Source organism: Leopardus geoffroyi, chromosome B3, assembly GCF_018350155.1.
Source record: "Leopardus geoffroyi isolate Oge1 chromosome B3, O.geoffroyi_Oge1_pat1.0, whole genome shotgun sequence".
Classification (NCBI taxonomy): Eukaryota; Metazoa; Chordata; class Mammalia; order Carnivora; family Felidae; genus Leopardus; species Leopardus geoffroyi.
In genome coordinates this window covers 92,452,768-92,741,125 of record NC_059337.1, presented here as the reverse complement: position 1 = coordinate 92,741,125, position 288,358 = coordinate 92,452,768, and the positions used below count along the sequence as shown (strand labels likewise).

The 288,358-nt window shown below is 35.1% G+C and overlaps 1 long non-coding RNA gene and 1 other non-coding gene across 2 annotated transcripts; both read left to right on the top strand.

Moving 5' to 3' along the window:
- Window positions 1-11,356: 11,356 nt before the first annotated feature.
- On the top strand, window positions 11,357-11,463 carry LOC123584534. The gene has a single exon (XR_006705502.1). It is a non-coding gene; the product is annotated as a U6 spliceosomal RNA (small nuclear RNA).
- A 35,066-nt stretch (window positions 11,464-46,529) lies between these two features.
- On the top strand, window positions 46,530-263,070 carry LOC123583634. Its single transcript, XR_006704981.1, has 3 exons — window positions 46,530-46,581; window positions 164,599-164,645; window positions 262,959-263,070. It is a non-coding gene; the product is annotated as an uncharacterized LOC123583634 (long non-coding RNA).
- Window positions 263,071-288,358: the final 25,288 nt, after the last annotated feature.

Below are 288,358 nucleotides of genomic sequence, written 5' to 3'. Positions count from 1 at the left end.
AAGCACCATGAGAAAATGGAATCATGTAATCCTTAAGTTTGTAATACTTAAAGGAGAGGCTGTTAGAAATAGGCAGACATAAGCTCCGTAATTTAGGACTAAGGAACTACACTCAAAATGGAATTTTGTTTTTGAGAATGAGGATTTCTAAAACTTGGAAATACTTCAGTTTTATTACAAATTACCAAATAAAGAAGTAAAATGTAAGAGATCAACTAAGTAAATCAAACCTGTGAGGATTTTAAAGGAGCACAGATTTTACGAGATTGCATCACTGTTGGAACAAATGGCCTAGATAGAATATAGATATACAAGTGACATTTATAGTGTCAGGAATACTAAATGATAGACTGTGCCAAAAGCCTGTGAAAATGATTTTTTAAGAAGGATGTGTGTGTTTTAACTATGTGAAGAGAAAGAAGACAGAGAACTCTATTGCTTGAAGATCTAATATTAAAATAATAAGTGGAAAAACACCATTAAACAGGAACTTAATCTCTAGTCTAAATGTGTTTAAGAAAAAAAACTTAAAGAATGACACACTGGATACAAGAAGAGACCACATAGCTGTTTGAAGTTCAGTTCTTTTTCCATTTATTGAGAACTTCAAGATACACTTGTATATAAGTCATTGTTAAAAACTATGGAGGAAGAAATATATAACTTCAGAAAGAAAATAATTTTCTACAAGCTGTTAATGGCAAAGCTAATAAAGCTCTGAGATTATTCAGTAGATGGTTTATAAACATTTGTAAAAGAAACTGATGTTTACTAAAGTCACTATAGGCCTACAAAAAATTTCAATAGAAATCAAATTTATTAAAATTTTCAACATGCTTCAACAGGTTATAAGTGTTGGTACTACATATATATTTTTTCCCTTTCTTGTAAAAGAACCCTTACTTTTTTTACGTGGAACCATTCCTACTCTACTCTTGGTTCATGGTGTTGTTAATGCCTGGGCTAGACATTTCCAGTCAGAGAATTCCATCTTGCGGGCAAGCTGATTGAATCAGCCAGACAACAAGCAGAAGACTGGGATACTTTTGGAACTATTTGCAAACAGGAAAGCCCCTTTCTCTGCCACTGCTGAACTAGAGGAATATGGGTTTGTGTTTTCTGGTGGCCATTTTGTATCATGAGGGAAACTTAGAATATCACCAACAAAAGAGAATTTCTAGACTGAGAGAGAGGCAGAACTCTAGCAACAATCTTAGATTATTTGCAATTTTAAGGTAATGAAACACTTTTTGCTTATGCCACTTTGAGTTAATTGGAACTAAAAGAGTTTTAATTCTGAAATTGGTCCCTGGAAGTGGAATATTACAATTAGAACACATTTAAACTGTGGGTTATTTGCTAAAGAATACAGAATGAGCCTTCTCCCAAACCTTACTTGAGAAATTAGTGACACCTGTTATAAAGTGGAAAAATTAAATTGCCATGTTCATGCAAATTCACTTGGTTCTCAGATTTTTAGTTCTCTGCTACTAAGGCTTTTGGAAATCCTGTAGAGAAATGCCAGTATTGTGGAATGTGTCAATTGTTTTCTGTGTGTGTGTGTGTGTGTGTGTGTGTGTGTATGTGTGTGGCTTTCAGTAAGTTACTCCAAAAAGGAGACTAGCTTCTTCTAAACAGCTTCTCTGAAAATGGAAGAAATAAATACAACCTATTGAAGAAAAGCTCTTTTTGCCTGTGGCTAATGACACTGGGTGGCTGAGAATCTGACATTTCTTAGTTTAACAGGACTGTAAATCTTACTACCCTGCCCCAAGCTAGAGTTCATGGTAGAAAACGCAGCAAAAGGGAGTAAAAAGCAAAAGAGTGATAACTCGAGAAAACACTGTCCTCCCCATGTAGCTAACTTTTTCAATTTCTGACTGGCAAGTGTAAAAATTATTCCCACTGTAGAGTACAATCCATTGGGAAACAACCTTTAAAGCAAAAACTGTATTAGTTCCATTGTTGCAGAATAGTGGCCAGATGGCAGCCATTATACTTACTGCTAGGGAGAGGGCAGAGCACCAAAACTTCTTGTAAAAAGGAAGGGATCCCAGTCAGTGCTCTAGATTCTAGAATTATGACTGGACTAAATCTCTAATTATGGTTATCAGTTCATGAAGCTTTATATTTATGGTCTATAGGTTTCTGAACCATAAAGAACTTGACATGCCTGTCACTCAGAAATCCTGTGCTCAGAGTTAAATGTAGCAATTTAACTGTGAGTGCATTTTGCCTCGGTGTCCTTAATAATTTAAGAGAAATGGTATTGGATAGTTCAAAGGCTCAAATTCTCTATCATGAGGGAAAGTAATTAAAGAAGTTTCTCTCTTTGTAACCATTCTCTACTAGGCCTACATAGATTCTTCTCTAAGAACAGGCTTGATCTCTGTTTACTGCTTCAAGTGGCCTATAAAATAATGGCAATTTAGGATTTAGAGTTATTCACATAGTTGAAAAAAATCCCTTAGGTAGAAGACTAAATGCAAGAAAAATATACATGTTTAGCATCATATTTAATAGGGGATAAAGGTACTGTGAAACAATATAATTGGTCCCTGACTCTTTGTGTCAAACGTTTTGGTCTGGACACATTTAGATAATCACATTTTAATTTTCTCCAGAGATGAGAGGCCACACTCTTGGGAAATCCTCAGATCCTACCACTAAGGATGACCAAAATCTGAGAGAAACTTGATACTTAGAATCTACAATGTCTGAGAAGGCAGAACTGGGATTCAAAAAGCACCAACATAGTTCATATTGTCCATGTATTATTTTCAAAAACTTAAACCATTCTTTTAGAGATACAGAACAAAATGTCAAAAATATTCAACTCATTTTTGAAGGACCTAGCAAAACAGTAAATCTGGCCCAAATGAAAATTAGTGAAATAAGGATGATATAGTCTTCCCCCCAAAAGCATTAAAAGATGGAGCTTGCTAGGTTAGATACACAAATGGTTAATATCTTACAAGGCAATATAACCATAACCTTTGGACATGATCCTTGATGCTGAACAGAAAGGTGCAAATTAACACATAAATTCACAGAACCTATGCCTTTGCTTCATAGAAAAGAACAAAGAGAAACACGAGTGTATTTCCCTTGATTGAAGGCCAACAAATTATGCCTGCTGCCCAATTTTTGTTTTCATGAAGTTTTAATGGAACACAGCCACATCAATTAATTGATTCCCTGTTTGTGGCTGAGTTGAGCAGTTGTGATATAGACTGTATGGTCTGCAAAACCTAAAATATTCTCAGAAAAAGTTAGCTTATCCTTGCCTTAGATGTTTGAATAACTTTTAATAACAGTACTATCATTTTGGTAATAAATTTCTAAGCAGTCTTGATGACAAAAAGGTTGTTCTTTTTTTGTGTATTTATGCTTATTAGCACAGATTTACCAAGAGTTGCTAATTGACTATATAAGCCTCTTTAACTATATAGTGTCAAAGTAACTATGGAGACCAGATAATTAAGTTCTTTCAAGAAATTTCATTTAGAAATCACTTAAAAGCCTCTACAATTTATTCTGTCCCGAGGCTTGAAAATCCAAGTGAAAGAAATTCTCTTCACCAGATTTCTCCAGCAATATCTGGAGAGCCCCAGATTTTTTATAGTTCCTAGCAAGGGAGTCACCTTGTTTACCACCTGAGAAGCTGGGGCCCTGGAAACTCAATGACAATCCTGTTTTCTTGAAGAGATTTTGAGGTGTTGGTTCCATGTGTAAAGTACAGTCCCTTTCAATTAATGGTAGACCTGTTATTAGCTTGTTACAAAACATGACACTCCAGGTGTGCTCTTGATTATTATAAAATCAATTTGATCAATTATATCTTAGTATAGAGGAGGCTTAAGTTTTATTGTACTTATGTGAATAACAATATTATGAAAAGTAAGGAGACAAAATGAAAGTAATTTTTATCAAAGCCGCTTTTCATTAGAACAAAACTACTCTTTTTCCTTGAAAAACAAAAAGATACCCCATTACTTTGTGTACACAGTTGTGTTTCTTTGCCATTATTTCCAGTATATATTCAATCACCCATGTTAACTATCACTGAACCTAATTAGCTACTATTTCATAGAGAACGTTGGGAGTTGAAACATTGAACAGTGTATTTGAAAATTCTGTTATGCAACAAGCATTTTAGCAAAGTAGTAAAGCTTATGTTCCTACCTAATGATCACCTTTATCTACCCACATCACATTTCGACCAGGTATAAGCATTAATGAACATATAAAACTAAGAAACACCCCTTTGTATTTTCTAAAACTGTGTTTCAGTTGTCTATCTTAGGCAATATTAGATATGCAAAGATTACTTACTAATGAACTCAGTATTATGCAAGACTTTAAAATTAAGGACATTGAATTCTGAAGTTAACATACTGCTAAGCACAATTATTACAAGTATTTTCAGAGACCTGGTTTCATGCATTTTTTTCAATCTTTGACATGGTGTAAGAATTAAATTAGCTCATTTGATCGTAACCAGTGTAAGAAGTTTAGAAATTTTGAAATAGCTATTTCTCCTATTAGAAAACAAACAAAAACCGTTGAATACTTGTATTATATTTCAAACTGATAAAATCAGAGAAAACCTATTAAGTTGGCTTGTTTCCAAATCAAAATTTCAAACCATCTGGTTGGTCTAAGGATTCATCTTGATTGAATTGATTTGCCTTTTTTATATAAAAATGTTGCTAGAGTAGCAGTTTCTGTTAGAATGATTTTTAAAAGGCTAGCACATTTACATTATTAGAAGTTAAATTAAAAATTTATTCTTGACAATTGGGATGGATATTATAATTATTTTGAATTTATAAACATGTGCTAATCTTTCCAAACCAATCAAAATAGACCTGTTTAAGAGGTTTTATAATCTTATTTGTTTCTATCCTTCGAAGATAGAAAAATATTTCACACTCAAACGGTAAATGCTTTTCTTTTAGTATTTATTTATTTTTGAGAGACAGAAAGCATGAGTCAGGGAGGGGCAGAGAGAGGGGGACAGAGGACCTGACACAGGCTGTGTGCTGACAGCAGAGAGCTGATGTGGGGCTCGAACTCACAAACTGTGAGATCATGACCTGAGCCAAAGTCAGATGCTTAACCGACTGAGCCGCCCAGATGCCCCAGTAAATGATTTTCTAATTCTTAAATTTCAACAGTGGGTCAAGACAAATGAAGCAGGAAAAACTCATAATTTAGGGTTCAAAGGGCTATCTTCCTGAGTCCAGAAATATTTTCTTTAATGAGGTCATATAGAAAATAAGCTAGCGGAACCTGGGTGGCTCAGTCCGTTGAACATCCCACTTCAGCTCAGGTCATGATCTCGCAGTTTGTGGGTTCGAGCCCCATGTCAGGCTCTGTGCTGACAGCTTAGAGCCTGGAGCCTGCTTCAGATTCTGTGTCCCCCTCTCTCTCTGCTCCTTCCTCGTTCTCTCTCTCTCTCTCTCTTACAAATAAATAAACATTAAAAAATTAAAAAAAAATAAAACAAGCTAAAAACACAAAAAAGAAAAATCTAACAAACATTTGTTTTATTATTGTTTTTTGACTGACAGAAAATAGGTTTGTATAAGCCATACGATGATCATTACATAAAACATAATTCACAATCACTGCTGCCACCAATGGGGAATAACTTATTTATCATACATAATTCTAAACCAATACCAAATTTAGCTAAGAACCAGAAGCAACAGAGAGAGAAAGATTGACAAGAGAGGAAAGAATCAGTGAAGATCAAGTTCTATTGTTTCTGTTGCCTTCAGGGACCAAAAAAAAAAAACCCCAAAAACAAAACAACAAAAAAGCACTTGTGGGCTTAAATAGTCTGTAAAATGCACTTTTCAGGAAACACAGTTTATTGGCCCCTACAATCAAATTCCCTAAGGCATTCTAAAGGAACTCCCATAGATTTCAAAATATAATTTTCAAAGAATTGGAAAAGGACTCTTATGTACTTATCAAGTTAGCATATGCTGAAGCTGTATTTATTTTATAAATGAGAAAATAGTGAATTGGTAAATCTGGTTCAAAGAAGAATGTGAAAAAGTGAGTAATAATAGACATTAAAATATTGAGGTAAGATTGATAAATATAGATCTGGTTAATGTTTACAAATCAATCATACTACAAACCTTGGCCTGATCATTCTTCTCTGACAAAAATTGAAATTCACGTGTAATTTCACAGGTTCTGGGCTCCAATTATACAACAAATAGCTAAGCCAAGCACAAGGTGAATGGTCTCCTAGGATTGAATAATTCTCAGTTCAGCTTGTTAAACATTGTCCTATCACGACTCTGAGAGTCATACCTTCATCCTACCTTATTTCCAAATTTTGGTTAATTTTCTCAATATCTAATAGATACATAAAGTCAATACAATTTAGTCGTATGGCAAAGCTGCCATGTAAACTAAGATAACCAAGCTTTATTTAAAAATATTTTTTATGAAGAAAGGAAATTGCTAAATTATGGGAATTGAGCTAATTGACAAACTATGGAAGGGTGAAAATACAAAATGGGAAGGGGACATTAGTAGAAACTATATCCTACTGGAAACATTAGAAGGAATTGTAAATAAATAGAAAGACAAGACATAGCAGAGGTATAATAGTTATCATTGGAAGAAGCGACTGCTATGTAGGAGTAGAATTAGATTGATTTTTGTTTAGCTTCAAAGTGTGAAATTACGCCTGGTGAGTGAAGGTTATAGGTAAGCTAATTGTAAGAATGAGTTCCATTAAAAAAATAAAAAATTCTATCTTGTGTTGTAGCAAGTTGCAAGTTACTCATTACCAGAAGTTTTCCAATTGAAGTTGAACAATAGTGTTTCTTTTCTTGGGGAGAAATTTAAGGATAATGCCTATTTCTGAATTGGTCAGGCCTTTATTTAGGTTTCTAAATTGCTTTAATTTAATTCCTCTGTTTTCTATTTCTGAACCTGTTGTCCCTCTCTCCCCCACTTCTCCTTGTGTCCTCCTCCCTTTGCCTGTCACTTGTTAACAAACTGCTGTGTGGTGCTGCTATTAATGCAGAATTGGTCATGTTTTCTTCAATCTAGAAAGTAAAGAACAATTGCATTCCTCCAATAGTTATCTAATATTAGAATAATAAAGGATATTAAAGTTCATTTTTAATAGACTATTTTTTTAGAACAGATTTAGGTTCGAAGCAAGATTGAGTGGAAGTTACAGAGATTTCTCATAAGCCCCCTGCCTCCCACTCATGCATAGTCTCCCCTCATTATCAACATTCCCCATCTGAGTGATACATTTGTTATAACTGATGGATTTACACATCATTATAATGGTCTATAATTCATATTAGGGGTTTCTCTTGGAGTTGTTATATTTGTCCAAACCCATGGAATGTACAAGTATCCACCATTATAGTATCATACAGAGTATTTTCATTGCTTTAAAAATCTTCTGCTCGACTAATTGATCCTTCCTCCATCTTAATCTCTGGCAATTACTGATCTTTTGTACTGTCTACATATTTTTTGCTTTTTCTGGAATGTCATATACTTGGAATCATACAGTAGGTAGCATTTTCTGGTTGACTTCTTTTGATGAATAATAGGTGTTTAAGCTTTCTCCATGTCTTTCAATGGATTGATAGCTCAGTTTTTAGGGTTGAATGATATTCCATTGTCCAGATTACCACAGTTTATTTATTTATTGATACAACTACTTTAGGGCATTTTGGTTGGTTCCACACTTTGGCATTTATGAATAAGACTGCTGTAAACATCCATGTGAAGTTTTTTGTGGGGACATAAGTCGCCAACCCTTTTAGTAAATACTAAGAAACACAACCGTTGGATTCTAGGATAAGGGTAAGTTTACAAGAAACAGCCAAATTGTCTTCCAAAGTGTTTTTACCATTTTTTCATTCCCAATGGCAATGTGAGAGAATTCCTGTTGCTCCACATACTCACCAGCATTTGGTGTTGGTGCTCTGGATTTTTGTCATTAATAGGTATGTGGTGGTATCTTTGTTTTAATTTGCATTATCCAGATGACATGAAATAGAGCATCTTTTAATGCACTTATTTGATGTCTATATGTCTTCTTTGATGAGGTGTCTACAAAGGTTTTAAGCTAATTTTTTAATTGTGTAATTGTCCTTTTTTTAAAAAAAACTATGTAAGATGTATAATGTTTTGATATACACAGTGAAATGAGTAGTGTAGTCAAGCTAATTAACACATCCATGTTATTGTGAATTGCAAGATCATTTTCATTTTTTATAAGTTTATTTATTTTGAGAGAGTGTTTGTGTGTGCATGGACGAGTTGGGAAGGGGCAGAAAGAGAAGGGGAGAGAGAATCCCAAGCAGGCTCCATGATGTCAGCACAGAGCCCAATGTGCGGCTCAAACTCCTCAACCATGAGATCATGACCTGAGCAAAAATCATGAGTTGGGCACTTAACCGACTGAGCCACCCAGACGCCTAATCATTTTCATTTTTAAGGCTAAATAATGTCTCAGTGCATGTATATGTGTGTGTATAATTATGATTTCTTTATCCATTCATCCATAAGCATGCACTTAGATTGTTTATATCTTGGCTATTGTGAATAATGATGTGGTGAACATGATTGGGTTATTTTCTCATGGATGAGTTTTAATAGTTCATTGTATATTTTGGCTAGCAGTGCTTTATCAGATGTCTTTTTCAAATGTTTTATTCTAATCTGTGACTTTTCATTTTCTATTGTCTTTTACAGAAGAGTCTTTAATTTTAATGAAGTTCAGTGTATCAATTATGTCTTTTCTTTGTTGCTGTATATAAAAAAGAATACAATACCTAAAGTCATCTAGTTTTTCTCCTATGTTATCTTCCAACAGTTTTATAGTTTCACATGTACAGATCACATTTAGGTATGTGATCTATTTTGAGTTTTTATGAAGAGTGTCAGATCTATGTCTAGTTTCATTTAAATCCCATTTGGTGGTGGTGTATAATTCTTTATACATGTTGGATTACATTTGCTAATATTTTGTTGAGAAATGTGTATGTATGTTCATGAGAGCTACTAGTCTGTAGTTTTCTTATAATACCTTTGCCTGTTTTTGTTGTTACGGTAATTCTGGCCTCATAAAATGAGTTAGGAAATAATCCTTTACTTTTATGTTCTGGAATAAATTGTACAGAATTGATATAATTTCTTCCTTTAACGTTTGGTAGAATTCACCAGTAAACTCATCTGGGCCTGCTACTGTTTATTCAATTTGTTTAATAGATTAGAAAGAACTTGTAAAAGAGATTTGTTCAGGCCTAGTCAAATTGTCTGTTTCTTCTTTTGTGGGCTTTGGCTAATTGTGTCTTTCAGGAATTGGTCCATTCCATCTAAGTTATTAAATTATGGGTATTAGAGTCTTTCACAGTGTTTCTTTACTATCCTCTTAATGGCTATGAGATCTGTAGTAATGTCTCTACTTTCATTACTGGTATTATTAATTTGTGCCTGTTTTTTTTTTTTTGTTGTTGTTGTTGTTGTTGTTTTTTGTTTTCCCTAAGTTACCCTGATTAGAGGCTTATAGATTTTACTGATCTTTTCTGAGAACACTCTTTTGGTTTTGTTGTTTGTCTATTGATTTCCTGTGTTCAATTTCATTGATTTCTGCTCCAAGTTCACCTAATGTTTATTCTTTCAGAAAACATTTACTGAGTTTTGGCATATGTTTGATACTCTCTCAGGCTCCTGGAAATGAAGAGTGAAACAACAGACAAAATCCCACACCAAAATGGCATGTGTGATGATACTGTGACAAACACAAGCATGATGTAGAATGTAGATCTTATAGTAGATGTAAAGAATAGTAGTTTTTGGTCTAAAAATGTTGACTTTTTAAATAGTTTTTCATTATTGATAGTGATGAAGAGGAAAAAGTAGATTTGTGGGAGTCATTTATTAAGTCATTCAGTGGTCCAGATGAAACTTGACTTAGGTCACTTGAATTAGATTTGTGGTGGTAGAATTGGAGAAGTGAACTGACTTAGGAGCGGGATTAACTGGTACAATTAAGAGGTTTGGATTGAGTTACATGGACATGGAAAACAAGTATGTTGTGCCAGGTATGATACTGAGTTATTTTCTAGCTTGTGGAACCAGATGTATAGTATTTAGAAACAAGAATTGTTTACTCATACTTAATAGTATTCAAAATAGGACAAATGCTCCAAATAGTACAAGTAAGCCTTCTTTTTTAGTGTCAGCTTCCCTCAACCCCTATACTTTTTTTTTTAAACCAAACATACCTGTCATTTGCCAGCTCAAAAATGAGTTGGAAGTCTAATTTTAGGAATTATTCAAGATTCCTGCAAAGTAATGCCTTGGTATCTCTGTATCCATTAGGAAATATTTATAGAGCAAAATACATCAAATATATATTTTATTTATTAGGACATTGAAGCCTTAGTTTTTATATTCTTCTAAATATTTAGCTCCATTATCAATTTGAATAATAACTCTTTTAATTCCTTACCTTTTGCTTACCTTGGGAAATATCTTAATTTCAAGGTGCTTAATAGTGATACATTTAGCAATATAACTTGAATATTTTTATATTTGCTCCGTTAAGTAGACATCCTGTACAATATATACATATTTTTGAAAACCAAAAAACTATTCTTCTTAACCTACTCATAAAGTAGCTTGAGTTATCTGCTCAAATTATCTAATAACTAATATGTATATTAGTTATTACTTAATTATATTAATCTATTTTTGCCAGCATACCTTAGCTTACTGTATATCAAATGTATATGTCCTATACTTCTATATAGCAGTCTTTGGTTTTTAAAAAATATATCAAACTGGGGCACCTGGTGGCTCAGTTGGTTAAACATCTGACTCCTGATTTTGGCTCAGGTCATCATCTCATGGTACATGAGTTTAATCCCTGCATTGGTTTCTGTGCTGACAGGGTGGAGCCTGCTTGAGATTCTCTCTCTATCCCCCCACCCCCCCTTCTCTCTCTCTCTTCCTTTTTGTCTGCTCCTTCCTTGCTCATGCTGTCTCTCTCTCTCTCTCTCTCTCTCTCTCTCTCTCTCTCAAAATAAATAAGCTTAAAAAAAGATGAAAGAAATTAAAAAAACTATCAAACCAAGTTACCATAAAGACTTTACTTTGAGAATCAATTTCTAGTCTGATATGTAAAGGTCAACTCATTTGGTGGTCAACTTTTTCTATCTGCTAACATGATCAAAATAAAAATTACTTAAGAACATTAAAGTATACATCAAAATTTTCTACAAGCGTTTTTGAATACTTCCATAATGGTGTATATAGAAAAAGCAAGATGTATATTAAAAAGAGAAATAATGTGTTCTCTTTGGCAGCACGTACACGAAATTTAGAATGATACCAAGAGGATTAGCATGGCCCCTGTGCAAGGATGACATGTAAATTTGTAAAGTACTTCATATTTAAAAAATATTTTCTATATCTCTAAAGGTTTTCAAAACCATTATGCCATGAGAAAAATGCATTCAGATGGAAACTGATTTTATGATCAACTCCTAAGGGGTGTTTTTTTATTTAAGTGTATCCATTGAATAACAATAAAGAAAACTGTTTTGTTTTTGTTTTTGTTTTGCTTTCCAATGCTATTGATTTGGAATAGTGAATTAGGTTACATTTGAGGTCTGATACACTGGGCTGAGCTTTGTCGACAGCCTAGTTCGTGGCATGGATTCTGTAAGACGTGGATTTTGAGTGGTACATTTTGACTGCTAAGGAGTGCTTGAGCTATTTTTACTCACTTGGTCAGCCCTACTTGTGAGCAGTAGAATACTGTTTTTTAGGTGACTGGCAAGATTTAAGAGCGCTGTTAGAAACATTTATTATAGACATTGGCCTAAAGGGTGGCCTCTCAGGCGTTTTTTGACCTACTTTAAGCAAGAAATCACACAAAAATCTGTTGATCATTGGGATAATCGAATTTAAAGTCTAGGGACACCTAATTATACCACAATGATAATTATGACTATTTGCTATCAAATACAGTACATAATCATGACTTCTTCGAATCAGAAGCATCAGAAAATACAAAATACTGTGTTTTAAAACTTTTCCAGTGACCATTTTCTACCCTTTGTCCTAAGGGTGTGAGGTAACAGATTTGACTTACTCAATATGTTAATTCAGTATAAATTTCCTCTGTGGATTATATTATTTTCATGGTCAGAACAAAAGTATGCTTCTCAGACAATTGGATTTCTTTTTAATTCTTTCATTTCACCTCATGTGTCAAAATTATAACGAAGATATGTGATATTGTATCTCCTGTGTCATCCCCAGGACATACCAGGTTATGATTATCTGATTAGGTTACTGATGTTGCTGGGAACATCCTGCTTGTTCTGCTAATTTCTTTAGACATACTTTCTCAAAGAGAAAGAACAGATAAGATCTTCAGCATCTTAAAATCTTTAAGGAATTTCTTTATATTTTCCCACAAAATTGTTTTGAGAGAAGATTTATGTTTCGTCCACTTCTGAATATTTGAAATATAAATGAACAATTATGAAAAGTTAGAGATATATAGTGCTTTTTGTTGCTTATGAAATAGGAAACAGTAGTGTGTGTCATATTGTCAAACAACAAAAATATGTTAAATAGGTAAAAAAAATTCATGTTATGAGCACCACCATGAATACACATAAAAGGAATATATACTGTCCAATGTTTCTTTTTTTTTTTTTTTTTTTAAATTTTTTTTTTTCAACATTTATTTATTTTTGGGACAGAGAGAGACAGAGCATGAACGGGGGAGGGGCAGAGAGAGAGGGAGACACAGAATCAGAAACAGGCTCCAGGCTCTGAGCCATCAGCCCAGAGCCCGACGCGGGGCTCGAACTCACGGACCGGGAGATTGTGACCTGGCTGAAGTCGGACGCTTAACCGACTGCACCACCCAGGCGCCCCTACTGTCCAATGTTTCAAAGTAATAAATGCTGGGGCGCCAGGGTGGCTCCGTCGGTTAAGCGTCCAACTTCGGCTCAGGTCATGATCTCACAGTGCGTGATTTCAAGCCCCACATGTGGCTCTGTGCTGACAGCTCAGAGCCTGGAGCCTGCCTTGCATTCTGTGTCTCCCTCTCTCTCTGCCCCCTGCCCCACCAGCTCACTCATGCTCTCTCTCTCTCAAAAATAAATAGACATTAAAAATTCAAAGTAATAAGAAATGCGTATCTCAATCCAGGGAAATTTTCATATAAGATAGGTAATCATTAATTGAATCACAGGGCATATATTTGGGATTATTTACAGATTCCAACTGAATAACAATATAGATAGTATTTCCTATAGACTGGTCCTTGCAAAAATTGTAATAAACTGTCTTTAACCCAGTTCCCTAGGCATATACTGTGGATATTTGCTTACAGAAAGTTTATTGGGAGATCCTCTCAGTATCAAAACCTGTACTATAGTACAGACTGAATGTTTACAACCGCCAAATTCACTTGTTGAAATCCTAACCTCAAAGGTGATGGTATTAGGAGATGGAAGTTATGGAGGTGATTATTTCATGAGGGTGTAGCCCTCTTGATTGGGATTGGTACCTTTATAAAAGAGGCCCATAGAGCTCCCTCACCCCTTCCTCCATGTGAAGTTACATAAAGAAGAGGACCCTCATCTGACACCAAATCTGCCGGTGTCTTGATCTTAAACTTCCCAGCCTTCAGAATTATGGGAACTAAACCTGTTGTTCATATAAGCCACTCAGTCTGTGGTATTTTGTTATAACAGCCCAAATGGAATAAAACCTGTGAGAGAGGGTTCAAAGTAAGCAGGATCTGGTACACATACTGCAATGCCATGAGGAGTGCTGTAGCTGGGTGGTCCTGGCAGTCGGGAATTGAAACAGGAGAGCAGGGGCTTTGTATCCATGCATAGATGAGGAAAACTTTCAAGGTAGGATGAAGCAGCTCCTTTGGGCTGCCGGCAATTCTAGGGGAGGGATTTAGCTATGAACTGGCAGCAGGTAAAATTTGTAGCATCTGAGGAAATAAGGGCTCTAATACACCCTAGAATTTACTACTGATCAATAAACTCACATTCTGATGATGTTCAGGATTTCTTTTTTTTTTTTTTTTAATGTTTATTCATTTTTGAGAGAGTGAGTGGTAGAGGGTCAGGGAGAGAGAGGGGTACAGAGGATTCAAAGCAGGCTCTAGCTGATAGCAGTCTGTGGTACTCAAACTCATGAATCATTAGATCATGACCTGAGCTGAAGATCATGACTGACTGAGACACCCAAGCTCCCCTAGTGATGTTCAGGATTTTAATACACTTTTGTAATTATCATGAAATGGTAATGACTTCTATATAGTCATATAAAACCAACTAATACTTAAAGGTAATGCTTATTTAATATTTTCAATAATATAACAACACAGTAAAATAAAATCATTTAAATGTCACAAAAGAAACACATATAAAAGAAAATTATACTTTAATAGAAGACTCAAGTTATAAATGCAGCAGGAATTTCTTTTAAAAAAGTAAAATTAAAAAGAAATTATGCCGAAGTATTCACAGTGATAATTGTGTTAGGTGTTTTGGGGAGCAATTTTTCAATACTTTCATCTTTCAATTTTTTATCAATGAGTATGGATTTATCCAGTGTACTTCAGGACAAACACACTGTATACTCTTCTTGATGATTTTGCAAGCTTTGGATTTCTTGGCTTTGGTTTACTTTGTTTCTGGGCATTCCATTGTTATTTTTAGCTACTTTTAGCATTGTTATTTGCCCTGTGGGCTGAATATTTCATATTCAGCATTATTTCTGCTGAATCAAGACCACACTTTCCTGAAAAGCAGTATACTACTCTCTGTATAACTTTCATTGATAACCATTATTTTTCAACTTTATGTTGTGTTTCACCACCTCCTTAAGCAGTTTATCCAGATCTCTTTGAGTGGTTTTGTTATTTTGCTCTTCCTATCATATGTCTTAAAATATTATGTAAGAGTCTATCCAACTCCTACTCTTGAGTTTTTCTTGCTTAAGTATGATAATCCCTAATAACTTCTAGAAAAAATGAGGTGTACAAAGCCTTGGAATATGTGAGCCACTTTTTGAGGAAAGATGTTGGGGAGATAAAGAGAAAAAAAAGAATATGAATTGAAAAAGGTAAAGTGAAGGAAACAAAATAGATATTGAATGAAAATATAAAAATTATATCCAGGTAGGTCTGTCTTCACTCCATTAGCTAGAGAAACAGCATGTAAAACACTTATAGCCTCTGCTGCAAGGCTAACTCTATGTCCAAGACATGTAGGTGAAGGCTGTGCTGCTTTAATTTTATTACAAGGACATCTGTGTTCTAAACCTATATATTAATAAGGTAAGTGGTCTTTTTTTATATCCTCTATTTAAATACAGTACTTTTGTATTAGCTGATTTTCTGTGATAAATTCTCTAGGCTGCAACCCAAATAATATGGGGATGTTGTATATGAAATCATTGTTCCTATAATTTTTAAATTCCAGTATAAATAAGAGACAGTGTTATATGCGTTTCTGTGTACAATATAGTGATTCAAGAATTCTCTACAGTATTCAGTGCTCATCATGATAAGTGTGCTCTTAATCCCTGTCACCTATTTCACCCATTCTCCCATCTACCTACTGTACTTTTGTATTACAAGGCATCTTGATCTATGGGTATGTAGGATCATACCACATAGGAAGAAGCTCTGTAATAGGATATGGTGGTGGCATCATGAGTCATTATTCAAAAAAGTGATATAGAAATAAAGATAAAACAATCAAATTTAGTATTTGTTTTATAGATGGATATAAGTAAAATAACACCCTGATCATCTTGGTCACTCTTGCCATGTTGGCTTCCAAGAACTTTGAGTGCATGGACTGGAACTTTCACTCCACGGTGAATAACTCGTATCCAATCAAAACATTAATCTGTAATTTGTGCTGTATGTTCAGTAAGGGAAGTGTCCTTTCGGCAGTTTTTTTTTTATATGAAATGTATTGTCAAATTGGTTTCCATACAACACCCAGTGCTCATCCGAACAGGTGCCCTCCTCAATACCCAACACCCACCCACCCCTCCCTCCCACCCCTCATAAACCCTCATTTTGTTCTCAGTTTTTAGAAGTCTCTTATGTTTTGGCTCCTTCTGTCTCTCACCATTTTTTTCCTTCCCCTCCCCCATGGTCTTCTGTTAAATTTCTCAGGATCCACATACGAGTGAAAAAATATGGAATCTGTCCTTCTCTGTATGACTTATTTCACTTAGCATAACACTCTCCAGTTCCATCCACGTTGCTACAAAAGGACATATTTCATTCTTATTGCCAGGTAGTATTCCATTGTGTATATAAACCACAATTTCTTTATCCATTCGTCAGTTGATGGACATTTAGGCTCTTTCCATAATTTAGCTATTGCTGAGAGTACTGCTATAAACATTGGGGTACAAGTGCCCCTATGCATCAGTACTCCTGTATCCCTTGGGTAAATTCCTAGTAGTGCTACTGCTGGGTCATAGGGTAGGTCTATTTTTAATTTTTTGAGGTACCTCCACACTGTTTTCCAGAGCAGCTGCACCAGTTTGCATTCCCACCAACAGTGCAAGAGGGTTCCCGTTTTTCCACAACCTCTCCAGCATCTGTAGTCTCCTGATTTGTTCATTTTGGCCACTCTGACTGGCATGAGGTGATACCTGAGTGTGGTTTTGATTTGTATTTCCCTGATGAGGAGCGACGTTGAGCATCTTTTCATGTGCCTGCTGGCCATCCGGATGTGTTCTTTAGAGAAGTGTCTATTTATGTTTTCTGCCCATTTCTTCACTGGGTTATTTGTTTTTCTGATGTGGAGTTTGGTGAGCTCTTTATAGATTTTGGATACTAGCCTTTGTCCGATATGTCATTTGCAAATACCTTTTCCCATTCCATTGGTTGCCTTTTAGTTTTGTTAATTGTTTCCTTTGCTGTGCAGAAGCTTTTTATCTTCATGAGGTCCCAGTAGTTCATTTTTGCTTTTAATTCCCTTGCCTTTGGGGATGTGTCAAGTAAGAAATTGCTGCGGCTGAGCTCAGAGAGGATTTTCCCTGCTTTCTCCTCTAGGGTTTGATGGTTTCCTGTTTCACATTCAGGTCCTTTATCCATTTTGAGTTTGTTTTTGTGAATGGTGTAAGAAAGTGGTCTAGTTTCATTCTTGTGCATGTTGCTGTCCAGTTCTCCCAGCACCATTTGTTAAAGAGACTGTCTTTTTTCCATTGGATATTCTTTTCTGCTTTGTCAAAGATTAGTTGGCCATATGTTTGTGGGTCTAGTTCTGGGGTTTCTATTCTATTCCATTGGTCTATGTGTCTGTTTTGTGCCAATACCATGCTGTCTTGATGATTACAGCTTTGCAGTAGAGGCTAAAGTCTGGGATTGTGATGCCTCCTGCTTTGGTCTTCTTCAAAATTACTTTGGCTATTCGGGACCTTTTGTGGTTCCATATGAATTTTAGGATTGCTTGTTCTAGTTTCGAGGAGAATGCTGGTGCAATTTTGATTGGTATTGCATTGAATGTATAGATAGCTTTGGGTAGTATTGACATTTTGACAATATTTATTCTTCCAATCCATGAGCATGGAATGTTTTTCCATTTCTTTATATCTTCTTCAATTTCTTTCATAAGCTTTCTATAGTTTTCAGCATACAGATCTTTTACATCTTTGGTTAGATTTATTCCTAGGTATTTTATGCTTCTTGGTGCAATTGTGAATGGGATCAGTTTCTTTATTTGTCTTTCTGTTGCTTCATTATTAGTGTATAAGAATGCAACTGATTTCTGTACATTGATATTGTATCCTGCGACTTTGCTGAATTCGTGTATCAGTTCTGGCAGACTTTTGGTGGAGTCTATAGGGTTTTCCATGTATAATATCATGTCATCTGCAAAAAGTGAAAGCTTGACTTCATCTTTGCCAATTTTGATGCCTTTGATTTCCTTTTGTTGTCTGATTGCTGACGCTAGCACTTCCAACACTATGTTAAATTACAGTGGTGAGAGTGGACATCCCTGTCGTGTTCCTGATCTCAGGGGGAAAGTTCTCAGTTTTTCCCATTGAGGATGATATTAGCTGTGGGCTTTTCACAAATGGCTTTTATGATGTTTAAGTATGTTCCTTCTATCCCGACTTTCTTGAGGGTTTTTATTAAGAAAGGATGCTGAATTTTGTCAAATGCTTTTTCTGCATCGATTGACAGGATCATATGTTTCTTATCTTTTCTTTTATTAATGTGATATATCACATTGATTGATTTGCAAATGTTGAACCAGCCCTGCATCCCAGGAATGAATCCCACTTGATCATGGTGAATAATTCTTTTTATGTGCTGTTGAATTCGATTTCCTAGTATCTTATTGAGAATTTTTGTATCTATATTCATCAGGGATATTGGCCTGTAGTTCTCTTTTTTTGCTGGGTCTCTGTCTGGTTTAGAAATCAAAGTAATGTTGGCTTGATAGAATGAGTCTGGAAGTTTTCCTTCACTTTCTATTTTTTGGAACAGCTTGAGAAGGATAGGTATTATCTCTGCTTTAAATGTCTGGTAGAATTCCCCAGGAAGCCATCTGGTCCTGGAGTCTTAATTGTTGGGGGATTTTTGATAACTGATTCAATTTCTTTGCTGGTTATGGGTCTGTTCAATTTTTCTATATCTTCCTGTTTGAGTTTTGGAAGTGTGTGGGTGTTTAGGAATTTGTCCATTTCTTCCAGGTTGGCCAGTTTGTTGGCATATAATTTTTCAAAGTATTCCCTGATAATTGCTTGTATTTCTGAGGGATTGGTTGTAATAATTCCATTTTCATTCCTGATTTTATCTATTTGGGTCATCTCCCTTTTCTTTTTGAGAGCCCTGGCTAGAGGTTCATCAATTTTGTTTATTTTTTCAAAACACCAACTCTTGGTTTCATTGATCTGCTCTAGTGTTTTCCTTTTTTGTTTTTGTTTTGTTTTGTTTTGTTTTTAGATTCTATATTGTTTATTTCTGCTCTGATCTTTATTATTTCTCTTCTTGTGCTGGGTTTGGGGTGTCGTTGCTGTTGTGCTTCTAGTTCCTTTAGGTGTGCTATTATATTTTGTATTTGGGATTTTTCTTGTTTCTTGAGATAGGCCTGGATGCAATGTATTTTCCTCTCAGGACTGCCTTCACTACATCCCAAAGCGTTTGGAATGTATTTTCATTTTCATTTGTTCCCATATATTTTTTAATTTCTTCTCTAATTGTCTGGTTGACCCATTCATTCTTTAGTAGGGTGTTCTTTAACCTCCATGCTTTTGGAGGTTTTCCAGACTTTTTTCTGTGGTTGATTTCAAGCTTCATCACATTGTGGTCTGAAAGTATGCATGGAATGATCTCAATTCTTCTATACTTATGAAGGGCTGTTTTGAGACCCAGTATGTGGTCTATCTTGGAGAATGTTCCATGTGCACTCGAGAAGACAGTATATTCTGTTGCTTTGGGATGCAGAGTTGTAAATATATCTGTCAAGTCCATCTGATCCAATGAATCATTCAGGGTCTTTGTTTCTTTATTGATCCTGTGTCTAGATGATCTATTCAATGTTGTAAGTGGGGTATTAAAGTCCCTGCAATTACCACTTTGTTATCAATAAGGCTGCATATGTTTGTGAGTAATTGTTTTATATATTTGGGGGCTCCCATATTCGGCGCATAGACATTTATAATTGTTAGCTCTTCCTGATGGATAGACCCTGTAATTATTATATAATGCCCTTCTTCATCTCTTGTTACAGCCTTTAATTTAAAGTCTAGTTTGTCTGATATAAGTATGACTATTCCAGCTTTCTTTTGACTTCTAGTGGCATGATAAATAGTTCTCTATCCCCTCACTCTCAATCTGAAGGTGTACTCAGGTCTAAAATGTGTGTCTTTTAGACAGCAAATAGATGGGTCTTGTTTTTTTATCCATTCTGATACCCTCTGTCTTTGGTTCGAACATTTAGTCCATTTACATTCATTGTTATTATGGAACAATAGGGGTTTAGAGTGACTGTGATGTCTGTAGGTTTCATACTTGTAGTGATGTCTCTGGTACTTTGTCTCACAGGATCCCCCTTAGGATCTCTTGTAGGACTGGTTTATTGGTGATGAATTCCTTCAGTTTTTGTTTGTTTGGGAAGACCTTTATCTCTCCTTCTATCCTGAATGACAGACTTGGCTGGATAAAGGATTCTCGGCTGCATTTTTTTTCTGTTCATCACATTGAACATTTCCTTCCATTCCTTTCTGGCCTGTGTTTGACAGCTTTTTAAATTCAAGTTCAATTTAGTTGTTTCTGTCCCTTCTTTTCTTCTCTTACACTTTATTCTTCTAAACTAAGAGCTCCTCATTAAGATAGAGTTGAAAATGGATATTGTAAGAACAGTGTTGAAAAAAAATTTCAAATGCATATTCTGAAGACATAAAAATGTATAGGTTATTCCATAAAATAGTATGGAATGGCCAAGGGAAATTTTACTAAGCAATAAATGGAGGTTTATCAGTGTGAATTTGCCAAAGAATAAGGGAAAAGTTTCACTGCCAAAAAAGACCAAATATGAGCATATGATCAAAATTTTAAAATGACAACAACCAACTATCATCACATTTCTTTTTTTTTTTTTTTCAACGTTTATTTATTTTTGGGACTGAGAGAGACAGAGCATGAACGGGGGAGGGGCAGAGAGAAAGGGAGACACAGAATCGGAAACAGGCTCCAGGCTCTGAGCCATCAGCCCAGAGCCCGACACGGGGCTCGAACTCACGGACCGCAAGATCGTGACCAGGCTGAAGTCGGACGCTTAACCGACTGCGGCACCCAGGCGCCCCTATCATCACATTTCTTAAAGATGTTAAGGCAGAGGTTTAAGATCCTTAAATAACTTAAGTAAATGTTCATTAAAAACAAGCTGCTACTATTATCTTCCATATAACTTTCTTGATATAAATCAAGCAGAAGTTTTCAGTGATCTTAGTTTTTATATAGCTTGGCATGCCCGTGTAAGAACGTTTTTCCTCAGACTCTTAAATAATGTTGATGAATCACCTCATTTTTTTCATTCTAATGTCAAAAACTGAATTTAACATACCCTAAAAGAACATTTTATATGAGTCTAGTCTCATCTTTAATGTAGGGACTTGATGACAAATTGACAGATTTCTTCCTTTTAATATTCTTAGATAATAAACATAATATATGTATTTTAAAAATAAACATTAAATAGCATCTCTTGTGATGTTTTTCAAATGAGAAAAAAAAGAAACAAAATCACTTCTCTGGACTGCCTTAGAAAAATCCAATAGAGTTACATCTATTAGAGAATTACTGCTAGAGAGTAATAGAGAATGTAAATATGTCAACATTTATATCTACAATTGGGAATGTAGGCTACTAAAGAGACAAAATGAAATTTAAGATCCACAGTAAGATGCTAGTAGATTTGGAAATATTTTGTGATTTTTTTTTAATATTTATTTTTGAGAGAGAGAGAGAGAAACAGAGAGAGAGAGAGAGAATGAGCAAATGCGGGAGGGCCAGAGAGAGAGGGAGACAGAGGATCCAAAGCAGGGTCTGCATTGACAGAGCCCGATGAAGGGCCTGAATCCACAAACCATGAGATCTTGACCCGAGCCTAGGTCAGATGCTTAACCCACTGAGCCACCCAGGTGCACCAATATTTTATGGTTTTTAAGATGAAACCTTGAGATACATATTCATAGTTATATCTTATTCTTCCTTTTATTAAATTTTGTATTAATTAAAACATTTTTAAAATGATGTTTAAAATCTAGTTAACAGTGACATACTGCCAAATCTGGATAATGGGGGCTTTGTTTTCCTCATAGAAAATGGTCTTGCTCTATCTTCTGTGTATGAAGGTGAGGGACAAGGAAACCAAAACAAATTATTTCATTAGGTCTGACCAAATACAATTTTTGATAGGCTTCCTTCTGCCCCAAACCCTTGCTTTCCAGTCTACCCCCTTTTTCCCTTCCTAACTTCATCAAATATTTACTGTGGTACTATGCTACCCCCATAGTCATTTTTCTTGACTTTGATTTTTTCTTCCTCTTCTGATAGGAGAAACTCTGCTGTATGATCTAAGAGAGTGTTCATGACTAACCACAAAATCCTTCATCTCCAAAACGCATTTTGAACAAATTCTTTGTTGGGTGTATCTGTTATCTACAAACATCATCAGTGCCACGTTTTTATTTATCTGGGTAGTTAGCTTTATTATTTTTTTTTCTGAATAAATTTTGCTCACAGATTCATCCTTTCTCCAGCAAAATTTCAACAAAATATCCTAAAATTAATGAAAACAAGAATACTCTTCACCTATGTCCCTAATTTCAATCTTATCCTAAAATATCAGTAGGAAAATTGGTTTCTCTTTTGAAAATTTTTTATTTTTTTTTATTTTTTACGTTTATTTATTTTTGAGACAGAGACAGAGCATGAATGGGGGAAGGTCAGAGAGAGGGAGACAGAGAATCTGAAACAGGCTCCAGGCTCTGAGCTGTCAGCACAGAGCCTAACGCAGGGCTGGAACTCAAAGACCACGAGACCATGACCTGAGCTGAAGTCGGCCGCTTAACCTACTGAGTCACCCAGGTGCCCCTCTTTTGAAAATTTTTAATTTAAGATAAGTGCTTGCCTAATTCCATTATAAAATATATAGCAAGCATTTGTTATTTGTTGAGTGTTAACTAGCACTTGTGACTCTGTAGGTGTTGTCGTGACTTTCAAATGGATATCCCAATCCTCCAGAAACTCACAGTCTGTAGGAGGCAGACATGTGCAGAAATAATCCTTATGGGAAATGCTATGACAGCTATTCAGCAAAGAAGAAAAGGAGATGATTTTCAGAAAGATGGATCTTACAATTATTGAACCCTCCCATGTTTGAAATTTAGTTAGTGAAATAAGAAACATAAGAAAGTTAAAAAGCCATACAAAGTCCCAGATAGTAAGTGGAAGCTTAGTATCATGTTCAATAGATTGTACAGACATTTAGATGGAGCAGTCTTTTCCATTTATGAAAGTTGATGATAGGCCTTATAGGAAGAAAATGGAAGTTGATAAGATAATTGAAGATAACAGGCTCTGTCTCTAAAGCAAGGTGAATTGAAACTCATTACTTTGATCCTCCAATGAAGATATTGTTCTGCTACAGTAAATGTTTGCGGCAAGGTTTTTTTCTTTTTTTTCAAGTTTTTATTTTAATTCTATTTAGCTAACATACAGTGTAATATTAGTTTCAAGTGTAGAATTTAGGGATTCATCACTTACATACAACACCCAGTGCTCATCACAAAAAATGCCATCCCTAATACCCATCACCCATCCCTCTACCCACCTACCCTCCATCAACCCTCAGCTTGTTCTCTAAGGTTGAGAGTCTGTCTTCTGGTTTGCCGCTCATTTTTCACCCCCTATGTTCATCAGTTTTGTTTCTTAACTTCCACATATGAGTGAAATCATAGGGCATTTTCTTTCTTTACTGATTTATTTTGCCGAGTATAATATTCTCTGGCTCCATCCACATCGTTGGAAATGGCAAGATTTCATTCTTTTTTATGGCTGAGTGATATTACATTGTATATGTATACCATTCTTCTCTATCCATTCATCAGTTAGTGGGCATTTGGGCTCTTTCCATAATTTGGCTATTGTTGGTAATGCAGCTAAAAACATTAGGGTGCACGTATCCCTTTAAATCAGTATTTTTGTATCCTTTGAATAAATAGCTAGTAGTTAGATTGTGGATGTGGCGCAAGAGGAACCCTCTTTCACTGTTGGTGGGTATGTAAACTGGTGTAGCTACTCTGGAGAACAGTGTGGATATTCCTCAAAAAGTTAAAAATTGAACTACCCTGTGGCAGGGTTTTCATTGGAACTCTGTGCTAGTCATTGCTGAGAAGAACAATTAGCAATAAGTTGGGAGTCAGGAAATTTCCATTCTGGTTAACTTATTGACATTATTGTGTATGTGACATTTGCATAAGAAATGAAATCTAGTTTCTTGATTTAGGAGATGAGGATAACAGTGAATATGCCTATGCTGCTTATAGGATGTTATAACCATGAAATTTGATAATAGGCTTGCAAAATTAATGTATAACGTCTTCTTTTGTAAAATAACTTTGGGCAGTATAAGCATAAGAGAAATGTAAACTGGTTTATTACTCCTTTTCTCCACTAGACACCATCTCTATAGTCTCTTCCTCTCTTCACTAGAATTACTAAGACATATCATTGTAATACTGAGAAAAAAAAAAAGGGGTTTTATTGTGTATGTTGAATTTCCAAGATAAATAGTCCTTAAGTTAATAGGTGTTGGGTACACATACTTTATTTCAAAAGTCATCTTTTTGGAAATTCTAAAATACCTTTTAAAATTCCTAAGGTAGGGGGGCACCTGGGTGGCTCAGTCGGTTGGGCGGCCAACTTCGGCTCAGGTCACGATCTCGCGGTCCGTGAGTTCGAGCCCCGTGTCGGGCTCTGGGCTGATGGCTCAGAGCCTGGAGCCTGCTTCCAATTCTGTGTCTCCCTCTCTCTCTGCCCCTCCCCCGTTCATGCTCTGTCTCTCTCTGTCTCAAAAATAAATAAAACGTTAAAAAAAAATAATAAAAAAATAAAAAAAAATAAAATTCCTAAGGTAGGTATCATAATGCATTTAACTAATAAGGAATCGGAGTTAAGTTATATAACACAAGGCTAATTAATGGCAAAGTTAAAGCACAACCTGAATTCTGGAATCCTATTTCATTGTTTCTCCTGAGTGTATAGAGCAATATGTTTGTTTTAAGTTTTTATTATGTTTGAAAAAGAAAACTGCTGTCAGTGAGAACCACTTTTAATTGCTTATCACTTGCTATTTACTTTAGCTAATCAGAAGCATTAGTTCCCCTGTAGGGAAAATTAACATTTATAAGATATATTAAAGATCTTGTCAGTTTATCATATCTTTGGAAAGTGTAAGCATACTTTCTGACTAGATTTATGCATAAATTAAGTAGTCAGAGTTGTAAGTGTATTTTCTATTAATTTGTATTATGTGTGTCTATATTTTGTTGTGTTACATACTTTTCTAAGTACTTGTCTGGTATAATTAAAAATAAACATCTAATTATTTCCCACTATAACCACCCAACTCTTTAGATAGATTTTTCATGATCAAGTGTTTATGATTTATTTCTTTTTTATTTTTTTTTTTCGTTTATTTATTTTTGGGACAGAGAGAGACAGAGCATGAACGGGGGAGGGGCAGAGAGAGAGGGAGACACAGAATCGGAAACAGGCTCCAGGCTCTGAGCCATCAGCCCAGAGCCCGACGCGGGGCTCGAACTCACGGACCGCGAGATCGTGACCTGGCTGAAGTCGGACGCTTAACCGACTGCGCCACCCAGGCGCCCCTCAAGTGTTTATGATTTAATTTTTAGTTAACTAGCAAAAAGGTTTAAAATATTAAACTGTATGGACTTGAAGTTGATTACTTTAGACCTTATATTCAGTGCTTTGTATAATACTAACCATGAGTAAGGGGTTATTAAATATTCCTGATAATACTACATACAATACTGATAATTATATCCAAAGTGGAAATTCAATACAAAACTTGGCATCTATGACAAAGTTAGTTGCAAAGAGGTTATCTACTTTGATGATTTCTAAGTGTTGCTAGGATTATTGATTTATAACTCTAAAAAGTCAGTTGACTCCATTTGTTACACTGTATACTGGAAATTATTAAAGTATTATATATATTTATATATGTATTTGGATGTTTGACTTTTAGGCTGACTTCCTAACCATAATCAACTAGGCAGGCTTATTGGAAAAGTAATAAAATACATATGATTTGAACTGAGGCAATGGTTTGTTGCAAACAATATTTTTAAAAAAGTAGGTTTTTTTAAATTAGTGCCATTTAACCTACAAAGAAAAAAAAGCACATTATTTACCTACCCTTTTGAACATGACCTAGAGACCTATTTTAAGGCATTTTAAAATGTGGTTAATAAACAATATGAATGGTGTTTGGAGTACATGACAAGGGAAAGTTGAGAGATAATCCATTAAAATAAGGTCTAAATAAAATCCTCTATAGGGCCCTAAGATTTAAACTGGCTATAGTGATGTGGGAAGAACATTTTATTCTCTGGTATGTATAAAATTTCTTGTTCTGGTTTGGTAGATGCAATTTATTTGCAAAATGGCAATTGCAGAGCTGGGTATAGTTTAATTATAATGGTCTATATAAGTGTGAGATGTAGTGGCATTCTTACATGACTGGTTTTATGGAGTAAAAATCAAAGCTGCTTCAAGATTAATGGATAAAAATGACTGTCCTGTATTCAGGAAAAATCTAAAGTGCCTTATAAATGTATAACATTAATTAACGTTCATGTATGTTATCTCCTTCAAATTATAATAATATTAAGTTTAGAATTAGAACATATTTTTTTTTAGCTTTTTATTAGTGTTAGAGATAGGCTACATAAGGGATAGAAGAAAAGGTATAGTAAATTCATAGAGTTGGTTTATTGGTGTTGTGTAGTTTACTGAAGTTTGTAATGGTTGTAAACTTGTTATCTAAGAATTATATTATAGCCTATCGGTAAGAGTTGTAAGATCAAGGATCACGATATATTTTCTAGTCTTCTCATTTGTGGCATATCTTTGTTATTATGAAAAGAATTACTATTTTTTTTAAAGTTTATTTTTGAGACAGAGAGAGACAGAGCATGAACGGGGGAGGGGCAGAGAGAGACAGAGCATGAACGGGGGAGGGGCAGAGAGAGAGGGAGACACAGAATCTGAAGTAGGCTCCAGGCTCTGAGCCATCAGCCCAGATACCGACGGGTGCCTCCAACTCACTGACCGTGAAATCCTGACCTGAGCTGAAGTCGGTCGTTTAACCGACTGAGCCACCCAGCCACCGCGAAAAGAATGATTTTTAAGGCTAATGCATCAAAGACAGATTCTCCTAAAGCATTTTGATTTATTTTCATACTTCTGTTTTTAGAAATATGAATAGCAATGAAAATCTGCTTTTCGACATTAATTTTTTTATAAACAAATACGAGAATTTTTAAGTGGATCTAATGTTTCCAATAGAAATAAAAAAAATGAGGGGCGCCTGGGTGGCTCAGTCATATAAGCGTCTGTCTCCAGCTCAGGTAATGATCTCGTGGTTTGTGGGTTCCAGTTCTGTGTCAGGTTCTGTGCTGACAGCTCAGATCCTGGAGCCTGCTTCAGTTTCTGTGTCTCCCTCTCTCTCTGCCCCTCCCCCACTTATGCTCTGTCTGTCTCTCTCTCAAAAATAACAATTAAAAAGGAATAACACAAACGATTACATTAATCACTCCATAAAATTATTATGCATATCTTTATATATACACAAGACCTAACTTTTTATAATCTCATCTTATTGCTTGTGGCTGTCTCTATCTCTAGCATGTGTTTCTTTATGCCCTAGAAGAAGAACACCATGTGAGGTAAAGGCTATCATGCTTCTTGGGTAAAGCAAGTACTTGGAATCCCAGGTACCTTTGTAGGAGCTTTTATAGAAGTGTGTGAATAACTGCAAATATAAAACAAAAATATTAATCTAAAAGGATACCAATTTGAGGCCTGTTCCCTGTGTGTTATAGGACAAACCAAGTAGAATTTAATAACTGTGAAAGATAGTCATTCAGTAGCTGTAAGAAAGCATTTTTGTAGAGCATAGGATGTTAATCAAATGAAAGACAACCCAGAAGAAGAGGGGAAGGAAATAACCTTTAGACTTATTACGGGGCTAATGTGATAAGTGATTCTCATCAAATATTATAATATTAGGTCTTTCTGTCTGACCTTAGGCATACAGTTGTATTACAACAGTCTCAGAAATGTAAAATTAAATTCTTTCTATAAAAGAGGCAACAGTGTTGTTTCTCCTACTCTAATATGTAGATAATAACCAGGCATTAAAAAGTTGTGGAGGAAGACAATCATGTGAGGTATGAGGTATTTCACTTTGAAATGATATATTCTAAGATATAATTGATGAGCACTTTTCATATTTAGCAAAATATAGTGCAGAACCTTAGCTTACATTTTGTTTCACATATTAGTGTGTACTAATCTGTGAGGGTAATAAGAATTAAGCTATTGGAAGCATCAAGAAGGCTGAGTGTATGTACCTCTACATAAAATAACAAACTAGAGTGCAGTAGTTTTGTTTAACACTTTACTTAAATTATTCACATTCTGCACTAACCATGTAAAATATAATATTCTAAATAGTTGAATATTAAAGCAAATATATTGATGTTCTAGCTTGGAAAAAATAAATTATTTAAAGGGCACACTTCATTTTCAATTTTCATAGTGCATGGCTTTCGACTGCTAGCTAAGATTATAAGAAATTTAAAATATTATGCAGGTCTGAATTAATTTTCAGGGAGGATAGCACACAGGTCACCCAAATAAGCTACCTTGGGAAAATGTACATAAAAGCAGTCATAATTTAAAATCCTTTCACTGTATTTCAAAATTTTATTTTCCTAAGGACTCAAAATATTACTAGTAAATGGAGGAACCAGTTAGAGTAAGCTTTTTGTACCAAATAAAAATAAAACAAAACAAAAAACATATGTTCTCCCAAACTAGTGAATCTTTTTAAAGACAGGAAGCAGTATACAATCCTGGAGTTTGGTCCCATGACAGCTGGTAATCAACAGAAGCTAGCAGCCCCATCGGGGCTCACTATAATCTTATTCCTTTGATTCTGAGCTGCATTTTAAGACTGCACACCAGCTGCTCTTTTAGAAACATACATTCATACAACATTCTTGCCTTGAGATTAGTTACTTGCACATGTTAAATGTTGTGAGAACAGATTGAAAGTTCCCTTTTGGAGTGTTGCCCTGGTGGCTCACCAGTAAATGGTGAGTTCCCATTGGTGTTTGGCACATTAAAAACTATTTTGTAACTAGAATAGATGCTTAATATAAGTTACAGATTTAAATAAAAAGTGACACTACTGAAATTTGGTGGCTTATTTTTTAGTGGTAAGATTGGTTCCGAATTGATGAATCTTCATAAGCCATTTAACTTTTTACTCTTGATTTAATTGAGGCAAGGTAGGCAAATGCTTAAGTCATTGTTCAGAAACTTTCCATTGCATCACTTACTGAGATCACATCTAGAAATTAAACCCTTTGGGACTTGCCTTAATAAACTAAATGTATCTTCACTGATAAATAAGAAGAATAAAAACCTTTCCTTTAGAAGTGACTTACCTCGATTGTAGTCAATACCATTCGTTTTACAAAATAATAGCAAGATTCTTTTATTATAGTTCCTAAATCTGGTTTTTTATTTCAAAAATAAATAACGTAACAAGCTGTGATTTATTTATTTATTATTAAAAACATTTTTTTACTGTTTATTTTGGAGAGAGAGAATGACAGCCAGAGTGCAAGCGAGGAAGGGGCAGAGTGAGAGGGAGACGAAGAATCTGAGGCAGGCTCCAGGCTCTGAGCTGCCAGCACAGAGCCCAATGTGGGGCTCAAATTCACAGACCCCGAGATCATGACCTGAGCTGGAGTTGGATGCTTCACTCACTGAGCCACCAGGTGCCCCACAAAAGGATTTATTTTTTAATAAATTTATTTAACTTATTTATTATTTAAAAAGTCTGCTTAATTTTTTTTTCAGGAAAACAGAAACAAATCACATTTTTTCATTCTCTTGGGTAAGCAGAATGATTGTTCTCAACAATGGCTTTTTAATATTATGGATAAGAGCAGCAAGAATAATTTTGAAATTTGAATTTTGAAGTTGAATTTTGGAATAATTTTAAATAGCTAACTTTATTGAACTTAATGAGTGACATAAAAAAGTGAGGATTATGTGATGTTTTTTGAGTTAACTTCAGTATAAACTTAATGTTAATATTAAAACAGGTAAGACTAAGAAATAAGACTGTTTGAATTAACGTAATTAAGGCACTGAGTCAACATAGTTTAGTCTCATCCTTTTATGAAATTATAGCAGAAAATTTAGGAAAAATATTTCCTTTAATTACTTTGTTTCTGGCTGCTCTCTAATATAATTTGAGGCTAATTATACTAGTTCAAAGCAACTTTTTATGTGCTCAGAAATTAGACTGAGATTAGAAATACTATGATCTTTCTCAAAGGTGAGCTGGTATGATAGATTAGACTTAGATAAGAAATAGCATCTGTATTCCTTCCAAGGATGAGTCCAAGGATTTCCTACTTAATAGGACAAGTAATGTGTAGTTTTAGCCTCAGTTTTAGCCTCAAGACTCAAGTTTGAATGAACTGAAACATGTAACATACTCCTCAAAACTAACTTTATGGCCTAGAAAGGAAAAATTACAAAACTGTAAAAAGTAATTTTGGGTATAACGTGTAGTAGGAAAAAAGGATTCATAGAAGAATCAAGAGGGAGTTCTTGGAAAACTAAAAACTTAGACTAACCAGGCTTTCAAAAGGAAATAATGCCTGAGCCAAAACTTTTTGAAGGATGGATATTATCTATTCAAGAAAGGTTAACAAAAGTTAATAGCGTGGGAAAGGTACTAAAGTATGCAAATTAATTACTATGCTACAGGGTATAAAGTATAGGACAAATAAAGAATGTGCTTTGGGCTATAAGAGAAGTGTAAATTATTTCAATTTAGAGCACCCAGTCAGAGAGTCCTTGCAAGCAGTCCTGTTTGGGATGTGTCTTAAAGAGTGAGCAATCTCAATATACTTATTCATGCTTCCTGGTCCCTTTATTCATTTTTTCTTTTTACCACTCATTTTGTCTATGAATCATCTTGCCTTACCCTTTAATTTCTTGCCACTTTAAGAAAGCTTGTATATTTTTAGAAAATCAATCGATTTATTTTTGAGTAAGTAGTGCATGCAATGGCTATAAAAACTAAAATGTTAGGAAAGAATATAACGTGAAAAATATATTTTTCTCAATTCCTATTTTTCAATGGTTACTGTGACTTTTCTATGTATTTTGCAAATATTTTATATATTACAAGTATATATGTACTCATTTAATTTTATTTTTATATAAATGACTATAATATATATGTGTGCATATATATATGTATATATATGCACACATATACTATTCTGTTCTTTCTTTTGCACTCAATAATATGCCTTGCATTGGTACAAATAGAAATGAATTTTTTATTGTATTAGCGAGTCAGTATTACATTGTATGAATGTGCCATAATTTAAATGCAATAGCTCCTTTGGGGAAGTATAATGCATTTCTTATAGAAATTTTGCATTCTGATAGACATTTGCTGCTCTATCATTTTTTAACCATTATAACTTTATAATGGATTTTTATTAAATATGTACGTTAAAATATATTATTTGCTTAGGAACATAGTGAAATGTGTGAAATATGTTAAAATATTTCAAACAGCCATCCTGAAATGTCTGCATTTATTATGTGGTTGTACTGGATACTACAGGCTAATATTTATAGAGTTTTTAAATATTTTTCTGTTTTTCCTTGTGATTATTTCTTGGGTAGTATATGTTAGCATTATTAATGAAAGTTTATCTTCCTCCATGCTTTGAAACCATTTATATAGCATTAAATGTGTCAGCTTCTTAAAGGCGTTTTGTTGTTGTTGTTTTTTGTTTTTTTTTTAGAATTTCCCCATAAATACTTTTGTGGAAGAAGTTATTATTTTTGGAAGAATAAGTTGGTTGTCTTTGAAAATTCTCTGCTTGTTTTGTTTTTTTTTTTAAAGCATTGACTGACATCATGTTGTTCACCAGCCAGGACATCCTGTTCACCAATCTGCGTGTATTGTACTTAGGGTGTAGCTGCATATTCTCCAGGCTTTGTCTGAGACAGGCCACTGAATGTGTCCACTCTTGATAGGACCCTAATCATCACTAATTCTAATCACTAATCACTAAATCATCACTAATCATCACATTTGGCAGTTTTCCCTTATTTTTCTGTGTAGGAGTTACAGGACTTTGTAGTTTCATTAGAGATAGGTTCTGTATTTCTATGTTGGCTTCTCTGCCTTGTTTTGGGGAGTAGTTGTAAGTATGAAGAAATCAAGTACTTTCTCTTTGAAATTAAGTGTAGATTGTAATGGACTGAATTGTGCCCCGAGAATTTGTATGTTGAAGCCCTAACCCCTAATGTGACTATAGTTTGAGATAGGACCCTTAGGTAACTAAAGTTAAATGTGCTCATAAGGGTAAGGCCCTAATCCAAAGAACTGGTGACCTTATAAGAAAAGAAACAAAACCCAGACCTCCTGCACCTCCTCCTAGAAAGGCTGTGTGAGGACACAGTGAGAAGGTGGCTGTCCTCAAGGCAGGGAGAAAGGTCTCACCAAAAACAGCAGTGTTTGAATTTATACTTCCCAGTCTCCAGAACTGTGGTGGAAAAAATTCTTTTGTTTAAGTCACCCCGTCTGTGATTGAGATATATATATATATATATATATATATATATATATATTATATATATATATATATTATATATATATATATATATTATATATATATATATATATAATATATATATATTTTGATGACAGTCCCAGCAGACTAATAGATTATTTAAAAAAGAGTATCATTGAAAAATTATCAAGAAATGTTAAGTTTCCAATACTTGTCTAAATGTCTTAATTCCAGTTAACATACAATGTTTTATAACTTTGTTGTGTTTTCAATCTTTTAGGAGTGAAAGAATATCCAAAACTTTGCTGTTTGCTCTTAAAAGGAAGCTAGGGTAAATACAGTTAAATTAGTTAGTTGCTAATTTTAATATCTGATAGTGTCTAAATGACCCCATTCCTCAAGATCCTCTTTTATGTAAGAATTAAGGTTCTTATGTGCAACTATATTGTATGTGAACTGTTGTAATATAGCAGCAAATTATGAGATGACATGTTTCTCTCATTTTCAGCTACATTTAACAACTACTAAATACTTAGTACCGTATTTATATCTGTAGTTCATCACATTCTTTAGCTAAATACTTTATGTAACTTATTTCAATATGGGACATAAATATACTCAAAAGATTATTATGTAAAACCTAAACTTTTTATGAATAGTAACATAATACAGCTTAAGAAAAAAAGTGTGTGTGAGAGGAAGAGGGAGAGAGAGAGAGAGATTCTGAAACATGTTTTGAATTTTTAGAGCTCTTTAATATGTGATCTTGTCTTTTTAGTAAGCGTTTTTTTCTGCTATTATCACTACTCCTCTACTTTAGATCTGGCTCTTTATCTGATTCCAGAAAGCATATGTTTGTTCATTAACTTATATGACCCTTTTTTGTGACTTTTAATCCTTAATAGTGATGTTTCTTTTCTTTCTCTTATTTAGATTTACCATTAATCAAGATTTAGATACTGTTATGGACTGAATTGTGTTTCTCCAAAATTCATTGAAGTCTTAACCCCCAATCTCACTGTATTTATAATTAGGACCTTTAAAAAAGTGATTAAGGGTTAAATTAAGTCATAAAGGTGAGGGCCTAACCTTACAGAGCTGTTGCTCTCGTAAGAAGAGGAAGGAACACCCAGGAGGGAGTCTGCTTTTCACATTTGCACAAAGAGATCATGTGAGCACACAGTACTATGGAGCTGCCTACAAGCCAAGAGAAAAGGACTCAGAATGAAATAAAATTGGTCAGTAGTTTGTCTTCTGTTGGGGAAGCCACCCAGTCTATGATATTTTGTTATGGCAGCCTAGGCTGACTAAGATTCTAGCCCAACAATCAATGAAATGTGACAATTCTATAGCCATGTAATAACACTTTTAAAACTAAATTTTGGCTCAAATTTATATAGTCTTTAATACGTATATTTTGTCATTTATTCAACTAAATTTTTCAACTCTGAGGGCAGTTTCATCACGTGTTAGTTTTGTACAGCACTATCACTGAACAGAAGGGCGAGTACAACAACAGAACACTTAGGATTTGATTGGTCAGGCATCTCGAATTCTCTAAAAAATGGAAAGTTTATCTGAAAAATTTGACAATTCTTTTTTCACTCCTGAGTATAAAATTTTAATGTGGGTGACTTGATAAACATCTCAAAACTTAAAGATAAGTATTCTTAATTAAACAAATTTTTAAAATTTGATTAAATACCTAAAGGATGAATGCCTAAATTAAGTTTTTTATCTTATTGTGATAATCACAATTAATACAGTATTCTGGCAATAAAATAAAATGAAATAAATGGATTTGAACCTTTGAAGTTAGAGATCTTTTCAAGGAACATAGCATAAATTTTAATTAATATATATATATATATACACACACATATATACATATATAAAAATATACATATATATGTATGTGTATATATATATGTATATATACTATTATTTTTGAAGGAAATTTGTACGTGAGTGTTCAGCATACTAGAAAAGTGATTCAGACTAAATAATCTTTAGTCTATAAGCATAGAATCTATATTTTTGTCAAAAGTGAATACAAATAGAATTTCAAATACATAATAAATATCAGATTTAGAAGAAATTACATTAATTTTCCATGGGTAAAATGATGACAGAATTTCCATAAGTTATTACAACTTGTCATCAAACCTGCTGTTTTTAATGCACAGGACTCATTTTTTAGCTGCTGAGCTGAAAATTGGTGTTGGCAGTCAAAAAGGACCTGGTTTTATTTTAAGAATACAACTAAATGCTAATTATAAAAATGGATTTAAAGTTGCCAGAGGGAACATTTTTCACAACCCTTATGAAAAGAACTGCTAGTCAGTGCTCAATTAATGAAGACACCAAGAGAGTTCTTTTATTCCTGCATTCTGTTAACTCCGTATTAGTCATGGAGGAGATAAAAGCAGGACATTAAACTTTTCATTTGCTGTGTTTTTATTTTTGCCTTTTTAAAATGAGCCATCCTGCATTTCCATACTGGTTGTTGGCATTTGGGGTTATATTTCTCCCATCTTTGATTATGAAGCATCCTAGGAGTAAGTAGAAAAACAATGTTCAGATTGATAGGTTAAAGGAGTTATTGATATTCAACAGGGAGCATAGATTTTGCTTTCATTGGCATAAATATCATAGACATAATGAAACAAACTCTAACACAAATAGATATTCATATTTTCTTCCTATTGTATTTCATTGAATGAAGAATCATGCTATTCTGAGGAATATAAAGAATTCATATGAATTGAGGAGTTTGTAAGGATTATAAAGAAATGACTGTCCAAGAAGGGTAATAGTATTAAAGGTCTTATGTTCATTCATTCATTCATTCATTCATTTAATTCATTATGCATTCCTTTATTTATTGTCATTTATGGCCAGTAATCTTGGATTTAAATCACTGAATACTAACTCTCTTAACTCCCCATGCTATTTTCCCCCAATACGTTATTAAAATTGTAAACATATGGAAAAAAAACTTTAATTCTTGCTCCAATTTTGCATAGCCATTTATTAATATTTGTTGGAGTTTCTGATATTTCAGTAAACGAAATAAACCCTTGATGAAAAACATTTTTGAAGATTAATTTTTAATGACTTTTCCCCAAGAAGGAGGATATGGTGAAAAACACAAAAGCTTCAAAAGAAATCAAACCAATACATCAACTCCTGGAATTTTTAAAAACACATGTATTTTTAATTTAATCACAGTCTTTGAATTTTAAACATGAATCTTTCTCCTATTGTTGCAATAAAAATGGAGAATGGAGTCCTGGTACTTTTGTTTTTCTCAGGAGGAGGTCAACTGGTAGTAAAAACCTGTGTAGTTTTCGGTGATTTACTTAGTACAAAATCTATTGAAGGAAAGTTAAAATAATATTATAGCCATTTGGAAAAATTTTTGAGAAGATAAATTCGATTGAATTGCATGGTGTTACTTTATCAAAGTATAGTCGAGAACAAAAGATCCTTGGGGGATTATGGATATGGGAACATCCTACCTTTAGTTTTCAGTATGAAATGGTAAAACACAAATGGAAACAAGTCTGAAATAAATTCTCACAGAATATACTTTTGCCTATTGTAAGTCAAACAGAAGAAATAAGAAAGGATACAGCATATTAACGTCTCAAGAACGCCAGATAAAAAGTTGAGGAATTGACATTATAGTAATCATTCACTAGGTGATTTAAGTGTTCATGGAATTTTATATATTAAAACAGAAAATATTCGCCATATTTTGAAGCTGGAGAAGAGTAGTAGAGATAGTCTGTAGTCTGGCTCAAGGAGGAATGAGATCTTCTTTTGCATAATTGCCTACTCTTCTCTATCAATGAGAGTGAGTTGGCTAGGTTGAAAAGAAAGATCTGCCTACCTGAGGATTCTCTGCAAGGATAATTGCATGTACTCTCAATTGTGCCTAGAGAAAGTGTCAGGGGTTAAAGTGAGATAAGTATGTCTAAATACACTTTCAAAGTAGTAGAGAATAGAGTATCCACTTGTGCATCCAAGTTTAGTAAAGCAGGCAACATGACTAGAAATTTATTCATTCAATAAATATGTAGTCAGTACCTGCAATGCTCCACACATGTTGATAGGTGCCAGAATATAGTGGTGAACAAGAAAAAACTGTTGCTGGTTCAGAGAAAATATCTGTATTGTGTGATAGCTAAACTACCTGGGCTCTAAAGTTGCTTTTAAAATTTAGTTTGTTAAACGTAATGTTAATTATTGTACAATGAGACAACATTATTAGATAGCTGTGGATTTTGTCTGTTACCACTGTGGTATTTAGAACAAAGAGCATAACCATTTGTTAAAAGGAGCCTTGCAACCCCAAGGTAACACTATGCAGAAACTTTTCTGGAAACTTTCCATTGGTCATACCAAAATTAAAATCTTGATTGAACTAATCCTCTGAGAAAATATTGTATCCTCTTTAAAGAGAACAAAAAGACCTTCAGATTCCCTTTGGTTTCTAACTTTCTTGACAGCATTTTTTTTTTTTTAAGGAAGACAACCTGGCCAGAGTAAAAGTCACTTGAGAGACTCAACAAACATTGACCAGGTCACCATTTAATTCTACTATGTGCTAATTACATTTGAATCTCAATACTCATTCATTTTCTTTTCTAAGACTAAAACCTCATGACCTCATTTCTCTGATATACTAAGGTATCATCCCATGTATGATGGATTCTTCCATCTCATAAAAAAATCACAACACTTATTTAGGGCTTAAAATATTTGACTTTACATCTACTACTAATTGCTGATACCTGTGACCTTTTAAACAATCACCTGTTTTCCTTGATGATTTTGGCCTTTGTTTTACAAACTTCTAGCCCACTCTAGTTTCTGTACTCATTCTAAGGGACCTTGATATCTTTGTGCAAATCCTTACAATAATCTGGTGTTTTGGTTCCTTGACTTCCTCTCCTCTTATGACCATCTTGCTTACCCTAATTTAACTATCCACTCCCACATCACACTCCAGGATTGTTTTCTCTTCATTTTCCCTCCAGATCATATGAGTTGCACTGTAATATTGTACATGGGAAAGAAGCAAGATTTTGTGCTCCTAATCCCTTTCTGGTGAGACATAAAGGCCCTCAATGGCACATTACAGGTTAAAGCTTTTCCTTGACAATCCCAGACATTTTCATCAGAGAAAATTTGTAAATATGGAATAATTAATACAGAATTCCTTCTGATGATGATGATCTCTTCTTTTTACATTTTTTTATTTGGTCAAAAATTGTCACCGTACTATCCTTTGACCTCAAGACTTTTAGCCCACAGACCAATTATTCTCTTCCTGTCCATGCATTGTATTTTTCCCCCCTTAGTGCCCTCCGTGTCTAGTCAGCATGCTATGACTTGTCTTGTAATTACAATTGTGTCATACCTCTTAATATTTGCCTAATTCTCCCTCTGTCATTCTGCTTGGGAAAATCAAACCAAACTAAACACAAATATTCAAGTAAACTCTTTGCCCTCTCTCTACCTATATCTAGGCAACTAAACCCTGCTGTAGAAAGCTACCCAGCTGGGCATGGTACGGCAGAGTTCATGAAATCCAAACTACCTACATCCTCTGGGTTCTAAATACAATACAATACTGAATACATTTCCTTAGTCAACTTGATCCACTAAGTCTGGAAAATTGGAAGAACAGACCCAGAAAAAATAAATGCAATGGGGAATTCCAGATGTCAGACAAATCTACAGGAAAGAATACAGAAAATAGATGGTTGCTAGGTTAAAGGTTATATGCATTTACAATTTTGGTAGCTTTTACAACATTATTTTCCCCATAAATAAAGTTATTTATATTCCCCTCAGCAACCTATGACTCATTTACTCAAACCTATGACTTATTTACTCAAACCTTGCGTCTATTAGATACTAATAACTCATTTCATATTTCCAATCTAATGGATACAAGTGGATAGTATCTCATTCTTAATTTACATTTTCCTGAGTAATAGTGAAATTAATTGCCTATTAATATAATTTGTTCATCCTTATAATAGGCAATTTTTTATTCCTTTGTAATTTTTTGTATCTTTGTATGTGTTAGAATTTATTTATTTAATTTTTTAACATTTATTTATTTTTGAGAGAAACAGAGACAGAGTGCGAGCTGGGGAGGGGCAGAGAGAGAGAGGGAGATACAGAATTTGAAGCAGGCTCCAGGCTCTGAGCTGTCAGCACAGGGCCAGATGCAGGACCCAAACTCACAAACTGAGAGATCATGACCTGAGCTGAAGTCAGACACTTAACCAACTGAGCCACCCAGGCACCCCTAGAATTTATTTATTTTTATATGTTGCAAATATTTTCTCAGTTTAACATTTATCTTTTATGCTGATCTTTTATTACACATAAATCAATGTGCTTTATGTGATTGTAATAACATATATTTTCCATATGACCTCTGCATATGCTATCTTGCTTAAGAAATTCTTTCCTGTCACAGATAGAAATGTATTTTCTGAGTCTTTGCTACCTCAAGAATGTACTGTCCTTACCTTAAAAATGTTTCTTCTATATCAAGAATTATTTTTATATATGATTTTATTTCTTTGTATTTTTATTCTGCATCATAACCTATCCCTTTATTTGATCTTCCAAAACAAATATCTAACTTGCATTAATGGCCATTCTTATTAAGATCATCTATAGAATAATTTTTAACTTCAAAGTTTTTATTGATTTTCAGGGACTTTTTGTCTGTTTTCATTTTATTACCTTGTGTTAGACATTTTTTAATATAAATTAAATCAAATTTTTAAAAATGTTTTAGTTCCATAGTAAATGAAGCACAAAGCAGAGTTCCCATGTATCTTCTACCTCTCCACCCCTACACACAGAGAGACTCTTCCGTTATTGGCCTCCCTCATCAGAATGGTATATTTATTGATGAACCTATATTAACGCATCATTAATATGCAACAGCCATAGTTTATATTATGGTTTACTCTTGGTGTTTTGTATACTATAGGTTTTGATTAATGTATAATGACATGGACCCACCATTACAGTATCATACAGAATAGTTTCAGTACTCTAAAAATCCTCTTTCACCTATTTAATCCCTCTCTCCCCCCCTTCCCATTGGCAACCACTGAGCTATTTACAGTCTCCGTAATTTTATCTTTGCCAGAATGTCATTATTTGTAATTATATTCTATTTAGCCTTTTTAGAATGGCTTTTCTTTCACTTAGTAGTGTGCACTTAAGAGTTCTCCATGTCTTTCCATGGTTTGATAGTTCATTTATTTCTAGTGCGGACTAATATTCCATTGTCTGCTTATGCCACAGTTTATCCTTTCAATGAATGGCATCCTGTTTGGTTGCAAATATACAGGAGTTGAAGGGACATAGTTTTCAAATAATTTGTAGGAGCATGCTTGCTGCATCATATGGCAAGAATATACTTAGTTTTGTAAGAAACTGCCCAAATATCTTTCCAAGTAGCTATACTGTTCATTCTTACCAGCAATGTATTGAGAACTCCTGTTAGCTCACATCCTCACCAGCATGTGGTAGTGTTAGTGTTCTGGACTTTAGTCATTCTAATAGGTGTGTTTTGGTATTTAATAGTTGTTGTAATTTAATTGTTATTGCATTTCCCTGATGACATATGATGATGTGGAACAGCTTTTTTTTCTGTTTTATTTCTAGTATGGTTAACATACAGTATTATATTAGTTTCAGGTGTACAATATAATGATTCAACAATTCCATATATCACTTGGTGCTCATCACAATGAGTGTACTCCTTAATCTCCATCAATTATTTCACTCATCCTCCCACCCACCTCCCCTGTGGTAACCATCAGTTTATTCTCTATAGTTAATACTCTGTTTCTTGGTTCCTCTTGCTCTCTCTCTCTCTCTCTCTCTCTCTCTTATCTTTGCTCATTTGTTTTGTGTCTTACATTCCACATATGAGTGAAATCATATGGTATTTGTCTTTCTCTGACTTACTTCACTTAGAGTTCTACTCTCTAGATCTATCCATGTCATTCTAAACAGCAAGATTTTATTTTTTTATGGCTGAGTAATATTCCTGTGTGTGTGTGTGTGTGTGTGTGTGTGTGTGTGTGTGTAATATAATGTAGAACATCTTTTAAAGTATTTATTTGTTATTGTATATCTTCCATAGTGAGGTTTCCAGGTCCTTGGTCCATTTTTTAATCAGGTTATTTATTTTCTCAGAGTTTAAGAGTTCTTTGTACATTTTGGGTAACAGTCCTTTATGACGTGCTTTGCAAATATTTTCTTCTCATTTGTGGTTTCTTATTATTTTGACAAGGTCTTTCTTAGATCAGAAGTTTTTAGAAAAATCTTAACTACAGCTTATCAATTATTTCATTCATGGATTATGCATTTGGTGTTCTTTCTGAAAGTCTGCATCATACTCAGGTTCATCTATGTTTTCTCCTGTGTTATCTTCTAGGAGTTTTATTGTTTTGTACTTGATACTTAGGCCTATAGTCCATTTTCAGTTATTTTTTATAAAGAGTATAAGATCTATGTCTAGATTCATTTTTTTTTTTTTTTGCATGTGGATGTCCAATTATTCCAGCAGCGTTTACTTAAAAGATTGTATTTTTTCCAGTTGTATAGCCTTTGTTTCCTTGTCAAAGATTGAATAAATTTTGGGGGGTATATTTCTGGATGTAATTTTTATTTTTGATATTAAAATTTTATTCTATTTGGCCTGCGTAAGTTGTTGGAAACCGTTACATCTTTTTAACTTTCTTTTACTCTAGTATTCAGCTAATTCATACTTATTCTTCATATTTCAGATTAAATGCCAGATTGGACTGTATGGTTCATGGTACCTATAGTTTTTTTTTATTCATTATAATAATAACTAATTTCTTTAGAAAATTTGTCTCTCATTTTACAGGTCCCTTAACTGGGGCATGTATATACTATGTTAAATACGTATAAAGGAATACTACTCAGCCATAAAAAAGATGAGCTACTAATATATCCAGTAATGTTGATGAATCTCAAATGCATTATGTTCAGTATAAGTCAGACTCAAAAGGCTACACGTTGCGTGTATCTATATGGAATTATGGAAAGGCAAAACTACAGGGACAGGATGAGATCAGTATTTCTAGGGCATTAGGGTGGTGAAATTGTTGGCTAGAAGGGACACGAGGGAAATAGTGGAGGGTGATAGAACTATTATACATGTTGATCTACATGCATTTGCCCAAACTACCAGAATTATATATGGATAAGTTACAAATAAATTACACCTTAAGGTATATGTATAAGAGTTTTGTTTTTATCATCATTTTGAATTCAATATTTTTTTTCCAATTCCTATTTTACATTTATTTTTCTCAAATGGGTAAAACTTACAACTTTCCACTTTAACAGTTCTTTTAATAATTAAAAAAATTTTTTACTAAAATATCTTTGAGTGTATGTAATAATTAACAATAGGAGTTAATTTTAGTTCTCATTTTTATTTTTATTTTTTTGTCTACCAGATTTTTGTGATCTGGTCTTACTGAATTTTGTGGACATTCTAAGAAATATTTAATAGTAATGGTGATAGTAGATACCCCACTATAGCTTCTGATTTCATTTGAAATTGTTTTTTACTTGGAAAAATGTGTGGTTGGTTTTGATGAATTATCTTTATTATACATAAAGAGTTTCCTTTTTATATTGTCCTGAAAACGTATTTATATGGAAAATATTAGATACAGGATATGTATTAGATTTTTAGTATCCTTTGATATAATTTTATGAAATTTTGGTACAGATACTGCTCTTTCAAGAAGATAATTGATTTTTTTGAAAGAGATATCATTTAATTAAAATATTTAAATTCTCTTGCTTGTGCAACTTTGAGCAAGATTGGAGTAATTAAAGATAATATGAAATGATAGTTTGTTAAATCTGCATCTCCATTACAGGCGTACTAATTTGCAGATGTTTTGTCTTAGTGATCTGGATGAGCAAGATGATTCTTATTTTAACGCTACAATAAGCTGTGTAGTTTAGGACATTATTTTACTTGAACTTAGTCTCAAAGGTATATGCTATTAGCCCTGCATTTCACAGAAACGTAGCACACAGAACTTAGAGATAAATACTGTGCAAAGACCACATAACTGATAAGAGACAGTACTGGAACCTCAGCCTGTCAGAAGAGTATGCGTGGTTGCAGGTTTTTTTCCTTTCAGAACCTTGAATAGATCAAGCTACCCCCTTCAAGGTCTGTGAAGTGATTCCTGCCATAATGAGAGGGATGAGTTTCATCATATTAACTAATTCCATTTTTGCACTTTCAGATTAGTTGTATGGTTTAGCACACGCTTCTGTTGAATATTCAATTTAACTGTTCTGGTTCCATCAAATCCACTTGAATTTATAATACCTTCACAGTAGTCAACCTGTTCATGTCATACTGTCCAACTTTACTTGAACTTCTTATGAAAAGGTTCCAATTTTTAATTACAAGGAAGAAATATTCCTTAGTTTAGTTATATTGGTTTTCCAAATTTCAACTCCTTATGATATAAATTATGCCCTAGTTGTAGTAGAGACTGCAATGCATAAAAAATTATTTTTCATTTAAAATATTTCTCATTAAGAAAATTCATTTAAATTCTAGTCTATTTCAATAGATAGTTTATTTAAGCCATAAAAATTATGAGCTTTGAAACCAGATCTATGTGACCACAAATCCTATTACAACATGAGCAAAATAAACTCCATGAGCCTCAGTTTCCACAATTGTAAAGGTGGGTATTAAACACTGTTTCCAGGGGTACCTGAGTGGCTCAGTCAGTTAAGTGTCCTACTGTTGATTTCAGATCAGGTCATGATCTCACCATTCATGAGTTCAAGCCCCATACTTGGCTCTGGGCTGACAGGGCAGAGCCTGCTTGGGATTTTCTCTCTCCCTCTGTCTCTGTCCCTCCCCACTCTCTCTCTCTCTCTTTCAATCTCAAAATAAATAAACTTAAAAATATATTTAAATACATATATAAATAAAAATCAACAGTGTTGCTACAATAATTAAGATATTTCAGAGGGGCATCTCAGTGGTTGAATCAATTAAGTGTTCTACTCTTAATTTTTTTTTAAATGTTTTTATTTTTGAAGGACAGAGAGAGACAGAGCATTAGCAGGGGAGGAGCAGAGAGAGAAGGAGACACAGAATTCGAAGCAGGTTCCAGGCGCTAAGCTGTCAGCACAGAGCCCGACATGGGGTCAAACTCCTGAACTGTGAGATCATGACCCGAGCTGAAGTCAGACGATTAACCGACTGAGCCACCCAGGCGTCCCATTAAGCATCCTACTCTTCATTTAGGCTCAGTTCATGGCCTCATGGTTGTGAGACTGAGCCCGTATCAGGTTCTGTGCTGAGCATGTAGCCTGCTTAAGATTATCTCTCTACCTCGGCCCCTCCTCCACTTATGTGCATGATGTCTCTCTCTCTGTAAATAATAATAATAATAATAATAATAATAATAATAATAATAATACATACTTTATAAAGCAAACTAAATATTCCTGTTTACTTGGTATGTAGTAAAATAATCAAAAGGTAATGGTTTTTATATTTAGTAGTACTAGTTTCTGTTTAAATAGGTAGTGACATATTGAATAACAAGACATTTTCAATCTTCTCAGAAGTTGTACAACAAGTATTTCAGGGAATAATAAATATCTCCTCCCACCCTATAGGATGAATCATTCCCTTGATGGTGTCAGCTTTTGTAAGATTCTTGTCCACATCTTGATTAAATTCATCTGAAATAAAGCCATATCCAACACCAATAAAACTGTCTGGTAACCTGCATACTGTAGACATTAGGTCTTGGGCTATGTTTGTGATCAAACTTGGAAAACTTTAAGTATTTGAAGATATTATTTCATTGGCAATAGCAGCAAAAATTTGATTAATTAGACTTATGATATGGATGCTGTTTTTACTGTCTTTTCACAGTACATTAATGCTATTATATGGTTCCATTTTAACATTCGGCTGACTGGTAGGAAAATTAGTCCTTAGAAAAATCAATCAATTCTCTGAACATTATTGTCATGTCAGTGCAAAACCATATGAAAAATGTTCAAACTCTTAATTATTTTTGTTGCAAAAAAACCCATTGTTTTCTTAGTTTCAAAAGAAAGTTCTCTTGTGATTGGATCCATATCGAATATTGCAATAACATAGCAAAGGAACTTCAAACACAGTGCAGAAGGCCATCACTAGATGTTATTGCGGAGGACGGTGTGTGAATAAGTGTGAGAGATTTGATTGAATATGCACTGATCTTTAGACATACACTGATAGCATACTCTCATGTCTCCTACCTTTTATTCCTCAAAAGCAAAGTACATAAAAAGTAAATTCTATTTATTTAAGTTTATTCTACCATTGATGATAAGAAAAGAAAGATAACTGACAGTTTATTTCATCTTAAACATTATCCACATGCATTTATTTCCCTGGTCTTTGAAGATGAACAAAAGATCAAAGATTGTATAGTTTGAGAATAGTTCTTCCAGTTGGTTATTGGAAGAGATCAACTTGAAGTAAAAAATAAAAATTGAAATTAAATATTAGGAAAATATTAAAGTGTAATACAATTTAGATGAGAATATGGACTATAACTTAATAAATCAACTATTTGGGGGGGAAATTGATTGTGGTCATTTCATATATAGATAGTTTTGTGTAGTAAGGACTTTTGCCTCCTCAAGCAACCTCTTGATAGCCAGGACTCTAATACAGATAGGGTAATGAAAATACTATATGTATTTGATATATACACATTTTCCCTTACATGAGTGCAATAACACATTTTTGAAATGTGGATAATGATGTAACAAAATGAGAATATAATAAAGAACCTTCAGTAAGCATTTAAATGTGCTAGACAATATTATAAACATTTTGCATATGAAATAAGTATCATGATAGCCATTTTGCTGAAGAGAGTTTGCTTATTTCCATAAGCTTTCAGAGCTAGAAAGTGGTCAGTTGGGATAATGATATGTATGGGTGAAATGAGTAAGTTAATAAATTAAGCAAGAATTTATTGCATATCGCTTGTATACCATGGTATAGAGCAATCAGGTAAAAGCTGTACTCTGCAGGGTATTACATATTATTTGAGGAAGATGATATTGAACAAATAAATATACACAGTATTGACAGAGATAAATATTATAAAGAAAATTAATGTAATTCATAGGATAGAGAGTTGACAGTCTAGAATGAGCACTGTGAAGAGATGGTATCTAAAGAGCCCGGGATGCTGTGTGGAATGACAAGAGCAGACATAGGATGAAGAAAATTCCAGACAGAAATGCAAGTCTACATGCTTTAGGTAGGCGTTACCTGACACAATCAAGGAATGGCAGAGTGGCCCAGGGATGGATCACAGAAAGAAATAGAAACCATCGTGAAAATGAAGGATAATCCTTTCTTTCTTTCTTTTTTTTAATGAAGGATAATTCTGAAAGTGAGCTAGGGACCAGATGGCATACACCAAGGGAAGAACTTTGTTTTCCCACAACCTCAGAATAAAATACCATCAAAGGGTTGACAGAGAAAGTGGCTTTATCTCGTTGCTATTTTATAAGGATGACTCTGAATTTTGTGTGGAGAATAGCAAGAGTAGAGTCAGGGCTAGACATATCTGTTTTCTGCATTGTTCATTGGGAGAGAGGATGGGGGTTACACTATGTTGTAGCAATGATGGAAGTAATTCTGGAAATATTGGTTGGATAGGGTGGTTGGACTCCTAATTAATAAACTCAAATAGTTTCTTTTCTGTGTAATATTTGCAGTTACACAAATATATCATTTAAGTTTATTTTTTTCTTTCTCCAGAACTACAATGCTGCCATCCCTTGAAAAGAAGAGACAGCTCAATACATACCTGTTGAATAAATGACAGAAATATATCTCTTTTCTGTTTTTTAGATCTATCTTCACATGCAGTATTGAATAATTTATCATTACATCGTACTCTGGTAAGTTCAGCATGCTTCATAGTTTCAAGGTCATTTTTTTAATATAGTTATCGAAGTAATCCTAAAATGTGCATAGAGTATTTGATTTAAACCAAATAATCTTTGCCCATGTATTTTTCTAGTGGATATCACACTTTTTCAATGTCACCAATGTTAACTTTTGTTGTGTACTGGTCAAATGCACTACAGATAAATGGTTACAGCAGTCTTAACTCTATTTATGAGATCCGGAATAAAGTGTGAGAAATTACTTTAAAAAATGTATAAAATGAAAACGGTTTCTGGTGCTGCTATCATTTTTATCCTTACATATTTTTGAAGAAGAAATACTATTCACTTCATGTTCAATATATATGTAGGCAATGAATGAAAAGGATGGAAAACATATTTTCTTAATAAACTGTTAAATTGGCTTTGAGAACTGTACTGAACATACATTTTTGGTACTTTCCCTCTTGTTTTTCTGAGAATTGTTTTTTTCACTGAATCATACAAGCCATAAGATATAAAGATGCAGAGTTGTTGGTAAATATACTTTGTGCCATGTGGAGAAAGTTGGTCTTCAGGGAAAAGGAAAATCCAGTAGATAAACATGGAGACTGGGGCAGGAGACACAGATGAGTCCTGACAAATTAAAGCCCCAATGGTACTGCTCTAGGATTGTGTGAGATACCACAAGTGTCTTACAAAGTTCCAGTTTAGTATGAGCTGAGCTTGTAACAGAGACTTAAATAATATAAACAAAAGACAAGCTCTGGAATACTTGGAATAGATGTATGACTCCTCATTGTGAATACTTTAGCAAGAATGTATTTAAAACATTTTTTTTAATGTTTATTTATTTTTGAGACAGAGAGAGACAGAGCGTGAGCAGGGGAGGGGCAGAGAGATAGAGGGAGACACAGAATCTGAAGCAGGCTCCAGGCTCTGAGCTGTCAGCACTCATGAACCGCAAGATCATGACTTGAGCCGAAGTTGGACGCTTAACTGACTGAGCCACTCAGGTGCCTCGGAATATTTAAAATATAAGATTCTACAACTTAAAAGAAAACTATACTGTTTCTATATTGTTAATCTATAGTACATGTAATCTTTATTGATGAACTCAGCTACCCTAAAACACTACAAATAAGGAAGGAATATCATTGGTGATGTCCTTCCGTCTCATGGCTAAAATATAAAATACTATTTTATTTATACTATCATCACATTTAACAATACTATTTATATGTCATGATTTCCTAATTGTGTCTATAGGTCAGAATTTTTCACTTCAATTCCTATTCATATAATTTATTCCCATATACCCAGCATTTCCACTGAAATGTCGAATATACTTTTGAAACTCAACATATCCTTTTCTTGTTTACCATATTCAATTCATCTTCAAATCTTGTTGGCTTGACCATCAAAATCTGTTTATAATCTGATAACTCCTTGCCACCACCCCTGGTATTTTCCTGTCACAATTAGTTTTCACCAAAATATTTTACTACCTTTTGAATCTGTCTCCCTACTTCTGCTATTGTCCCCTTCAGGAAAGGTTATGTTAAAACGTAAATGAGATCATCTCACTCCTTCATTAAAAAGTCTTTGGAGGGTGCCTGGGTGGCTCAGTCGGTTAGGTGTCCAACTTTGGCTCCGGTCATGATCCCATGGTTTGTGAATTCAAGCCCTGCTTAGGGCTCTGTGCTGATGGATCAGAGCCTGGAGACTACTTTGGATTCTATGTCTCCCTCTCTCTCTGCCCATCCCCTATTCTCTCTCTCTCTCTCTCTTAAAAATAAATAGAGGACCATGAGTCTTATTCTCGAAACTTCTCTATTATCAGGGTCCAAATATTAATTCATCAACTTTTTAAAGTATTGAAAACAAGCACTTAAATATTTTGAAGTAGGAGATTTAACAGATGGAATTGGTTTAACAAGTGTTGGAAATGCTAAGAACACATAGATTAGCTACAGGAGAAACCATCCAGCCTTGAGCAAAAGAGACCCAGGAAGAAGGCAATGTTATCAGAACTTACATCCTGGAGTCAACCAGAAAAATTCTAAACTATGGTTAGTCCAGCCAGTAGGAATTAGGGCCACAGAAGCAAGGCAGTGCTGGATGTACTGCCCAAAATGGGTTCCAGGGACAGGAAACAGCCTGTTCTCTTTCTTCTCCCCCATTTTTTTGTTCTCTCATTATCCACACCCAGCTAGACACCACTGGCCTAGGTCAGAATCCCTGAATAGATCAGGGGAAGGCTGAGCAATAGATCTGAGACAAACATACAAACATACTTCTTCATGTATCCCTTTATTCAGCTCTTCGTTTGTTTTTTTCCAGATACCCCCCACTTTAGTCTGGCCTTTTCTGAACACTCCATCTAAAATTGCACCAACATCCCCACCTGGCAAGAAATCTCTTTCCTTTCTTCTTATGTAATTTTCCTCCATAGTATTCATCATCGTTAAATATTAAATGTTTTACTTTAATAAAATTGAAAGTACATTTTTCTTTGCCTGTTTATCCCAGTAGAATGTGAGCTTTAAAAAGTCTAGACCATTTCCTGTTTTATTTCCTACAGATTCTCTAGCACGTAAGACTGTTTATGGCACATAGTAATTGCTCATGAAATATTTGTGACTGAACAATTGAATGCGTAGGTAAAGTGATTATGAAAATGGTCTTGTACTGAAGAAGTTACCTTGAAATAAAGTTTTGTTTAAGAGATGTTTGGGCCCTCCCACTGAGCTAGCTAATTTATACTGCAGATGCAATTTTAAAATGTTAGGTGAAATCTTGTTTCCACATACTGCAATTCCAAGGAACTGGTTGGACGTACAAAACTGAAGCACCCCAAAACTAGGCACACTCACAATCAAAAGGAACTAGGTGACAGGTCGCCTGGGTGGCTCAGTCAGTTAAGCATCTGACTTTGGCTCAGGTCTTGATACCACGGTTCGTGGGTTCAAGCCCCATGTCGGGCTATGTGCTGACAGCTCAGAGCCTGGAGCCTGCTTCAGATTCTGTGTCTCCCTCTTTCTCTGCCCCTCCCTTGTTTGCACTCTGTATCTCTTTATCTCAAAAATAAATAAAAACATTTTTTAAAAAAAGGAACTAAGTGAACCATCCTATAATTAAAGTAAAATAAAAACAAAAACATAATCCAGGTTCCACTAGAGGATAAGTAGACCTTCAGTATTACTTAACATATGATTGCTTCCTACAGAAATTATGGTCATGTTGGTGACTTGACCAACACTGTCTAATAGGGATGTTAAAGTGCAATCAATGTATTTCTTTTTAAAATTTTTTTTAATGTTTATTTTATTTTTGAGAGAGAGAGAGAGAGAGAGAGCGCAGGGGAAGGGCAGAGACAGGGGGTGACAGAATCCAAAGCAGGCTCCAGGCTCTGACAGAGCCTGTGCAGGGCTCAAACCCACAAACCAAGAGATCATGACCTGAGCCGAAGTTGGATGCTTAACCCGCTGAGCCACCCAGGCGCCCCTACAATCAATGTATTTCTTGAACATTTTCTAAAAAGCTGTAAAACTAACATCATGCTTAAGGGTGTAAATTTCTAGAAAATCATTTTATAGAAAATTCCCTTGATGTTGGATAAATGAATGTCTCTAATATATATAATATGTGTATTATATATATTACATTACATATATAACATATAATGTATAATAATATATGTTATATATATGTAATGCACATATAAAATATAATAAAGTATCTTTAGTAATTGTGTGATCTTAGAGTATGTAATTTCAAAATAGGTCACAAGATGTTTGACTTTGGACAAGTTAATAAACTGGTTTGAAATTGGTTTTTCCATTTACAGTTTTACTGAAAGGATTCAATGAAATAACACTGATCTTTTAAATTATCTAGCACACTACTTAGCACATAGGGAATGCCATTTTAAGTCTTTTGAACTTTAATTAAATATACTCAAGGACAATTGAGTATGTAAATTAGAAAATTGTATTTGGTTGGATATGATTTTTATGATCATCAGTATTTTGAGATACATTCCTTGAAATATAATCAGCGGTAAAATTCTAAAAATTTATTTATAATAACTTCCAAAATAGAAATGGAATAATTCTGGTCTATGTCAGTGAGATGTATTATTAAACGTCTTTTGAAAACAGGATTTCAGAATATTTTCTATTAAGTTAAAGTTAAATTCTTATTTGGGTTGTAGACATGATGTCAAATGAAAATTCTCACTTTTTAATGTTTCTTTAATTTTCATACATAATATAGTTAAATTTCATTTTCTCTGAATTTTTTTGTATCTCTGATGTAGACTTGACTAAAAAAACAATCGCTCTTTATGTCTCATGATGACCATTTCAACATAATTGCCTAGAACAAAATTGATCAGATGATTATGTGTTACTCTTTTAAAAGCATGCAGTTTGGGAATACAGCAATTCATTGGCCTATTTATTTTTCCCCAAACACAAGCATAAAGAAGATGAAGATGCAGTTTTGATTCAAGACACTAAGAAATTTTTTTTTCATGAAAAGTTAACTACACGTTCCACAGTATCTGATTGTATTGTTTGGGATTTTATTACCTCAAGGTGTGAAATGTGTGATAATTATCAGTCCCTAGTAATTTGCAGGAATACCTTGGAAGCCACTCAAATGCCACTGATCTCAGGGTTGATGTGATGAAGACTATATATTTCAGAATATTTTAACTCCACTACTAAAATTTAATCACAAAGTGTATCAAAATACTGATATCTAAAAGATAGAAATAACATGGGTAAGATGAATTGGAGTGATATTTTTCTAATTCTGAAGTCTAAGTAGAGCATGATAAATAATTTCTGTAGATTACAGTATTACATTCATAAGAGGAAATAGGGAGGGAGGGCACCTGGGTGGCTCAGTGGCTTAAGCACCAACTTTGGCTCTAGTCATGATATCACAGTTGGTCGGTTCAAGCCCCACTTTGGGTTCTGTGCTGACAGCTCAGAACCTGGAGCCTGCTTTGGATATGATTGTGTCTCCTTCTCTCTCTGCCCCTCCCTTGCTTGTGCAAGTCTCTCTTGCTCTCAAAAAATGAATAAACATTAAGAAAATTTTTTTTAACATTTATTCATTTTTGAGAGAAGCAGGCTCCAGGCTCTGAGCTGTCAGCACAAAGCCTGGTGCGGGGCTCAAACCCACCAACTGCGAGATCATGACCTGAGCCGAAATTGGACACTTAACCAATTGAGCCACCCAGGTGCCCCTAAAAAAATTTAAAAAAAAAGAGGAAATATGGAGGAATGGAATAGACATTGATACACATACCTCTATACCTTTATAACTATATCTACATATTTTATAGTGATAATTGTTCGTTTATATATTATAAAATGTTGTCCTGAGCATCTCCTACATATATAGCATTGTGCTTTGTGGGAAACTCAAAAGGAAAGATATAGTTATATTTGCTTTTATAATTTACGTGATAATAAATATAGCACAAGAGAGCTGTATTTGCAATCTATTTATCCTGCTCTACCCAGATGCAGGCAATAATATGTGTATGCAGCCCTGTCCTATTGAACTAGAGAACCAGGCTGAGGAAAATGGCAAGAGTTTTCATTTCCCAGTAAAATTAAGAAAGAATTAAGTTGTGCTTGCAATTTAGAATGCTGTTCATGGTATGCTTTCTGAACACCTGGTTTTAGCCTTCTTTCTCTGGTGTGTTTGCAACGATCCAGCTAACAGGCCCAATGCTGAGGTTCCTCATTCTAACTGTTTACTAACAGGATGAGGCAATTCCTTGTGTTAATCAACACCTCAAAATTTTCCTTGCCTTGATTGATTTTTGCTACTCATCAGTAGACTCCAGCCAGCCACTTAGACAGGGCCACAGTATTCATCCTAGTACAAAGTGCTGAGAGAATTAGTAATGGAAGAAATTCCAGCTGGGCAGATCAGCAACACTTCATGGAATAAACTTATCATTGAACTTAACTTTGATGAATAGATAGGATTTTAGTAGACAAAGACTCAGAGAGAGTACTTTCTAAACAAAGAACAGCATTTTTTTAAAATGTTTATTTGGGGAGCAATGGAGAGAGTGAGAGTGGGGGAAGAGGCAGAAAGAGAGGAACGAGAATCCCAAGCAGGCTCTGCACTGTCAAATTGGAGCCTGATGCAGAGCCAGATCTCATAAAGCATGAGATCATGCCCTGAGCTGCAATCAAGACTCAAATGCTTAATCGAGTGAGCCACCCAGTGTCCTAGACTCTGGGTCTAAATTTCTCTCTTGTCTAGCAAAAGAGTGGACACAGGATTGAAAGTGAGAGATGGCTAACATCCAGGAAAAGACAAGAGCCCCGAATAAGGGTTCTTGACCCATTTTTTTGAATTAGGATCAGAAGGCTTACAAACATGGTGATGGATGTGCACATAGGGGCAATGAATCTGTGAACATTAACTTGTGGACGTGAGGGGAAGAGGGTCTTGAGGATATTTGGAGTTAGGGTTTGGGGTTAATACAAAACAAAATCCGGGTACCGGGAAGTCGGGAGGAAGGTTGTTTACAGCAGACATGAGGCAGCATCTTTGTTTATCTTAGCGAGCCTAGGGGATGAGACAGATGGGGAATAACCTCAGGGTTGACAAGGCACTTTTCTTTTGTTAACCAGCTCCACTCTGGGCTGCTTTGACTGCAGTGCAGCGGGCCTTAGTCCAACTCACCAATTTATCTAACCTGGCCCTATTCTCCTGTGAAAGCAGCTTTTCTGTGATAGTACTAAATTGGGGGTGCTTCTGCCCTGAATATCTAATCTTGTTTATTTCATATACCTATGTATTGGGCACCTTTGCATCCATTCCTATTTTACGCCTTTGCCTCTGCCTGTCTATTCTGAGGGCTCTGCACTCCCTATTTAGGGGTGCATTTGCACCTTCCTATTCCTGGCACCTTTGTGCCTCCCTATTCTCAGGGTGCCTTTGCACCCCCTATTCTTGGGGTGCCAATCTTTACTCAAACTTGGGCATGAGCATTTTATGGCTCTGTATTTCTTTATGCCTTGTTAACCCATTGGTGCAAAACTGGGGGATTCCTAAGGTTATCACCCACAATCCAGGTGACCCAAAGAACAGATTTTAAAAATAAATACAAGCCAGCATCTAGAAAGTACACAAAATATTTAAGGAGTCATAAAATATCTTGTTTGGAGAGTAGGACATGGGTATAAAACCAAACTACTAATAGAGAAGAATGTATGTCAGATTACAGACCATTCCATATCAGGCCTCATTTTAGCCTTTCAGAACGAATACCAAATATTTTCTATTTTTGTAATCTCTGCTAGAACCAAGGAGTAACACAGTTTAGCATATCAAAGCTTCCTTCCTAAGACCAGTGAGTTTTATGAACACCATTTCTGAGTCTCACTCTGAAATTAACTTCCACATCACACATGCCTTGCTGTCCTCCAAATTCTGATTATTCTTCTGGAACAGGCAAGTCACCTATATGACTTGCCTTGTTTGGAACTCTCAAAGGTAGGGTTATTTTATCCCTGTGTAGGAACCTAATCAAACTGTGAATACAAAGGAAAAAGAAAAATCTATCTAAGACTACTTCGTTGTTAATGACAGCCCATATTGAGGACATTGAACTTCTTTTGGCCTCCTCTGCCTTTTTTTGAGATAAATGCTTGGAATGACCCTGACTCCAACACATCTGCCATCACTGTTCTCCACTTAGAAAATGGTGTCCAAGCTCCATTCCCAAGAATGAGTTCTTTAATGGAACTGCCAACCCTTGAAACAGACTACAGTGAAAATACAAAATCTATACTTGAACTTTGGACTACCCACAGTTTTTGGTGACCTGTTATAGAAGTGATTGTGGTTAACTTAAACAGAAAACAATTTATTGGAAAGATTCTAGAACTATCACATATTAAGACCAACAAAATCTTGTGAAGAATAAAAAACAAAATCTTATTTGTGAGAGGGAAGGAACCGATGCAGTTAGGACATTAAAAAATGCTGCCACTACTCCTTGTCCTAGGAATCACACACAGGCCTCCATGTAGAGTAGACATTGCTACTGTCACTGGGTGTAGCTGTTGTTCAACCCAGGCGTGAGTCTAATCAGCCTGTCCATTTTTTTTTCTTGAATTCAGCAGAACATCATAGGGTAAACCATAAAGTTATGGTCCTCATCCTGAATTTGCAATGAGTAATTAGGTCCTACCTGTCACCAAATTTTAGAAAATGGAGTATTCCTTCACAATGTAAAGGTTCAGATGCAGGACAAAAATTAAAATGACAAATGTCCATTAGGTCTACCTTTTGACTACCCAGATTACACATACATTTTTTTACACTTATATTTATAAAATTAAAATGCTTCAGAAATCTTTGAGTTTTTTGTTTCATATTGTGCCATATACTATCAACTATGTTTAGTATTCAACACTCCTAAGTCCAGGTTTCCATAAAGCAGCAAGAAAACAATGTTAAATATTCCTAGATCTATAAAATGAGGACCACCAATGCAGAATTACTGGCTGATGCACCCCTAAAAAGTTCATCCCATTCTAAGTTATGTTCTATACAGCTTTGTAACCCATTCCTCTATGTAACCCATAGATTTTTGTTGATAGAAGTTACCATCGTCCTGCAGTTCAGTCATGTGTCCTTCTCTTCCAAGTTTGACTTTGCAATTTGGCACAATTGTGATTTTAGATATATAAGTCTGTAGACTACAATTGGTCATGAGGAAACTTAAGTTTATCAAATAAAAAAGTATTGGTATTATTATGCCTCATATGTAGAAGAAAATTACAAGTATGATCAGGGAAATTCAGTGGGCTTTGGGAATTTGGGTTACTATTGGTCTCTCTGAATCTTCGTGTATTTCTCCATTGCAGTGTTTGTGGTCTCACTTCTTTCTGAAGTGAGGTTTCTTTGGTTTTGCCTACTGTGGCTAGAAAAGGAATAAATTCTTTTTTTTTTTTTAAATTTTTTTTTTTCAACGTTTATTTATTTTTGGGACAGAGAGAGACAGAGCATGAACGGGGGAGGGGCAGAGAGAGAGGGAGACACAGAATCGGAAACAGGCTCCAGGCTCTGAGCCATCAGCCCAGAGCCCGACGCGGGGCTCGAACTCAGGGACCGCGAGATCGTGACCTGGCTGAAGTCGGACGCCCAACCGACTGCGCCACCCAGGCGCCCCAGGAATAAATTCTTTTTTATAGTAACAGAAAGCCATTATGACTCATAGTTGAAAGGAGTCATTCCATTCCATGTCCATGAAATTCACATGCCCTTCCTACCATTCATACTTTGCAATGGCAAGGGCCTCACAGATTCCAAAAACATTTTACTAAATTAATTTTCATGTAACTAGAGACAATTATTTAATAAGCTATTTCCCTTCTGCAGCTAGATTCCATCCTTTGACTACCAATAGAATTTTATACCTTCTGATATACACAGGTTAGTTTACCAAATCGCACCTTTCTCTTAGGAAATTCAACCTTCATTCTAGATATGGTACTTGGTTCTTTTCCCAGATACTGACTTACTTAACTCATGCAGAAAATACTTTATTGGAAGCAATTTTGCCTACTTCCTTAAGTTGTTAAAATAGCTTGAGAACTGTATTTTGAAAATGTTTAAGAACTAGTGGAAGTTGGGCAAAAGCCAATCTGACCACAATATCATCATGGACAAAGGCCATCTCTGTAGTGACCATATGTACAGTTTACAGATCTTGTCACTCTACACAACTAAATATTGCTGTTGCTGCCACAGATTTAAACTCCTATTCTTCCTTATGAATTTTTTTCATGAATCCTGTTTCTAGAGGATTATGCCTAATTGGCTGACTTGAGTTATTTGCCTTCAACTTGGCTTGCAGGATGTAGAGAGAAGAAAATAGGCTATTTTTGGGGGGTGCCTGGGTGGCTCAGTTGGTTGGGCTTCTGACTTCAGCTCAGGTCATGATCTTGTGATAAACAAGTTCAAGTCCCATGTCAAACTCTGTGCTGACAGCTCAGATCCTGGAGCCTGCTTTGGATTCTGTGTCTCCCTGTCTCTCAGCCTCTCCCCCGCTCATGCTCTGTCTCTCTCTCTCTCTCAAAAATAAATAAAAAATTTAAAAAAAAGACACTAGGCTATTTTAGGCTATCATGGTAAGAAGATGTTCCATCTCCTCCAGAGACTCACAGTGTGAAAAATTGCCTCTAAATAGAAAAAAGTTGGGGCTCATGGGTAGATCAGGCAATTAAGTGTCAAGTCTTGGTTTTGGGTCAGATCATGATATCACGGTTTTCCCAGTTAAAGCCCCGCCTCGGGCTCAGTGCTGAAAGTGCACAGCCTACTTGGGATTCTCTCTCCCTTTTTCTCTGCCCCTCCCCAACTCACCCTGTCACTGTCTCTCTCAAAAAATAAACTTAATTAAAAATTAAAATAGGAAGAAGTTTTCATAATAGGAAGTCCAAGAAAAGCAAATGTCTACAGAAAAGTTGATAGTGTGTTTTCCCTAGTTTGCCTTGCATTCCTGTTGGATAGTTGTCAAATAACCCTTTTTCACCTTGGGTCTCCCTTAGATCTTAGAATTATAGCGGTATTCACAAGAACCCTACCCTGTCTTCTTACTAGGACCATGTGTTGATGATGTGGAGTTTTTAGAAGATAAAGAGAAGCTGTTAGAGTATGTGGGCAGGGTGACTATACTTACAGTTAGGGTGACCCCAGGGGATATTATCTGATAGGAAAGATGGATGGTGGGCCAGGCAGCAGAAGCTGCATTTGTGTTTTAGATTTTTTTGTAAAAGACAAACTGAGAGGTAAGGAGGGACTTGAGTAAGTTTGTGGAGGTAATAAAATAAAACTCAAGTAGCCTTGCTGAGGTTCACTACACAAAAGATGGTGGTTAATGATATGTGCTGAGGAGAAGGAGTTAAAATATATGCACAGCTCTTCCAGCATTAATGACTAGAAAGATGGTGATGCCATTGGTAGAAATAGGGAAGTCAGGAAGAGAATATATTGTAGGACAGGGACTAAATGATAAACAAGGTTTTGACTATTTTCAGTTTGATGGGCTGACAAAAACAAAAAAGAGAGTGTGGGACATTGGCATTGCTGAACTCTTGTGTGCAGTCCTTCATGATTTCAGTTTATTTTTTGGTGTAATTTATTATGATAGGTGATTTCAAGCTCTCAAGGCAACATGAGATGAGATGGTGAATGGCATTGAGCGCAGGAGTTAATGATCATAAACAAGCACTGGGTTGCTTACAAGTCTGGTGTAAGATCTAGAAAAAAAATTTCTGAAGTTGTAAAATGACTTGCCGAGTAGTGAACAGGAAAAAACAAAAAGAAAAAAGCATGAGATTTATGAAGCTTATTAAACAACTTTAAATCCTTTTGAAAATTCTATATCTTATTAAGATGAAAGAAAAGTACTTAAACCTCCTAGAAATGACCAATGTTTGAATAAAAACAGTATTACATTTATAAATTTTTATTTCTTAATAAAAACAAAGGTGAGGTAATTGTTTGAGTTGATTAATTGGGTTTATTGGAAACACAACTGTTAAGGAAATAGGCTTTTAGTAATTTTCAAAGTAAGCAATTGAATTATGACAATTGGTACATAATTGCAATAGCAGAAAAATTTGATGTACTTTCATAATTTGGTTGTACTTAAAAGGAACATTTATTTTTATGATCTTTATAAGTATATAGAAAATCTATGAATTCATTTTAAATTTTTTTTTTTCAACGTTTTTATTTATTTTTGGGACAGAGAGAGACACAGCATGAACGGGGGAGGGGCAGAGAGAGAGGGAGACACAGAATCGGAAACAGGCTCCAGGCTCCGAGCCATCAGCCCAGAGCCCGACGCGGGGCTCGAACTCACGGACCGCGAGATCGTGACCTGGCTGAAGTCGGACGCTTAACCGACTGCGCCACCCAGGCGCCCCTTAAAGTTTACCTTCTGTAGGCCACTTTGTTATGGCAGAATGGCTAACAACACTGGCTGGCTCACAGAAACAATTGGTCTAGCAAAAACCATTTCCAATTTGAGGTATTTCCATTTGCATTAATTAGAAGCTGGGTGAATACCTCATTAGGGAGTTTTAACAACTGACTTGGGTGAAATAATTCTTACTGATTTAGAAAACAAAATACTTAATAATTAAGATAATCTAACCCATGGTCCTACATTCCTCCAGTAAGATAACTATCCAAATCTATACAGCACTATACACAATTTTATCTTATTTTATTTGGTCTTGCATAGCCTTGGATGTCTAATCCTGATTAAATTTTCCTTTTTCTGAAGTTATGACCAGTAATTTGCAAGAAAAATTCAGAAATATCAAAGTCTCATCCTTTATTCATCTCTTTGTTAGATTCTACTTAATATTTTAAACAGACTAAAGACACTGATTATAATTATTCTTTTAATGTAATGTCAACAAACATCTAACAGATTTCTGATAAAAGCTGTGTTTAATTAAACCCAACATTAGAAAAGAATTTGCAAGTTTATAGATCTCCAGCTGTAAATATGATCTTATAAAATGTTCACAACAAAACTTTAAAAACTATTATGAGCTCAATTTTTATACAAGAGAGTAATTTTCAAAGTGGACAAGTAGCCTGTGTAATAGAGGACTAGATTCAGGTTCTATGACTATAAATCACAAACAGGTTTTTTTTTGTCATTACACTGTTATTTGAAATACTACCATATTTCTTAAGTTTTCTTTTTTCCTTTTTGGCAATGAAGGTGGGGTATTATTAGAGACACATGACTGGTCCAGTATGTTTATTTATTCAGTAGTGAATAATACTTTAGCACATACCATATTCCAGCATTTTCTTTTTTAGTCAATGGTGACAAAATGCTAAAATTAAAATAAAATCCTTGCCCTGGTGGAGTTTATATTTTGTATTAAAGATATGTATAAACAACAAATAGATAACATAATGTAATGTGATAGGTACTTTGAGGGGAAAAATACAGACATTAGCAGAATGTCATCAAGATCCATTCATGCTGCAAATGGCAAGTTTCCCGCCTTTTCTATGCTTGGCAAATACTCCATTTTGTGTATGTATATGTGTTATGCGTGTGTGTAGCTTCCTCACCTCTCTGTTTTCATAGAATGGAAGAGTTAGGACCTTGCTCTGGCTTAGGCTTTGGGAAACATGCAAAAATAAACTATTGAAACTACACTAAGGAGAATCATTTCTAGCTTTTGATTTAAAGTCAGAGATGTGGGACTCTTGATTTCACTTAACCACTCAAAGTCACTATAGGGTTGTTAATTGGCCTAGTTTCAGTATTGTGTCTTAGAGAGTAGGGAGGTCTAAGGAGAGGGAGAGAGATGGGGGAGAATGGTCATTCAGTGGATCAGTCAGAACACACAAACTTATCAATTAAGTTTGCACAATCGTGTATGGGCATAGTTGTGGAACCCCAAAATAGTTAAAATAGTAACATCAAAGACTACTAATCACAGATCACAATAACAAATAATCCTAATCATAAAGTTTGAAATAATGAGAAAATTCTCAAAATGTGACAGAGAAACAAAGTGGGCAAACGCTGTTGGAAAAATGGAACTGATAGGCTTACTCAACACAGGGTTGCCTCAAACTTTCAATTTGTAAATATGTAATATATGTGAAGTTTAATAAAAAAAAAGTACAACAAAATGAAGCATACCTTATTTAAATCATCATAATATTTTTACCCTTCATTTAGTTAATGTGGTGTAGCACATTGATTTGTGGATGTTGAACCATCTTTGCATTCTGGAAATAAATCCCAGTTAATCATAGTGTATGATACTTTTAATGTACTGTGAAATTTGATTTCCTAATGAAAGAGAAGTACTGACTGACACTACAGAGATACAAAGCATTATAAGAGAAAAATATTTTGTTGAGGGTTTGTGCATCTATGTTCATTGGGGATATTGGCCTGAGTGGCCTGTAACTGTCTTGTGTCCTTGTTTGGTTTTGATATCAGGTTAACGCTGGGCTCATAAAATGAGTTTGGAAGTGTTTACTTCTATTTTTGGAAGAGTTTCAGAAGAATTCACATAAGGTCTTTTTAAAATGTCAGGTAGAATTCACTGGTAAAGTGGTCTCATCCTAGACTTCTGTTTGTTGGGAAGTTTTTGATTATGAGCAAAGAGATTGAATCAGCCTTTTCAGATTTTCTATTTCTTTATGATTCAGTATTGGTAGGTTGTATGTTTGTAAGAATGTACCCGTTTTTCTAGGTTGTTTATTGATATACAATTTTTCATAGTAGTCACTTATAATCCTTTATAGTTCTGTGGTATCAGTTGTAATGTCTCTTCTTTAATTTCTTGTTGTTTTGAGAACTCTGTTTTTTTCCTGATGTGCTTAGCTAAAGTTTTGTCAATTTTATCTTTCAAAAAATGTTTAGTTTTGTTAATCTTTTTCATTGTATTTTTTTATGGCATTTATTTCCACTCTGATCTTTGTAATTTCCTTCTACTAATTTGGGCTTTGTGGTTTTTTTTTTTTTTTTTTTTTTTTTTTTTTTTTTTCTATTTCCTTGAGGTATAAAATCTTTGTTTTTTGATACAGGCACTTATATCTATGAACTGTCCTCTTAGAAGTGTTTTTGTTACATCTCATAAGTTTTGATATGTTTACTTCTGTTTTCATTTTTTCGTTTCCATCTTTATTTTTCTTTTGATTTCTTTTTTGACCCATTGGTTGCTCAGCAGCATGTTGTTTAATCTCCACATAATTGTGAAATTGTGAAATTTTTTCTTGTGATTGATTTTTATTTCATACCATTGTGGTTGGAGTGAATTTAGCAGCTCTCTTCTAAGGTTTTTGGAGAGAATTGCAGTTGGCCCTTAGATGTACATGTAATTAGAAGCCTACCCTTCAGGCAACAACTGTAAAGGTGAATTGATAGGCCTCTTTCACAGAAATTCAGGGTGCCTCAGTTTGTTGCCTTTCTGCTGTGCCCTGGGGATAGTAAATGCTTACTGCATTGGTTACAATCCAGTGGGACCTGTGAGTGTGAGCCCTGCTGGCCACTGAGGTAGGCAACTGAGACATATCCCCTAGATGGCAACTCTAAAAATCAGGGCATGAGGTAAGGGTACAAACTTGTTTCTGGAAGTGAGGCAGAGGGAAAGCACAAGTATGCCGCTCTCTTCTCTTTCCCCAGAGAATATTTCAGTAGGTCTCTAGAAGTGTGATAAATGCCTGTCATTCTGGTCAGCACTTTAAGATAAGCAAATAAACCTCTTTAACAGAAAGTCTAAGTGTTTTGCAGTCAGCTACTTCCATTCTGGACCCTGGGGTAGGTGTGTGCACACATATAAGCCTTTTAAGAACTTTTCTCCATTTGCTATAGCCTTGTGGGTCTTGAGGACACAAGCCCTGTTGTTTTTCAAAACTAGAGGTTTTGAGAGCTTGACTCTCAGGTGCAGGTCTTAAAAGTCGGGGTGACTGATGTGGGGTTCAAACTCTCTGCTTTTCAGGAAGACACTTGGGCTTTTGCATCTGTACCCACTTGTGGGTAGTAGTGCCAGGGGTGGGATTTATGGTGATATTGTATCTCATTTTCTCCTACCCACTTTGATGTGGCGTTCTCTTGTTCACTGGATGTATAGCATTCTCTCAACTAGTTTTTAGCAAAATTGTTCTGCACGTAATTATAGATTTGGTGTGCTGGTGGGAGGAGATGAGTTTAGGATATTCCTACGTTGTTATCTTGAACTGGGACCCATGCAGGTGTTCTTTTATTTTTGTTATATATATTTCACACATAAATTATTTAGACACAGTATTTTGTTATTAAGCAATTTGTATTAAACATGACTTTAAAGGATGAGAATTAGGGGTGATAAGTAGAAGTGAGTATACCCAGCTCTTTCAAATAGTTTCATTGTAAAAGCAGAAAAGATATAGGTGGTAGGTGGAAGGAATGATTTGGCTCAAAAGAGGATTTCATAGGCTTGTTTATATTGGGGATTTTATTTAGGTCAGCATTTTTGGATGGTTTGTTTTGCTTCATTGTAAATTAATTGAAGTGTTCCAGTAGAGAAGGAAAATTGAACCTTATAAAGAGGTGCCATTTACTTCAGCCATGTCCTGGAGAGGAAGGGAAAGGAAGAGATCCAGTCCCAACGCTCATTAACAGGAACTTTGTGCTCTGTCCACACTGAACATGGGCAGTTTTACAGAATGACTGTCTTTTACCGCAACTTGCTTACATACTGTTTACACTATCTTTAATTCTCCTTCAACACTCTCCACATGTCAATATTTTTCATCCTTCAACAAGTCAGCTCAAATGTCACCTTATTAATCAACCTTTCCTTAACAACCCAGATAAAAGTAGTCATTCCCTCCACCAAGATTCCACAACCTCTATATATGTCATTGGAAATCACATTTACTGTTCTGCATTCCAACTTCCTCACTAGTTTGTGAGCATTTTGTTATACTCATTTGTGTTTACTTCTACCGTCTAGTACAAAGCCTGACATATCATAATTTGTCATAAAATGTTTAAATGAATAAAAAATAGAGATTTCACTTAAAAATAGTGGATTATATAACATGTTTTGAGGGCACAATTAGTTCCCCTATCTCCTCATATCCCAAAGGAGGTAAAAGTCACATCCCAAAGGATGTAAAGGAAGTAAACATATTTTGATTCACTTTCTTCCAAGTATCTGTAATAACTTACAAAGAATGAAAAATTGAGACGGTATAAGTCTTCCATATTTAGTGAAAAAGGAAAAGTGATCCAGAAGAAATATATAGAAATATATGCGTGAGGCTACTAGAAAATCCGGTCTATCATTATACATACCTCCTATTACATAAGCAAAAACCACATGTACACAAAAGTTAGGCTCATGGTTCTGAATATACTTTGATTAGTTGTGGTGGGTAATTGGATTAAAGGACAGAAACTCCAGGGACATCTAGGCCAATAATATAGATAAGTAGGGAAGGGGATGCTGGAAAGGAAAACCCATGCTGAGGTACCATCTAAACTAGCTCTCTAGGCAAGAAGTTTTCAATTAGGAGATATGCTCTGAGTTCTATAAAAATGATCAGTTTTGTTAGACAGCAACTGACTGTAAACTTAATAGGCTAGAAAGCTGTTTCAGGTTAACTTTTCTGTTCCTTTTTATACTATTCTTGAACAAATAACTAGCCCCATTCAAAAATGAATAATAACTGTAAGGCAGTTTCTTTGTGATACACCAAAAAAGAACATTCTTAAAAGTCACAAAAAATTACAGAAATTATCAAAGCTTTAAAAGAAATATTTTGTAAAAGATAATACAAGATGTAAAGTAATCTGGAAAGATCAGGTTACTAACAGTATAAGATGAAAACATAAAGTTATGTTGTCAATAGGGTATATATCACTAAAACCATAGTTACTTCAAGGAAATCAAACTGAACAGAATGGAAAGACAGTAACATTTATATATACCATAAACATATAAGACAGATGTCAACACACACACACATGAACCCCACATACATAGATACACATACAATTGTTATATCATCTGACAACTTTGAGTGCCCAGAATGTCACTGGCAAGCGATGTGGAAGAAGAATGATTACCATGTGGGCACACTTGCAGAAGTTTACCTTTCCAGTTGGATAAACCTACTGGAAAGAGGAAGACTCTTCACTCTTCATATGTGTGCCACACACAAAAGGAAGGTGTACTTAACAACTTTTTGCTCTCTCACAGAAAAGATCTTTAATTTAATAAACACAGTTTTATGAATGGTGGGTGTGGTGTGTGTGCTGTAAAGAAGGCCTTTTCTATTTGAAAAAAACAAAATTGCACCTAATTGTAATACACAAAAATAGCAGGTGGCCACAAAAATCCCCCTAATCTTCATCATCTTGAAGGACATAGCAAGAAAAATCAGTATGATCAAACGGTGACCACTAAGTACATTTCTTTTCAGTGTGATTTTGAAAATAAGTAGTGATTAAAAGCTTCCTTTTTTCCCCCCTTTTTATAAAGGAAGTTGGCTGTTAAGGCAGAAAGTTCTTGCTTGAGTTTTTAAATGATATTTTTTTAATTTTTTTTTCAACTTTTTTATTTAATTTTGGGACAGAGAGAGACAGAGCATGAACGGGGGAGGGGCAGTGAGAGAGGAAGACACAGAATTGGAAACAGGCTCCAGGCTCTGAGCCATCAGCCCAGAGCCTGACGCGGGGCTCGAACTCACGGACCACGAGATCGTGACCTGGCTGAAGTCAGACGCTTAACCGACTGTGCCACCCAGGCGCCCCTCTTGCTTGAGTTTTTAAATGGGGGAATGAGATAAAAATAATTCCTCCAGAACACAGAGAATGCTGTGAAGACCATTTCTGTGACTTCAAGTGGCTTACTCTAAGGACCTATCTCAGGTCAAGTCTAGGATGTGTCACATCTTCTCAAACTCCATTGCCCTAATCAGATCATTTGGCCAAGCCAGATATATGTCAGAAGAGAAAGTAAGCTTCTCTTGAGGGAGTATTTGTTGTGAATGTTGTGAAAAATAATGCAATCTATCATAAACACCAAACACTTTATTGTGGTTTTGAATATGAAAAATGTTTTTCCAATTACTTTACTTTTTTTCAAGTTTATTTATTTTGAGAGACAGAGACAGATAGAGAGTGCAAGTGGGGGAGGGGCAGAATGGGAGAGCAAGAAACCCAAGCAGGCTCCACGCTGTCACGCATAGCCTGATGCGGGGCTTGATCTCAAGAACCATGAGATCATGACCTAAGTCAGAATAGAGTCAGATGCTCAACCAACTGACCCACTCAGGCACCTCCCCGCCAATTACTTTAGAAAAAGTTTCTTATTTGAGTAAAATTTAAATACAGAAATTTGGGGGATATGAGCCCACATTCGATTTTCAGATATCACTTCTAACATACAGCATTTAATAAGATTATTTCACTAACAGATATTTTCTTCTTATTCACATGCATTACAGGTGTTAATTAGACAAAAGTTATCTTAATCTGAATATTTTTTCAATAAACATGCTTGAATATTTTAATCAGAAATTGTAATGAAAGTCATAGTTGAAGTAATTGAAGATATCCCAGTGAGAATTTGACTAGTGGAATAGCCAAAAGCTTGACATATATTGTTAAAAGATTGTTGTTCTACAGGACAGATGTAATTTATTCTATGTGATTCAAGAAATATGCTTAAAATTAAAGCCATGCTTAGAAAATATGGAAAACTGATGCTTTAGACTGAGTTGTGCCCCACCCTCTATTTACATGTTGAATCCCTAACCAGTAGTATGCCTGTATTTGGACAAAGGGCTTTTAGGGAGATAATTAAGGTTAAATGAGATCATAAGGATGGGCCCCTAATCCATTAGGACTATTGTCTTTGTTACCAGAGCTCTCTGTGTCATGTTGAAGACACAGCAGGAAGGTGGTTATCCGTAAGTGAAGAAGAGAGCTCTCACCAGAAACCAAATTTGCTGGCACTTTGATCATGTACTTACAGCCTTAAGAGCTGGGAACAATTAAGTCTATTATATAAGCCACCAAGTCTGTACTATTTTCTTTTGGCAGCTCCAAAATACCAATACAATATAGATTGTTTTATATTGACAAACAGCTTTCTTACAATTACAGAATTTTTATAATATAATGCAGCCTGTACAATACAGTAAACTTATTTGTGAAAGAGAAAGAATGCTGTATATGCTTGTATAGGTATGGAAATTAAACCGCTAGTTTTGCTCTTTTATATTTGTTTTACATAATACATGAGTAAGCTTCTGACTTATATTTTTGAAAGAGCAGTTCTTAAAGCTTCTCTTTTTTTTTGCTTGCCCACCATGCATTTATTTATTTATTTTCAATATGAAATTTATTGTCAAATTGGTTTCCATACAACACCCAGTGCTCATCCCAACAAGTGCCCTCCTCAATGCCCATCACCCACTTTCCCCTCCCTCCCACCCCCATCAACTCTCAGTTTATTCTCAGTTTTTAAGAGTCTCTTATGGTTTGCCTCCCTCCCTTCCCCTCCCCCATGGTCTTTTGTTTAGTTTCTCAGGATCCACATAAGAGTGAAAATATATGGTATCTGTCTTTCTCTGTATGACTTATTTAACTTAGCATAACACTTTTCAATTCCATCCACGTCGCTACAAAAGGCCATATTTCATTCTTTCTCATTGCCAAGTAGTATTCCATTGTGTATATAAACTACAACTTGTTTATCCATTCATCAGTTGATGGACATTTAGGCTCTTTCCATAGTTTGGCTATTGTTGAAAGTGCTGCTATAAACATTGGGGTACAAGTGCCCCTGTGCATCAGCCCTCCTGTATCCCTTGAGTAAATTCCTAGCAGTGCTATTGCTGGGTCATAGGGTAGATCTCTTTTCAATTTTTTGAGGAACTTCCACACTGTTTTCCAGAGTGGCTGCACCAGTTTGCATTCCAACCAGCAGTGCAAGAGGGTTCCCGTTTCTCCATATCCACTCCAGCATCTCTAGTCTCCTGATTTGTTCATTTCAGCCACTCTGACTGGCATGAAGTGATATCTGAGTGTGGTTTTGATTTGTATTTCCCTGCTGAGGAGTGATGCTGAGCATCTTTTCATGTGCCTGTGGGCCATCTGGATGTCTTCTTTAGAGAAGTGTCTATTCATGTCTTCTGCCTATTTCTTCACTGGATTATTTGTTTTTCAGGTGTGGAGTTTTTTGGTGAGCTCTTTATAGATTTTGGATGCTAGCCCTTTGTCCGATATGTCATTTGCAAATATCTTTTCCCATTCCATTGGTTGCCTTTTAGTTTTGTAAATTGTTGATTGCTTTGCAGAAGCTTTTTATCTTCATGAGGTCCCAAGAGTTCATTTTTGCTTTTAATTCCCTTGCCTTTGGAGATGTGTCAAGTAAGAAATTGCTGCGGCTGAGGTCAGGGAGGATTTTTCCTGCTTTCTCCTCTAGGGTTTTGATGGTTTCCAGTCTCAAATTCAGGTCCTTCATCCATTTTGAGTTTATTTTTGTGAATGGTATAAGAAAGTGGTCTAGTTTCATTCTTCTGCATGTTGCTGTCCAGTTCTTCCAGCACCATTTGGTAAAGAGACTGTCTTTTTTCCACTGGATATTCTTTCCTGCTTTGTCAAAGATGAGTTGGCCATACTTTTGTGGGTCTAATTCTGGGGTTTCTATTCTATTCCATTGGTCTATGTGTCTGTTTTTGTGCCAATACCATGCTGTCTTGATGATTACAGCTTTGCAGTAAAGGCTAAAGTCTGGGATTGTGAAGCTTCCTGCTTTGGTCTTCTTCTTCAATATTTCTTTGGCTATTTGGGGTCTTTTGTGGTTCCATACAAATTTTAGGATTGCTTGTTCTAGCTTCAAGAAGAATGCTGGTGCAATTTTGGTTGGGATTGCACTGAATATGTAGGTAGCTTTGGGTAGTATTGACATTTTAACAGTATTTATTCTTCCAATCCATGAGCATGGAATGTTTTTCCATTTCTTCATATCTTCTTCAATTTCCTTCACAAGCTTTCTATAATTTTCAGCATACAGGTCTTTTACATCTTTGGTTAGGTTTATTCCTAGGTATTTTATGATTCTTGGTGCAGTTGTGAATGGGGTCAGTTTCTTTATTTGTCTTTCTGTTGTTTCATTATTAGTGTATAAGAATGCAACTGATTTGTATCCTGCGACTTTGCTGAATTCATGTATCAGTTCTAGCAGACTTTTGATGGAGTCTGTCAGGTTTTTCATGCATAATGTCATCTGCAAAGAGTGAAAGCTTGACTTCATCTTTGCTAATTTTGATGCCTTTGATTTCCTTTTGTTTTCTGATTGTTGATGCTAGCACTTCCAACACTATGTTAAACAACAGTGGTGAGAGTGGAAATCCATGTCATGTTCCTGATCCCAGGGAAAAAGCTCAGTTTTTCCCCATTGAGGATAAAATTAGCTGTGGGCATTTCATAAATGGCTTTTATGATGTTCCTTCTATCCCGACTTTCTCGAGGGTTTTTATTAAGAAAGGATGCTGAATTTTGTCAAATGCTTTTCTGCATCGATTTACAGGATCATATGGTTCTTATCTTTTCTTTTATTAATATGATATGTCACATTGATTGATTTGCGAATGTTGAACCAGCCCTGCATCCCAGGAATGAATCCCACTTGATCATGGTGAATAATTCTTTTTATATGCTGTTGAATTCGATTTCCTAGTGTCTTACTGAGAATTTTTGCAATCATATTCATCAAGGATATTGGCCTGTAGTTCTCTTTTTTTGCTGGGTCTCTGTCTGGTTTGGGAATCAAAGTAATGTTGGCTTGATGGAATGAGTCTGGAAGTTTTCCTTCCCTTTCTATTTTTTGGAACTGCTTGAGAAGGATAGGTACTATCTCTGCTTTAAATGTTTGGTAGAATTCCCCAGGGAAGCCATCTGGTCCTGGACTCTTATTTGTTGGGAGATTTTTGATAACTGATTCAATTTCTTTGCTGGTTATGGGTCTGTTCAAGTTTTCTATTTCTTCCTGTTTGAGTTTTGGAAGTGTGTGGGCGCTTATGAATTTGTCCATTTCTTCCAGGTTGTCCAGTTTGTTGGCATATAATTTTTCAAAGTATTCCCTGATAATTGCTTGTATTTCTGAGGGATTGGTTGTAATAATTCCATTTTCATTCATGATTTTATCTATTTGGGTCATCTCCCTTTTGTTTTTGAGAAGCCTGGTTAGAGGTTTATCCATTTTGTTTATTTTTGCAAAAAACCAACTCTTGGTTTCATTGATCTGCTCTAGTGTTTTGTTTTTTTTTTATAATCAATATTGTTTATTTCTGCTCTGATCTCTATTACTTCTGTTCTTTGCTGGTTTTGCAGTGTCTTTGCTGTTGTGCTTCTAGTTCCTTTAGGTGTGCTGTTAGATTTTGTATTTGGGATTTTTCTTGTTTCTTGAGATAGGCCTGGATTGCAATGTATTTTCCTCTCAGGACTGCCTTCACTGCATCCCAAAGCTTTTGGATTGTTGTATTTTTATTTTCATCTGTTTTCACATATTTTTAAATTTATTATCTAATTGCCTGGTTGACCCATTCATTCTTTAGTAGGGTGTTCTTTAACCTCTGTGCTTTTGGAGGTTTTCCAGGCTTTTCTTGTGGTTGATTTCAAGCTTCATAGCATTGTGGTCTGAAAGTATGCATGGAATGATCTCAATTCTTTTATACTTATGAAGGGCTGTTTTGTGACCCCGTATGTGATCTATCTTGGAGAGTGTTTCATGTGCACTCGAGAAGAAAGTATATTCTGTTACTTTGGGATGCAGAGTTCTAAATATATCTGTCAAGTCCATCTGATCCAGTGTATCATTCAGGGCCCTTGTTTCTTTATTGATCCTGTGTCTAGATGATCTATCCATTGTTGTAAGTGGGGTATTAAAGTCCCCTGCAATTACCATATTCTTATCAATAAGGTTGCTTATGTTTGTGAGTAATTGTTTTATATATTTGGGAGCTCCTGCATTTGGCACAGAGACCTCTATAATTGTTAGCTCTTCCTGATGGATAGTCCCTGTCATTATTATATAATGCCCTTCTTCATCTCTTGTTACAGCCTTTAATTTAAAGTCTAGTTTGTCTGATATGAGTATGGCTACTCCAGCTTTCTTTTGACTTCCAGTAGCATGATAGATAATTCTCCATCCCCTCACTTTCAATCTGAAGGTGTCCTCAGGTCTAAAATGAGTCTCTTATAGACAGCAGATAGTTGTGTCTTGGTTTTTTATCCATTCTGATACTCTCTGTCTTTTGGTTGGAGCATTTAGTCCATTTACATTCAGTGTTATTTTGGAAAGATATGGGTTTAGAGTCATTGTGATATCTGTAGCTTTCATGCTTGTAGTGGTGTCTCTGGTACTTTGTGGTCCTTGTAACATTTCACTCACAGAGTCCCCCTTAGGATCTCTTGTAGGTCTCCTTTAGTGGTGAGGAATTCCTTCAGTTTTAGTTTGTTTGGGAAACCTTTATCTCTCCTTCTATTCTGAATGACAGACTTGCTGGATAAAGGATTCTTGGCTGCATATTTTTTCTGTTCATCACATTGAAGATTTCCTGTCATTCCTTTCTGGCCTGCCAAGTTTTAGTAGATACATCTCCTACTATTCTTATGGGTCTCCCTTTGTAAATTAGAGCCTGTTTATACCTAGATGCTTTCAGAATTTTCTTTCTTCCCAGGTCTGTTAAAGCTTCTTTTTTAAGACATCGTATGGAGTGTCCGAGTGGCTCAGTCAGTTGAGCATCTAAATCTTGATTTGGGCTTAGGTCATGATCCCCAGTAATGTGGGATCAAGCCCTTTATCACGCTCCATGTTGGGCATGGAGCCTACTTGAGATTTTCTCTATCTCTCCCTCTGCCCCTCTCTAGCTTGCATTCTCTCTCTCTCTCTATGTCTCTCTCTTTCTCTCAAAAAAAAAAATCATGTAATATGGGGGACATGCTCTATCTATGTATCTATGCTTTATTTCTCCTAATGTGCTAGAAAAATGTGTGAACTAGAACTAGCACAGAGAGCAGTTGGATTAGCCATAGAGGCAAAAAGTTGAACTAATGTTGACATAAACCAAGAGAAATTCCTCAGTCTTCAAGGGCTATGTGAATATTCAGTCCTGATCTTGCATGTAAAAAATGACTGCAATATGAATTAATACCATCTTTTCTAAAAAAGACAAAAAATCCATTTAACAGAATTTCTGCATCTTTTGTAAACATGTGGTTTAAATATTGTACATGATGGTACCCAATATCCTTTCTACTTAGGTATGTAAGATATATTTATATTTTAGTGTAACCTCAAGAAAAACTTTAAAGATTATATCTGGTTTTATATTTAAAAAATAAAAGCAGATTACAGCATCACATTTCTCCTTTCAGCAATTAATTAATTGAAAGGCATTTCCATTTGTAAGGTATAGGTAATTATTTCATCTAATGTTATCTATTCCCTTTGATATTGAAGATGGTCTTTCAATCTATTGAGGTCTTAGTGGGAGCTGGATAAACTTTCAAACTCGTTAATTGGGGATAATTGTAAAAGTTGACTATTTATCAATGTAGAGACAGAAATTAGGGAAACGAACAAAAGAGTGTGTTTCAGGGGACAACAGAATCTCTATTTTTATTAATAAAACTATATTTAATTATGTTTAACTTACATATAAGCTTAAATCATTTAAGAAAATTCTTACAAAGTAAATAAAATACTGAAAAAATAACCTAATAACCACTAATATTTATTTTATATTCAAATCATGTGTTATAAAATCCACTTCATTAAAACATGAGTATTTATTACAGGTGTAATGAGATATTCTTAATGTGAGCATGGCTCACAATAATACTTCATCATTAATTACCTTGCAGAAATTTCTAGTATAATCCTTTTTATTTGTATAGTACTTTACATTTTACAAAGAAGCTTTACAACTATTATCTTATTATGAAGAATAACTCAGTAGAATGAGTGCTAATTTTGTAGATAATTTTCATTTAGTTGAATGAAAAAATTCAAAGACCTAATTGAGTTTGATAGCACATATGCAAGGTTGAATATAAATAAAATGGTTAATTATAGAAAACTGGTTTTATAGCCAAGGCTTACCAGGGAAGTAAGAAAGTAAAGCCATTAATTAAAAAAAAAAAAAAAAAAAAACCAACAGGGTAACTAGGTAGTTCAGTTGGTAAGCATCTTACTCTTAACTTTGGCTCAGGTCAAGGTCCTGCCATTTGTGAGTTTGAGCCCTGAACTGGGCTCTGAGCTGACAGCTTAGAGCCTGCTTGAGATTCACTCTCTCCGTCTCTCTGTCTCTCCCCACTCATGTGGGGAATACAGCATTGTGAAGAAAATAATAAATATTGTGAGGAATACAAGATTAACCACATTATTATATATTATTTATGTATAATTGATCAACTTAGGTAGTTTAGTATCTTTTATCATAATCAATTGAAATATATGGAAGATATTAAATTTATTTAAATCACTTAAGTGGTCACTTTCTGGCTATGATACTATCTCCCTCAAACATGATCCCGTTAATGAAGAACAATTTTTCCACACATTAATAGCTGTATGGGGAAGCAGAAGAAAACCAGAGTTTTATACATCAATAAGTTGTTTTTTTCTTTAATATGTAGGGAAAATAATCCTCTACTAAGTGTTTTTTTTTCTTATTTCAGTTATTTCTTAATGAAAATAAAGTTAATAAGTATATAGCTGAGCCTTTGCTTCAAGTTAATAGGCATGAGAAAATTAGAAATTTACTATATTACATTTTTTGTCCTATTTAAGTAAATTAGAGTTATTTAAAAATATAAATCATTTATAAGCTTACCACCAATAAACACACTGGCATATCATCATATGAATTATATGTATCTATGAAATTTGTTTTTAAAATGAAAATTGCTCATTTTACTTAGATTTCATTACTTTTCAAGAAGTTCTCAAAGTGGAAGCATTTTCATATGGGCTTTAGAGTTGATTTGAGGCCATACATAAATTGTAGCTTCTAAGATTTTCTGTTATAGAATTTTTTGATGAGAGTATAGACTGGTTAAATTATTTTAACATGATTTAAAGCTAAATACTTCTTTTTAGTTTCATTTATTTATTTTTGAGAGAGAGAGAGAGAGAAAGAGAGGATGCATAGGTGTAAGAGGGGCAGAGGAGAGAATCCTAAAGAGGCTCTGCACTGTCAGTGCAGAGCTGGATGCAGGGATCGTACCCACAAACTGTGAGATCATGACCTGAAGGGAAATCAAGAGTGGGATGCTTAACTGACTGACCCACCCAGGTGCCCTAAGGCTAAATACTTTTAAACAATCTATTAAAAAATTATGCAAAATAGATATTTTGATTTCGTGAATTTTTTTTTTTGTTGTTGTTTAACCCTTTTACTAAGGCAGTGGGTTTAAAAATTTTGCAAATTGTATTGAAAATATCTGTTTTCCATGATGCATTTGTTTAAGCCGTGTTCAAGTGCCATACCCAACAAATAATGTATTTTTGTTTGAGCCGTGTTCAAGTGCCATACCCAACAAATAATGTATTTTGAATTTATGGTGTCTCAACTACTATATCCTTGAGATAAAGGACCATATGTCACATGCTTAGAAACCATACTTTCCTATAGCTATTTTTGAGAGGAATTTCTCTGATTTTGTTTGAAGAATTTTCTAAGTAGCTATTTTCTTTTATCTAATGGGTGCTGTGTATTTTATAATCTTTTCTATATTCACATGACTTCCAAAAGCTTAAAAGTGAATTTGTGACCTCTTAGTACATACATTCATAAGTCTTCATGATATAACTTTTGTATACTAACCTCATTCTTGATGTCCTCTTATATTTATCATCTTAAATATATGTTGCCTCTCACTTAGTTTTTCTATTTGTTTTGCTATATATTTTTGTTTTGTATAATTAAAAATGGGATAAATTAGATACAAATAAGCAAAAATATTGTGATGGTAATAAAGATTGAGTGACAATAATGATAGCTAACATAGGTGGCAGATATAAAAAAATAGTCTACCTTTAATCATTCCCAACAGTATAATGACTGTTGTTCTATTATTAGCATCTATTTTTACAGATGAGAGTGACACATAAATTTTGCATAATTTATTGCAAGCTAACACTGAATAGTAGAACTAGAATTCAAATTTAAATGCAGGCCAACTACTGAGTGCTTATAACTACTAAGATGAATATTTGAGATTGAGGGAAGTTTACTTTGTGAAGCATGTATCAGTCCATTAGCCACTGCTGCAAAATTACTGTGAGCAAAAAACAAAAAAATAAAAAAACAAAAAACAGAAATGCATAGGTTTAAAACAGTAATGATTCATTCCTATAGATTTGGGGGTTCTTTGAGGAGGTTTTGATATAGGCTTGACTAATTCATGCTTCCTTAGCTAGTTGGAGTTAACTAGTCTGACTGGACTTGGCTGGGGTGTCTCAGTTCCACTTGTCTTTTATTCTCCTCCAGGGATTATGACTACCTAGGTATATTCATCTCAAAGCAAAGACAATGGCACAGGAAACCAATTCAGACCCACAAGTTCTCTTGAAGATTGTGGTTAGGCTATCATTTTGCTGATGGTAGGACTTGTGGTACTTTGGCTGAAGCCAAAAAGGAGGCATGAATAGAATATGGAAGACAAACCTTGCATTTAAAAGGTGGTGTTCAGCATGCAGCTTTTTTTTTAATACAGGAAGAAAATGATTATAATTATGTAGAGTTCATACCAAAAATATATAATGATACATAAATATTAAGATATATTTAGTATTTTGTAGAAGTGCATATGAATAGATCTAGACGTTTGGTGAGTCCAGAAAGAAAGACTTTCTGTTTACCACAGTTCCAAGATGATTATTATCTTCTGTGAAACTGAAAAAGTGTGAAACCAGGCTTGCAGAAATAGTTTTCAGAATCTGTGAGATCTTATGCCAGTTTTCAAGCCAGTTGAAATAATATAGCTTAAATAAATTTGGAATGAATATCCTAAGACTTTTACTACATGTTCTAGAAGTAATTACACATGATCCAACTGAAAATATACAAATCACATATTTTATTGTATACTTTTTACAGTCAACATTCTTTTAATCTACCACTAAAGAAAATCAGATTTTTGAAAGATGAATGTCTGAAAGATGAGAGCACACAATTAAAATGAAGTGAGGTGGATACCATGGCTCTCATTCAGATTTCTCCTGGAAACATACCACAAAGCCTTGGGTCTCATACCTTGAAAAACATAGGAATGGGGAGTAAAGTTCTTTGCATCAAGATTGCTTTGCAAAACAGAGGAGTAAGAGGCTGGTTACTGCTTAGGAAAAATAAATTAGCATGGAAAAATAGGGACTACAAAGAAAAATAAGTAACTATGTGTGGCCATATCTAGCTCAAGGAAAGACTACAAAATTAAAATTTCTTCACATAAATGCATTTGTTATTGAAAGGTCAGGTCTGCATACTGGTTAACGTGAGGCTTAGAGCCTGACATCTAGGTTAAAAAGTAAATGGAATCCTAAATAGTGTTATATAATAAATACTTCGCTCTGGCAAAAGATGTTTATAAATAAATGGTATTTTATTTCTAGAAAAAAATTATTTCAATAAAAGATATCTATGGCTAGCAACTGTTGGCTCACATTATTGATTGCAATTTTAAAAAGTCTACTCTTTATTAAACAACAAATGAATTTAACATTGAGGACATTATTTGTTTGAGTGTACTTTATACCCAGGTGAAATTCTTAGTAGTCTGGTGTTTTGTTTGTGTGAGTGGCTGAGGTTACACTACAATTAGACATCTACTCCTTTTTTAATTACCAGGGAGATGATTGCTCATTGTATTATAAATATTATCTGAGACATGAGGCTCTACCATTGAATTTATAAGTTATTACATAGAAAAACTTATTAATTCCAGGCTTGATAAATATGATTTTATTTTTAAGTGAATGAGTTCAAATATTTATTACTTAGAAGATAACCTTGTGAAAAATATAATATGAATATAAAATTTGTGCACAGTTAGTATCTTTTTCTATAGGAGTCAATATGAAAGTGGCTTACGTAAAAGCAAAACTGTGGTCCAATGATTGAAAAGGAAAAATGCCATAGAAAAAAGTAACCTTCCTTTTAAAGCAGTAGGTGACTTTGTTGAGAACACTGAAACAATTGTCTGAGATGCCAAATATGAGCAAAGAGATATATTTTTAATTTTACCACTTCAAAACTGTTTTTTGTTTTGAAGACATTAATGAAAACATTAAACATTTCTGGGAAAAGTAAAACTGCCTTACAAGATGCTATTGCCCAAAAATGTGTTTTTTTTTTTTCTACATAGTTAGGAAAAGTGAGAGATTAAAACATTTTTAATCCAAAATATATTCTACTAAAATACACAAAGGGGACTTTTATGAGCTTTAAACTTCAATTGTTTTTCCATGATTCAGTTATTCTTCTCATGTATTCATAGTCACAGTTTTATGATTGTTCATATCATTTTAAAGCAGTTTTATCAACATAAAACCACCAGTTACAAAGTCATAAATAAAAACAACAGTGGGAATGCTTTGATTGATTTTAAGAGGTGGTGGAGAATATAGATTATAATAAAACTATACCTAGTTTTAAACACATTGTACAGGTCACTGTACACAGTTTATACATATTAATGTAATTTTATCCTTATACCAGTCCCAAGAAGTTGGAATATTAGTTCTCAAATTGGAAGACAGGAGCTGAAGATGAGAAAGAAAAACTGGCTTAAGATTACATAACTAGTAAATGACCCAGGAGACACATTCAAGTCTGTCTGATGACAAAGATGACTTTCTTAACATTTAGACCTTTCTGGTGTCGAAATCCATAAGGACCCAAAAATGAAGTCTCCAGACTAATTAGCATTTGACTATGTACAAGGTATACTCAGTATATTACTTTTGGCAATTTACAACATAAACTTGCATCTGTCATTTTCCATCTTAATTATAATTCCAAGACACATTGCTATATTTGTACTTAAAGACACATATCTGAAAAATTAATAATCATGCTGGCAGATAAACAAAAAGTGATTACTGTAAAACCTTGGTTGGCGAGCATAATTTGTTCCAAAAATGTGCTTGTAATCCAAAGTACTTATGTATTTCCCCATAAGAAATAATGGACACTCAGATGATTTGTTCCACAACCCAAAAATATTCATATAAAATGATTACAATACTGTAATATAATACAAAATAAGAAAATAAAAAATATAAAGAAAAATAAATTAACTTTCACTTCTTTTGAAAAGAAGTGGCTTTTGTGAGGGAGTGTGGCTGGTGTGAGGGAGACAAGAGAGAGGAGGGTTATTGTAGGATGACTTTCACTAACAGGATCACTGCTATCAATTGGCTCCATGGAATCTTTTTCTTTTCGTGCAGCTTTAACAAGACACCTATTCTAATGACACTTGCTTTTGCTTCCTTTTGAGGATTTTGCAGAAATGTGACATTGCATTGTCGTTAAACAAATCCATCACTCTCATTGGTACAGCCTTATTCAGGTGGTGCTTTTCTACAAAATTTTGCACTGTTTCCCAGATTTTATACATCTCCCTAATCTCATTTGAAGTGAGGAATCCTCCACCTTATTCTCCTCCTCCTCTGCAGATGAGATGCAGACATAGACTTCTCATAAAATCTTGCGATTTTAGCCACTCATATACCTCATTCGTATTTCTCAATGATTTCCTTCTTAGCGTCCACAGTAATTATCTCCTTCTTCTTACTGCCTTTCTTTTCAACCTCTTCCTGCATGGGGCCCATTGTATATGCTCGCACGGGTGTTGACTACAGTAGAGTATTAATAAACTCTTGTTGTAAACTGTATTTAATGTCACTGGCAATAAGGCAGCAGAGGAAAGGGGCTGTATCAGCAGGCAGCCTGACCTCGAATAAAGCTAAACATTCCTAAGCTTACTCTTGTGTGGAAAAGCAAAGGACTGAACATAGGTGCTTTGAAAAAACAACACAATACACTAGTGCCAGTTGTGGGCACCTTCCAAAATTCTGAAAAATCACAGATTTCTGCCAAACACAGTGGCCTGAAACTGTACATCCAAACATGGGAGATGATTACCCACAAACCTACAGTGAGGGGGGGGGTGGCTATTGGCTCAGGTGTGATCATGTGATGTTTGGCATAATGTACTATGCATATTGCAAGACATTGTTCGTTTATCAAGTTTAAATTTATTAGAAATGTTGCTAGTCTTGTGGAACACTCACAGAACAAGTTACTCACAATCCAAGGTTTTACTGTATTTTCTTAGCCTGCTTCAACACCTTTTTCTTGAAAGAGCCCAGATCTCTTTCTCCCCATCCAGGTTCCTTTGGTTTCCAAATCCAACTAATTTCCATCAACATGTCTTCTCAATATATACATAGTTTCCTTCATCTCCTCTGCCTAGGTCTAGATGTCATCATCTTTGCTTGGCCCATTGCTACTCAGGCTCCTCCCTCTGCTATTTGCTTCACTTCCTCCAGATAAATAGATCTAAAACTAACAATGACATCAAGAACAAAATGATTCTATAAACCAATGTAATCCGTTATTTACCACTTTACTTTAATGTTGAATTTACTGACAGGGTAGTTACCTTTGTGGCTATGCTCTTTTCTTTTTTCTTTTCTTTTCTTTTCTTTTCTTTTCTTTTCTTTTCTTTTCTTCCTTTTATGTTCCTGACATACAGTAAACTGCTCTTACTGAAAATTTACCAATTGATTAGTACAGACATATGCCTACATTTGTGAAATCATTACCAAGATCAAGATAATGAATCTCTCTCTCTAAAGCTTCCTTAGGCACCTTTGCAATCCCTCCCTCCTGCACTGCCATGTGTCTCCTGCCAACCGCTCTGGTCTGATCTGGTTTCATACTCTTCAGGTAAAGTTTAATGCAACTATCAGTGTAACTTAGAGAGCAACTATGTCAAAGAGAATTTCTGTGTTATTTTCTTGAAATCCATACCATCTCCTTATTCTTCTGAGTGAGGGATTTTGGAGTGATTTCAGATTTACTTCAGAAAATGCACATCTTAATCTGTGCCAATGAAAAATTGCACCAGATGAAGTTAAACAGCCAACGAAGATATGTTACTTAAGAAAGCAATATATTAGGGGTGCTTGGATGGCTCATTTGGTTAAATGTCCAACTCTTGATTTTGACTCACATCATGGTCTCACAGTTCCTGGGATCAGGCCACATAGGGTTCTGTGCTGACAGCCTGCTTGGGATCCTGTTTGTTTGGGATCCTCTGTCTCCCTCTCTCTCTGCTCTTCCCTTGCACTTCTGAGCTTTCTCTCAAAATAAATAAATGTTAAAAAAAGACAATATGTTATTGGAGAGTACTGTAGAGGTCAAGACTTTTGCAATAGAGGTGAGAGATTAACTCAACTCTGCAGGAACGAAAGGCAGGATAGTGTCTTAAGTGCTGGGGTGAACTAGTGGAAAAGTACAGGGGACATTGGGCTCAGGTTAGTCAAGTTACTAGGCTATCTGTGCTAGTTGGTGCTTATGCAAGTTTGTCTTCAATCCTCTAACATATATTAAGAAACAGGGAGACTATCTTTTTTGATGATTATATTTCAAAGACATGGCTCCCAGGTATTTGAGAAGGACTATCCTGGGTTTTAAAACTGGCAAGAGGCTGGGAGAAGATTTGCATCTCAAAGGGACAGGGAAAAAATTTACAAAGGGAGGTTAGGGACCTATAGTCAGGAAGAAATCTGAAGTCTAGTCAAGCTGAAGGAAACTTTCAAGTCATTGTGGCCATCTGGCATCTCACTTTGGTATTTAATTTCTGTGTAACTTAGTGGTTGAGTTATATCTTTATCAACATGCATACATACATGTACGCATACATGTACACCTAGAGAGCTGTCCCTAGGAAAATTCCTGTCACTAGGTCATAAAGACCAGATAAATAAAGAAATGTACTTGCTTACCCATTATGAAAATGATCAACCTTACTTAAAATTGTATATTGAGACTGCAGTGTGAATTACAATAGCACATTTTTATTCAATAGCATATTTGCTTATTAAATAGCATACTTAAATTTATTATGTAGGTATTTTCCCCTAATGAGAATGTTGAAGTTTTCATGAAGATGTTTACTCCTACGTTATTGTAGGACTAAATTAATACAGTCTTATGAGAAGTAGTTAGCAAACAGAACATGTATAAACTCATAGTTTTTTTTTTCTGTTTTGACTCAATAATTTTAATTTTAGTGTTTATCCTAAAGGAAAAACTAAATGAGAAATAAAACCTGTGAATGTCTGTGTGTATGTGTGCATATATAGATATATATGCAACAATGTATGTGTGTATTTCACGTATATAGAGAGCGAGCTCAAAATAGTAGTAATGAAATGTTCTAGAATTATGGGTCTTGTCTCCAGAAACAATATCTACAGGTACTTGAGTTGTTACCTGTAAATTAACAAATAACATACAAGTGTCTTGATTCTTTTTTAATACCTGACACCTAAGTGTACATTCTTTCTATAAATGCACAATAAAATATTTGGAGGTGCATTTACAGATAATGATTCATTTGTCCTTATGAATCCCTAGTTTCTGGTCTACACTCGTGGTAAACATTATCATGAATTGACTATGATAATAGATAACAGGGGTGCAGTCTAGGGTCATTGAAAAGAAAACAACTCATTCACCCATGACAATAATATTAGATACTGTCTTCTGATAATAGAATGACTTAGGACATTTTAACTTTGTACCACATAAGTTTTTAGGAGATACGTTTACAATCATTAATGTGCCTATAATAACAATGATAACATTGAGATTAATGTTTTCTATTATATAATATTGATAACATAATAATAGCTAATATCTAGTGAGTATTTATAATGAGTAAGGCACTATTCTGAATTACTTACATGAATTACCTGACCTAATCCTTATTACAACCCTCTAAGGTGGGGTGCTTTTATCATCTACCTATAGTTTATATATGAAGTCTGGAGCATAAAGACGTTAGTCATCTTGCCCAAGTGATAGTAATAGAGCTGAGGTTTGAACTCATGATCTTTGGTAGAGCTGACAGTGTGTTCTTGTCTAGGTATTTGCAAACTGAGTCTTCATCATTTTCTTCCACTGAAGAATATTTGAGAATTTCTAAAACTAAGAATAAAATTGACTTTGAGTCTTCAACTAAATTCTTAATATGTGAAAGACATTAAAAGAATAATTTTTCAACCAGGGGCCTGTTTTTCATGATAATAGCTTTTCTTTTTCTTTTTTTTTTCTTAATCTTTTATTCTTTCTTTTTTTCCCTACTGTGGAACTTGATTGGAGAAAAATCTCAGTTCAGTAGTCTGCTCTCAAAAGAATACCTAGTAAAGGCAAACAACATTTAGAAGAATAAATCCTTTTGTTCCCTGTCTGACAAAATATGGGAATATGGTACAATGAAACCCCTCAAATGAATACTCAGCAAAGAGGGAAAAGAAACCTGTTAAGATGTAATAGCTATTTGAATTTTTTCCAAGATAAATCAAGTACATTTCATTTAAAGTGGAACCTTCTTTCATGGAAGTTGTTGGAAGATAGATTGAGCAATATTAAAGTAATTGGACACTTCCTGTGAAGTAGAGGCAGCCCATGAGAAACAGTTGGTGAATCATGCATCTCTATATACATGATCAGTCCAATCGGTCCTTCACTAAGGCAGTTTGAAAATATAATTCAGAATAAAAATATATTTTATTTAAATAAGATGCAGGCATTACTTATAAATGTTTAGGGAAAGTATTATCATACAAACAAAGAAGAAAAATGGAAAACACATCAAATTCAATCCTCTAAGATTATACCACCAATAACTTTGTATATGTTTTTTAGCTGTTTTACTTGGTGTATGTTTCACACATACTACAATTTCATTTTGGTTTTCTTTATGCCTGTCTTTCAGCTCTGTTTATCATTTGAAAATTCTGTTTTCACTTACACATGGTGCATAGAAATAAATATTTCACCATAAGATGTTTGCTAATGACCAAATACAACTTCCTTGTACTATATAACTTACTCTAAATTACTGATATGCTATCATTAGCTATTCAGCTCGTTCGCTAAAGTGAACAATCACAAATTGATGCTGTTATAGCTAAATCTTTCAAACAGTCTGCATTAACAAAAGTATATATTTTAACATTTTAAAGATAACACAGGACACTAACTTCAACAATGATAGAGGCCTAAGACTTAATAAATTAGCAATTGATGCCAAAAATGCTTTTAGCAACTATTACGTGTCAAGCACCAAATAGTGCAATAGCAGTGACTTCAGAAATGTAGCTATTTGGAAATACTCATTAATCTAAACCAGATGCTAACAGTAGATGTCAGGGTGGTCTCCTTTTTTTTTTTTTTTAATATGATAAACATTTTGTTGAAATGTTTGTATTCCTTTTGCAGGGTTTTACATTATGTTACCAGGAGTAAGTAAGCAGATATGTTTTATGCATATAAAACTGAACTCTGAGGTCACCTAAACCAAACTTGCTGTATCTTCTTCATTCATTCCTTTTTTCACTCTTGTGTTCAGTCATATAGGAACTGCATTCACAGATACATATTCTCGTCTCTGCCCTTAAATTTTCTCAATAACCTATATTTTTTTTACCTTTAGTCTAAGCAGTTTAAGATAGACCCTAGGGATTCATCTCACTGGATAAAGTGCCCCTTCCCCACAACTACTGATAATAGTCCCTCAATGCCTTATTTACACAACTGTTAAGCATTATGGATGATATTTTCTTTCTGAATGTGCCACAATTTCAAACAGATTATCCAGAATGTTGCATAAAAGAAAATAAAATTATTTCTATTAAAGGACATGTACATATATTGTCCTTCTTTTTAATATTACAACAAATTTTCTCCTGCAAACAAAAATAATATTTATACAAAACTCAATGTCTCATAGCACTGTTGACAATAGCCAAAAGGTAGAAACACCCAGGTGCCCATCAATGGATAAATAAATAAATGTGGCATATCCATGCAATGTATGTAGTATTACTCAATCTCAAAATTAATGAAGTATTAACACATAATACAATATGAAGGAAACTCAAAATTAGTATTCTAAGTAAAAGGAAACATACATAAAAGATCACAAATTATATGAGTCCATTTATATAAAATATCCAGTATAGGTAAATCCATATATGCAAAAAGTAGAATGATGATCACCAGTGGCTAGGAGGAAGAGAAATGGGGAATGTTGATTTAAGGGTACAGAATTTCCTTTGGTGGGGGGAATAAAAAATATTTTGGAACTAGATATGGATAGTGGTTGCAGAAACAGTGTGAGTGTACTAAGTGACATTAAATTGTACCTTTTATAATGGTTGATTTTATATTATTGTGGCTCAATTAAGGAAATAAATGGCATTTGCACAGAAGGATTTTGGGGGAAAAATCTTTACAAAGGTTCCTACGTAATTTGCTTCTGAATTCTGAAGAATCAGTGAGAATCAGGTACTATATAAAATGTTTAATTTCAATTGATAAAAGCATTGCAAATTAAACTGGCCATTGAAAACAGAATAAGAAAAAGAGGCTTTTCTTATGCCTATAGGAAAACAAACATTAAAAAGTAAAACGAAGAATATAACAAATTACCACAACTACTTTTCACTTGTTAGCCCATTCAGTCCTATGTAATTTATTCTTTTAAGAGTGGGTTTTGGATGAGCCTGTCCTTTACCATAAAGTCATGGTTTGGGCTAAATTGAGTCCTATAAATTTTAACAGTCCTTGCTATAGTCTGACAAATGTCTAAGCTATGTCAGCTTTCATCTTTGAAGTTTGGTCTATTCTTTAAAATATCAGTAGTTAAGAGTGTCTGGTTTTCTACAATTTTCTGAGATTGCCTTTCTTTGGAAAAGTTACAAGATCTAGGCTATGAGCACTTAGGTGAGCTAAGATCATCTGTAGATGAGACTAAAAAGATGTGATTAATACAGTAATGAATAATAAAAAAAAAGGAGAGGACTAAAATCCTTTTCTGTGGTAAACTACGAAACAATTTCATCAGTATTTCTTCACTGATTTTCCCAGGGGTCAAAATCTGTTATGCACAATAATAGGATTACCCAGATCTATATACCTTCCAATCCTTTCTATAAGCACACAATTTCTCACACGTGTATATACATTAATAACATTTCAGCTATACAAAAATGTTTTTGATTTAGCATTTTTTTTCTCCTGCAGTTCTTAAAAAAGTGCTGATATACTTAAGAACTGTAGGACATACCATACACTTAGGAAACACAGTTTTAGCAAAATTGAATCAGTAATATATAGAAAGGAAAATACGTAATGACCAGGTGATATTTATCCTCAGAATACAATGTTGGGGTGATATTTAAAAAATAAGTTAATTAAACAGATTAACAAAATGTAAAGAAAACCATATGCTTTACTTGATAAATGGGGAATAGGCATTTACCAAAATCCAACATCCATTCTTGATAAATCTTACAGCAAAGTGGGGATAGAAAAGAACTTCCTCAACCAGATAAAGGGTATTAGTTTCCTGGGGCTGCTAGAACAAAGCACCACAAGCTGGGTGCCTTAAACAACAGAAGTTTATTGTCTCACTGTTCTAGAAGCTAGAAGTATGAAATCAAAATGTCAGCAGGTTTGGTTTCTTCTGAGGGCTGTGAAGGAAAAAAATTGTTACATGCCTCTGTCCTAGCTTCTGGTGGCTTGAAGCATTCCTTTGCTCATAGGGTGTTTTCCCTATGTCTTCACATCATCTTCCCTCTGTGCTTGTCTGCCTTTGTGTTTTAAATAGGCATCTAAATGTAAAAAGGGGTAAGACTGTCTTTATTATAAGATAACATGATCATCTATTGTAATAATTCAATGGAATGTACAAAAATGCCGTATGAACTAACAAGTGCATTTAGCAAGGTTGGAGGATAAGATCGATATACAAAAATCAATTATATTTAAGTAAATAACAACAAACACTTGAAAATCAAAATTAATCACCATTTCTGATAGCTTTAAATGATCTGAACTACTTAGAATTGAATCTGACAAAGTCTGTGTCTGACCCAAACACCAAACAACCACAAACATTGTTGAAGAAGACCTAAATAAAGAGAAAGTTATACTGTATTCATTTATTAGAAAACCAAAGAGAAAGGGGCACCTGGGTGGCTCAGTCAGTTAAGTATCCAACTCAGGATCAAGCCCTGTGTCAGACTATGCACTGACAGCACAGAGCCCATTTGGGATTCTTTCTCTCTCTCCCTCTGCCCCTTTCCTGTGTGTGTGCTTGCTCTCTCTCTCTCTCTCTCTCTCTCTCTCTCTCAAAATGAATAAACTTAAAAAAAAGAAACCCAAATAGAAAGAAGATGCTAATCTCCAAATTTGATGCAAACGTTCGATGAAGTCTCAACCCAAATCTCAGGAGTTGTTCATATAGAAGCCGAGAAGCTAATTTTAAAATTCATAACAAAATGCAAAAGACCTAGAATAGCCAACACAATTTTTAAAATAATATTAACATCACCTGATTTCATCCAGTATTTCTTATTTCTTTATTCTCCCTTTCTATCTTCTTTTTTTGTATATATTTTATATATCTTGAAGTTGTCCAACAGCTCAATGATCCTTTGATAATTTTTCTTCTTTTGTATATATTTATTTCAGTTTGTAGCACTCCAATTGCTATGTCTTCATGTTTATTGCATTTTACTCTGTGATATCTGTTGTTAATTCCATAAGGTATATTTTTCATCTCAGGCACTGTAGTTTTCACTTCTATAGGTTCTATTTGAGTCTCTTTTCTAACTTCCATGTCTATACTTAATTTGTTCAATATTTCTGCTAGTTTTTGAACATATAGACTATATTTTAATATCTCTTTTAATGTCCTTTGCTACTAACTCAAACAGATGTGACAGTACTGTATTGTTTTGGTTAGTTCATTTTTTCTCTTCATTATGGTTCATATTTTTCTTCCTCTTTGATGACTGGTAATTTGGATTCGATGTCATACATTTTGAATTTTATCTTTTGATTGGATAATTTTATATTTCTATAAATACACTTGATCTTTGCTCTGAGATGCAGTAAACTTACTTGGAAATAATTTGATTCTTTCAGTTATTGATTTAAAAATGTGTTAGACAGGAATTGAGTAACATATAGACTAAAGCTGACTTTGTCCTAATAAGGAGTCAAGAAGTTTCATGCAATGCCCTATAAATTTTGATGTTTCTAGTTTGCATTGTCCTGTGGGAACATTAACTACTCTTTCCTCTACTTCTTTCAGGTGGTACTTTACTTGGTCTTTGATAGTTTACTCACTGCTTATGCTAATCAGTACCCTGCTGAGTACTTAAGTGAGACTCTTCAGATTTTTGGACTTCTCTTTCTGCTCATTTCTTTCTCCTGTGGTTCTCCGTTCTAGTTATACTAGACTCTCAACTCAACAACTCTGTCAGTTCACATGGGTTCTTTTTGCCTTTTGTCATGACCTGGAAACTCTGTTAAAGCAGTGATCTAGAACTCCTACAGGGCCACCTGTTTGGGTCCTGTCCCTTAGGGATAATTGTCCTTTGTTGCATGATTTCCAATGTCTTGAAAATTATTATTTTGTATATTTAGTCTACTCTTTTTAATGTTTTAGGTAAGAAAGGAAATCATATCTGTTTTGCAGCATCTTACCTTGAGGGAGTAAGTGATCCTTTGTTATTATTTTTTTAGAGCAAATGATATTTTTGTCAGGGACTCATTAAGAAAATTGACTTTTTTTTTAGTTGACACATATTATGGGATGAGGAATCAAGTCTAGTGACTTGCTTGCTAGCTGACAATAAATTATTTGAGAGTAAAAGATAGGTTAAAATCTATATCTAAATAATTAAAAGTGGGTTACACCAACTAAGAGTGACTTTTGGAATTTTTAAAATGCTGTTAATAGCACTTACCACAATCTTGAACTCCAGAGGGCTAAAAGATTAAAAGCTAACAGTCTTTTTTTCGATTCATTGCTTGTTGATTTCAACTTCACCTTAAAAGAAACTTTCTAAACAACTCTATAGGATATACTCTTTTATGATAAAGGCCTCAACGGAAATTTTATATTATACATACACACTTATACAATCAAATATGTATTTGGAAACACATTTTGGGTCAAAGCCTTTTAGCTGACAAAGTGCTAATGTCAGTTGAGATATGTGTTTAAAAGAAATCACTAATGTTCTTCCACGTTGCTTTTGTCTTTCATCAGCAAAAAAGAATGCATAGGGATATACACACATTAAATATAGAATAGGACTGACTTTTAACATCTTTAAAGAGTACATATGGGTTTTCCTTCCTTGTTCTCATTAATGGAGAGACCGATTTGTATATATAATAAGATAACCCATAAAACATGTATACACAGTAAATTTAGTAAAAATTAGGTTCATCTCTTTTTCAGTAAGTTCTATGCATAAACAGTTGTTCAAGGCACTGATATTCAAGAATAAATGCAGTCTCTGTCTGATTTTGAGGAGTTTAGGTTCTGGAGAGGAGCAAAATGTTTGAATTATATATTCAATAACATGTGATGTTGCTATGGTAGAAGAGAAAAGAACTTTGGCAATCTGGGAAGAAGTTCCAGAGCACAGACATTAAATAATTCCAGAGCACAGACATTAAAAATATTGGTAAAGGAAATAGGAGAAAATGACATGCAGAAGTTTTCAAAAGGGAAGGACCTTATGTTTAACATCTCCAACTTTACTCTTAGAAATAACTAATCATGTTTAATTTTCTTATAGATCTTTATTGGAATGATTTAAAAAACACATTTTTCATATTAAAAAATTTAGATTAGTTAGATAAAGCTCTATAAAGCCCACCTGTGTCTCTAGTCCATTGTCCATATTGTAGGTGAGATATGCTTTCAAGCAGTACAGTCTATCGATGGCAATCTTCTGCTTGAATCTCTTTAATAGCTATTCTTTAAATTCCATTAGGAAAAAGTCCACCATGTTTTTTTTTTTTTTTTCAACGTTTATTTATTTTTGGGACAGAGAGAGACAGAGCATGAACGGGGGAGGGGCAGAGAGAGAGGGAGACACAGAATCGGAAACAGGCTCCAGGCTCTGAGCCATCAGCCCAGAGCCCGACGCGGGGCTCGAACTCAGGGACCGCGAGATCGTGACCTGGCTGAAGTCGGACGCTTAACCGACTGCGCCACCCAGGCGCCCCCGTCCACCATGTTTAAAATGCACTCCAGGTTGCTTAATGTTCTGTTCACTGGTAGTCACTTTAACAATATCTCAATTTCACTGAGAAATTGATGCCTACTGAATTTAGCATCAGTCATATTTGTTCCTATGCTGTACCTTTTAAGTTTCAGGCTTTTTTTTTTTTTTGCCAGAAAATATTCCTATGCTGTTGGTATCTTTTCCTGGCATTTTGCCTACATCAGCAAGAGTATATAGAAATTTCTGCATGCTGGAAATATGACTTTCTGATCCTAAACCCCCAAACTTCCAACAGCATTTCTTAAGAGAAATTTACACCTGCTTAGAGCAGACAAATACTGGCTTCTACCCACTTGGTTTCCACATCTTTATTTACCAAGTTGGAGAAGAGTACAGGTCCACACACTTATCCTCTCAAAATTTACCACCTTGTTGGCACTATCTGCCCTCAACCATCACCAGTGCTCTTCAGCCATTATCACACGTGGACCTAACTCCTGTTTATGTTAGTCACCATGAGAAGCAAACCTGCAGTACATTCCTAATTTCCCCTCCACTAAGCAAAAACTTTTACTTGTTTACAAGATCCTCTTTTCTTTTATTCAAGCACATTCTTCCATGAAATCTCCCCACTACCTAATGAATCTCTGGTTTTTCCTTCACATTGAGTGTTTCTCAGGGCCATCAAACTTGACCACATTCTCTAGCTACTTCCCAATTATCTCTTTCCCTTTACATCAAATCTTTCCCTAGAAAGCTGCCTAGGTTCTTCCTTTCATATCTTATTTTATTCCCATCTCAGCATTTTCAAAGTTGCCAATGGAAAAAAAAAAAAGTTGCCAATGATCTCCATGTTGCTATATTCAATGATAAATCTTCATATCAAATCACATTGACCTTTCAGTTGAATTCATCAAAATTATCATTTCTTCTCTTCAAAATGTATTCTTTATTGACTTTTTGAGATATGTCCTTCCCTTGTTTTCTTTCCATCTCATCATTCTGTTCCTCAGTGTTCACTGTGGGATGTCTCTCATTTCTTTGAGTATATTAACATAGGGATGTTCCAAGCTTAGTCCTTGGTGGTCTTTTCTATATATACATACTTAATCTCTTGGTGATCTCAGTCTTACAGATTTAAATTACCATCTCCATTTGCCCCAAATGATCTGGCTCCTTCTTTCTTCCCTTGGCTCATCTCCAGTATTTTTCTTCTTGACCTCTCTGTTTCTCTCTACTAGATTCCTTGCTGGTGTTGAGGGTTTTTTACACATACCTTTGGAACTTTGTATTTGCTGTTTTTTCTGCCCCGAATGTCTTTGTCTCAGATATTTTTATGGTTCTCTACCTCACCTCCTCTAAATACCTGTTTAAATATAACCTTCTCAATGAAAAGTTTCCTGTCCAATCTTTTTAAAATTGCACATCACTTACACCCTGGCAGTGACTACACACTTTTCCAATTTCTTTTTCTCCATAGCATTTATCACCTAATTTATTACATACTTCATGTATTTATTTTTATTTTTTATGTGCACCCAATAGAATGTAAACTCTATAAGAGATTCTTTTATCTTTCCTATTGTATTCAGTGATGGTTCTACTGCCTTGAAAAGAACAGGTAGGTATTTGCACATTCTTGTTGAATAAATAAGTTAGCAAATTGAACACTCGTACATATTGTCTAAGTCTTAATTTCCTTTAGTATTTAGTACAGTTATCACTTTTTTCAGCAAGTTTAACCTAACCCTGTGTGGCCAGGTCTCATCATGGTGTGCTTTCCTTTTAACAAGAATTACTGGGCTATACACATTATACTACTTTTCTTACTGCCTGTCTTCCTTCCTAAACCTGAATCATAGGCTAAAAGAAGTTAGGGACTAAGTCATATTTGCTGATAATTTTTTATTTGCCAATAATATTTTACTAATATTTCCTATGAAAATGGGGTTTTCCACTTAATGGATTCTTAATATGTCTTGTGATTGGATTAAAAGATATTTGGAAAATACTTTTGAAACTGATTGAAATAGGTTATAATTTATATAACTTCTTTTAAGGTATTCCTTTTGTTAGAACTAGTACTCAAAATGAAAGGTTGTGTTTTTTGTTTTTGTTTTTTTTTTTTTTTTTTCCCTTGTATCCTCTGTATTTCTGAACTTTCCAAGCAGCCATCAGGGAAGTCAGATGTCATACTTTGTAGCACAGTGGGAAAAACAAGTGCCTCCAGTCATCTGGAAAAGTTAAATGTGGGCAACAGAGCTGCTGCGAATCCTGCTATAGAGGACCATGGTGGGCAGGATGAAGCCAGGCCTAACCATAAGGGACACTGAGTCAGCTACCTGTGTTGTTTCAACCTTTTTTTTTGTTGTCTTTTAATAAAACAGAAAATTATTTGTTTTCAATGTAATAAGATGTTCGTGAGCAGATTTAAACTGTCATATCTGTGTTTGCACAATGTAATTTCTTTTTTCTTTTTTCTTTTTTTTAAATCAAATTATAATTAGCATACAGTGTTATATTAGTTTCAGGTGTAAAATAGTTCATCAATTCTACAAATTACTCAGTGCTCATCAAAATAAGTGTACTCTGGATCCACTTTATGTTTTTAATCCCTATGTCCACCTACCTCCTCTCTGACAGCCACCAGTTTGTTCTCTGTACTTAAGAGTGTTTTTTTTTTAATCTCTTTTTGTCTGTATTCTGTTTCTTAAATTCCACACATATGTGAAATCACATTGTATTTGTCTTTCTCTGACTGATTTAGTTTGCTTAACATTCTACCCTTGAGGTCCATCCATGTTGTTGCAAATTGCATGATCTCATTCTTTCCTGTGGTGGATTAATATTCTATTATATATATACAAATATCTTCTTTATCCATTCATCTACTGATAAACAATTGCTTTGCTTCCACATTTTGGCTATTGTAAATAATGCTGCAATAAACATAAGGGTATGCGTATCTTTTCAAATTAGTGTTTTCATCTCTTTGGGTAAATACCAGTAGTGGAATTACTGGATCATATTGTATTCCTTTTTTAAATTCATTTTTGAGAGAGACAGAGACAGAGTACAAGCTGGGGAGGAGCAGAGAGAGAGGAGGCACAGAATCTGTAGCAGGTTCCAGACTCTAAGCTATCAGCACAGGGCATGATGTGGGACTTGAACTCACGAACTGTGAGATCATGACCTGAGCCAAAGTTGGCTGCTTAACTGACTGAGCCACACAGGTACCCCCATATAGTATTTCTATTTTTATTTTTTTGAGGAATCTCTAATGTTTTCCACAGTGACTGTACTAATTTGCATTTTCACAAACAGTGCATGAGGGTTTGTTTTTCTTCACATCCTTGCCAACATTTTTGTTTTGTCTTGTATTTTTGATTCTAGCTATTGTGACAGATAGAATATAATAATCTCATTGTGTTTTGTTTTGTATTTCTCTGATGAGTAGTTACATTGAGCATCTTTTCATGCCTCTGTTGGCCACCTGTATGTCTTTGGAAAAATGTCTATTCAGTTTCTATGCCTATTTTTAAATCAGATTTGTTTTGTTTTGTTGGTGTTGAGTTCTGTAAGTTCTTTATATTTTTTTGAATATTAGCCTCTTAATGGATATATCATTTTCAAGCATCTTATCCCATTCAGTAGGTTACCTTTTTTTCCCTGATGGTTTCCTTTGCCACACATAAGCCTTTTATTTTGGTATAGTCTTGATAGTTTATTTGTGCTTTTGTTTCCTTCAGCTGAGGAGACATATCTAGCAAAATGTTTCTTTAGCTGATGATAAAGATATTACTGCTTATGTTTTCTTCCAGGAATTTAATGGTTTTGTGTCTCACATTTAGATCTTTAATCCATTTGGAGTTTATTTTTTTTGTGTGTGTCAGAAAGTGGTGTCAGGAAGGGGTAATATAGTTTGAAGCCAGAATTGTGAGGCCTCCTTCTTTGCTTTTTTTTTCAACATGGCTTTGCCTATGAGGGTTCTTTTCTGCTTCCGTACAAATATTGGAATTGTTATAGCTCCGTGAAAAATTCTGGTGTTATTTTTATAGGGATTGCGTTGAATGTGTAGATTGCTTTGGGTACTATAAACTTTTTAATAATTATGTTCTTCCAATCCATGATCATGGGAAGTTTTTTCCATTTCTTTGTGTCTTCTGTAATTTCTTTCATAAGTGTTCTATACTTTTCAGAGCAGAAATCTTTTACTTCTTTGGTTAGGTTTATTCCTAGGTATCTTAATGGTTTTTGATACAACTGTAAATGGGATTGATTCCTTGATTTCTCTTTCTGCCACTTCATTATTGGTGTATAGAAATACAACAGATTTATATCCATTGATTTTATATCCTGCAACTTTCCTGAATTCATGTAACAGTTATAGCAAATTTTTGGTGGAGTCTTTTGGGTTTTCCATATAGCGTATCATGTCATCTGTGAAGAGTGAAAGTTTGACTTCTTCCTTGCTGATCTGGATGACTTTCGTTTCTTTTTGTTGTCTAATGGCTGAATCTAGGACTTCCAATACTACGTTGAACAACAGTGGTGAGAGTGGCTATCCATGCTGTGTTCCTGACTGTAGAAGAAAAACTTTCAGTTTTTCCTCTTTGAGGATGATAGGAGCTGTGGGTCTTTCATAGATGGCCTTTATGATCTTGAGATATGTTTCTTCTAACCCAACTTTCTTGAAGGTTTTTATTAAGAAAAGATGCTATATTTTGTCAAATGCTCTTTCTGCATCTATTGCAAGGATCATGTAGTTCTTATCCTTTCTTTTATCAATGTAGTGTATCCTGTCAATTGATTTGTAGATATTGAACCACCCCTGCAGCCTAGGAATAAATCCCACTTGATTGTGGTGAATAATTATTTTAATGTACCGTTGGATTCAATTTGCTTGTATATTGTTGAGAATTTTTGCATCCATCTTAATTAGGGATATTGGTCTGTAATTCTCCTTTTTAGTGGGGCCTTTGGTTTTAGAATCAAGGTAATACTGGCCTCATAGAATCTGAAGTTTTCCTTCCATTTCTATTTTTTGGAACATTTTCAAAAGAACAGGAATTAAGTCTTTAAACGTTTGGTAGAATTCCTCTGGGAAGCCATCTGGCCCTGAACTTTTGTTTCTTGGGAAATCTTTGATTACTGATTCAATTTGTTTGCTGGCTATAGGTCTGTTCAAACTTTCTATTTCTTCCTGTTTCAGTTTTGGTAGTCTATATGTTTCTAGGAATTTATCCATTTCTCCCAGATTGACAATTTTTTTGGCATATATTTGCTCATAATACAGTAAATCCTTGGTTTCCAAGCATAATTCATTCCGGAAACATGCTTGTAATCCAAAGCACTTGTATTTCAAAGCAAATTTCCCCATAAGAAATAATGGACACTCAGGTGATTCATTCCACAACCCAAAAATATTCATGTAAAATGATTACAATACTATAACATAACACAAAATAATAAAGAAAAATAAACAAATTAACCTGCACTTACTTTTGAAGGCCCAGGAGATCCCTATACCACACTGTCTGTTTTGGGGCCTCTGTCCTCCTTGTACCCAGTAGCCCTGTTGCCTAAGTAGCTTGACTCTGGCAAATAGTATGGACTTCTAAAATCTCAGAATTTGAGGACTGCTGTTTGTAAAAACTTGTGGTAGTCAGTTCCTCTCGATTCTCCAGCCAGTGGTTTTGGAGAAGTGTTTTTCTTATGCAAACCTGATGCACTATTCTCTCTCTCTCCTACTCTCTCTCCTCTCTCTTCTCTCTATGAAAAAAGGGCTCCCTCTTCTCTGTTGCACGGCAGTTTTTCTCACCTCATCCAATTCATGTCTCTACACTTCATATCTGTCACAATTCTCTCCCTCTAATTATCCAGGCTGTTCTCTTAATCCTCAGATTCATCTCCTAGGTGTTCATAGTGATTTGATGTTAATCTAGCTGTGTGTTCAAAGAACATGACCAGCCCAGGGTTCCCCTATGACTCTGCCATCTTAATCAGAAACCCCCATTTTTATAAATTATTTTTGACCCAGAATAAAACAATGTCAATTAAAATTTTGTCATTAAAATGCTAAATACTCTTATTCTTAAAGTTGTTTGAAGTATTTCTAAGTGTAGTCAGAGGTAGACAGTGCCTGTTCATAGCTCTCTATTTGTTGACCCTTCAGTGCTGCTCATACACAATTAAAAACCTCACTTTAATTAAGTCTCACTTAATACCTAGGAGTTCCTCAGAAGTGTTTGTTTTGTTGCATGCAAACTTTCCAAATGTCAGTAATTAATATATAACAGTCTCATGAAAACACAATCTTAAAAGCTATGACAAAAATGTTTTAGAATTTCACCTAATGTTGATATTTTCCACATATTAAGATAACAAAACTCAGCATATATCATACATACATATTAACAACTAAAACAACCTATCCTAGATTATTTTTTTATGTATATATGTATATATATATATATATATAGGCTAAAATAAATATAGGTTACATAGAAGTCTTTTTTTTAAATCAAATAAAATACTCTTTAGTTCTCTGATGTGTTTTTGTGGTAAGCTGGCATTTTTTCTCAGCATAGCTTTGGGTACTCAGCTGACTTTCCTTTACAATTCCTACATGCCATTACCTGAATAGCACCACAAATGAGAAGTAGATTTCTGATCACATAGAAGCTTCTTGCCACATTAAAGGGGTGTGTATATGTGCATGTACATGCAGGGTTTATTTGCATTTATTTACAGTATATTAATTTTTAATATTATAGGTTTGATGTTTCATCAGTTATGGTTGTAATATTCTAGAGGAAAATGAAAATGATTGGATAAACAGAATATATTTTTTGAGAGCTGATATACCCTGATTTGTGCCATTTATTTTTGGGTAGAAAAACTTACAAGGGGAAATGGATTCAAATGCAATAAGATAAAATTTTAGGAATTGTGCTAAAATGGTAAGTAATGTTGAAACAAGCTATAAAGTATATGAGATTATCTTATCATATTTCACATGTAAAAATCATTGTTTAGGCAGATTACTTTGTATATTCAAAGTCACATAATTGGTAACTAACACAATCTGGCATCCATTATCTTTCTGTTTTACACTTTGCCATGTAACTGGCGAGATGAAATTGTAGTTCATCTAGGCCAGATTTTATGTGTTCAAATTTAACTCTGAAGGCTGGAGAAAGTAAAATAAATGAAAGAAGGGAAGATGCATTTCAGAACTGAAGAAAAGAGAAGGAAATACACTTTCGGGGTTTGACAGAGCAGAGGGAGACCAATTTGACCAGAACATATACAGGAAAGTTGGGTTCAAATAATATCAGGTTGGAAAGACTGGGTGGAGCTGAACTAAGGAAGGTGTCTATGACCAGACAGAAGGATTCACTTATAGTATCATTATATTATCATTATATATATATTATCATCATCATATTATATAAGGAGCCATGGTTGTTTGCATGAAAGAACTAACATGATGGAAGTGACATTACTGATTGATTAAAGAGGGTTGAGGTAGGGGCGCCTGGGTGGCGCAGTCGGTTGAGCGTCCGGCTTCAGCCAGGTCACGATCTCGCGGTCCGTGAGTTTGAGCCCCGCGTCTGGCTCTGGGCTGATGGCTCAGAGCCTGGAGCCTGTTTCCGATTCTGTGTCTCCCTCTCTCTCTGCCCCTCCCCCGTTCATGCTCTGTCTCTCTCTGTCCCAAAAAGTAAATAAACGTTGAAAAAAAAAAAAAAAGAGGGTTGAGGTAAATTAAAAGGAAAGAGAGTGAAATTAGAAGATCATTAGAAGATTAATATCCTTTTTTTCAGTCAACTGATATTAAGGAATTTTTCGGAATTTCATGTTTGATTTCTGGATATATCTATAGTCTCAAAACAAACACATGTAATACATAGTCACAAGTAAGGCACTATTTGGATTTTTAAGATATAGCAGTGAACAAAACGAGGTCCCTATCTTCCAACAACATACAGTTTAGTGGATAATTTATGCAATAAACAAACATAAATCCAAAACATGTCAATTGTGATAAGTGTTATGAAAAATAATTTTTTATCCCTTATGAGCATTATTTATAATATTGTTATTCATTTTTTTTTCCAATATCCATGTTTTTCCTTTTTTGTTTTTCCGTGTCTTAGTGGTTTTTTTCTGTGTTTTTTTTTTTTTTTTTTTGCAGTTAATTTAGTGTGTTAAAACAAGGTAAAATATCACACAATTTCCATAGCCAGGAATGCAGGCACTGTTTATTTGATTCTTCTGTTCACTCAAGACTGAAATCAAGAGATAAACTAGGGATGCTTTCTCTTCTGAGGCTCAAGATGCCCTTCCAAGCCCACTGCTTTTGATAGAATTCACGTCCTTGCAGCTCTAGAATTCATGGCAGCTTGCTTCTTCAAGACCAGCATGAATGTCTATCTCTGAGATATCTAAATTTCCTTTTAATGGGCTCATCTGTTTAGGTCAGGTCCACCTGGGATAATTACCCTTTTGATTAACATGAAGTTAATTGATTAGAGACCATAATTACATCTTCAAAATCCCTTCACCTTTGCCATATTTTGTTGGTTCGAAGCAAGTCTCAGACTTAGACCACACTCAAAAAGAGGAGGTCAAACAAAGGAAGGATACCTGGAGTGGGAATAAGTGGGACCATTTTATAATCTTGCCTACTACACTCTGTGACTATAGTTTAAAAATAGTTTAAGAGAAAGTGAGTAATATTTTGTTCATATTATCTTAATTTGTAATTTTCACACTTAATTGTAACCAGCAAGATAGTACTCAAAAAGCACTAATATTCTAAATATTAAGCAATACTGTCGTTATGAAAGTTTTATTATCTTTTCATCATGACTAAAAGATTTTCATGGCCATTGTCTTATTAAGGTAATTTTAACATAATCTATAGAAGTATTTTTCAGATGCTTGACCTAATTCCGAATTGATGCTTTGGAGAAGAGACCCTCTCTAAATGTGGATATACTTGAAAACTTTCATGATGTGAAGAATGAGCAATCTTAAAAGATTTTCCCATCATTTGGACTTTTAGCATAGCCTAACATTTATCCATATCAGTCAAGGAGTACTTGTGCCCTACTTGTGTTTTAGATTTTATAATACAAAAGTGTCTGATGTTATCAAATAATGTTTTCCTGAATTTAAGATTGTTTCAATCTTTCAGGAAATGGAAAAAATAGTCAAGATGATCCATTTCATTATACTGGATTTCACTTTAAAATCTTAATGATTTACTGAAAGTTACCATTAATAAATAAAACATTAATGTGCATGGAAGTATTTCCATAGTGGAATAATCTTTTATTTTGAAATATTTATGCCTTGTACCTAAATAGCTATATTTATGTACCTAAATAGCTATATTCAAATTAATATACAAAAACCCTTTCTGGGTAAACGTATTGCATTTAAGTTTTAAAAATATGTTATTTATAACTTGATTGAGTCTAACCTACAAATTCTACCCTCAGCTTCTATTTTGCCATTTTTATTTCCAGTGTAGGCTATAGAATAAATTCATGTGATAAGTCAAAATAGAAGTTCTGTCATTGACTCCTCCTGTAATTTGAAACTTTCCTGAGTAGGGCCAAATGATGACAGCTTTGACTAGAGAAACTAACTTTAGTTATACAGCGATGTCCATTATTCAAACACTACTTGCTCTTATATCGTAAAGTAAATACCATCTAAGTGGTTATACATAATTAGAAACATAATCTTTCTACAATTAAACCAGAACATCTTCCTGTGCCAACTCCCTGGAATGTTCATATTATTGTGATTGAAATGTTTATAAGTAGTTGAACTTTCTCTGTTCATCAGGGGTTCTTTTTCTCCCCTAAAATTTAGAAGATTTTAGAAGCTATATTGATCTAAAAGCACTTTCTCTCAGCCTATGTTGCTTTCTCTGTAAGCTTTACTGCCCATTAATTGCTATTGAATTGATAGCCATTATAAGTAACTCCCACTGTGGTCAATTATCAAGCAGTAGAACTTAGAACAGTGGGGACTATCTATTAATGTGATTCTTTGATCAACTCAAAAAATATGAAGACTTTTGAGGATGACACTGATTGCATGCGGATTTCATTTTGCGCACAAAAAGAAAACCTAATAAAAAATTCCTACAATTGATGAGGACCATCATACTAAGAAGCATAAGTGCTGGAAGGCACTTAGCATGAAGAAAGAGAACACATATTATTATACTTTGTCAAGGCAATACAGCCTAATGGATACCAGTCCTAGAGTTTTTCAAGTGCCTACAAAGATGTAACGTTATTTAGTTGTGATATGAAAGACTACTAAAAAGAATTCCTAACCTCATAGATTCTCTCTCATAAGAACTCTGACTTAAAACTTGGGAATTCTTGTTAAAAGAAAAGTATAATCTCAGCAAATGGTAGCAAGTCATATGTCAAGGCACGTTACAACAGACTTCATTAGAATATGGTCCTGAATGCCACTGAGGCAAAGAATTTTTGTTTTGTCTCCTGGTAGGAAAGACAAGAGCCATACACTGTAAAATACACTGTAAAATATCTTCCCTGTTCTTACTCATTTTATACCTTTCTTCTTTTGCCTACCAGTTTATCATTGTATTTAACAGCACCTGTGCATTACAAAAAAGGCCATGTATAATCTATGGATAGCATACAAATAGCTTCATTGTCCCTCAAGATGGCAGAATCAGGAAGACACTTGCATAGACCATAGAAAAGGACACAGGGAATTTAAGGAGCTACTTCAGTGTCTTTGAATCCAGAGCATGGCCTAGAATAAGTGAAAGGCTCAAGCTGGGCACATCTTATTGGCCTTAAAGACTCCTCATCTGCTGAGGAGAGGTGTGGTCATGGTAAGGTCAAAACTGGACACTCTAAAGACTGGATCAAGGACAGGAGTCCTCCTTATTTTTAATTTTTTTTTCTTTAAAATGTTCTGCTGAGCTGTATATACATATTTCCCTTAATTCACTGATTTTTATTAACTGGTAAATTCTAATAGCTAATATTTTTCTCCAATATAATAAAATTATTTTCTTATTAATATTATATAACATCAATGAAATATTTTCTTTTTAAAGGAGCATATTAATTTCTTAGAATTACTTCATTTATGCCATTATGATTTTAAGTTATTTTTATTTAATTTTGAATTTAACTTTCATTAATCTAAATTTTACTCACCTTTTGCTTGACCTAAATGTCTAGAAACATTAGTTTTATCTTTTCCTTCTGTAAATTTATCTTGATAATTTCAGAATTTTGCACCTAAATCTAGAGAGTTCAGACTCGAAACAAATTAATTGGGTTGATTTAGTAGCTTAATTATTCAAAAGATAAGAAACCTAATTCCACAATGCTTTTGTTGATTTATTTGGTATTAAAAGGTAAACACAGCTGGGTATGAAATGTCATCGATAATATTTTTCATAATTTCAGAGGAAATTAATTCTAAATAACAACTATATATGGTTTAATTTTGAGAGAGATCAAGGGAGGTTTATGTTTATTAAAGATTCCTGAGGGGTGCGTGGGTGGCTTGGACTGTGAAGCAACTGATTTGGCTCAGGTCATGATCTCACAGTTGGTAAGTCAAGCCCCCAATGGGGCTCTCTGCTGTTAGCACAGAGTCCGTTTTGCATCCTCTGACCCCCTCTTTCTCTTCCTCTCCCCTGTTTGCTCTTTCTTTCTCTCTCAAAAGTATTACTTGGCAATCAAAAAGAATGAAATCTTGCCATTTGCAACTACGTGGATGGAACTGGAGGCTATTATGCTAAGTGAAATTAGTCAGAGAAAGACAAAAATCATATGACTTCACTCATATGAGGATTTAAGAGACAGAACAGATGAACATAAGGGAAGGGGAACAAAAATAATATAAAAACAGGGAGTGGGACAAAACGGAAGAGACCATAAATATGGAGAACAAACTGAGGGTTACTGGAGGGGTTGTGGGAGGGGGAATGGGCTAAATGGGAAAAGGGCATTAAGGCATCTACTCCTGAAATCATTGTTTCACTATATGCTAATTAATTTGGATGTAAATTTTAAAAAATAAAAAATAAAATTAAAAAATATTCCCAATAGTTTTCCTGGATGGCAATAATTCATTGACCCAAATGACAGAAACACAACTCAGTTCTGGGAAATATTCTCAGATAGGGGGACATGTGCCTTCTAATATGAGAGAACATGATAAGTCTTCTCTGTTGTCCATGTTAACACAGTTAATTGTGGAGTAAAATTCTTAGCTGGGCCATAAGATGAGATTGAGGCAGAGGAAAGGTTAATGATCTTCCTTCTGTACTAAATGGGAAATATGACTAATTTTCTCTTGGCTTGTAAGAGATAATATCTCCTACACTTGTTTCAACATGGTTGGAAAATAAGTAAGTAATTTCCAAGATTATATTTTGAAAAATCCTATGTTAATAGCAGCATCAAAAAAGTCTGATTATGGGGTACCTGGGTGGCTCACTTGTTTAAGTGTCTGACTCTTGATTTCAGCTCAGGTCATGAACTCATGGTTGTGAGATTGGCTTCTGCACTGGTCATGGAGCCTGTTTAAGATTCTCGCTCTCTCCCTCTTCCCTTTCCCCACTCTCTTTCTCTCTCTTTCTCTCTCTCTCTCTCTCAAAAATAAAAGTCTGGTTAGACTAAAGCAATGTATAAGGTTTGACATTATTTAAATTGATAAAGATAGTAGGTCTTTTAAAATACAAAGTACATTTATTGAACTGGACTTAGAGTTCCATTTCAACCTAAATTTTTATCCTCCCTCACCCCCTAGGTGACAGTGATAAAATTCATTGTATACTTTTAAGGGTTATGAAAAAAAATCTCATGGTTAATACTTTTCAATTCCTGTTAAGAAATAGCACATAGTTTCATAAAATAGCTTATGAGGAAGTATTATTTTTATTAGTTTTTGAAAAATGGGATTTGAAAAATAATTACAAGATCTGATATTAAGTTCCAGTTCTTTCAATAATTAGTTGTATAATATTTACATTTTCTACCTGGTATCTTCATGTGTTACATTGTAGGAGCTAATATTATCTAGGCCTCATTTATTTATTTATTTTTATGTTTCATTCATTTTTGGAAAGAGGGAGTGTAAGGTGCATAGGGGCAGACAGAGTGGACAGAGGGTCTGAAGTGGGCTTTGCAATGACAGGCTGACAGCAGTGAGCCCCATGGGGGGCTTGAACTCAAGAACTATGAGATCATGGCCTGAGCTAAACTCAGACACTCAACTGACTTAGCCACCCAGGTGCCCCTAGGCCTCTTTTAGCCCTAAAATTCTATCATATTTATTGGCAAGATAATAAGGGAAGGGTTTCCTCTTAATTATAAATTATACACACTTATGATATTTTACATAAATTTTACATGTATAAAGCATTAACCCTTATAACCATTTTGAAAGGTCTTAAAATGTTCTTTATACCAAAATATTCTATCCAGTAGTAATACTCCTAACCTGACATTCTTTGTACGTTATACATACAGCAACAGATGCTATAGATATATAGATAAAGATATAGATATAGATAAAGATATAGATATAGATATGTAGCTTGGTAGATAATAGACTTAGTAAATATCTGTTGAATGAATAAACTATACAGTACATAAATCTTTATATGCTTTCTCTGTTGTAGTCATTTGGGAGAAAATCACATTAAGTTGCATCCATTCACTTACATATTTCCTAGGGTGATAGGACAAGGTATCTTGCTCTGTCAAACAGAAAAGGGTTTGGACCTCCTCAGGGCGTTGCCAAGTGAAAAAATTGCCAGGGAGCAAGGAATAAGAAACACTTGAAAGATGAGAAGTTCTCAAGGCAAAAGATGAATGATGTATTGTTGCTCCCAGTTTGTTGAAAGGCAAACCCAGATATATACTTTTAAACAAAATTATTGAATGGTGGGGGGTATATTTTTGTTTTCAGCATATCCGTATTAGAAAGAAGGTGGAAATGACAATTTCCTTTGTCAGCTTTAAAAATCCAAGTGTTGGTGACATAAATGAAAGGCATTTTCTGGGTGTTTCTATTCTTGCACTATAAATGGAGTGTTAGGAAGAAACTATATTTTCTTTACTCAGCTCTCAATTGAACTTTTAGTTCTGATAGTTTACTAATTCTATTTTATGTCATTGTCCTTCTCTGAGAAATTTGTCTAATTTAGATATATTTTAGAAAAATAAACACAGGATGAATAGGACAAACAGTTTGGTCAGTGCAAAGCAGATCAAGAACATTTTCAATCTCTGAGATGAATTGAGAAACTTAGGTAGTTTTGGAAATAGGAGAGAGATTTCATACACCCAGGTCCATTGTAGCTTGATCTTGAACATCAGAGTTTATCTCCAGCCTAGTCCAACTATTTCTATGTTATATGTAAGTCAGTACTTTGGGTCCTGATCAGACACACCTTGTTTCTCAATATTGGGAATCTGGAGCCTTAGGCATTGCCTGGCAGCTAATGTCCTTGACCAGAACTGTTTTTAGGAAATGTAATAATCTTTTCTTTTTTTTTTTTTTTTTTTTTTTTTTTTTGGCTTACATTAAAAAGGAAATGGAAAAGGTATTTTTTGAATACTCCTTTCCCTCTTCTCTGTAATGGGATAGTGTATTAGAGTTAAGGTAAGAACAAAAGGGAAAAAAGTGATCAAAATATGTTTATAAATAAATTCATTCCTGTAGAATGAGATATATTCAGCAAGCTTGACCTTAAAAATATATATAAAAACAAAGCAAAACATTCAAAGATCTCCTAAAAAAGGAATCTTCCTTTGTTCCTGAGTCAGTATGTAGTCAAGAAGTTTGAAAGCCAAAGATGAATGACAGAGTATCCAGGGGACTGCCACCAAAATGTGAACTTTAGGTTTACTAGAATACAACAAACAAAAGGGCCAAGGTAATAGTTTCATTTCTCTAAGTAGCTAATGAAGTATTATGAAAGGATGGTGACTGTCACCATCTCAAAAACAAACCAGAAACCAGAAGTTTAAATTGCAGCACAAAGAATTAATCGTAACAGTTATATATATTTTTTTCTGACTTGGATTATAAGCCATTGGAAAGATTAAGCAAGGATAATTTTTGAGATTTCTAGTTCTTTGCTGGAAGAAAGTTTATAATGTATCACATTTGGCTTTAAGGAGAAGTCAGGGCTAGTAAATTTTTTTGAGATGTGTAATCTGTAATTATAGCCATATCAATATAAATTATCTTTATGCTTGTTCATAAAATTTCAAGACCAAGACTTAACAAGTGTTCCTTTGTTTTAGTGCACTCACTAGTTGCAAATAATTTTTAGAGTTATTTTATTTTATTCTTCTGCCACATTTCAAGATAAAGTATGTGGAAAGTAGAGAAGATAGAATGTGGAAAGAAATATATCTGTTTCAGTAAAACTTTTAATGTGTTCCACGTTGGCACATGCCTTTAGAGAATAATGTAAATTATTTTCATCTTAAGAAACAAGAGGAAAAAGGCTTAACTTGCAGCAAAAAAATACAAATTAGACAAAAAATGGCTTTTAGTTCCTACTCTGCTCTCCAAACATACACCAATGATAAGGTGTTCCCTTCCACCAACATTCTCGCATAATTTTCTAAATACCCCAGAGAAAATAAAATAAAAATAGTTTAAACTGTTGACAACATGAAACTCAAGTGTATGTGAAATGGGCCCCCAAACTATACCAAACAAGTTGTGATAATATTAACTTTTGGTAAACATAGGAACGAAAAGCTAAAGAATACAGGTATACCAATTTTAGACAAGACTCATTAGCTTATGTCTTTGCCCCCACAACTATTTTAGTAATAGTAAACCATACTGAAAGGAAAGGATTGACAAAATGAAATGGGATGTTGGATGACCTTTGAGGCAAGCATTATTTATTCTCTTATTTGGTATATGTGTGCCTCAGAGGTGAAAATGGGAGGCATAGGCATGGTAAAGGAGCTTGTCGGCCATTTATTTACCATAAGTCTAAGGGAAACCAGGTGGTATAGATGATACAACCAACACTGTGAATCATTTCTACTACCCGTGCCAGAGGAAGGCCCTGGATACTACATAATAATCATTCTTAGAAAGAATTACATTGAGATGAAAATTCAAAATTAGAAAATGGAAAAGTAGCAATAGAAGTTTCATTATTCACAATTCCTTTGTGGTAGAGTCCTCTCCCTCAGGAATGTGGTGAGGAAAAAAAAAAAAAACACCTCAAGATAAAGGAAGGCAACCTGGCTATGTGTGAGTATATGACATTCCTCATGACTCTGTATGTCTGTACGTGATATCCCTCACAAACCTGTATCATAAGACCCCTCAATCAGAACATGTCTGTATGTTACCATGTATGGGAGACAAAGAAGTGGAAAATTTATAAAGGCTACACCTCACTGCTCTGGGGGCTCAGTTTTTTGGGTACAAACCCAACAGAGCCCTGGTTGGCATGAATAAAGCTGGTTCCTGGATAGAAAGGCCTCAGTGTCCCATCTTTTTATGTAAGAATCCTGCTACACCTTTAGACATTTGTGACAAAGAGTTGGGAAATTCTTATTGGAAACAAATGAAGAATCGATGAGGAGAGAAGATAGAGCACTTTTTAAAACAAATTACCTTATTCTGTCTCAGAAGCAAATAAATAAGAAACTGAGGATATACAGGATGGAACAGGAACTGTGTGTTGCATTACATGGACTTTATCACAAAAGTGAATTCTAACCTTTGATGTGGTGAGTATCTTTAAAGAGAGTTGGAAAGTAAGTCTATAATAGATGTGAGGTTACCATGTTCTCTTTATACAGCTAAAAGCAATTTTGCCCTAAAGTTGGAATAATTTTTATAGTTTCAGTGAACCTTTATACATAAAATATGTGAAAATATTAAAGCAAGATGGGAGTTACAGGAAGGTCATCTTGAAAAGAAAGCATAATGAGACTTATACTTTTCTTGCAAGTTGACATCACTGCCCTAATGAAGTTTGATTTCAAGTTACTTTATCTTGCCCTTGGATGACCCATTCAGCAGAAAGTTGAGAAAAATAAAACTACAGTATTGCATTGGGAACAAATTACATTTCGCTTCCTTTCCAGTAAAAAGGTCATAATAGTATTTATTCCACTATTAAAAGTAAATTTAACCACTCTAAATTATTAAAGCAATATGAGGTTGAAACATAAAAGTGTAAAAATGCGTCTTAGTACTAGCATATAGCTCTCACCTTAAAAGTACAGTCCTTAGTTCTGTATTTCCCTCCTGTGTGCTCACAATTGCTTATCTTTTCCCCAGAGAAAAAACTCTTTGGGCTTAATATACATAAAACAGTTGTTTGCCACACTCTCAAATGGGTATACATTTTCAATATGGTTACTCATCCAGCATTTGTGGCTTTTTAAAAAATTTCTTTATTTGGAATTTTTATGGAAAGGCACTCAGTTAGGCTCTCATTATGGATGACAAAGTGAATAAATAAGAAACTCTACTCTAAATACGTTTAGAGGTAACCATAATTAAAGTCTTCCTATGGTAGCTCTCATTAGGGGTATACTTATCGTTATCCTGAGAAGAAGCCATCCATTAATTCTACTGGACTGTTCTGGGAAGGCATAAGAGTAGAGCTGGTGTTGCTGCTGAGTTACAGATGATGGGTTGAAGTAGATGGTGGAAAAACTAAAGAGTAATCTAAAAGAAATCTTATGAGCAAACATTAAGAGGTATGAAAATTCAAAGAATTAGAAATATTCAATTCAAGAAATATTTAATTGCTTGATCCTATGCATGAGGAATGATTAGAAATGTGAAATTTATAATTCACGGTGCATTAAAGATTGATTTTCAACTGATAAACCTTGATACAACTGAAATGCTGTGTTTCCACTTGATAAATAGTCACAGCCTGAGTCCTTCACAGATACTGTTCTGCTCTGTCCAGGTCAGATCCTTCCTTGGAATTCACCAGACCTCTCTCAGATCTAATAATGAAAGCAAAAACCTGCTTGACACAGCAGAGACTTCAAAGAAACTGGTTCAGACCAAGGCTGTCCAGTATCAATTTTTGTCAGTCAGTGAATTTACCATACTGGTTATTATGTATTTTGAGTTTAACTCCTGGGTAGATGGATAAGAATGAAGGATATATCTGGAAACAAAGATTGAAACGTAATGTGATGGGCTTTGAGTATAAGGCTCAGGCTTTAGGGGAATTTAGTGTTTTTGTTTTTTAGTTTATGAGAAGTATATGCCATGATTGGATACTGTAATTAATTAAAAAAAAATTGCTGCAATGGTAAGATAGTACATAGATTTGATATTTGTGTACAAATTTGATATGTGTCCAAATTGGCTAGGAGAAAGTTATAATTACAGTACAGGAAGTGAAATCACATAGATTCCATCCAATGTAATTTTTGAAATCTATTCTTGTTCTTTTTATTTCAATGTTTATTTATATTCAAGAGATACAGCATGAGTGGGGGAGGAGCAGAGAGGGAGACACAGAATCCAAAGCAGGCTCCAGGCTCTGAGCTGTCAGCACAGAGCCAGATGTGGGGCTCGAACTCACAAATGGTGAGATCATGGCCTGAGCTGAAGTCAGACACTTAACCCACTGAACCACCCAGCTGCCCCCTATTCTTGTTCTTTTTATATGTAATGTGTATTATTTATAATTTTATTAAATATAATTTTTCAAATCACTCATAAACTGATGTAAAACAAATGAGAACAAGTCTCCTTTATGGGAAGACAGCTGGGGAGAGTTGGTTTAAGTGCAACACATTCAAAGTAAATCATCATGTCTGTGTTCTTTTACACTCTCTATGGCTTCAGAAGGGCCAAGGCAGAAAAAATGAGAGCAAGAGGAGTGTTCTTCCTGTCTATTCCTTTAATAGGAGGTCAGTGTCCACTATTCAGGACATTTTACCAGCTGAAATTCCAAGTGAAACCCATCCTTTGTAAAGATTGCCACCACTCCCAAGATTTAGTGCTTCCTGAAGGATTAGTTTTCACAGTTCACAAACTACAGTAGTCTAAGTTAAGGCAAATTAATTTCATTTGATTGCTTCACCTCATATTACTCTACCCTCTATTGCCCACAATTAAGCTACATTGCTTGAAATTATAATTCACTTTGTGCATATGCTTTTGCAGATGCAGTTCTTACTCCCTCCTTTCGACAGTCCATCTGGGAATTGTTTGCCTATCTTCAGCAACTACCTGCAACTATTAGAGCAGTGATCAGCTTTGCTCTCAGTTGGTGGATTGACAAGCCTTTAGGGGAATAACTCCTGCCTAATCTATTTCATACTTATTGTAGCTTCCAGGTTAGGCTGATTAATTTAAGGAGCTTACTTTGCCATCTGTGAGATGAACAAATCTCTGAGTGGTGTTATGTTGACATTTTGAAAGCAATATGCATACTGAAAGGGAGCACTGCCAGGGAAATTTTGGCTAGCTAGCAGGATTCCCAGCTCCTTCACAGAATATTATTGTCAGTGGATTTAACTGGGTCTGTGGTCTGAAACTCCTCCTTGTAGGTTTAGGAACAGGATTTTATCAGTGCACCCAGAGCCAAACACTAAGCAGAATGCTTCTTAGTGAGCAAGGTATTAGCCTCTAGAATGATAGTTTTAAGATCTATTTTGACCAGGCTAGTGGTTTTTAAGCTGTCTTCCATGATACTCTAGAACTTCACCATCCAATATGGCAGCTTCTATTCATATGTGGGTTTTGAACAATTGGAATTTGGCTAACAGAATTTTAATTTAGAATTTTAATATTACTTAATTGAAATTAAAAGTTAAAAATTTAATTTGGAAAACTTATGTTTAAAATATGAGTATGTGAATATATTTTTGAAACTCTAATCTTTAGGAAGTCTTTATACATATCACATATTTCCACTGAAAATTAAGCATCTAAATTGAGATGTATGTTAAGTAAAAATTGCACACTGAATTTGAAGAATTAATTGAAGAAAAATATATAAAATATCTTATAAATACTTTTTTCCTGGGAAAGGATTTATTTCTCCTTCATATCTGAAAGATAACTGCTGGATAGAATATTCATGGATGGTGTTTTTATCTTACTAATATTTTGATATGTCACTCTTCTCTCGCTTGTCCAGTGGCGTTTCTGCTGAGAAATCTACTGAAAGCCTAATGAGGGTAGTTTGTAGGTTACTGTCTTCATCAATTGCCCTGACTGCCTTTAAAATTCTTTCTTTTTCATTTACTTTTGACAGTTTTAAAATAATGTCTTGGAAAAGATCTTTTTTTGTGTTGAGACAAGGTATTCTATTAGCATCATGGACTCTTGTATATCCGTTTTCCTTATTAAGTTTGGGAAGTTTTCAGCTATTCTTTAAATATACTCCCTCTGCTTCCTTCTGTTTTTCTGGTGTACTCATTATTTATATGTTGGCTTCCTTAATGGAGTTGGATAGTTTTCATAAAGTTACTTTTTAAAATTCTTAGTTCTCTTTCTTCTTCCACCTGAATCATTTCTATATTCCTATCTGTGAGCTTGCTAATTTTGTCTTCCATATGATCTGCTCTATTTCCAATGCATACTGATGCATTCTTGATCTCATTTGTTGAGTTCTTCAGACCAGAATATCAGTTTGGTGATCTTTTAGAATTTCAATCTCTTTGGTGAATAACATCGTCTGTTAATTTTATTCCTGAGATCATTGTATTACCTTTGTGAGTTTTCTTGTAGCTTGTTGAATTTCTTCATAACAGCTAATTTGATATCTTAATCAGAGAGATTGTAATATTCCATCTTTGGGTTCAGTTGCTGGAAAGTCACCTATTTATTTTTGTGATAGAGTATTACCATGATTCTTCATGGTGTTTGATGAAAAGTGCCTTTGCTGCCACATTTGAAGTAGCCAACACCTTTCTTATTTAGGCAAGATTTTGTTTACATTGATTCTTAAATTCAACAGGTTGGTAGTTAGGAGACTTCCTTTTGATTTCCAGAAGGTGGCGCGATACCACAAGTTTTTGGTTTCTCTTACCATCTCTGACTCCCTGCTAAGGTTGGGAGGCACCTGGGTGGCTCAGTAGTTTAAGCTTCTTGTGTTCTGTGAGTTCAAGCCCCACATCAGGCTCTGCACTGCCTGCTTCAGATTCTCAGTTCCCTTCTCTCTCTGCACCGCCCCCCCAAAAGAAATATATATTAAAAAAAAAAAAAGTGGTGGGAGGTGGTGTACTTAGGACTTGGGGCTTTGGGTGTGCCCAGACTGGGAGGGGGACCTTCCAATTGGGGGGATCCCAGATGTCCATGGACAGTCCTCTTGTCTCCTACAACAGAGGGCATGGCACATTTTCCTTTAGTTATGTGCCTGCTTGTCTTTATTTTCCTCTCCCTAGTCACAGCTGTCTCTCCTCAGAGATTGGTGCAACTGATCCCTCCAGCTGTAGCACATGCCAGCTCCATTCACTGCCTTCACCATCTACCTCCTCTGCCAGAAAGGTCTTGGGGCCCACTGTCAGAACTGTGGCTACCTTCTCTGCTACTGCTGCCTATACTGGCACTCCGCTTGGTCCACAGCCTCTTCTGTGGTCCAGTCCAGTCACTTTTGGGTGCCCAGATGAATGGATCTCTCAGGTGTCCTGGCATGCTGTGCAAAGGCTCTTTTTGCCAGTTATGGGTGTCTGATTCTTGTAAATCCCAAAAGAGAAAAAAGGAAGAAGGACTCAACAGTGCCATGATGCTCATGTCACTCTCTCATTGATAATTTTTACATGGATTACTTATTGATATTTTCATATATTAGGTAAAAAAAATATTGTAAAATTTATTTCACCTATGACTTTTTAAAAAAAATTGTGGCTCCTAGAAAATTTGCAATTATGCATGTAGCTCACATTATGTTTTTATTGGACAGAGCTGTTTTAGGACCTGGGGGTGTGTGGAGATGAGGGTCACCTGTGTTATGCTTCCCACACTAAACGTCCCTTAAACAAGTGCCACTCTTCTCTTATACTTTTGTTTTATATGTTGGAATTCTATGTAAGATTTAATCTCAAGAAAGCACCCTGTTGTTGAAAATCATGTTTAAAAACCTGATTTTAAATTAAAATGAGGTTTAAGACAATAATGTGGTGCTATTTGATTTTGGTTTTCTGCTATGTGAATATGATATGCAGAGGTGTAGATTTTGGGGTAGTTTTCTGGCTTAGAATTATTTGAACTTCCTGGATGTATAGTTTGATGTACATCATTAATTTTAGAAAAAAATTGGTCATTATTACTTCAATTACTTATTCAGCTCTGTTAAGTTTTCCTTCCCTCTATGCTATTCCAGTTATGTGTGTGTTATACCTTTTATAGTTTTCTTAAAGTTCTTGCATGTTATTAGATTTTTCACCTTTCCATTTATATTACCCATCTATTCGTGCATGTTATCATTTTTTCCATTACAGACTTTAATACTTTAATCATAGTTATTTGAAGTTTCCTGTTGGTTGGTTGGTTGGTTGGTTGATTGATTGATTGATTGATTGATTTATGGGAGACAGAAAGAGAGAACACTTGCACATGGGGGAGGGACAGAGGGAGAGAGAGAATCTTAAGCAGACTCCACACCCAGCACAGAGCCCATTGCTGGGCTTGATCCCATGACCATGAGATCATGACCTGAGCCGAAATCAAGAGTTCGACACTTAACTGACTAAACCACATGGATGTCCCTGAAGTTTCCTAAATTATAATTCCAAAAATCTGTCCCAGCTCTTATTCTGCAACTTGCTTTGTCTTTTCAAACCTTTTCCCCTTGATTTTTAGCATGTCTTATGATGTTTCTTGGAAGCTAGACATGGTGTATTGATTAAAGAAAGCTGAGGTAAATAGGTCTTTTTGTGAGAAAGCAGGTTAATCTAGCTAGGAGTTGGGCTGTGTTTAGTGTTTAATGTAGCAATAGGTTCAAGAGCCTTCAAAATCTTCCAGTGTCCTTGTTTTGGTCTCTCTTGATGTCTTTGTGCTTCCCTAAAAACTATTTCTTAGTCTGAATTTTGCACATGTTTCTGCTGTAATCCACTTATAAGGATCCCTGTTGTGGCTGTGGAGAGGTATAGGAGAGGGAAAGCATTCTGTAAATGGTGATTATGTCAGTGCTTAAATGGGTCTGTGTTTCTGACCTTCACAAATGTTCCTTAGCTTTGTCACCTTCACCCTATTAGTTTATCTAGGAAGACTGGAAGGCACCAAGGTCTGAGAATGCCCTTACCTCAGGTGGGATAAAGTCTGATAAAGTCTTTCCCACTAGAGAGTAGGTATTTTTTAAGCAGAAAAAGGTGTGAGTATTTTTCACAATGGTTATTCTTCCTCTCCCCCTGCCAGATCTACAAGGGAATCTTTTTGGCTGTTTACTGCACCTGTAAAACTATTGAGAAATATTTAGTAACAACCTGCTGGGGTTCCTAGAGACAAAATCAATGTGGTTGTTGTGGTCCCCCTAAGATTGTGGCTTCCAGGAGTTCTCGCTCCCATGACAAGTTTCCAGCAGTGTCAAAATTACTATGTAAATGTTCCAACTCCATTCCGTTTGTTTGTCCAGAGATTTCTGCTCTGGGTAAACAGAGCAGAATCCGGTAATACTATCTGGATTCTCCTGTCTTGGCAGATTGTGAATTGGCTCTTGGCTGTGTGACTTAGCTTTCATTTGACTTTCTCCTCATATAATGGAGTTAAGAAAAGTTAATATTCATAACTTTCATTTTCAAATGAATCACAAACTACTGAGCTTAGTGCTGTTGGAGTTACAAACAAAAGTAAAACAAAATTTAATCCCCAGGGAACTGTATCATGTATATAGACAGACAAATCTAACTGTCTTGAAACAATTAAAAAGAAAAAAGAAAAAAAGATTAATTACTAATGAAATTTGGAGAGTGGAGAATGGCTTTTAAAGACAGATCAGTGTTATAAGAAATGATGTACTTTGGAGTCTATGTAAGCAGCATGCAGAGTGTGAGACCAGGACAAAATGTGAAGGTATTTAATTAAATTGTCTTATTTTATAAATTAAAGACATTGGCAAGAAATACTTTTAAAATAGTTATTGGTGTATCTGAGGATAGCTTTTAAGTTTTCTAACTATTTATTTTTAAAAACATATGATTTAGAATTAGAAAATTAAATTGTTGTTTATATACCACCTGTATGTATGCTAGCATTTTCAGATGGCGTATTTCCACTAAAGTAAGACAATTCAGGGGTATTGTCCAGTACTAAATATTTAAATATGACTATAGCTAATAACCTTGGCGTGGTGTTACATGGAAGCTGAGATTATAGTCCTAGTCTCTACCAAACTGATTAACATCATTCTGAAGTGCATGATCCTTCCTCTGGTAATGAATACATTTTCTTACATGTTCACTTCCAAACTACAGCCATCAGCAAATAATAGTTCATAAATGACAGTTTCAATAATTTTTAACTTGGCAATAACTCAATCTGTAATTCTCAATATTTTTACTCTCCTTTGGGAAATTGCAAAATTTGCAAATAGCACTTAAATACTAGGAGTTTTGTTTTATTAATAGAAAATATGTTCAATATATTTATATTATGCTATTTTAATAAAATAATAAAATATATAACATATAAAACTTGGCAATAATTATCTTTAATTTCTTTTTAAACTTAGATTTTAACGCTGGAATAAAATTCCTGTAATCTCTGGATTGGGCATTAATAAATAAGGTTTAAATGTGGGGATTTTGTTATGTCCTAGTATGAAAATAAGATTTATCAAAGCTTACCTCTTATTACTTACCAATATGCAACTTCTCCTCGTTTTTACCTCCTTTTCTTATAATCCCATCCTGGAAAGGCAGCACCAAATAGTCATTAAAAATGCAGATGCTGAATCCTGGGAATATATCTGACTGATAAGTCTTATTAGCTATTGACTCTGGTAAGGCCATTTAATATATCTTTGTGCAATTTCGTCTTAGTACAATGGGGACTACTACATATTTCATAGGGTTTTGAAAAAAATTAAAGTAATAAATTCACCTTTTCACTAAGTATTTGTAAACTAGTGACGCTGTGCCAAACCCTGTTTTAGATCCTGAGTATAGACCAATGAAGTAAAATTGAAAAAATCCCTGCCTTTATAGCACTGAAATTCTAGTTAGAAGAAATAAATAATAAATAAATACATAGCATCACAGACAATAAAAAAATGTTCTAAAGAAGAATAAAGCAAGGTAATTTATCTCAATTTACATTGAGAGTAAATGGAACTATTTTATTTTATTTTGTTTTGTTTTATTTCATTCTATTTTATTTTTCATTGATTGATTGGAACCACTATTTTAGATGCAGTTATTATGAAAGAACTCTCTTAAGAGGTGATCTTTGAGTAGAGGCCAAAATAATGTGACACTAGCCAAGTGGTTATCATGGAGAAGAGGATTTTGTTTTTTTCTTTTTTGTTTTTGTTTTTAAGAAAGAATAGCAAATAAGTGCAAAGGCCCTAAAGTGGGTATGTGTTGACATGTTTATTTTATTTTATTATTTTAGTTTTTAATATGAAATTTATTGTCAAATTGTTTCTATACAACACCCAGTGCTCATCCCAACAGGTGCCCTCCTCAATACCCATCATCCACCCTCCACTCCCTCCCACCCCCCATCAACCCTCAGTTTACTCTCAGTTTTTAAGTCTCTTATGTTTTGGCTCCCTCCCTCTCTAACATTTTTTTTTCCTTCCCCTCCCCCATGGGTTTCTGTAAAGTTTCTCAGGATCCACATAAGAGTGAAAACATATGGTATTTGTCTTTCTCTGTATGACTTATTTCACTTAGCATAACACTCTACAGTTCCATCCACGTTGCTGCGAAAGGCCATATTTCATTCTTTCTCATTGCCACGTAGTATTCCATTGTGTATATAAATCACAATTTCTTTATCCATTCGTCAGTTGATGGACATTTAGATTTTTTCCATAATTTGGCTATTGTTGAAAGTGCTGCTATAAGCATCGGGTACAAGTGCCCCTATGCATCAGTACTCCTGTGTCCCTTGGGTAAATTCCTAGCAGTGCTACATGAATTCAGCAAAGTCGCAGGATACAAAATCAATGTACAGAAATCAGTTGCAGTCTTATACACTAATAATGAAGCAACAGAAAGACAAATAAAGCAACTGATCCCATTAACAATTGCACCAAGAATCATAAACTACCTAGGAATAAACCTAACCAAAGATGTAAAAGATCTGTATGCTGAAAACTATAGAAAGCTTATGAAGGAAATTGAAGAAGATATAAAGAAATGGAAAAACATTCCGTGCTCATGGATTGGAAGAATAAATATTGTTAAAATTGACATGTTTAAAGAAAAGCAAGAAGGCAGAAGTGGCTGGATCAGTTAACACTTAGATTAGATAGGTAGTGGGGAGAAGTTCCAGGTCTTGTAAAGCTCTAGCAAAGAATTTGGATTTTATTCTGAATCTGGAAGAAAAACTATTAGAGTTTTGTGTGGAACAGTAACATGATTTTTCTTGGGATTTTAAGGAAATATTACTCTGTCTTCTTGTGGAAGAAGAAACTATAGGAAGGCAAATGTAAGTACAGTGAGACCAACCAGAAAAAATGGTCCAGGAGAAACATGTTTGTGGGTTTGATGAGACTATTGATGGTAGATGTGATTAAAAGCACCAGACTCAGGATATGCGTTGAAGTAGAGCCTACAAGATTTGTAGATTGATAGCCCCTTGCTGACCACTTCGTACTAGTGAAATTTACTGAGATGGGAAAGGCTGAGACGGAGTAGGACTTCAACTGTGGAGGGGTATGTGGTGGACATGGGCCAGATTGTGACCTGGCTTCTATGAAGAATACAGTATGTATTAGGTCTGCCTTTCTGCCATACCTGCTATTTCTATTCTTGTGTGCCTTTAAGTTTACTCTTACTCCTTGTCATCCCAAACTCTTCCTTTCCTTCAAAATCAAGTTTGAAGTTAATCTTAAATCTCACCCTGATAATCTTCTTTCCCTTCTATGAAATCTTAAATGTGAATAACATGTATATATTTCCTCACATAATTCTACATTGCTTTATATTTTTCTCTCAATCAAGAGACTATTACATTGTGTGTGTGGGTGAGTGTACAAAGTTATCATGTCTTATCTCTAAAACTTTAGGATGACTTGGTTTCGAGATATACCAAAAATTGAAGTCTTATAAAGAATAAGGGGGCTGGGGTCATGAAATATTTACTACAGAATTTTCTTTCCCTTTGAAAACACTTGTAATCATCTAGGTGTTGAGTTTGCCTATAACTACAACCTGAGATGTTCACCAACGAGTCTCTGAGTTCTATTGGAAAATGGTAATCTTCATTGTGAGAACATGTTTGTGAAATGTTTCTGATATATGTTCTTATACATTGGTTGCTTACTGCCTCTTTCACAGTAGATGTTTTCTTGTTGGAATTCATATGTCAATAAAAATCTTCACATGTATCCACTCTCGTACTTCCATCCATACTGTCTCTTCCCCAAACTTGCCCACCATCTTGTAACCTTTCTTCTTTTAAGCTCCTGGCCAAGTGATCAATCAGTACTGCTATCTGGGTCACTCTTGTAACCAGCTATCTCAGAACCAGAGATTATGCCTTGAGTGCAAGTACATTCCTGGTCAGGAACATGATGGGGAGAACAAGAAAGAACAAAACAGGGAAGGAGAAAAAGCTCTTCAAGAGTACATCATTGAGCTGGTTACCACTGAAAGCAATTGGGCTTTAATCACATGAAGGACCCTCTGAGGAACCATGTAAAATATCCCTCAGCACTGTTTGCTTGGGACACAGAGAGGGACCATTTGTACCCACTCCATCCAGTTTCCCATTTGTCAAGGGTTGCCCAAGGAGAATAAATACCTCATTCTTCCATGTTTATTTTTCTCATGTGCTAGAGTGGTTAGTTGGGCTATTGCAATCTATATGGTGGTGGCAGAAACATCCAGGACAAAAGGAAGAGATGTATTCACATTAACTGAGCCTAGGTGTTGTTAGTATACATTTGTGCATGGCTGGGTGCCACAGTAGTGGCTGCAGCAAAAAGATAATGTTTAAAAGTTGTGAGGAAGGGCATAAAAAGATGTTGTATACATAGAAAGTATACTTATAAACACATGATTCTTCTATTAAAATAGTTCATTTACCAATGTTCATGGGTCATAAAATAGATCTTACATTTGTCTTGTGTGGATCATTTTCAGTTAACCTCTATCAAGCTTTTCTTTCTTTGTAAAAGTAGTGTTTGTGTTATCAGTGTTTCAACGAAGCAGCTGTTCACTAAACAGCTTTCTTTTCTTTTTGCTTTATTTTCTTGTGTTTTACTGATTATCTCAATGGCTAGTGAAGGAGTGGATTAAGGTTTTAAAGTATAATTATCATAGCTGAATTAGTGTTCTATGTGTCATCCAAATTTCTTTTAGCAGGGATGGTCTATGTCAGCAGTTTAAAATCATCAGGGCTTCATTTACTTTTAAGGCATAAAATTGTCTTCATAGCTTGGTGATTTTAGAGAAAATGAGAAAAGATCCATGATTTTAATCTCTGCACTGTATCCCTCTTTCCAAAAGAGTTTCCTGCCACTTTTCCTTAGAGGTTAGGGTCTAAATTCCATAACTGAGATTCCTTTCTGTGTCCTAGGTAGTTACCCTGTATTAAAATGCAAATAATATACTCTTTATATCTTAATGTATTTGTGCTAATTAGATCCTCACCTGAAATCAGGTTTTGACATAACAGTTAAGAATAAGGGCATGAATGGGAAGATACTACTAGCATCAGCAGGTATTAGTTGGACTTTGATGATGGAAAAATGTCTGCTTATTTCTCAATGTTTCCTTTAGTTCTCTTTGGCAGAAGAGATTATTAGTTAAGTTGAAGAAAAGTTAGAACAAATGGATCTTAAGAGGGTAGAGGGAAGTGGAAAAAAGGTTCCGACACAATTTAGTAATTAATCTGGAAAAAAAAAAAAAAAGAGAGAAGAGAGACCTAACTCTTACTTTGCTGATTTATACTATCAAAAGTGTTGAGCATTTCCTTGATCAGAGGATTTAAGTAGAAGACAAGTTTGAAATAAAAAGACCAACAATGCTATGCATTTGCCAGCTGGAGACTAAGTAACATGGGTTCCTTTTTTGACTGAAAATATCATCCCGAACTCCATCAAATTCACTATTATGAAAGCAAGTCTATTCCTGTTTATGATTTTAAAAGAACTTCATGGGTAGTTTTAATAACAGTGGGTCCTTGTTTTGAAGACCTGATAAACTGATCTTTTGAATGAAGTTGCTGAGGCTTAAAATGAACACTTCTCCGGTGACAATTTTGATATGTAACTCTTCTTACAAACTTTAGGACTGGGTTTGGAGACAGAACAATTTGAAACTACAGTTTAGCAACTTATTAAATTGAATAATTAACAGAGCTTCCCTGAGCCTCGTTTTCTTTATCTGTAAAATGGAATAAAAAGAACTCCTTGCTTTAAAGTTAAGCGAATATGTGTAATGTATTTTAGCAATTTTTATTATAATTTTATTATCTCAAATTTCATCACAAAAAGGCATTTTATAAAACACGAGCATATATATTGTAATATAAAATGTAAAATTTATAGCTCAATAACAGATCACTATAGTATAGTTGAGCATTGTGTATTTCAATCTAATACAGTGCTAATACAAGTTAAATCAGAACAATCAAAACATATTTCACCTAGTCTAAAATACTCTCTCAAGACCAAGGCATAATCTGAAAATGAAGATAAATATTTGAGATAATATATTTTTTTCCTTTAACCTATTAAAAGATTATATCCTAATGTTCTGAGAAACTTAGCAGTTTGCAATATCCCTAGAGCTCACACAGTTTCATTTTGTTTTGTATGTTAACTCATTAGAATCCGGCTATAAAAAAAAATCCATTCATTTTCATAGTACTTCTGTGCAGTAGAGAGGCAATTACTGTCTTGGAGGTAATATGGATGAAAGGTATTTCAGGGCTCACTCACCTGGATTATTTTAACAGTCTCACTGTGACCAGTTTTTACTTCAGTTTAGCCCTTTTAGCCATTTTTATGCATGCTGCTTCCTTTAGGTTCATAAAGAGTAATTATAATTTTGTCCTTTCTCTAAAAGTTTTCCGTAATATTACCTGTTTCCTAAGCTTTGTGTTCTCTGTTATCCATGGCACTGTTGTCTGGCAAAGAATTATTCACTGCTTCTCTGCATTCCCCAAAACTTCCTGATTCTATATGTAGGCACTCATTGTTTTTAACAGCTGAGGAATGTTATTTTTGTTCCAATTTCCATATCCATCTTTAACATAAGCTCATATGGTATTCATAAACATAATTGGCCACTCTTCTCCACTGCTATCTTACCACACCAGAGCAAGACTGTAAAGGAGAGGTTTTTGAAGTTAATGTTTACATTAAATGAATCTAGTGACTTTAGAAAAAGGGCTGGTTAGTTTAATAAAATATATATTTTTAAATGTCTATTTGCTTTTGAAGAGAGAGAGAGAGAGAGAGAGTGTGTGTGTGTGTGTGTGTGCATGCACACAAGTCATGGAGAATCAGACAGAAAGGGAGAAAGAGAATTCCAAGCAGGTGCTGTGTTGTCAGTGCAGAGCCTGACAGGGTGTTTGATCCCATTAACCATGACATCATGACCTTAGCTGAAATCAAGAATCACATGCTCAACCAACTGAACCACCAAGTTCCCCAATAAAATAAATTTTTAAAATAATTATGTAAACTATATTATCCATGGAAATTAGTATTTGTATTTGGGAATGTGCATATGCTTTACTGAACAGAAATTTTAAGGGGAATGGCATATTTCCTCCTCACATAGGTGGGAAAATAAAAAAAGAGATCCTAACCAAAAAATTCATCCTGACCCTCAGGAGGGGGTTCTAGAGTCCCTGAATCATCCACAACTTGGGGAACAATATATAACATTGATGAAACCCAGGTGTTCCTGTAGATAGACCTACTCAAAGCTGGTGAAGGGAGGAGGTTGCAAGGGACAGAGAGACATAAGGAGCAAGATTTCTTCTTGTCAGTAGGAGAAGGTATGTTTCCAGGAGTGTAGATGGATATTTGGATGAAGAGACTTAAAGACGGACTACTTGAGGAGATAGAATAAACCTGAGGGAGGGGGAACCTACCTGGGGAGGAGAGAAGCACACAAATTAGAAGAACTCTCAAAGATTCCTTTCCTTTGAAACCTAGGGTATAGTCCACAATACTACATCTCACTTTTTTATTGGAATTGTTATATTTTTCTGTATAACATAGTTTGACTATCTTGGAGGACACTGAAGAAACAGAGAAGTATATGATAGGAGCTCTTTCTCACTTCATCCCCTCACTGACTCCAGGAGAGAAGTAGTTAAGCATGAGTCTGACTTCTATTTGGTAACCAGACATAGAGAACTATTGTGTATAGAGTTTGGGAATCACTGGTAAAAGACCATCAGTACTAATAAGGATTCTGAAATAAGAACACAAGAAAAGATATCACATTTTATTTTCATGTCATATGTCAAAAGACATTTCCCTTGGCCAAGAGGAAAGGAAAGTTGGAAATGTAGGTTATGGCTTCTGTACTATAAATGCTCTACTGTTTTTTAACACTTTCTCCCACTCTTTCTCTCTCACTTTGAACTGACATGGCTTTTTAATCTCAATTATGTCATGTATCCCTTTCTAACTTACATACTAAAATATTTGTATAATAGTATCCTGCTTCAAAGTACTGTCATCTAAATCACACCATTGGGTTTTGCCATATCTTAATTTACAACCAGGGATCTAGGATTGGATAAAAGATATTTTAATTGATTATATAGTCTTAATTCATCATAATTTAGATTTTTAAAATACATAGAAGATATTTAATAACATTTGTATAGTAAATTAGCTTAAGATTGATCATAGATGATAAAAAGAGAATGATAATGAAAAAAGTACTTAACTTTAGTGTTCCATTCAACAGTTCATCCATCCATCTCTCCATCTGCTATTTAGACACTTAATCTGCTATACAGATTTATTTCTCCCCAAAATAGCAGAATATAAACCCACCCATAATAAAACAAAGGAAAAAAATTCAAAATAGAGAGTGCAATTTTCTGTTCTTTAAGTTTAATATTTTTTCTCATGCCATATAGCTTTTGTACATCTTTTCCAGACCAATTTCTCTCTCTATGTTTTGTTTGGCTAATTCTCATTTAAGGAAGGAGGGAGGTGGTTATGACTATAAAAAGGTAGCACAAGGGATCCTTGTGATGGAACTGTTCTGTATCTTAAATATTGTGGTGATCACATCAACCTACAAATATGATAAAATTGTATAGTACTAAGTACACTTATACCCACAAATGAATGTAAAACTCTTGATATCTGAATGAGTTTTACAAATGTCAGTTTTCTAGTTGTGTATTGTACTGTAGTTATGTAAGATGTTATCACTAGAAGAAACTGAAGGGTAACAGGATCTGTCTGTATCATTTCTTAAAACTGCATGCGAATATACAGTTTTATTTTGAAATTAAAATAAAAAAGTTAAAAAATAACTTTCCCAGATATCCATAAATATTTGTATTATCTGTATGACATTAGCAGTGTCTGTTTATTAAAGAGATTGAGATTTTTCACAGATCTATGAATAAGTCATGGTCAATGGTAATGGTTTATTAGTCTCTCAGTATAAACTCCCCACTACTCAGGTTGGGTTAAGCTCCTTAGTTCCTACAACTTACTGAATCCAGTGGCCAATTATCTATTCAAACACTTGGCATCAGAAGAACAAAGATGACCTCCCATTTGAAACACATTTTAAGTATAGGATTCCATGAAAAACAGTAAAATAAATTCTTCTGGATTTGCTTTGATATGACTGGGCATTATTTTTTATTCTCCTTTCCTTCATCCCCGGTTTCTCTTGATCTGACATATTGACTAGACCAAAATGTCATTCTTTTTCTCTTTTTCCTTCTTCATTTACATTTTCAAGAACTGTGACGGTTCTGAAATTTTACCTTAATTTCAAGCTAACAAATAAGCTTGCCAATGTTTTATAGATCCTGGCAAAAGACTCAAGATTCTTAAGTCAGAGAAAATAGACTTTACTGCTCATAGTACAATAGGTAACATGAGCTTCATGTTTACGTTGTTTCCCCTTTTTTCTAATGCACACAGAATGGATACAGAATGACCCAGGTGCATACTATGGCACAGATCCATCACGTGTTCAGGAAGCCCCTGAACTGCTCTTTTAAAGACTACAAGCAAATATGCCCAGCATTTTTGCCTGATGGTTATTCTTTCTGTTACCCTGGTCAGGAATCAAATTTCACCTCTGCTTCATCTCTATCTCCCAAGGCAACTACTACACAAACATCCTTGAAAAAGATAGTTACAGACAAAAACTGCAGAAATGTCTTGGAGAATTGTTTCTCAACACCGTCTCTGGTGATCTCATCTCTTTCCATGGTTTTCAAAATTATCATTGTATGAATGATTCTCAATTTATAACCCTAATCCTAACCTGTCTCCTAACTGTATGCTAACTTCACATAGGCCTGATAGGTCTTTTAAGCCCTCTAAAACTTGAAAATATCAAAACAGACATCTTGGGTTTTCTCTCTGATCCAAAATTTGTTTCTTCTAAATTAATGTCATCTATAGCCAAGCAGTTTCTCAGGTCCAAAACCTATAAATAATCCTGAGTTCTTCCTTCAATTCTCATATGCCAAACACTAATAAATCTTGTTGACCCTGACCCTAAAACATAATCTGAGTCCATACTACATTGCAGAGATGATTACTGCCACTGTTACTATTATTATTTCACTTGTAGCTAGAAATAGCCCCATAATATGTGGTAACTCTACAAAGTCTATGTAAGAAAGCTGATTCAATAAGAAATAAAGCTTTTTTTTTGTAATTTATTTTTATTTTGTCTTCCCTCTTTCCTGGAATACACAGTAGGATGCTTGAAGTTCTAGAAATGTTAAGGCACTTGCAATGCTAAGGATTGAAGGAAACTTCAAGGATAACTTTGTGCATCAGCCTGGGAAAGATAGAAAGATAGAAAACTGTATACAGCCTGTCTGTAGTTGTATTCATTCTTATAAGCACGAGGAGTTGACCAATTTCGAATTACTTACTCTCAGATTGTAAGAAGATGGCCAGTGATGATAGAGCATAGGAGGAGTGGTGATAGGATTATGTAGAATCTAGACTTTAGAGCATCTAAGAAACTCCTGCTCAACGATAGAGCCCTTTTTGAACTGTTACCAAAAAACTCTCTTTTTTTTTAATTCACTGATTCTTCATCAGTAGGACACATATGCCTAACTTCTTCTTACCTATTGAGTTCTCTGTCTCTAAAACTAAGAGACTAGGAAAGGAGCAGTAATGCCTAGTCCATGTTTCAACACCAAAAATATTTTTTTATTGGTTTATTGATTTATTTTGAGAGAGGAGGGGAGGAGCAGAAAGAGAGGGAGAGAGAGAGAATCGGTACTGTCAGTGGAGAGCCCAACGTGGAGCTCGAGCTCATGAAATGTGAAATCATAACCTGAGCCAAAATCAAGAGCCAGATGCTCAACCAACTGAGCCACCCAGGCACCACCCCCCACCCCCTGGCCCAAATAAATCTTTTAAAGGGCCAAGTGCTTATTTTAATTGATCCAGCAAATGAAGACAATAAAGGAAATTTTTACTGAGTGCTAAAAACAGTGAGTTTACTTTAGGGACTGGATACTGGCTTGAGGACTTGCACCACAGATAGTTCAAATGCTACTTCCTCTGGGAAGCTTTTCCAGATAAAAGACTGGGCCTCAATTAAATGAACCTTCCTTGTGTTCTAATTAGAGCCGAGTGCATGCCACTATTACAGCGTTTATCTCCTGCATTGTAATTAGGGTTTTAAATTGTGTCTCTTTCAGTACACTGGAAGTCTCTTAAGGCAGTGCTTGCATATTATATTCCTAGATCTTGAGAGCTAAGGCTAGGCTAGATTTTATATGCTCAATAAATATTGATTTATTGGATGAATGAGTGGATCAATGAATGAATGGTATAGGAAAGAAGGAATGGGTTAATTACTTTTCATTGTATAAGGACAGATACAGTAGCACAGAATAATTGTGAATTGCTTAAGTGCATACAATGATCAACCTCAGAAGCAAGACATTGGTTTTTGTTGACTATTAAATCAGAAAGCCTGTGCATTTTATGGAGTTCTGCAAAAGCCCTAGAAATGGAGTCATGTAATTTTGTCCCAGAATCCTACCTTCCTACACTGTAAATGTGGGATCATTTTGTCTATACTAGATAATTTTTACTGAAATAAATAAAATGATAAAGTTTTCAACATAGTCTCTGATTTATAGTAAGTGCTTAATAAACATTTATATTTTAAAAATTACATTCACTTACCTTAAATACTGCTTCTAGGTTACATAGAATCAAATAAACATTTGATGTAAATTATTCCTGACCCATAGACTTATGTATAAAAGCATTCTCATATCTGTTTTTAGTTGTCAAGGGAGAGTAACAAACGTGATGAATAAGATATATACAAATTTGTTTTAGACAATAGATGATTTCTTCCTTAGCAGAAATCATGTCAAAAGTTAAAAATAATTTAAACCATTTCTCTATTTCACTTGATGTCCTTTCTGTAAAGTGGTGTTAACATATTAAAAAAGTCATATGCGTCAAATATCTAGTATTATATCATACTTTATTATTTTTTGGGGGAATATAGTTCGATTATTTGCTGCATTTAGTGGGACTTAGTTTATTAAAACCCTAAGAGATCTATAGTAAAATATGCATTTTAGAAATGAAAATTGTAAGAATGAGAAAGAAAGGTGTGTTTCCAAATGCATTTTTAGAACTCTTTCAGGTAAGCTTATGTTCTTAGTGTCTTGTGGACCATGGGTGGTTGGACAGATAGGTGGGAAGGGAAAAAATGCAAAAAAAAAAAAAAAAAAGCTAGAGGCGGAAATGAATCATTGCATCATTGCATATTGATACCCAGCAGGTTTCTTTTTATTACAAACTTTTCAGCTTTTCCAAAAATCTGAGCCAATTGAAGTAAATTCAAAAATGTTATTCCTGGTGAGTTCACTTTATTCAGGAAGAATAACAAGTGAGAACATTTCTCGTAACCTAAGCTATAGAATAATATATTATTTTCTATTGATACTATATTTTTACTTAACGTTGGAAATAAGGATCATCTCATACTTTATGGGAAATAATAGGAAATGTATATGTTGGATGTAAAAGGATAGGATGCCATCATGTTCATTCAACAAAATGTATTGAATATCTATTATGTGTATCACTTTACGATTCAGAAGTCTGTGGGGATATCAAGCTGTGAAATCATAATCCTCAGCTTCAAGAGCTTACATTGAATTAGAAGAGACAAGGAGCTGTGGAAAAACAAGAAAAAGCTACTGATGAAATGTAGAAACACAGAAGTTATTTTGTCTGAGAAATCTATTGATTGGTAGAGAAATATGTAAATAGATACAAAAAATTAAAATGCACCTTAATAAATATTGTTAATTTGCAGGTTGGTATAGGATTTTACTGCTTCAAAATATTTTCAATATATTACTTAAGTAACATAACCACCAAGGCTGTATGATTCATATTGTTCGTTTCAGTTTTACAGATAAGGAAAATGAAGCTCACTGAAGTAATGTTCACAAATTAAGGAAAAAACATAGATGTCTCTTCGTTCCAAATCTAATATAACAAAATTACTTTCAACTATAAATAATTGTTTTTATATGCATGTTTAATTACACATAAGTTGTACGAGAGGCAATATAGCATTGAAGCTAATAGCTTGGGCACTAGAATCAGATATAGCTGATACTTAGTTTGTTTTTGACACTTACCAGCCATGTGACTTTAAGTTCCCTTTTTGACTATATATATATTTTTAGTTTGGATAATGAGAATACAATTAGTAATTGACTCCGGGTAGTGTATCAGTGAAGATGCTTTCAACTACAAATGACAAAATTGTGGCTTAAATAATGCCAACATTCTCTTTTAAAAAAAATTAAAATTTTATTTTTTGAGAGCAAAATTGAAGGGAAGGTATAGAGATTTCCCATATATACCCCCTGCCTCAACACATGCATACCCAGCCCCATTTCCAATTTTCCCTGTCTGAGTAGTACATTTATTACCACAGATGAACCTACATTGACACATTATAATCCTCCAAAGTCCATAATTTACATTATAGTTTACTCTTCGTCTTGTACATTATATGGGTTTGGTGATTATATATATTCATCATTGCAGTATTATAGCATTTTCACTGTCCTATAAACCTTCTGTGTTTCACTTTTTCATCCATCCTTCTCACCCAACCCCCAGTGACCACTGATCTTTTTACTGCCCCATAGTTTTGCCTTTTGCAGAATGTTATACAGTTGGAATCATACAGTATTTAGTCTTTTCTTATTGGTTTATTTCATTTAGTACTATGAATGTAAGCTTCCTCCCTGTCTTTTCATGGCTTGAAAGTTCATTTTTCAGTGCTAAATAATATTCCTTTGGATATACCCGAGTTTATTCATTTACCTACTGAAGGACATCTTGATTACTTCCAAGTTTTGCAATTATGACTAAAGCTTCTATAACCCCACACCCCGACCCAGACAGGTTTTGGAGTGGATATGTTTTCACCACTCTGGGGTAAATATCAAAGAGAACAATTGTTGGATCATATGATAAGAGTATATTTGTTTCATAAGAAACCACTAAACTTTTCCTCAAAGTGACTGTGCTGTTTTACGTCCTCACTAGCGATGAATAAGCGTTCTTGTTGCATCACATCCTTGTCAGCATTTGGTGTTGTCAGTGTTCTGGATTTGAACATTCTAATAGACATAGTGTTATCTCATTGTTTTAATTTGCGTTTCCCTGATGCCATATGTGGAGCATCGTATGCTTGTTTGTCATTTACATGTCTTCTTTGGTGACGTGTGTCTGTTAAGCTCGTTAGCCCATTTTTAACTGGTTGTTTGCTTTCTTATTATTGAGTTTTAAGAATTCTTTGTACATTTCGAGTAATAGTCCTTTATCAGATATGCCTTTTGCCAATATTTTATCCCAGTCTCTTTCTTGTCTTCTCATTCTCTTGAATGAAAGATGACCCACATATAATCATGTAGAAAGAGATTGTCCTGCATATCTTCCATTTTCCTCTCCAGATCCCTTCTTGACCCTCTCTAGTCATTCTGTGACACACAGGCATAGCATAAAGGGACTACTTCAGCCAGCTCTGATATCTGGCTTATTTCAGCTAATGATACCAGAAGGTTGAAAGTAGAAAGGAGATGTTGGAATATTCATTTCCCATAGCATCTTACCTGGTCATCGTGGGTTGTTTATCTACCACATCGATAGTCCTCTCAACCCAGCTATTCTCACAAAGCAACTACTTACTATGCCAGTGACTCAATACATACATATACTGGACTCTTAGTGATCGATATGTGTATTATCTTAGAAGTTATTACATAAAAAATTTCTTTTCAAAATGTTATACAAATAAGCACACTTTTCTAACTTCTTCTAAAATATCCATAAATAGACTTAAAAAGAACACTCTCTGTACCAAGAAAAGCAGTAAAAGATAACCTGTGATGCTGTGATTTATAAGAATATATATTTGGTATTTGTCCCTATTCTTGCAGCAGAGCTCCTAAAATCCTTGAAATGTCTTAAGTAATGAGAACAATAAAAGTTTTTTGTTGTTATATTAATAATGTGACTTTTGGAAAGACTTCAGGTATGGGGACTAGTGTCAAGGGGAACCAAGTATGTGATTAAAGGTTGGCATATCCAGTCCCAGACCCATGATGGGCGAAGGATTTCAGAAAATTGAGTTTAGTGATCAATAGTCAATGATTTAATCAATCATGGCTATGTTATGAAGGCTCCACAAAACCCCAAAATGATGGAGATTGGAGAGCCTCCAGGTTTGTGACCCAGAACATATCTGTGTGCTGGAAGGATGGCATACTCCAAACTCCACCAGGATAGGAGTGTCTGTGTTTTGGTTCCTTTTGGACTTTGCCCCCATGTAGCTCTTCATCTGGATGCTCATTCGAATCCTTTAATATCTTTTGTTATAAAGTAGTAATCTAGTAAGCAAACATTGCCCTGAGTTCTGTAAGTCACTCCGCAAATTAATTGACCCCCTAGGAGGTATTGGGGACCTCCGATTTATAACCAGTTGGTCAGAGGCATAGATTAACAACATGCCATGTAACTCGCATCTGATACGCAGTGTTTGCTAAGAATTTGAGAATTGCTTGGTGGTATTAGAAAATATACATTGGACAATCTAATTATAAAATCAGGAATAAAGCACAACTGAACATGAAATTAATATTTTTTGGAAAAAATCTATTTTAACTCCTGGAGTTTGTACTTTACAATATGAAATAAACCCAACCTAAAATACAAAATGTACAATCCATGATTCAGACTTTTAGGACCTAAACAAACTTAAAACTGTGTTGCCCACTCACTTTTCTTAAGAGTTGCTTTATGAAGTAAGCAGAGTGCTCTTTCCTCCATTCTATTTGCCTTGAGTACTGATAGCAACATAATTTTCTGTCCCTGAGCCGAACACTACTGTGACCAGGCAAAAACAATTTAGCAATTTGCCCTAAGAAATGCTTGTTTCTAAAAGATAAGACATGGAAAAGAACTCAGATAGCTTACTTTTCAAAACTATTCACTAGTCATCAAGACTTGCTTCAAGACTCTCACTTCACCATGTCAATGAAGCTAAAACTATTATGTTGTAAACTTTCTTATCATAATGAGTTTTCCACCTTGCAAAATTCACCCTAAAATCATTTAGCCAAGTCCCCAGTCCCACAAAAACCAAGCCAAAAACAAAACCTTGAAACCATTCAGCCCAGTCTCTGAGGCCCTTTATGTGTACGCCCTGACTTTACCCTTCTGAGACAGTAAGATTCAGTCAAAATAATATCCTCCTTACTGGAGTAAGTCTAATAAACTTTGCTTTGTTTGATCAGTAATAGTTTTTTCTAGTGGTCTTTGGAGAGTTGATATTTGACAGTTTCTACTTGACCTTCAGCTGTGCTGAGATCTTACTGCACCCAGATGAAGAATCCTAGACAATAAAAGAAGTAAGGATTGTGAGGGGGTGGATCAATTCATTCCATGGTTTTAGACATTTTTAATGTTTATTTATTTTTGAGAGAGAGAGAGAGGAAGAAGGAGAGAGGGGGGAGGGAGAGGGGCAGAAAGAGAGGAAGACACAGAATCCAAAGTGGGCTCCAGGCTCTGAGCTATCGGCACAGAGCCTGATGTAGGACTTGAACCTGCAGACCGTGAGATTGTGACCTGAGCCAAAGTTGTACGCTTAACCAAATGAGCCACCCAGGTGCCCCACATTCCATGGTTTTAGATTTTGTAAATCAAGTGCAGTTTGGGGTGTCAGGCAGAAATAGGAGGGTAATGGTTTATATTTGAAAGTAGTTTTTCATGTATTACATTATTTCAGAGTATCAGACCACCAGGAGGTGAATACAGTACTGTGTTGTAGTTTGCTGGAAAAGAGGAATAGGGCTAAAATATGTGCACTTGAATTGCAAATCTAAGAAGGATATTTATCTACTCACACTGGAGACTAGTAAACAGCAATCTGTAATTACATCACACTTTTGTCATATGTGCTGCTTGAGCTTATATAGATATTTGGATGAATTAATAGAGGGAGAAAAATCAAACAGTGAAATGGAATAAAAATACTTTCTTACTAGGATTGATTAGAATCTCAACATTAAAATCATTGAGGAAGCTTTTACAATGTAAAAAAGCTCAGCGGACCCCAGTAAAGGGATTATGATTCAATTTATTGGTTCAGACTCTTGTTCCAATATACAGCTAGAATTGAGAAGTACTGATCTAGAACAAGGCTGGCAAACTACAGTTTTGGGGCAAAATCTGGCCCACTGCCTATTTCTGCATAGCTCACAAGCCAAGAATAGTTTCTACAATTCAAACAAGTTGAAGAAATAAAACAAAGAAGAATATTTGAAGACACATAACAATTATATGCAATTTGAATCATAGTGTCCATAAATAAAGTTTTATGAGAACATGGCTGTTCTCATTCATTTGCGTTTTGTCTGTGGTGGCTTTTGTGTTGCACAAGCAGAATTCAGTAGTTGGAACAGAGAGTATATGGCTTGCAAAGCCTAAAACTTTTAATATTTGGCCCTATACTCCTGACTCCTGTTCTGTAAGACTCAGAGGAAAAACATATCTCCAACAAGGGTCTGCAGCACAGTTCAAAAAAAATTAGGAACCCTTTTGATGCATTAATACATTATAACTTAACTATTAAAAACTGGTAATATATAATTATGTGGAGAAAGCCCTTAATCACTGTCAAAAGGTACATGAGAAAATGATAGAAATGAATTCAATGAGAAAGTGGGTAACTGAGACACAAGAGCAATGCTGGACATATTCCTGTTCATGCCTTTACAATGACAAATCAAAATTTGACTCTTCTTCACTACAGTTTCCATTTTACAACAGCAGAAATATAGGATGGGAAAATACAAACAACAAAGAAACATATATTCAGCTGGCAAACACACCCATGTTCTCTGATGCATCTATTTTTGTGTAAAGTGATAACTTTCAAGGAGCTGACCCCAATGCTTGATTTGAAATCCTTGAGTTATAACTTACCTAATCCAACTAGAGTCATATGTATTCTTCTTTATTTGCATGAAAGTGATGTTATTAACTCTACACATCATTGCAGCTCTAAGTCATTATTATAGCAATGAATATGATTGTATTAGGCTGCACTGGACCAGTTTTCAGCAGTAACTCTATCTGGCCAAACAAAAAATGGCAGTGAATACAGTTCATGCTAGATAGATTAGTTATCTTTCCTCTTGACATTTACCAATGAATTACCCACTTTGATGATAAGCCTGCAAATATATGAACTATTGGAGGTGGTGAGAAGTAAGAGATCTTGTGAAGGAAAAATAGATCTACTGTTATTATATTGAAGTGTAATTTTAGGCAAATAATTTTTTTAAAGTGAAAAATATACAGATTAAAATTGGCAAAATTAAACAATATGCATTTGGGAATAAAGAGGAACATGGAGATTCTTTTTTTAAGTTTATTTGTTGAGAGAGAGAGAGAGAGTGCGCACCCAGGCATCGTAGGGGCAGAGAGAGAAGGAGAGAGAGAATTCCAGGCAGGCTCCCCACTGTCAGTGTGGAGCTTGAACTCATGAACCATGAGATCATGACCTGAGCCCAAATCAAAAGTCAGACTCAACAGACTGAGCCACCCAGGCATCCCAGGAGCAGGGAGATTATTAACAAAAATCCAGAATAGCAGTTATTTCTGGGCACAAGGAGAATAATTCTTTTTTGGAGGCAGATACAGAAATTCAAAGATAATGCTATTGTTCACTTGATTTTAGTGGATAAATAATTGCTTTATTTTTTTGTCTGTAAGTTGTACCTATTACTTTTTACAAAGCATGGTTATAAAATTGCAGAATGAAATATTTGAATATAGCATTAAGTATGATTGAACTTTGATGGCAGTTTTAATAGATACAATAAAAAGGTAAAAATCATAGACCTTTTGCTTATTTATATTGAGGTTTGTCCCAATATATTTCAGAAATATAAATCTTCTCATGTCAAAGCCAATCAGAATAATGAAGAAAATTTTTCATAACAACCTGAGAGAACATCACTCAGGTATTTAATATTAAAAATAGGTAGAAAAAAATAAAATTGCTATTACCTATGTATGTAAAAACATGAGAAATTTTAAATTTATTTTTTAATTTTTTTAATGTTTATTTATTTCTGAGACAGAGACAGAGCATGAATGGGGGAGGGTCAGAGAGAGAGGGAGACACAGAATCTGAAGCAGGCTCCAGGCTCTGAGGTGTCAGCACAGAGCCCGATGCAGGGCTCAAACAGACTGTGAGATCAGGACCTGAGCCGAAGTCTGAAGCTCAACCGACTGAGCCACCCAGGCGCCCCAACATGAGAAGTTTTAAAACTTAAGTTCCATTGTGTTGCCTTTGGAAGATAACCTTCTAAACCAAAAACAAAAGCCATGAATATTTTTCAGCTAGATTTTAATATTTAAATCTGTAAGTATGCAGTGAATTCATGCATTTACATATATATTTGGGGGGGATGTAAATCTTCACATTTTATTTCCAATGATACTCTTGTAAGTGAGGCATTTATCTTTCAGTTTTTTTGACATTATTTGTTCCATTTGTGGGAGTTTGAGCATAAATATTTCATAATGTCAAAGTGTAAAATACTTAAATGCCTCGTTTCACACCCCCTCTTTCTATAGATATATAGATATAGATGTAGATATATATCTGCTTTTTAAAAGATGCTTTAGAAATGCTCTAGTGCTAATGTTTCCTGGAATATTTAGTGTGTGTGTGTCTGTATAAAGCTTTAAGTAGGTTATCAACAATTCCCTTTGATCATATAAATTATGCACTTTTCATAGTACAATATTAAGTTAAATGTTTTGGAAATGAATGACTCCTGAATGCAATCATGGTAGCAGTTGTAAAATTAATTTTCATTACAAACCCTAAAATATTTCATACATTTGCCATATTTCATGGACTCTAAGTTGCAATCTATAAAACAAGGCATTATTTTATGTACTATCAAGAAATAAAAAAATGCATGTAATTATCAACGAATCATGAGATGTAAGAAAACTACCATTTTCAGAGATGTTAAAATGTAAAACAAAACAAAACAAAACAAAACCTAGGTCTTAAAATTTATGACAATAGCATAAAATATCTTATCCATTTTCTTGTCATGTTCTACTGACCAAAATTTTCAACACTTGTTTAGCATCTTCATTTTTATTTTCTTTCTTTTCTTTGATTTTCTGATTAATATTATAAATATTACATCTTATACATCAAAACAGGGTCTTACAATTTCTTCAGCTCTTTCATAATAGTTTCTTTCAACAAGCGCTCTTGTTGAGAGAAATAAAGCATTTGTCTTTTAGCTACAATTGTGTTTTAACATACCTGATACAATTTAGTGAATGGTAAAGTGAGAATATTTCTAATGGATCCATGTTATATAAAAACTGTAAGTATGAATGGCTTCAAGACAGAGCAGATGTATCCCTTTTTCCAGATTATTAGTGCTGAAAGATATTCTGTAAAAAAAGATATTCTATAAAAAGTTTGTAAAAGATTTCTGTACCATTCAATTTTGCTGTGAACATAAAACTTCTCTAAAAATAAAGTGTGTATAGATAGATAGATAGGTAGATAGATCTTCTGAATGGTGGCTTTAAATACAACTGAGAAAGCTAGAGAGAAAATAAGTAAAATTCTGAGAAATATATAGACTAGGCCACACAGAGAATATATTTGATCTAATTTAGAAGTTCAATAATATCCAGAAGTTATTTAACCATTCACAAGCAGCATAGTGACTATGGTCTTTTTCCATATCCATATGGGTGCTTCATACTCAAAAATCAGGTGAAGAAATATGGAGAACTTCTGCGCATTTTATAGAGACCTAATAAAATATGTACTGAGTGCCAGTGATCTATAAAATACTGTGCTGATAAAACTAGACTCCTCAACATCAAGGACCTTGCAAGTTTGTAAGATGGAGAATATTTTCAAAAGATTTTGGGAGAAGGAAAATTGAGATTCTTTGGAAAAAAAAACATTCATTACATAAAGTGCTATACTATGATTTTTCTGATGGTCAGAGAGGAAGGGTAAGAGAAAGATTCTAATTGGGCTTTATCTTACATTAATTATTAGAAATTTTTGAGCATGGAATTGAAATTGAAAAAGGAGATGTTTGGCAAGATTGGAATGCTTAAGTAGGAAGACTAAGGAGAGACAGTGCACTCATGCTGTGTTCGAAATCTAACATAAGGGCCTGTAATAAGGAGGTAGAGGTGAGCATAAAAAAAAAAAAAAGAGAGCGATGTGATAGATATTGTAGAATTTTAAGAGCAGTAGGATTGCATTAAGATATTGTAATATATTTGAAAAGGTGGTCAAAGAATATCCTTAGACTCTTTTCTCTTTTGCCATGTTTCCTTCGTGTTACATGGCACAATTATTGGTGAGAAATGGGAGCATTGTATTGGTGTTATTGGGGTGAAGAACAATTATAATACATTATGCATACATATATGTACCTGGATTTGTAAATTATATCTCAATACATTTTATTTGTAATTATAGTATAATTTTAAATATGCAAATATTATCCAGTGGTAAATTCATAGCAGTGCAACTCATGACTTGTGATAAAAAATTAAGAGTATGCATAAGACAAAATTGTGTCTGGTATGGGAGCTACAAATTCTGTTGTGTCACACAAAATTGAGAAAGCCAGCTATGATGAATGGTAAAATGAGATTGAGTTGGTAAAAAAGACTAGTACTTATAAAAAATATGCCTGCTCTAATATCTCTACTGTCAAAATGCATTTATAAAAATTCCTTGCAGTTATGAGTAATTAATTAGAATTCATGTTCTCTCAGTAAAGTAATGTAATTATGATGAACAAATGACCAAACTAGAATTAGGACCCAAATACATTTGCATTGTTTTAGTCAGGTTTGACTAGTTTATGTTATGGCAGCAAACAACCCCAAATGGTTATAAGTTAGCACAAAAAGGATGGGTTTCTTGCTACACTGTGTATTATTCATCTTGGCTTAGATGGTATTCCGTTTTCTGTTGAGCTCACTTATGGATGCAGACTGAGTCTTTATCATGAATATTATCTGTCATCATGACAGTTGGAAAGAGCAAGAATCATGCAGTACTTCCTAAAAACTTTAGTCTGGAAATGACACCTATCAAATTCACATATATTTCCTGACTCAAATATGAGCAGAGTCTAGGGCACAGTTGGATTTCCTGGCCATTCACCATTAATATCAAACCACTTGTACTCATCTAGGTCCTAGAATACAAACGGCTTTCTCTAGGTTTGTTATATACATGGGATAAAGATGGCCAATGCATATTGATCTCTATGTTTACTGTTATTCCTGGCATATGGGAAATTTCTGACTTTACATATTGTGTGGCTAAAACTTTAATTGGTGGTCTTGAGCTTCCTGGATCTAATAGGAATATTTTTGGTAACTCTGTTGCTGCATGTTTCTCTATTTCTCGACTTGTTTGTCTGTTTGCTAATCATCCACAGTTTGGGAATCTGTGAAAGGGGCAGAGCAAATCCCATGTGGGCATTGGGCAGATGTGATATAGGAGAAATTCCTATATGCTATAGAAAGGTTAGGTAAGAAGCCTGCTACTCCAAACCTGATGGATGTAGAAGAGATTAGGGATATGGAAGCAAGGGGGACAAATAATTAGATACATGTACATGGATCTCCCTGTGAAAGTCAGATGTTCTCTTAGAGAGATTCTATTAGATAGATTCTATTAGATAGAAAGGAAAACAAACAAACAAACCAAATCCTCAAAATATTCTGTCTTGATTCCTATTTGGAGTTCTAGCAATGGCACTCTGCTGGGGAAATTGAACAGTAGTGCCACAGGGAGATGAGCAAGACAGGTAAGACTCAGGTAGAACTTCTGACTTCCCACAGCCTTACTTTGCCCCATAGAAAATCAAGAAACATCTCTATCCCAAGGTAGTAGACAAGAAGGTGCAAAAAAACCCCCAGATAATCCACTAGAGATCTGAAGTGAGGGATTATTTGAAAGACTGTTTATGTGCCTTGAAGAGGATGAATTATCCAAAGGAGACTGTTTAAACTATAAAACACTTCAATTCCTGAAATCCTGAAAGTTTAAAATGTTGTCCTGTATTACCCTGTGGGGTCCATGCTTACTTATGAGATTTGATTTGTTATAAAATATACAATTGTTCATTTGAATAGTAGTAAATATTATCTCAGAAATAATATATCATTTATCTATAATTATTACTTTGTTCCCTCTGTTCTCAGAAAAACAAACCCAGATATAACTGGATTATATATAAGTATTTTCTTTTTCCAACTTTTATAAATGATGTTCAAATGCTTCACTTTAGCTATTTTATAAAAATCTTTGTAAGATACCTCCTACCAATAACATAGTTTCATGTTTATTTACCTGGATATTTAACTTAAAATATGAATCCATTTACTTTATGTTCTTAACAAAAGCATTAAGTGAATATTTTCATATAATGTATATTTATACTGCTAAAACTGATAAATAGAATTGAGGAAGTAGTTAGTGTTAAGTTGGTTGTTGATTTTAGCTGGAAAATTCTGTAACAGAGCAACAAATATATTTGTCTTTTTTTTTGTTTCTAAGATGTGACCTCTCATATCCTCTTAGATATACTTCTCTTGACACCAGCCTGTCAGATGAATTTAGTTCTCTTTGACTATGTTTTCATAGGACACTGAACATACACAATATTTAGATATTCTACTGCATTATGAATTGGAAATTTTGGCCCGGGCCTTCTGCTTGGACAGTGGCCCCCTGACAGTAAAACTTTGGTTCTCTGTGACCTTTAGCCATGATATAATGTTTATCATATGGTAGATATTAAGTAAAGACTTGTTAGACACTGAATGAGTATAAACTCAGAAAAACAAAACCAGATATACCTTGATTATATGTATTTTATTTTTCCAACTTTAATAAATGATGTTCAAAATGCTTCACTTTAGCTATTTTGTCAAAATCCTTGTAAGATACCTTCTACCAATAACATAATTTCATGTTTATTTACCTGGATATTCTAACTTAAAATATGAATCCATTTATTTTGTGTGCTTGACAAAAGCAACAAATTGTATTTTGAGAATATGCATTTGATTCTAAGGTAGAAGTGTTGTCTGAAAATAGACATTAAAATTACACATTATCATTATTATACTGTCATTAGAGATTTCTTTAAAATGTAATTAACCAGAAAGATGATGCATATAATGCATGAATAATTTTGTTTTTGGTGTGTATGTAAAAAGGAATAGAAAGTGAATAAGTACTTCAAGATAATGAGAGTTTTTCTAAATTCCGCTATTTTTTTTCTCTGACTGATTTAAATTTCAGTTGAATCAGGCGCCAATTTTTCATTTTGTAGGAATTCTCAGTTTGTGATATTTCTGAATTAAAAATGAGATCAGAATTTTAGATGATTTAAAGCAAAATTTTAAAACATGTTAAATCAATCATCAGTTTCAGTTGCTTAAAAGTAAGAATTGTCACTCCTCTCTGTTGCTTAATATGATGCATACAATTTATGATACTTTCAAAAGTTAAGAAGATTGAATATGCAGAGGTTTTTAAATGAAACAAATTCTATTTTAATTAAAATTGAAATGTTGAATTGTGCTTAGGAGCAACTGAATAAGTAGTAGAATGCAATTTGAAGAGAATAAGACAAATTCAATAATTATCTGAGTATAAACTGAGAATAAAAAATGATGAGAGGACTGATACTATAGAGCTGAGTGAGAATCCATTTGCTTCACTCCTTCAGGTTCCTCATCTGTAAAGTAAGCACAATATACTAATTGTATTATACATAAATTACTCTGCAGTTTTAAATATCTTATTTAATCTATGGGGAGAAGATGGACTCCTGTAGTGTGGCAAAGCATAGATTTTTAAAAATAAGCAAACAATAAAACTCTAAAAAACCAACGTTATCTTTTAAGAAAGAACCCTGTCTTCTTTACTCTGTTTTGTTAAAGAAAGTGAATTAGTTAACAAATTAGCCTATGTGATATAGATAGAATAAGCTATTTAGCAATCGATTTAGAGGGTAAAGGCCATTAATTACTGATTTCAACTGGTTATTTGTTGTTTTCCAAATTTTAAAGATGACAAATTTTATTTATAATTTTAATAGAAAATAAAAATTATAATAGGAAGCCATGCCTCTGAATGTGTTCCTGTGTTCTGTGCTCATAAAGACTTAAGAAAAACATTCCACTGTTTTTTTCCCCTTATAAAAGCAACTCATGGTCCTTATAATTAGTCAAAATATTCATAGTTCATAAGGAAAAAAATAGATTTCTGGGTATATAGTGACATGGAATAAGTTCTTGACACTCTCTATTCCATATTCTTCTCTAAAATAATGTAAAGAAAGTTTAACAGTAGGCACTGATGCATTTCTAAATCGTGATTATAGTTGGAGCAGAGAGAGGGTTTTCCTGGGGAAAGAAAGAAGACAGGTGATCTGTCCTAATATCTTTGTAAACAGTATGATAACTTATCTCCTGGTAAATAGACTAAAATATTTGCTAGGAGTGTCCTCATTTATGGAATGTTTTGAGTAGGACATCCTTAGTTTAAGATTGCTTATAGTAACTGAACACAAGATCTATGGATTAAGGGGGCATGGCTTCCTGACAAATGCCACATAAACTGGTTGAACATCTAAATATAAAATGGGCATGTTTCATATTCTTCATGTTCTCCATTTGTGAGATTACTTGCAAATCTCAAATAAGATATCATTTACTACTCTGAGCCATAGAATGTGATGCAAGAAAGGAGGATCTGTGGAGCCATGTGGTTTGTCTTAGACTTCTATTTCACCTGTGCCTCTTGATTTCTTATATTCTTGAACTTATTATAAAACTTGTTACTGGGTAAGTATGACTTAACAATCTAATGTTTCTGTTACTCACATAAGCCAAAGCAAGTTGAGATAAAGCATGTGGCTGATATACCATTCTACGCAGATCTCCTTAAGGATAAAGATCTAGAGAGGATGAATAGGACTTTGTTTTCAGAGATGGGGTACTGCTATTTGTACTTTTGATTCTTGGATGGGTGACATGGTCACACTAATATTTATGGAACTGGAAGGGTATGGAGTAAGAGAGATATTGATATATGATGCATTACTTAAAATCTATGTGCTTCAGAAATAGGACCATTTGAAATACCAACCTTAGTCCTAGGTAAGAAGGACCCTTTAACAAGGCTGTATACTTTATTTTATTCTTGTATGTATGTATGTATGTATGTATGTATGTATGTATGTATTATTTGAGAGAGAGAGAGAGAGCATGAGCTGAGGAGAGGGGCAGAGGGAGGGAGGAAGGGAGAGAACGAGAGTGAGAGTGAGCGAGAACGAGAGAGAGAGAGAGAGAGAGAGAGAGAATCTTAAGCAGGTTCCATGGTTAGTGTGAAGCCTGATGCAGGGCTCAATCCCACGACCCTGTGATCATGACCTAAGCCGAAATCAAGAGTGGGATGTTCAATGGACTGAGCCACCCAGGGGCCCCTAGGCTGTGTTCCTCAGATGGACTTACTCTGGTCTTCCATTGGCTGAAGCCCATTTCAAGGTGAGGATTCTATAGAACCAAGGGTGTTATCTATATGAGTTCACACCACACTGCAAATTAGTATTTTCTGCTCAAATAGTCATGAAACTATTTCAGAAACCTCTGGTGGCTGATTCATGAGTCTGTTTCCCCAAATATAGGTTCACACTTTGGGCTAAAGAGTTCATGGGGCTGAGTGTAAAGCATGGACATGGAGGACAGGCTGGGCTTCAGGAAGCATGAGGCTTCTCAAGATTCACAATGGAACTAGATACAAGATACAAAAGAGAAGATAGGCCAGGGACTAGCTATTGGTGATAGAATGATGAGGTATTACAAAACTCTAAATTTCATATTCTTGAATTTCTATATTTGTTAAAATTAAGAGAATGGAAATATTTCCTCCTTTTTATTGAAGGTACAGAGATTTCCCATAAACCCTCTGCCCCCACACATGCATAACTTCGTCATACCACCATCCCCCACAATTGGTGAACTTTAACTGACATATCATTATCACCCAGACTCAATAGTTTACATTAGGATTCACTCTTGGTGTTGTACATTCTATGGTTTTGGACAAATGGGTTTGGACAAAATGACATGTATCCACCATTATAGTACTGTACGGAGTTTTTTCACTGCCCTAAAAATCCTCTGTGTTCCATCTATTCTTCCCTTCCTTCCCCTAATCCCTGGAAACTACTGATCTTTTTACTGTCTTCATAGTTTTACCCCTTCATACTGTCATGCAGTTGGACTCCTACAATAAGTAGACTTTTCTGATTGGCATCTTTCACTTCTTCTTTTACTTAGCAATATACATTTAAGTTTCCTGAGTATCTTCTCATGGTTTGATAGCTCATTTCTTTTTAGCACTGAATAATAGACATCTGGATGTACCACAGTTTATTCCTTCACCTACTGAAAGGCATCTTGTTTTTATTTTTATTTTCCTAGGTTTTGGCAACTACGAATAGAGCTGCTATACACATCAGTGTGCAGGTGTTAGTGTGATAATAAGTTTTTGACTCCGTTGTGTAGATAGCAAGGAACGTAATTGCTGGATCATATGATAAGAGTAAGTTTAGTTATATAATAAACCACCAAATTGTCTTGCAAAGTGGCTGCATCACTTTACATTCTCACCAGGAGTGAATGGGAGTTCCGGTTGCTCCACATCTCACTAGCATTTGGTGTTTTCAGTGTTCTAAAGTTTTGACCATTCTTATAGATGTGTTTTGATTTCTCATTGTTGTTTTAATTTGTATTTCTCTGATGTTATATGATGTGGAGCCTCTCTTCGTGGATTTATTTGCCTTCTGTATATTTTCTCTGGTGATGTGTCTGTTAAGGTGATGGACCATTGTTCAGTTGCGTTGTTTTCTTATTGTAGAGTTTTAGGAGTTCTTTATATATTTACATATTTTAGATAACCATCCTGTCTCAGAAAGGTCTTTTGCTGTTTTATCTCAAATTGTGGCTTGACTGTCCATTCACTTGACATTGTTTTTCACAGAGGATTTTTTTTTAATTTTGATAAATCTAGCTTATAAATTATTTCTTTTATGAATTGTGCTTTTGGTATTATATCTAAAAAGTTACCAACAAATCCAAAGCCATCTAGGTTTTCTCCCATGTTATCTTCTAGGAGTTTTATGGTTTTGCATTTTACATTTAGGTCTGTGATCCATTTTGAATAATTTTGTGAAGAGTGAAAGATCCCTGTTTAGACTTATTTTTTGCATGTAGATGTCCAGTTCCAGTATCACTTGTTAAAAGGAGTATCTTTCTGGGGCACCAGGGTGGCTCAGATGGTTGAGTGTTCTACTTGATTTGGGCTCAGGTCATGATCCCAGGTTGTGGTACTAAGTTAAGCCTAATGTTGGGCTGCACACTGAACATGGAGCCTGCTTAAGATTCTCTCTCTCTCTCTCTCTCTCTCTCTCTCCCTCTGTCCCTCCCTCCCTCTGCCTCTCTGTCCCCCGCCATTCTAAAATTTAAAACTTTTTAATCTTTCTTTTCGAGAGAGGGACAAGAGAGTGCGAGTGGGGGAGTAACAGAGAGATAGGGAGACACAAAATGTGAAGCAGACTCCAGGCTCTGAGCTGTCAGCACAGAGCCCGACATGGGGCTTGAACTCACGAACCACGAGTTCATGACCTGAGCTGAATTCAGACTGAGTCACCCAGGCACATTACCCTCCACCCCAATTTTTTTTAAAGACTATCTTTCTCCACTGTTTTTCCTTTGTGAAAAATCAGTTGACTATATTTTTGTGGGTTTATTTCTGGCTGTTTATTCTCTTCCATTGATCTATTTATTATTTCACCAATACGACATATATTAACCTATTGTCAGCATTATCTAGATTTTTAAATATTTAGATATTTGGTACGTATATCTTATTTTTACTTTTGTACAAGGCAGAACAAATGTTGAGGAAGTCTTCAACACTTTCATCAAAAGCTATATGGAATAAAATTTATAATTGTCTGGTAGACTTTTTTAAAAAATTAAAAAAAATTTTATCCTTACCTACCTTATCCATCTATCCTACACCCTGGCCTCATAGCTGTTTCATTTTAGATATTTAGATATTTCTAAATATCTAACCCATTGTTAAACCTAAACTTCTGTACATTTACATCAAATATGCCCTTGCTATAGTTGTACTTTGACTTTATACCTATGGTTTCATGATTCTGTAATTTTCTAACACTTATAGTCTCCTTACTTACCAAACCTGGATTATTGTTTTTCACTGGTGCTATTTCCCAGCAAACTCTTCTGTTCAATCTGAATAGGCCTCACCATTCCTAGAAAATACTACAATCTTCTACTTCTCTCTGCTTGGGCAACTGAGTACTAATCCAGAAACCTATATGACCAGGTTGAGTGGTACAATTTTCTATTGAAGGGTGTCATCTCTATAGGGCTGTGAATACACTCATCAATTCTTTCACTATGTTATAATGCATTCCCTAGAACATTTTTCACAGGAATGATTCCAAATTTAGTAACCTTCATTCTGCTTTTAGATTTGTGCATCTAGAAAAAACAAATTGCTTATTTTTGTTGTTGTTACTCAGTAATACACAATATATATATATATATTTTTTTCTTTTTGTCTTTTGACTCCTTCACCATTTCTCTGATACCCAAGCCCCCACCTCTGACAAACACGGATCTGTTCTCTGCATCTATGAGTTTTCTTTCTTTTTTTTAATTCCAATATATGTGAGATAATATAGTATTTGTCTCTCTCTGACTTATTCAACCTAGTGTAATGCCCTTGATGTCCATCCATGTTGTTGCAAATGGGAGGATTTCATGCTTTTTAGTCGCTGAATAACATTCCATTAAATATATATACCAAAATTCCTTTATCCATTCATCCACAGTAGACACCTAGGTTGTTTCCATATCTTCACTATTGTAAATAATGCTGAGAGATACATCATTGTATATATATTTTTCTATTGTTTTTTTTAATTTCTTCAGAAAAATAATCAGAAGTGGATTTGTTGGATATGGTAGTTCTGTTTTTAGTTTTTTAAGAAACTTCCATACCAGTTTCTGTAGTGGCCCCATCAAATTTACATTCCCACCGAAGGTATACAAGAATTAAGAATTCCCTCTTCTCCATATCCTTACCAACACTTGTTATATCTTATCTTCTTAATATTAGCCATTCTGACAGGTGTGAAATGTCATCTCATTGTGGTGCAATTTCCTGATGATTAGTGATATTGAGCAATTTTCCATTTGCCTATTGGCCATCTGTATATCTTCTTTGGAAAAATATCTATTTAGATCTTATGCCCATTTTATTATTGGATTGTTGGTTTTTATACTATTGGATTATATGAGTTCTTTATATGTTTGTTGTTTATATTTTGGATACTAATACCTTAGCAGGTATATGATTTGCAAATACTTTCTCTTGATGAGTAGGTTGTCTTTTCATTTTGTTGATGGTTCCTTTTCCATTCAGAGATTCTTCAGTATGACATGGTCACACTTACTTGCTTTTGCTTTTGGTGTCAAATTCAGAAAATCATCACTAAGATGTGTCCCCAAGATCTTACCATTTAAGTTTTCTTCTAAGATATTATGCTTTCAGGTCTTATTTTCAAGGCTTTACTTTTGATTTTTTTTTTGTATGATGTAAATAGTGGTCCAATTTCATTCTTTTGCATGTGCTTGTCCAATTTCTCAACATCATTTATTGAAGAGACTATCCTTTCCCCATAGTATGTTCTTGGCCCTCTTGTTTTAATTTAATTGACTATATATATATATATATATATATATATATATATATGGGTTTATTTTTGGGCTCTCTATTCTGTTCAATTGATTTATATGTCTGTTTTTATGCCAGCATCACAGTATTTTAATTATTATATCCTTATAATATAGCTTGAATTCAGGGAGGATGATGCCTTCAACATTTTTCTTCTTTCTCAAGGTTGCTTTGGCTATTCAGAGTTTTCTGTGGTTCCATGGAAATTTTAGGATTATTTGTTTTATTTATTTGAAAAAGCCATTGGAATTTTAATAGACATTACATCAAGTCTATAGATTACTTTGGGTCATATGGAGATTGAATCAGTAATCAAAACCTACCAAACAAAAATACTCAGAACCAGACAGCTTCACTAGTGAATTCTACCAAACATGAAAGAAGAATTAATACCATCCTTTCTCAAATTCTTCCAATAAAATAAGAGGAGGGAACTCTTTCTAACTCATATCTGAGGCCAGCATTACCCTGATACCAAAACCAGATAAGGATGCCACAAGGAAAACAAATACCAGCCAACATCCCTGATAAACATACAGGCAAAATTCCACAAAAAATACTAGTAGGCCACATTCAACAAAACATTAAAATGATAATATATATGATGATCAAAATAAGATTTATTTCAAGGATGCAAAGATGATACAACATCTACAAATCCATGTGAAATGTCGCAATAACAGAAAGGATACAAATATGATCATCTCAATAGATACAGAAAAACTTTTGACAGTATATTTCTGTCCCAAAGCAATATATATTTTTATGTGGCTTCCTGTCCTCCTGGTTTGCCACTCCTCTATAAACTCCTCTTACTTGAGCAATAGACTGCTGATTTTATATGACAAGGAATAGGCTTGTAGATACTAAAACATACTTTATGGAAACTATAAGCATAGTTCATTAATGGAATCCAAAAATTATACAAAAATAGAATCACCCTGCACACAATTAATTAAATCGTATGTAATTATATGCCCTTATATTTATGCAAACTGGTATTTTATATAATCCAATAATTTCTTTTTTTAATATATGAAATTTATTGTCAAATTGGTTTCCATACAACACCCAGTGCTCATCCCCAAAAATGCCCTCTTCAATACCCATCACCTATCCTCCCCACCCTCCAACCCACCATCAACCCTCAGTTTGTTCTCAGTTTTTAAGAGTCTCTTATGCTTTGGCTCTCTCCCACTCTAACCTCTTTTTTTTTTTCCTTCCCCTCCCCCATGGGTTTCTGTTAAGTTTCTCAGGATCCACGTAAGAGTGAAAACATGTGGTATCTGTCTTTCTCTTTATGGCTTACTTCACTTAGCATCACACTCTCCAGTTCCATCCACGTTTCTACAAAAGGACATATTTCATTCTTTCTCATTGCCACGTAGTACTCCATTGTGTATATAAACCACAATTTCTTTATCCATTCATCAGTTGATGGACATTTAGGCTCTTTCCACAATTTGGCTATTGTTGAGAGTGCTGCTATAAACATTGGGGTACAAGTGCCCCTATGCATCAGTACTCCTGTATCCCTTGAGTAAATTCCTAGCAGTGCTATTGCTGGGTCATAGGGTAGGTCTTTTTATAATTTTTTGAGGAACCTCCCCCCTGTTTTCCAGAGTGGCTGCACCAGTTTGCATTCCCACCAACCGTGCAAGAGGGTTCCCGTTTCTCCACATCCTCTCCAGCATCTATAGTCTCCTGATTTGTTCATTTTGGCCACTCTGACTGGCATGAGGTGATATCTGAGTGTGGTTTATGATTTGTATTTCCCTGATGAGGAGCGACGTTGAGCATCTTTTCATGTGCCTGTTGGCCATCCGGATGTCTTCTTTAGACAAGTGTCTATTCATGTTTTCTGCCCATTTCTTCACTGGATTATTTGTTTTTCAGGTGTGGAGTTTGGTGAGCTCTTTATAGATTTTGGATACTAGCCCTTTGTCCTATATGTCATTTGCAAATAACTTTTCCCATTCCGTTGGTTGCCGTTTAGTTTTGTTGGTTGTTTCCTTTGCTGTGCAGAAGATTTTTATCTTCATGAGGTCCCAATAGTTCATTTTTGCTTTTAATTCCTTTGCCTTTGGGGATGTGTCAAGTAAGAAATTGCTTCGGCTGAGGTCAGAGAGGTCTTTTCCTGCTTTGTCCTCTAGGGTTTTGATGGTTTTCTGTCTCACATTCAGCTCCTTTATCCATTTTGAGTTTATTTTTGTGAATGGTGTGAGAAAGTGGTCTAGTTTCAACCTTCTGCATGTTGCTGTCCAGTTCTCCCAGCACCATTTGTTAAAGAGACTGTCTTTTATCCATTGGATATTCTTTCCTGCTTTGTCAAAGATGAGTTGGCCATACATTTGTGGGTCTAGTTCTGGGGTTTCTATTCTATTCTATTGGTCTATGTGTCTGTTTTTGTGCCAATACCAGGCTGTCTTGATGATGACAGCTTTGTAGTAGAGGCTAAAGTCTGGGATTGTGATGCCTCCTGCTTTGGTCTTCTTCTTCAAAATTCCTTTGGCTATTCGGGGCCTTTTGTGGTTCCATATGAATTTTAGGATTGCTTGTCCTAGTTTTGAGAAGAATGCTGGTGCAATTTTGATTGGGATTGCACTGAATGTGTAGATAGCTTTGGGTAATATTGACATTTTAACAATATTTATTCTTCCAACCCATGAGCATGGAATGTTTTTTCCATTTCTTTATATCTTCTTCAATTTCTTTCATAAGCTTTCTATAGTTTTCAGTATACAGATCTTTTACATCTTTGGTTAGATTTATCCCTAGGTATCTTATGCTTCTTGGTGCAATTGTGAATGGGATCAGTTTCTTTATTTGTCTTTCTGTTGCTTCATTATTAGTGTATATGAATGCAACTGATTTCTGTACATTGATTTTGTATCCTTCAACTTTGCTGAATTCATATATCAGTTCTGGGAGACTTTTGGTGGAGTCTATTGGGTTTTCCATGTGTAATATCATGTCATCTGCAAAGAGTGAAACCTTGACTTCATCTTTGCCAATTTTAATGCCTTTGATTTCATTTTGTTGTCTGATTGCTGATGCTGGAACTTTCAATACTATGTTAAACAACAGCGTTAAGAGTGGACATCCCTGTCATGTTCCTGATCTCATGGAAAAAACTCTCAGTTTTTCCCCATTGAGGATGATGTTAGCTGTGGGCTTTTCATAAATGGCTTTTATGATCTTTAAGTATGTTCCTTCTATCCCGACTTTCTTGAGGGTTTTTATTAAGAAAGGATGCTGAATTTTGTCAAATGCTTTTTCTGCATCGATTTACAGGATCATATGGTTCTTATCTTTTCCTTTATTAATGTGATGTATCACGTTGATTGATTTGCAAATGTTGAACCAGCCCTGCATCCCAGGAATGAATCCCACTTGATCATGGTGAATAATTCTTTTTATATGCTGTTGAATTCGATTTGCTAGTATCTTATTGAGAATTTTTGCATCCATATTCATCAGGGATATTGGCCTGTAGTTCTCTTTTTTTACTGGGTCTCTGTCTGGTTTAGGAATCAAAGTAATACTGGCTTCATAGAATGAGTCTAGGAGTTTTCCTTTCCTTTCTATTTTTTGGAATAGCTTGATAAGGATAGGTATTATCTCTGCTTTAAATGTCTGGTACAATTCCCCAGGGAAGCCATCTGGTCCTGGAGTCTTATTTGTTGGGAGATTTTTGATAACTGATTCAATTTCTTCGCTGGTGATGGGTCTGTTCAAGCTTTCTGTTTCCTCTTGTTTGAGTTTTGGAAGTGTGTAGGTGTTTAGGAATTTGTCCATTTCTTCCAGGTTATCCAGTTGGTTGGCATATAATTTTTCATAGTGTTCTCCGATAGTTGTATTTCTGAGGGATTGGTTGTAATAATTCCATTTTCATTCATGATTTTTATCTAGTTGTGTCCTCTCCCTTTTCTTTTTGAGAACCCTGGCTAGAGGTTTATCAATTTTGTTTATTTTTTCAAAACACCAACTCTTGGTTTCATTGATCTGCTCTACAGTTTTCTTAGATTCTATATTGTTTATTTCTGCTCTGATCTTTATTATTTCTCTTCTTTTGCTGGGTTTTACAATCCAATAATTTCTAATTAAATACAAAGAGAAAAGATGTATTAAATAAATTGACTCATTATGGTAATGGTGTTTTATCAAAAATAAAGTACAACACTCATACTAAACGCTAAAGTAATAAATGGACTTATAATAGTCATAATTAAGAAAGACATGTCTATTAAAGTACTATTTTTAAAAACATTTTTTTAGTGTTAACAACTTCAGTAAAATCTGAAAATGAAATTAGTAAACCTTGAAAAATGAGCTAAAATTATCTTAGTTATTGCTAAGACGACAATGAGGTACAAAAAAGACATATGAAGTAAATATAATTACAAATTGAAGGTGCTTGGAGAAAGGAAAAAGTACAACAATTAATAGCTTCTCTTTATTTTAGCTATGACATATCTCAAACATGTAATAAATATACAATTTATACAACATGAAACAATTAAAAGTTTTATCAGTAGATTAGGTTTTGGCCAATGTTATATTAAAACCAATTTTATTACTTTTTTGGTGAATTAAAAAATATGAATGTACATTACATTTTATCAAATAGTTTGCTGCATCTGTGTAGGTGATATTTTTAAACTAATATTTTAATTATTTAATTATTTTAAAGGATATTCATTTATTAGCACTTTCTTGGATTCCTTGGGAAAACCTAGTTTGTCTCTTATATATATTTATACCTTCATAATTTCATAAATAATATTGGTTTTTAACTTTCTTTCTTTCATATACTATTATACTGGCTTCCTAAAATAGGTTGGGATTGTTTCCTCTTTTCTTAGTATACCAAAGTGATTGATAATAAGATTATAAATTTTTCTTTTTGTGTTTGATATAATTGTCCTATAGAAAAAAGTTGAAACTCCTAGTTATTGTTTTTTATGAGGAGTAGACTTCAAATACTTATTTATTTATTATATACTTATAGGCCATTCAGTGGGGCGCCTGGGTGGCTCAGTCAGTTGAGCACCCTACTTCAGCTCATGTCATGATCTCTCGGTTTGTGAGTTCAAGCCCCAGGTGAGGTTCTGTGCTGACAGGTCAGAGCCTGGAGCCTGCTTAGGATTCTGTGTCTCTCTGTCTCTCTGCCCCTCCCCTGCACATGCTCTCTCTCTCTCTCTGTCAAAAATATATAAAAGCATTAAAAAATAAATTTACATTTACTGGCCATTCAGATATCTCCTTCTTTTTGAGTCAGTTTTGAAAAGTGGTAATCCTTCAGCAAATTGTTTAATTCTTTTCCTTTTAAAAATTTACCGGCATTTTTATATTATTATTTTGCTGTAATTGTGCCCTTTCTATTCCTAATGTTGCTTACATCTTAATTTTCTCTTAAACTTTAAATATTTTGTTAGTTTTATATTTTTATTTTGTATTTTAGTATTTTAAATTAAAGTCCAATATTTATAAAAGAAGTGTGCCTATAATATATAACAAGTTCTCACAAAATGGACCCATTTAGGTAATATAGCTAGATGAAGAAACAATCTTTCCCAGACTCTAAACACCCTTCATGTGGTAGTCATCACTATCCACCCACCCCCACACCACCACACCAGCTATACTCTGTATAGACTTCTAACAGCATAATTTTTGTCATTTTTGTATTTTCTGTGAATACCTGATTTCTATTGACAAACATTCACATTAGGCTTGTGAAATTCATCTATATTATTGCATGTGATTTTCAATTATTATTCCATTATATAGTATTTATTTATTTTTTACATTTATTTATTTTTGATAGAGATAGAGCACAAGTTGGGGAGGGACAAAGAGAGAAGGAGACACAGAATCCGAAGCAGGTTCCAGGCTCTGAGCTGTCAGCACAGAGCCTGATGCGGGGCTCAAACCCATGAACTGTAAGATCATGACCTGAGCCGAAGTCGGACGCTTAACTGACTGAGCCACCCAGGTGCCCCAGTATTTATTCTTAATAGAAGTTATTCATTCATTCTATGCTTGATGAGCTTTGGGGTGGTTTCCAGATTGGGGCCACTAACGTGAGCATTATGAACATGTCCATACAATTTTTTTAAACACATTAGTTGGGAAATTCTGGGCATAAGGTATGCATATATTCAGTAGATACAATCAGTTGTCTAAAATGTTTGCCAAATTAAGTACACTTCACCACGAATAGCAATAGTATATGAAAGTTCCTGTTAACCCACATGCCTTCTAGTACTTGATATTCTCCTTCATTTCTCACTTTTTGTGGGTGTATGGTATTATATCACTGTGATTTAGTTTATATTTATCTGATGTTTAATGTATACTTAGTGTTAAGTTCCTAAGTTATGAAATTACATTTTTTCTTGCATATTTTTCGTAAAACCATTCGTTGTAACTTTTGCCAGTAATGCCACTTCTTAATTTCCTAATGGGTAAAATAAGTAGATCAAACAGAAAGACCTCTAAGTTACATTCAGTTTTAAACATCTTATTCAGTAGGGGCGCCTGGGTGGCTCAGTCAGTTGAGCATCTGACTTCAGCTCAGGTCATCATCTCACAGTTCATGAGTTCAAGCCCCATGTCAGTCTCTTTGCTGACAGCTCGGAGCCTGATTCATATTCTGTGCCTCCCTCTCTCTCTGCCCCTCCCCTGCTCTTGCTCTATCTCTCCATGTCTCTCAAAAATAAATAAATGTTAAAGCAATTAAAAATATATATGAAAAAATGAATTCCTATAGTGTGCCAAAACTGTTGCTAACCAAAATGGTAGGTATTGAATATATAGATTAATGAACTATTTGGCAGTTGATTTCGGAAAAGAGTCTATTCATAATTGACTTCAGTGGGCTGTATTTATTGTTAAGAATTAGAAGGATGGACAATTCCATTTACCATTCAAGCAGAAAAGAAAAATATAACAGAAAGTCATATGTATGTAGAGTCAATATTTTCCTGTTTAAGCCCATATTGAAGTTTAATATTGAGAGACTTATTTTCTCTAAATATATTTGTACATGCAATGTGATATATATTTTTATATATCAATATACTTGATATATTTGAAAGAGCAGTTTTTATGTAAAAAGATATAGATTAACTGATTAATGCCAAAAGAGGAAAAAAGGTGTGAAACAGAGTTCTTATGTGACTTCACACATATGTCTTTTTCCTTTGCTGATTTTGATCTGTATTTTTTTTCAGTAATAAATCATAACTGTGAGTCTTACAGTTTTTCTGATTTCTAAGTCCTCCTAGTGAATCACCACACTTAAGTTGCACTTGGGGACCATATAACTTAAATAACTTACTTATTTTTTTCTGCCTAAACAAAGGGTCCTTAAATTGTAATATTTAAAAATGTTGAATCTTATATAGATGAATAAATACATGAAAAATTGGTAATTTTTACTGATACAAAGATTATATAGCATGTTATATATATGTAAAAATGTACTTAAATTAAAAAAATTTTTTTAGTTTATTTAGTTATTTTGAGAGACAGAGGGAGAGTACAGGGAGGGGGAGAGAATCTCAAGCAGGCCCTGCACAGCCAGCTCAGAGCCTGATGCAGGGCTCAAACTCACAAACCATGAGATCATGACTTGAGCTGAATGAAATCAAGAGTCAGATGCTTCACTGACTGAGTCATCCAGGTACCCCTAGAAATGCATGTTTTTTAGAGTGGGTTTGCAAGTAATTTTAAAACCATATCACTTAATGGCCATGTGCACACACAATTTTTAAAAATATGGAGCTGCTCTGATAGCTGTTAGTTCAATACATGTAGTATCACCCTCCTTGCTGCCAACACATTTCTGCTATTACCAAAGCATCCCTAGGGCTCTGAGGAGCAGATTCAGAATGAGTCAGTCATGTTAAAGTAGGAAAAAATAATATCAAGTCAGTAGTTTGGTTTGGGAGAGTTTCTGTGATGAGAAGCAAGTGTTGCAGAAAAGTCGATGTGGAACCTCAAGAAAGATGATAGTATCCAATCTGATTCCAAAGTTTGACAAGTCCTGCAGTACCCCGGAGTTCTTTGCATACACCCCAGTAAGTAATAGATGTTACCTAACAATAATTTTTGTATTCATCATTTTTGAAGTGATTATTAAGTTTTTAGGACATAAATACTTACTAAGTTTTTTAGCCACTTGAAAAACAATTACATATTTTTTTTTTGGCCTAAGGGTGCTGTTAAATAAAACAAAACATGACACAACACTAAGATTGCTGAGAACAGAGAAAGTTTGGGAATGTCTTATCTATGGCATTTAATAATATAGAATCCCAGTCTCTCATTACCTTAGAGTTATTGAACCAGAATCTATATTTCATAGAGACCAACCAGAAGTTTCACAAGCACTGTCACTGATTCTCATAATTTACATCTACATTTTCAGAATTATTCTTTGTTATTGCCTATCATTATTGCTTGCCTAGTGATGGTGTAGATACCATGAAGTTCAGCTTAATGATATTGCTCATATTCATTATGGTCAAATGGTAAAGGGTTTTATATTAATGTTGTTATTTTCATTATTATACGTATGTGGGCATTTTTGCAGCAATGCACAAGTTTCAAAGAAGTTTTAATCTTAAGATTTCCCATTGGAACCAATTATCACTTAAAATGTTTACCATTAAAACTCTAATTGTTCCTTAATACATACACTCTCAGTTAAATGTTAATGAGGTTATTTATTTAGTTCTGACAATGGGCCTTTATATTCTACATGTGCCTTTGATGATGAGTATTAATGAGCTAGTATAAAATAGTTCTCTATAAAGAACTTCATATGATTCTTTGATCTGTAGAAGTGTTACAGTTTTGTCACTCATTAGCTTACAAATTCTAAGAGCAAAGGGTACCATTGACTCTTGGAGGAAAACTTAACTCTGAATCAACTGTGGAGAAAGAAAAAGTGTGTAGAAGAGTGTTGACTTAAACTTAGTCATACAGATAAATCAGTAGGAGAGATGCTGCGAGAAAGGAAGTTTGTGCAATAAAATCATTTGGAAAAAGCAGGATATAATGTATCTTCATGATTCATCATTCCCATTTTCATAATTAGTTCCCTGAGTGTGTCTGTACTAAGGTAAACATTGTTAAATTCAGTGATTGGCTACCAAATGTTTTTTTTTTCCCCCACAATAACACTCATCTGTCCAAATAATTAGCATTCCTAGCAAGATACTTTGAGAAATGTAATATAGTATTCAACAACACTGAGTGTTGATTGAATGTCCGTTATATATCAGTTACTGCTAGATGCCAGGCATGCAGTGATAAAGATATGTAGACATAATCTCTTATCCTCCTGGAAATAGTCAATTCAATAAGCTACTGAAATAAAGTGTGGGCATATTTTATTGCCATTCTCTGATTTGACATCATGTGCCAGGTGCAATCTGATTCAGTCTAGAAAAGAATTGTTAGTAAAAGAGCCAAATAAAGTAATATCTGAAATATGAGTAGTTGTGTGTGCATGTATGTGTGTATAGTCTAGTGGCATGAGACAAAAAGAAACAAGAGAGAGAGAGAAAGAGAGAGACAGGCAGACAGCCTTGTGGGAGGTAGAGATAGGTATATTCCATATTCCAGCTTTGGAAATATATTTAGGGACATTGTATTTAGTTACTCATTTACTGCCCTTTCCCACCAGAATAAAAGCTTCATGAAAGCAGAAACAGTGTTTGGTTTCCCTTCAGATGTTGCTCCAGATAGTGAGAATGTTGTCTAGAAGGCTGCAGATGCTTTAAAAAAATTTTTTTTTTCAATGTTTATTTATTTTTGGGACAGAGAGAGACAGAGCATGAGCGGGGGAGGGGCAGAGAGAGAGGGAGACACAGAATGGGAAACAGGCTCCAGGCTCTGAGCCATCAGCCCAGAGCCCGACGCGGGGCTCGAACTCACGGACCGCGAGATCGTGACCTGGCTGAAGTCGGACGCTTAACCGACTGCGCCACCCAGGCGCCCCCTAAAAAAAAAAAAAACTTGTTCCAGGTGCCTGGGTAGCTCTGTTGGTTGTACATCGGACTTTGTTTTCGTTTCAGGTCATGATCTCATGGTTCGTGATTTCGAGCCCTGAGTCAGGCTCTGCATTGACAGTGCGGAGCCTGCTTGGGATTCTCTCTTTCCCCCATCTCTCTGCCCCTCCCCTGCTCTCTTTCTCTCTCAAAAATTAATAAACTTAAAAAGGTAAAAATAAAAAAATTAAAACTTGTTGAATAAAAGGAACATGAAAATATGCAGTCAAGTTGAGCTTAGACTGAAAAAGCTTAGCATGAAGAAAAAAAGTGTATGGCAGAAACAAGCTCCTGATTTATTGCCATGTGTTATGGACTGAATATTTGTGTCTCCATAAAATTTATGAGTTGAAGTCCTAATAATCCCCAGAGTGAGTGGTATTTGGAAATAAGGTCCTAAGTAATTAAGGTTAAATGAGGTCAGGTGGGGCCCTGATTTAATAAAATTAGTATCCTTCTAAGAAGAGACAAAAAAGAGGTGGCTCTTTCCTTCTTTGATGGACACACACTGAGAAAAGGCCATCGAAGATAAGGTGAGAAGGTGGCTATCTATAATGCAGGAAGAGAGCTCTCGTGGGAAACCAGATTTGCTGGTATCTTGATCATGGGCTTCTACCTGTCAGAACTGTGAGAAAATACATTGCTGTTTAAGCCACCTGGTCAGTGGTATTTTTTGCTATAGAAGCCCAAGTAGACTAAGACAGCATGCTTTATCATTTAGTATATATTTTATGCCACATGAGGAGCAATTGAAAGTTTTTAAGCAAGTTTTTTTTTTTTTTTATAAATTTTTTTTTTTCAACGTTTATTTATTTTTGGGACAGAGAGAGACAGAGCATGAACGGGGGAGGGGCAGAGAGAGAGGGAGACACAGAATCGGAAACAGGCTCCAGGCTCTGAGCCATCAGCCCAGAGCCCGACGCGGGGCTCGAACTCACGGACCGCGAGATCATGACCTGGCTGAAGTCGGACGCTTAACCGACTGCGCCACCCAGGCGCCCCTAAGCAAGTTTTTAAGCAAGTGATTTATGAGGAAGTCACTCCAAGTGAAATGCAGAACATTGTTGTGGGCTCTTGTGGAAAAGCTGCAGTGGGAAGGTTTAGGTGTATTTGAAAATGTAGGTTGACAGAATTTTATTTCTAATTGCATAGTAGAATTTTATGACTATGAAATTCCAATTTGAGTTGTTGGGGAAAGCTGAAGTACCTTTGGTCATGTGAGTGTGATGGTATAAGATAGCTAATAAAGACATCCCAGAAAGGTTCAGTATATGTGTGTGGAACTTGAGGAGAAGGATAACCTGGAGAGCAATAGAGAATTGCTCTTAATTGAGATTTATGTGTGACTTCAACCCATGGAGCGATCTTTTAAAAAGAGGAGAGATGAGAAACTAGAAGAGAGACTAAGGAAGAAAATTTAAACATGAGAGGAGACAAAAAGCTGGCAGTGACATTATGTCCAATTGTGAAGAGGAAAGCCAAAGCAAGAGGATATTTGTGGAAGAATTCATATTGGGAACTTTTCAAAATTGGGAATATGATAAATGATTTCAAGTTGGAAACAGTATATTTCTTCAAAAGACGAAGAAAGCTATTTCTTCCTTCTAAACCTGACATAAAGCACAAAATATGGGTGAAGGTGGTCCAAATGTACAAACTTTCAATTATAAAAAAATAAGTTCTGGGGATGAAATGTACAACATGATGACTAGAGGTAAAAATATTGCTTTGTATATTTGGAAGTTACTGAAAGAATAAATTTTAAAAGTTATCAGAAGAAGTAAACAAATTTTGTAATTATGTGAGGTGATGGATTGTTAGCTAAACTTGTGGTAATCATTTCATAACATGTAAATATACCAAATCATCGTGTTGTAGCCCTTAAAGTTATACAACTACATGTCAATTATGCTTTAATAAAAGTAGAAAAAAGTGAAATCCTAAATTCAAATATTGATTCTACTCATCAAAATTTTATTTCAAAATCAAAGACATAAACTACTCTGATATCCATTTTAACTGCCCATATGTAGAAATCCTTCTAAATGTTTTCATTTGTTTGTTTGTTTATTTATTTATGAGAGGGGGAGAGAGAGAGAGAGAGAGGAGAGAGAATGTGAGCAGGGGACAGGCAGACACAGAGGGAGAACGAGAATCCAAAACCGGCTCTGTGCTAAGAGCAGACAGACCAATGTGGGGCTCAAGCTCACGAACCATGAGATCATAACCTGAACCGAAGTCAGATGCCTATGAGCTATATAAGCAGCTACATAAATCCTTCTAACATGAGATATTATTTTACTTTTCAGAACGTATCTTTTGTCCAAAACATTTTTAACTTACAACATTGACCCCCTTGCTAAGCATGGTTTTATGGGCCCTACACAAGTACAGAAGTCACTTACTTGCAAAGAATATCTAATGTGTATTAACAAAATATTGTTAATTATTTACAACACAATTACTGTTACAAAAACATAAAGATATAATAAATAGTTCTACTGATATATATTAGAATGGAAAAGAAAAGAACATTTAATTAAAATAAATGCTGAGTAAAGCTTTGGTCCTAAAACACCTGATCAAATAATTAAATTCGTTAAGAGAGAAAAATGTCAGGCTTTATAATAATAGTATGGTGGTTTGGGTATTAAATTTTAAATCTCAATATTAGAATACATTTGATGTTTATTTTATAGTGAAGTAATTTGTATAGACTCAATTTTAAAATGCTCTCCTGTCAAAGGCTGCTAGAACTGATATATAAATTCAGCAAAGTCGAAGGATACAAAATCAATGTACAGAAATCAGTTGCATTCTTATACACTAATAATGAAGCAACAGAAAGACAAATAAAGAAACTGATCTCATTCACAATTGCACCAAGAATCATAAAATACCTAGGAATAAACCTAACCAAAAATGTAAAAGATCTGTATGCTGAATGTTATAGAAAACTTATGAAGGAAATTGAAGAAGACACAAAGAAATAGAAAAACATTCCATGTTCATGGATTGGAAGAATAAATATTGTTCAAATGTCAATACTACCCAAAATAATCTATACATTTAATGCAATCCCAAACAAAATTGCACTGGCATTCTTCTCAAAGCTAAAACAAACCATCCTAAAATTTGTATGGAATCACAAAATACCCTGAATGGCCAAAGTAATATTGAAGAAGACCAAAGCAGGAGGCATCACAATCCCAGACTTTAGCCTCTACTACAAAGCTGAAATCATCAAGAGAGCATGGTACTGGCACAAAAACAGACACATAGACCAATGGAATAGAATAGAGAAGCCAGAATTTGACCAACAAATGTATGGCCAACTAACCTTTGACAAAGCAGGAAACAGTATCCAAAGGAAAAAAAGACTGTCTCTTTAGCAAATGGTGCTGGGAGAACTGGACTGAGACCTGCAGAAGAATGAAACTAGACTTTCTTACACCATACACAAAGATAAACACCAAATTGATGAAAGACCTGAATGTGAGAGGGGAAACCATCAAAACCCTAGAGGAGAAAGCAGGCAACAACCTCTTTGATCTCTGCTGCAGCAATTTCTTGCTCAATACATTTCTAAAAGCAAAGGAATTAAAAGCAAAAATGAACCATTGGGACCTCATCAAGATAAAAAGCTTCTGCACTGCAAAGGAAACAAAACTAAAAGGCAACTAACAGAGTAGGAAAAGATATTTGCAAATGACATACCGGATAAAGGGTTAATATCCAAAATCTATAAAGAACTTAGCAAACTCAACACCCAAAAACCAAATAATCCTGTGAATAAATGAGAAGAACATGAATAGACACTTTTCCAAAGAAGACATCCAGATGGCCAACAGACATGTGAAAGGATGCTCAACGTCACTCCTCATCAGGGAAATACAAATCAAAGCCACATTGAGATAGCACCTCACACCAGTCAGAGTGGCTAAAATGAACAACTCAGGAAAGTACAAACACTAGCAAGGATGTGGAGAAATGGGAACCCTCTTGCACTGTCGGTGGGAATGCAAACTAGTGCAGCCACCCTGGAAGACAGTGTGGAGGTTCCTCAAAAAATTAAAAATAGACCTACCCTATGACCCAGCAATAGCACTGCTAGAAATTTACCCAAGGGATACAGGAGTGCTCATGTATAGGGGCACTTGTACCCCAATGTTTATAGCAGCACTTTCAACAATAGCCAAGTTATGTAAAGAGCCTAAATGTCCATCGACTGATGAATGGACAAAGAAGATGTGGTTTATATATACTATGGAATACTACTTGGCAATGAGAAAGAATGAAATCCTTCCATTTGCAGCAACATGGATGGAACTGGAAGGTACTATGCTAAGTGAAATAAGTCAGCCAGAGAAAGACAGACATCATATGTTTCACTCATATATGGAACTTGAGAAACTTAACAGAAGACCATGGGGAAGGGGAAGGGGAAAAATTGTTACAAACAGAGAGGGAGGTAGGCAAACTATAAGAGACTCTTATATAAGAGACTCTTAAATACAGAGAACAAACTGAGGGTTGATTGGGGGCATGGGGGAGAGGGGAAAATGGGGGATGGGCATTGAGGATGGCACTTGTTGGGATGAGCACTAGATGTACGTGTAAGTGATGAACCACGGGAATCTACCCCCAAACCCAAAAGCACACTGTACACACTGTATGTTAGCTAATTTGAAAATAAATTGTATTAAAATTAAAAATAAAATAAAATGCTCTCCTATGAAATTCAAGTATGGAAAGAAGTTATTTTCTATTTCAGCTGACAAATGAGATTCTTTATAATCTGTCACTTGTCTCTGTAGATGAAATGCAAAATATTAATATAGGGGATGAATAGCATTTTGAATGGTATAGTAGACAAAAGAAAGAGAGATTTTATGGAACAAAAGATTATTGAGTAAAATGGAGACAGACTTACAAGAACAGCAATGTTTTTAAGCACTGCAATTATTTCACTAGACAATCTTTCACTAGGAAAAATTTTAAAACAGGTACTTATTTTTTGTAGAGCAATTTACAGTCTCTTTAAAGGTGCTTCGTTTTTGGATTATATAAACATATGTTTACAATTTACAATTTATATGTTTACATTTTTTACATATGTTTACAATTTATAGTGGGCGCCTGTGTGGCACATTCGTTAAGCGTCCCTCTTCGGCTCAGGTCATGATCTCGCAGTTTGTGAGTTCGAGCCCTGCGTAGGGCTCTGTGCTGACAGCTCAGAGCCTGGAGCCTGCTTCACATTCTGTGTCTCCCTCTCTCTCTGCCCCTCCCCCGCCTGTACTCTCTCTCTCTCTCTCTCAAAAATAAAGAAAATTAAAAACATTAAAAAATGTTTATAATTTATTATGTAATAGGATTTGTATTCATTATGCAGTACTCAAAATAATAGAAATACTAACTTTTTTAATTAGCTGAGGTCTTTACATTCATTAATTTTGATAAATATTCTGTTATTATTTTGGCTGTTCTCACATTTTCAGAAAAATTTAGGGTACCTGGGTCTCCTAACCTACCTGGGATCATGGGAAATTCTGCTTGCTACAAGCAGGTTTGTGAGGGGTTTTTTTGGATTTTTTTGACGTCGGACTATTCTTCAGACAAATGAGAAGCTTAGTAATACAACTTCCCAGATGTTTATATTTAGGAGAATGGCATTAGACTTGCTCTGAAAGAATTTATAATTTCTAATAAATTAATCTAATTGTTTAAATGTGATTATTCAGTGCTTAATAAATAATCAGGTGTCTTGGGATCTAAGGTTTTATAATTTTGATAACCTCTTTAAAAACAGGACATAAAATTATAGATAATAAATTTGGTAATTTATGTCCACTTACATTGAGAAATGAAATGACAACAAAAATATAAGTTATAAAATGCTTATTAATGCCACAAGCATAAAAATTCAAAAAGTAAATATTAATCTCCTGACACATCTCTAATTGTTCCCATATTTTTGGCTTACATATTCATATTTCCTCTTCATATGACCATGATCTTGTAATAAAATTTTCTATAGAGGAAATAAAAAGTTAATTTGATGTTTTCTCTATTGCAGCTGCTCATAACATGTTCTTAATTACCGAGATTTGACTCTACAAATGTACTTGTTCAGTCAAGAGTTGCACTGTAGTAACACTACAGATGTGTTATACCAGCTAGAAATTCTGATGATTTCTCTTTTGCATGATTCCCGTGAAAAAAGGTAAAAGAAAAAATGGGGTGTGCGCGCACAATATACATATATTGCTAAACTGCGTTACATATAGTGCATTACGCATTCCTGATAAGAGAATTTGATCAAAGATTGATCCGAATTAAATCCTCCACTTTTAATTTTGCTCATGAAATTTTCGGAAGCATTTGTATGACTAACTTCTTATTCTGTCCATTTTCCACTTTGTGACTCTTTGTGTACATTCATTCCATGCAAGGAATTATAGGGCGTATGCTATCCCGATAAGCTTTCATTCCCTGTATCTCTGTGCTGTAATGTTAGGTAAGTAGGCATAGTGGAACTCCTCTCTACCAGATGGCTATCAATAACCGAACTATACATTGAAGTCACTGCAATTCACATGGAGACTTTCTTCTAAAGCTTAATTAAATGTAGCACAAATTCAACCTCTTTCCTAGATTCCCAAAGGGCTCACAACCACTCCAGCAACGTGTAACTATCTATACAATACAGAGCTTTTATTTGATTTCAGTTAAAATACTACTTTTTTTTTTAAAGATTATTTTTATTTATGTTGACAGAGAACAAGCAGGGGAGGAGCAGAGAGAGAGAGAGAGACAATCGTAAGCAGTCTCTGCAACATTGGTGCAGAGCCTGATGAGGGGCTCAAACTCACAAACCATGAGATCATGACCTGAGCTGAAATCAAGAGTGGGATGCTTGGGGGCACCTGAGTGGCTCAGTAGGTTGGGCGTCAGGCTTCAGCTCAGGTCATGATCTCACAGTTCGTGGATTCGAGCCCCACGTGGCAGCTCTGTGCTGCCAGCTCAGAGCCTGGAGCCTGCTTCTGATTCTGTATCTCCCTCTCTCTCTGCCCCTTCCCCTCTCATGTTCTGTATCTCTGACTCTCAAAACTAAATAAGCATAAAAAAAAAAAAAAGAGTGGGATGCTTAACCAGCTGAGTCATCCAGGCGCCCCAATATATTACTTTTGAAAAAAAAAATTTAATGTAGGATCACATGAACACATTGTAAAGTTTCTCCCAAGGTCCAGGAAGGGGCACATGAAAGTGAGTAGCACTGTGTGAAGCTTCATTAGCTCCACATTAATCTACCTCTGCACTTCCATTCTTAATCACACATTTTTATGACTACTAAAAACAGCTCCCCAGTAATAAAAATAATACATGATATATTTCAGTGACTGGCAAGGTGAATAATTACAGGCTAAAGTCTGGGTTATTCTTCATGAGGAAATAATTGCTATGATTATCTTTAGACCTGATATGCATTTAAATGAAATATTTTAAAAGGAATGTTCTAATTGTCTTGATTTTGTAAAATTTCCAAATCTCATTCTTCTTATGGAAATCAGTTCTTATAATACTTGAGCTCTTAAGATAAATCATTTTAGTGATGCTAATTAACAGACTGTCAAAAGATGATGTTTGTACTTTATATTTTCCATTTATAAAAATGTTACAAAAATGTTACATTTTCCTAAAAACCAAATTACTGTGAAATACTGAAATTATCATAAAAAGCTAAATAAAATACCTATGAATTTTATAATAAAATAGAAAATATTAGCTTTCGTTTTTATAAAGATGGCTCTATTTTTTGTGAATTAATCAAATTTCAGCTGATTATAATAGATACTGTTTAAAAAGAGTTTATTTTGCTTGAAAATACAGTACGTGACAATTTCCATGCAACAAAAGCAATTTGTTTAGTGCCACCTTCATGCACTTACTTTTATAAATAAGTAATGGGAAATGAATCCATACAAGTTACAAAAAGACTTTTGATAGTCAGCACTAACATGTAAATGGACTTTTACAATTGGTACCTTGGGCTGTAGCAAACTGAAATAAATCCTTAGTGACTTGGCAAACATTTTCATTTCAACATTGAATTCAGTGAAGTTTTCTCTTCTGATAAGCTTTGAGTTTGAGCTTAGCTGTTGATTTATTTCTATTCCATAGTGAGTATTGAGAGCCATTTTCAGAAATCAGCTCTGAATCCTCCAAGGAGAAACATTCTAAACAAACACAAGAAACCTTTTAAGGGAATCTTATGGGCTCTTAATAACTAGTCATGTACAAGTAGATACTATTCAGCCCAAATTCACTTTTATTATTTTTCTTTGAATCTCTAATGCGTTTCTCATTGTGATTTATAGTTTCAAAATATGCCTGACGAAGCAACAACATATATTACACAGGATGATTCTTTTTGAAATTCAATAATTGTCCTCTCTCCATAGCAAAGACTGTGGCATTTAGACATGATTTCTCTAATATGAAGAATTCCTAGTAAAACCCCAAAGATATACAGCTGTATCTAAAGAACATATAAATTTAAAGTAGTCCACATTCTAGAAAACACACAATAGGCATTACAATCGATTCACCTTTACTAATACTTAAAAGGTATAGGAAAACTGTTAATAAGAAATGTAAAGCACCAGAGTTATCTTTAATAATTTATTCCTTTTTGAAGCTAAAATGGGTCTTACATTAGAAAGCTCTTCCATTAAAAGAAGTTTACACCAATGTGTTTATTTTATAAGGTATTTGTGTTTCTGTTAAATGAGAACATTGCTATGTCTGTCCAAAGAGCATCATATAAACGATTCACATCAAGTAGGTAAATTTTCATTGTCAGAACAACTAAAATAAAATAATAAGATGTAGAGTGATGTATAAAAAATATTACTTTGTAAAGTTATTGGACCATATAATTAATATATACTGAGCAGTTTTAGAATACAAAAGTATGTTATTAAGTAAATACGCATTACAATTTTGAACTTTAAGTAGGATGATACAGGAGGACTTCTTAAGCATATGCAGGACTGTACTACTACTAAGTGATTTGGTAACATTTGTTAGAAATTTTGGTGGAGTATGTAAACCTCATGCCCAAAGAATCTGCATGTATAAATTGGAATATATAGGACAATCTAAGGTTAAGTGAAAATACGCAGGGTGAGCAGCACTACAAAAACAGATTGTTCAGGCATTTGGAATTTTTTGGAATCTATTTTTTGATTATGGCAGTGGGAATAATCTGCCAAAATGCAGATGCTGCACATTCCAATGTCTTCAGTGACCAGGACAGTAACATGAATATGTGAAGCCAAGAAAAAACCTTCTAAAAATAGAGAACTGTGGGCAGTGTGATAGAGAGAACCTATCCCCACTAAGAACACTTGAACACATTCTTTTTAATATCCTGCCATTCAATCAAGACATCTGCAGGCTACAGATGGACTACGGTCCTTGTGTTTCTTTTTCCCTTCCACGATGACTTCTTTAAGCATGCAGAAAGTGACTGTGTTTGTTCCCCTTTGGCTACCTCCTAAGGGCTTGGAACAATGTCATATTTATTTTTAAAGAGATCATAAAATCAATTTTTAAGGCATAGTTTACACATAATAAAATATAGTAATTTTCAAGTGTTTAGAAGTTCAATGGGTTTGACAGGTGAACACAAGTAACCATCACATTAAAAAAAGGTACATAACATTTCCATTATCCCTGAAAAATAAACTCACCCATGCTACATTCATAAATCACTACTTCCAGCACCTGGCCTTAGTCAAAACTGATCCATTTCTGTCACTGTAGATTAGTCTTGGCTTTATATTATTTCAGATAAATGAAATCATGCAGTTGGTACACTTCGGTGTTTGACTTCTTTTGTTCAATATCCTAATTTTGAGATATTGTTGAGTGTATTAGTAGTTTGTTGTATTTTATTGCTGAGTATTATTCCATTAAATAAGCATGATAGTTTTTTCATCTCTTCTATTGATGGCCCCTTAGCCTATTTCCATTTTTGGCCTATTGTGGGGGGGGAAAAAAGTTGCCATGGTCATTTATGTACAAAACTTTTTGTAGATGTTTAATTTTTTGGTTGAATATCTCTGAATGTAGTTGTCATGTCATATGTTAAGCCTATGAACAACTTTATAAGAAACTGCCAAACTACTTTCAAATGTAGTTACATAATTTAGCAGAGCATTAGAGTTCTTACATCCCTTTTGTGAAGTGTCTTCTAATTTTGAGCCCATTTTTATTGGTTGTTCTATTCTTATTTTAACACCTTTATATATCTTAGAAAGATGTTCCTGTTTTATAGTTTTTAATGTGCATTGCCTATATTTTCTGAAGTTCATTCCCTAGGGGCTTCATGTTTTTTAATGCTATTTAAGTGACTTTTTAAAAAATTATAACTGTTGCTATTACATTGAAATAAGATTGATTTTCATATTTCCACCTGGTAATCCACACATTTTACAAATGTATTTATTATTTCTTGTAGTATTTTTGTAGATTCCTTAGCATTTTTATTAGCATAATAACCTCTGTGAGTAGACAGTTTTATTTATTCCTCAACATTTTTTTGTGATTTTTTATTTTTCTTTATTGCAACATATATAACTTCCAGTAAAAAGTTAAGTGGAAATAGTGAGATCAGACATTATTGCCTTTATCCCTGAGGGAAAGTGCCACTCTTTTGTCATTACACATGATATTAGTTATATATATATATTTCACAATGCCCTTTTGTCTTTTCTGCATCTACTGAGACATGTTATTTTTCTTTTCTTCTTATTCTTAATGTTGTGAGCTAGTTCTATATATTCAATAAACCTTAAAATCCTAGGATAAATTCCTTTTGGTCACAACATATTATTTTTATAAATATGTTATATATGATACGCTAATATTTTAAATCACTTTTATTGTGGTATAATTTACATACATGTTTACTAATATTTTGTTAAGGGTTCTTTCTGTGTGTATCTGTGTTCATGGGGAATAGCAGTCTTTAGTTTTCTAGTAATGTATTTTTCATATTTTCATAAGAGTTTCTTCCTCTTTGAGTTTGAGAGTGTTGCCTTCCTTTCTCTTTTTTCTGAAAAAGTTTGTGTTAACATGGACGTTATTTCTTCCTTCAAGGTGCCATGGAATTCACTTCAAAAGCCACTTGAATCTGGAATGTTCAGGTGAGAGGCTTTTACTTAAAATCCAATTTATTTGATATTGATATTTAAATTTTTTTAATGTTTATTTATTTTTGAGAGAGAAACAGCATGTAAGTCGGGGAGGGGCAGGGAGAGAGGGAGACACAGAAACTGAAGCAGGCTCCAGGCTCTAAGGTGTCAGCACAGAGAGTCTGACAGGGGGCTTGAATTCACAAACTGTGAGATCATGACCTGAACCGAAGTTGGTCATTCAAGTGACTGAGCCACCCTGGTGTTTCTAATATTGCTATTTATATAGGACTATTCAGATTTTCTGTTTCTTCCCATGAATGTTTTACAGTTTGACTTTAAGTAATATGTCAGTTTCATCCATGTTGTTGTCTACTTTGGCTTAAAATAATTTTATATTTTTAATATAAAGTATTTTATTATTTTTTAAAATTTTTATTTAAATTCCAGTTAGTTAACATACAGTGTAATATTAGTTTCAGGTGTACAATATAGTGATTCAGTGCTTCCATACAGCACTCATCACAAGTTCTCTCCTTAATCCCATTACCTATTTAATATTGCCCATCTTTAAGCGCAGAAGTGATACTCCATCATTCATTCTGTAATATCAGTGACTTTTGCTTTCTCTTTTTTTTTTTTTCATTATAAGTCTAGTGGTTTATCAGTTTCATTAAATTTTTAAATATCGGTCTTTGTTTTTATTGATTTTTTTTCCATTAACCTTTTTGTTCATTTCCACCGTTATCTTTATTTTATTTAATTTGATAATTTCCTAGGTTTTTATTTAACATATTAGTGCTCAGATCAAATTCTCTATAATTTCAAACATTTTACATTTTCACTCTAGTTTATGTCCACTCCCCCTATGACAGTTTGTTTTGGTGAAAGTTAGATATGTTCTCCCCCCCACCCCCCGCCTCCGCTGCTTTATTGATATTTAATTGCCATATAACATTATGCAAGCTTAAAAATGTGTTCATGAAAATAATGTTTTTGAATATTGCTGGGATACTTCTCTATAGAAATCAGTTTATAGAAACTGTGGTGGGAATTTTTATAAGTAAGATTACTTATCAATTATAAATTTCTCCGTGACCACAAAGTCAACAGAAAAGGCAATTTTGAAACTCTGTCATAGGTGGTAATTCCATTCCCTTTTAATGAGCTCTCATAAAGTTTGGTTGTTGAGTGTGCTTTCTGAGTGGGAGAAAACCAGTTTATAATTTTTATCTTTTTTTTTTAAATTGAGATATAACTAATAACACTATATTAGTTTCAGATGTACAGCACACTGAGTATCTTTTAATCTTGTCACTGCACTCCTGAGTTCAGATCTTAGATTTCTATTGTTTAGGTCCTTCAGACAAATGTATCAGAGTTCTCATTTCAGTAGTGATTATGGTAACAAACGACTTCTTGGTAACATGAGTACCTGAATTACAGTGTATGCAATGACTGTAGGCTGGTAAAAATGCTAAGGCAATAGTATTGTAAATGTCTTCCAGCAAAAAACTACCAGAAACACACTTAAAATTGACCAATTTAAGCTTATTGTTCTTTGCAATGAGAGGGAACCATGTGGTGTTGTAGTAAGAGGTTGTTGAATGAATCTATTATAGTATTTGCAAACTCGTATGGTGATTTTGGAGAAGGCTCTGTTCTGAGTTGGATACTGTCAGAAAGCAAGTGAAAACTTAAGATTCATTATGTTAATAAACTAGATCTATTGGTCAGGAAGAATTAATCAAAGCTAAAGCACCGCAAGGTAAAGAAGCAACTGCCACTTATTTTAACTAGAATAGGAAAAAAATTTCCTCATTTTTGTTGTTTGGATGACATGTTTTTGTGTTCAGAATGATTCCATGGTGGTCTTGTTTTTGTCCTGATCTGCAGTCAGAAAGTGGCCATGCTTGAAACACAAAATTATGTAGATTCAACAGGAAAAGAGCAAGTCTTAGATATGAGTACCAGGTCAGGTCCCAGAGGTAGAAGCTACTTTCATTTTCCTTAGTATTTGAGCTGGATAAGAAAGAGGAACATTTAAAAACAACATTTAAAAAAAACGAACATTTAAAAACAACAAATATAGGGCACCTGAGTGGCTTAGTAGGTTGAGCGTCTGACTCTTGATTTCCACTCAGGTCATGATCTCATGGTTCGTGGGATCAAGCCCCACACTGGGCTCTGCACTGACAGTTTGGAGCCTGCTTGGGATTCTCTCTCTCCTTCTCTCTCTGCCCCTCCCCCACTTGCACTCCTGCACGTGCTCTCTCCCTATCTTAAATATACAAACAAGTAATAAATTCAAAAATAAAATAAAGGGGCGCCTGGGTGGCTCAGTCAGTTAAGCGTCCGACTTCAGCTCAGGTCACAATCTCCTGGTCCGTGAGTTCCAGCCCTGCGTCGGGCTCTGGGCTGATGGCTCAGAGCCTGGAGCCTCCTTCCGATTCTGTGTCTCCCTCTCTCTCTCTGCCCCTCCCTCATTCATGCTCTGTCTCTCTCTGTCTCAAAAATAAATAAAACGTTAAAAAAAATTAAAAAAAATAAATAAAAATAAAAACAACAAAACAAAGAGGGGCCTTGTGCCAACTGGTTATGTAATGTGCTATGAGCCCAGCAGCCTGAGTATGCACTTCAGGCTCATCTCCCCATCCACACATATAATATATTTTTTTAAAGAAAAGAAATCGAAGATAGACTGTTTGAAACAGAAAAATGTAATAAACTGTTTAATGTAACATCTAAGTTGTCCTTATTGTCCTGCAGAAGGGTTCTTAGGAGGTAAATGGCAGTTTTATACAAAAATCTTACACTGTCTTTCAAGTTTGAGCAATTTCCCCATTGCTTTTAGTATTCATCATTGCTGAATAAAGAGCCAATGGTAATCTGATTTTTGTTTTACTATACTACTCTATATTATTCTCATGTAGCTATTTTTATAACTGTCTCATTTCCTTTATGTATAAAGTGATACACTGATAAATATATTAAGTGGCCTTCCATTTCTCTATAAACTTGCTGGAAGGTGATGGGTGTGACATTCTAATTTTCATCATTCTTACTTGTCAAGGAATAACTCAGTGGCTCATTTCAATCTGGAAGCATGTCCTCCATTTTTGTGAAATTTTTTGACATCATTCAAAAGAATTGTTTCTCCCTTTCATAGTTTTTGATTTCCCTACCTGTAATTTCTATTAGTCCAGATGTTAAGTCCTTAAAATTGATTTAGTAGATTTTCTCAACTACTTTCCAAACTTTTTGCATGTTTTTAGATTTTAGCAAGCATTTATATTTTCTAGTATTTCTTTTTCTTTCCACTTCATGGATGAATTGTCTTCTCTTGCCCTGAGGTAACTATTTAAAGGTAATTTTGTGAGGTGGTATGCTTTGTGTAAAGGTTTATTTGTGTTTCCTTATTTATATTTGCTTCTTTACTAATACATATTTTTATTTTTTTATTTGTTTTTCTGTTTCATGTGGTTGTGTTTGTCAAATATGTAATGATTCCTGATTATCCATTTATGTTTAATAATTACAAAAAAAAAAAAAAACCTAAAAAGCAGAAAGCACAATTTGTGTATGTTACTAGCATAGGAACTGAAGATTAAAGTGTTGATTCAATCTCTAGCATAGAACACTTTTTTTTTCTTTCCCCTACCTACCTACCACCTCCCTCTCCTCCCCTGACATTTTTTTTTTTTGCTCAGTAATTACCAGGGGTTCAGGGGTCCTGTCCAAGAGGACTTACAAGGTAAGGAATGTTGAGTCTTTTACATAAATATTTAAATATATTATGCTAGTCATTGCTAAGGAGTATTCCATTGTGTATAAAAACCACAATTTCTTTATCCATTCATCAGTTGAACATTTAGGGTCTTTCTATAATTTGGCTATTGTTGAAAGTGCTGCTATAAACATTGGGGTACAAGTGCACCTAAATATGGCCTTTTGTAGCAACGTGGATGGAACTGGAGAGTGTTATGCTAAGTGAAATAAGTCATACAGAGAAAAGACAGATACCATATGGTTTCACTCTTATGTGGATCCTGAGAAACTTAACAGAAGACCATGGGGAAAAGGAAGGAAAAAAAAAAAGTTAAAGAGGGAGGGAGCCAAACCATAAGAGACTCTTAAAAACTGAGAATAAACTGAGGGTTGATGGGGGGTGGGAGGGAGGGGAAAGTGGGTGATGGGCATTGAGGAGGGCACCTGTTGGGACGACACTGGGTGTTGTATGGAAACCAATTTGACAGTAAATTTAATAAAAAAATATAAATAAATAAATAAATAAATAAATAAATAAATAAATAAAATAACTTTAAACCCTATTATCATGTCCAGCCACTATACAAACTAGTATTTATAATCCCTACATTTCTCAGGGATCTTTTTTGGGATATCTATCTTGAATGGACAAGTTTACTTATTTCTGCTTTTGAAAATCCATGTATTTTCATTTTTAGAAAGTTGAAAGAGCTTTTAGTATATGTGCTGCCGAAGCGAGCACAAGAAATAGCTTTTTATAGCTTCCAGTCTCATTCTCTCACTCTTGCACCATGATTGATCAAAGATTACTAATTCTATAACATTTATTATCTATATCTGTCAATACATGTTAAAACGCATTCAGACCAAGAGATTTTAAGTAAAATTAAATTTAAGTTATTTAGATACTGTTTTTTATGATTCCTCTACCTATCACTGGTTTCTATTAGGCATTGTTGTTGTTGCTGCTATTATTATCATTATTTAGTTCATACTTTTTATTTTTTTTAATGTTTATTTATTTTGAGAGAGAGAAGGAGAGAGAGAGTGGGGGGGGGGGAAGGGCAGAGAGAGACAGAGAGAGGGTCCCAAGCAAGCTGTCAGCACAGAGCCTGACACCGTCCAATCCTACGAAACTGTGTATCATGACCTGAACCAAAATCAAGAGCTGGATGCTTAAACTACTGAGCCAGCCAGGCATCCCTAGTTCATACTTTTTAAGTTGAAAAAGAGAAAGCTTGTTTTGCCATCCATCAGATTTACACTACGACTTTCTCTTTCATTTATGTTTCTTTTTCTTCCTTCACAATAGTAGTATGTTTTCCAGCTTTATTAATTTGAATCTTGAGTCTTCACATCATTTCTTCAGCTCCTTAGTACCCACTTTATCAGTCTTTTGTCATGTTTCTTTTTGTCTCTTGTAAAAAACTGTTGAAAGTCTGAAATGATTGAAAAGTTCTCTATACAATCAGTTTATCTAGGTATCCCTTCTTTTTCTCATAGCAGTCATTTGAGATAATATATCCAGAATTACATATTGGAGACATTTCCACCTTTCTTGATTCATATGTTAGTATTTAATTGAAAAGTACTATAATTTACAGATTTCTCTCCATCTTGATTAATAAAGAGTATCATAGTGTAATGAAAATGTTATAGATTTGTTTGTATGTTTCAGAGGGAACTTAATATAAATCTCAACTTTGCCACTTCCTACAAGTTCACTTCTTTGAGCTTAAATTTTCTCTCTTATAAAAATAAAGGTGACAACTCTGGGATTCTTAGAGAAATTCCCAGAGAAAATATCTATGAATACTAATATCACTTGCAGCTTCCAGATTATAGCAACCAATAAAAACCAGTTAGCATTTCACCTCTATAAACTTAAGGAGATACTTTTATCAGAGTAATATAGATAAAAAGTAAATATGTGGATGGAGATTTACATTAATGACTACAGAAAGTGTGACCTATTTGGAGTGAAAAAATTTTAAGTGAACTATTGATGAATTACCAAGGAAGTAACTATTTGGTCTGGTTATAAATCTTTTACTTAATTGGTAACTGTTATAGTACTGTAAGTTACTCTAATGAGAAATCTCAGTGGGAAGACTTTAATGACATAATTATTCTCTCCAGTAAAATAACAATTAGTTTGTCTGGTATTGTACTAATTGTTATTAACATAGGGTATAGACAATGCTTAAAAGCTAGGTGTTGAGTCATTTCAGAAAAAAAAGTTTTATGTTATAAAACTGCTTTACACAGAACTGGTGACCTTATAATGCTTAAAAGAACATTTAATCTAAAAATTTCCAAACTTTTAAAATTAATAATATTAATTTTTATACACTTTTAGATTCAAAGAAAAATTGAAAAAATAATACAGAGAGTTTGCATGTACTCTCTGTACTTTCCTACACTGATTCTCTTGTTACTCACATCTTGCGTTAGTGTGGTATGTTTGTTATAATTAATGAACCAATTTTGATATATTATAATGTACTAAGACCATAGTTTACATTAGGTTTACTCTTTGTATTGCATGGTTCTAAAGTTTTTGACAAATTCATGGTGTAACATTTCAGTCATTTCAACTTCATACAAACTAGTTTCATCACCCTAAAATTCTCCTGTACTTGATATATTCATCCCCCTTTCCCTCCCTGGGAATGGGACATGATAATGAAGATGATGATGTCAACCATCATTCTTTTTACTGTCTCTGTAGTTTTGCAGAATGCCGTATAGCTGTAATAATAATACTTTTTCAGACTGTGTTCTTTCACCTGAAAAAATATATATTTTAAGATTCTTTATGTCTTATTGTGGCTTGGTGGATCACCTTTTTATTGTGGAATGATATTCTATCGTATAGGTGTACCATAGTTTGTTTACTCGTCCACCTATTGCAGACCATCTTAGTTGCTTCCAATTTTTCACAACAATGAATAAACATTCGTGTGCGGGCTTTTTGAGCATTATTTTCCAACTCCTTTGGGTGGATACATAGGTGAGAGACTGTGGGATTGAAGAATACAAAATAGTTTTATAGGAAAGTGCCAGATTATATTCCAAAGTGACTATGTCATTTGCTTTTCCACTAGCAATGAATTTGTTGTTCAACATTTCACCAACATTTGGTATTGTCAGTTTTTTTTTTAATTTTTAATTTTTGGCATTTCAGTGAATGTGTGTTGATATCTCATGGTTGTTTTAATTTGTGTTTATCTAATGATACATGATATTGACTGTCTTTTCATATAATTATTGGACATCTGCATATCTTCTTTGATGAGACATCTATTAGAATCTTTTGCCCATATTTTCATTGCATTCTTTGTTTTCTTACTGTTTAAAGAGTTTGTCATGTATTTTGGATGTAAGTCTTTCATTAGATATGTGTTTTGCAAATATTTCTTTTCCCAATTGTTGGATTTTTATTGTCTTAGAAGTATCTTTTGCAGAGCACATATCCTTATTTTTAATAAAGTCTAACTTAACAAGTTTTCTTTTTATAAATCCTCCTTTGGTGTTGTATCTTAAAACTATTAATCAAACACAAAGTCACCTACATTGATTCTCATGTTATCTTCTAGATGTTTAGAAGCTTCGCATTTTACATGTAGGTCTATGATCCATTTTAAGTTAATTTGGGGGAAAGGTGTAAGGTCTGTGTTTAGGTTAATGTATTGTGGGATTTGCACATGGAATTTTTTCATTATCATGTCTTTTAAGCCCATTTTTTCCTCATTGAGTTATCTGTTTTCTTTTGTAAGAGATCAACCTATTGTATTTGTGTGGGTTTATTTCTGGGCTTTCTATTCCATGTCATTTGACCTATATATTTTAACTATATATATTTTATTTTATTCAAAGTTTTACTGAGATATAAATGACCTATAACATATATAAATTTAAGGAATACAGCATAATGATTTCAATTACATATGTTGTGAGGCTTTCATGTTTATACTTAATATCATGCTATATTGATTACTGTACTTTTACATTAAGTCTTGTAATTAATATGGTCAGTTCCCTAAATTTGTTTTTCTTTCATGTTGTGTGGCAATTTTGGATCTTTCACCTTTGGATATAAATTTTAGAATCAATTTGTTGATATCCATGTAACAATTTGTTGGAAGTTTGAGTAATATTGCATTGGATCGATATAGATCAAGTTGGGAAGAATTGACATTTTAAAAATCATGGATCTTCCTTTTTATACCTATGTAATATATCTCCATTTATTTAGACCTTCTTACATTTCTTTCATCATAGTTTTGTAGTTTTCTGTATGTAGATCCTGTAGATATTTTGTTATATTTATACCTAAGTATTTAATTTTCTTGATACTTATGTAGATTTTATCGTGTTTTTTAGTTTTGAATTCCCATTGTTAATATTTGGTGTATAGAAAAATGATTTTCATAGACTCACTTTGTATCATGCAAACTTATGATAATTGCTTGTAAGTTCAAGGAAGGTTTTTTTTTGTTAATTCTACAGGATTTTCTTCATACATAATCATTTTACCTATGAACAAAAACAGATTTCTTTCTTTATAACCTCTATGCCTTTCATTTCCTCTTTTTTGTTTTCTCATGCCTTTCCTAGACTTCTAGTATAATATGGAATAGGAGAACTGACAGGAGATATGCTTGCTTCATTCCCTATAGTAGGGGAAAGCATTGAGTTTCTCATTATCAAGTATAATGTTGGCTGTGTAGGCCTTTTGTAGATTTTTTTTTTCATCAGTTGAGGAAGTTTCCCTGTATGTCTAATTTCCTGAGAGTTTTTAACATGAAAGCATTGTCAAATGCTTTTCTGTTATCTATTGATGTGATCATATGTTTTTCCTTCTTTAGCCTTTTAATGTGATGGGTTATATATATCAATTCATAATCAAACATTGAACTAGTTTTGCATACCTGGAATAAATCCCCTGGGCTGTAGTATAAAATTCTTCTTGGGGTGCCTGGGTGGCTCAGTCGGTTAAGTGTCCGACTTCAGCTCGGGTCATGATCTCACCGTTTGTAAGTTCGAGCCCCGTGTCAGGCTCTGTGCTTGGAGCCTAGAGCCTGCTTCAGATTCTGTGTCCTCTCTCTCTCTGCCCCTCCCCCAACTCATGCTCTTGCTCTCTCTCTGTCTCAAAATAAATAAACATTTAAAAAAAATTAAAAAAAAAATTCTTATGTATTGTTAGATTCAATTTGTCAATATTTTGTTGAGAAATTTTTGTTCTGTATTAATGAGATAATGATTAATAGCTTTCTTTTCTTCTAAGGTCTCTATCTCATTTTGATAGTAGGATAATGTAAGGAAGCCTTCACTTTTGTTTTATAAAAAAGATTGTAAAGAGTTGGTATAGTTTTCTCCTAAAATGTTTGGTAGAATTCATTAATGAAACTATAGAGCTTGGTGTTTTTTTTCATTGGAAGGTTATTAAATTATTGATTTTAATTCTTTAAAAGAGATAGGCCTATGCAGATTATCTATTTCTCCTGTGTGAATCAATTCCTTTCAAGGAATTGGTCCCTTTCAACTAAATTAGCAAATGTTTGGGCACAAAATTGTTAATATTATTTGTTTGTTATTATTTTAGTATCAATGGATGTAACAGTGATGAGCCGTCTTTGATTTATGGTGGTGGTACTTTGTCTTCTCTCATTTTATCATAGCCTGGATAAAGCCTTGTCATTTTATTTATCTTCTCAAAGAATCATCTTTTCTTTTTTTTTTTCTCTATTGTTTTCCTGACTTCAGTTTAATTGATTTCTGCTCCAATTTTTATTACTTCATAAGAATTTGCTTGCATAGTATTATATTGCTCTTCTTTTTCTAGTTTCCTATGGCAGAATCTGAAATTATTAATTTTATTTTTTAAGTTTTCAATTTTAATTCCAGTATAATTAACATATGGTTTTATATTAGTTTCAGGTGTACAATATAGTGATTCCACAATTCTGTACACCATTCAGTGCTCATCATGATAAGTGTACTCTTGTTCTCCATCGCCTATTTAGTCCATCTGTCCACCCACCTCCCCTCTGGTAAACATTAGGTTGTTCTGTATACTTAAGAGTCTGTTTCTTGGTTTCTTTCTCTCTCCTTCTCTCCTCTCTGTCTTTGTCTCTTTTTATTCCCTTTGTTTCCTTTGTTTCTTAAATTCCACATAAGTGAAATAATATGGTATTTGTCTTTCTCTGACTGGCTTATTTCACTTAGCATTATAGTCTCTAGCTCCTCCATGTTGTTGAAAATGGCAAGATTTCATTCTTTTATGGCTAAGTAATATTCCACAGTGTGTGTGTGTGTGTGTGTGTGTGTGTGTATACCACATCTTATTTATAATATAGATGAAATTCTTTTTTTAATTGTTCATAATATTCATAATATTTTTGAGAGAGAGAAAGCGAGAGAGAGAGAGAGACAGAGAGAGAGAGACAGAGAGAGACAGTATGAGTGGGGGAGGGAAAGAGAGCTAGGGAAACACAGAATCTGAAGCAGGCTTGAGGCTCTGAGATGTCCACACAGAGCCTGATGTGGGACTCAAACTGACAAACTGTGATATCATGACCTCAGCAAAAGTCGGACACTTAACCGACAAAGTCACCCAAGTACCCCAAGATAGATGAAATTCTTAATGGGATAGGTCAAAGGGAAAAAAGAAAGCAAAAGTAAATTTTACCAAATAAAAGTGAATCAGGGAAATCTATTAAAAATGAGATCAAAAGTTTGAAATTTGGATCAAAGTTTAAAATTATTGGGAAAAAATTTGACAGCAACTCAAGGAAAAATCAAAATATCACCAGATATAAATGATTTTAAATACATTTTCAAGGAATCAATGCTTTCAATCCTTCAATTTTTTTTTTTTCTGGGGGATAGAAAAATAACTTCCTCAAAAATTTGTGAGGCTATTCAAACTTGAAATTCACAATTAAGGAAATAAAATTATAGGGCAACTTTTAAATTTAGGCCACGATCCAGCATCCTGTATATAAAGATATATCATATCATATATAAAGAAGATATATCATATTCAAATTAGATTTACCTTAGGAATACAGGAGTAGTACCCTTAGAAAATCAATTTAATACACTATCATATTAAAAGGGAAAAGCCATAGTGTGATTTCAATAGATACAGGAAAAAGAAAGATTGAGCAATATCATTACCCATTTATTTATTTATTTTTTAGATTAGGAAACACTGAAGTGAATATCCTTAATTAGAAAAGCTAAAAAATAAAACCTTTCAGCATCATATATGTTGAATCTTTAACTCTTAAAATCAGTAACTATATACAAACATGCCAACTATCATCCGTTTTAATCAACATCATACTACTTGACCTAATCAGTAAGGTAAGCTAAAGACATAAAGGATATAAACATTAAAAAGAAGGAGCAAACTTTTATTACTTACAAACATTATGATTGTCTACATTGAGATCCTCTTCAGTAAAATAATTGTTCTTTAAGAGTAGCAAACTGGAGGGGCGCCTGGGTGGTGCAGTCGGTTAAGCGTCCGACTTCAGCCAGGTCACGATCTCGCGGTCCGTGAGTTCGAGCCCCGCGTCGGGCTCTGGGCTGATGGCTCAGAGCCTGGAGCCTGTTTCCGATTCTGTGTCTCCCTCTCTCTCTGCCCCTCCCCCGTTCATGCTCTGTCTCTCTCTGTCCCAAAAATAAATAAACGTTGAAAAAAAAAATTAAAAAAAAAAAAAAAAGAGTAGCAAACTGGATAGACAAAATAAATAGCAATTCTATACATGAACAATAAGGATTCTATTTATATTTAAGTGTCTTACATCTTTATTGCTAGTGTTGTGTTTTCAAATTAATATTTAAAGAAAAAAATAATTTTGGGCACCTGGGTGGCTCAGTTGGTTAAGCCTCCAACTTCTGCTCAGGCTTGATAAGTTCGAGCCCCACGTTGGGCTGTGTGCTGACAGCTCAGAGCCTGGAGCCTGCTTTGGATTCTGTGTTTCCCTCTCTCTCTGCCCCTCCCCTGCTTTTGCTCTGTCTCTCTCTCTTTCAAAAATAAACGTAAAGAAGGAAGGAAGGAAGGAAGGAAGGAAGGAAGGAAGGAAGGAAGGAAGGAAGGAAGGAAGGAAGGAAAGAAAAAGAAGATACAGGGAAAATTTTAAAACCTCATGCAAGACATTGAAAATAACATCTACTTGGATAGGAGAGATCAATATTTTAATAATCTCAATTCTCCTCAAGTAGATATTTATATGTAATGATTTACAATAAAATTGCCAACAGGATATTTTCATGAAATATTGATAAAATATACATGAATTCAGAACCTAAAATCTACTTGAAAAAGAAAAGGGAAGGTGAATTTTCCGACAGATACTGACTCATTATCAAGATAGTGATTCACATAGTGAGTTGCTTGGGCCATAAATATATAAATTTATTTATTTTTCTATAAATAAACTAGGATATATATGTATAAGCAGGATATATATATATATATATGTATATACATAAAATATTTATTATATAAATCAGGATAAAATATACACACACACACACATTTATGTAAGAAAATACAAATTGACAAATGGACTGGAGGAGCAAACCCAAACCAACATTGTATGTGTGTAATACATTCTATTGTTATAAGGCACTCAATCTGTAGTAGTTTGTTATACAAGCCCAAACCAGGATACTTACTGGGTAACATGGATCATTTCCACACCTTTATAACTAGAGTGAATGATTCTATTTAAAAGCATAGTTGCATAACATGGATCATAGTGTTGCTGCACCCTTATAGTCAAAATTCTGTTTCTTTTGTGTTCATGGTAAAAATACAATTGCATTGTCAGGTACATGGTGTTTAAAGATAGATGACCCAAGAAGGGCAAAACCTGCTCAATTTCTGCTTCTCATTGACTGCCAAACAGTTATGCTTACTTGGTGCTGGGGCTATTAAGGAATAAACTTCTGATTTAATGTCCTGTATCCATTCTTTATTCAGACATATGGACAGATAGCATTAGGGTCAGACCGACTAGTGTTCTACACATTATAAATAGTGCCTTGTCTATGAAAGTGCAAGAAAAGATTTTTAGTATATGTGTTATTCCCAGAAAATTATTTCTTGGTATCAATAAGTGTAGTACCATTAATTACACTTCCTTACAGTATTGTTTATATTAAGAAACAGTTAATTACTTTGCCAGTGAACTGGATTCTTTCCCAAGGTTTCTAATTTTTATTGCCAGTCTACTACCTTATTCATGCTCAATGTCAAACCATAAGAGACTCTTAAGTACAGAGAACAAAGTGAGTGTAGACAGAAAGGTCGGGGAGAGGGGAAAATGGGTGATGGGAATTGAGGAGCGCACGTGTTGGGAAGAGTACTGGGTGTTGTATGTAAGCGATAAACTATGGGAACCTAAACCCCAAACCAAGAGCACACTGTACATGCTGTATATTAGTCAATATGACAATAAATTAAATTAAAAAAATAAATAAAATAAAATTCACATTTGATGAAAAAAGAAAACAGGAGAAAGAAAGAAAGAAAGAAAGAAAGAAAGAAAGAAAGAAAGAACAGGGAAAAACTAAAAACCTGAAATTTAGAGATGACTTTGTATAGTATGGTAAGTTCCCACACCGTCACCTACAAAATGTTTTTTTTATTCTTTCTATCAATCAAGACTCACCATTAGAGCAGTTAATTCTCAAGGTACTCACAGTAAATTCTCATACAGAGAGCTCTCCTTATTAATTTTCTAAAGAAACCAAGATGTCTGTGTTGATCAGTATTTTACCTTGCCTAAGCTCTTCATTAATGTCAATACAAAAGTTCATGAGCTGTAAAATCCTGAGGTTACAATTAAGCACCCATTGTAAGTGTACCTTCTGGCCTGAAGTAAAAGGCTCATAGAGTAAATTACACTCCCGCATGTCATTGCTTAGTGGTTCAAGAGTGATTTTTTTTTTACTATTTTTTTACTATTTTTACTATTTTATAACATCGCATGAAATCCTATTCACATTTTTTATTACTTTCCTTGCAGTAAACTCTGGGGGGAAAAACACCTTCACTCTGAATGGAATTTGTTATTTTTCATCCTCTGAAGATTTATACTTCAATTGAATTTTTTCTTTCAGTACAAGGGAAAAGAAGTGCTTTCTATATCAAGCTTTCTCTTTAATGTTTTTCTAGGCACCATTTTTTCTTGTAGAAATAAAAATAAGATGCAATGTACTTTGTCTTTTTGTATTTGACTTGTATTCAGTTGCTTTTTTTTTTTTCCCCCGCTGTTGGCCAAAGACCAAGCTATAATTTCAATATGCAGGACAAAGAATATCAACATACAGTGCACTAAATGCAAAAATGTTACAGAGATTTCCTACTAATAAGACCCACTTCTAAGTCCTCTCATCAATTTAATGTTATTATTCTCAGTGAATGTTTAAGGTAATTTCTTCCTTTTTTTTTTTTATTTATTTATTTTTTTTTTTTAATTTTTTTTTTTCAACGTTTATTTATTTTTGGGACAGAGAGAGACAGAGCATGAACGGGGGAGGGGCAGAGAGAGAGGGAGACACAGAATCGGAAACAGGCTCCAGGCTCTGAGCCATCAGCCCAGAGCCCGACGCGGGGCTCGAACTCACGGACTGCGAGATCGTGACCTGGCTGAAGTCGGACGCTTAACCGACTGCGCCACCCAGGCGCCCCGGTAATTTCTTCCTTTAACCTTTCCTAGTTGTGTGAGTGTACCTCTACTATTGCTTATTGTCTTGAAGAAATTACACAGCCTCAATTTCTCTCTGTCCTTGAATAGACCAGCAGCCAGTGGATGAACCAGCATCTTCCACATGTTGTCATGAGAACCTCTTGTACTGTGTAATAGAAATGGCATTGTTTATAAAATAAACCCATTTTGCACATGTACTCAAACCCTAAACTGCATTGGCTTACTTGTAAGTCCCACATGGATGCTGAAATTACTAGGTTACAAACGACTTATACTCTAGCAGAGCGTCATGTTCTCCACCATGTGAATGGAATAGGGTCCGTCTTACCTGATGCTAACCTAGGCTTGTGTTTGGTATGTGCTGCTATCTTTTGGGTTAACTGGAATCCCATTTTTGGTGAACACATCACACTGATTATATTAGTTAGGGTAACTGAGAGCTGTGGCAATGTTGATCTTATGCTTTAGAATGCCTCAAATATAGTGCAAGTTTATTTTTCATTCCTCTAATAGTCACAGGTAGATGGTAATGGCTTTTATGTGGTTTTCCTTGTTGTGATTCAGGGACTCAGTCTGTTTCTGTATTTTTGCTTCACCATGGTCTAGGACAACACTGTCCTATAGAGCTTTCTGCAATGATAGACATGTTTTATAATGGTAGTGGCCACCATTTATGTGACTTTTGAGCCCCTGGAATGTGGCTAATGTGGCTGAAGAACTGACTTATAATTGTATTTAATTTTTAATAATTCAAATATAAATAGCCACATGTGGCTAGCGGCTATTTTATTGGGCGGTGTAAATCTAGGGTCGTATTGTTGCTGTCTCCATCCAGCTGGAAGAAACAGGAAGATATGGAGGAAACATACCAATTTCATAAAAGCCTTGATCTGAAAAAAAACACACATAAGTTCTACTCACAATTCATTGCCTAGGGCTCAGTAACCTGGACATATATAATTGAAAGAAAGCTGAGGAATCCAATCTTGCTATGTGCTTAGGAGGAAGAGGAGAAGGCCCACATACACTTCAGTGAGCGGCTAGCATCCCCTTTGCTGCACTAGGCAAAGACGTTTATCTATTAAGTATCTGAATATAATAATGTAATGTATTATCTTAATTTCATTACATAATTAAAATATTATTACAGAGGAACCATTTTTCCTTTTTTGGTTATATTGACCACCTCAGTGTCAAAGAGAAGAGATGTTAGCCTCGTTTCATAGATACATACTTAATGAATAAATCAATAAATAATTCATTTGGATACGTATTACCACTGGTCATATACTAACAGATCTTGTGACCACAGAGAGAAGAAAACCAACTCATTGAATCATGCATCCTTGATACTAATATGCTTACATGCCCTTTATTATGTTGCTTCAGCTCCCTTGGACTCGCCAGTCCCATTGCTCAATGGCATGGATAACCCTGGTGCCTAATTCTCTCATGCTGCAGCATCTACCTATTTTTAGGTTCTTCATTACACTTGTGGTTTCTCTGCTTCTTCCTGGTCAGTTTCACAGCTGACTCTTGTCTGCCATGAATGCTGACAGTCATGCATACCTAGAATTTGTTTTCCTGTAAGGTTACTATTTAAGGCCTATACCGATCTGAGTTAACCTTACTGACTCCATGTATTACTGACTTCCAAACACCACACAGAACGCTGAGGAGTCTTCTGGGGAATTTCATCTTTTTAAAAAAAATTTTTTTAATGTTTATTTATTTTTGACAGAGACAGAGACAGAGACAGAATGCGAGTGGGTTAGGGGCAGAGAGAGAGGGAGACACAGAAGCAGAAGCAGGCTCCAGGCTCTGAGCTGTCAGTACAGAGCCTGACGCGGGGCTTGAACTCACGAGCTGTGAGATCATGACCTGAGCCGAAGTCGGATGCTCAACCGACTGAGCCACCCAGGCGCCCCAGGAATTTCATCTTTTAATCTGACATAAATTGGACTCTTAAGTCTTTCCTTATTCTTTTTCCTTATAGGCTTTCCAAATACTGCTAATAAACACCTGCCAGCACTGACAGTAACTAGCCAACTGTATTCTAAATATACATGACAGGACTGGTGTGTATGTATATGAGTGTATTTTTTCTAAATTTTCATTAATACATTTGTATCCACCTTGCATTTTTCTTGGCCTACCTTTATCTGCAAGTTGTATTTAATTAGGAACTTGAATAGAAGAACTAAAATATGTCTGTTTAAAAAATAGTGGTCATAGGAAATGATCAAAGTTAATATTTTAAACTTTTCCTTTTGGAAATACTTTTAAATTGTCAGGTTTTTTTCTTCAGGCTTTTTTGAATTGTGTTTCTTAAATGTACAGATGTTGACTTTTGCAAATATAGAATGAGAGAAACCTAAATGACTGAAATGGTACAAGGAGATTTCTTAACAGACTCAAGTGCAAAAATCTGTCATTTTCTGACTTTTTTACTTTTTAAAGTTTTTTTTTTTTAATTTTTTTTTTCAACGTTTATTTATTTTTGAGACAGAGAGAGACAGAGCATGAACGGGGCAGGGGCAGAGAGAGAGGGAGACACAGAATCAGAAACAGGCTCCAGGCTCTGAGCCATCAGCCCAGAGCCCGACGCGGGGCTCGAACTCACGGACCGCGAGATCGTGACCTGGCTGAAGTCGGACGCTTAACCGACTGCGCCACCCAGGCGCTCCTTTACTTTTTAAAGTTTTGCAACTACTCATCTGGTTTTTCTTACAGAATCTTTGCTTCTTTCAAACCATTACCAAGGAATTTTTGTTCAGAAGTACCAACTAGATGATACAAATTTTAAGATGCCCATATTATAGTTACTGTGTATTTTGGTGTCTCAGAGAAAGCAGACTGATATAGAAGTCTTGTGGTGAGCAAGCAAGAATTAATAGGATTGGCTTATTGTATAAAGTTACATATGCAACAGTACAGTTTTGAACACTTCACTCATCAAATTTTGATATTTATTTGTAGCTTTTGTTGTAAAAGTTATCGTCTGTATGCATTAATTTAGTGTTGTATAGATTGTTCATTAGTTCATTTAGCCTTGTAAAAATAAAGTTTAAAACATTACAGTGAATCTGATAATGACTAGGAAGATAATAATCCTGCCTTACAGGTTGTAGATTACTCCAATAACCCCACATTTCAGTACTATTGAAATTGAAATATCACAGCAGAAAGGACTAGTAGAAAATAAGGAAATGGTTATTGAAATTAATTATACATAAAATGATTATTTCAGTGAATTGATTTTCCCCCAAAACACTTATGCATAGTATTTTTCTAGGTTAGATTTGAGAAAAAGAAAGATATCCAAGCTCCAACACTTATTCTCCATTTCACCCGTGCATTGTTTTATCATAGTTCCTATCTCACTGAATTTAATTTATTTATGTGTGTTCTTCTCTTATACACTAGATGACAAATTGCCTCAGGTAAGGACCAAATAGGGAAACTTTTGGGACTGGATTCAAAGGATTCAGGTTCGCAGAATATGAAAAAGTTAGGTCACAACTTTTGTGGAGGAGAAAACTAGTTCAGGATGATGAGCCTTCCTGGCTAAATGAGTAAGTAGTTGCTCTCAAGAGAGAGAAGAAATTTCCCATGATCAAGCCAAACCACCAAAATGCAGGCCTGGGGAAAATACTACTATACCCCATAACACCCTCGTATTCCCTAAATGTGGTGTATTCAATCATGTAAACCCAGCTTATAATATATATCTGGCCTGATATATTTATGGAAGTAATATTTATCTTCAAATTTGCAAAGCTTTATTACCGGGAGAAAAGTGGTGATTGTGTAGGTAACATTTTTGAAGTGTTATGTGATGTTATTTGCTTCCTAGTATTTCCTTCTATTTCTTGACCCTTTCCCTATTTAATGAGTTATCTTTTGTTACCTTGAGAATAGTATAAAATAGTGAAAAGAGAGCTTGAGTGGTAGAACACATCAAAAGATCTTGTATTCAATCCTAAGCATTATGACACCAGAGACCACACTATTAAACGCTATTCAATATTGTCTATTATCAGAACACGTCAGGCAACAAAATGCTGTATATTAGAGCTAACTTTATCAGAAAGCAATATTATGTTTATTATTATATATTAGTGACAAAGGAATATTCAGTGTGGTTCAAAGAAAATAATGTCAGTGATCAGGAAAGACAGCATGAAATCCAAGAATTTGAGTTAGTCATCAAAATTATTAAAGATGGAGAATAATTTAGGTTGTTGAAAATAAGATATATTAAATAAAACTTAAATGGTAGATTGTGGTCAAATTACAGAGGGTTTCAAATTCTGTATAAGATTTTTTGCCTAGGTCATTGAAAGACTTTAAAAAGTATAAGATAACCAATTTGTTATAATGTCATTGTAGGTGTGATGGGTATGTAAATTATATCCCAAGTGAATATTTTTTTTCTTTTTTAAGTTTTTATTAAGTTCCAGTGAGTTGGCATAGAATGTAATATTAGTTTCAGGTATAGAATTTAATGATTATTACCTACATACAACACCCAGTGCTTATCACACCAAGTGCCCTCCTTAATACCAATCATCCACTTAACACATCCCCCCACCCACTTCCCATTCACTAACCTTCAGTTTGTCCTATAGTTAAGGGTCTGTTTCCTGGCTTGCCTCTCTTTTTTCCCCCATGTTCATCTGTTTTATTTCACATATGAGTGAAATCATATGGTGTTTGTCTTTTTCTGACTGAATTATTTCACTTAACATAGTATAGTCTTGCTCCATCCACAAGTTGCAAATGGCAAGATTTCATCCTTTTTGATGGCTGAGTAATATTCCATTGTGTATATATACCAAATCGTCTTTATCCATTTATCAGTCAATGAACATTTGGACTTTTTCCCTAATTTGTCTATTGTTGATAATGCTTCATTGAGATGCATGTATCCCTTCAAATCAGTATTTTTGTGTCCTTTAGGTACATACCTAATACTACAATTGCAGGATTGTAGGGTAGTTATACTTTTAACTTTTTGAGGGTGGTCCATACTGTTTTCCAGAGTGGCTATACCAGTTTGCATTCCCAACAGTGTAAGAGTGTTCTCATATCCCTGCTAACACCTGTTGTTTCCTGTGTTTTTAATTTTAGCCATTCTGACTGGTGTGAAGTGATATCTCATTGTGGTTTTGATTTGTATTTCCCTGATGATGAGTGATGTTGAGCATCTTTTCATGTGTCTCCAACTGGATCAGTTTTTAGACTGAAAGGGCCTGCTCTCAATAATCATAGTAGGGAAAACTGAGAATGTCTCAGGCAAACTGGAATGTATGGCCACCCAAATAATAAATAGGCCATGGTGTGCGTTAGGGATGTACTTAAGAGGATGGAAGCAGGGAAAGAGAACGTTGTTATAATCTAGATATGAAATATGAAGTCTTGGACTACAGTGATACTTGGGTAAAACCAAAGCAAGCAATTTAAAGGCATAAGTATGGACAAATGGGCAGGACTTCACATGTGCATGGATGCGGTTATGTGTAAAAATGATTACTATTTTTGGCTGTATGTCTAGGGGAATATATCACCATTAAATATAAGTAAATCTACCCTACTAATCTTAAATTCAACATGTGTCAGAGAGAACAAAATTATGTGTATATCATGTCATGGAATTCTAATGTAAAATACTATTGAGTTTTACAAAGTATACTGAAAGTCTCTACTAGACAGTGAAGGTAAAGGACAAAGTTGTGTTACTTTTTTATTCCCCAGAATCTAATTCAGTCCTTGGAACATAGCAGGCACTTCATTGATCTTAATTTGATTATCCTTAAAAGCAAATTTCTATTTAAAACTCTTTTGAATGTTCTTTAGCCTAGGAAATAAATTATAATAGTATTTATAGAGGGTACTGAAGAATAATTTTACTATGAATATGATTCTATTTGCAAACCTTATCCCAATGCTCAATGCCCCAGGTACATCAAGGAAGAGTGAATAATATCCATTTCTAATAAGTGAAATAAAGCCACCTGGTGTCTTTGCTAAATCTGGATAAATGACAAGCCTATGGGATAGCAGAAATCGGTTAACTAGTTTGATATTGTTTTAGCCCACCCAATAATTACGACAAAAATACCATGAAATCAAGAGTACAATTAGTAATGTTTAATTCATCTATTTTTATTCTGAAAGGGAAATCTACAAGAAAAACAACTGTTTCATCAAACCGCTGATGCAAAAGCATATGAATTTCCCTTAGATGAAGTGGCAAATGCTCATTCTTTGCTTTGAGACAAAGGATTTAGGTGGGAGAGTAAACCTGATTTTCATGGTTTAGGTTAATATTAGTTTTAGAGTAAGGAAGTTCGGGGCACCTGGGTGGCGCAGTCGGTTAAGCGTCCGACTTCAGCCAGGTCACGATCTCCCGGTCCGTGAGTTCGAGCCCCGCGTCAGGCTCTGGGCTGATGGCTCAGAGCCTGGAGCCTGTTTCCGATTCTGTGTCTCCCTCTCTCTCTGCCCCTACCCCGTTCATGCTCTGTCTCTCTCTGTCCCAAAAATGAATAAACGTTGAAAAAAAAAATTAAAAAAAAAAAAAATAGAGTAAGGAAGTTCATCTGCTAACTTAGTAAAACAAAGCCTGTCATTGGCTAAGAAAATAATTCAAAACTACTAAATATTATAGACATCTGTGTAATTACCAGTGATTTTCTTAATGTAATATATTAGTTCATGCATTATTTTTTTAAGTTTATTTATTTATTTTGAGAGAGGGAGAAAGTGCAAGTGAAGGAGGGGCAGAGAGAAAGGAAGAGAGAATCCCAAGCAGACTCCACACTGCCTGCGTGGCACCTGATTCAGGGCTTGAATCCACAAAACATGAGATCATGACCTGAGCAAAAGTCAGATGCTTAACCGACTGAGTCACCCAGGTGCCCCTAATTAATGCCTTATAAAATTATAGTTATATAATTATGGATATATGTAGGTTATACTGAAGACTCAACTTGATCCTTCTTAGAGGAAGAAAAAAAATACTGATAAAGTAACTACAGAATGAGAATTCACTTTCGCTATCACCACCTTAACCACTGGAAAGTACTGAGCCTTTGGAGAGCTTTTGTGCCAATTCTGCCTCTTGCCCTCACCACCTATTTCAGCCATGCTGCATTGGGTCTGTGCAGTCTTTCATAAATCTTGCACAGGTTAACCTGGTGGTGCCTTGCTTTTGCATCCCCTGCACCTTGCACTTCCTTCCCCAGGGCTTCTCTGAAGACACAGTATAAGAGGCCAGCTGAGAAGTCTGCAGGAATTGCTTGATCCTCATGAATGTGTTACTTGGAAGAGTGAGAAAGTTAACACTCCACAGCCAAACTTTATTCAAGGGGGACAGGAGCCAATAGATATATGCTTTCTTTATTTGTCCTGATTGGTTGGCTCTGAAATACATTTCATAAGGATCCTCGGAAAGTTTTGGTGGCAATGAGTGCCAAGTCACCCTAAGTGTAGCCAGTATCACAACCATCCTAATATTGGTTTTCACTCCTTTTCACCAACTCCCTAGCATTACAAAAACAAACAAACAAACAAACAAACAACAAAATCCCCCCAAAGCTACCTGACTATAGGTCTTGGTCTCAGGCTCTGCTTTTGGTGAGAGAGTTGAAGTAGCCCTAGGAAAGCATATTCACAGGATAGTAGTTGGGGACTGTGTTACTTACTAGTCGTCTGACAACAGGGGCCTATTACTGATTCTAACTACTGCCAGACAGCATCATCATGAGAAAGTTTACAAAATCCTTATTTATTACCATGGTATCTACACAACATTACATTGAAAAAGGGGTCTTACTTTTTTTTAACTTTCTTTTTAGTGTGTATTTATTTTTGAGAGAGAGAGACAGAGTGTGAGCAGGGGAGGGGCAGAGAGAGAGAGAGAGAGGGAGACACAGAATCTGAAGCAGGTTCCAGGCTCTGAGCTGTCAGCACACAGCCTGATGTGGGGCTTGAACTCATGGACCGTGGAAGCATGACCTGAGATGAAGTCAGACACTTAACTGACTGAGCCACCCAGGCATCCTGGGGTCTTACTTTTTAATAAATGAATTCTATAATATGTACATGACTATGGGACTGCCCTAGTCTTCCTATATATCTCATTGCTTAGAAATATCTAAACTGATAGAACCATAGCTTGACCTCATAAATTTTCAGCTAAGATGCCAGCTCAGGGACTACCACTGAGGGTTAGAGTTCTATCTCCTAGGATGTGGCATCGATGCTGAACCAATGACTGATATGGTGTGCTACATCCTTAGAAAACACTCACCTGGGAACCAAGAAGTGGAAGTAAGGTGGGCCCCATTCATCCTAATTTCTCTTGGTCTTCACTTACAGCAACCATGGCCCCAAAGTGGTAAGGCAATTGAGGGATTCCTTGAGGGATGATGTTCTGAGTTGCAGCACCAGCCAAAACAAAAAACAAAAAACAAAAACAAAACAACAACAAAAAACCCCCACAACACTTCATCAGTTGATATGAGAAATAAAAGATCAAGAAATCTAGAATGCATGGTAACAAAGGATGAGAGGAATATGGTAATTATCAGTTAAGGGCAGGGTTACTTGAAGGATCAGGGACTATAATTAGTCATAATAATGATCTTTTGTGAAATATCATAGCATTTGAATATGGCTGAAGGGGATTATAAAATGGATTGGGGTTAATGGAGAACATATACATAACTACATATCTGAGTGGGACATGAAATGGAATGTATAAAATACCTCTTTAAAGCACTTATATACTAGCATTGCTGATTTGATGAGTAAAGCCTGAAAGTTTCTCATGTCAAGCACATACTCTGCACTTCTTGGCTCTTGCTTTAGTTCTTCTCTGATGCTTTGACATGAGAATTTGTAGGAACCTCGTGTCTCTCACACATGCACAACTTAGAACTAATGTTCCATGGAACGATACTTTATTCCATGAGGGGAGACAGTGACAAATAAATGTTTCTTTTTATCATCATTGGAAGGGTTGGTTCTGAGATACTTTTCCTAAGGCTCTTCAACTCCTAGCAGTATTGAGAATGGGTCATACACACAGGGGTGATGGAGCCAGTAATGCAACAATGTGTAATGTCCCTTCCTACCCTATGTCACTCCCTCAGTCCCTAATTTCTGCTCCCACAAACATGCTTTAGTCTTAGACATGGCTATATGGATACCTAGCCTAAGGAAAAAAAAAAAACATTAGTAGGGAAATTACATGATTTCAATTCCTTTGGGTTTAGGGAGTGGGAGGAGGCAGAGATAGATCTAGACAAGATTATAAAGTAGAAAAAATTGACTTTCATGTTTGGTTGTTTGTTCTTCTTAAGCATCTTTCTGTTTTTATTCTCATTGTGCATAGTTTTCATGTTCTCTTTATCTCACTTTCTATACCAAATAACTTATTTACAATGAGATACTGAGTTAAAAGTGAAAAAATATCAGCTAAGTTGTTTAAATATGTAAATTAATAAAAATAATAAATGTAAAAAAATATATAAAAAATGTACTACTTCACCAAGGTCTATTTTGCTTTTTAGTAATGAGTAAACCTAAATCTAAAACATGAATTTAGTGCTAGATTGTGAAGGCACTCTGGTTGTGAGCAATATAGGTTTGAAGAAACAATGTCTTTTAAATAGCTTTTGCTGTGAAAAAATAAGAACAAACTGAGGATAACATGGCACTAACTGCCCTTTTGTAAATATTTGTATTCATATCGACTGCTAGCAAATTTTGAGATAATGATTATGTAGATTCCAAAGATAAAACTAATTTTGGTCAAATTTTCCAAGCTGACATAAGGATAGAATTTGAGTTGTACTGTTGTAAATTACCGATCTAATATTCTTGACTTAAATTTAATGCAGGGAGAGTACATTTGGAATGTAACTTTTGGGAGCACTTAAAAATTAATATCACTAGTAAAAAATCTTGTGGCTAAAATAAACACATAGAAAGTATTGCAGTGGTCTTATATGGCTCTTTGGGGCTGGTTTTATCAAAGCTACTTCATCAAACTTTTTGGCGCCATTGCTATTGAGAAGTAAATAACTTAGTTGTTAACCTTTTGTAGAAAACAATGCATAAATGAATCTGAAAAATGACTTAAAATGTTCATTATATTCCTCTATCTGTACTCTAATACCTACTTATAACTTGACATAGATTTAAGAAATGTAGTCCTGTGTTTGCCTGAAACTTACAATATAAAATTTGTCACTGAAATAGAAAATCACATTTGTTTTCTGATTTCTATATTGGTAATTTTTGATCTGATTTATTAAAATTGTAAAGGTACATTTCATTATTTCATCTGAGTGACTTATGTTTACTGTACCTAGCACAATACTATTTTGTGATCCAATCATTAAAAGTGTACATATGTGTTGCACAAATATGTACAAACATTTTTAGTCTCTTCAGTTTGCCTGCACTCTTTTTATAGTTAATGTTTTAATAACATGGAACAATTTTCAAGTTAAAAAAAGAATATGAAAATAAATAAAGTACTCATGGTTGATCAGCATAATGAGAGCAACTGGTAATGAATGTTCTTTGCCATTTGCTTAATTTTTGGGTTGCTCATGGCCAAACAGTTGTGCTAAAAGTTGTATCTACAATAGTTCTGTCTCTAAACATGTAGAAGTGATGTTATTGAAATGATTTGTAACAGAGAAGTGAGTAACTTTCGTGAAACATAAAAGAAATAGAAAGTAGAGGAATAGAGTATAGTGGTTCATACCTGAGTCTATGTACCACCTGTTTTTTTTTCCAGTGATCATTTTTCATTTTTTGGTCCTATGAATATTGAAGCCGTGGGAATTATAAGCTGGCATTAGTTTAGCCCTTTATATTTTTCAGGGGCCTTGAGATATTTTGCATATGTTATCTTATTAATTCTTAAAAATGCACAACACATGCATGGTAATAATTATGAAAGCTGAGGGTCAGCTAGATTTTGTGACTCTACCTACGGACTCAGCTATTCAATAGTTGGATAGGGGCTAACTTAACTCAGTGTTTTCAGTCCTTCATGTAAGTCATTTGCCTCCTTCTTGTTCATGACCAGTCATTTAAAAAATTCTTATTTCCAAAGCTCATCATTGTTCTTTAGTGAAGACAAGAAAAAAGGTGAATACATTGCAACGTATCACAGAGCTATTTGTATCCTTCCATGCATCTTCTTACTTGGAAAGTTTGGGAAATTTAAATTAGAAAGTTAACATTTCACTAGTGTCTAAAAATTGCTAAATTGATGGGTAAAATAAAGAGAATTACAATTATAATTGAGTAAGTCTGATTTGCTGGTGAGAATAAAATTATCATAGCCTTTTCAAATTGCATAAGCAAACATGAGTTAAAATATCGTTACTCAGGGGTGCCAGGGTGGCTCAGTTGGTTGGGCGTCCGACTTCAGTTCAGGTCATGATCCCACGGTCCATGAGTTCGAGCCCCGCGTCGGGCTCTGTGCTGACAGCTCGGAGCCTAGAGCCTCCTTCTGATTCTGTGTCTCCCTCTCTGTGGCCCTTTCCTGCTCACACTCTGTCTCGCTCTCTCAAAAATAAATAAACATTAATTTTTTTTTTAAATATCATTGTTCATTTATTATATGATCATACTGAAGAAAAATAAAAAGAATCGGGATATTTATTATTAATGGACATAATGCATGAGATGATTTGATATAACTTGGCACTAACCTAACAATGAGAAGACTAAAAAAATCAAGGCACAAAAAGGCAGGTGATTCTAAATATTACTACTGGCAAGAAGCACTCAGAGCCCAAATGATAGTCCTTTATCTTTAACCACCTTATTTAATGGTAGCTTCATCCTAATTCTTCAGGCCAAAATATGTAGTCATTTTTTACTCCTGTATTTCTCTCAGAACCTACATGCAGTCACTCATCCACCCCTTATAGCTCTACCGTTACAATTTATGCAGAATCCAGCTGTTCTTCCTCTCCACTGTAGCTACTTTCATCCAAAACGTCAGCATGACTTGCTTGGATTCTTGCTGCTCTTTTCCTTCTGCCCTTTCTCCCTATAGTCTATTCTAAACAAAAGAAGCCTGCTAAAAATATGTCAGATGCTGTTACTCCAGCTCAAAACCTTCAAATGATTCATATCTCCGGGTAAAAGACAAATTTATTGGGGCACCTGGGTGGCTCTGTAGGTTAAGCATCCGACTTTGGCTCAGGTCGTGATTTCATGGCTTGTGGGTTGGAGCCCCTCATCAGGCTCTGTGCTGACGGCTCAGAATCTGGAGTGTGCTTTGGATTCTGCTTTTGGATTCACCCTCTCTCTCTGTCCCTCCCCCACTCACACTCTGTCTCTCCCTGTCACTTTCAAAAGGAAATAAAATAAACACTAAAAAAAATTTTTAAAGACGAATTTATTAAAATGGGCTGTGAGGTCCTGGGGGGATGTGGAAGTTTCCCCCCTCACACATAGGTCTCTATTTTATTTCCTATTGGTCTTCCTGTTAGCCTGCATGCCACCATGGTGTCCTCTTCTGGGATGTGACACACATACTCTGGCCTCAGGACCTTAGTGTTTTCTGTGTGTTCTGCCTGTAATCTTTTAATTTTTTTCTTGCCTTTTTTTTTAAGTTTACTTATTTATTATGAGAGAGAGAGAACACGAGCAGTTCAATGCAGGGCTCAAACTCACTAACTGTGAGGTCATGACCTGAGTTGAAATCAAGAGTTAGATGTTTAACCCACTGAGCCACCCAGGACCCCCGATGCTTGTAATCTTTTCTACTCATCTGTGATATGACTCTACCCCAGCTCCTTTAGGCCTTTGTGTAAATGTAACATTCTCATTAAGATTTGCCCTTATTTAATATCGCAACACCCCCTTTCAACCCTTATTCTCCTTCCTTATTTTACTCCTTTATATTTATCACCAGCTAACATATATGTATTACTTATTCATCTTCTTTATTCTCTGTATCCTTCCCTTATAAAAATGAATGTAAGGGACATCTGTTTACTGTCTGACACATAGTAGGTGCTTAATCAATAGATGTCAAATGAAAGAATATATAGCAGAAGAAAAAGGGCTGCTGAGTATTCTCAGTTACAGAATCTTTTCCTCGTGTTGAACACTGAGAGATTATGAAGGCCTGATCTGAATTCTCCAATAAAATTATATCTCCCTTTTTGTGGAAGAAGTGTCTAAAAATGACTCTGTGATGAGATGTGTTGTAGGTAAACCTATTGTTTCATTTTCTTTTTTTAAAAAAAAATTTAAATGTTTACCTTAGAGAGAGAGAGAAAGAGAGACAGAGAGACAGACAGAGACAGAGCACGAGTGGGGGAGGGGCAAAGAGAGAGGGAGACATAGAATCAGAAGCAGGCTCCAGACTCTGAGCTGTCAGCACACATCCCGATGTGGGGCTTGAACTAATGACCTGCGAGATCATGACCTAAGCTGAAATCGTTGCTTAACGGACTGAGCCACCCAGGCACCCCATATTGTTTCATTTTCTTAATCTATATCATTTTATTGTTGGTGCAGTGGTGAGTTTTCCTAGTGTTAATGTGAATTATAAAAAGAATGAAAATGTAAGTTGGCAAAATGATAACTACAAAGAACTATTCAGATTTAAGCATAACTAAGGTGTTCATTAGTTTGGGCTGTAATTGAAATAACGAAACCTTTGTGTAATCTTGGAATTCCTAATTGTGTAACTCTGGAAATATCATGAAAATCCAGTTTTTCCAGTTGTGCGATGGGGATGCTACTGGCTTTATTTCATGGGTTCCTTAGAAGGATTAAATAAGCAAATGAATAAGTAAATTGTAAGGCTATGGCTATTTATAGCAACTGGGTTGTAAGTACCATTTTTGGGTTTTGGAAACATATGCCAGTATCATACACTTTCACGAGATTAACGTAAAATGTGGTTGTCTGTCAAACTGCATTATACTTTCATCACTGTAATAACAGTTACCTTTAGCTACTCAACAATAATTTTTGTTATTGAAAAACTTTGTAGATAGGAGTATACTATTTTAGTTATAAAGTCTTCTGTAATCTGATCTCGCTTGCCCCCACACATTCAATTAATTCCTTTAATGCTTCCTCTGGTCAGTGTCTTCATTTTGACTACCTACCATGCCTTTAAATATTCCTAACATTTTGACTGTTTATTGACCCCAAGGATCCTAAAGCGAGTTTATTACTAGAGAAGCATCCCAGAACTATTATACAGAGAAGCATGCTCAAATGGAGTTTTGATAATCTTTATACAAACCTTAAGGAACTTGAACACTTTATAAGAAAATTGCACCATGAAACTTGGACACTCATCTCTACTCTTATGACAAATTTTCTCTCTAAATCTGCTTTGTTTTTTGATTAGGACAAATAGAATTTTATTTTGCTTTCTAAGTCTTGGTTTTAATTCAAAGAACATTCTGACAGGCTCTTTATATAGGAACTCCCAGACAGCACTAAAGTGAATGTAAAATAGTAAAGTCAATGTTAGTTCCTATCAGTGAACAAGTATTGCTTCAGTTTTGATTCTTCCCACAATTTTTTTTCAGGCAATGATAAGTTTGCCATTCTCTCAAATGGAATAAATACAAGTGTCATTTTCTTTGTTAGTCGTCTCCATATGGTGTTTCTACTCCTCTTTAATATCAAAGATCTGGTCAGGTATTAAAAGCATTGAAAAAGCATTGATACTAAATATTCTTTTTCATTCTTTTCTATTCTTTTCTTTTCTTTCTTTTTTCTTTTTCTCTAAACCCTACCATAACACTAGCTTAGTACAAGTCTCATTTGGATGCTTTATTCAAACACCATCTCCTGGCTATTTCCTAACTACCTTGATTCCATTCCTTACTTGCATGCATGGTAATAGCCCAAATCTTGTTACCACCTAATACTATTATAAATCAAAAATCTTAAATTTCAGACTTTTCACTTGCTGGAAAAAAAATGTTTTCCCATCCAAACTTTTTATACCACAACATATAGTATACCCACTCTATGAAATTCTATACATTTCCATTGTATTGATCGATGGATCCCCAAATATTCTCAGGGTCTAAGAGTAGCTTTATTATTTCACTTTTATAGACAGCCTAAGACCCTTGATTTATCACCTAGAGCACACATTCACCATCACTCTGAAATCTCTCCAGCTTCCATCTCAACTACTATACCCATCTGTGGGGAAAAAACAAACAAACGAACCACCCTAATCTTGAATCAATATTAATATTTCTCTTTTCTGCTTCTAAGTAACCTAAACTCTGACTAGGTAAAATGCCTCGGTCATCTGCAGTCTTCACTATTGCCAATAGAAATTCAGGAAACCAATCATATTTTTCTCCTAAATCATCCTCTCTTATCTCATTTAGTGGCACATCTAACTATTCAGTTACATACAGCTAAAATCTGGGGAGACAATCCTTTGTGTCCCCAAGCTTTACATCATGTAATTAATGAAATTCTAATGATATTTTTATATAAGTATTTCTTAAGCTTGTCTTGTCTTTTTCCTCCAGCCTTCTATCACTGGCCTATTTCAGCCCTTAACATATCTTATCTAGATTATTTTAAAAGGCTTTGAAGTAGTTTCCTTGCCTTCAGCCCTGAAGCTTTATCTATGGCACATTCATAACTACATCACTCTTCTGCTTAAAAACCATCTGGTACCACCGTCACTGCCCTTATGACTGAGCTAAAAGTATCTTTTCTACACCTCTACTATATTTTCACTGTATCATAGAACTAAGTACATTATATTGCTATTTTATCTTATGGGATAGCTCATTTCCACTAAACATTAAATTCCTTGAGAACTATGATCATATTTATCTAGTCGTATGCTGCCAACAGAACTTCTGAAAAAAATGGTACCAGTGAGTATTTGATAAATACAATAAATCATTCAGAGTACTAATAGCAGAAACCATGCAGTGTATATAGCAAGGTATGAAGCAAAATACTAACGCACAACATTTTATTAATATCTATATAAATGTGAAGATATATTCAAGATACTATCCTTTAGTGCTGAGAGCTTAAACTTATATATTTCCTTCCATATGGGTTGATGGTTTGTATAGGTCAAGGGTAAATTTTGCTTTCTTTAACATACAAATAAATCCAGTCACAAAGCTCTTCATTTGACCCTGAAAATATTTGTTGTGTCAGTTTATATCACTCTCAAAAATGTCTACTATTTAAAGAATGTATAGTGGCAATGTTCACAAATTGAGTTTCTGTGTTCTTCATGGTTTCTCACATTCCAGGTAAATACACATTGACAATTTCATGGACACCAACATTATGTACATGTCCCCTGGATGATACTGGGGTCAATGAGTGATTATTGCCTATGTAAATTGAAAGTATTATACAATTGTAATTTTATCTTTTTAATCAGTAGCTCTCAATAATTTTGCCTACTCCTTTACCAGGGAATATGTGACAATGTCTGGAGACATTTATGGTTGTCACGACTACTAGAAGGAAGCTGGGAACTACTGGCATCTAGTGGATAAAGGCCAGAGGTGCTACTAAACATTGTACAATGGCACAGGTCATCCCACAAAGTCCAAATGTTCAGTGAGATCTTTAGGAAAGCCCAAAATGTCAATAGCGCTGGGGTTGGAAGACCCTAGTCTGGATATTATCTTATGTTGGAAAACACTCCACTAGAGAAAATTATCTTTCATTAATGTATTTACCAGACACTTAAGACTGATTTATATCATAGCACATTGTACTAGGCACTGTTGGCAACAAACAAATGGATTCTAGACAAATCTGCCTTCAAAGATTTTTGTAATCCAGTCTATCTAGAAAAGAGACTATTATAAGTAAGTATGCACACACACACACACACACACACACACACACACAAACACACACACACATATACACACACAGAAATACAGTTAAATAATAATGGAGACAGAGTTATTGAAGTAGAAAAATTTGAAATTATATGGGGTTTAAAGAATTATTTCAATTTGAGTAGGAAGCTAGAAAAACTTTTGAAGAAAGCTTTATCTTTATTTAATCTTGATAGATTAGTAGGTTTTAGACATGCTAAGTCAGGGGTAGGTAAGAAATATCCAAACTCTTATAAAAAGAATAGTGAAATCTTCCTCTATTCTAATTTTCATTTCCCCCTCTCTGTTTACATTCTATTTCATTCATACTTTTTTTGTACTACTTAATATTATCAAGTGACAGTCTCTAATGGAATAAAATTACTTGGAATTATTCAGTAAGTATTATTTTTTAAAACATGTTGCTAGACCCAGGAAATACAACAGTGAATTTTTTAAGAATTTTTAATTAAACATCTATATGTATATGCCCATATCCTCATGCATATGTGTATGGAAAGAGGCAGACATGAATGAACAAGTGAGTCATTCCATGGTAGAACATGAGAGACCCAGGAAATGTGAAATTTGGGATGAACACTGTTGAATGGGTAAGAATTTGAAGACAGAGGAAAGAGAATATATGTAAAGTGAGAAGGGTGAATATGCTTACTTTATTTGATTTTTTCGAGAATGATGCTACATAAGTATCCTGGAATCGGGGAGTAAATATTTAAAGGTTTTGTTACACATTTAGTGTAAATAAAATCCTAACTTAATATTAATTTACTGGCATTTTATTTTGCTTTCAAATTCAGTGCTAGTAAATAGTGTGTCAGGGGCAATGTTTTTGTTTTCTTGTATTTTTATTATTTTTAATATGTAAGTCTCTCTGCATTTATATTCTCTACACATCTGTCTAAGGCTTCCCTTTGAGACTGAGATCCTGGGACTCCCCGCCCCCATGCCCCAAATCATTTAATAGTTGGTATTTCTTTGTTTGACATTTGGCACCAGTCTGAGACACAGTGCTGTGTAATCACAGCAAGAACTAGATTACAGGGAGATGATCGAGGATCTGGCTGTGATAATTAGACAACTTAACTTTTTGAGCAGTAGAAGTTTGCAGTGAGCCTCATTTTATTATTTCCTTTAAAGCTTATTCTCAGGGCATGCAAAAATTTTATGTCATAGAAAATTAGAAGGTGTCCCAGATTCCTTGCTCTTACTCCTCCAGTCTAACCCATCATCACATGTGGAAATGCTGCCTCCTTACAGCCTCTCTAAATCTCCCCTGCCCCCCATTCCTACATGGGGCCCTCTGTTCATGCTTCCACAGGGACTTCTCCAGGGGCTGCTTACAGATGGGCCTGCACTCAGGTTTCAGTTCAGTGCTAACGAGAAGATTTAGAATGCAGAGTTGCTCCCATTGCTTCTTTACTTAAAACTGTTCCATGGCCTTCAATGTCTATGGCATAAGATCCAAAATCTTTTTTTTTTTAATTTTTTTTTTAACGTTTATTTATTTTTGGGACAGAGAGAGACAGAGCATGAACGGGGGAGGGGCAGAGAGAGGGGGAGACACAGAATCGGAAACAGGCTCCAGGCTCTGAGCCATCAGCCCAGAGCCTGACGCCGGGCTCGAACTCACAGACCGCGAGATCGTGACCTGGCTGAAGTCGGACGCTTAACTGACTGCGCCACCCAGGCGCCCCAAGATCCAAAATCTTAAGACATGCACATGTTCTTCGGTTCCTGGCTCTGGCCTCACTCATCCCAAGCCTCCTGCCTCACTCTGTCCTAACATGCACACACTATATACATAAGGAACAGAGTCAGTTGCTGCCTATACCAGTCAGGCTTCAGGCAGACAGGGAGTGCCTCTACAAGGGAACAAGGAATCTTTGCTCCAGACTACATGCTAGCCTGCTGGAGAATCTGTCGGTATTTATTGAACTTTCCCTTCTCCCCCCACCCTCCCCCACATCTGATCCCACATCTCTTTCTCTCATTTCACACACCTAACTCTCCAATTAACTTTTAGCTCCATGTCAGTTTCCATTTTCAGAGGAACCGAGCGTTACAAAGTTCCTGTGCTGGATCCTATGCAAGTTGCCCCTCCCTAAGAATGCCAGCTCTCTGTCCTTTTCAGGGAATTTTGTCCTGTCTCCTCAGACTTCCCAGTAAACTGAAGTCCAATGGCTCCCTTTGCCTTCGTGCTTTCATTGAAGGAAGACTGTTCATTTACTTGTCTCACTCTCCAGCGTCTCCTGTTCCTGAGGTCCTTCACCATACCTCAGGTGACTCCATAACTTTAGCACCTAAAATGATACCTGACAGATTTACTCACTTACTGATTACACAGAGTAAGTTTAGTGTTTATGAAGTGAAAGGCCCTGTCCCAACTGCTGGAGGTAGAGATGTAAATAAGAAAATACTGTTTGCCCTCATTCAGTGTGTGTGTGTGTGTGTGTGTGTGTGTGTGTGTGTGTATAAAAGCTTATCATTCAATTATTTATCTTTACTACTATGCTAAGTGCAAGGAAAGAGAATCATAAGGATATAAAATGCAGGATGGGCCTGACAGAAAGGTTTGAAAAAATTGCTTTGATGAAATATATAAGCTGAATTCCACAAGCTGAGTAGAAATTAATTAGCTGAAGTGGCAGGAAACATGATAAATGTTTATTGAATGAATAAAATAATGTAGTCTGTGTTTATAAACTGCACTCCAGAGACAAATGCAACAATTTTTATTAGCCACTTCAAATCTTTCTTTCTTTCTGCGTGACCAATTATGTTTAATATATTTTTTCTTCCAGGAAAGGTTTTATTTACATCTTAACTACCATCTCCACAAAACTATTTAAACGTATTTTTCTAGTTGTAAATATGTCTAGTTTGAAATCTTAAGGTATTATCTGCTGGTTTGAGAGCCTACATGAGCCCAACAGAATCTTAGACCTACCAGTTTCCATGATTTTCCAAATATCATTTATTTTTAAGTTCTTCAATAAATCATCAACATGAGTATTTACCAGCAGAATTGATTCCTACCAATGTTTATCACAGAGAGCCAACAGTATATTTTTATATATTCTGGCAATAGAATCTTCCATTTTAATGGCACTTTTGTAAAACGTATTAAGTAAAATCTCCTGCCAGTTTCAGGCTCATAGAAGGTACTTGGTTATAACATGTTTGATCGAGGAGAATTGAACTGCTGAAATGTAAAAAAAAAAAAAAGTCATAAAGATTTTAGAAAAAGTTTATGGAAATTTGAGAGTATAGTGTTTTGATACCAAATAGCTGGTTGGATTAATTTTTTATTTCATCACTGTCTTGTTGGCCCCATGCAGACACAAATCTATTTCTATTGTTTCCATTTTCACTTCACCCCTTATGCCTCATTAGGCTTGCAATAGAGAAAAGGCTAGCACAAAATAAAGCCTAGATCAATCATTCCCCTATAGTCCAGAGCAAGCAAAATCAATCACTGTACATTCAAGTGTTTCTTAGCTATTGACTTTAAACTTTCCTGATCCAGAAGTTACTGTACTGTTAATTGCACTGAAGTTGAATGTTTTTGCTTCAGCATATTTCTTAACTATCTTTAGAGAATGCACACTACTGTATCCCTATTAACTTGTTATGTGAATTGATGAAGTTTAGGGTCTTTAACCTATGTTTAGAAGCTTGATAATAATTCCCTAAAGCATTATGAATAGCTCTTACATAGAAACTACTACTAGTTTGCTGAAGAATTTATAGCTTTCAGGTTAAAATCTCATTGTACATTGATTTGTTTAAAGCTGCATGTATCAACTATTAACATATCCACATAATGAAAAACTGGTCATAAGCTTTGAGGATAAAATAATTTTTAAAAACCTGTGAAAACATATGATTTGTGTTGTTTGACACATTTTTAAAATTTCACTTTTTTTTTTAATATATGAAATTTATTGTCAAATTGGTTTCCATACAACACCCAGTGCTCATCCCAAAAGGTGCCCTCCTCAATACCCATCACCCACCCTCTCCTCCCTCCCACCCCCCATCAACCCTCAGTTTGTTCTCAGTTTTTAACAGTCTCTTATGCTTTGGCTCTCTCCCACTCTAACCTCTTTTTTTTTTTTTTTTTTTTCTTTTTTCCTCCCCCTCTCCCATGGGTTCCTGTTAAGTTTCTCAGGATCCACATAAGAGTGAAACCATATGGTATCTGTCTTTCTCTGTATGGCTTATTTCACTTAGCATCACACTCTCCAGTTCCATCCACGTTGCTACAAAAGGCCATATTTCATTCTTTCTCATTGCCACGTAGTACTCCATTGTGTATATAAACCACAATTTCTTTATCCATTCATCAGTTGATGGACATTTAGGCTCTTTCCACAATTTGGCTATTGTTGAGAGTGCTGCTATGAACATTGGGGTACAAGTGCCCCTATGCATCAGTACTCCTGTATCCCTTGGATAAATTCCTAGCAGTGCTATTGCTGGGTCATAGGGTAGGTCTATTTTTAATTTTCTGAGGAACCTCCACACTGCTTTCCAGAGCGGCTGCACCAATTTGCATTCCCACCAACAGTGCAAGAGGGTTCCCGTTTCTCCACATCATCTCCAGAATCTATAGTCTCCTGATTTGTTCATTTTGGCCACTCTGACTGGCGTGAGGTGATACCTGAGTGTGGTTTTGATTTGTATTTCCCTGATAAGGAGCGACGCTGAACATCTTTTCATGTGCCTGTTGGCCATCCGGATGTCTTCTTTAGAGAAGTGTCTATTCATGTTTTCTGCCCATTTCTTCTCTGGGTTATTTGTTTTTCGGGTGTGGAGTTTGGTGAGCTCTTTATAGATTCTGGATACTAGCCCTTTGTCCGATATGTCATTTGCAAATATCTTTTCCCATTCCGTTGGTTGCCTTTTAGTTTTGTTGGTTGTTTCCTTTGCTGTGCAGAAGCTTTTTATCTTCATAAGGTCCCAGTAATTCACTTTTGCTTTTAATTCCCTTGCCTTTGGGGATGTGTCGAGTAAGAGATTGCTACGGCTGAGGTCAGAGAGGTCTTTTCCTGCTTTCTCCTCTAAGGTTTTGATGGTTTCCTGTCTCACATTCAGATCCTTTATCCATTTTGAGTTTATTTTTGTGAATGGTGTGAGCAAGTGGTCTAGTTTCAACCTTCTGCATGTTGCTGTCCAGTTCTCCCAGCACCATTTGTTGAAGAGGCTGTCTTTTTTCCATTGGATGTTCTTTCCTGCTTTGTCAAAGATGAGTTGGCCATACGTTTGTGGGTCTAGTTCTGGGGTTCTATTCTATTCCATTGGTCTATGTGTCTGTTTTTGTGCCAATACCATGCTGTCTTGATGATGACAGCTTTGTAGTAGAGGCTAAAGTCTGGGATTGTGATGCCTCCTGCTTTGGTCTTCTTCTTCAAAATTCCTTTGGCTATTCGGGGCCTTTTGTGGTTCCATATGAATTTTAGGATTGCTTGTTCTGGTTTCGAGAAGAATGCTGGTGCAATTTTGATTGGGATTGCATTGAATGTGTAGATCGCTTTGGGTAGTATTGACATTTTGACAATATTTATTTTTCCAATCCATGAGCAGGGAATGTCTTTCCATTTCTTTAAATCTTCTTCAATTTCCTTCATAAGCTTTCTATAGTTTTCAGCATACAGATCCTTTACATCTTTGGTTAGATTTATTCCTAGGTATTTTATGCTTCTTGGTGCAATTGTGAATGGGATCAGTTTCTTTATTTGTCTTTCTGTTGCTTCATTGTTAGTGTATAAGAATGCAACTGACTTCTGTACATTGATTTTGTATCCTGCAACTTTGCTGAATTCATGTATCAATTCTAGCAGACTTTTGGAGGAGTCTATCGGATTTTCCATGTATAATATCATGTCATCTGCAAAAAGTGAAAGCTTGACTTCATCTTTGCCAATTTTGATGCCTTTGATTTCCTTTTGTTGTCTGATTGCTGATGCTAGAACTTCCAGCACTATGTTAAACAACAGCGGTGAGAGTGGGCATCCCTGTCGTGTTCCTGATCTCAGGGAAAAAGCTCTCAGTTTTTCCCCGTTGAGGATGATGTTAGCTGTGGGCTTTTCATAAATGGCTTTTATGATCTTTAAGTATGTTCCTTCTATCCCGACTTTCTCAAGGGTTTTTATTAAGAAAGGGTGCTGGATTTTGTCAAAGGCCTTTTCTGCATCGATTGATAGGATCATATGGTTCTTCTCTTTTTTTTTTTGTTAATGTGATGTATCACGTTGATTGATTTGCGAATGTTGAACCAGCCCTGCATCCCAGGAATGAATCCCACTTGATCATGGTGAATAATTCTTTTTATATGCCGTTGAATTCGATTTGCTAGTATCTTATTGAGAATTTTTGCATCCATATTCATCAGGGATATTGGCCGGTAGTTCTCTTTTTTTACTGGGTCTCTGTCTGGTTTAGGAATCAAAGTAATACTGGCTTCATAGAATGAGTCTGGAAGTTTTCCTTCCCTTTCTATTTCTTGGAATAGCTTGAGAAGGATAGGTATTATCTCTGCTTTAAACGTCTGGTAGAACTCCCCTGGGAAGCCATCTGGTCCTGGACTCTTATTTGTTGGGAGATTTTTGATAACCGATTCAATTTCTTCGCTGGTGATGGGTCTGTTCAAGCTTTCTATTTCCTCCTGATTGAGTTTTGGAAGAGTGTGGGTGTTTAGGAATTTGTCCATTTCTTCCAGGTTGTCCAATTTGTTGGCATATAATTTTTCATAGTATTCCCTGATAATTATTTGTATCTCTGAGGGATTGGTTGTAATAATTCCATTTTCATTCATGATTTTATCTATTTGGGTCATCTCCCTTTTCTTTTTGAGAAGCCTGGCTAGAGGTTTGTCAATTTTGTTTATTTTTTCAAAAAGCCAACTCTTGGTTTCGTTGATCTGCTCTACAGTTTTTTTAGACTCTATATTGTTTATTTCTGCTCTGATCTTTATTATTTCTCTTCTTCTGCTGGGTTTAGGCTGCCTTTGCTGTTCTGCTTCTATTTCCTTTAGGTGTGCTGTTAGGTTTTGTATTTGGGATTTTTCTTGTTTCTTGAGATAGGCCTGGATTGCAATGTATTTTCCTCTCAGGACTGCCTTCGCTGCATCCCAAAGCGTTTGGATTGTTGTATTTTCATTTTCGTTTGTTTCCATATATTTTTAAATTTCTTCTCTAATTGCCTGGTTGACCCACTCATTCGTTAGTAGGGTGTCTTTAACCTCCATGCTTTTGGAGGTTTTCCAGACTTTTTTCTGTGGTTGATTTCAAGCCTCATAGCATTGTGGTCTGAAAGTATGCATGGTATAATTTCAATTCTGGTAAACTTATGAAGGGCTGTTTTGTGACCCAGTATATGATCTATCTTGGAGAATGTTCCATGTGCACTCGAGAAGAAAGTATATTCTGTTGCTTTGGGATGCAGAGTTCTAAATATATCTGTCAAGTCCATCTGATCCAATGTCTCATTCAGGGCCCTTGTTTCTTTATTGACCGTGTGTCTAGATGATCTATCCATTTCTGTAAGTGGGGTGTTAAAGTCCCCTGCAATTACCACATTCTTATCCATAAGGTTGCTTATGTTTATGAGTAGTTGTTTTATATATTTGGGGGCTCCGGTATTCGGCGCATAGACATTTATAATTGTTAGCTCTTCCTGATGGATAGACCCTGTAACTATTATATAATGTCCTTCTTCATCTCTTGTTACAGCCTTTAATTTAAAGTCTAGTTTGTCTGATATAAGTATGGCTACTCCAGCTTTCTTTTGGCTTCCAGTAGCATGATAAATAGTTCTCCATCCCCTCACTCTCAATCTAAAGGTGTCCTCAGGTCTAAAATGAGTCTCTTGTAGACAGCAAATAGATGGGTCTTGTTTTTTTATCCATTCTGATACCCTGTGTCTTTTGGTTGGCGCATTTAATCCATTTACATTCAGTGTTATTATAGAAAGATACGGGTTTAGAGTCATTGTGATGTCTGTATGTTTTATGCTTGTAGTAATGTCTCTGGTACTTTGTCTCACAGGGTCCCCCTTAGGATCTCTTGTAGGGCTGGTTTAGTGGTGACAAATTCCTTCAGTTTTTGTTTGTTTGGGAAGACCTTTATCTCTCCTTCTATTCTAAATGACAGACTTGCTGGATAAAGGATTCTAGGCTGCATATTTTTTCTGTCTAGCACACTGAAAATCTCGTGCCAATTCTTTCTGGCCTGCCAAGTTTCAAAAGAGAGATCAGTCACGAGTCTTATAGGTCTCCCTTTATATGTGAGGGCACGTTTATCCCTTGCTGCTTTCAGAATTTTCTCTTTATCCTTGTATTTTGCCAGTTTCACTATGATATGTCGTGCAGAAGATCGATTCAAGTTACGTCTGAAGGGAGTTCTCTGTGCCTCTTGGATTTCAATGTCTTTTTCCTTCCCCAGTTCAGGGAAGTTCTCAGCTATGACTTCTTCAAGTACCCCTTCAGCACCTTTCCCTCTCTCTTCCTCCTCTGGGATACCAATTATGCGTATATTATTTCTTTTTAGTGTATCACTTAGTTCTCTAATTTTCCCCTCATACTCCTGGATTTTTTTTTTTTTTTTTTAAATATAGTCCTTTCTTGGTTGTATCATTTTTTTTTTTTTTCAACGTTTATTTATTTTTGGGACAGAGAGAGACAGAGCATGAACGGGGGAGGGGCAGAGAGAGAGAGAGACACAGAATCGGAAACAGGCTCCAGGCTCTGAGCCATCAGCCCAGAGCCCGACGCGGGGCTCGAACTCACAGACCGCGAGATCGTGACCTGGCTGAAGTCGGACGCTTAACCGACTGCGCCATCCAGGCGCCCCATTCCTGGATTTTTTTATCTCTCTTTTTCTCAGCTTCCTCTTTTTCCATAACTTTATCTTCTAGTTCACCTATTCTCTCCTCTGCCTCTTCAATCCGAGCCGTGGTGGTTTCCATTTTGTTTTGCATTTCATTTAAAGCGTTTTTCAGCTCCTCATGACTGTTCCTTAGTCCCTTGATCTCTGTAGTAAGAGATTCTCTGCTGTCCTCTATACTGTTTTCAAGCCCGGCAATTAATTTTATGACTATTATTCTAAATTCACTTTCTGTTATATTATTTAAATCCTTTTTGATCAGCTCATTAGCTGTTGTTATTTCCTGGAGATTCTTCTGAGGGGAATTCTTCCGCTTGGTCATTTTGGATAGTCCCTGGCATGGTGAGGACCTGCAGGGCACTTCCCCTGTGCTGTGGTGTATAACTGGAGTTGGTGGGCGGGGCCGCACTCCGACCTGATGTCTGCCCCCAGCCCACCGCTGGGGCCACAGTCAGACTGGTGTGTGCCTTCTCTTCCCCTCTCCTAGGGGCGGGATTCACTGTGGGGTGGCGTGGCCCGTCTGGGCTACTTGCACACTGCCAGGCTTGTGGTACTGGGGATCTGGCGTATTAGCTGGGGTGGGTAGGCAAGGTGTGTGGGGGCAGGAGGGGCAGGCTTAGCTGGCTTCTCCTTAGGTGATCCACTTCAGGAGGGGCCCTGTGGCAGTGGGAGGGAGTCAGATCCGCTGCCGGAGGTTTGGCTCCGCAGAAGCACAGAGTTGGGTGTTTGCGCGGAGCGAGCAAGTTCCCTGGCAGGAACTGGTTCTCTTTGGGATTTTGGCTGAGGGATGGGCGGGGGAGATGGCGCTGGCGAGCGCCTTTGTTCCCCACCAAACTGAGCTCTGTCCTCCGGGGGCTCAGCAGCTCTCCCTCCCTTTGTCCTCCAGCCTTCCCCTTTTCCGAGCAGAGCTGTTAACTTATGACCTCCCAGACGCTAAGTCGCGGTTGCTGTCGGAACACAGTCCGTCAGGCCCGTCCGCTTTTGCCAGCCAGACTCGGGAGCTCTGCTTGGCCAGCGAGCTGCCCCTCTGCCCCGGCTCCCTCCCGCCAGTCCGTGGAGCGCGCACAGCCTCGCCGCCCTTCCTACCCTCTTCCGTGGGCCTCTCGTCTGCGCTTGGCTCCAGCGACTCCGTTCTGCTAATCCTCTGGCGGTTTTCTGGGTTATTTAGGCAGGTGTAGGTGAATCTAAGTGATCAGCAGAACGCGTGGTGAGCCCAGCGTCCTCCTACGCAGCCATCTTCCCTCCCCCTGCTTAAAATTTCACTTTTTGCTGTAATAACTATTATTAAACCTAGTAGTTGATGATTATTACACAAATATTTATAATATTAATCATGCATCACTTATTACTTTGCATATAGTAGACAATAGGCATTATGACTTTAGAAACATTACTTTTGAGCATGAAACTTGGTTTTCAAACATGCCCTTTGCTTAGAGGTGATATAAAGGTACACTATAACTTTATAGGTCTTAAAAGGTAACCAACACTCTGACTTTCCAACTAAAACCCCACAGATATGAAATAGGTTATATTTAGAAGTGATTGTGAGCATGCCTGCAGTAAAACATAGTATCTAAAAGAAAAGAAAATTATTGAACCTATCAGTTAAATGTTTGGTAAAGTAAAAGCTAAATGCATAGATTGGCCAAATGTTGACTCTGATTTTTTGTTGTTGTTGGCATTTCATATGAGGGCCATTTTTATATGTCGTTGATTGCCCCATGCAGTAGCTAGGTCATGGCGAGCTCCAGAAACATTTGGAAAGTCAGCAATACTATTCTTTCTGGGCTTCTCTTGTCTCTTTTTGATTGACTATACTGTATTTTTCTTTTACTGGATTTTAACGTTTATTTATTATTGAGAGATAGAGAGACACAGAGCATGAGCAGGGGAAGGGCCGAGAGATGGAGAGACACAGAATCTGAAGCAAGCTCCAGGCTCTGAGCTGTCAGCACAGAGCCTGACGTGAGGCTCAAACTCACAAACTGCGAGATCATGACCTGAGCTGAAGTCAGACGCTCAACTGACTGAGCCACCCAGGTGCCTCTACTGGATCTTCCATTACCTAACAAAAAAGTACTGAATAAGTCACATATCAATGAACCATTATATAATTAATATTATAGTTAATACTAATAAACTACTCACAGTTATTGAAGCCTCTGCTAAGTGCTTTACATGTATTATCTCCTATAACAACCCTGTGAAGTGTGTATGTCGTAAGATCATACCCATGTAACATATTAAAAAAACAAAAAAGAAAAGAAAAACAGGGTAGGAGAAATTGAGTGTATTTACCAGTGTTACAAAGGTAGTAAGTGGTCCCAGAGCCTGATTGTTTTGCTAGATGTGAATGCCAGAGGTCTTTACCCTGGAAATAACCAAATACTCAGAGCAGCAAGTAAAGGAGAAAAAGCAAGTAGCTGCCCTTACTCCATTAGCAAACACATTTGTTGAAGGAAAAATTAGGTACAGTAAAGCCTTGGATTGTGAGGAACTTGTTCCGTGAGTGTTCCACAAGATGAGCAAATATTTCTTTTTTTTTTTTTTTTAATTTTTTTTTTCAACGTTTATTTATTTTTGGGACAGAGAGAGACAGAGCATGAACGGGGGAGGGGCAGAGAGAGAGGGAGACACAGAATCGGAAACAGGCTCCAGGCTCTGAGCCATCAGCCCAGAGCCCGACGCGGGGCTCGAACTCACGGATCGCGAGATCGTGACCTGGCTGAAGTCGGACGTTTAACCGACTGCGCCACCCAGGCGCCCCAATGAGCAAATATTTCTAATAAATCTTAACTTGATAAACGAGCCAATGTCTTGTATTATGAGTGGTACCTGATGCCGAATGTCACATGATCACAACTGAGCCAACGGTTCTTGAAATTTGCCTTGATATACGAGTGCTTTGGGTTATAAGCATGTTTCTGGAACAACTTATGGTCACAAACCAAGGTTTTACTATATGTTAAATTCAGAGAAATGAGAAAAAAATTGATAAAGCTGAATTTTAGCTTCTAGTGATATAAATCTTTGTCAGTTATATCATGAAATTAAAAACAATACCTGCCTTATTAGATTTGAAAATAAGTCAATCAAAAATGTTTAAAATTATCAAGTGAAAGGTAACACTATAATGTATTGACTTTCTCTTGTAATTTCCTTTGAGAACACAAGACAATACCAATAGTATAGTCTGTATGTGATATATTGTAACTGAGTATTTTTACATTTGCCTTATTTACAAGTTTTATGTAATGCTCACAAACGGTGACAGGTTTCAAAAACAATATCATTTAAAAAAAAAAAAAAACCTTAAAAACATTCTCCAAACACTACCAAGTCTAAATACTCTCCCACAAATACACTATAGTAATGCCTCGCTGGCTATAACTGGCCCTGAAACTCAGCAGCCCATGTCCGACCAAAACCAACACACTAAATAAAGGAGAGCCCCTTCAGTTCTTTTGCTCCTGTGCAAAACTATTTCTGTCAAAAAGTGTGTTAAAAGTGGAAATACATTTATTGTGTTTCTTCATGAATGGGGACTAGAAGTTAAGAAATGCTGGGGCTCCTGGGTGGCTCAGGTGGCTAAGCGTCCAACTCTAGATTTCGGCTCAGGTCATGATCTTATGGTTTGTGAGTTCAAACCCAGTTTTGGGCTTTGTGATGCTAGTGCAGAGCCTGCTTGGGATCCTCTCTCACCCTCTCTCTTTGCCCCCATGCCACTTGCTCTGTCTGTCTCTCAGATCTCAAAAATAAAAAATAAAATAAAAAATAAAAAAATGTTATAGTGTGAGTGAAATGGAAAATAGAGTGAAGAAACACAGAAATTGTGTGCACACTTTTAAAATACCAAAAATGGAAAAAGGACATAGAAAAGTGACAAGTGTAGCTATAAAATGGTATAATTATTTTTTTAATTTAAAATAAGTAAACATCAAAAACCAAGCATAGTACCACTATATTAAATATATATTTATTTATGTTTACGTATTTAGTCCAATTTTTCCATCAAGGATGTTTTTATCATGTATGTTTTCTTTCTGTTGTTTATTAATGCCACTCATGCTTTATTTTTTAAATTGACTCTTATTTATTTAATAAATACATTTATTAATTGATTTAATATGTTATTCTTAGATGATCAGGATTTATATTTTTATTTATATTTTACATTTTTAAAAAAATTGAAATTAGATTTAAAAAATTATCAGATTACCAAAGGTTTCTTAAATATAAGCTGAAATACGTGTAAAAGGTAAAAAGAAAAATTCTTGTATACATATCAGTCTGTCACAAACACCATTAGTTATTTTATAGTTTTTATTCCACTGTTTGCATGTAAATTCATGAGTTGTATTTAGCTTTTATAAGTAAGACTTCACACAATTTATGAATCCATTACTACATTTATTCTCAACTATAAATAAGGGTCCCCTATTTGAAACCCATTGCTTTACCATTGATTTATCCATTACATTATGTATATAAACGAAACTTGCATTGGTTGAATTACATCTAGAAGATAAGATTCTACTTCATAGAGCTAGAAACACAATTCACACACAAAAAACTGAAAAACCAGAGTGAACCCTATTTTAGTGCTTCTCCAAACCAAAAGTACTATTTGTATTCTTGATACATTTTACATCATTCTGGTTATCAATGCTTTCCTTAAACGTGTTCTGATACTCCAAAGTGGACTTTCACTAGTGCTCTCTCTTCCTGACCCCATAAAATAGCTGCCTCTTTGCTCTCACCGACATATGATAAATAATCTTTTAGTGATCATCTTTTCTACTACTGTAAGAAAAATAATTTATCATATTTGAGCAAATATCAAAATTAGGAAAATAAGTGACTTTAAGATATTTCATTTTCTGTATTCTCGCGAATATATTATTTTGCAGTGCCAAAGAGAGCATCTCTTGATTTTGTAAAATGAATACAAAAATAATGGATTTTTATAACTTTGGTGATATCCCTAATTGCTCTTTGATTTTCTCGCAAAGCATGTCTCTAAATATAGAAAACTAAAATTGTTCTTACTCCGCTTGATGTGCAAGTTCAACAACAGATTTTTAGTTTTATTTTCACTTTATATTTTATACGGTCCTTTTATAGTTCGCAAATATTCTCAAAATCATTTGATATGTAATTATCATCTTACTCAGGTAAGTCCTAAAATAAGCTTGCTTAATTATAAGCAGTAATTAGTATAGTAAAAACTTCTAGCTTTCTGTAATCAAAATGTTTATTTTTTATGGATATAGAGAAACTTTTCTTGAATGGAATACAAATCAAGATCACACTAATGAGTTGCAAAACATTTCATAGAGATATTTTCTCTTTAAATTCATTTTGGTTCATCATTTGAATGAATTAACATAAATAAAATATATATGAATTTATGAATTTGGTATAAATAGCTCTTTGTTAAATAACAATCTCTTTAAAATATGAGTCACATTTATTCTTGACCTTTATGCTTTTTCCCTCTTCTTAGTGATAATTCTATTTATGAGAAGATACTTGGATTAGAGAGTGAGGTAATCACTAGAATTTGTGTACATTTAGTGCTTGTCCAAGTCTAAGTTTTTATTCCCATCTTAGAGACTGATGAAGATTTTCACATTTCCTACACACATAGTACCTTTTGGCAGTTATAGACCTTGCTTCCTTTAAGTCATTGAATATGATGATTGTGCATGTGCTAGAAAGTCACTAATTAACATATTTGCAGCTTTTAATCTGTATTTTTCCACTGTAGTCATGATAGAATTTCAAGTCAATTTTGCAACTGTGCCTTCATTTTCTAAGAACTTGAGTATGAGTCAAATGATATATACTATTTCATAGTCTCTTCAACATCCTCCTGTGGTGCTAGCAAGTAGTAATCTAGTCTGCCTTTAGTATTCCTGGATTGAAGTGAGCACGCATGTACAACCTCATCCTAAATAAACTAATGAGAAAGCAAGTACATGTTTTTAAAAGTTTAGTGTCTTATCAGATGCTTGTTTAGTTTGGTTCCTGGTGTGTGTGTGTGTGTGTGTGTGTGTGTGTACACATGAACACATGCCTGTACTTGTTTGTTTTCGTATTAGAAGAATCAGGATTTGTGACACTGAACAAGCAACATAACTTCACCTTTTGGATCTTTATAATGATGATGATAACACCATGGGTGTTAGAATGAAATAAGATTTGATACGAACAGCATCAAGTAGATGAATGCCTCATCATAGGTCATACTTAATGACTCAAGAACTTTACATAACTCAATTATTGTGATGATAAACTTCATGCAAACACATAGTTAATAGGATCAAAAAACCAGGACCATCTAAATTGACATGATTTTACTCTTTCAGGAAATTCTTGCCCAGGAAGGTGATATTGTAATAATATTATTGTTTGTTTGAGAAACTCCCTGAAAATCTTCTATGTAAATAATAGATTGCTCCATTGGCCTGCCTTCTCAGGGAAACAGATCACTTAACCAGAGAAACCATTCTCTTATCAAATGAATGGTTATTCATCAAGACACCTTCAAAACCCTCATCACAATCAACTTTCAATTATTATAACATGAATTTGAGATCGCTGCGCTGAAAGATCCACCCTAAAGCCAAGCTAATCTTTATAAACACCCACTAACTTTTGGAGATACTACTAAGATTTTCAGTGATGTTGTCCATTACTGCAGTAGGTAACAAACTCATCTTTGCTTGACCAGCCAGTTACTTTGGTGGACTTTTCTAAAGTCAGCAGTGATAAAGATGGTGATAACAAGAGTGTTTATGTCTTTGTGTAATAATTTATTTTCACTAGCCATTTTCAGATTTAATAATTTCATTTTTACCTTATCATAAACTGGGAGTTTTCTATTTTTATTTCACAGACAAGGAAATATATTTCATTAAATTAATGTTGTAAATAAGTGGCTGAGTTAGAATGTCCACATTTTTGGTTTTCTGTCTAGTGGTCTATTATGTTTTTCTTATAATAAGTATCCTCTGTCATAAGTTATTTTCTACAGTTCCTCTTCACTTTTAAAAATAATTTTGAAGAATGAGGTCAAAATAACTGAATACCAAACAGAGCCATATTATTCTTTTTTTTTTTTTAATTTTTTTTTTCAACGTTTATTTATTTTTGGGACAGAGAGAGACAGTGCATGAACGGGGGAGGGGCAGAGAGAGAGGGAGACACAGAATCGGAAACAGGCTCCAGGCTCTGAGCCATCAGCCCAGAGCCCGACGCGGGGCTCCAACTCACGGACCGCGAGATCGTGACCTGGCTGAAGTCGGACGCTTAACCGACTGCGCCACCCAGGCGCCCCAGAGAGCCATATTATTCTTAGCAACGTTATTTGAACCAAGCAATTGTTTGAAGTTATCACTTATTTCTAAGCCAACACAGTCACAGATATAAATTTAATTTATTCTCTTTATCACCACAACATAAAGGTATTTCAAATTTTGGCAGGGAAACAGGTCAAAAGAACCTCATACTCTACCACTCAAAGCTTCACTGGTGATTTCTCTTCACAAAATATTCCCTTTTCCACAATTCTTATTAAAATACAACTGTCTTTGTCAAGTACTTGAAAGAAATTTAGCTTGTAGACGTTCATTTTTTCTTACATAATAAGTGTACCTGAGAATGGCCACTTGCTTAGTTTGTAAAGATTTAATTTACAAAAAGTCTAAAACTTCTTACGCAAGATGCAAGTGCATACAAGGAGATAAAATTTCTTTAAAGAAATAATTGCTCTAAGCACATAAATATAAGAAGGGAATAAAACTTGTGGAGTTCCTCTTTAGAAATTCATGGACATTTCAGGTTTTTCTAAGTCTATTTTTGTTATAACCTCTATTACCAACTCTTCATTGACGTCCTAGAAAAGAGCATGCCAAATTTTGTGTCACATAATTTCTGTCACAAAATAACGTATGCATTTTACAAATGCTTATTAAAAAATAGTTTGGCTCTATTTGTTGGTTCTTATGAGTAATTCACTTGCATATATAATCATTACAATCTTGTTTATGAACTAACTAGTTAACTATAAGTAACTCTTATCAGAGAATATTTAATATGTTAAAAAAATTTTTTAATGTTTATTCATTTTTTTAGAGAAAGAACGTGAACGGGGGAGGGGCAGAGAGGGAGACAGATTCTGAAGCAGGCTCCAGGCTCTGGGTTGTCAGCACATAGCCCAACACGGGGCTCTTACTCAGGAGCCACGAGATCATGACTTAGGCCGAAGTTGGATGCTTAACCGACTGAGCCATCCAGGTGCCCTGAAAATATTTAATGATATTAAAGATGTTTACATTAATGGTCAAATGTGGGTCCATTTTCAATTCATACTCTGAAGGAAGAGAATGTTTAATATTTTCCTTTTGATGCTCCAGGGGGAGAGATCTCTGCAATCTAAAAAGAAAATTGCAGATTTTGGTAAAAAATAGAAACATTGTGCTTAGGTTAGAGCTACAGATTTGGGTAGTCATTTCTGAGCTGTAGTTAACAAGGAAAGTGGAAGAATTCCATAGAGCACTCTGAGCAAGTATATGATCAGAGGCTGTCTTCTTAATTAAAACCAATAAATGTCCTGCAGCAGGCACCAGCCCAAGGAGCCACTTCAACCCAAACTTGTTCTTGGAAAATAAGAAAGTTCTTCAGGTTGAATTTGCAAGGAACCTAATCCTTAACCCAACTTCATTATCTCTCTGGTTTAGGATTAGATTCTGCCTTACTGAGGTAGAATTAGAGCCAGAAACTAGAACCCATTAGTTATTCATATATATATATATATATATATACATATATATATATATATGTATATATATACATGTATATATATATATATACTCACACACACATACATACACACATATATACATACATGTATGTATATATACATATATGCACATGTATACACACATATATGTGTATATATATGTATATGTATGTATGTGTTTGAGTATATATGTAAATTATATATTATCATATAGAAGGTTTATTTAAATCATAGTTTTTATCATGATAAATCTCCTATCATATTTTTTTCTACTTCCAAACAACAACAAAAGCTTAAACTGTTACCTGCCCATTAGAGTTTAGGTTCCACTCTCTAGAATGGGAAGAAAAAAAAAAAAAAAGAAAAGTCTTTCAGGATTCCCTTAGGAAGAGACTTAAGTTGCCTGCACATGATATAAATTGTAATGCAGCTCTCAGATACATAGTTTGTCATAGTTTGGTAACTATTACTCTTTCAATAAAGTCATGTCCTACAACTACAACATGTGTTAATTCTTGATGAATGGTTTTAGATATTCTACTCTCATCCCCTTTAGCCATCATGTTGTGTTTTGGCCCATATTATGCCATTATGACTTTTTTCACTTTCTTTTCCAGAATCTTCTAGCATTACCTTGTTATAGCTGTGTATTATGGAATCTCTTCAGACATAGAATCTGGCATGTTTGGAAAACAAAAGCTAACCTTTTAAAATGTTTGGATTGAGTCACTAATTAGCTAGGCAATCTCAATTATAGTCAGGGTACACTTCTTACATTGTACTCATTCAAAATTAGTTGCCTTTTCCCCAAATGACCATAGTTAATTGAAAGAGCTAAAATAGCTATAGAAATTGGGTGCCTGGTGGCTCAGATGGTGAAGCGTCTGACTTCTGCTCAGGCCATGATATCATGATCCATGAATTTGAGCCCATGTTGGGCTCTGTGCTGACAACTCAGAGCCTGGAGCCTGCTTCAGATTCTGTGTTTCCCTCTTTCTCTGCCCTTCCCCAGCTCATGCTCTGTCTCTCTCTGTCTCTCAAAAATGAATAAATGTGAAAAAATTAAAAATTAAATAGTTACATAAATGTATATATCTGATATCATATATATTCTAGGTATCTTCCCCACCCCCAATTATAAAAGGGACATTGAGTTGTATACATTGAGTTAATGGATGAGGGTTTCCTTTGTTCTCTTTGCACTGCTTTCTGCGAGATTAGTAAGTAAAGAAAAGAACTGATAAGTCATTATCTTTAACAGACTACGCATTTTCAACAAATAATAGGTGGAATGCTATTTAATACACTTAAGATGTTAATGATCTAGTAGGGGAAGCAGAACACCCACTTATTTAGAGTCAGAGTAATCCAATTTAACAATGGGGAAATTGAGTCCTAGGAAAGTGAAGTCACAAATTGAATACTACCTTTAGTTAATGACCCAAGAAGAATCAAATTCTATGTTTGTCTCCAATATCTACATCCAATATCACAACCCCAAACCTAGAAGTCTCCCTACACTTTTTCCTCCAATCTGAGTTCACTCTGTAAACTCAGATTTCCTACATACAAAACCTGGGATGGGGATTTTCATGCAAGTGATACTTTAAGGGATTCTATCAGGACAAACTTGTAGAAAAAGTGAAATGAGGATATACTAGTCTTCTCTGGTTGCCATAACAAAATATCACAGATTGGGTGGCGTAGGCAACAGAAATTTATTTTCTCACAGTTCTGTAATCTAAATGTCCAAGATCAAGGTGCCAGCAAATTCAGTTCCTGGTGAGGACTGCCTTTCAGCTTCTTATTCTGTGCTCACATGGTCTTTTCACATGTGCAGAGGTGGAATGATCTCTGATATCTTCTTATAAGAATGTAGTCCTATCAGATTAGGGTGCCACCCTTATAACCTCATTTAACCTTATCTCCCTAATAGTAATAATTATAATAATATAATAATAGTAATAGTAATAATAATAGCAATAGGACTAGAAATAATAATTATCTCTCTAAAGGCACTATCTTCAAATACAATCACATTGGGTATTAATTCTTCACCATGCAAATTTGGAAAGGAGACATAATTTGGTCCCTAATAGGAGGGAAAGTTAAACAATTGCATTTTTAGCTGAAGTCTGTGCTTAACCTGACCCAGAAAGAAGTATACATTGCACCACAGAATTAGTCTTGTTGAGGCTAGAGAGCAAGGCTTTTGTACCAGCTCTCTCCCTATTCCTACCTCAAGTACCATCACATTGGTCAGTCATGTTAGTAGATTGTGGGATGATATAAACTTCAGGATGGCTCCATTTATGTAAAAATGATTCTCTGGAAGAGTTTGCTGGTGGGAGCCATTGGTAGTTATACAGGCAAGAGTTAACAAATAGGTTTACCAACCAGTAAAAGAGATCCCTGGGGATTTGGGCAGGCCGGCCCTAACAGGATCTGATAAGTCACTAGATTCTGTATGGGTTTTACTTATTTGATGTTATTTTCTTAGTTGACATCCCCATTGTGTGTCACCTGGATACTGTAATATTCTCTTAATGGATTTTCTTGCTTCCACCAATTTTTCCTTTCTCTATTTCATCCTTCTTGTTGCCAAGAATGTATTTAAAACACAAATCTGCCAATATTATCCTTATGGGAAACAAAAAACTCTTGATGATACACCCAAGGTTCTTCTTATCTGAATCTTCTCTACTTTTCCATCTAAACCCATTGCAATTCCTAGATCCATGTGCCATAATTTAGCTATATGAAATAAAAACATTTATTTAATCCTTACTCATCTAAGCTTTGGGGACTATTCACATGCTATTTTATTCACTTGGACTGTCCATTAGCTTTTTTCTCCAACTGAATTTCTTGTACCTACTCAGTAGATCTAGCTAAAATATCAGCTACCCCAGGAAATCATCTGCTCACCCAAACTCAAGATGTTTTGGTTACTTGCAGGTCTATTTGAGCAGCTTTCATTTATTAGAGTATTTCATATTATAATTAGTTGGTTTATATATCTAATTGGTAGTGCAAAGCACAGGTATTATACCAGAAAAAACAATTTCTGTCAAATAAGAACAAAAGTGGTTTAGCTATGAGTTGATGCAGTCTCTTGTAGTTTTATTGAAATATAGTTGACACAGTATTGTGTATGTTTAAGATGTATAGCATAGTGACTTCATTTTGTTGTTTTCTAAATTGATCAACACAATAACTTAATATCCATCATCTCAGATAGAAAAAAAGGAAAATGCTTTTTTTCTTGATGGTGATAGCTTTTAGGATTTATTCTCTTAGCAACTTTCAAATATACCATATAGTAGTGTTAGCTATAATTATTATATTGTACATTACACCTTCAGTGTCTGTTTAACTTGTAAGTAAAAGTTTATGCCTTTTAAACACATTCATCCAATTCTGCTACCCCCACCTCTGGTAATCACAAATCAGATCTCTTTTTCTATGAGTTTGATTGTTTTGTTTTGGTCTCATTTGTTTGCTTATTTTTTAGATTCTACATATAATTAATATCATACAGTATTTATCTTTCTCTGACTTACTTCACTTATCATAATATCCTCAAAGTCCATCCATGTTGTTGAAAATGGTAGATTTCTTTCTTTTGTATGGATGAATAATTCATTTTTATATATGTATGTATATGCACATACATACATATAAAATATGTGTGTGCATGTGTGTATCACATTTTCTTTACCCATTTATCCATAAATGGGCACTTAGGTTATTTCCATGTCCTTAATATTGTAAATAATAGTACAATCAACATGGTGGTGCATCTATCTCTTTGACATAGTGTATTCATTTCCTTCAGATATACACCCAGAAGGGGAATTTTTGTGTCATATAGGAGCTGCTTTTTAACATTTTTAAGGAAATTTTATACTGTTTTCTATAGTGGCTATAATCTTCCCAAAAGTGCAATGGAGCCACCCAGGTAATTTATAATCTTCCCAAAATTTATAATCTTCTCAAAAGTGCAACGGAGTTCCCTTTCCTCCACATCCTGCCAATGTTTGTTATCTCCTATCCTTTTGGTGATAATTGTTGTAACATGTGTGAGGTGATGTCTAATTGTGGTTTTAAGTCATTTCCCACTAATCATTTCCTAAATGATTAGTGATGTTGAGCACCTTTTCATATACCTGTTGGCCATTTGTATGTCTTCATTAGAAAAAAAAATGCCTATTCAGGTCCTTTGTCTATTCTTGAATTGAATTATTGGTTTATTTTGCAATTAAGCTGTATGAGTTTTTATATATTTTGAATATTAAGCTCTTAAAAGTTATATACTATGAAATATTTTTTTCCCATTTGTAAGCTGTCTTTTCATTTTGTTGATGATTTCTTTTTCTGTGCAGAAGCTTTTTAGTTTGGTGTAGTTTCAAAGTGTTTATTTTGTTTCTTGTGTTTTAATGGTCAATTGCCAAGACCATATCAAATTTTTTCATTGAAGTTTTATAGTTTCAGGTCTCAGAGTTAAGTTTTTTTCTTGAATTTGTATGGTTTCAGATCTCAAATTTAAGTCTTTAATCAATTTTTAAAAAAAAATTATAAGTGGCATAAGATTGGGGTCTAGCTTCACTCCAATTTTCCCAGTATCATTTATTGAAGAAGCCAGCTTTTATCCACTGAGTATTCTTGGCTTTCTTGTCAAATATTAGTTAACTGTATATTCATGAATTTATTTCTGTGCTTTGACTTTTACCCACTGGTTTATATGTTTGCCCTATGCTGGTACTCAACTGTTTGGATTACTATACTTGATAGTACAGTTTCAAATCAGGAAGTGTGATGTCTTCCACTTTGTTCTTCCTCAAGTTTACTTGGGCTATTTGGGATCTTTTGTGGTTTCAAATACATTTTAGTATTGTTTTTTTCTACTTCTATAAAATTGCCATTGTAAATCTGATAGGGATTGCATTAATCTATACATGGCTTTGGGTAGTGTGAACATTTTAATGTATAATTTTTTCCAATCCACGAACATGGGATACCTTTCCATATATTTGTGTGGTCTTTGATTTCTTTAATAAGTGTTTTGTAGTTTTAGGGTAGAGATCTCTCACATCTTTGGTTAAATTTATTTCTAAGTATTTTATTGTTTTTAATACTATTATAAATGTCAGGTACCTGGGTGGCTCAGTCAGTTAAGTGTTCAACTCTTGGTTTCGGCTCAGGTCATGATCTCACAGTTCATGGGTTCAAGCCCCATGTCAGGCTCTGTTCTGACAGCTCAGAGCCTGTAGCCTGCTTCAGATTCTGTGTCTCCCTCTCTCTTTGGCCTTCTCCCACACTCTCTCTCTTTCGAAATAAATAAACTTAAAAAAAAAATATATATATATATATAATACTATCACAAATGTGATTTTCTTTATTTCTTTTTCAGATAATCTATTGTAGTGTATAGAAATACTACTGGTTGTGATATGTTAATTTTGTATCGTGCAACTTTACCAAAATTTGTTGATCAGATCTAACAGTCTTTTGGTGGAGTCTTTAGTATTTTCTATATAAAATCATATAATCTGCAAATAGCGATAATTTTATTTCTCCTTTTTCAATTCCAATGCCTTTTTCCCCCCTGTTTCTTGCCTGATTGCTCTGGTTAGGATTTCCAGTACTGTGTTGAATAGGAGTGGAGAGAGTGGGCATTCTTGTCTTATTCCTGATCATAAAGGAAAAGCTTTCAACCTTTCACCAGTGCATATGATGTTAGCTGTGGACTTGTAATATATGGCTTTTATTATACTGAGTTAAGTTCCTTCTATACCTAATTTTTAAAAGTTTTTATTATGAACATATGTTGAATTCTGTCAAATACTTTTTCTTTATCTGTTGAGATGAGCACATGATTTTGTTCTTTTATTGATTAATGATATATATCACATGTACTGATTTGTGTATCTTGAAACATCCTTGTACCCCAGAGATAAATCCCACTTCATTTGGTGAGTGATCTTTTTAATGTGCTGCAGAATTCGGTTTGCTAATATTTTATTAATAAATCTTGCATCTATAGATTTGCATCAAGGATATTGGCCTATAGTTTTCTTGTAGTATCCTTTTCTGGATTTCTTATCATGGTAATGCTGGACTTGTAAAATGAGTTTTGGAATCATCCCTTATGTTTGATTTTTTGGGAAGAATTTGAGAAAGATTAACATTAATTCCTCTTTACATAATCTGTAAAAATTCACCAGTGAAGCCATCTGATCTTGGGCTTTTCTTGTTAGGAGATTTTTGATTAATGGCTCAATCTTCTTACTAGTAGTAAGTCTATCCAAAAATTCTGTTTCTTCCTGTTTCAATCATGGCAAGTTGTAGGTTTCTCAGAATTCTTTTAGGTTGTCCAATTTGTTGGAGTATATTTGTTCATAGTATCCTCTTATGGTCTTCTATTTCTATGGTATCAGTTGTAATGTCTTCTTTTTATAATTTTGTTGACTTGGGTTCCTTTTTCCCTTTTGTTAGTCTAGCTATAAGTTTTCTTTTCAAGTACTCAGTTTTGTTAATGTTTCCTATTTTTACCCTGTTCTTTATTTCATTTATTCATGCTCTAATCTTTATTATATCCTTTGTTTTGCTAAACTTTGGGCTTAGCTTGTTCTTTTTCAAATCCTTGAGGCATTGTTACATTATTTATTTAATATATTTCTTGTTTCTTAATGTAGGTGTTTATTGCTATCAACTTCTCTTTTAGGACTGTTTTTGCTGCATTTCCTATGATTCGGTATGTTTTGTTTCTGTTTTATTGGTCTCAAGGTACACTTTATTTTCTATTTAATATCTTGTTTGATCTGTTAGCTGTTCAGGAGAATAAGTTTTAAATATTCATGAGTTTTCATTTTCCTCCTATTACTGATTTATAGTTTAATACAATTGTGTTCAGAGAAGATACTTGGTATAATTCGAATCTTTTTGAATTTTCTAAGACTTTTTGAATTTGTTTTGTGGCCAAACATATGTCCTATCCTAGAAAATGCTTCATGTGGGCTTGAGAAAATGTGTGCTCTGCTTTCGTTGGAAAGAATGTTCTGTACATGTTTGTCAGGTCATTTGGTCTCTAGTGCTGTTCAAATCTATTATTTTCATATTAACTTTGTGTGATCTATCCACTGTTGAGAATGGGATATTAAAGTCCCAAATATTATTGTAATTTTAGCTCTGTTAGTTTTTGCTTTATGTATTTAGGTGCTCTGATGTTGAGTACTTGAATATTTATAATTGTTATATCTTCTCCATGGAGTGACCCCTTATCACCATATAATGATCTTTGTCTCTTTTTACCAAGTATCCCTTAAAAATCTATTTTGTCTAACATAAGTATAGTTACTTTGCTTTTGTTTGGGTTACGGTTTTCTTGAATATCTTTTTTCATCCCTTCACTCTCAGTCTATATGTGTCTTTAAGGCTAGTGAGTCTCTTGCAGGCAGCATAACAGTGGGTCTTATTTTTTATTCATTCAGTCATTAATTAGAGAATATAATCCATTTACATTTAAAGAATTATACATTTTTAATTTTTTAATTTATTCTTTTTTTAAGTTTTTTTAACGTTTATTTATTTTTGAGACAGAGAGAGACAGAGCATGAACAGGGGAGGGGCAGAGAGAGAGGGAGACACAGAATCTGAAACAGGCTGCAGGCTCTGAGTGGTCAGCACAGAGCCCGATGCGGGGCTCGAACTCACGGACCGTGAGATCATGACCTGAGCCGAAGTCAGACGCTTAACTGACCAAGCCACCCAGGTGCCCCAATTTATTCTTTTATTGTTTTTAATTCCAGTATAGTTAAGATACAGTGTTACATTAGTTTCAAGTGTACACTTGTTTCCTAAATTCCAAATGAGTGACATCATATTGTATTTATCTTTTGACCGACTTATTTCATTTAGCATTATACTCCCTATCTCTATCCATATCCCTGCAAATGGCAAGATTTCATTCCTTTTTATGACTGAATAATATTCCATTGTATATATGTACCAGTTATTCTTTGTTCATTCATTTATGGAGGGACACTTGGGCTGATTCCAAAATCTGGCTATTGTAAATAATGCTGCTATCAAAATAGGGCCCACATGTCCCTTTCAACTAGTGTTTTCCTATTTTGGGGGCAAATACCCACTAGTACTTCTGTGGGGTAATTCTATTTTTAACTTTTTGATGAGTCTCCATACTATTATTCACAGAGGCTACACCATATTACATTCCTACCAATAATGCAAGAGGGCTCCTTTTTTCATACATCCTCACCAACACTTGTTGTTTTTTGTATTTTTTATTTTAGCCATTCTGACAGATGTGCGGTGATATCATAGTTTGGTTTGCATTTCCCTGATGAGTGATATTGGGCATTTTTTCATGTGTATGTCTTCTTTGAAAAAATGTTCATGTCTTCTGCATATTTTTAATTGGATTTTTAAGGTATTTATTTGTATCTGTTCTTTTATATATTTTGGATACTAACCCTTTATTGGATATATCATTTACAAATATCTTCTTCTGTTCCAAAAGTTATCTTTCAGCTTTGTTGTTTCCTTCATTGTGAGATTTTTTTTATTTTGATATAATCCCAATTGTTTATTTTTGCTCTTATTTCCCTTGCTTTAGGAGACATATCTAGAAAAATGCTGTTATAGCCATTGTCAGAGAAATTACTATCTGTACTCTCTTATAGGAATTTTATGATTTCAGGTCTCACATTTAGGTCTCTGATCCAGTTTGCATTTATTTTTTGTGTATGGTGTAAGAAAGTGGGTTTAGTTGCACTCTTTTGCATGTAGCTGTCCTGTTTTCTCAAAACCATTTGTTAAAGGGCTTTTTCTCTTGGATATTCTTTCCTTCTTTGTCAAAGATTAATTGATCATATAGTTGTGGGCTCCTTTCTGGATTTTGTATTCTCTTCCATTGATCTATGTGTCTATTTTTGTGTCAGTACCATACTGTTTTAATCACTACAGCTTTGTCCTATAATATGAAATCTGGAATTGTACCTCCAGCTTAGTTTTTCTTTTTCAAGACTGTTTTGGCTATTCGAGGTCTCTTATGGTTTCATACAAATTTTAAGATTGTTTGTTCTAATGTTTATTTTTTAAAAAAGGAGCGTATGAGCAGGGGAGGGGCAGAAAGAGAGACACACAGAATCCAAAGCAGGCTCCAGGCTCTGAGCTGTCTGCAAAGAGCCTGACACGGGGCTCAGACCCACAAACTGTGAGATCATGACTTGAGCCAAAGTTAGATGTTCAACAGACTGAGCCACCCAGGTGCCTCTGTTCTAGTTCTATAAAAAATGTTGTTGGTATTTTGGTAGGTATTGCATTAAATCTGTTTATTGCTTTGGGTAGCATAGACATTTTAACAGTATTTGTTCTTCCAATCCATAAACATAGAATATCTTTTCATTATTTTGTGTCATCTTCAATTTCTTTCATCAATGTTTTATAGTTTTCAGAGTACAGGTCTTTCACCTCTTTGGTTAAGTTTATTCCTAGGTATTTTATTCGTTTTGTTACAATTGTAAATGGGATTGCTTTCTTAATATTATTTTCTTCTGCTTCATTACCAGTATATAGAAATCCAAAAGATTTCTATATATTGATTTTAATATCCTGTGACTTTGATTTAATTTATCAGGTCTAATATTTTTTTGATGGAGTCTTTATGACTTTCTATATAGTATCATGTCATCTGCAAATAGTGAATTTTATTTATTTCATTCTTGTAAAGTTGGATGCCATTTATTTATTTATATTTTATTTTATTTTTTATTTTATTTTTTGTGGGTGATTGCTGTGGCTAGGACTTCTGGTACTATATTGAATAAAAGTGGTGAGAGTGGATATCTCTGTCTTGTTCCTGACCTTAGGGGAAGAGTTCTCAGTTTTTCATCACTGAATATGATGTTAAATGTGAAATTTTCATATAAGGTGTTTATTATGTAGAGGTGTGTTCTCTCTAACCCTACTTTGTTGAGAATTGTATCATTAATGGATGTTGTAGTTTATCAAATGTTTTGTCTGCATCTATTAAAATGATCATATGGCTTTTATCCTTTCTCTTATTGATGTGATGAATCACATTGATTAATTTACAAACATTGAATCACCCATGCAATTCCAGGAATAGATCCCATTTGATCGTGGTGAATTATTTTTTAATGTATTGTTGAGTTTGGTTTGCTAGTATGTTTTGAGGATATTTGCATCTGTGTTCATCAGAGATATTAATCTGTAGGTATATTTTTTGTGGTATCTTTATCTGGCTTTTGTATCAAGGTAAAACTGGTCTCATAGAATGAATTTGGAACTTTTCTTTCTTCTTCTGTCTTGGAATAGTTTGAGAAGGATAGGTATTAACACTTCTTTAAATGTTTGGTAGAATTCATCTGTGAAACCATCTGGTCCTGGACTTTTGTGTGTTGGGAGTTGTTGTTGTTGTTGTTGTTGTTGTTATTGATTCAATTTCATTCTCATTATCAGTCTGTTCAAATTTTCTATTTTTTCCCTGATTTTCTTTTGATAGATTATATTCCTAGGAATTTATCCACTTCTTTTAGACTGTCCGATTTGTTGGCATATGATTTTTCATAATCTCTTACAATTTCTGTGATGTTGGATGTTATTTCTCCTTTCATTAGTGAATTTGAGTCCACTCTATTATTTTTTTTTGAGTATACCTAGAGGTTTATCAATTTTGATGGTCTTTTAAAAGAACCAGCTCCTGATTTCATTGATCCATTCTATTTTTGTTTTTAGTTTCTTTATCATTTATTCCTGCTCTAATCTTTATTATTTTCCTCCTTCTGCTGATTTTGGGTTTTCTTTTTTTTCTATGTGTAGCTTGTTTAGGTATAAGGGTAAGCTGTTTATTTGCGATTTTTCTTGCTTCTTGGTGTAGACCTATATTGCTATAATCTTCCCTCATAGAAGTGCTTTTACTACATCCTAAAGGTTTGGGGTAATTATGATTTCATTTGTTTCCACGTAATTTTTTATTTCTTCTTTGATTTCTTGGTTCACCCATTCATTGTTTAGTAGCATATTATTTAACCCCCATGTATTTGTGCTTCTTCCAGATTTTTTCTTATGGTTGATTTCTATTTTCATAGTATGTGGCCAGAAAAGATGCATGGTATAACTTCGATCTTTTTGAATTTGTTGAGACTTGTTTTGTAACCTGATGTGCAGGCTATTCTGGAGAATGCTCCATGTGCACTGGAAAAGAATGTATATTCTTGCTGATTTAGGGTGGAATATTCTGAACATATCTGTTAAATTCATCTGGTCCACTGTGTAATTCAAAGCCACTGTTTCCTTGTTGATTTTCAGTTTGAATGATCTGTTCATTGATATAAGTGGGGTGTTAAAGTCCCATACTACTACTGTCTGATTTCCCTTATGTTTGTTATTAACAGTTTTATGTACAGTAAAACCTTGGTTTGTGAGCGTATCTCATTCCAGAAATATGCTTGTAATCCAAAGCACTTGTATATCAAAGCGAATTTCAAGAACCATTGCCTCAATTGTGATCATGTGACATTTGGCATCATGTACTACTCATATTGCAAGTCATCACTCCTTTATCAAGTTAAAATTTATTATAAATGTTTACTTGTCTTGTGGAACACTCAGAACACGTTACTTGCAATCCAGGGTTTTACTGTATTTGGGGCTTCTATGTTGGGTGCATAAATATTTACAATTATTATATCTTCATATTGGATTGTCCCATTTATTATTACATAGTGTCCTTTTTTTTGGTATCTTGTTATAGTCTTTGTTTTAAAGTCTATTTTTTTTCTATATAAGTATTGTTACTTGCCTTTTTTTTGACGTCCATTTGCAGTATAAATATCTCCATTCCCTCACTTTCAATCTGCCTGTATCTTTAGGTCTGAAATGAGTCTCCTGTAGGCAGTGTATATATGGATCTTTTTTTAAATCCATTCTGTCACCCTATGTCTTTTTATTAGGGTATTTAGTCCATTTGCATTCAAAGTAATTATTGATTATATATGTATTTATTTCTAGTTTGTTACTTCTTTTATGGTTGTTTTGTAGTTTTTGTTTGATTTTTGCTCTTTTACATGGTTTGTTGGCTTTCTTTAATGATATACTTGGATTCCCTTCTCTTTATTCTTTATAAATGTATTACTGGTTTTTGAGATGTGTTTGCCATTTGGTTTATATTTGGCCTCTTAGGCATCTGGCACTCCATATTAAGTTAATGGTTGCTTATGTTTGAACCCATTCTTTACTCCTCTTCCCATCCCCCTACATTTTAGGTATATGGTGTCATATTTCCCTTCTTTTATTTGTGAATTCCTCAGCTGATTTTTATAAATATACGTATTTTTAATGCGTTTGCACTTCCAATTTTTTACAATCTCACTTATGGTCTTTACTTTCTACTCAAAGAGTCCCCTTTAATGTATCTTGTAAGACTGATTTACTGGTGTGAACTCTGTTTTTATTTGTCTGAGAAACTCTATCTCTCCTTCTATTCTGAATGATAGCCTTGCTGGATAGAGTATTCTTGGCTGCAGATTTGCTTTCTTTTAGCACTTTGAATATATCATGCCATTCCCTTCTGATGTGCAAAGTTTCTGCTGAAAAATCTGCTGATATCCCTATGGATTTTCCCTTGTATGCACCTCTCTGCTTTTCTCTGATTTTTTCTTTCTTTCTTTCTTTCTTTCTTTCTTTCTTTCTTTCTTTCTTCCTTTCTTTCCTTCTTTTCTTTCTTTCTTTCTTCCTTCTTTCACTTATCAGTACTTTTTTCTTTCTTATCAGTACTTTTTGCCATTTTAATTACTATGTATCTAGGTGTGGACCTCATTGGGTTGATTTTGTTGTGGGATCTCTATGCTTCCTGGATCTAGATATCTGTTTCTTTCCCAAGATTAGAGAAGTTTTCAGCTATTGTTTCTACAAATAAATTTTCTTCTCCTCTTTGTCTCTCTCTTCTTTTGGTATCCCTATAATGTAAAAGTTAATATGCTCATTGGAGTCACTGAGTTCCCTAAGTCTATTCTAATTCTGCATAATTCTTTTTTCTCTCATTTGCTCAGCTTGATTACTTTCCATTACTGTGTTTTTCTGGTAGCTCCTTTGCTCCTCTGTTTCCTCTGGCCTGCTATTTTTTTCCATCTGGTATATTTTTAATTTCATTTATTGTTTTATCTCTGATTGGTTCTTTTTTTCAATCTTTTTTAAAACGTCTCACTGATGTCTTGCACTCTTTCCTCATGTCCAGTGAGTATTTTTATGATGATTATTTTACACTTTCTATCCAACATATTACTTATGTCCATTACACTTAGGTCTCTTACCGTGGTTTTGTTCTGTTGTTTCATTTAGGACATATTCCTCTGTCTCCTCATTTTGTCTATCTTTCTGTAGCTCTTTCTCTGTGTTAGGAAGACCGGGTACATCTCCTGTTCCATGAAGATAATGACTTTATGAAGACGAGGTCCTATAGTGCCCTGTTTCCCCCACAGAACCTATAGTGCTTCTGAGTTCTTGTAGGTGTGTTTGTGTGTATCCTGCTGTTGAGTCCTTGTCACTTTTTCCTTCAGAACAGTTATCTGTAGAGTCTCTCTTTGCATGTCATGGGCAGTGTTTTATACCCAGCTGGGTGGGGCGATTTAACAAGATGTGTGCTTCTCTGCTTGCAGAATGAAACCTACCACTGCTGGAACTGAGGTCCCACAAATATTTGGGTTGGGAGACACTTTGTTGGTGGGGGTTGCGCTGGTCTTTTCATGGAGGAGGTCTGCAGCACAGGGACTGAGGCAACAATAACTGGGAAGGGTGGATCCTTGGGCATATGGGGCTTGGTGAAAGCAAGTTAGGTTGTGAGTGTTGGCACAAAGCTAGTTCTTGAATGTGGCCTCATGTTTATGCTGGGTGGCAAGGGAGGGAGATGGCATCTGCCACCTTCTTTGTTCCTGGAGGGGTCTCCCTGTAATCCCTGCCTCTCTGGGCCACACTCTGAGATGAGTAAATAACTTTCTCTCTATCTTCCCCTGGCAGACATATTTTAAACTGATGCTTCCATGCTATGTCTCCGGTGGCTGTTTGTTGTTCTGTTTCTTTAAAGGTAGGGACTCAGCTTCCTAAAGTCCTCCACACTCTCCCAGTGCCAAACCAATGGATTTTTAAAATTCCAAGCTTTAAGTCCTGCTAGATGTAAAAAACTCACAAGATTTGACCCCTCTTGCTTTCAAAACATATGTTAGGAGGATTCATCTTCCCTATGTGGGCTCCCCAGTGTGATAGTTTGTTTTTCACCCTTCTCCATGCCATCAGCTCACTCCCAACCATAGATAGACAATCCATTTTGTCCCCAAACTGTGTCTTTGCCCTTCCTACCTATTTTGGTGTGGCCTCTTCTCTAGTGGAGTTTGTTCCTCCAGTCTTAGGATTATTTTTGGAGTTATTTATGCTAATTTGACTGTTACCTAGTTGTATCATAGGATGAGGTAAGCTTAGGGTCCTCCTACTCCTCCATCTTTCCAGCCTCTCCATTTAAATAATTATTGATAGATAAGGACTTGCTATTGCTATTCTGTTTGCTTTCCCTTTTTTACTTCCATGGTTCTTTCTTATGCCATTACTTTTTTTGTTGTTGTTTGCTATTTTTTGGGCTATGATCTCTTTTGTTATCACTTTGCTCTGATTTCTTTATGTTCTTCCATGTAATTAGTACAGGTTTATCCCTTTTGGTTACAATGAGGCTTCCATAAAATGTCTTAAAATTATAGTACCCTTGGGGCGCCTGGGTGGTGCAGTCGGTTAAGCGTCCAACTTCAGCCAGGTCACGATCTCGCGGTCTGTGATTTCGAGCCCCGCATCAGGCTCTGGGCTGATGGCCCAGAGCCTGGAGCCTGTTTCCGATTCTGTGTCTCCCTCTCTCTCTGCCCCTCCCCCGTTCATGCTCTGTCTCTCTCTGTCCCAAAAATAAACGTTGAAAAAAAAATTATAGTACCCTTTTTAGCAATGTTATTGAAATTATAATTTTTAAAGTTTACACTTTTACTGCCTCCCTTCACATTTTAGATTATCAATGTTACAGTTTACATATTTTATACTATATATTTTCTAACAGATTATTGTATTTATGCTTATTTTTACATTTTGTACAATTAATATGCAGTGCTATATTTGTTTTAGGTATATAGTAATTCAACAATTCTATGTATTACTCAAGGTTTATCGTAATAAGTGTACACTAAATCCCCTTCACCTATCTTACCTGTCCCCTTCACCTTCCCACTGGTAACCACCAGTTTGTTCTCTATATTTGAAGGTGTTTGTCTCTTTTATTCTTTGTTCACTTGTTACTTAATTTCTACATATGAATGAAATCATAGGACTTATTCACTTAGTATTACACTCTTTAGATTCATCCATGCTGTTGCAAATGGCACAATTGTATTTATTTTTTATAATTGAGTAATATTTCATTTGGGGTCTGGGTATGTGTCATATGTATATATATGTGCATATATGTATATGAATAATGCATAGAATTTTTGAATCGTATACCTGAAACAGAGCACTGTATGTTAATTATAGAAAACCATGTTGTAAAAATAAGCACAGCTATAATTATATATATATATAATATATATTAAATATATATCCATACATGAATGGATAAAGTGCAATATATATAAATATATATATATATATATATATATATATATATATAGTATATATTTGGGTTACTTCCATATCTTGGCTATTGTAAATAATGCTGCTACAAATGTGGGGCTACGTATATCTTTTCAAAATAATGTTTTCATTTTCTTTGGGTAAATACATACTATTTGAATTACTAGATCATATAGTAATCCTAAATTTTTTGAGGAAACTTCATAATGTTTTCCACAGTGGCTGTATCAGTTGTATTCCCATCAACAGCGTACAAAGTTTCCTTTTTCTCCCTATCTTTGCCACCACTGTTGTTTCTTGTGTTTTTGATTCTAGCCATTTTGGCAGTGGTATCTGTCACTTTGGTGTCTACCACTTTGACAGTGTGAAGTGGTATCCCATTGTGGTTTTGATTTGCATTTCCCTGATAACAAGTGACATTAAGCATCTTTTCAAGTCTGTTCGCCATCTGTAGGTCTTCTTTGGAAAACTGTTATTCAGGTCTTTTGCCCATTTTTTAATCACATAATTTGTTTCTCAGGTGTTGAAATGTGTACATTCTTTATATATTTTGGATATTAACCCCTTATTGGACACATCATTTGCAAATATCTTCTACCCTTCAGTAGGTTACATTTTTCATATTTTGATTGTTTCCTTCACTGTGCAAATGCGTGAGGCTTTTTTGCTTGTTTGTCTTGTTTGTTTTTGGTGTAGTCCCAGTAGTTTAATTTTGCTTTTGTTTCCCTTGCCAATGGAGATAAGACTAGAAAAATGGCATAGACATACCTATGGCTGATGGCAAAGATATTACTGCCTATGTTTTCTTCTAGGAGTTTCACAGTTTCAGGTTTTACATTTATGTCTTTAATTTTGGTTTATTTTTGTATATGCAGTAAGAATGTGGTCCAATTCCAGTTTTTACAAGTATATGTTGCTGTCCAGTTTTCCCAGCACCATTTGTTGATGAAACTATCTTTTACCCATTCTATATTCTTGCCTCTTTTGTAAAGGATTAATTGACCATAAAAGAGAATTAAAAGCCATCAGAACTGAAAAATGCAGTAATTTTGATATATTTGCAGATATATATTCAAAATACTGAGAGAAATAACCAGTCAAGCCCAAATAGAAATGGAAGAAACTTAAATGCATATTACTAAGTGAAAGAAACCAATCTGAGGCAGCTACATACTGTATCATTCCAAGTCTATGACATTCTGGAAGAAGAAAAACTATGAAGACAGTAAGATATTAGGGGCTTTATGATGAGTAAACAACTTGATTTTTCTAAGAGTATGATAACCTTGCTCACACCCACAGTCTGACCATTTAGATAAGGACTTGACCATAGGATTCCCCCATAAATTCCTACTTTGCTTTTCTCAGGCACCTTTTAAAATTACCATTTAGGAGTTAAGCTGGAAAACTTGAATTCTACCCCAACCACCTTATAAGTAATAGGTGCTTGCTACCCTGCTCTGTATTTCCTCACTGGTGACTGGGATGGAAGATTGTCTTACCTTCAGGTCAGTTGGATCCCCTCACTTCTGGGATCTGTAAGTAATAAATCTAATGACTCTACTTTCTTTGTGTAGGTGGACTGATAATCAAAATAATACTGTGAATTTCACCTCCCTAAAGTGGGAGCTTGGATGCTGAGTAAGCTACCTACTATCCCCTGATGGGTGGCTTGTGTCTACTTATTGAGCAGGTCATATTCTGCATATTCTTAATTCGATATACCAGCTCCACTTTCTCAATACAATTGGCAATGAGGAAGATAGAACTGTGGGTGCAGTTTGTACCCTTGTACAATTCCTTAAGGCTTCAAAAGGCTTAAAAACTTCGTTTACTAGACTGCTTAGTTTCTCTGAGAAGAAACTGCTTATTGGCAGGCTATGGAATTGCTTGCTGCTGCTGCTGCTGCTGCTGCTGCCAGATGTTGCCATGAATCTCCACCCTAAATTGTCAGTTCTGTAAAAGGTCAAACTCTTCTAGAGACTAGCCTGCCAGTCCTAGTCAGAGGTAGGTATGCATCCCATCAGTCTCTAAACAAGACCCTGCAAGGTGTCAGGTCTAGAGTTGATGGTTTTGATCATATGCAAAGGTCCTGGTATTGAGTCAAGGTGAGCAAACTGAGGTGATAGGACTCTGCCCTTTTCCCCTAGGTAGAGAATGGGAGCATAGGCTATCAGGTCCTGGGAGTCAAGGAAAGTTGCCCTTAGAATAGTCCCAGAAGAAGAAATTGGTTGTTAGGTCCACAGTGTTGATGGTTAGGACCAGGTAGTTGAGCTGGGGGAGCCAGCCCTAACCCATAACAGCAGCAACACTACTCAGGGCAGCATGGCACCCCAGATGGGCAAATGGGGCCAAGGCATTTGTTGGGGGGGGGCAGAGATCAGGAGTCCCACACCTGGAATAGTGCAAATAAACAAATTCTATTTAAAAGTGGGGGCCCTTGAGCATGTAATACCAGCTCTTCCCAATCCCAAGAGGAGGTTAAAAAGAAATAACTAGATTCTCGTAAGACTCATGTTCAAATGGCTTGGGCTATACTGAGCATCATGGCATATTAATGTGACAAGTCATTGGTGCTATGTTCTCATGTATTTTGGGAAATCTCCCAAGCCCTAAATTTACATTGTACTGGAAGAAGTGGATTATAATCCCTTGGAAGTTGATTGGGACACCCTAGAACCAGGGGCTACAGCATATGAATCTGGGAAGAGGCAACCTTTCTTCAAGGTGTCCTTGTTACTATCCATTGTACCAAAATGTTTGCTGATGGCTAGTCTGAATGAGCAATGGAGACATAGAATTAAACCAATAGAAATACAAGGTTTGCTAGAATAGTTTGTATAAAGGGAGGGGGAAAAAGGGTGATGATCATCTCCTACAGGTCTTTGGAACTGGCTCTGAGTTGTTGCTTACAGTAGCTGAGATGTGCTAGCAAAGGGTGCTCCCAAATGTGTCAAGCCACCAAGGTATAAGAAACAGACATGGGCACCTGGGTGGCTCAGTCAGTTAAGTATTTTAACTTTGGCTCAGGTCATGATCTCATGGCCCATGGATTCGAGCCCTGCATTGAGCTCTGTGCTAACAGCTCAGAGCCTGGAGCCTACTTCAGATTCTGTCTCTGTCTCTCTGTCAAAAATAAATAAAACATTAAAAAAAAAAAAAAAACAGACTCTGAGAAAGAGACTTCCTAAGCCTTCTGACTCCAGAGGGATTAGGAGGAAGGAGCTCTGCTTGTCCTGACTTGGATTTTTATGACTTGGTACCAGGCCCATATGTCCATCATATTTATTACAGCCAGAGCTCTCTGTAAATTGACAACCTTGGATAAAGTGCACTTCCTCTTATGTAAAATTAGGATGGTTCAATGTATACACCTTTTTGCTAAGCATCATGCTTCCACAGACCCTCAACCATTTCTTTTTTTTTTATTTTTTAATTTTTTTTTCAACGTTTATTTATTTTTGGGACAGAGAGAGACAGAGCATGAATGGGGGAGGGGCAGAGAGAGAGGGAGACACAGAATCGGAAACAGGCTCCAGGCTCTGAGCCATCAGCCCAGAGCCTGATGCGGGGCTCGAACTCACGGACTGCGAGATCGTGACCTGGCTAAAGTCGGACGCTTAACCGACTGCGCCACCCAGGCGCCCCATACCCTCAACCATTTCTAACTGAGAGGAGGCACCCTTGGGACCAGAATATAAACAGTGCTTCTTAAAGGGTACCCCTCCCCTAATTGTAAGGCCATGCTGCTATAATTCATAGAAATGTCAGATATTGTATAACAAACATTAGACTGCATAAATGCTATAGTTAGACATCAAAAAGAGACTTTTCATGAAGTCCAAATCTTCTTTGCTTATATAGGAAAATGGGCCCCATTGTCCCCTTAGCCAGGAACCCAACAGAGGGACCCTATACCATTTATCAGTCCCCACCAAGTGGTGGCATCTCAAACCAGCACCCTTCCTCGTGAGATCATCAAAACTCTCTGTTTTGGCACTTCTGGAGATCAGAGGTCCCTAATGACTTAACCTCTGGATACCCCAAATACAAATTAGATGTTGTTCAGGCTCTGCAAGCACTTAAGGAGACTGATGGCTCCTTTCCAAAGCTGGATACCATCACCCCTCCAGATGCACCAGCCTCAGCAACAGGATCTGGGATCCTCTACCCTTACTGAGAGAGGTAGCTTCCAAGGCCCCTGCCCTAAGGACTCAGCAGTGTTCTGAAACTTGTCCCTCCTTCTACAATCACCTATATACTTCCAATTATCCATTAGGACACACAGAGTAGATATTTTACTGCTCCCATTGACACTGGAACCTAAATTATATTGCTTCCTGGCAATCCTTCCAAACATAAACAAGTGGCACCCTTTAAGTTACAAGGTATAACAGGTAGGATAGTAGAAGACATTCAACTTCCCTTAACTGTCACTTTTGGAAGTCTTTATTAAAAATCTTTGAATGGTGGTGGCCCCTTTGACCCTACCTTTTCTGTTGTAGGTATGGATGCCTTGATATACCTCCTTGCAATCTGGAACAAACCCAAATTTCCTGGCCTTCCCTGTGGGAACTGTACACTGAGAGTCCAGAAGACTTCTGCTCCTGATTAAGATGGTAAGTATCCCCCCGTATTGCTTGCACAAGGGACTAAAGGACCACAGCCCATAGGCCCATAATTAAAGGAAGGAGTCATAAACATACCATTTCTCCTTTGAATCCCTCCATTTGGCCAGTGTTAAAGCCTGCCAACTGGTGCCTTACAGTCAACTACTGAGATGTAAATACACAAGGTACCTTTATTAAGACTCCCATACTCAACATTGTCCGGTTGAGGATATGGATGGCAGCACCAGAACCAAACACAGTGGAGCCTAGTTCATTTCTCCTGACCTTATCTTCCCACAGAGAGTGGAATAATTGCAGCTGGCCCCACTGAAGGAATGTTGTGGATCTCTAAAAGGAAGAAGAGACACTCAGGTTTGTTGATACCAATAACATTAGAAGATGACAGCATGGTGATACAATTGCAAAACTTGGTCCTACTCCACTTTGGAGGAGGCCACCAATGAGCTGCAGACCCACAACAGCCCCATAATCACATGGAGCAGTCAAGAGGAAGGTACACAACTATAAAAATGAAGATGCTTGCTGCTGCTGGCCTTACCCTGTGACTTTTGTGCCATCTGGGTCACGGGGCTTCTCCTCGTACCCAGAGAAGCAACACTAGAAAATTATTGGAATCACACAGCACTTAGCTGCAACTTCACCCCAAGATTGGGGGATGGCCAGTGTAGGAGCCCAGCCATAGAGGGGCTGCACCTGATATGACACCAAGCGTGTATACTACCTGGACAATTTTAAATGAACCAATGGCACAAATGCTTAAAGACCACCAGTCCTGTTCAAATGGTCACTGACATCTTGACCTCTAGGCACTGGCCATTATATTGCTCTAATTGCAACCCTAATTGGCTGATAGGCTTATGTATTTCAGACTTATCTCTGCTAATAGAGAGCCAAATATTAGATTGTCAGGAAAATATAAATAACTTTTCTTTAAAACAGGACTGCACATGTGCTTACAAACTTTACTATTTATGGATAGAAACCTATGTCATAGAGTACAGCACTATCTAATCATTTGTGAGGTGAACACCTGAGGACCCCAAAATTACTTGGAATTTTACATACCAGAAAATGCTCTTAATGGTGCAAGGAAACCTTAATCAGGGCATCCCACATAGTAAATGCTCCATCATTTTTAGTTATTATCAATATCATAACTGTTAGACTCATATACAGAAAAGACTTAAGTCAGAGAAGTAAAGTAACTTGAGCAAGTTACTTTACTGTGACCCTGTTAAACCCCTTGATCCCTCCCTGGGAGAGCTATCCCTCTCTGGGACGGCTTCCTCCACCTGTGATAATGCTGGAGATGACAGCAGGGCATGGAAACACGGATAACACAGGACACAAAGATTCAGAGAGATGACAGTACCCTGGCCCACAACATCATAAGACACATCCACACCCACATGCTGCCTCTACAGCTTTCTGCAGTAACAGAAATGACATGGTGGTTGATGATTGCTGGACTAAATGCTTGTCTATCTAAATTCTCTGCTGATGACCCCCTTGATTGGCATTTTGCAGAATTGACTATGTGTTTACCCCAGAACTCCCTTGCTAACAGTAGGTCTTGCAGCTTGAGTGTGGGGCTGTACCATAATTGCCCAACTGCTCCGGGCTATACCTTTGAGCTTTGGAAGGCCAAGGGATGTGTTGAGTCTGACAACATTATGCGGCCCCTTTGAACATTCCACTTAGCTGTTTGACTTCATCACATTCCAGTAGATTGGCCTACAATATGCATCCTACTCCAAGTTAGTAAATTTAATTTCTGGTGGGAGGATCCTTCCTTGGCAGTGGATGCTACCATTACAACAGCATAACATCCTCCAGGATCACAACGATAAGGTCACTTCCCTACACCACCCTTCCCTCTGGTCACTAATCATGATTCCACAATCCTCCCATTCAACCACTTAAATAGTCTTAATATTTTTATACAATGGGCAGATATCGAAGCTCATTTTGGGAGCCATAGTAATTACTGGGGATGTTAGCAAGTTCAACAAATGCCATTTCCTGAGTTAGTGGCCCACACAGCTTAATTTACTGACCTTGTCCCCATTTGCCCCAAAGAAGGCAATCCATGCATTTCTGCAGTTTGCCTGGTCACTATGTATGGTGCTCAACTGCTTTTATGTGGACACTTTGCAATACAGTATGTGGCACCTGGAGGGAAACCCCCACATGCCATTCATAATCTTCCATATCTGCCCAGGCACCAAACCACATGGATGAATATAGCCTACACCTCATCCCAAGGAGCATAATCTCTATGGTCCTGGGCATCCAAGCCTAGCCATCTTGTGGTAACCCCAACTTATTTTGGCTTCCCTAATCAAGCACACTGTCCAGTGCTTTGGGGCTGTCACACATGTATAATTCACCACATGTATATGTTTGCTTCTGTGCCAGGCCCCAGAGACTCCTGCCTGTTCATAGCAATATACTTTAGTTTTCCTGAGACTACCCATAAAAGCCACTGAACATGACCTCCAGCCCATCTCACTTTCTGACCCCTCATGTCAAATGCATGCAGTATTCATCTTCATTATACTAGGAGTAGGTCTGCTAGTATCTCTTACAGGGACAGCAAATCCACCAACAAATCATGAAAACAAACACCAACCTGTCAGCCATCCTGGCTGAACATATTGGGCTGTTACACCAAAACTTAGCCTTAATGCAACAACATGACCCTTTGCACAGACACTTTTGGATAACTGTTTAGCTTTATATTACTTATTGGCCCAGGAAGGAGGTGTATGGGCTGTAAAGTGTACCCCGTGCCACATGCATATTAATGATAACGTACAAATTAGGACATATTTACAAAAGATGTCCTAACAGGGGAAAGTATTCCATGATCTTACACAAATACCTACCATAACCTTATCTTTGTGTCTAGACCTCAGCAAGGGGAGAGATGGTTATAGACAGCATTTTATAGTCATTTTTTACTTTCCTCAAATGTTTCTTGTGCTGGGTGACCAAAACTCTGCCAGTGTCTTTTAATATATCCACCAGACAGTGCCTATGATTTTCCATAAAGATTAATGACTAGGCTGAGTTGCTGCATTTTACCGTATAATAACCCTGTTCACACCCAGAGTCTGGACAGTTAAGGATGCTCCCTGTAAGTTCCTGCTTTACTTTTCCTGGGCACCTATTAAAATAATCACTTAAAGTCAAGCCTATGAAAAATTAGTGACCTCCAGAGAGGAGAGTTCAAGATGGCAATGAGGAAGACCCTGAACTTACCTCCTCCATGGATACACCAAATCTATACCTATTTATACTTTTTTCCAGAAAAAGTAAAAGCTGACTGAACAGCTCCTGTACAACAAAAGATAAGGAACACATAAGGAACAGCAAGAGAGATGGAGACACAGTATTGAAGGGAATTCCCATCCCCAGTGCTTTGAGCTAAAGTGGGGAGGGATAGTACTAAGGGATTATGAGATTTGTCTGAAGCCATAGTTTAAAAGGACAACTAGAATATAAAAGAACCAGCCCTAAAACCTTGCCAAATGGTGGAACTCGCTCTGTGTTAAAGGGCTGGCAAGTGCCATGGTTTACGTTCCCCTTCAGCCATGCCCTAGGCACTGATAGAAGAACACAGCTGAACCCGCAGTGCCTTGCCTGGGCCCCACAGCCTCTTCCTCCTTCAGCCCAGTGGTGGTCCCATCTGCCCCCTGTGGGCATTCCTCAGAGGTGTCTGTCCATCTGGGCCTGACATTTGGTCAGCAACTTCAGCACAAACAGGTGCCCTGCTAGCTGCCTTCCTGAGGGCAAGTTTAGGGGAAGGAAGGAAGAGCCAAGCCCCCGCCCAGGCTGCTAATCCAAATTCCTCGTAGATGTAAAAATCCTCAACAAACTATTAGCAAACCAAATCCAACAATACATTTAAAAAAATTCACTACAATCAAATGATTTACTCCAGGGATGTAAGGGTGGTTTAGTATTCACAAATCAATATCAACGTAATAAACAAGAGGACATTAACAAGTCATTTTTACTTTACTCAAATGGACAAAAACAGAATAGACAAAAAGACATTAACAAGAAGAAGGACAAAACCGTATGGGCATTTCAATAAATGCAGAAAAAGCATTTGACAAAATTCAACATCTGTTCATGATCAAAACTCTCAAAGTAGGTTTAGAAGGAGCACACCTCAACACAATAAAGGCTATATGTAAAAAAAAAAAAAACCCACAGCAAACATCATACTCAATAATGAAACTCTGAGACATTTCCCCTGATAAGGAGCAAGACAAGGATATCTACTCTCACCACTTATATTCAACATAGTACTAAAAGTCTAAGCCACAGCAATCAGACAAATTGGTGAGAAAGTAAAACAGTCATTATTTGCAGACACCAAAAAAACTATTAGAGGTAATAAATGAATTAAGTGAAGTGGGAGGATACAAAATCAATGTATAGAAATCTGTTGCAGTTCTATACACTAATAATAAAGCAGCAGAAAGAGAAATCCACTTACAATTGCCACGTGAATTCTAAAATGTGTAAGGAACTGCAAAAGACCCTGAAGAACCACAGCAATCTTGAAAAAGAGCAAAGCTGGATGCATCACAATCCCAGATTTAAAAATATAATGCAAACCTCTAGCAATCAAAACAATATGGTACCGGCAGAAAAACAGACATGTAGGTCAATAGAACAGAATAGAGAGCCCTGAAATTAACCCATGCTTACATGGTCAATTAATCCACAACAAAGAAGGAATACAATGGGGAATATACAATGGGGAAAAGAAATCCTCTGTAATAATTGGTGCTTAGAAAGCTAGACTACTTTCTGACACCATGCACAAACACTTAAAGACCTAAATGTGACCTGAAGCCATAAAATTCCTAAAAGGAAACATAGGCAGTAATCTCTTAGACATTATATTTATGAATATAGCAATATATTTATGAATATTTCTCCTTAAGCAAGGAGGAAAAAAAGCAAAAATAAACTATTGGGAAACACAATTTGAACAGTGAAGAAAACCAACAAAATGAAGAGACAATCTATGGAATGGGAGAAGATATTTGCAAAGGATAGATCCAATAAGAGGTTAATATCCAAAACATATAAGAACATATACAATTCTACATGAAAAAAATAACTGATTTAAAAATGGGCAGAGGAGCTGAATAGACACTTTTCTAAAGAAGACATACAGATGGCTAATAGACACATGAAAAGATGCTCAACATCACTCATCATCAGGGAAATGCAAATCAAAACCATAATCAGATATCACCTAACACCTCTCATTATAGCTAAAATAAAAAATATAAGAAATAACAAATGTTGGTGAGAATGTGAATAAAAAAAAAAAGAACCCTCATGCACTGTCAGTAGGAATGGAAGTTGGTGTAGCCAGTCTGGAAAATAGTATGGAGATTCCTCAAAAAAATTAAAAAAAAATAACATATGATCCAGTAATTCCACTGTTGTTATTTACCCAAAGAAAATGAAAATATTATTTTGAAAAGATATGCTACTCCCATTTTAATAGCAGCATTATATACAATAGCCAAGATAGGAAAGCAATTTAAGTGTCAGCCCATAGATGAGTGGATAAAGAAGTGGTATGTACATGTATGTATACATATACACATATAAAAACACAATAGAATATTAGCCATAAAAAGATGAAATCTTGCCATTTGTGACAACATGGATAAACCTAGAGAGTATTATGCTAAATGAAATAATGTCAGACAAATACCATATGATTTCACTTATATGTGGAATCTAAATAACAACAAATCAACAAAAAGACCAAATAAAAGCAGAAATAAACCCATAAATACAAAGAATAAACTGGTGGTTGCAGAGAGAAGTGGGGTGGGGGAAGTATAGGCTTCCAGTTATGGAATGAATAAATCACAGAGATGAAAGTTACAGCATTGGAGACACAGTCAATAGTATTGTAATATCATCACATGGTGGTTGATGGTAGCTACACTTATGGTGAGCATGGCTTAACATACAGAGTTGTTGAATCACTGTTGTACATCTGAAACGAATGTAACATTGTGCATCAACTATACTTCAATAATAAAAATAAATTCACTTTGCCCTAACTACCTTACAAGTGATATGTGTGTTCCACCTCATGCTATAGCTCCCGTTTTCTCCAGGCCTGGGATGGAGGGTTGCCCTTCCCCCAGTTAATTTGTGCCCTTTCAATTCTGGGATCTGTAAGTAATAAGTCTTGTGACTCTACTTCCTTTGTGTGAGTATACTGAAACTGTATCTTCAATCCAAAAGGCCCTGTGGGTTTCACTTCCACAAAGTGGGAGCTTGGATGGAGGGGGCTACCTGCTGCATCCTTGTGGGTGGCTTGTATCTACTCATGACGTGCATATTATTCATTTAATATACCAGCTTCAGCTTCTCAACGTAGGTCACCAGAGGTTGGAGGGGGTAGGAAAAATAGAGCACAGAGAATGTTTAGAACATAAAAACTCATCTGTATAATACCGCAATGGTGGATACATATTTGCACAAATCCAATGAATGTACAACTCCAATAATGAGCCCTAATGTAAACTAGGGACTTGATGAGATAATGAAAGGTCAGTGTAGATTCATCAGTTATAACAAATGTAACAGTGTGGCATGGGATGTCAGTATTGAGAAAAAGCAAGCATGTGCAGGCACAACGGATTTATGCAAACTCACTGTAATTTCCACTAAATGTTTCTGTGATCCTAAAACTGCTCTAAAAATAGATTTTAATCACTTAAAAAATTAAGGGATAGAAAAATACATACTATGCTAACACCAATAAGGAGAAAGAGTAGTTATATCAATTATAGAAAAAACCAACTTCAGAATAAAAAAAAATATATTAGCAATAAAGAGAGGCGTTCTAAATGATAATTCTCCCCAAATCATAACAACCCTTAATGTGTTTATACCTCACCACAGAGTATCAAAATTTGTGAGGCAAAAGCTGATAAAACTGCAAGGAGAAATAGAGGTTAACACTATTAGAGTTGAGATATCCACATCTCTCTTTTAGTAAGTGATAGATAAGCAAGCAGAAAAATCAGTAAGGAACGAATTGACCTAATCTAAACAGCAGTCTTAACTAACTTGATCTGATTGATATTTATAGAATACTCCATCCGACAACAGAATACACATTCTTCTCAAGCTCCTGTGGAACATTCATCAAGATACAATGTAGTGGGCCAGAAAACACATCCTAACATATTTAACAAAACAGAAATCATATAATGTATGTTGAAGACCACAATGGAATTAAACTAGAAATCAATAAGAAATCAAGCTAAAAATCCCTAAATGTTTAAAAATTTAACAGCACAATTCTAAATAACACATAGGTTAAAGTCTCAAGAGAAATTAAAAGTATTTTAATCTACATGAAAATGAAAATATAACTTACCTATATTTGTGGAATGCAGTGAAACTGCTGCTTAGAGAGAAAGTTATAGTGTTAAACACATATTTAAGGAAAGGAGAAACATCTAAAATCAATAATCTCAGTTTTCCCCTAAAGAAAAGAGACAAATAGGGTGGCTCAGTGGTTAAGCGTCCTACTCTTGATTTCAGCTCAGGTCATGAACTCGAGATCTATCATGGGATAGACCCATGCCTTGGGCTCTGCAATGAAAGAGTGGAGGCCTCTTGGGATTCTCTATCTCCCTCTCTCTTTCTCTCTCTGCTCCTCCCCTGCTAGCACTCTCTCTCAAAATAAGTAAACATTTTTTTAAAAATAGGAAAAAAAAACAAAAATACAGTAAGCCTAATTATAAGAAAGTAAGCCATATTACAAGAAAGGGAAACTACAGGCCAATATTTCTCAAGAATATAGATGTAAAAAAAACCTCAACAAAATATTAGCAAGTCAAATCCAAGAATGTATAAAAATTTATACATCATGATTAGCTGATATTTATTCCAGGTTTACAAGACTGTTTCAAAATTTGAAAATCAAACCACACAATACATCAGACTAAAGAAAAAAAAATATATGCTCGTATCGATAGATGCAGAAAAAGCTTTTGACAAAATCCAACACCCATTCATAATAAAAACTGTGAACAAACTAGGAGTCGAGGGTAACTTCCTAAACTTGATAAGTAACATTAAAAAAAACCACTATAGCTAAGGTCACATTTAATTGTAAGAAACGACACTTTTTCTTTAAGATTGGCATTAAAGCAAGGTTATCCTTTCCCAACACCCCTATTCAAAATTGCACTGGAAGTCCTAGTTCGTGAATGAGACAAGAAGTAATTGGAATTTATGGATTTGAAAGTTTGACATAAAGCTACCACAGATGACATGATTATCCATGAAGAAAATACCAAAGAATCAGTAAAGGAAACTTCCTGGAACTCTTAAGGGCGTATCACAAGGCTGCAAGATACAAGGATAACAACCAAGTCAATTGTCCTATACCCCAGCAATTAACAATATGAGCCACCAAATAAAGTAGTATGGATTATAACCAGAAGTATAAAATTAATATCCATGAGTCCATATTGATACATTTTTGTAAAACAGATACTTGGAAGAAAAGAGATAAATTTCTTATGTGGAATAATTTTTAATAATTTATGCAGATATTCTGCCCTCAAGGAGGTGGAGTTTAACCCCGTAACCCTTAAGTGTACATTCTACATACTGACTTCATTTTTTTCTTTTTTTAAATTTTTTTTTTATTTTTTATTATATGAAATTTATTGTCAGAATGGTTCCCATACAACACCCAGTGCTCATCCCAAACAGTGCCCTCCTCAATACCTATCACCCACCCTCCCCTCCCTCCCACCCCCCATCAATCTCAGTTCTCAGTTTTTAAGAGTCTCTTATGCTTTGGCTCTCTCCCACTCTAACCTCTTTTTTTTTTTTTTTCCTTCCCCTCCCCCATGGGTTTCTGTTAAGTTTCTCAGGATCCACATAAGAGTGAAAACATATGGTATCTGTCTTTCTCTGTATGGCTTATTTCACTTAGCAGAACACACTCCAGTTCCATCCATGTTGCTACAAAGGGCCATATTTCATTCTTTCTCATTGCCATGTCATACTGACTTCATTTTAAACAGTATGGTATGAAAAAGGAGAAAAAATAAACTTGAGGTGTGGAAACCTGGAAAACAGTGCTTTAGTCAGAAGATCAAAGTAAACATCTACAGTATTAAGTCACAGTGATCATATGCATGCATGATATGCTGTGATGAAATGGCACTTTTTCTCTGTGGTCTCCTTTCCCAAAACCTATAACCCTTCTAATTATGAAAAAAAAAAATCAGACAAATTTCAGAGAAAACCTAAAATTAAATAAATAAATAATCTTCATGTTTATTGTAAAAACTCTAGTACGTCTACATGCCAAAAGTGCAAACCCATGTTATGGTTCCTGTATTAATTTCGTAAATATACCCTGTATTATTGGAAGCTTAACTGTTTAAAAAGTCCCATACGAATCTAATTTGGCAGCGTTGAGGGGCTCTATATGTTTAGAATTAGAAAGCTATAACATAGTACCCCAGTTATGGCTGTATTTTGATTACCTAAAGTACCTACACTGTAAAACTACTGTATATAATACACTTCTGGTTACTTTCTAAAGCATTCAAATATTTTGGAATATAATTTATGTTAATAGAATTTTGAAGCACTTCACTTGTATTTGCTTAAAATCAATGAGTTGTTACTGTCTGGGTGATAATTTGGACATATTCTTGTATATAGATTATTTCTAATAGATGAAACAATTTATTACTATATTACACTATTTTTTATTTTCTTTACTGTTCAAAATAATGTGATTTTTTTATACTAGTACCATTTATTTCCTTTTATGTCAACATTTTCCCCAAAATGATTTAGCACCGTTTAAGCATTTATACTTCAGGTTAAGTTGCTCAGTTTAGTTATATGCTTTAAGGAAAAATATTTTTTAAATAATATTTTATAAAATGCATTTTCCTTTGTTCCATAAATTATTTAAACCTTGTCCTAACATTTCTAGAAACTGAACATTATTTAAATGTGTAAACTTTAAACTTCGTTTGAATGTGTATTCAAAGCATATTTGTATCACTTCTCAAGTGATATTTTATAACACATTTTGTTTTTCTGTGAGGTCATTAGAGATAACATTTCTCCTACCTATATTATATTTAATGCTATGATTATGTGTATTTTGACAAGAAATATGTTTTTGCTCAGGAATAACGATTTGTTTAAAAAATAAAAACACTTTAACTGACTTACATATCCATCACAGTTTATTTCAATGATGAATACTACTCTCACACTTTCTTAAGTCTTTCATCCTTATACTTCAGATGAGTTGTCAAGTCTTTATAGGGGTTACCATTCATGCCGTCAACATGTGAACTCATAGAAGTAGGGTCTTAATTGCTAATTCTTCCCTGAATTGTTTAGGTTTGAATCCAGCTTTAAGTACCCCATTGTAAGTCATTTCCTAAGATTCCACATTGACACACCATGCTCAACAGAAAAATGAGATCTTTAGGGCTTAATATTACTGTTTGAAACATACTAGTTTAAATTCCATTTAAAAAATAAAATAAGGATTAAAGATCATTGCTCTATTCATATGAAACTTGTTAAGTCAATGGTTTCATCCTCTTGAGCTCTAGTCAAAATATTTAGTGGTGTCCAGGAAATTAATTTTCATCCTTCCTGAAAATATTCCCATGCTCAAAGCTTAAAATCAATTGAATGATGCCAGTAAGCCATTTTGAAAACTCTGCTTAGAGAGACTCAATATGTTTCATTTTTAAAACAGCAGAGATTTTTAAACATAGTTAAAAAATACAGATACAATTCTGTCTCAAAGATACCTTAAACTCAATTATTCTTTTATAGGCACAATAATGCTTCCTAACCTCCAGTTTGTCCACAACCTAATTTCTGAGAGCTGTGACTATGTTACCTTACACTGTGAAAGAACTTTGCAGATGTGATTATGTTGATGACATTGATATGGGGAGATTACTCTGGATTCATCCAGATGGGTCCAATGTAATTGCATGAATACTTAAAAGCTGAGAAGTTTTTCTGACTATGGTATGATTATGGAGAAATGGACAGAGAGATGCAATGTTGCTAGCTTTGAAGATAGAGGAAGGGGATCACCATGGAATATAAGGTGTCGCTTAAAAATTGGAAAGTTCATGGAAATGGATTCTGCACTAGAAATGGAACATGGCCCTGTCAGTACCTTGACTTTAGCCTACTATGACTTGTGAACTTTTAACCCACAAGACTTTCAGAAAATACATTTGCATTGTGTTAGGACATGCAGTTTATATAATGTTTTAAATAACTAGTAGTAAAGTACCACACAGTCCAAAATAGGATTTATGTCTCTACATCAAACTGCATCCTTTCATACCGTTCTTTTCCTTATCAAGGGTATTTCTATATCTTTGATATTTATTTCCTCCACTATCTTGTAAACTTCATGAGGGCATGGCCAATTTGATCAACAGTTTTCCCTAGATGACCTTGTGTAAGTCACACAGTATTGCATAGACCTCATTTGCCTTATCAATATATCTTACCTGTGTGAAATCATGAGCCTGAAAATAAAAGTTTCTTTAAAGCCTAAGCTATTTGTTTACCTATTAGGGAAATTTACTGAGGTAAGAATGTATATTTCTGTATTTCTCCCTATTCCCTACTCCTTCTTATTTCCAAGCGTATACCCATGCCTTCTGCATTTATGTTAGGCATTTTTGGCAGAGCAGAAAGCAGTAGTTGCCTGGAGTTTTTCTTCCTGATTTTTGTAGAAATCTAAAATTACCAAGGGGGGTGTTCTGGAATATATTCTTGTACTTCCAAGGGCAACAGGATAGGGAAAGAATAAAATTTCCAGAGATAACAGAGAAGTAAAAAATTGAGAAGGGGGATAGAGGTGATGGGAGAGAGAGAGTAATGTCCACATACTGTGGCACATATTTGGGGGTGCATAACACTTGGGAGGAAACAGAGGGATGACTGTGTGATGTGTCTTCAGAGGCTGGATTGTGGGCACTGAAGTCCAGAAGTCGGCCTGGAAACGACAGAGCTTATAGCCTAGATGGTTTTACAGACTGTACAATGGACATCTCAGTAGGAGCCAAGGTGGACTACTATCTAGCACAGATTCCTCCTTGTTACCATGGCTCTATGTCAAATACTACAACTTTAGGAGAATCTGGGTTAACACAGTGAATATCTCACCCATCTGGCAGAACAAGGACTCAGACTTAGAATTAAACTGATATCAAGAAAATAACAATATATCTAAGACACCTGAGCAGCTGTATTAAAAATCTATATTAAATGGAGGATTGCTACATACTGGCTATGAAGTATTTCAGCACTCAACTTGCATATCTATAAGTGATAACTCTGATGAAATATATTGTAATGACCTCATTTTCCTCTAAAAAGATGACTAAAATATATCGAAGGATCCGATCAACTAAACTAGACTATAGAAGGTCACCTGGGTGGCACAGTAGACTGAGTGCTGGACTCTTAATTTCAGCTCAGGTCATGATTTCAGGGTCGTGAGATCGAGCCCTGCATCAGGCTCTGCGCTGAGTGTGGAGACTGCTTAAGATTCTCAGTCTCTCTCTCTCTCTCTCTTTCTCTAGCTTTCTCTCTCTCTCTCTCTCTCTCTCTCTCTGTCTCTCTCTCTCTCTCTCTCATTTTCTCTTTCCCTCTGCTTCTCTCCCCTGCTGGTGCTCTCTCTTTAAAATAACTATCTAACTAACTAAATAACATAGACTATAGGAAACTACTACCTATAGTAAAGAGTTAAGGAATGAGATTTTGAATAAACAGGATGCTAGAGTCAGGTAAACTCGTAAATGTAGGTAATAATTGTGAATGAAGTAAAATACTTATTGGAGAGAATAAAGAAATGGCAACTGTAGTAGCTGTATCCCATTCACTTTGAGGGCAGGAACTAGGATCTGGGTTAGCTGGATTGTGTTAAATACTTTGAAGAAAATGTTATTAATAATGTGTAAATCAGGTTCTTAGGGAGATGGATAAAATAAAGGAGACACATAAGGTAGGACTTTCATAGAGAAGTATTGCTACTCCCTAAACATTTCAGAAAAAAATTACTGAATTTAGTAAATAAAAATTTTTGTGATAATATATATATATATATATTATTTTTTAAAAACTGAAGCAATATTTAGAAATATTTAATTTTAAAGGAAAAAAATTAAAAGCTCTCTGTGGTAGCACACCAGCAAAGGTATTAGCCTGTAATGATTTCTCCTTCCAAATTGATTTTTATGTATTCATGCTTCATAGCTTCCGTTGTTGCCTGAGATATCCATTTCTAGTTGATTACCCACTATCAAAAAGTGTTTTCCAATAATTCCCGTATGATCTAAACTTTCATTATCTTCAAATGTAGTTTTTGTTCTTGAATGTTGCCCTTTAAAAAAGAGTTGTCCAATTCATCTCCTTCATAACTTTGAGAAGCATATTCTTCTGATTCTGCCTATCCACTGCCACTTCTGAATGCAAAGCCCTAAAGAGTTTCCAGGAGCATAACACTTGGCTATTTATTCAGTGATGGCAGGTGTTTCTTGTGATGATCTGGGTTCATATCCTTATGATTCACTCCAAATATGAGCATTTCCAGGGAACTTACGGGAAGCATTCAAACTAGGGTCTGTTCTAAGGAGTGTCCTTGTAATATATTAAATAAGAAAAAGTAGAAGGTCGGTGGTGTAGTTTTAGTTCAATGACCACAGCCTAACTTAGCAGGAGACAGGATTCTGATTACTGAACTCAAATCATTCTCCTACCAGTTACCAAGAAACCCATGACTGAGTACCAGAGCAAATAAACAACGTTTGTCATTTTATTACAACTGTCACCAAAAAGCTTTGAGAAGGCTATCACAATCATTGGTAGCCACAGTTAAGTGATATAATACAGGAATAAATTGACATGTCACATAAAAAAAGTCCCTGTAGGGAAACTCAATAAACTAATTTTCTGGGGCACTTGCCTTCTGGCTAGGAAGACATTATTATACTCAATTGTAAAATGGGGATACGTAATGAATTATGTTTCTAAATATTTATTTTAATTTGTTTAGTGTATACCAAGTGAATGATGTTAGGCAGTATATAGATGACGGAACAGATATAGATTACTGGTAATATCCTGGAACTCTTTCTGAGAATGAAAATATGTACACAGCAGAGGGGGCAACATTGAGTAAAATGGTACATAGAATATTTCTGCTAATTAGGGAGCTAATACCTAATTCTAGGTATTTCTGCCAACGTAAACCTTTCCTAAAATTTTCTTCACCATTAATTTCTTGCTAAATCTCCTTATTTACTAGTCTTTAATTAAACTATGCCATTTTTTTTTAATAATCTAGATTTCTTAAGCAGACAATTGCTATAATACACTTTTGTAGACTGGTGCTCATATTCAGCTCTGCCACAGTGGATGAACAAATGTTGAAAATAGGTACCTGTTCTTTCCACCGACCCTCACGTGTCTCTCACCAGCAGTCACAGTTCCCCAGATGCACTGCATCTTTTCACATGCATCCTGCAACCCTTCAGGACTCCACATCCGAGTGCTCTGGCATTACACGGCATCTAAAGAATATATAGCTGTTTCTTTTTTTTTTTTTTAATTTTTTTTTCAACGTTTATTTATTTTTGGGACAGAGAGAGACAGAGCATGAACGGGGGAGGGGCAGAGAGAGAGGCAGACACAGAACCGGAAACAGGCTCCAGGCTCTGAGCCATCAGCCCAGAGCCCGACGCGGGGCTCGAACTCACGGACCGCGAGATCGTGACCTGGCTGAAGTCGGACGCTTAACCGACTGCGCCACCCAGGCGCCCCATAAAGAATATATAGCTGTTTCAAATAAACTTCAGTAGGGGCATAACTCTAAATGCCTTACTTTAGTGAAATCCACTGGATGAAAAATAAAATTGAATGGACATAAAAAGGTAATTCCTGGATTGTGTACTACACATTTCTATGTATTCAGATAAATCTGCTCCTTTAAATTTTTGCTCCAGAATCTTTCACCAAGAATTATAATTCTCAAAATAGTCTGACTTCCTGTACTCCCACTTTAAGCACTAGGCTGTATAATAACAAGTAAATTATGACTCTTCTGTGTAATCATGCCTAATTTTTTGCATGAAGCATTTTATTTTGAAAAGCCATTTCCTTTAAGACAGAACTCAGAAAATGCACACTTAATACTACATCCAGTTTGACAACAACAACAAAAAATCAAAGACCTTTTTCATATATTGGAAATCCCTTTAAAATTGTAAGCATGATATAAATGTCCATGTTCATATTTGTATATATATTTCTTATCTTATCAACATTCTCTTCCACGTGCTAATAGCTTTGCAAAATCTTGTATATTTTCACTCTCCTCAAATCTCCAACAGCCTCCACTCCTCACCTTCTAGTGATTAATTTCATTTTAATGTCACTGAAACTTCGACATTTTGTCACAATCAAATGTACCAATGTTCTGTCTATAGTTGTTTCATTCCTGTCCCATTTCCACTCACCAGAATTCTTGGCACAGGTCTTCCTTAAAGATCTTCCTTTTCCACTCACATGCAGTGATCAGACCTACAAAACTCAGTACACAATGACAATAGATACTGATATATTTTTAATGGGTGAATTCTTTAGATGTAAGTAACGGTAGTTCAGGTAGTGCAGTACTAAGTCAGTGCAGTCTCTTTGATATTATTTTCTTGAGCCAGAAGTAAAGAAAAATCAAGCCAGTGCATCGTTCTGGAAATGTCTCTAGTGTTTCTTAAAAACCTCTTCCTAACGTGACCAGAATTAAATACATAAACACACACACACACACACACACACACACCTCTCTCAAAATGCATACTTTCTTTAAAAAAAAATTTTTTTTTGCATTTATTTATTTTTGAGAGACAGAGAGAGACAGTGTGAGCAGGGGAGGGGCAGAGAGAGAGGGAGACACAGAATCAGAAGCAGGCTCCAGGCTCTGAGCTGTCAGCACAGAGCCTGATGCGATGAGGGGCTTGAACTCATGAACCGTAAGATCATGACCTGAGCCAAAGTTGGATGTTTAACCGACAGAGCCACCCAGGCGCCCCTCAAAATGCATACTTTCTGTAAACAGAAACAAACCAGCAAAGAAAACACACACATACACACCCCCTCCACACACACACACACACACACACACACACACACACACCAAGCTTTTGGGGTCAATCTGCCAGTCTAAACTAAAATCATCATTTGGAAAAAAAATGTTAAAATATATTTACACTAAAAAATTGTAATATATATTTCATTACTGGAAACAGAACATGCCCCTCTTTCTTCAGAGTTATCTAAAATATGATAGATGGACTTGACTTATATTTAAATATATTCACAAAAGTATTTTTAATGGAATAGTGGTATAACTCCCCAAAGGCAAATCCATCTTTCCCTCTAAAATATATGCCGCACTTCATGATGAAGATGATAATGAAGATCATGCTACAAGGATAGCTGATATTCTCTAAAATGGTTAACTTTATTACCTCCAAATACTTAAGTATAGCTATTGAGTAATCTTATGAAGTTACACAGTGTACCATGATATTCAATAAATAACTATAAGTAGATTTATAAATTAATAGTATGATAAGCAAAATATAGACCAATTAGATAAACAATCATAGATTAAATATACATAAAAGGTCTGTGAAATTTCTCCCAGCCCTGTATCCTTATTTCACCCCTTTCTGTATTACCATTTCCTCAGTATTTGCTTTGATTTCTAAGTATTTTATTCACAAATAGTCTTTGGTTAAATTAAAAACATCACAAAAGGAAACTTTCTCTAGATAATAAATTATGTCCCTAATTATAAGGAAAATATAGATGTCACTACAATTAGACAATTTCATCCAACAGTTCATGTTGAACAATTTCTGTAAGCCCATAAGCCACATAACTTTTATAATATTACTTGATATCTAAGCTCCTGAACTAAATTAATACTCAAACTGAAAACTCATTCTTTTCACAATAAGAATTCACCTGTGCAAGGTTAACCAGGGGCTGGGATAATATTTATTACCTGTAGTTTCAAAATCATATTACTTTATAGATATCACTCAACCATTTTATATAATTCCTAGCCATTTTTGGAAAAAGTAATTTTTTTGTTTCATGAATGTAATAAAACATTATTTGTAATCATGTATATTTTTAAAGTTCCATTGCAGTTGAGAGGCTAATGCAGAACTATTTTTCATGAATAAAATACTGAGTAGCAGATATTATTATTTTTTTTCCAGAAACCATTATCCCCCTAACAGTTGCAGTCACAAATGAGTTTGAGGTTTTCCCTCTCCCTCTTTTTTCTATTCAGAGTAGGGAAGCCAATTGAAATTTTAAGGGTAAATTATAGATAGTTTAACAAGCCCATTTTTGTAGCCTATTCTTGTTGCTAGTGATTGGTTTAGTATGGGCATGTGATATAATCCTCGCCAATGAGATAAATAAAAACATCTGTTGAGAGATTGTTTGAAATTGTTCCTTTAGTCTTACAAGGTTCAAAAGAGGTAATTCCTCTTTGTCTGATGGACATTGTCATATCTGTATTTTATGTGTATAACTGTATCTGTGATCTTGTGGTTATAGGAGCTGCAACCTAAGGACAAATGTAACCTGTTGAAGGTGGTAGGATGGAAAGAAGGTGATAATTTGGGACCATGATGATGTGATTGTGTTGTTAAATTAATCAATTCTGGAGCATACTTTTTCTTGAATCTTATTATATGAAAATGAATACTTCCTTATTATTTGAGCCTGTGGAGTTGGAGTTTTCTTGTTTTTGCAGTCAAAACATTAGAATAGGTATATTAATGTCTTAATTCCAAATTTCATATTTTATTTTCAATCCCTGTATACACTGCTCCTCTGAGTTTTAAAAATATGGCATAATAAATTCTATATATGAATATATAACCAATAAAAGCAACTACTTCCAATTTATATTCAAAGATTCAGATTCACCATACCAGAATATAAATTAAAACTATTTACATATATGTATACAGAGGCATCTGGGTGGCTCAGTTGGCTAAGCTCCTGGCTCTTGATTTCACCTCAGGTCATGATCTGACATTCCTAAGTTCAAGCCCCACATCAGGCTCTGTGATGTCAGCACAGAGCCTTCTTGGAATTCTCTGTCTCCCTCTCTTTCTGCCCCTCCCCTGCTATTGTGTGCATGATCTTTCTCACAAAATAAATAAGTAAACAAAAAATATATAATAACATTATATATAATAATCATATGCAGGTATGTGTAATAATTTAGGAATAATTTTTAAAATACTATGAGGAATAATGCAAATTTAGTCAATGACACTATAAACTACAAAAATATATTTGAATATCTTCCAAATATCTTGCACAGAGTATATACAGTTAACCAAAAAAAGCAAAAGCAACTTGTTTATCAAAGAAATGTGTATTTTGTTTCTCTTTGAGAGGTCTCACATTTGTAAGGATGTGAGAGGATCAGTTGCAGCCAATTCATGATATTTAGTATAAATATTTAGTAATTTTCAATAAATAGTACCCATTTATTCCTAATACATTATATATAGTCTTACATATATATATATATATATATATATATATATATATATATATATATATATATGTATGGTAGTGGTTAAGAAATGATCTAGGTTAAATGCAGCTCTGCAATTCAAACTCATTGACTTTGGACTGAAGGCTCATTACTTAAATCTTCTAAGGCTCATATTTCTTATTTCTGAGATTGATAGAAAAATATTCCTATATCTTAATTGGCTTTTATGATATCTAAATGATAATTAACATTTAGTACACAAAGGATATATAATATGCAATAAATATAAGTTATTTTGGAGTGCATAATGGCTATTCAGTTATAAATTTGGTCTTTTGTCATTTTTTCATGTGATCATCATAATAAAAATAAAAATCCTTCCTACAGACTTTTAATTTCTGATTTCTTTTTCATGTGTAAACCCATGTCGTGAATTTAGTTTGTGTGTCTAGTAAACTATTTTGCTTCCGTATAAAATGGGTTCTAGTACAGAGAAAATCTTCTATACCCACAAAATGTTATCATTCACATTTAAATGCCAAGGATTCATAAAATGTTCTGTGAAAGATATAATTTAGATGTTTTGAAATTTTAAGTGTTGAACAGTGCAAATACAAACATTTTTAAATTGTGATGTTAGATACCAGATGAGAATTTGACCTTCAGTCAATTTTCTGTTACTTTTCTCTTGGAAACATAGAAGTAGAGCATTTCTTATGGTAAAATTGACCACTATTAGGAACATTGCATCTGGAATAAAAGAATTATAAATACCTGGTAGGAAGCCATAGTTTTGAACAATCCTGATTGCAGTGACTCTTGCAACTGGCCTGTCCACTGAAACCTGAAAAAAACAGCAGTGGAATTGTTACAAGAGATATTAGCTCCTGTGAGGAATGAGTATTAACCCAGGGTGACTTCTGTACCTCCCCAGTGTCAGTTTCCTTTCATTCCCTCGTCTATGACCAGATGACCTATTATCTGAAGAACCAAAGCAAATACCTTGTGATTTCTGTGAATCTCCTGTCAAACATGCCTATGACATCCTGTGAGTCTACATATTTAGTGAACCCTAAGAAAACTCCCACGGGCATTTCAGTGTGATATGACAGATATGTTCCTTTAAAAAATTCACGACTGGTTATTTCTTTACCAGAAATCTTAAAAACATCTCCAACACGAAAAGAGAATTTCCAATGACGTAAATGCTATTAGATATAGCATATTAGATACTATATATTCCTAAATTATCTTGGTAGGAACTGAAGAAAGACAAACAGAACAAGGAGGGAGACTTTTACTTCCAGTTAAGTGATGTAATGTTAGAAGAGATTGCTTCCCCTTATAAAAACAAAGAAACAAAAAAAAAGTGAAAATAAACCAAATAGATTACCTAATTATAGTAACTTTTTAAACCCATCAGAAGGCTGATGATGAAATTAATTAGAAAAATACAAATGAATTCTATTCAAAATATTAAGGCCAACTTTTGGAGAGAAGGGTCTTATGGCTGTTTTCACCGGTAAAGTGGTGGGAGAAGAAGGAATCCTGTGCAACTAGAGCTACAGAGCAGGTCTGCAACCACCTCCAAGTCTTTCCCATTAATCTCCAATGAATATATAAGTTATATGCTGAAAGCTTGGCCAGGGTATGGAAGCTGAGAGACCAGCACATGGGGCACATGGGACTTTTCTAAGTATACAAACTGTATCCTCAAATACTGGGGACGGGTGAGCAAGACAAAGAGAGATCAAGCAAGGACAGGTATCAAAAGGCTAAGAGAATTCCCCAACATTCCTTAAAACTGGGCATAAATGTATAAAAGAAAAGAGATCTCCAGAGATTTCTTATTTCCCTCTTAAAATATGAGAAGCTAGTGGTGAACTGAATCTATCAACCTGTCAGAAGAAAGGAATACTGTCTATTAACCTGTCAGAAGAAAGGAAATACTTCTTTTTAAAATTTATTACAGGGGCACCTGGGTGGCTCAGCCAGCTAAGTGTCCAACTTCAGCTATGGTCATGATCTCATGGATCATGAGTTCGAGCCCTATATCGGGCTCTGTGCTGACAGCTCAGAGCCTGTTTCAAATTCTGTGTCTCCCTCTCTCTCTGCCCCTCCCCCATTCACACATGCTCTCTCACTTTCTCTCAAAAGTAAATAAACATTACAAAAATTAAAAATAAAGAAAAATAAAATTTATTCCAGAACTTACTGATATTTTATGTACAATACCTAGAATATCATAAAATTTTTTAAGTCCCATGAAGAGGCCGGAAAATAGGACCTAAGATGAGGAAAGTAAACAGGCAGTAGAAATAAACCTAGAGATGACCCTCATATTGTAATTTTCAGACAGGGAACTTAGAATAAATGTAAAATTATACAAAAGTTTCCTGGAAAGGTGTATGCAATAGTCAAGTTTCCCCAGAGAAACAGAACAATGAATGATATATATCTATAACAAATATATGTTGATTTAATAAATACTAATTTGTATGTACACAATTACTACATACATATCTCAAAGGAGATAAAAAAGAGGAGATTTGTTATAGGAATTTGCTCACATGGTTATGGAGGCCAAGAAGTCCCATAATATGCCATCCACAAGTTGGAGAATGAGGAAAGACTGTGGCATGATTCTGCCAGAATTTGAAAGTCTGAGAATTAGGAGCTACTGGTGTAAGTCCCAGAATTTGAAGGCCAGAAAACCAGGGGCTCTAATGTCCAAGGGCATGAGGAGATGGATGTCCCAGGTCAAGGAGAGAGAGAGAGAATTTATCCTTCATTTGCCTTTTTATTCTATTTAGGCCCTTAATGATTTGGATGATGCTCATCCACATTGATGAAGGCAGATATTCTTTACTCAGTCTACTGATTCGAATAGTATCTAGTATCTACAGAAACACTCTCAAAGACACACCCAGAAATAATGTTTTAGTAGCTAACTACAGCATCCTGTAGCTTAGTCAAACTGACACATAAAATTAACCACCACATGTTACACTATGCATAAACAAGATGAAGTTTTCAGCAGAAACTATGAAAACCAAAATAAAAATGTCAAAAATAAATATATGAATACACTGTAAAAAATGATCTTCGAGTGGTTATTAATCTTCTTTTGGACTCAACAGAGGAAAGATCAATGACCCTAAAAATAGTAACAGCTGAAACATAAAGATAACGAAAAGTGAAAAAGTATGACAGACTATCTGGAAATATAAGGAACAATATTATGCATGTGTGTGATTATTGAAATACAAGATAAAGGGGAGAGAGAAAAAAGGACAGAATGTAGAATGTTGTTTGAAAAAGGGACAAAGGTTTTCCAAAGTACACGAAAAATATTACAGAGATCCAAGAAGATTAACTTACCTTGAATAGAATTAAAGTAAATAAAATCAGAGGTTCCAGGTAGTCAGTTGGTTAAGCATCCAACTCTTGATTTCGGCTTGGGTCATGATCTCTGGGTCACGAGATTGAGTCTCCATGGGACTCCACACTGAATGTAGAGCTTGCTTAAGATTCTCTCACTCCCTCTGTCTCTGCCCCTCCCCTGCTCTCTCTCTTTCTAAATAAATAAATAAATAAATAAATAAATAAATAAATGTAAATAAAATCAGATGAGGTACATCGTTCTATCTACTCAAAAGCGAAAACAGAGAAAATATTAAAAACATCCAGAGTCCAGGAAAAGACACATTACATACAGGGAAACAATAATAAAAATGATGAATATTTCTCATCAAAAATAATGAAGGCCACAAAACAAAAGAGAAGACTTTGAAGTGTTCTAAAATGGGGGAAAAATTAAACCATTTTACCCGCAATTCTCTCTAGGGAGAAGCATCATGTAGATATGAAGACAAAATAACAATATTTTCAGAGAGACTAAAGCTAAGAGGTTTCATCTCCAGAAGACCTGCACAAGAAATACTGAAAGTTCTTCACACTGAGGAATGTGATTACAGATAGAACTTTGACTGCAGGAAACAAATAAAAAGTAAATATCTAGATAATCATGAAGAACCTTCTAAAATTTAACTTATGCACAAAATCATAACTTTAAATGTGTGTGTACATATGAACATATGTGTGTGTGTATATATATGTATATATAGGTATATATATGTATATATGTATACATATATATACACACACATTTACATATACATTTTTGTATATGTATACACATTAGTAACTATTTTAAGGAAATAATGTGTGGGATTATTATGTAGAAAAACAATGATAGATAAGAGCTCAATGAGGAGAGTAAATGGAACTCTACTATTATAAGGTTCTTAGAGTGTTCATAAAGTCAGTCTAGTAACATAATGCATACTGGAATTGTTAGGGCAATTTCTAGAATAATCTAAATATCTTTAAAAAATTTATAAAAGACTTAATTGAAATACTAAAAAAAATTAATGAACAAAAAAGAAGGCAGAATATAAGAAACGGGAAAAAAAGAACAGATAGAAAAAATAGGTGACACCTGACAACATAGATTTAACTTCAGGCATATAAACACTTACATTATGTGTAAATGGACCAAACACTTCCATTTAAAGACAGATTATCAGATTGGATTAAAATATTAGGTGCTATTTAAAATAAATAATTTTTTTTAGGTTTAGTTATTTTGAGAGAGACAGAGACAGAGAGAGTGAGCAAGCACAAGCGGGGGAGGGGCAGAGAGCTAGAGAGTCCCAAGCAGGCTCTGTGCTGTCAGGGCAGCGCCCAATGCAGGGCTTGATCCCACTAAGCATGATATCCTGACCTGAGCCAGATCAAGAGTCTGCTGCTTAGCCTACTGAGCCACCCAGGCACCCCTAGAAAAAACAGTTCTAAATTATGAAAACAGACCAGTTGAAAGTATAATAATAGAAAACTACATTCTATGCAAACAGTAAACATAAGAAAACTGGTGTGAATATATTAATGCTAAATTGAGTAGACTTGAAGGCAAAAAGATACACTAGAAATAAAGATATTTTGTAAGAGATGTAATTAAATTTTGTCAAAAAGTCATAACTACATTATATATGTATATATGAAATATAAATAAGTAAATAAAGAACTTCAACATATAGAAAGATGCAATTGACAGAAATACAGGAAAACAAAAAAAAAAAATCCACAATCATAGTTGAGAATTTAAAAAAGAACAAGAGGGGTACTGGGTGGCTCAGTTGGTTGGGCATCCGATTTCAGCTCAGGTCATGATCTCACAGTTCGTGAGTTCAAGTCCAGTGTCGGGCTCTGGGCTGATGGCTCAGAGCCTGGAGCCTGTTTCCGATTCTGTGTCTGCCTCTCTCTCTGCCCCTCCCCTGTTCATGCTCTGTCTCTCTCTGTCCCAAAAATAAATAAACGTTGAAAAAAAAATTTAAAAGAACTGTGAAAATCAGCAAATCAGCCCTGCTAACATAAGACTATAAACTAGAAAAAAATTGCCAAATAATTTTTTTTTAATCTGGAAAATATAGTAACAAGACAGTTAAAGGTGATTTATAATTCCTCATTTCTCAAGCAAGAGAGGGATTTTTCAAAAAAAAAAAATTCTCGTATAACTGAGTATCACATCCAAAGGATTTAGTCATATGAAAACAACAGCAGGAACCTATAGTGACTGAGGTCATATTCACCACAGGGGTACAGGGGAGGTGAAGCTTAAGGGGGGGAAATCTGTATTCAACTCATTATCATCATCATCATCATCATCATCATTATTCAGTCTTAATCTTCAATCCGGGGAAGAGTAATAGTCATGAGAGAAAGATAGTGAGAGAGGTGTTAGCTCCAACTGAGAGATTGTAGATTATGTGACTTTCCTGTGGGCATTTTTTTTATCTCCTAAACAATAACGACTATACATAAAGATGCCAACGAAGCAGAAGACAAAACACACTTGGTAACAGGATGTTAGATTCTGTAAATCCATTTGTGAGCTGTGGCTTAACTCAGTTCCTCTTCCTTCACTCATACAATCCTTAAATCAACCTCAGCTTGAATATGACAGCCCCTTCAGAAAATGAGTAGTATTTACAAAGCATTCAGTAGAGCCTTTATGAACGTGTTTTTACAAAGGGAGGTAAGCAAAATTAGAAGACATTTGATAAATACATAATCTATACCTATGACAAATATGTCCTCTACTGGGTATATATAGAAGTATGTAAGATGTGATAAAGATTCTCATGTGCTATAGGGATATCACTACTCTGGGCATTTGATAATTCTTGGAGGTTTTTCGTGGACTAATCAATTTAATATCATTGTGGTGTTTTAATAAATATTGACAGAGAACAGAGGCATGTCAACGCCAGACTATCCAGATGGCACTAAGTAAACATACAATCTATGTCAGTGGCATAAGAAAATAAAACAAAAATGTATTTCCTACCTACCTTGTGCTCTGCTCTTCATATGTTACTTCAAGTTATTATTACAACATTTTATGAGTTAGAGGTTATTTCTATTGTATCAATAAGGGGATTGAGAAATAAGGATTTACTTGTCCTGTTTAAGGCCACACGACTTGTAAGTGGATAAACCAGGATTTGAAACTAACATAAATGAGTGTCTAAAACCATTATTATAGCTTGGAATGGAATTTTCTGATTATTTCAGGCTTGAGGAAGACACAAGAGATACACTTAACTATATAGTTGTTATGGTGAGGATTGTGCCATTTGCCAAGGTAGAGCATGGAGAAGGAATAGTAGATGTTAGGATAAAAAAAATCAAGTTTGTATATATAGCAAGCTTGAGATTTTCAGAGTTCAAAAGTGAAGACTGCTGGAAGTATATTGGAAATATATGTATTACATTTAGGAAATATGTTATCAGAACTTCTAGAAGGCAATTAATTAGTTAATATTAATATATTAATATACTGTGGTACATGGCTGATGTAGACCTTATGGAAGTTGGTGAGAATGTCAATAAACAGGAAGAATAACATAATGGGCTTAGAACACAAGGACAGGAAATTCAAAATAATGTATAGTTTGGTCAAAAAGGAATCTAGAAAATTCAGTACTGGAGAATGCAGTACCACAAAACATACCAAAAGTTAGAAGTTAAGGGCTATTAAAATCTGTCACATGTTATCAAAAGTTCAAGTGTGTGAGATTTTTTTAAAAAGTATCATTGAATTGATTTTCTTTAACAAGTAAGAGGAATGTCAAACAAACAAATATACAATTAATTTTAGTGGTCCTGAATTTCAAGGCTAAATGTATTGAAGCGGGTTGATTTAATTTGCAGATTAAAAAAAGTCAATGTAAAAGAGAGAAAGGCTAGGGATGGTAAAGGTCATATAAGTCATCAACCCAAAGAAAGTATCTTCACCTGTTTGAGTCATGGCTCTGATTACACCAGAGTTGTGAAGAGCGCTCATTTGTTAGAGTCTATAGGACTTTTAAGACTCGTACAAAGTTGGCTCTAACTGAAATTAACTATTTCCAGAGAAAATAGTTTGCTCTTAGCGGTAGTTGTGAGTAAATGAATCCGTGATTCATGAGATGACAGAGGCATCTGTTTGAATCTAGTGTTTCTCTTTCAAATGGAAACAAATATGACTTCTCATAAATATATAGTTTTAAAAAGTCACATGACATTAGTGTAGAAGGTTGTGTGTTTTATTAAATGGCTATTTATTTGATATAGTAGGTTGGAAAATTAAAAACTGGAAAGTTTGTCAGAAGATAATCAGTTGAAAACTTTCTCAAGTTTGAAAGAAGCTGACAATTGAGAAAGTGTCTCCTGACTATGTTCCTGTGTGTTACCACATCATTTTCTAGGCTGTGGTTACATTTTTCTCAAAACATGCCACTTCTTAAAGGAGTCACTCCCTGGGCAATTTCACCTGCTGGCTTAGATGCTCTCTGCAAAGCAGGGATGAAGCTCTTTTTTACCTTTATTTACCACAGTGTGTCTCAAAAATTTTTTTTTGTCACCCTCCACAATATTTTTTTTATATTTAATATAAAATTTTATATATATATATATATATTTTTTTTTTAAATATTTTTTTTCTAATCGCCCCCATGAACTGTTAATATCACAAATATACTATTTTTTATGTGCTGTATAAATGTCTGTGTGTTATACATTTGAAAAATAATATTCCTTTTTGCCCTTATCCAAGAGCAATTTTTGACCCTTCAGGTGTGATCTCATGCCATTAAGAATACATGATGTGGGCGCCTGGGTGGCGCAGTCGGTTAAGCCTCCGACTTCAGCCAGGTCACGATCTCGCGGTCCGTGAGTTCGAGCCCCGCGTCGGGCTCTGGGCTGATGGCTCAGAGCCTGGAGCCTGTTTCCGATTCTGTGTCTCCCTCTCTCTCTGCCCCTCCCCCGTTCATGCTCTGTCTCTCTCTGTCTCAAAAATAAATAAACGTTAAAAAAATTTAAAAAAAAAAAAAAAAAAAAAAAAGAATACATGATGTGACTCATACGATAACCAATGTGTGATGCCTTGGTGCTCGTGAGTCATTAAGAAGGCTTTAAAATTAATCAGTACTCATAACAGTTTTTTTTTTTTTTTTTTTTTCAACGTTTATTTATTTTTGGGACAGAGAGAGACAGAGCATGAACGGGGGAGGGGCAGAGTGAGAGGGAGACACAGAATCGGAAACAGGCTCCAGGCTCTGAGCCATCAGCCCAGAGCCCGACGCGGGGCTCGAACTCACGGACCGCGAGATCGTGACCTGGCTGAAGTCGGACGCTTAACCGACTGCGCCACCCAGGCGCCCCATAACAGTTTTGTTTTTAAGGAGCCAGGTCAGATGCTATCTTGAGCATAGTATGACATATAAAATCAGGAAAACAAACTTTAGCATAGCCCCCTCAACAGTTGGAAGTGTTGGTTTAAAAACTTCTTGTATGTGATGCATCACTGTGAAATGCAAAGTGTTAGGAAATGTAATCATACTTACAGGAGTTTAAACATAGAATGAGATGTATTTTTTTATAAACATAAGATCTAAGGTAAAATAAGCAAATTGTTTGTTCAAAAATACTTATTGCACACTGGACATTCAGCTGGAGCTAAAACGGAAACAGGCTGATCTCAAGGAGACTATTTGCTAAAGACTGAAAGAGCAGCCCAAATCAGGTTAGTAAAGGTCAAGTTCAAACATAGAGCAAACTATAAGGATTTAAATTGAAAATGCCCACAGGCAGACCAGCTGGCACAGGGGACAATTGGCAGGCTATAACACGTCTATAGGCATGGCAGATTCTGGATCCCGAGGTGCCAGAAGTGAAGAGAAGCAGGCATAAAATCTGTTCCACATAAGAAAGCAGTTGGCAAATGTCAAATGAGAGAAGTAAGTAGTGACAATTTCAACAAGGCAGGCTGGGTTACATCCAGGTGAGAGAGAGAGAGAGAGAGAGAGTGTGTGTGTGTGTGTTGTTTGTTTGTTAGGAGGAAGGGAAGATTACGGAGAAAACCGCTACTAGCATAAGAGATAAATAAATGAAGACACAGCTTGAAGAATAACGCAGTCAGATACCCAGGCACACAAATCTGGGTTAATAGAAGCAGAGACCTGAAGGGAAGGAGTTTAAGCATTAGATGTCTACAAACTAATGCTACATAAGAAAAGACAAAGGAGACATGTGGCACTTAGCACCAGTGTAACAACCACTGATACGAGACCAGAGACTACCTTCCTTTACCTCTTGTTTTATGCTTCTTAGCATTAAGCATCTGAAAGGTGGCAAATAACAGATCATCCAAAAGGCAGAGAGTTGATGGTAGCCATTACTTTAAGAGAAGACTTTTCTGGGCGTCCCGAATTCTAATTCCCTTTATCATTCTATCATGTCAGATCCCAACACTGAATCGCTCCTTTTGTTTTCTCTGCAACTGCTCTCAAATCAAGCAATAGTGTTAGAAACAAAACAAATGAATTATGTTGGCATATAACTCTAAGTATCAGGTTCAAATGGACTAATTTCCCCAATTAGTGAAATGTTTTAATTAAACTCTTATAGAGTGTTGTAAAGTGTCTTTATATGACAAGCTCGCTAATTTCAGTTCCATCCCAAGTATAAACCTAGAGTCAGAAATCTATTTTATATACTCCACAGTACACAGTATGTTATGGTTTTTGTAAAAATAATCCCACTTCTGTTAAATGTTTTATGTTTGTCTTCTCTAATAGATGTCAGCTACTTGAGAACAGGGACAACACCTCTCTGGTTTACAGCTCCTGGTCCAGGGCCTGGAACATGTAAGTAATTATCTGTGACATGACAGAGTGTGTACAAGTAGAAGAGAACAATATTGGAGGAGTGAGAAGGAAAGATGGGGAAAATAAAGTGGGAGGGAGGGTGAAAACAAAGTAAAAAGTTTTTCTTTCCCTCAGAGTATAGAGAAGTTTCATTTTTTTTCCCTTAGAACTGGCAACTTAGTGGGATGATTTTTACTTTTCCTACTAAATAAATACTGGTAGTAAAATATTTATCCTAGGAGTGACTGCGTGGCTGTTGGTTAAGTGTCCAACTTTGGCTCAGGTCATCATCTCGGGCTTTGTGAGTTCGAACCCCAAGTTGGGCTCTGTGCTGACAGCTCAGAGCCTGGAGCCTGCTTCAGATTCTGTGTCTCCCTCTGTCTCTCTGCCCCTCCTCCACTCATGCTCAGTCTGTTTCTCTCTCTCACAAAATAAATAAACGTTAATTTTTTTTAAATGTTTATCTTAGGAGAGCCTGGGTGGCTCAGTCAGTTAAGCATCTGACTCTTGATTGTGGCTCAGGTTGTGATCTCACAGTTAGTGGTTTTGAGCCCCATGTTGGTCTCTGTGCTGACAGTGTGGAGCCTGCTTAGGATTCTCTCTTTCCCTCTTTCTCTTCCCCTTTTCTGTTTGTCCACTCTCTCTCACCCCCTCAAAATAAATAAATAAACTTTAAAGAATATATAAAATAAAATAAATGTGTATCCTAATTTCTTTTTTATATATTCTAAATGTCTATTGCAAGACTTACATTACAAAGAACTATTTTTTTTTTAATTGCATTAATGAATGGGGGAAATACTATTTAATTATTTGAGAGTCAAAGAAAACATTTGGTCAGATGTTATTTTTTTCTTCCCGATTATATAGATTTTAAGAAACATCTCCAAGTATATAACAATTTAATAAATATAAGAAGCTTCCCAATATTTAGAGCCATTATAAAAAATAAACACCTAATGGAGAAATATCAATAGAATAATAATATTCTGTAGGACCATAAACGTAATCCCATTTTATAAGGCTGCTCCATGTTTTAATTGAACTCTTATAGAGTATTGTGAAGTGTCTTTATTTCTATAAAGAAAACTTAATAGGCTCTTGTAGGATATGTCATGTTTGGTTTTCTCAGAGGCCCTAGCCCAGCCTTGCCCACCCCAGATGATCACTACTACAGACAGCAAGCTCCTGTGGGTCTTGCACCGTTAGCCACTGAAGCATGTTCTTGGCATTCTAATTTGGGGCTTAGAATGCAATTTCATAATATAAAATTATCTGATAGGGTAAAAGCATTAATCAGTACTATATTTTATATTTTTTAAGGATTAAATGAGGCATCTGTGGCTTAACTTCCATGTACTAATCACTACTATCTATTTTGAGAAATGGATTCAGGGTTCCAAAGATCAATTTACAAATGATTTTTTTTTTTTGGCAGAAAAACCATTTGTCAATTGAGCTATATCCATAGTTGCCTAAAATATACGTTTTCACACATTGTGTATGGCAGTCTCGTTAAACCCAAGCATACTATTGCTGCCTCAAAGAAAACGCTAACTCTCAGTGAGTCTGGCAAGGCTTTGCAGTGTTCTATCTAAGCCAGCTTGCAAAGCCTCAAACAAGTATATATGTCGGTGCTTAGGCAGCTTTAACTTAGATCCCTAAACTTGTTTCAGACTACTTCTTCTCCTCTGTGTCAGAGTACATTTAGTAAAAACCAAATCTCTGGCTGACTCTGAGCAAAACTCTTCTAGGCTGTCCTTTGTCCCTCTCCTGGGGATATCCAGGTGCTTTAATGGCTGCTTAACCAGACAGATTTTTGGAAATGTGTGCTCAGCATCACCAGTGTTTTTTCTACAACTGTCTTTCTTTTATCTCCTGTTTTTGTGAGCCTGTTTGATAATACCAATTTCCAAAACCAAACATGTAATCTATTTTACAGGTACTTTTATGGAACTGGGACCTAAAGAATGATATGCTAATTTGGCTTCCTTTTGGGAAACCTAAAGCAGTTTTTTTTCCAGCTGTAGTACACAGAACTAGATAACACTGGTAGCTGTTGTTCGAGCATTACTTTTGTAAATAAAAGTGATATCTATGGTTGAAACCGATGTTGCAAATTAAAAATCAAAGTAACACCATTTGTTTCTTTATATATGTTCTATTATATGACAGTATATAACATTCCTGATAAAATTGTTTATGGGAAAAGCTAATTACTTTTTTTACCATTTAATGTTTAAGAAAGAAAATACGAAGTTTAAACCAGGAGCAGGAAACTGGAATAGCTATATACTTCTGTAATGTTCAATGTATTTTATTCTTTGTATCCATTGTATTTGTTTTCTTTTTTCTTAACAAATATCTGATGTAAATATTCTGACAGAGCTTTTATTTGATACAATTATATAAATTACTTAGTAATATATTATAGGAAACAATTCTTTTCAAAAAGGAAATATATTTGCCTAGGCCTAGTTTAATACACTTGGAATGACTATTTTGAATAAATCACTTTTCTCTGATTTCCAAAAAAGAAAGAGGAAAATGGATGCATAAAGTTGAATTGTAACTCTCACAATTTCCTCTCTCCTCAGGACTGCATTAATATCATGAATATAGATGATAATATTTCATTATAACTTGTATCAAACTTGCTAGAGACCAGAACTTAGTTATTCCAACCACTAAAAAAAAATAATTGGGTAATGTAATAGAGGTTCTAATTATCCCTACAATCGTAATCTTACTACAACATATAAATGTATAAAATTCACATGTTGTATACCTTAAATTTATACAATGTTTATGTCATATATTTCAATAAAATGTCATTTTGGGGGGAAAAAAAACCCATGGTATCTAGAGGTAGTATGGTACAATGAAAAGAGCCTTAATTGGGTAATACTCTGGCTTTGTCTCTAAGCAGTTGTATGACTTTAGACAAATCACTTTAAGCTTTCTAAACTTTAGTTTTCTTATCTACAACATAACTTCAGCGATATATTACAGAGTGATTTAGAGGCTCCACTTAAACAGCCAGCATTAATTATGTTAGATTAATATGTAATAAATACTAGCATCTCTTTTCTCTTGAATTATTGTACTTATTTATTGGCATGCTAGGTACGTTGCTTTGCTAATATTAAACTACAAGCCAAAATTTTATTTCATTTATGTGTGATCATCACACATACACATACATATACATACAGTATGTGTATACACACACACACACACACACACACACACACACACACACTAAGGAGCTATAGGGATTCTTCCTCTTTGTTATGATATCTGCCCAAGTACTCATCTTCCATTTATTGTTCTTTCTTTCTTACCCTTAGAAAAACAGCAATGAGTTTCAAATGAGTAATTCATCAAATAAAAATATTTTATTTTTAACATCCATACATTTTTAAATATTATCGATGGTTAGATGTGTTAAATATCTGGGTCAAAAGAAGTGTGACTTACTATTTTATAATGGACTTTGCTGAGCTATCTTGAAGCTTTGGAATATGGATTGATTATTCTTTGAGATCTCTATTGTCAATATTTATCATAGGTTATTATAAAGTAACACCTAATAGGTTGATATAATAGGGAGCACTTTTTGTACTAGAAAACCTGGCAGTAGAAAACCGTGGAAATTATGATACATTTATCAAAATAATAAGGATATGCTCATACGGCTTTTTAAACTGAGTATTGGAGTATTTACAAATAATACTCAGAATCATAACTTAAATTTTTTTAGTGTTTTATTTAGTTTTGAGAGAGAGAGACAGAGCACAAGCAGGGTAGGGACAGGGAGAGATGGAGACAGAATCTGAAGCAGACTCCACCGTCTGAGTTGTCAGCACAGAGCCCAATGTGGGGCTCAAACTCACGAGCCATGAGACCATGACCTGAGCCGATGTTGAATGCTTAATGGACTGAGCCACCCAGGTGCCCCTCAGATTCATAACTTTTTAACTTATACAATGTAAGTAGAAAAGTGTTGCCAAACTATTTGGATTTTAGAAATTCTCTAGGAATAAGTTAATTTTAACTAATTTGACCTGATACAGAATCCAATGGAGAAATTTTGTCTCTTTAGCTCTGTACCAGTTATGACAGTGGCTTAGGGAAGGCTTTACTCAGATAACAGCGCTTGTGTGGACTGGCCTAATCAGGGATAGTTTGAACAGCAGCCTCTATCTTTAGAAACATCAGATTCAATGCCTAAAAATATCCAAGTTGATCCCGAACTAGAAATTATCTTAGTAGGAAAAATCTCCAGGTTAGGTTAAGATGATAGTTCAGCAGTGCTAATTCTTATGAAGCTACTTATTCTAAGTCCCTATGAGTTGCTCCATTTGTAGCTTATCCATATATATATGGATCCATACACACACACACACATATATATATATGTGTTTATAAGTGTGTATATGGATCCATATATATATGGATTTTGTATAAAGAAAGCTACCATAGATAAAGCGACTATATAGGTGACAGAATGACAGATTATATGTAGTGATTACAGAAAAATGACTATCTAGAATACATCAATAACACATGCAAAGTAGAAATAAAAAGATAACAACCTCGACATAAAAACAGGCAACAGATATACACAGAAAAACAAATGCCAAAGTCTAATGGGCACAGAAAAAGATGCATAAACACACACTGAAAATGCAAATTACAATGACATATGATTTTGCACCTATTATTTGGGAACAAACCTAAAAGATGGAGCGTTCCAAATATCAAGTAATATTTGTGGGATAGTGGAAATGCAGAACGGTGCATCCATATTAGTGAAACCAAGTATGCACATTTTATACTTGACCAGGATGGGCTCACTGATATTCTGAATATTAATAATAGTATGCTATTTTGGTCATCTTTTCTGTGTATGTGTGTGTGTGTCTGTGTATATGTGTGTATATATACACAAGTATATAAGAAACATATACTTTCTTATGTTCAACATGTTTTTGAGATGAAATAACAGCTTTCTTTTATTGATGATATTGATAAATTCTATCTTATCTTTTTATTTTCTTAGTTTGGGTCTAGGTAGAAGTTTTTCTATTTTATTGATTTTCTCTTTTCTCTTTATTATTTCCTTTGTTATTCTTAATTTTGTTTAATTTTCTCTGCTCTTCCTAGCTTCTTTTTTTATTTTTTTAATTTTATTTTTTTAATTTACATCCAAATTCTGTGTGTGTGTGTATACATTATATATATATATATATATATATATATATATATATATATATATATACACATTTTTTTAACCATTACTGAGGGTAAATAAGGCAGATTTTTGTCTAGAGAATATTTTGACTTCTGGCTTGTCTTCTCACCTTTTGACCTTTTACTTTACTTACGTAGTCATTTGATAGCTATACATGTGTAATTCCTGAACACATCTTATTTCAAACATATTTCCTTGCTCCAATTTTCTCTTTATATGTGTCATGTAGGTAGAGAATTTATTCTGATTGCACATCTCTGCTCCAATATGACTACATGCCCAGATATTTTCCTTCCTCTCAATAGTTACTGATTTCTAGCTAGTCTTTTGTCATACATGATTACAGTATTAGTCACTAGAAAGAGAGAAGCTGTAATATATATGTACATATGAGAAGCTCACACCAGGGAATGTCTGGTTGGAATCATCAATGCAGAGGCAGAGCCATGAGCTCTGGAGTATGTCTGCCAGCTGAGGTGTCAATATTTGTTCTGTGAAGTATAAATAGACACCACAATAAATACAGGTCACTTCAGGTTTTGCGGAAACAATATTTCTAAAATTTTAGTTGCTGTTTTTTAAAAAAAGAATACAAAATTATAAGTACAAAATCACATGTTAAAATACTCATTTAGAATTAGAAAAAAATCACTACAAAATAGAGTTTAAGAAAAAAGTTAATAATTTACCACAAACTTGAAAATACCTAGAAAGATAGTCTAATGCTTGTGATAATTAGCTGCCTGACATACCACTCAAACACATTTTTTTTTTCTAAAGATTTGGATGTTCAATCTTTGATCACTTCTTCATATATTCTTGTCAGGAGAGAGCTTCTGGTCCGACTACACTTTAAAGAGAGCCAAATCCTCTGATTACAATTTTCACATATGAGTACTAGAAGAATTTTTCCAAAGATTAGCTTCTGGCGTTGCATATTTAAAGATGGTTTTTCTCATATATATTTGGGATTAAGTATCACAGAACTCTTTTATATTTAAATATTTCTAAGATTTTTGTCCTGTACTTCTCCTTAAGTCTAATGTGTTGGCACACTGGGTGATAGAAATATTCATGGAACTACCCAAAGCAATCTACCCATTTAATGAAATCCTTATCAAAATACTACCAGTATTTTTCACAGAGCTAGCACAAACAATCTAAAATGTGAATGGAACCTCAAAAGACCTCGAATAGGCAAAGCAATCTTGACAAAGAAAAACAAAGCTGGAGGTATCCAATTTCAAGCTATATTACAAAGCTGTAGTAATTAAGACAATGGTATTGGCACAAAAACAGACACAGACATCAATGGAACATAGTAGAAAACCCAGAAATGGACCCACAACTATATGGCCAACTAATCTTTGACAAAGCAGGAAAAAATATCCAATGGAAATAAGACAGTCTCTTCAACAAATGGTTTTGGGAAAACTTGACGGCGACATGCAGAAGAATGAAATAGGACCACGTTCTTATACCATACCCAAAAATAAATTCAAAATAGATGAAAGACCTAAATGTGAGACAGGAAACCAGCAATTTCTAGAGGAGAACATAGGCATCAACCTCTTTAACCTCAGCGGTAGCTGAAATAAAAAGCTTCTGCACAGCGAAGGAAACAAGCAACAAAACTAAAAGGCTACCAATGAAATGGGAAAAGGTTTTGCAAATGACGTATCTGATAAAGGATTAGTATCTAAAATCTACACACAATTCATCAAACTCAACCCCTAAGGTAAATAATGCAATTAATTAACAGGCAAAAAACATTAATAGACATTTTTTCCAAAGAAAATACTCAGATGGCACAGATACATGAAAAGATGCTTAACATCACTGATCATCAGGGAAATAAATATCAAAACCACAATTAAATACCACTTCACACCTGACAAAATAGCTAAAATTAACAACACAGGAAATAAGAGATGTTGGCAAGGATGTGGAGAAAAAGAAATCCTTTTACATTGTTGGTGGGAATGCCAACTGGTACAGCCATTCTGGAAATCAGCATAGAAGTTCTTCAAAATGTTAAAAATAAAATTACCCTATGACCCAGCAATTGCACTACTAGGTATTTACCCAAAGGATACAAAAATACTGATTCAACGAGATATATGCACTCTGATATTTATAGTAGCATTATCAACAATAGTGAAATTATGGAAAGACCTGAAATATTCATTGACGGATGAATGGATAAAGAAGAGGTGGTATGTATATACAATAAAATATTACTAAGCCATCAAAAAGAATGAAATCTTGCCTTTTGCAAGGACATGGATGGAGCTAGAGTGTATTATGCTAAGTGAAATAAGTCAGTCAGAGAAAAACAAAAATCATATGACTTATCATGATTTCACTCGTATATGGAATTAAAGAAACAAAAGAGATGAACATAGGGGAAGGGAAAAAAAAAGAGGGGGAAGCAAGCCATAAGAGACTCTTAACTATAGAGAACAAATGAGGGTATATGGAGAGGAAGTGGGTGGGGGATGGACTAAATGAGTGATGAGTATTAAGGAGTGCACTTGTGTTGAGCACTGGATGTTGTACATAAATGATGAATCATTAAATTCTACTCCTGAAATGAATATTATACTACATGTTAACAACAACACCACCAACAATAAAAGGAATATTCATGGAACTGCTTACAATTACTATATTAAAAAAAAAAGCAGCAATGTACCACATAAATAGATCTCACTGAAGTCAAAACTCAACACCCTCTAAGCTCGACCCTACCAGAGGCCATGCCAATGCCACCCAATAGAAAGAAAACTGTGATTAAGAATAATTTAGAGTGTAAAAAAGATTGGTTTCAACCTTTTGCAATAAAATGATCTTACTTTTCCAAATTGTACAAAAACACACAAAGATGTGAATACTTTGGAAATGCTTCCTACATTGTAAGTGAATAGTCCTAAAGCTTAAGTGTTATTAGCCTCACATTATATCTTTTTTCTTATTAAATATAAATTTTCTTAATGCTCCCTGGAAATGGGAAAAACAAAGACTTTTGTAATAAAAATTTTAATTGGCAGAAACTTGTGTGCCAAATTTTGACAATATTGAGGTTATTGGTGTATTTAATAATTGCAATATCTGTAGAAACTTAAGGATAGAAATTTTACTGTAGTACAGAAGTAGTAAATAGAATTTGGTAAAAGGGAAAAATAAAATAGAGAGGGAGAAAAGACTTTAAAGGCCTCATGTTGCTTGAACTTGTTTTGCTTTGTTTTGAATTAGATTGACTTGAGTCTATCTAATTGCGATGAAAGGAAAATAAAAGCTATGGAGAAGTTTAAATGTAAAGGTTAGTTGATAGCCTGAGGTTACTGAAAAAGTAGAAAGATAAAAGGATGAAATATGAGAAATGATCATTTAATAAATGATTCTATTATAATAGAAAAAAAAACAAAAGAGGATGAGGCTGATAAAGGATTATTCATTATACTTAATTATGTTATGACTTTTTTCTACAATAGGAAAACTTAACTTTATGATCACAAAGCATACAAACTTCTAAATGGTAAATACTAAGGAATTGAGTAGGATCTACCTCTTTTACTAATCAATAATTTTAGAACTATTTAAGGAATGTGGGAGTTCTTCATTTACACCCAAATACAATTGTGACATTTTAAACAAAGACTTTGTGAAAAGCACATGTAAAATTAAATTTTTAAAAATTTTAGAAAATTGTGGGTTCATATGCAGTTATGAAAAATACAGAGATGTCCCATGTACTCTTTACCCACTTTCCCCAGGGATCACATCTTGATAAACAATAGTACAATATCATGACCAGGATATTGACAGTCTAAATACAAAACCATTTCATCACAAGGCTCCCTCTCTTGTGCTATTCTTTTATAGCCAAACTCCCATTTCCTCAACTTTCCTCAACATACTCTTCCTCAACTTTCCCCCCTCCCCCCAACTCCAATCCCTAATCTCTGGAAATGACTGTGTATTCTCCATTACTGTAAATTTGTCTTATCAATGAATGGACTCCTACACCATGTAACCTGTTGGTATTAGCATTTATTCATGTTGTGTGTACTAGAAGTTTCTTCTATGACAGACTGTTATTCCAGGGTGTGTGTAGACAACAGTTTATTTAACCTTTCACTCACTGAAAGTCACTTGGATGTTTCTGTTTGGGGGTTATTGGGAATAAAGCTACTATAAATGTTTATATACAGATTTTTGTTTGAACATATGTATGCATATACTCTGGGATAAATGTCCAAGTGTGCGGTCGTTGAGTTGTATGTGTGGACATATTTAGTTTATAACTTGCCAAATTGTTCTTCAGAGTAGCTATACCATTTTATATTCCACCAGCAATGTATGAACAAGTAAGTTTGTCTGCATCTTTGCCAGCATCTGGTATTGTCACTATTTTTTAACTATACTCACAGATGTATAATGACATTTCATTATGTTTTTAGTTTATATTTCCCTAATGGATGATATTGAACATCTTTTTGTGTGCTTACTTGCCTTTTGATATATAGTCTTTTATGAATATCTTTTCATGCATTTTGAAATTTTATCATTAAAATGTTCTTTATTATTGAATTTTGAGATATTTTTATATAATTTAGATAGTCGTCTTTGTTTGGTAAATTGTTTTCAAGTAATTTCTCCAAGCCTATTTATAGCTTGTCTTTTCATTCTCCTACCTGTGTTCTGCGGGGAAAAGTTCTGAAGTTTTGTGAGATACAATTTATCATTTTTTCCTTGTATGGAAAGTACTTTTGGTGTCAAGTCTAAGAACTCTTTGCCTAGCCCTAGATACCAAATATTTTTCTATTTTTTTATCCCCTAAAACTTTTATAGTTTTACAATTTACATTTTAAGTAAATTACATTTATTTACTTTGACTTAACTTGTGTGTACTGTATAAGGTTTAGGTCAAAGTTTTTGTATTTATTACCTATACATATGCAGATTCTTCAGCATAATTTGTTGAAAAGCTGTCTTCTTTCCACCAAAGAGCTTTTGTACCTTTGTGGAGATCTATTTCTGGCATCTCTGCTCTGTTTCACTGGTCTATTTGTTTATCCCTCCATCAATACCGCACCATCTTGAGAACTGCAAGTGTATAGTAAGCCTTAATGTTAGCTAAAGTGATTCCTTCTACTATATTCACTTTCAATGTCATTTTAGCTATTATGGTGTTGTGTCTTTCCACATGATTTTTATAGTAAGTTCCTGTAGTCTACAAAAGCCTTAGTAGGATTTTGACAGAAATTATATTAAAACTTAGATTAATTTGGGGAGAATTGGTATCTTTTTTTTTTTTTTTTTTTTTATAATATATGAAATTTATTGTCCAAATTGGTTTCCATAAAACACCCAGTGCTCATCCCAAAAGGTGCCCTCCTCAATACCCATCACCCACCCTCTCCTCCCTCCCACCCCCCATCAACCCTCAGTTTGTTCTCAGTTTTTAACAGTCTCTTATGCTTTGGCTCTCTCCCACTCTAACCTCTTTTTTTTTTTTTTTTTTTTTTTTTTTTCCTTTTTTCCTCCCCCTCCCCCACGGGTTCCTGTTACGTTTCTCAGGGTCCACATAAGAGTGAAACCATATGGTATCTGTCTTTCTCTGTATGGCTTATTTCACTTAGCATCACACTCTCCAGTTCCATCCACGTTGCTACAAAAGGCCATATTTCATTTTTTCTCATTGCCACGTAGTATTCCATTGTGTATATAAACCACAATTTCTTTATCCATTCATCAGTTGATGGACATTTAGGCTCTTTCCATAATTTGGCTATTGTTGAGAGTGCTGCTATGAACATTGGGGTACAAGTGCCCCTATGCATCAGTACTCCTGTATCCCTTGGATAAATTCCCAGCAGTGCTATTGCTGGGTCATAGGGTAGGTCTATTTTTAATTTTCTGAGGAACCTCCACACTGTTTTCCAGAGCGGCTGCACCAATTTGCATTCCCACCAACAGTGCAAGAGGGTTCCCGTTTCTCCACATCCTCGCCAGCATCTATAGTCTCCTGATTTGTTCATTTTGGCCACTCTGACTGGCGTGAGGTGATACCTGAGTGTGGTTTTGATTTGTATTTCCCTGATAAGGAGCGACGCTGAACATCTTTTCATGTGCCTGTTGGCCATCCGGATGTCTTCTTTAGAGAAGTGTCTATTCATGTTTTCTGCCCATTTCTTCACTGGGTTATTTGTTTTTCGGGTGTGGAGTTTGGTGAGCTCTTTATAGATTCTGGATACTAGCCCTTTGTCCGATATGTCATTTGCAAATATCTTTTCCCATTCCGTTGGTTGCCTTTTAGTTTTGTTGGTTGTTTCCTTTGCTGTGCAGAAGCTTTTTATCTTCATAAGGTCCCAGTTATTCACTTTTGCTTTTAATTCCCTTGCCTTTGGGGATGTGTCGAGTAAGAGATTGCTACGGCTGAGGTCAGAGAGGTCTTTTCCTGCTTTCTCCTCTAAGGTTTTGATGGTTTCCTGTCTCACATTCAGGTCCTTTATCCATTTTGAGTTTATTTTTGTGAATGGTGTGAGAAAGTGGTCTAGTTTCAACCTTCTGCATGTTGCTGTCCAGTTCTCCCAGCACCATTTGTTAAAGAGGCTGTCTTTTTTCCATTGGATGTTCTTTCCTGCTTTGTCAAAGATGAGTTGGCCATACGTTTGTGGGTCTAGTTCTGGGGTTTCTATTCTATTCCATTGGTCTATGTGTCTGTTTTTGTGCCAATACCATGCTGTCTTGATGATGACAGCTTTGTAGTAGAGGCTAAAGTCTGGGATTGTGATGCCTCCTGCTTTGGTCTTCTTCTTCAAAATTCCTTTGGCTATTCGGGGCCTTTTGTGGTTCCATATGAATTTTAGGATTGCTTGTTCTAGTTTCGAGAAGAATGCTGGTGCAATTTTGATTGGGATTGCATTGAATGTGTAGATAGCTTTGGGTAGTATTGACATTTTGACAATATTTATTTTTCCAATCCATGAGCAGGGAATGTCTTTCCATTTCTTTAAATCTTCTTCAATTTCCTTCGTAAGCTTTCTATAGTTTTCAGCATACAGATCCTTTACATCTTTGGTTAGATTTATTCCTAGGTATTTTATGCTTCTTGGTGCAATTGTGAATGGGATCAGTTTCTTTATTTGTCTTTCTGTTGCTTCATTGTTAGTGTATAAGAATGCAACTGATTTCTGTACATTGATTTTGTATCCTGCGACTTTGCTGAATTCATGTATCAATTCTAGCAGACTTTTCGTGGAGTCTATCGGATTTTCCATGTATAATATCATGTCATCTGCAAAGAGCGAAAGCTTGACTTCATCTTTGCCAATTTTGATGCCTTTGATTTCCTTTTGTTGTCTGATTGCTGATGCTAGAACTTCCAGCACTATGTTAAACAACAGCGGTGAGAGTGGGCATCCCTGTCGTGTTCCTGATCTCAGGGAAAAAGCTCTCAGTTTTTCCCCGTTGAGGATGATGTTAGCTGTGGGCTTTTCATAAATGGCTTTTATGATCTTTAAGTATGTTCCTTCTATCCCGACTTTCTCAAGGGTTTTTATTAAGAAAGGGTGCTGGATTTTGTCAAAGGCCTTTTCTGCATCGATTGACAGGATCATATGGTTCTTCTCTTTTTTTTTGTTAATGTGATGTATCACGTTGATTGATTTGCGAATGTTGAACTAGCCCTGCATCCCAGGAATGAATCCCACTTGATCATGGTGAATAATTCTTTTTATATGCCGTTGAATTCGATTTGCTAGTATCTTATTGAGAATTTTTGCATCCGTATTCATCAGGGATATTGGCCGGTAGTTCTCTTTTTTTACTGGGTCTCTATCTGGTTTAGGAATCAAAGTAATACTGGCTTCATAGAATGAGTCTGGAAGTTTTCCTTCCCTTTCTATTTCTTGGAATAGCTTGAGAAGGATAGGTATTATCTCTGCTTTAAACGTCTGGTAGAACTCCCCTGGGAAGCCATCTGGTCCTGGACTCTTATTTGTTGGGAGATTTTTAATAACCGATTCAATTTCTTCGCTGGTTATGGGTCTGTTCAAGCTTTCTATTCCCTCCTGATTGAGTTTTGGAAGAGTGTGGGTGTTCAGGAATTTGTCCATTTCTTCCAGGTTGTCCAATTTGTTGGCATATAATTTTTCATAGTATTCCCTGATAATTGTTTGTATCTCTGAGGGATTGGTTGTAATAATTCCACTTTCATTCATGATTTTATCTATTTGGGTCATCTCCCTTTTCTTTTTGAGAAGCCTGGCTAGAGGTTTGTCAATTTTGTTTATTTTTTCAAAAAACCAACTCTTGGTTTCGTTGATCTGCTCTACAGTTTTTTTAGACTCTATATTGTTTATTTCTGCTCTGATCTTTATTATTTCTCTTCTTCTGCTGGGTTTAGGCTGCCTTTGCTGTTCTGCTTCCATTTCCTTTAGGTGTGCTGTTAGATTTTGTATTTGGGATTTTTCTTGTTTCTTGAGATAGGCCTGGATTGCAATGTATTTTCCTCTCAGGACTGCCTTCGCTGCGTCCCAAAGCGTTTGGATTGTTGTATTTTCATTTTCGTTTGTTTCCATATATTTTTTTATTTCTTCTCTAATTGCCTGGTTGACCCACTCATTCGTTAGTAGGGTGCTCTTTAACCTCCATGCTTTTGGAGGTTTTCCAGACTTTTTTCTGTGGTTGATTTCAAGCTTCATAGCATTGTGGTCTGAAAGTATGCATGGTATAATTTCAATTCTGGTAAACTTATGTAGGGCTGTTTTGTGACCCAGTATATGATCTATCTTGGAGAATGTTCCATGTGCACTCGAGAAGAAAGTATATTCTGTTGCTTTGGGATGCAGAGTTCTAAATATATCTGTCAAGTCCATCTGATCCAATGTCTCATTCAGGGCCCTTGTTTCTTTATTGACTGTGTGTCTAGATGATCTATCCATTTCTGTAAGTGGGGTGTTAAAGTCCCCTGCAATTACCACATTCTGATCCATAAGGTTGCTTATGTTTATGAGTAGTTGTTTTATATATTTGGGGGCTCCGGTATTCGGCGCATAGACATTTATAATTGTTAGCTCTTCCTGATGGATAGACCCTGTAACTATTATATAATGTCCTTCTTCATCTCTTGTTACAGCCTTTAATTTAAAGTCTAGTTTGTCTGATATAAGTATGGCTACTCCAGCTTTCTTTTGGCTTCCAGTAGCATGATAAATAGTTCTCCATCCCCTCACTCTCAATCTAAAGGTGTCCTCAGGTCTAAAATGAGTCTCTTGTAGACAGCAAATAGATGGGTCTTGTTTTTTTATCCATTCTGATACCCTATGTCTTTTGGTTGGCGCATTTAATCCATTTACATTCAGTGTTATAATAGAAAGATATGGGTTTAGAGTCATTGTGATGTCTGTATGTTTTATGCTTGTAGTGATGTCTCTGGTATTTTGTCTCACGGGGTCCCCCTTAGGATCTCTTGTAGGGCTGGTTTAGTGGTGACAAATTCCTTCAGTTTTTGTTTGTTTGGGAAGACCTTTATCTCTCCTTCTATTCTAAATGACAGACTTGCTGGATAAAGGATTCTCGGCTGCATATTTTTTCTGTCTAGCACACTGAAAATCTCGTGCCAATTCTTTCTGGCCTGCCAAGTTTCAAAAGAGAGATCAGTCACGAGTCTTATAGGTCTCCCTTTATATGTGAGGGCACGTTTACCCCTTGCTGCTTTCAGAATTTTCTCTTTATCCTTGTATTTTGCCAGTTTCACTATGATATGTCGTGCAGAAGATCGATTCAGGTTCCGTCTGAAGGGAGTTCTCTGTGCCTCTTGGATTTCAATGGCTTTTTCCTTCCCCAGTTCAGGGAAGTTCTCAGCTATTATTTCTTCAAGTACCCCTTCAGCACCTTTCCCTCTCTCTTCCTCCTCTGGGATACCAATTATGCGTATATTATTTCTTTTTAGTGTATCACTTAGTTCTCTAATTTTCCCCTCATACTCCTGGATTTTTTTATCTCTCTTTCTCTCAGCTTCCTCTTTTTTCATAACTTTATCTTCTAGTTCACCTATTCTCTCCTCTGCCTCTTCAATCCGAGCTGTGGTGGTCTCCATTTTGTTTTGCATTTCATTTAAAGCGTTTTTCAGCTCCTCATGACTGTTCCTTAGTCCCTTGATCTCTGTAGCAAGGGATTCTCTGCTGTCCTGTATACTGTTTTCAAGCCCGGCGATTAATTTTATGACTATTATTCTAAATTCACTTTCTGTTATATTATTTAAATCCTTTTTGATCAGCTCATTAGCTGTTGTTATTTCCTGGAGATTCTTCTGAGGGGAATTCTTCCGCTTGGTCATTTTGGATAGTCCCTGGCGTGGCGAGGACCTGCAGGGCACTTCCCCTGTGCTGTGGTGTATAACTGGAGTTGGTGGGCGGGGCCGCACTCCGACCTGATGTCTGCCCCGGCCCACCGCTGGGGCCACAGTCCGACTGGTGTGTGCCTTCTCTTCCCCTCTCCTAGGGGCGGGATTCACTGTGGGGTGGCGTGGCCCGTTTGGGCTACTTGCACACTGCCAGGCTTGTGATGCTGGGGATCTGGCGTATTAGCTGGGGTGGGTAGGCAAGGTGCACAGGGGCAAGAGGGGCAGGCTTAGGTCGCTTCTCCTTAGGTGATCCACTTCAGGAGGGGCCCTGTGGCAGTGGGAGGGAGTCAGATCTGCTGCCGGAGGTTTGGCTCCGCAGAAGCACAGAGTTGGGTGTTTGCCGGGAGCGAGGAAGTTCCCTGGCAGGAACTGGTTCTCTTTGGGATTTTGGCTGGGGGATGGGCGGGGGAGATGGCACTGGCGAGCGCCTTTGTTCCCCACCAAACTGAGCTCTGTCGTCCGGGGGCTCAGCAGCTCTCCCTCCCTTTGTCCTCCAGCCTTCCCGCTTTCTGAGCAGAGCTGTTAACTTATGACCTCCCAGACGCTAAGTCGCGCTTGCTGTCGGAACACAGTCCGTCAGGCCCCTCCGCTTTTGCAGGCCAGACTCCGGGGCTTTGCTTGGCCGGCGAGCCGCCCCTCCGCCCCGGCTCCCTCCCGCCAGTCCGTGGAGCGCGCACCGCCTCGCCGCCCTTCCTACCCTCTTCCGTGGGCCTCCCGTCTGCGCTTGGCTCCGGCGACTCCGTTCTGCTAATCCTCTGGCGGTTTTCTGGGTTATTTAGGCAGGTGTAGGTGGAATCTAATTGATCAGCAGGACGCGCGGTGAGCCCAGCGTCCTCCTACGCCGCCATCTTCCTGGAATCCCCGAGAATTGGTATCTTTACTAAGTTGTCTCCAATATACGAAGATGGTATATCTTTCCATTTTCTTAGAACATCCTTGATTTTCTTAATTTAATAATTTCAGCATAAAGATGCCACATATGTTTTTTATGATTTAAAAAATTTTATACCTCAGTATTTTGTGCTCTTCAGAATATAACTGCTGGTATATAACTGCTTATTAATGTTTCTTTTAAATAAATAATTCATGTTTTCTGGAAAATTAGACAAAAAAGAGTCCTCTTAATCCTATCACTAGAGAAAAACACATAACTGTGTTTAAGTGTGTGTGTTTGCATGGCACATATAACTTATTTCAACAGAAATGAAAATATACTGTTTTATAACCTGTTATTTTTGTTAGTTTTACTCGTTATATGAAGTCCTACCTTTTGACATAATTACGTATCTAATGGTCGTTTTACTTGCTGAAATTATGCAAATTTCACATTCCTGGTTACATTTATCCTATTATTGTATTGTTGTTGCTATTGTTCTTGTTATTTTGATATTCCAGGAATATTCCAGTACAGAAAGACAATATTGCATGGAATCTGGAGGAATCATAAGGCTTTTGCTCCTTTTTCATGCAGCATGGTTTCTGTACCATTCCAGGAAGACGGTATTTCTGACACATTCAATCTTGTCATCATTACTCACCAAATGTGTCCGCCAAAGCTCATTCACATGCAATTAACATGCATGTACACATACCTCTACACATTCACACACATATATGAACAAGGAAATAAAGACATAGATTTTCTTTAACAAATACTTGTGTGTTAATAAGAGAGCATATATTTATAAATTATTAGCAGTTTGTTCAAAGTAGCCAAAATACGGGTACTATGAGTTTTAAGCTCTCTGATCAGAGATTTTCTGCTGATGCTATTTTTCTTTACAGATTCATAGACATAATTGGGAACTTTGAAATGATTTAGCCCCATCTTATCATTTATAGATAACCAAAGGTAGAAAGGATAAATTACCTACTCACAGCTTCTTAGCTTGTTAGTGGTAGACCTAGAAGTTTGTTCTCTTCACGACTCCCATAATACAATGAAGGGAAGCATATTATTTATGAGGTCTTATACCTGTATTTTCTAGACAACATTTTCAAAAGGAACTGCTGAGTATCAAAGCTGTATAGTTTAAAGAAATAAGTATAAAGTAAATTTATGACTTCCCTAAGTTGGAGAGAGATATATGGAGCCTCCTTTCAGTAAGAGATGAAGTAAATATAGGTTACATACTTGGCTCAGCAAAGTAGCTATACTTGATCCATTAAACAAATATTTATTGAGTGATAAGTATGTGTGAGACACTGTGCTATTACTTTGAATATAAAGATAAGTAAGATAATTTCATGCTAAGAGTAACCTGGAATCATCAAGTTGTTTTACCCCAAAATTGTGGCTCTGTCCCCGATGAGCTGTGTGACTTTTGGTAAACATCTTAATGATTGATTGCCTCAATTTCCTCTTCTCTAAATAAGGATAATAATAGCATTTATGTCATAAGATTGATAAAATGGAAAATGTAACAGAGATAATGCATTTAGCACAGTACCCAGCAAAAGTAGCCATTCCAAAAATATTAACCATTATTATTCTTTCAGATTCCATTTATCTGTCTTCAAATTTAATCCATGCTCTGTCCTAATATCACATTTTTCCTCTGTTGTTTCTATCTAAGAGACACTACACAAAAGCCATACCATAGTTACTGAATAAAAGCAAATGAGATTTGAAAATAGAATGCAGCTATTAAATTTTCGAGGTTTCTTAAAAATAAGTATTATCATGCCAATAGTTGTGTTTTCAACATTAAAAAAAACAGTGGAACAATGTTAACTAAAAACCTCATTTTAACTAAAAACAATTAACTAAATTAACTATTAACTACAAACAATTAACTAATTAACAATTAACTAAAAACAATATTTCAATTACAACTATCCAGAGTTTCTTTGTTTAAATCACCTTTATAACCTGAAAAAATAATGTCTTTGTAAATCATAATTATATAAGGCACAACAATTTTTGAAAACAACACATGTGCACAAATATAGAATATATATTTGATTTCCGAAAGATGATGTTGCATTAAATACAGAAAGTCACATAGAACAAGTAGAAAGAAAAGTGGTGAATATTTGGAAGAAAAAAGATAAAATGAGAATAATAAGGTTAAAATGAAGATAATGAAAATAACAAAATATTCATTGAGGAGGATCTAATTGTAGCATTTCAATCAAGAAAAATAGGTGCCCAAGCAATTAATACGCTCACTTTAAACTAATTTCTCTTAATTTTTTATATTTTTGAGTAAGAAATGGATGGAATATGAATGTAGGAGACAAGTTGGGGGTGGAATAATAATATATATAATACTTGTATCCAATTGTCATCATTCCAAAAAAGAACATTTAGAGAATAAAAATATATGTATATTTGAATAGCATTGACATTAAATTTTCACATTATATATATGTTATACATACACACATCATTTGTGAGCATGAATGTACATAAATTATTAAAACAGGGCATAGACATTGCAAGTATAAAGCAAATGTTCTTGTGGGAAGTATTAGGCACAGATGGTCCCAAGACAGGGCAGAACATCAAATAAGTGGATCATCTCTTAAGGCTAATTTTTAAATAGTTACACATTTAAAGGTTGCATAAAAAATAGCATTTTGGAATAGAAGTATTTTGTATGCTTCATTTCATACCTAAGTAAAGACCTAATACTTTTCTTTGACAATGAGAATTTAAACAATTGGTTTTGTTTTTAATTATTTGACATCAAAAATATTTTCTGTCTGAAAAAGAGTTTAATTTACCTGTTGAAGAAATAGTTCAGTGAGATAGATCTCAGGTTCTAAAGCCAATGGACCTGAAACACTTACATGTGAGAGCACAAATGGGGGAAACTAACCATCTGTCCCACCCCCCCACATAAGAGGAAATACCATATCTCACCTAGCCAATCAGTGACAACACCATGACAACTTATAATGGATTGTACAGGCCCGAGCAGAGGAGAGCTTTTGAGCTGCAACAGATACAGTGTCAAAATATGAGAGAAATAGAAATTAGACAAATATTATTCCTTTAATGGGAGTTTTTAAGTCTATTGGGTGATTTTAGTTTAATTTTTTTGAGATATAAATGCTTTTAAGTTTTATTTAAATTCCAGTTAGTTAACATACAGTGTCATATTAGTTTAGCAATTCAACACCTGCATACAACACCCAGTGCTCATCCCAAGTGTCCTCCTTAATCCCCATCACCTATTTCACCCATCTTCCTGTCCAACTTCCCTCTGGTAAACATCAGTTTGTTCTCTACAGTTAAGAGTCTGTTTTTTGGTTTGTTCCTTTCTCTCTTTTTCCCTTTGTTTTGTTTCTTAAATTATCAAATTGTTAATTTGATTTTTGCACTGTAGAAAACACTTTTAGTTTTAAAAATGAAAAAAAAAGAGGGAAACAAAAACCTGTTTTTTTTAACTTTAAGAGTTAAATAAAATAATGAGAAAGAAACCTCAAATCCCCAAATCCACTATTCTGTGATCATTTTGACCTTGTTCTTGCCCCCTCTTTATGTCTTCTGACAAAAACAAAACAACAAGCAAAAAAAAAATCACAGAAAAATATTTGTGCCAGAGAACAATCATTTTTCACAGAAAAAGTTGATAAAATAAACATAAATATTTTGCAGAGATTATTTTAATATTTTAGCTATTAGAATCTTTTTTTTTGAGAGAGAGAGAAAGAGCTAACAAGGAAGAGGGGAAGATGGAGGGAGGGAGGGGGAGAGAGAGAGAGAAGGAGAGAGACAGAAAAGGAGATAGAGAACCCTAAGCAAGCTCTACACTCAGCATGAAACATGACACAGGTCTTGATTCATGACCTGAGCCAAAATCATGAGCAGACATTCAACTGAATGAGCCACCAAGGCAATGCAGGTCTTAGAATCTAATAATAACAATGAATATAAATAGAGAAGAGGGTTTGAGAGAGTATTTTTGAGTTTTTTTGAGGGTGGGGCAGATGGAGGGGGAGAGAGAGAATCTTAAGTAGGCTCCATGCTGTACAATGTGGGGCCTGATCTGTGGGACCATGACTGGAGCCAAAATCAAGAATCAGAAGCTTAACTGACTGAGCCACTTGGCACCCCAATTTTTTTAAATCTATGTAGAATGAATCAAAGGAAGAGATAATCCAAACATTTATTTTTTTTACTCATTCAAAAATTATTATTGAGTTTTTTTTTTAATTTAAGTTTATTTACTTATTTTGAAAGAGACAAAGACAGGGCAAGAAACGGAGGGGCAGAGAAAGAGGAGAGAGAGAGAATCTCAAGGAGGGTTTGCACTGCCAAGCAAAGCCAGACGCAGGGCTTGAACTCATGAAACTCTGAGATCATGACCTGAGCCAAAACCAAGAGTCAGATGCTTAACCCATGGAGCCACCCAGGTGCCCCATTACTGAGTTCTTAATATGGGTTAGTCAGTGAGGTGATACAACCTTTGGTTTCAGTTCTGATATGTAAGGAGTTTGAAAACAGTCACTTCCATATTACAATTCACTCAAAATGGATTAAGTATGACTTGAAACCATAAAACTACTTGAAGAAAATATAGTGTGCAAGCTACTTTACATCGACCTTGGCAATGACTTTTTGATTTGACATCAAAAGACAAGACAACAAAAACAAAAATAAACAGTTGGGACTACATCAAACTAAAAAAAAAAAAACAAACAAAAAACTTCTGCACAGTGAAGGAAACAACCAATAAAATGAAAAGACAACCTATTGAATAGGAGAAAATATTTGTAAATCATTTATCCAACACGGAATTAATATCCAAAATATAGAAATGACTCATAGACTCAACTGCAAAAAAATAAAACAACAAAAACAAGTACAATTTAAAATGGGTAGAGGATGTAAATAGACATTTTTCCTAAGAAGACATACAGATGGTCTACAGATAGATGAAAAAGATGTGCAACATCAGTCATCCCTAGGAAAATGCAAATCAAAACCACAATGAAATTATCACTTCACACCAGCAGAATGGCTATTATCAAGAAGTCAAAAGAAAACAAGTGTTGGTGACGGTATGGGGAAAAGGGAACACTTGTGCACCACTGGTGGGAATGTAAATCAGAGTACCACTCTGGAAATTAATATGGAGGTTGATCAAAAATTAAAAATAGAAACAATGCAATCAGTACTTCCACAACTGGGCATTTACCCTCCCAAAATTAAAATACTAACTTGAAAAGATATAGGCATTCCTATGTTTATTGCAGCATTATTTATAATAGGCAAGATGTGGAAACAACCCAAGTATCCATCTGTGGATAAATGGATAAAGAATATGTGAGATACACACACACACGCGCGCGTGCGCGCGCACACACACACACACACACACACACACACACACTAGAATATTATCCAGCCATTTGTAAAATGAGATCTTGCCATTTGTAACAACATGGATGGATTTAGAGGGTATTATGCTAATTAAATAAGTCAGACAGAGAAACACAAATATCGTATGTTTTTACTCATATGTGGAATTCAAGCAACAAAAAGATGAACCCCAGGGGGAAAAGGAAAAAAAAGAGGGGCAAACCAGAAAACTAACTCTTAACTATAGAGAACAAACTGAGGGTTACTTGAGGGGACATGATAGGGGGATGGATTAAATGGTGATGAGTATTAAAGAGGGAGCTTGTTATGATGAGCCCTGGGTGTTGTATATAATTGATGAATCACTAAATTCTACACCTAAAACTAATATTGTACTGTATATTAATTAACTGGAATTTAAAGAAAAAAACTAAAAAGAAAAAATAATAAAACAGAAACAGACCCATAAATATGGAGAATTGGTGGTTTCAAGAGGTGGAGGATGAACAAAAGAGGTGAAGGGGATTAAGAGGTACAAAATTCTCATTGTGAAATAAGTAAGTCACAGAGCTGAAAAGTACAGCGTAGGGAATATAGTCAATAATATTGTAATAACATTTTATGGTGACAGATGGTGACTACCATTATTATGGTGAACATTGAGTAATGTGTAGAATTGTCAAATCACTATGCCATATACCTGAAACTACTATAATGTTGTATGTTAACTACACAATAGTAAAAACTTTAAAAATCTTTGATGGGCACCTGGGTGGCTCAGTCAGTTAAGTGTCCGACTTCGGCTCAGGTCATGATCTCGCGGTCCGTGAGTTCGAGCCCTAAGTTGGGCTCTGTGCTGACAGCTCAGAGCCTGGAGCCTGTTTCAGATTCTGTGTCTCCCTCTCTCTCTGATCCTCCCCCATTCATGCTCTGTCTCTCTCTGTCTCAAAACTAAATAAACGTTAAAAATTTTTGAAAAAAAATCTTTGAAACATTTTGATTTATATAGAAAAATCTTATTTGCAGATTGAAAAATGGAAAAAAAAAAAAGGAAAAGGAAAGCATGTTCACATGCCTTTGGTTGATTCCGTTATGGCCTGACTTTCCAATAGCTTTATTATTAAGGCAGTATGTCTAAGGAGAAATAGACATTTATTCCAACTTTGTTTACTCTACTTTGACAGTTTCTTTCTCCTTCTTTATGGATCCTGCCAAGTTACCTACAGTTGTTTCTAAACCAAACCAAACTAAAGCAAAAACAAAAACTGTTGTTATTTATCAACACATCTAAGAAACAGTTTGTTCTAAGTAATGTAAATACAAAGTGAACAATCTACACTCAGGTAGGTTACATTTTACTGAAAAAAAATCAATAAATAAAATAAGCAAATGAGTAGATGGTAGAATGAAATGTAGTGATAAATATAAAAAATGAGTAATTTTTCCTCTTGGTATATAGGAAAAAAAATAGTGGTTAGTGATCACAAGAAGGTAGTGATTATATAAACTAAGTGAAGCTAAGTAACCATGGACTTCTTTCCATGGTTAGTGGAATAGTGATCTACATACTGGAGTATATGTACTCCTAGAAAAACAGACTTTCCAGAATGTTTTCAGGATGTATTTCTTAAAAGAATCTGGTTTTAGATCCTCAACTGAAATACTTTGTCTACCTAAGTATGACTTTCTCCCTTCTTTTCTTTACTCCATCTATCTTAGAATTAGAATTCACAGTTAAGAGGGACACGTGGTAGAAGGAGAAAAGGAAGAAGTATTCCTTTTTTAGCAGAAAACTAACCTAATTTAGTTGATAGATTTGACAGTGAGGATTGGCTGTACAGTTGGTAATACATGGTAAATATTTTCCATTAGTTGAATGACTTGATTTGTAGTTCCAAGATTTTGATAAAAACATGTTCAAAGCTCATACATAATATACAAAATGTCATAAAATTTATGCATTGAAATTGCTTAAAATTTTAGATACTATACTAATTTTGAATTATACAGGGCAATACACATATTTTTAATAAATTAAAGATATGTTAGCATATCTTAGAACTAAAACATTTGGAGGACATTGGCATTGAGGGTACAAACATCAAGGTTAGTAATGCTAGATATAAACTTTATTCATTCTTTATTTTTTTTAAGTTTATTTATTTATTTTGAGAGAGAGAGTGGAGGAGAGGGAGAGAGAGACGGGGAGGGAGAATCTCAAGGAGACTCGAGGCAGGGCATGACCTAAAGAACCAACTGTGAGATCGTGACCTGAGCTAAAACCAAGAGCCAGACACATAACCAACTGAGCCACGCAGGCACCCCTAAACTTTATTCATTCTTAAGAAAGACTATTAACAGTTAATTTGATCTCATACCTTTGTGGGTAATACTTTATTTAAATGTTTGAACTTTTTTTAGTCAAGATATAAAATAATCGAAGTCTTCTAATTTTTTGCAGTTTTTTAAAAATGTTTATTTATTTTTGAGAGTGACAGACAGACTATGAATGGAAGAGAGGCAGAGAGAGAGGAAGACATAGAATCTGAAGAAGACTCCAGGCTTCGAGCTGCCAGCACAGAGCCCGAGGTGGGGCTTGAACCCATGAGCCGTGAGACCATGACTTGAGATGAAGTTGGATGCTTAACTGAGTGAACCACCCAGGTGCACCCCACACACCTTTTTTTTTTAATGTTCTACAGTTTTCTGAGGTTGGCTGTTTCTGGCTAATCCAAAAGGACACACTCATAATAACTTGGCATAGGAGGTCCTACTGACCTTTTCAGTTTCTTTAAGGACAATAATTAAAAAGGGTTTGCTGCTCTAAGTTCTTAAAAAGAACCTGAATAGTACTATATGATATCTAATGGTATTGTTAAGACATAGACTTTTAAAAAATGTTAATTTATTTATTTTGAGAGAATGAGAGAGCAAGCAGGGAAGGGGCAGAGAGAGGGAGAGAGAAAATCTCAAGCAGGCTCCACACTGGCAGTGCAGAGACTGATGTGGGGCTCGAACTTATGAACCAGGAGATCATGACCTGAGCCTACCAAGAGTCAGACACTTAACTGACTGAGCCACCCAGGTGCCCCGAAACATAGATTTTTAAGAAACTGTCCTCATTTAGGATCATTCAGATGATCCTAATGGCACAGTTCAGAGTAATTTTCAGCCTCTTCCTTTCCTTCTTTGCACTGGCTGCAGTTGTGCTTTGCCCAGATCTCCCCGTCCTCTTAGGACTAAAACACTGACCCCTCCCCTACTCCCTGGAGCTAACAGCTCAAATCTGAGCCCCCCAACCCCATTGCTCTGAGCTTACTCAAGGACACTCTCAAAGTCAAACTCAA